General features: G+C 43.7%; 2 protein-coding genes, 1 long non-coding RNA gene and 1 other non-coding gene across 14 annotated transcripts; 2 read left to right on the top strand and 2 right to left on the bottom strand.

Annotated features, from left to right (window-relative positions):
* Nucleotides 1-21,990: 21,990 nt before the first annotated feature.
* On the bottom strand, nt 21,991-94,075 carry Actr3b (actin related protein 3B). Of its 2 annotated transcripts, XM_078040893.1 has the most exons (12): nt 93,902-94,075; nt 78,567-78,622; nt 66,817-66,941; nt 66,116-66,226; nt 56,646-56,741; nt 55,344-55,451; nt 52,406-52,549; nt 49,679-49,852; nt 48,194-48,286; nt 24,354-24,479; nt 23,529-23,612; nt 21,991-22,865 (listed from the first exon to the last, which is right to left on the bottom strand). In XM_078040893.1, exons 1-12 carry the CDS (start codon nt 93,943-93,945, stop codon nt 22,770-22,772), a joined length of 1,257 nt encoding a protein of 418 aa, XP_077897019.1. In that variant the 5' UTR covers nt 93,946-94,075; the 3' UTR covers nt 21,991-22,769. The 2 variants fall into 2 exon arrangements, with proteins under 2 accessions (XP_077897019.1, XP_077897020.1); XM_078040894.1 differs by lacking the exon at nt 78,567-78,622.
* Nucleotides 94,076-148,017: 53,942 nt separating this feature from the next.
* LOC120891783 (uncharacterized) lies at nt 148,018-159,965 on the bottom strand. Its single transcript, XR_005736318.2, has 2 exons — nt 159,307-159,965; nt 148,018-149,445 (listed from the first exon to the last, which is right to left on the bottom strand). It is a non-coding gene; the product is annotated as an uncharacterized LOC120891783 (long non-coding RNA).
* On the top strand, nt 156,048-266,657 carry LOC110598274 (DNA repair protein XRCC2). Of its 10 annotated transcripts, XR_002484128.3 has the most exons (7): nt 160,599-160,636; nt 174,698-174,776; nt 235,410-235,504; nt 238,645-238,895; nt 242,815-242,925; nt 249,240-249,294; nt 254,681-256,284. XR_002484128.3 is itself a non-coding variant. In XM_078040892.1 (4 exons), the coding sequence occupies exons 1-4, from the start codon at nt 156,634-156,636 to the stop codon at nt 266,416-266,418; spliced, it is 225 nt and encodes a 74-aa protein (XP_077897018.1). In that variant the 5' UTR covers nt 156,048-156,633; the 3' UTR covers nt 266,419-266,657. The 10 variants fall into 10 exon arrangements, 3 of the variants coding, with proteins under 3 accessions (XP_077897018.1, XP_077897016.1, XP_005326747.2); XR_013435518.1 differs by lacking the exon at nt 238,645-238,895; XR_013435520.1 differs by lacking the exons at nt 174,698-174,776; nt 238,645-238,895 and having other exon boundaries at nt 160,068-160,636.
* On the top strand, nt 216,644-216,716 carry Trnaa-cgc (transfer RNA alanine (anticodon CGC)). Its single transcript has one exon. It is a non-coding gene; the product is annotated as a tRNA-Ala (tRNA).
* Nucleotides 266,658-288,358: the final 21,701 nt, after the last annotated feature.

The raw sequence follows: 288,358 nt of genomic DNA, 5'->3' as shown, positions 1-288,358 counted from the left end.
AGGGAGGACCGCCAGGCAAGCCCAGCTGCGGTGGCCCACAGGGATGGCCCTGCCTGCTCCAGGGGCACCTGAGCTAGTTCTTACAGATCCAGTTCTACACACATCATCCTGGAAAACAGCCTGAAACCAAAACACCGTCTGCAGCCCTGAGCTGGAAGAGTTTGTACAGGTGACCGAATTCTTTAAAACAGTCCAAATAACCTGCCAGATGGTTTCCAAACTGTAGAAGAAAATCTGCAAACATATTCCTAAAGCCACGCCATCTCCTCTTTGCTGCTCACACAAGAGGCCCCACTCCCGGGGGAAATGCCCAGAAGGCACCGTGTCCTCCCTGGACACCTGTCCAGGGCCCAGCCCCACGGCTGGAACTCAGGATTTAGAAGATTTAACCTGTCTTAGAATTGCAAATGTCCCACAGGGACTTTATGTTTTGCCAAAAAGGAAGTTACTGACTCCCAGTTTGAGGATTTTTGTTAGGAAAGGACACAAAAGAGGCACCCGAGTCAGGACCAAGGACTTGGACTGCACAGCTGTGCAGGGCCGGACTTCCAGCTCCGGAGAGAAGCAGGGAAGGAACCAACCCAGCCACACTCTGGCCTCCGGCTTCCAGGAGTGTGTGACAATAATGTCTGCTGGTCAAGCCCTCCGGCCTGTCACAGCGGCCCCAGGAACCTGAGCCCCTGGCACACACCCGAGGGCCCTGCACTCTCGGGCCGTCAGGCCCTGCATGAACCTGCAGGCAAGGGTGGCGTCTCCACGTCTCCCATGTTTCCTCCCTTTGGTGAAATCCTGCCACCATGGCACGTTTGAACCAGAGAAGAGGAAGCCAAACTTAGATTCCTCCAAGGAGGAAACTTCTGTCCTGGGGAAGGTGTAGATTAGGGAGAGACACACAGAAACAGAGATAGAGAGCAAAAGAAGTTCCCCAAAACATAAAAGGAAGTTGTGGTTGGCTTTCACCTCAAATCCATGATCACTAGAAAGTAATAAGATGCTGACACGGCCTCTCCCTCTGCCTGGGGTTGGGTGCTGATTCTCTGCCACCCCTGAGCAGATCCTCGGAGCAGGCACCTGGGTGCCCACCTCCAGGGCTGAGAAGCAGAGCAAGCCAGAGACCCCGAGAGCTGCCCTGTAGAGCATTCCAAACAGGCCAGGTGCTTCCGGCTCTCAGCGTCCTACGACGTCTCTCTCATTGCAATTTTTAAAACCCAGAGTCTGACCTGGCCTAGGAAGCACTCGCAACCCCAAAGAGGGTCCACCCGGTAAGATTCATCAAGTACCGCAGGAGACGCCACAAGCTGAGCACGTCTGCTGGGTGCAGGACCTTGGTGGCGGGGGTCCCCCGCAGCCCCTCGGGCCCCCTGAATTCCATTACCTAGCCACAATATCTTTGAAAGAGGAAGGTAACGATTTTTGTTTCTTTGGATTGAATATTCTGGGATTTCTTCTTCTCGCAGAGTCTTCAGGAACACAGGGCTTTCCTCTGCTCTTGGGTGTCCCCTGTGACCAACAGATCAGCCCTGAGTGCAGAGGTGGAAAGGAAAGGTAGGATTTCTCCTCCTGGGAGCTGCCTGCAGCCCCCAGCCGAGGCACCTGCTGGTAAAGGAGAACATTCGAATGTCTCTCTCCAAGGAAAAGGCTGCGGAGCCCAGGGCAGAGCCAGGCGGCCACCCACCTCAAAGCCTGACTCTAGAGTCACGGGAAGGTCTCCCTGGCTTTCCCGTTTTAGTGCTTAGTCCCAAGGCAGATCACATGCTCTTTTGAAAATAGCTTCAATTAAATCTCACGGTGGCTTTTAGACTCCTATGGAGGTGAAGGGAAAAAGAGAAGCCCGGTACCGCCACCCTAAACCCCCCTCCCCGCCCAACGGACAGAAGGGAATGCGCTGACCCTGCCATCTGGAGACACAAGCCAAGCCTGGGCCCCTGCTGGGCTGGGGAAAGCCACCCTGGGGAGGGACACTGATGGGTGTGAGTCTGGGCTCTGTCCACCAGCTCTGTGTCTGGCAGGCAGGGCCTGACACAGCCTGCAGCAAGCACCCTGCAGGCCGGAGAGTGGCCGCTCCACGGAGCCCCAGTTCTGCTCTGGTCCAACAGGGGAACGCGCACTTCCGTTGATAGGTGCCCGTGCTCTGAGGAGGGACGCAGACAAACACAGGAGTGGCCTGCCTCTCAGCTGCATGAAGACCGGGTCATTTTTCCACACCATCATGCTGTGGGGCACACCGCCCTTCCCCCCACCCCTGTGGTGTGACTTCCTTCCCACCGAGGTCTGTCCAGCTCACCTGGAGGGAGCACCAAGGAGAGCTCAATGCTCTGGGGTGCAGTGTTCAACAGTAAACCACACCTCCCGTCGCCCCTGGCCTCCTCTTCAGCCATCAGTGTCCTCCTGTGTCCCACTCGACCTGGGGCAGAGCTTCCCAGTGCACGGGCAAGTGGTCAGAACTGTTGACCTCGTCCATCCGGGAGCCTGTGGGGTCCTCCCTCCTGCTGCGAGGATCCTCCCTCCTAACTGTGTTCTGGAGAGCCAGAGGTTTGCAGGATCAGGGCTCCGAGAGGGGCTGCTGGGCCTCACAGGGCAGGCGGGGGGCTGACGTCAGGCAGGTGGCCTGCTGGGGAACCTGGCATTTGTCAGGGCCTGACAATGACTGCAAAGACCCAGACTGCCACCTGCTCACTGCCACACCATCTCTCCGTCCCCACCCCAACAACCTGCCCAAGCAGAAGGCAGGAGAGCCTTTTTTAAAAAATCACTCCCCTCCATTAAAGCCCTCAGGGCTCACACGGCACAGGAATCTTCATAAGAACTGGGGGTTGCAATCACCGCAGCTGGTTCTGTTTTCAAGGCACCTAATACCTAAGACGCCACCTCAAATCACATCTCCAGATGGCCAAACTGGTTCCAGTTGCTCATTCTTCACTCCTCACTTTAACCACGTCAATCACTCCGACTCCGCGAGGATGCACCACGCCAGGGCTGAGTGGGCAGAGCCTGGGTCCTTCCCCCTCTGCAGCCCCGCGCAGCCCTGCTCCCGCCTAACTCGCTGTTCTGGAGAGCCAAGGTGTGCAGGAGGCAGGAGGTCCGGGCTCTGCTCCTGGGCCTCACAGGTCTGGCAGGTGGCTGACTTCAGCCCTCTGGGTGGCTCAGACCCCTTGGGACCCTCCCTCCACTGAGTTCCAAACAGCAGGAGGCTGCTGGACGTGTGGCCCACAAGCGTGGCGCCACCCTCCCAGGTCTGCACTTGGCTCCGTGTCCTCGTGTTCAAGGAGTTCAGAGGGCTTTAGGACACCTTCCCTGGGCAGGTCAACCAGAAAGCAGGTCCTGCCACCCGGAGCCACTTGTTCACCACGACGCCATGCAGTGCAAAGGTTTCTAAATAACCCAGAAGAGTTACGCAGGCCCTCTTCCCCTTCTCCTTCCAGATTGCAACTCAAAACCCACCTCTGCAGACTGGTTCAGCACCTCAGATCACAGTGCTCTGCACACAGTCCTCCTCCCGAGCTCCGGGCAGGCGACAGTGGCGGGGCGCCCTCTGGTGTCTGCCTCTGGGACAGGCGGGCCTGGAGACTGCTGCCCAGGATCCAAGGGCGCCGACCAAGGAACTGGGGGGCATATGGACATGACCGACCTGTGGCTCTCCCTCCTGCAAACCTGAGGGAGTCAGAGGACGAGGAGGGGGCACCTGGCGGTGTCGTCGCTCAGACCATCACTTTCCTGCCTCCTTCCCCGCCTGCCCTCCTGACAGCTCCATTCCCAGCCTCCTTTTTGGAAACCTGGAAGCTGGGGGGTGAGGGGGTCGGCCAGAGAAGTGGAGAAACACTCTGAGGTTCACACAGGTGGTGCGTGATGGGCCCAGGTTAGCACCCTGGGCTCTGGGTCTTCACATCAGGGCTTTTGACCACAAGGAACCAGTCACTGGAGAAGAGCGGAGGGAAGACCCGCGGTGGTGGAGAGGCAGGGCCCAGTGGGCGAGAACTTGGCCTGGTGGCCAAGAGAGGCCTCAGGGCCTTGTGAAGGATAACTGAGGTGGGGTGTGAGGAAGGCGTTCTGTGAGGCAGCTGCCGCTCGTACATTCATTACTCCTAATAAGATCAGTGAGTTCACTGTGAAATTATAAACAAGATGAACCTGCCCAGCCAGGAACTCCTACAAGTCCAACACACACACACACACACACACACACACACACACACACACACACACACTCTCTCTCTCTCACAGTCTTCCCTTCCAAGAAATTTCTCCAAATCACTAACAGGGCCAATCCTTACAAATATGTTTGTCACATTTAGCAAATAAAAATTCAAGACATTTAGGTAAATTTGAATTTCAGATAAACAATGAATGTTTTTTGAGCATAAGCATGTCTCATGCAATGCCGAGAGTGTGTCGTGAATAATGCATGGGACACGTTTGTACCTTAAAAAAAAAAAAATCACGTGCTGTTTATCAGAAGCCTAACTTTAACTGGTTGTCCTGTGTTTCATCTGGCAACCCTATTTGCAAACCAGCTGGGACAATCTTCCAGTTCTCAGGATACTGGGAATGTGAGGAGTGGAGAAGAGGAGCAGCCAGAATGTGGGAGGTGAGCAGAGGGAGGAGAAGGACGCCTGCAAGCACCTGAGAGAGTCACGGTGCACCAAGAGCCTGGTCACCAGGTGCCTGTGGAGCAGCGCCTTCAGATGTTTGACCTGTGTACATTTAACAGGGGCAGAAGAAATAACTTACTGTTAAAAAACATCTGATACTTCTTTACAGTCAAAATGGGACAGTCATTAAGTGCCTGAACATAATAAATCATTTTACCCTATTTGGAATTGCTGGTGGTTAACTTGTTGAGAATCGACCTTGGCATAAAGGGGCTAAGGATTTACATTGTGTTCATTATTCAGAATCACAAGGAAAACAAAGTTACGGGTCACTCAAATACTGTCCAATACTTACTAGTGCTCAGACAGCTTCTAGCAAGCCCGTTCCTGCCCGTTCCTTCATCCAGGCGTGAGCAAAACTCGGGTCTCTCAGGTCTAAGTAAGTAGAATTAGTAGCGGTTACTGACTCTCCTTGCCTCGGCCTCATGGGTAAAGTGGTGTGGTAACACTGATCCACATTTTACTAAGAACCAGCATAGTGAACCCACGCAGAGCCTTTGAAGCCAGGCCTGGTAGGGAGAATGCTCAGGCCACCCACATGGCTGTTGTCATTTAAAAGCTGACATCCTGGAGGAAGCACCTTTCCTGAGTAGAAGCAAAATTCTTGCCTTGTCCTTTTCTATGTCAATCGCAAGAACCCTCCACCTGAGACGGGGCACCTGGAGTCTCTGGACGGTTCTACCAAGAGCCCGACCATTCAGAATTCCACAGCTGAAGCTCTGTGGTGGCCCAAGTCAGGGAGTAGGCCACTTTGGTCTGGTGTGACAGGTGTCGGCATTTGTAAAGATTTCAGATGTGAGCACCGTGCTGGTTGGCTAGGGCTGATGGACCAAGCACCATAAACCCAGTGTCACAGACAACAGAAACCTACTTCCTCCCAGCTCTAGAGGCTGGACGCCCAGGAAGGTGAGGGCAGGCTGGCTTCCCCCAGGCCCTCCTCCTTTCCTGTGGATGGCCGTCTTCAGCTCCGTCACCTGGGTGTCTCTCCTGCTGGCCTCTTCCTATGAGGACACTGCAAGTTGGGTCAGGGTCCGCCCACACAGCCTCGTCTGAGCACAGCTCCTTAAAGCCCCTCTCTCCAGACCCGGCCACACTCTGAGGTCCCAGGTGAGGGCCCATAATTCACCCTGACAGTGTCTTCGTGGAGCATGCCCCTCCGTCTCCAGGGTCTGGTGCCTCCGGTCCTGGCCCCACCATGCTCCCCCTCAGCAGCTCCTGCTGAGGCACACTCTGTGGCGCTGCGCTCACGGGGGCCTGGCACGTCACCCTGCTGCCCCCGCTTGTGCCACGTGACGGCGTGCCATCTCCATTTCCCCATCTCTAGGCAGACGACACAGATCTAAGCCTTCAGTGGACCTAGGGTTGCACAATCAATCCTGCCTGGAGTGACCGTCATTGCCTAGCGGGCAGCCAACAGGCAAGAAGTTCAGGGTCCGTCCTCTCGGCCATCGTGAGGAATCACACTTCTGTCCCCAGGGGTCATGAACCACCGAGAATCCACCTGCTGGATTGCTGTGCATTGAATATGTGTGTCTCCCCCAAGATTCAGAACTTCAAGCCCTCATCTGCAGAGTGATGGAGGTGGGGCCCCGGAGGTGATCAGGGTGAGTGAGGTCACGCGGATGGGAGCCCCTGATGGGATTAGTGTCCTTATAAAACAGAAAGATGAGCTCGCTCTCCCTCCCACTCCACCCTCCCAGTGCTCCTACCAAGGAAGGGCCCTTGAGGGGAGCAGAAGACACCTCCTGGGAACTGTGGCCTAGCAGAAGAGGAGCCCCAGGACATTGGACCGGGTGGTGGGGTTTTGTATGTGACCCCAAAAGCAGCACAGGCCACACAAAGCAAAAGTAGATGAGATTACAAAAAGCTCTTGCTCTTCAGTGGAAACAAGCAACTGGGTGAAGAGACACCTACAGAAAGGGACATTTTCAAACCAGACGTCTGATCTGAGGCTGATATCCAAAATACGTAAGAATCTCAGGCATTTCAATAGCATGAAAATGTGGGACCCCACTTCATGAATGGGCAAAGGACCTGAACAGACGTTTCTCCAAAGGCGACTTACAAACAGCCACGAGTGTATGAAAAAGGGCTCGACGTCACTGATCAGGGAAATGCAGATCGAGACCACAAGGAGATGTGGCCTGGCTCCAGTCAGAGTGGCCGCCATCAAAGAGACGAAGAGACCAAGTGCTGGTGAGGACGTGGAGAAGGTGAAGCCCAGCCCCTGCCCCGTGGCCACACCCTCCGCCGCACACTCACAGCTGTGCAGATGTCTCTTCGGCAGCCCAGACGCATCTCTGAAGGGCCTGGGAGCCATGCTCAGGAAGGTAACCATCAGAAGAAGGCCTCATCTGTAGGACTCTGGGCGGGGACGCAATCCCAACTCTGCTGGTTACCAGCCAGCAGACGGAGCTGGCCCAGGCTCAGCACTCACCACTCACCAGGCTGCACACTTTCCACTTCCCTAACTCTGGGCACGCATGCTCCCCTTAGTCATGTGCTGTTGGTTTTTAAAATCACTGACTTTGGAGGCTGCAGGGCTGAGCTCTGTATTATTAGTCTCCCGCCAGCTCTGCTGTAGATGACACCTCTGACCCGTGGGTCATGATGATAACCGTGGCCTAGGTTACTTTTCAGGGATTTGAGGCCATTCTCGTCAGCACTGACTCTTTATTCGGATCTACTCAGTGTCCAATGGGGACCTTTTGACTTCAGAAGGCCAAAACCTCCTCCTCTCCTACTGTGGCTCCACTGCCACATTCTGCACACGCGTCCTATGAAGAGCCATGGAATCTGACTACACGTGCACACCATCGATTACTTCACCTCCAGTCAGCCTTCCCCAGGCCTTAAATCACCCTGCTTTACCCCACAATGTCCCTGAACCCCACCCTTGGGAGGCAGATCCGAGGGTGGGTGTCCCCCTCCACTCTCAGACATCTTGTAAATGAGCTCCCCCTTTTTTGCATGCTGTGCAGTGGACAAAACAGGCCTGGCTCAGTCATAAAAGGAAGCTTGTGTGTTGTTAATGGGACGCAGACCAAGAACAGCCATGGGGAAAACAGCGTGGAGACTCCTCGAGAGGTTAAGGAGAGAGCCACAGTATGACCCAGCAACCCCACCTCTGGGACAGACCCCTGCACCCCCTGCTCACTGCAGCACCAGGCCCAGAGCCAGACGTGGAGGCAGGCTAGATGCCCACCAGAGGATGGGCAGGTACAGAAAGGTGGTGTGTGTACAGGAGGATACGACTCAGCCATGACGAGAAGGAGTCTTGTCGTTCCTGACCACGTGCATGCACCTGGAGTGGAAAGAGTCAGGCGCAGAAATGCAAGTGCCACGTGACCCCACTTACACGTGGAGCTCACAGGCACCGAGAGCAGACATGGTTAGCAGGGGACCCACCCAGAGCTGAATGGCAGACACTGATGAAGGGACATGAAAGTTCTGTTCCTGTCCCAGGACCCCCTCTGCACCCCAGGCCCTAGGTCCTTCACTCCCTTCCACATTTGCAGGGGTCACCGGCCACTCTGCCCAAAGTCGTCACATCCCAGGAGCATCAGATTGATGCAGACCCCACACCCGGCCACATGCACCTCAACACTCCTGTCCGAGCAGGGCGGCGTGGACAGGGCAGGGATCCCACCCAGGGTCACCCGCTCGACAACCTCCACTATGTCACCTTTCTCGGTCATCCTTGAAGACATCTCAGAGATGACGTCTTGGGTCCAAGATGCCAGCAGGCAGACTCCCTGGAGGCCTGAAGACTGTCTCTGAGCCTGCTGCAGACCTAGCACAAGCTCCTCACCGCCTCGGCCATGGCTACGCGGGCAGGGTCTTCTCTGCCTCCTAACAGTCGGAATCCATTTGCCTCATTTATCTCGTTAGGAAACATTTAAACATCAGTCTCCCATCTTGGGTGGCTGTTAATTCAAAAGCTCCTCCTCATTTATTAATGGTATCAATTGTTACTTCAATCATATCCACAACCACCATACCTATGCACACACATGCACACACATGCACACACATGCACACACATGCACATAGGAGCACACACACACTGATTTTTTCAAAGTCTTTCCTTGGCTCTCTCTCTCTAGCCAAAAACCTGATTCTGGGGCTGTGGGCTTAGCTCAGCAGTAGAGTGCTTGCCCAGCATGTGCAAGGCCCTGGGTTTGATCCCTAGTCCACACACACACACCCCCCCAAAAAAAAAAATTCTTGTACCCCTCCAGTGGCCAGTGCCGACCTATCACCTACTTGAGCTCCCAGGGTCCTTTTACACATTCAAGCAGCAGGGGCACGTGCCCTCCGTCCCCAGACTCTGGGCTTCCTGTGGTGGAGTTTACCGGGGCTACGTGCCCACCCGGCCCCAGTGAAGGCTGTCCTTGCCCCCTCCCTCTCTCTCTAGTTTATCAAATGCAGGAAATGGTGGGACTGTGGGAAGGTAGCGGGACCCAGCCTTGGCCAGCATCCTGTCCCCCTGGCCCCCAGGTGCCTAAAGAGCTGCTCAGAAGCAGGTCTTTGCTCTGCTCTGTGTCTTATCCCTGGTGTCTTATCCCTCTGTGTCTTATGCCCTGAAGAGCTAAATGCAGCACCGACGTCAGACACTCACGAGTATTTGCTAAAAACTAATTAACGGTACTTAATAGGACAACAACGATGTGTTCATTAGTCAGTGCACAAAAAATATCCCCTGGCGTTAGAAGGGCAAATAGGTTTCCACTCAAGTGCCAGCTCCAAATGATCACCATCGCTCCCTCTTCTACAAGCCCCTGCAGCTGCTGTATCTGTGCCCAGAGGGAAAGAACAGCAGTGGCAGCGCCCGCCCAAGTTCTGGCCCATGTCTACAGGAGTCCCGAGAAACACAGCCGGTGGACCCTCCTGTGGGGAGACACGAGGTGGGGGGTTAAGGAACTGGCTCCCAGGCCTGCGGCAAGCTGAGACTTGCAGGGCCAACTCACGGCTGGGAGCTGGGGCGGGGCTTCCACGTCACGTTTGGAGTAGAACTCCCCCCCCAGGAAGCCCTAGTTCCTGGTCTTGGGCCCTCAGCCGCTGGGTCAAGACCCACCCGTACAGTGGAGGGTCACGGCCTCTACTTGAACTTCACCGAGTAGAGAAATTAACCATATCTTCAAAACGCCCTCACAGCGGCACGCAGACCAGTGGCCGGCCAAATGACCGGGCATCATGCCTGGCCAGGTGACACCAGGCTAACTCCCAGGTGCACGAAGCCCCCTCCCTGTTTGAGAAAGTGCCTCCTCTCATTGGCCACGGCTCTGGGCAACCCTCTGCAATAAGCCATTTGCACAAAAGGCTCTTGCTGAGCCTCTTCTTGACAGGCATGGAATTAAGAAAGGTGATGCTCAACCACAGAGCCAGAAGCCTTGAGGAGTTTAATGATTTAACCCGAAAGTTCCCCGAGGGCTGAAGAAGCGCCCCGAGAGCACGGGTGCCTTCCCTGCTTCCCAGGAGGCCGTCCACCACCGACAGAGTCGGGAGTCTCCTCCCCAGGATGAAGAGGCCCGAGTGGGAGATAAATTTAAAGGAAAAAGTGGAAGTTAATATCCAATCAGCACTAATGGCTTAATATGCTGAAATAAATTGATTTTCCATTAAAAGCCAGAAGGCAACAGCCACACGAAATATACTTTCTCTCCTTGTGGCCTACGTCCATGACGATGTACAGATGCAAGAAGAGTTCACCGGTTTTGCTGGGACAGCACAGAAAGAAAAAATTACAGAAACCAATTGCTACTGCTAATTAAAATGTCCAAGAGCACCACTGCAAAAACCAATCACCCACTCCTCGGTCATTCTCTAACCTTGCTCAAACGGGTGCAGCCAGCCTCTCCAGGTGGTCCCCAACACACACCCCCATCAAACCTGCACGATCAGTTCTCCCTGTGGACGGCCACCGTCTTCCCACCCTGGGCCATACCATCTGGGAGCCAGGTAGCCAGTGGGGTTCGCAGCTTGCTGAGCTTCATCTCTACAACTGACCCAAGGCGCCTTAAATGCCTGTCCTCTGGCCACTCGAGACCTAGGGCTCAGCTGGCTGGGACCCTGAGGACCCCTGTGCATAGCACCTCTGGGCACTTCGATATTGCCTTGTGTTACCTGCATGTCATTCCTGATGTCTGCATCAAAATCACACGCTTGAGAACAGTGGCCACCCCGAGACCCCGCTATTTTGGCCAATGAGTACTCTGAGGACATCTGCCTAAGGCAAGGCCATCCCAACAGCAGTAACTGAGCAGACACCTGACCAAGCACCGTGACATATTGTCATCTTGATTCCTGGAACCCTGTTGGGGAGGAAGGCGCCTTCCCACTTCATCGCAGGGGAAACAGCTCCTGCGTCTGGTCACCCAGCCTGGGGCACGCATCCTGGGCTCTCTGACCTTGGACTCCAAGCCCTGCGCTCTTCCCCACGAAGCAGTGAGGACCCAGGCCGCCATGAGGGCGGGTGGGTGGGCGTGAGGAGGGGCTGGTCCCTGCGGCCTTCCAGTCTGTAGAGCCTCCCAGGCTCCCAGGGCCTTCCAGAACTGGAAGTAGCCGGCCGGGCACTGGCCATCACGGGCCTCTGGCTTCCTTGACTTCTCCTCCCTCCACCTTTCCAAGGTCACTTATCCTTCTGGAGAAGGGACTTTTGTCACCTGTCACTTTACCACTCAGGGAGCTATTTGTCTCAACTAGATTTGCACTTTAAGCGAGGTATTCCTTATTGTAAAATTTAAAACTCTGATCTATTCAAAATGGAGTCACTTAAAAGGAATCGTACATTTGGGAGAGGACTTTAGCTGTGAGTGGGTTGGAGAAGAGATGGTGCCACACCCTCTGGGGCATCTCCTGGACTTCCCTGGTCCTGCCCTGGACACTGTGCACACATGTCCTTGGGCTCTCCCCTGGCTGCACGGGAACCCAGCAGGGCAGGTGTCACAGTGACGTCAGCAGCGGCTCTGCCCTACCCCGACCCGTGGTGGGCGGCCTGCCTTCGTCCACTCACTCTCAGTGTGGGCACCTCAGTGGTGACCGGCAGCCCTTCCAGCTGGCCTTGACAAAGCACGTGGGTATCAAGCCCGAGGCACCGTGGCTCTCTCCGGGTTGCTCAGATGGGGAGTGGGCTTCGGCAGGACTGGGGGCCTGGCAAGTTCCCAGGAGCTGGGGGAGTGGCTGGTCATGTGGTAGTGAGCCTCACAGGGACCGCAGCGTCACTGCGAGGAGACCTGAGCCTGTTTCCACACAGCCAGCACCTGGGGCTCCCGGCACTGTCGGTGCAGGGTGCTCTCGTTACAGATGCCCTGTTTGTTTCGTGGTCCTCTCCTACAGTACAGCTCCTCCTTCCCTCTCAGGGCTGCCCCTGCCCCTCCCCCAGCCTCCCTTCCACCTCCTCTCAGAAGGCCCCCAGAGGCACCTCCTATGAGGCACAGTGGACAGCATGGCCTCAGCTGGCCCTTCCCCCAGCCACCGCTGCAGGGACAGGCTTCCTGCAGGGGCAGCCAAGCCCACACGAGCCCAGGTGCACACTGTCACCCCTACCCATGCCTCTGCTTCCACATGGTAGAGGACATCGGAGGAGCAGCCTGGCGGCTCAGGGAAACAGAGATGAAACTGTCTCTGGGCAGGCGGTCGGCAGGGGCAGCAGCAGGGCTACAAGCTTCATCTTCTGCCACCGCGGAGGGCGATTCTGAGGCACATGCCACACAGTCGGTCCCACGGCGTAGTGTAGCCAGCACCCTGTGCCAGCCACCGGGCAACGATTCCTCATGCCCTGCCGGCCTCACCAGCCTCGTCCCCAGCCCTCCCTCTGCTGGCCACAAGCACACTCAGCAGAAGCCCTGCACTGCAGCTGGGTCTCCACCTTCCAGGGACCCCAGGCCAAGAAAACCTGACCCACTGCCACAGCTGAGCAGCCGGGGAAGCCACTCCTGACAGTCCTGACCAGGCAGTCACTTCTGGGGTCAGCTCTGAAAGGATGACCCGGGCCAAATGGATCAGCTTGTGTTCAAGTGACCCTTAGGTAGTGGCCTACTGCTTTGTCACATGCCTACATCTTTCTAGAAACGGACACCAGCTCCCCGTAGCTGTCATTCAGGGTGCCACTACAAACGTTCTACTCATTTAGCGGTCATCTCCCGGTGAACCTAATTTTTCAATTAAATTTTTCAATCGCTCACAGGTAGACAATACAGGAAAACACAGTATGCATGGGTGTGGTTGGGTTTTCTCCTTGATTTGGGGTGTGCCCTGGGGTCTTGGAATGTACCTCTGTGCATAAGGGGCCCTTCTAGGCTCACTCTTGAATCCTCCAGGAAGGGCCACATGGGACGGCACCAGGAAGCTTCTCAGAATGGAGACCGGCGGGTACCCCACAGCACCGTCACTAGCCCCTCAGAGCCTGAGGTGCGGGAGCACAGAGCACTGCCCACCTCGGCCCTCCCCCAGTGCTCGGGTGCAGGCTCTCCAGGGCACCAGGCGGGTTCGCCCTCATGTCTGACCTTCCATCTCCAGCCCCAGACCCCCGGCAAGGCCCCTAGTCAGCACAGACCGCCTGTGGGGAGTGGCCCAGCCCCAGGCAGTGAGGGCATCTATTAGGGAGGGTTGCTGATGGCCTCTTGGGCGAGATTAATCCTCTACCACATAAAAAGAACCACATAGTTATGGTACAATGCGCTGGCTCAGCGGGGGCCAGGAGAGATCTGTGCCCCTGAACTTGAGGGCACTTGGGCAACGTGGGCAAGAAACAGGGGCTTCCAGGAAGCCTGCCCCACTCGGATTCATTATTCAAGCGCAGAAGTTTAATGGATCCACTTAAAAAATTAAAATGTGTTTTTCGGGATATAATTGTTTCTTTTCTCCTCTGCTTTACAAGAAGACCCATGAATCAATAAATACCACAGCCCAGACGCCCTGTGGCTTATTTATCTGCAAGCCGTCTGTCTCGCGGCCTGCTCCTCTGGAAGGAACATGGCACTTTTAATAATAGGTATCATTAAGCACGCACTGAAGGGAATGAGAGGCTTTGCTGCAAAGTCACCCCCCTCTGGGAGGGATGCGCTCTCGGCTGGCAGCCAGCTGAGGGGTGAGGCCGGGCAGGGCCCACCAAGCTGGTGTCTTCTCCCTCGGCATGCTCATCTGCACCCGGGGACGTCTGCAGTGGTTTGGAAAGCATTTGTTACTGGGAGACACTGGCTTGGGTGACACCAGCCAGGGCCAGCTTTGTGGACGGCCAACCTGTGCAGTCACACAGGACTCTACGTGGGTGACGGACTTCCCGCCTCGTGAAGTTCTCAAGAGTCTCCTAACAGGTGGCCCCTTGTTTCATTCCATGCCTGTCCATCACAGGCCAAGAGTCCTGCGCATGAGGCTGCTTGGTGCCCGGTGCGTGGAGGAGCCTGTCACAAGGGCCTGCCCTTGAGGAAGAGAACCCCCAGGTAGGGTGGACAGATGCAGGAAGAGGCAACGCCACAGTGAGTCCACCCGACTGCAGAACGCTGCCGGGTCTCAGCAAGACGGGGAAACACGGGGAAAGTGAGGCCAGAGCTGTGCCCTCCCTAGAGACTGGGGGAGGAAGGCGCTGTCCCCAACACGCCCGAGTCCCTCAGGGTAAAGCAGTGTGTGCAGTCTCCTGGCTCCTCCACACGGCCTGCAGGCGGTGGACACAGGTCTCCTCTCAACAGCCTGTAGCTGCGCTCACCCTTTCCACGAACGTCCTCTTAATCCCCACACCACGAGGTGTGCAGAACCCTACTTCACAGACAGGAAACAGAGCCAGAGGGGCCTGCAGTGCAAGGGGATTGTGTGCTTGGGGTCGACAGCTGTGTTCAAGGCCTTGCTGTGGAGGGAAACACATCCTCCAAACTCCATCTGCCCCAGTCCTTGACCCCAGAAACTCAATGTGGAACCATGCTGGAAACAGGATTGTGCAGACGCAATGAGCGGAGGCAAGGTCAAAGAGGACGAAGGCGGCCCTGACCCTGTGTGACGTGTCCTTATGAAAGGAGCACAGAGGCCAACGGCCCACAGGGACAAGGCCCTGTGCAGGCTGCAGCAATGTTGCCACCACCGAGGGTCCAGCAGAAACTGGAGAGAGGCCCGGAGTGGAGGGATGGAGCCGGGGCACCTGGATCTTGGACAGCTGTGTAGCCAGCCAGCTTCTGTGCCTGGCCACGCTCCTCTGAAGGTCTCCGCAGTGTGCTGTGTCACCAGGACGTCCCAGGAGCGGCAAGGGCGCAGGCCCAGGGAGCAGGGTATGTTGCCCTCCCGACACCAGCACACAAAAAGCTGCATCAGGATTAGAACTCGGATCTCCAGTCTCAATCTGAGGCTCTGCTCACAATCCCATGAGGCCGTAACTGGGAACCTACAGTCTTTTAAAGGAAAATATGTGATATAATAAAAACGCTTGGAAGGTTTTTATTTAAGTAACTAGGATAAATAGCAGCTTCAGGGCATGGATTCAGGATCAGTCGTAGAAAAACAGAACAGCCCAGCCACACAGTCATCAAAGTTTCATCTTTCCAGTCGAGAGGCTAAATTTACAGACTGTATTCTAAAGTAGCACTTTGACCCACAATCTGCAGCTCAGTTGTATCACTCTGCTCCTGCAGCAGTTGGCCCCAAACCATCAGGTCTTGATCGATACCCACAGCTTCCCATCTGGGACCCACTGGAAAAAGCCACATGCCCCTTCAGTCACAAGGGACACCCAACTCCGGCAAGCTGCCTGCTGCCTCCCCCGTCCAGCAGCCTCCCCTGGGCTCCCAACACCCCGCTCTCCTCTACACAGCTCCCACTCTTCCACCCTCCTGGGTCTGCAAGAGGCCAGCTCCCCTGGGGATCAGGCCCTCTGTGATCAGACTGTCTGCTCTCTTTTGTTTGATTTTCATTTATTTTCACGTAAGGTTCAACTTCTTGCTACAGATTATTTTCCCCAAAACTAAAAGGAAAGCAATTTCAATTCCTGATTTTTCCTCTGCATTCCCCCAAAGAAAGGCTGCCATAAAATGCAACCTGGCAAGGCAGGAAGGGGCAAGACCACCAGAGGCCACTGCACCCGGGGCAGAGTCCGCGCAGCTGGGCACTGACTAGGTCTTCAGGCTGTGGACAGACAATAGCTAAAAGTCAGCAACATCAGAAACTCTTTGTCCAAACCACAAATATGGTGCCACTGAAATCACCAAAATGAACAGAAATGACGTTCTCTTCCAGAACATTCCCAACGTATGTAATTCTGAATGTGAAAACACACACACAGGCTGGGGGTGTGGCTCGTGGTAGCGCACACGAGGCCCTGGCTCAAGCCCAGCACTGCAAACAGTAAAACAAAACAAACACAAGTAAGGAACACAGGTCCTCGCTGGGAACGCGAGGAGTCCACAGAGCACCGCGACCTTTATCAAAGTCACCTACGAGTTCTCCAAAAGAGACAGATCTGGTGTCACAGTGACCACCACAGCCACACTCATCTTCCCACAGCGTAACCCTGTTGAAGTCACCAATGTCCATGATCCACCCCCTTAGGGGTGTTTTGCTTGTTTTTAAAATACAATTCCAGTAGTCAAACTTGAGTCCTTTCCTTTTTTTTTTTTTTTTTAAGATATTTTATTTTTTAGTTCTCGGCGGACACAATATCTTTGTTTGTATGTGGTGCTGAGGATCGAACCCGGGCCGCACGCATGCCAGGCGAGCGCGCTACTGCTTGAGCCACATCCCCAGCCCGAGTCCTTTTCTTAAAGGCAGTTAAATGCAGTCTGAAGCACGTAGCTGACTGGACTTTCACTAACTTGGTAGACAAATATGAGCACGAGAAAGAAATTTAAAAAGACAAGCACCAAGTGGCACCCATTATGAACCACAATCTTTCTGCAAAGGACCCTCTGTAATTTAAATCTCCCCCAGTTTTACCACCACTATTCATCCAAAGCACCATTAATGTTCTTCAGTCCAAGTAACATAAAAGCAATATTCTGAAATCAAGGACCACAATTCCTCCCTGGAGTCTCTGGATCTGTCACACTCATAGGATCAACTGGGGCGGGAGGAAGGGGTCTCCAAGGTCCCTGCTGAGGGGAGCTCTGCCCGTGCCACCCTGGGAGAGCTACTGGTTTCCAGGGGGCGATGGTGTTCCAGGGTGGGAAAGGTTTCGGAAAGGCCACGGACTGCTCTTACCCCACCACTCAGCACCACCCATCTCGGCATGCTCGAGCTCCACAAGCCCTGGGTGACAACGCGTCTAACCTTGCCAACCCAAGGGTGTCCTAGACACTGGGACTTGCTTTGTGCATCTGCCATCCCAAGCATGCTCCAGGGCACCTGCTGGGTATGACGCCACAGCTCACCTGGGAACAGGAGCAGGGGATTCTCACTGGCTCCTCCAGGGCACTGACGGACACTGCCCAGGGGCACACTGCGGAAGGTGAGCATCAACCGTCTGCTGGTCACACTTCCCAGTCACCCGAGTGGAGCGAGCAGGAAGAGGCGAGCTGGCCACAACTCAATGCTGGGAAGGAATGCCAAGCCCACTTCCTTGTGAGAGCAGTCCACTGTGATGGCCTGGCCTGGGGTGCCCTTGGTGTGAATGTACTGGCGAAGGAAAAGAAGAAAAGGAGAGAGACCTGCAAAGTTATCCTGGAGGGTGGCCACTAAGCCCGTCCACATGAAGGCCACTCCCACTTCCTGGGGGAATCAAGCTCCGCCCTCACTACGTGGTGAACTGACAACTGGGAGCACTGATGCAATAAAACTGGCGCACAGCGTGGCTAGGAGCAGCTTGGCCACAAGCACCCAGGGCAGAGGACAGCCACCTGGAAATGCTCCCACTGCTCCTGAAGCCTCAGCACCAGGGCTCCGTCATCAAGGCAGCGTAAACTGCCCGTTGCCATGGAGCGGTCATGCCATCCCTCCCTGCCACTGGGGACATCGGAATCACACACAGTATGATTCAGAGCTGTGATTATTTCATGCAATGATGCTTTGGTTACCTATAAAGTTTAATTTATCAGGGACGTAAGATTAAATAAATAAGTGAATAAATATGTTTACACACGCTACTTCTAGTTCACTCAAGAAAATGACTCCATAATCAGAACAGCAAGCTTGGTGTCCTGCCCTAATCAAGATGAAAGATGTCAGTGGAACACCAACTGGTCACTCCACCTGCAGCTCACAGCTTGTCCCTCCACTAGCGTACTTCTAATCATTACTAACCTGTCGGGGTCCTTGTCCTAAGTTCTTCTTTAATAGCTATCAAATTCCACTGATCCTGGAGAGAGCACAAAAGCTTTCTTTTTTACAAGAAATAAAATGCAATAAGAGACATAAATAGACTAATTCTAAATTCAATAAGAAAAAATATCTTATTGGTAGTTTCAGTTAAAAAAAAAAAAAAACTAACTGCATCCAGTGGCTGTGTATTCCTCTACCACGCTTCAAAAGGTTCATCTGCCAGGTTCGTCTACAAAGAACAGCATCTGGCCAGACCCCTCTCCCAGCCACAGTAGCTCTGCCCATGGCTCCACAGGTTTCTCCCTCCCTTCCTGCCTACAGGTACCACATCACCTGCTCTCGGACCTATTTACAGCACTTCTCTGGTGCCCTGAGAAGTCTCGAGGGTAGCCATGGCGCTTGGCAGGTTTCTCTCCCTCTCCAGGTGGGATCATGACTTAGAGGGAAGCTTCTAGGTGTGTCTGCTTTCTGTAGTGCTGACCTGACCACCCACTAAATTCTCTCCATGTCCAGGACCTTGCTCTCCAGATGAAGACCTCCCCCTTAGCCCAGCCCCATTCTGGACGGAGCTCCAACATCCCAACACCCAGTTTCGATCCATGTTCCAAAAGCCGGGCTAGCTTCTGCTCCAGACATTTGTTTTAGGAAACTGATATTTTGCTTTTTTTGACTTATAGAACCCAATGTGTGCCCTTTTCTCTTTTAGATGGCTCCCCTTCTCCACCTCCCGCCACCAGCCTCCATTCTCTCCTGTGACCTAGTTGCAACCCCTCCCAGAGGCCTCTGACACCACCCATTCCCTCTCCCCCGCCAGTCACCCAGTCATGGTCCATCCCATCTCACTGCACCTGTGCCCCCTCCGCACGGCCCCCACATGTCCATCGACGAGCATGCTCAGACTGGCAGGCCTCCCATGAAGGAACCTAGTAAATGCGCAACCCAGAGCTGACAGCATCTGCTGGTTTCAGGGCCTGCAACGGGAGGAGGCCTGGGTTTGACGAGGGGAGGGGAGGGGATGCCTGCTGCCAGGATGATGGTCCAGGTCTCAGGAGGTGCCCAGAGGGGAAAAGGTTCTTGGCCTACAGAGGACAAGCAAAGATCTACTCAGGAAGGCGAGCAGGACACACACTCACAGGGAGAGGGCTGTGGCCATGAGAAAGAGGGAGAGCCGTGCTCGGGGTGTCAGGGAACAGTGGGAATGGTGGACGGGGCATCAGGCCAAAGAGCTCGCTGGCGTTGATGGTGGAGCAGCAGGGGCTGGGCATCTGCTCCTCTCAGACCTCCAGGTTGACGTCACCCGGCTCTAGAGGGCGCTGGACTGTGCGTGTGTCTCTGGTCCCCAACAGTCTCTCCCCAGGCTTCCTCATCAGTCTAAACCACATGGCAAGGTGCCCAGGCACTGGCTCACTGGGCTTCCTGGGCCTTGTGGGAGTCCAGCTGCAGGAGAACAGGCCCAGCTGGAGGAAGGAGCTCGCCGATGGACGCCACAGGCCCCTTCCCTCCCTGTACTCCTTCCTGCCTGTCCCTACTTCTTGTACCCTGCCTAAGTCCCACTTGCGGAACCAAACAGGAGCCCTTCTCACTGCACAGCCCAAGTTCTGCTGCACCAGAATACACAAATGACGTCACTGCAACAACACAGTGCCGCACCACTCTGCCACTGTCACCACGCAAGTCCAGGGGCAGAAGGGACTACTCAGGCCAAAATCCGTCTGAAGGGAAACCCCTGAGGATTTACGTGCACTAAGTGCCAGAGAAGCAAGAGTGAGTCAAAGGGAGCTCTGACTAGTTACGACTGACTCCTAAATATCGGAAATACAGCCAATGCCATATCATTAAAATTTTACTTGACGTCATAAACCCCCAGGTTTGCAACTACATTCCTCTCCTCAATTAAAAATTTTGAAATTCTCAGTAGAATATGCTAGACACAAGCCCACAGAAAAAAATGTCATCCCCAAACAAAACACAAACCCTAAGAAGTCAATCTACAGAGGATAAAGAGCGCTTACTTGAGAAACAACGCAGGGTCAGGTAATATTTTAAAACCTTTCATAATAATGCTAAGATCAAGTTAGCGTCTTCTCTTTTTAAAATGATTTATTTCCACCTGACCAACTAAAATTGATGTAATCGCCAATTAGAGCTCCACACGATTATTTTGCTAATCAATTTATATTTCTATTTAACAGGCCTGACAGCTACTTTTAAAAGAAACATTATGAAATATTCTTTAATTAAGTAAAGAATTATTTAACAGATAAATATTCTTAATGGGCCTCTCTGGTGGTCTTAAACAAGCTGTGAACTCGATTAACCTCACAATCTTGTTTGGCACAATCGTAACTTTTACAAATGAGATGGAATGGAAGGCTCATGAAGAAGGTGTTAATCACACAACGCCCTCTCCCCACAGGGGCTCAGGGGTGGCGCTGGGGAAGCTGCCGAGCACTGCCAGAGAGCACCCTTACCACTCAGTGTCCTCGCTGGTCTCAGGCTGAGGTCACATGCCGGTGGCCACACTCCATGAGTAAGAGTGGACAGAAGGCCACCCACAAGAGATGCACTGTGGCATCACCCGGGTTAAAGTGTCCACTAAACACCTGCTAGTGTCCGAATTTAGGAGTCAGATTTTATGAGACATTGAAACCCGGGAGGAAAACCAGTGCTCCCCGGCCTAGAGATGCTCAGGGACGCTCAGGGGGACTCTGCTGAGGAGGGAGTTAACCCGCCATGAACCCAGCTGCCCCTCTTTCAAGGAGGTCAGTTGGTGAGGAACACAGGCCTAACTGGCACGTGGGCAGAGGAAAGGGGACATGTCCCCAGCCCCGCTCCACGTCGACACCGCAGACACAGCCCTGTACATACTGCCTTCCCACCCACACATGCCTTCCGCTGTGGTCTGGATGTTTTGACCAAGTTTCCTGTTGGAGGCCTGGTTCCCAGGACACTGGTTTTGGGCGGTAGTGTGGAATTACTGAGAAGCAGAGCCCAGAAAGGGGCCCTGGGATCCCTGGGGTCACTGCCCATAATCAGCATTAAGGAGGGAAAGCCTGAGCCAGCCCCACCCAGCCTCTGGCTCCTGTACTGAGAGTGGCCATTGGCCGTGACCACACTCCACAACCAGCCGAGAGCCCCACCCAGTGCTTTCCTGCACTCAGGGGTGGCCACTGCTCCTGCACAGGCACCTGCCATGGCCACCTACCCCCACTGAGCAGCTGAGGGCCCCACCAGAACTGAACTGATGCAGGGGCCACACCCTTGAACTTGAAATCTGTCCCTCATAGCAGCCTGCCTGAGGTATATCATTACAGTAACAAAAGCTGACCGACACCAGAAGCGAGAGTGTTGGGTGAAGCGCCAAGCGGCTCTCGCTGTGGTGCGTGGCCATGGCCAAGTCTACAATAAAGTTCAACTTATAAAGCAGGCACAGTCAGAGATGAGCAAATAATAATAAATTATAAGAATCATAATAATATACTCCAGTTAAAGTTACATGAATGTGTCTCTCTCTGAATTTCCCATTAAATATTTTCAGACTGCAGGTGTCTATGGATAAGTGAAACTTTAGAAGATGAAGCCGTGATAAGAGCTAGATTTATTACTCCTCAACCTGTTTCTAATTTTAAATATTAAAACCAAAATGGTTACAAAGGCAAATCTTCTGAGAATAAAGTATATCTGGCAACTTAAAGGGAAAATCATAAATATCAGCTTAAAAGAATCATAAGGATCATATGAAGAATAGAATAAATCTAAATCTAATAATCTGGCAAATTACCTTTCAAGCCAGCAACCAACTCAGCAAATGCCCAAGTAGTTGCTGAAAGCTTAAAAGCACAACTCTTATATTCCAAGAAGGGGCACCAGAGGTCCACAGGACCATCCCACACCCCAGCCCAAACCACATCTGACATGTTAGCTGCCGTCCACTCCAGCGATGGGGTGGCTGCTGCAGAACTGGCAGTGTGAGTCATTTTAGACACCCCCTTCCACCAACAATGCATTAATCACCAAATTCTCCACCCATGTGAAACAAACTTTAATATTCTTTAAAAGTTTGGGGGGAAGGGGATCAAAAGACCACCACACCACAGCAGGAAAATATTTATAAAGATTCTAACAGCTTTTATTACAAGGTGCAAGGTAGCATTTCATCCAACACTCACCAACATCGAACTATCATCTTCTATAAAATAATTTCAGAAAGCTCAAACAAAACACCTAACAGACACAGTACCCATGATGACTCTCACACAACACTGTTTAGTGTTCAGACTTCACATCACCCCAGGAAAGTGTATCATTTTCTAGTAAACGTGTGGCAAAAAGTCTTCGCTTTATTCTGTTTGCCTATAAACATATCGGAACATGCCCCACAATTAAAAATTTTATTACAGCACTCCATGACATCAATATCTACTCGTGCTTAGTACCAGCCAGTTGTACCAAATACCATAAAATACAAAATGATAGGAAATATAAACATCGATTTGTATTTCAAGTTGATAACGTTTTATTTACAAAAATAAGCTGGGAGGATCAGTGTTTACGCCCCCACGATATTTCCAGGGGGGGACTATTTCACACCATTTTTTTCTCTAATAATTTTTAAAGTTGCATTTGAATTCCTTCAGAATTGTATTTGTCGACTAGAAGCTCAGATGGGGAGGGCAGAGAGGGAGGGAGGCAGAATGGCAGATCGCCGCCAGCACGTCAAGAATGGCTTCGTGAAGACGGCACGGTGCCTCATGCACTGGACGCTGCCAGCTCGCGGTGGGACCCCACACCCAGCGTCGCCTGTACAGGAGCTGCAGTCTTCTCTGGGCTCTGAGGACACTCGTTCCCAACATGACACTATCGAATGCGACTTCAAGGCAGACACTAAGACATGACTCCGAAGACGGGGTTGTGGCGGCAGATGCTGGGGCCGTACTCCTCATAGTCCTTCTTGGTGTGGCAGACCTGAAAGAACTCGGGCTGCGAGAGGCGGCAGTGAGAAGGCAGCCCAGGCGCTCAGAGGGAGATAACCTAAAGCAACTGCTGGGCACAGAGAACCTCCCGATGCAAACCTCCACGCTTTCTCCAGGCCACAGTGGTCAGGTCCTGCCTCTTTCTCATGCTGAACTAAACAGCAGTCTATGTCACTTTCACAAGTTCACTGGGGCATGCTACAGCAGCAGAGCCCTTGCCCCACGTGCGTGAGGCCTGGGTCTGATCCCAGCGGCTCAGGAAAAGAAACATACCCCTCGCTGACCTCCAGCACCACACAGCAAAAATTTTTACTCAGCCTCCACTTATTTAGGACCAAATATGTGCTGGCCTTAAATTAACAAATTTGAGGGTGAAAGAAATCATCACTTGGGAAAATCATTGGAATTAGTGATTAATGAAAGATTTTTTTTTTTTTAGATTTTACTTATCCATGTTATCTGCATCCTAAGCAATGATTCTTAGTAATTAGCTGTTCAATTTAAATGATCATTAAAATATGTTTGTATCTGACAAAATTAAACGTGTGTCTGTTTAAAGCCATATAAGTACAATAATTACTATTTAACCCTCAGAGACAATGTTTATCCAAATTCAACAAAGAATGCAAAACAAAAACCAAAACTCAGAACCATCCAGGAAGGGACTCACCGTAGAGGCCAACATCGAGCCTCCAAACCACACGGCGTAGCGCTGCATGTGATGTGTTATCACCTGCACCTCCACGGGCTTGGGCTGCAAAATGAACCAGCTCACATTTAGTCCAAGAAGTGCAAGCAGATCTTATTCTACCAGCTGGTAAGACGATGGCTCCCTCTGGGCCTTCCCTCCACCATGAGGGTACGGAAACCTTCCCTCGCGTTCATCGCACTCCCCCCTGCGGCAGGTGGTCCAGGGACCAAAGCAGATGGACCAGCAGAGGTCACCACTTACACTAAAGCATCTGAATGGGAAAACACCCTGGCCAGCCCAATGGCTGAGCCCTGCAGAGGCAATTCCAGTGACGAAAGCCACCTGCAACACCAAAGGACACCGTCCTTTCCAGCAGCTGTCTCCACGTCAGGGGGCTTCCCTCCTTGCTCTCCTTCCCTAACAAAGCCCAATCTTGATCAGACATCCAAATGAAGTCACCAGTTAGTTAGGAATTATGCTGGAGAAATCTTGGTTGTTTTAGTTTAATGAGAACATTTCCAAAGATCCCCACTGTCAACAAAAGGGTCCTGGTCATCACGCTACATGCCCTGAACTCATAAAACACAGAACACTTCTGGCACTGGGGGTTGCTGAGAGCCAAGACGGCCGCTGCCCTAGTGCAGGGCTCAGTCGTAACCACGGGCCTGGAGTGAGCTCAGGAAGAGCCCCTGATGCACCTCTGTGTGATGAGAAAGAGCTTCCAGCTCATTCTGAGCTCCAGACAGACACGCTCCTGTAGCTCTGTGTAAGGGCAAGTCACCAAGAGGCACTCGTCTCTCCTACCTTTATTCTGCCGCCGCTGAGCTCTTCGCTAAGTTTTAATCTGGCATCCACCACTCTTTTTAAATCTCTCTGCAGTCGACGTCCAAAATCCCTGAACATTGTCGAGCCTCCTGAAAGAACGACATTCTAAAAGACACAAAGCAGAAGGTTGCCCTGGATGAGATCACCTGCCCACCATGTTCCAGGAACTGCCCCACAGCAGAATTCCCACATCCAACACACAGGCAATCCCAGACGAACACACTAACTAGCAAGTCAATGCTACCCAAAAGATGTTATCTATTTTTTTTCCTGTGACAACCATGGGCTACCAACTGTCCTCTCACACTTTTCTTCACCTCTATTGCATGCTCCCTCTGGACCCGGCAGAACCCCTGTGAGGATCAAGAAGCCCAAACAGCCAGCACAAGCTTCTGGGTGCAGTGGCACACTCCTGTAATCCTAGCAACTCGGGAGTCTGAAGTAGGAGAATCACAAGTTCAAAGCCAGCCTCAGTAACAGTGAGATTCTCTCTCTAAATAAAATATGAAAAAGGGATGGGGATGTGGCTCAGTGGTTAAGTGTCCCTGGGCTCAATCCCCAGCACCACCCCCCCCAAAAAAAGCCTGCACAAGCTGGCAAATAGACTGAGGCCACCTTATGAACCTTACGAACACTGCATCTCTAGCTGCTCTGCCTCAGCGACTTCTGGGGCAAGGGCTTCCAACTAACTCCTGAACCTTCTCAGTGGGAAGGAAGCACATCCAACTTACCTGGAGACACGTCAAGTGAGCCATCCCTCTGCCTGAAGAGGCCTGCCAAGTGGCCACATCAGGCACTGTGTGGCAGTGGGGGCAAATGTCATTAAACTGCCTATCAGAGTTTGAGGATAGAAAAGCTGTCTCTCTAGGACTACAGGATGATGTGTAGAACAATGAAAGTGATTAAATATAACCTGATTTACCTCGCTTACAAAAAAATGCCATTTGAAGAAACTGTAAGAAAAACAAAATAATCCTTCCATCAAAGAGCCAAAAAGGACTGGGTGCAATGGCACACGCCTATAATCCCAGCGCCTCAGGAGGCGGAGACAGGAGGATCAAGAGTTCAAAGCCAGCCTCAGCAAAAAGCGAGGCCTTAAGCAACTCAGTGAGTCCCTGTCTCTAAATAAAATACAAAATAGGACTGGGGATGCAGCTCAGTGGTTGAGTGCCCGAGTTCAATCCTGGTACCAAAAAGAAAAGACCAAAAAGGCCCTCCTTGAGGTGGTGGAATTACACGCATTCCTGCCTAACCTTCCCACATGACTTGAGTCACTGCAGGACCAACTGCCGCTGGGCATTTCTCCCAGCAGCACTCGGTCAGCTTTGTGTCTGATCAGCAAACCCCTCACCAAGTTCACAGGAAAGAAGATGTCTCAAGGAACCAGAGCACCCAGGTTGTAAGTCATGCAACTGGGAACAGGCTCTCCCATTTACTGCTGCCCCCAGAAACAACAGCCAGTACTGGGCAGAAGGGATGGGTTCCCAAGCTGACCCCTGCAACACCAACCACACCACAGGCACCCAGGATTAGACAGCTGAGGGTGGAGAAGGAAGAGCAGCAGGCAGACAGCCCACCTGCCATCTGGCCTTCCGCCTGGGGACCTTTTCCAGCTCCACACTGTGCCTGCAGAGAAGCGTCAGCTCTAACAACCCCCTAACAAGTCCTGGATAACCTGCAGCCCCACGCTCCAGTTGCTGGGTGAAGAGGATGGCCTAAGGCTATCGTAAGACCATGGCAGGGGCCTTGGGAAGCCAAGTGGCCACTGGTGGTCTCACCAACTGTGCTAATAGTCTTTTACCAGTGAGTCTAATGCATTCTTAAGGGAGGGCTTGGCTGAGGGCCAGGGCGAGGCAGGCTCTCTGCAGAGGTGACCCATCCCTTGGTGCTTTTCTCAACTCCCAGCAGGGGCGGGGCAGACCCTGGGGCACCTCTGTCAGGGAGCCCACCTAGTGACAGATGTTGGGGCAAGCACCTGCTGAGGCTCCCTGCCATAGAAGAGGCAGTCTGCCAGCACCCCAGGGCTTCAATGCCAAGATGCCCCGTGGGGGGTACTGGGGATTGGTCCCTGGAGTTAGAAGACCCAGGCACAGGAGGGAACCTGCGCTGCAGTCAACCCCTTCTTAGAGAGGCCTTCTGATTCCCCTTCCCACCCAGACGAGGGGCCACAGAGAACCTGCCTCCATCCTAAAAAACTGCAGACCTGGACTTCCCAAGCCCAGGTTTTTATCTCCAGGTCAACATCATGAATGATCACTGCCATCCCGTCACCACACAGGGAAATCCCTCAGTGCAGCAGGGACCTACGGTCAAAGCCCAGGGACCGTCATCCACAGTTGCGGTCAGAGGCAGCCCCTGGTGGCCACACTCATGCAAGATGACACCGAATGGCAAGTCAGGGGAACAATTTTAAATAATGTACAACAGGTTCCCTTTCAGACAGGCATCTTAGCCTATAACACTTCTGGAGACACATCGGACCTGTTTACTATTAAGAATCATGATTTCAAAGCATTCCTGATACCTTGACCGTCCTACCTTAGGATAAACCTCTAATGGTTCCACTCAATTCAGAATTACGAGAGGGGCTGGGGATGTGGCTCGGTTGGTGGAGTGCTTACCTCATATGCACAAAGCCCGGGGTTCAATCCCCAGCACCATATACACAAAAAAAAGAATCACAAGAGGTGGGGGAGGAAGCAGGACAGGACTCTGCATCAGCCGAGGTTCTGTTCTCTTTTGTTTTCCTAGAGCGCGCTGCACCACTCCGTTCAAGGTTTTCAGGCTATGATTACTGCAGCCTTTCTCTGGCACGGAAGTCCCAGCTCTGGTCTCCTAACAGCCCCTGTGCCAGGGTCCCTGCAGTGGCTCCTGGGGGCCAGGCCAGTATGGAGGCTCCCTTGCTCCCTTCAGTGTAGAGAGCCACAGAGCCAGGCTCCGGGATTACCACAGAAATGCGTGGGAAGCTTGTTCCTCCCCAGACAACAGAAGACATGGGTCTGCTCTCAATTCCAGTACTGGATACCAACACCATACATCAACAACAATTTTCTGAGGCTAAACTTGAAACATCCCTTGCTTGTGTTCCTGCGAGGGATGACATGAAAGGCGTGGAGTTCACCTCTCCTCAGGGCTCTGGCTTCACCCTGCCAACCCCACTGGAGCGCTGCACATGCGCCATGTGCTTCCACAAGGGGCCCGCGGGCCACTGGAAGAGGAACCAGCAGCTCACTGCCCTGGCTACTGCGGGACTCAGGATGAAGGACTAGTGGGAGGTCTGAACAATCTGTCCAGTCTCCGTGTCAGGAAAGCAGCCTGTTAGGAAAGCCCCCTGGGTGGGACCACATTGCTCTCGGACCCTGTGACTCATTACAGAGGAGGTGTCCCTCTTTCCCTGGGCTGCTGGGGAGCGCAGCACCCTGGGGGCCTCTCTTCTGTGACTAGACAGGCCCGCGTGGTGCGCGTACCGTTCTGCCCCTGGTCTCCCGGCTGCACTGTTCTGCCATCCTGGCTTTCTCCTACCCAGATTCCTCCAGCTGTTCCTTCCTTTGGTCCTGGATACACTCTCCTGACCGCCTCAGATTCTGCATACTAGAAGGCAGGCAGGCAGGTGGGAGGGGGGTATGCTGAAACGGAACTATCTTCAGGCAAAACAGGGTTAACAAGTTCAATGAGACTGGTTTATAAAAAGAACGTTTAGTCTTCCATTGGAAGTCCTTCCTTCTTCACTGAACAAACTCGGCAATCTACACACACCAGTGATCCGTGGAGGACAACCTACTCCATCCCACAAGCACCTCCTGTGGGGTCAGAGGCCCTGAGCTGAAATAAGGCATGCAAGTGACCCAGGAGGGCAGAATCCAAACCTGACCTCCTACATCTAGAGATTCCTAGAGGCCGTGGCTGGGGGTACGGCGAGGTGGTAGGGCACCTGCCTAGCGTATGAGAGACCCAGCATTCCATCTCTTGGCACTGCAAAAAATAAATTAAAAGATTAAAGGGGCTTGTGACCTCAAAAAGTTTAAAATGCAAAAATCAACCTTTAAGACAGTGTCTCTCATATGGAGATACATTTTAAAAACAGTATTTTCAATCTCCTAATACATTTTAGACTTTTAAGAAGGAATTCTATTCACTTCCTACAATTTTTTTTAAAAAAGCAAAAGTCATTCTTGAGCGAACCTTGATTCTCACTGCAGAGCGTGAGAGGAGCCGTGAATGTCCCTGGCTGAGTGGATGCGAGGCACTCCTCAGTCTCCATGAAGCCCCGAAGGCAGGCACAGCCCTGAGCAGCCAACAGCACTGTCCCTCTGGAGTGCCCACAGCTCTCTCTCACAAGAGTGCCGTGACCGTGCACACGTGGACACCGCCAAGCACCCTCAGCAGAGCCACTTCAGCAGCAGGCATTCAGCTCAGGAGGACGGCGCCTCCATTACTTCCTCACTGCAGAATGCAGCAGGAGCTCAACCCGTGCGGCTCGGCGTGGACTAGAGCTCACAGGCCACTGCGCTGTCCAGGGTGATGAAGTCACTCCTTGGAAGACAGAACCAGGAGACCACACAGCACAGTGAAGCCTGAAGACAACAGGAGCATGAACACCGGCCACGTGAGGTCGGCCCTTGCCAGTGAGAGGATTCTAGAGAAGTCAGGAAGTTCCAACAGTAATCTCAGGAGTTGAAAAAGTACTCAGCAGACATTAGGAATGTGGCACCGCAGACCCCAGATCAGGGGCTCTGAGGCCAGGCACAGTGAGACAGGCCTGCACCAAACGCACCGCCGTGACGAACACTTGCCCTTCACACGAGGAGGGGAGGAAATAAAGCACCAGAACTGAGTCAGCCAAGACCCTGAAAGTGGCAAGCGGTGAGACAATACAGTAAGGGAGCCACCTGGCCATGACAGGTGGACAAGATGAAGCAGACACATGGTCTCCCCAACTGTCCCAAGTGGATAAGACAAGCCTCGGCGACGCCCCAACCACCCGGGGGGAAAACAACCCTCAGTGTCTTCCTGACCGTCCTGAGTAGGTAAAACGACCCTCGGGGATCACCGTAAGTGGACACGATGGTCTCCTGACCAGATCAGCTCACAGGCTCCGTGAGCCTGACTGGCCGTCTGCCATGCCCTAAGCCTCTCAGGCTTCCAGGCTACAAGCAGATCTTCTGTCTGGCAGCTCTGTAGGTATGTGGACTTTGCTGTAACAGAACACGGATCAAATACAAAACTGGGGCCTGGGGTTGTAGCTCAGTGGTAGAGCACTTGCCTCGCATGCGTGAGGCCCTGGTTTTAACTCTCATTACCACATAAAAAAATAAAGATATAAAAAAAAATAAGGAAAAAAAACACAACTAGGTTCACATTAGATCCATGGAGCTATATCAGAACCTCACAGTAATCCTGTCATCCTAGGACAGACAAAGTGTTCTTGTGCACATAGCTCTGTGATCACTTTAAACCATTCACATCAGTCAAAGCAGGTATCCAAAAAGATACTGGAAGAGAACACGTTTGTCATCAGAAAACTTCAGAGAGGCCAGTTTATCCCAAAACATTAAGAGCATGATTTTAAAGACAGAGAATCTGCAATATAAGACATCATCACATTGCATTTTTTAAAATAGTAAATTAGGCTGGGTATGGTGGTTCAGGAGGATCACATGTTCAAAGCCAGCCTCAGCAACTCAGCAAGCTCCTAAGCAACTCAGTAAGACTCTGTCTCTAAATAAAATATTAAAAAGGGCTGGGATATTGCTCAGTGGTTAAGGCCCCTGGGTTCATTCCCTAGTACCAATTTTTTTTTAATTAAAAAAAAAATTAAATGGTAAATTACATCTAGAATAGCCATTTATTTTTCAAGCAAATTTCTACTCACAGGCTAGGGTGTAGCTCAATGGTAGACTGCCTGCCTAGGGTGTGCAAAGGCCCTGGGTTCAACTCCCAGAATCCCAAGAAATTTCTATTCACATTTTTCAAAATAAATCACTGTCAAGAGCTATTTTAATACATTTAAATTCTTTTTTTAACAAAATAGCAAATTTTAAGTCAACAAGATGATATAATAAATTTTAAAACACTATTTTGGAACATCTTTATTTAGAAATAATATTACATTTAGCATAAGTGACAAACCTTACTACTGGGTAAAGTGTTTTTATTTGCTTTATCAGCAGTGCTTCCTTGCTCCCTCACACATTTCTTTAGAATCATCTAAAAGTGAATTATACACATCCTGGCAGTGTACTCCTAAATATTTTAGTATGTGTTACTAAAATAGGAACCTTTCTCTTACATAACCTCAGTACGATTATCACTTCATATACTAACATTATTATAAAACTTTAATCTACTGTTCCTATTCAACTCTTGTCATTTGATCTATTAATATTCTTTATAGCATGTTTTTCTCTCCAGGCCAGGATCCAGTGTGAGGTCAGGTTTTGCAATTACTTGTCTCATCTCTGCAATGGATATTTTAATTAAAAAATAATTCACCAGGGTATGAAAATAAATGTTCATCATGATAGTTCAGAAGCACGACAAGATCTTGAGTTGCCATCAGAGGCATAATGTATGAGTCATTTTTCATTTATTCATAAAATCATAAAAGCAGCATTATGCATGTTGTGGTCAAATGATTTTAGAGAAAGTTGCCCAGGTACTTTAGGAGGAAAGGACAGCCTTTTCCAGAAAAGCTGTTGGCATAACTGGCATCCACAGAGCATCTACTTGTTCTATACACATTAATTCATGTCATATACACATTATTTAAAAATAGATAATGGATTTAAATATGCAGGTTAAAACTATGGAATTTCTAAAACAGAATAAAACTTTCATATTGAAGTAGGCAAAAATAATTTAGAACATAAAAAGCATGAACAATTAAGGAAAAACACTGATAAACTAGACTTTTTACATTCTTCAAAAGACATGATTTAAAAATTAAAAACAACAGACTAAGAGAAAATATCTGCAATACCCACATCTGACAAAAGACTTATATTCAAAATATATGAAGAACATTTACAACTCAATAAGATAAATCAATAAAATTTCAATAAAAAATATATAAATGGACAAAAGATTCAGTCATTTCACAAAAGATATACAAATGACCAATAAGTACACAAAAAGGCAAGCCACTCATTGTAATTAAGATCATACCAATAAAATGCATCACATATCAAATTTAGGCTGATATGAACAAAGGACTCTCATAGGCTGGTGGTACAACCACTTTGGAAAAAGCTGGGTATTTTCATAAAATTAACTATACATGTACCATGTGACAAAGCAACTGCACTCCTAAGTATAACAGCCAAGGGAAACAGAACATATCCACAGACCTTTGGATACAGAGCCAAATGTTCATAACAAGTTTTTTGTAAGAACCAAAAACTGGAAACAACCCAAATGTCTATCAGCAGGAAAATGGACAAGTTGTGCTGTAGCCATTTGCTGGAGTGCTACTTGAGCAAAAGAAAGTGATGCAGTGACTAAGGCATCTCACAAGCAAAAGGCCAGTGGTCCTAAATGCACAACAATCCCAAAACACAGTGCTTGCTGCAAAAATATATAGGCAAATAACTTGCAAACTAGGAAAGCCAGGGAGCAGAGACCAGTGCGAGCATGAAGAATCTGCTGGCCTGGCCCTGGCTGCAGGAGGCATCTACTACCCTTGAAAGAACACTGCAACAGCTCTACTGGTCATGGGCACTGCCGCAGGCATTTCTGCAAACCAGACTCTTGCATCTTCCCACAACACTGCCCCATTCTTCTAAGAAGGGTACTAGAGCACAGTGACATCCACGTACGTGCTCACCACCACACACACTAGTCCACAGTGCCTCCCTTCCAGGTATACAGCATGCAGCCCCAGCCTGCTGGCGACCCATCTGTGAAGTGGCTTTCAGCACACAGGCTAAAGTCTGCAACCACTGGCCCTAGGCTGGCCCTTGGCACCGCTGCCCACCTGTCCACCCATCTGCCTGTCAGGATTTCAAGAGAGCTGACGGTTCCCGACCAAATTGCAAGCCCAATGATGTTATCTCCCTCAACCATTTCTCCCAGGACCTCCTTCAAGACCTCTCACTGTTCTGATGACCCTCCTTAGACACACTTCAATACTGAACAACCAGCCTCTTACAATGTGAGCCCTCTCCCCAAAAAACACAGCCCCATCCACACATCACAGTCTCAGCAGAACAGAACACAAACTCTAAGTTGGTGACACGGAATCCTGCCCTTGGGATCTGTTAAGGTAAAACAATCTGCCATCCCTTAATAAGCATGGTGTGTGGCCATAAAAAGCTCTTCATCCAGAACAGTGGGAACAGAGTGCAGAAACTCAGTCTCCTGCCCGAGCCCACTCCTCAGCCAGCATGCAGAGGCCACACGCGCAGCCTGGGGACGGTGAGGCCCACACCCCAAGCCCAGCACGCCTTTGCTCCGGTTCCCGTTTCACTTTCTCCTTAGCACCTACTCTCACTGCTTTACTGTCTGCTGCCCTACACAGACGTGACCTCCACGGTGGCAGGGATTTTGATCCTGTTTTGGTCGCAGCCAATCCTACAGTGTCCAGAACCACCATCAGGAGATGGCAGGTCCCATAAACATAGATCAGAGAATAAATGAGTAAATGGACCTTGCAGGGCCTGTGAGACACCATGATCACTCTCCCTGAGTCCACCTCCACTCAGCCAAAGCCTCAACTTCTATCCTAGACCTTCAAAAAACCTTCAGCCAAAGGGGACTTTCTCCCTCCTTTCATGTCTGCAATGTACAGTCTTTGTCAGAGTCTTATGATAAGAGGTAAAAACTCAAAGAGCACTCATCTGTAAAAGTCAAATCAATTTATTAAAAATATAACACAATTTCTCCCTTCCTCCTCCATGGAATTAATTCAAATAAGAACATAGTTTTATAAAACTATTCTATCAGAATAAACTAAAACTGTAGCATTTTCTCTGAACTAAGTCTAAACTGGTGTTCATTTCAAATTTGTAGACTGCAGTATATGTCATGGACTTGCTCATATACTACCTTAGATTATTCACTAGATTTTTATCTCTACACGTCTTGCTTCTTTTAACTTGTAAGGGCCTCTTCATTTATGATCAATACTAATAGTGTCAGTGACTGTGCTGTTTCTTATCCCACGTAAACATCACAACAACATGCTGAAGTAGGTTTCCGTACCCCCATTTTGCAGATTAAAACCCTAATGGTACTAGCCCAAAGCCACAAAGCTAGGAAGCTGCAGCCCCGCCACTCCAGCCCTCCCACGCTCATGGCCCCGGGATTAAGAGAAGAGCAACATCTGCTAGTATTAATGTCACACATGATGTCTACCGCACAGTAAGTGCTATGCTTTCAACCTTTACAAGGGCTACCTAATTACACCCTCCAATAACACCCATCACACCCATCCTGCAGCTGGGGAAGCAGAGCCTCTGAGAGGCTGGCACTGAGATGCTAGGAAAGGGCTCGGTCAGTGTGAAAACCCAGGCTGTGCACCTGTGCAGCCTCTACTCTAAAAAGACGATGACATGGGGCTGAGGATGTGGATCAAGCAGTAGTGCGCTCACCTGGCATGCTTGTGGCCTGGGTTCGATCCTCAGTACCACATACAAACAAAGATGTTGTATCTGCCAATAACTAAAAAATAAATATTTTTTTTAAAAAAGACGATGACATGACAATTAAGACTGATCAAGACGCTTTCAACAAAAGCCAGATCTCAATGTGATTCACTCTAAAGGCAGTTCAATTGAGAAAACAAAATGATTCCTTATCGTTAGATCAGAAAATTTCATGGGTTAGGATTCTACCCATTAGAAATCTTCTGGAAAGGCACTTTCCCAATACTCAGTTTCCCTCCCACAGGTCCACTTAAAATTTTGAGGGGAAATCCAAGTGTATTCAAAGACCCGGTGAGCAAATTCTCAAATCAGAACCATCTGAATCAAAAAATCTTAATTACAGACTCTCACATAGCAGATTATGTCCCCCACAAAAAAAAAAAAAAATGTGTCCTGGTAGAAAAATATCAGAACCCAAATATAGGAAAAGAGCTGGTACTGAGAAGGCACATCAGACCTCCCTGAAAATAATGTTTTTGAAGAGTTTTAATTACTTAGGAAAGTGCTTATAACATAATGCCAAGGAGTATGTCATAAGATAGAAAATATTATCAAAACACAATACATCTATCTACCTGTTTATACTACAGGACAATAAAAGAAAAAGATATAACGATAACAGTGATTACAGAGTGACTTCTGCTTTTATCGAAGTTTTTGTAATATATCCCAAGATGATCAGCAAAGGAATACAGTAATTTATTTATGGAATTATTTCTACATGTCATTTGTTGTATGCTTGGATGATCTTGAAATATAACCAAAAGCTGGGCACAGTGTTGCCCACCTACAATACCAGTGGCTGGGGAGGCTAAGTCAGAGGATTGCCAGTTCAAAGCCAACCTCAGCAAAAGTAAGGTGCTGAGCAACTCAGTGAGACCCAGTCTCTAAATAAAATACAAAATAGGGCTGGAGATGTGGCTCAGTGAATGAGTGCCCCTGAGTTCAATCCCTGGTACCAAAAGAGAGGGAGAGAAATATAACCAAATAACTCATTCCAACAAAAACAATATACTGAAATATTTAAAATCTTACCACACCTGAATAACCATCAAATAATTCAGGAAATAATAAAAAAAATTTTGTACATCTAAAATCTTCTAAAATGAGTATGAATTTTAAATTAGAAATAATGATCTTTGGCCATATACAGAATCTAAATTTCCTACCCTGAACCTGGTTTTACAAGGCAGTTCTCCAGCGGCCCGCCTCTCTGTTCAGGGGCTCTGAATCCTGACTGGTCAAGTGTACTTTGGCTTGGTGCAGAGACACCATCTGCTCAAGTTCCCTGTAGTGACTGGACTTTTTCAAGAGCCAGCAACAAGTACCACAGACTCGCCTTCCTGTGCAGACGTCTACCTCAGGACGTCAGATAAAAGCCTCCATGTTAAATCACCCCTGCAAACGAGAAGGTCCCGCCTGCAGCAGCAAGAGAACACCCAGCACTCAGCATGAACCCCACACATAGTCTGTCAGCCTCCTGAAACGTGAGTCAGAAAGATGTAAGATAAAACCCACATGAAGAGCCAAGCTCATTTCTTTAATATCTAACATGACATAAAGACAAAACTGCCGACTCCTGGGATGCCAAGCGTATCTGTGCTAGAGGCCCAGTGTGGCAGACACACAGTGCCACCTATCAGCCACTGTGTGTAACTGTGGGCACGACTGCTCAGCAGACTGGGGGTATGGCTCAGAGGTGGCGCACTCGCCCAGGGTGCAGGGGGCCCTAGGGGTTCAACCCCAAGTATCACACCCCCTCAAAAAAAAAACAAAAAAAAAAGACACTTCAGATGAACTGCCTTCTCATCTCTCACTAGATGTCCCAATGCTACAGGTTACACTACCAACTCTGTGAGAAGCCTGTCATTGCTACATTGTGTTCTTCTTTAAATAATAATATTTTATTAGTTGTTCCTAATTATACATGACAGTAGAATCCATTTTGATAAAACTATACAAGCACAGAATATGTCTTATTCTAATTAGGACCCCATTCTTGTTCTAGAAAGTTTATCTTTCTCTAGGAACAAAAGGTTTTTAATTTTAGTTTAGTTTTTTTTTTTTCAATGCTGCAAATTGAACCCGGGCAGGAATCATCCCCAAAGCTCTCTTCCTTGTGACTCTTTCTCCTTCAGCTCTGTGATTGGGGCTCTGCCAAACTCCTCTCTCAAGACTGTTTATCTGTTGGTGGTGCCACTTGGCCCTCACTTGTGGGACCTCCCTGTGTAAACTGACAGGGCGAATGACAGCTGTCTACCCTAGCTTCCAGATTTCTTTCTTCTCCTGGAGACTGCTCCTTCTTGGCCTCTGCAATGGTTAATTCTATGTGTCTACTTGGCCAGGCCACCGAACATGCTGATTTAACCAAACCTAACCTAGTGTTGCCGAAGCAGTACGGGGTAGTTGTGGCTAACATTAAGTAACACAACATGGTAGGGAATGATCCACCAGGCTGAGGGCCTTAAAAGCAAATGCTGAGGTTTCCCAGAAGAGAATTCTGTCTCAAGACTGCAGTGCCCTTTTCCAAGATGGCGAACTAGAGGGAGGCTACATTCCAAGCAAAGGTAATACTGTTTCTCTGAGAAGCAGCCATCGCTGCCCACCGACCCCCTCATGTTTGCCCCTCATTCATCCACCACGATCGCCCACCTCCTGCCAGCATATCACCTGCTTTTTGAGCACAGACCACCTATCATCTGCCATTTGCCTGCCTCTTACCTGCGCATCCCCGGCCTTTCACCTACCCAATGCCTATCGCCTGACGTCCACCCGCCAATCGCCTGCTGTAAGCCTGCAGACTATCCGCAGAGGGCCAGCAGATTCCCCGCTGCCAGCTGCTGCCTGGAAGTCTGTTGTCACAGTACCCACCGGGTTGGTTACAAGTGGCAGCTGCCACCTTGGGACACCCGCCAGGGCCTATAGGTTTGCCTCCGCCACTGCCACCATCTTGGGACACGGCTGCCTCAGTCTGGGGACACTGGCCAGGGCCTGGAGATATATTGTCAGGGTACCTGCAGGTCTGGTTACACCTGAGGTCCTTTTGCCGGGTGTGCTAGTGGCTAACATCTGACTGCCTCTTTGCAGGGTCGCTCCTTTGTGTGAGCATATCCCTGTTGGTCTCTCTGCAAGTTGAAACAGCACTGAGATCCTGGTACTGCAGAAGGCAGAGCCTCGGCAATCTGAATCCCGGGTCCGTCAGACTGCAGCCGGGTTTGCGTGGGCCAGTCTGGGTCTGGCAAGCCTGTGGAAAGCCAGCGACTAGGGCAGTTCCCTGGGGGAGGTCGGGTTGGAGAAACTGGAGGAAACCGGGCTCTCTCCAGCTCAGGGAGCCTGGAAGTGCCCAGGGACAGAGGGGCTGGCTACAAGGGGTGGAACTACTGGAAGAGGGTATGAGAACATCTTGCTATTGGCTGGCCCACACAATGGGAAGACACACAAAAGACATGAAAAAAACAAAGGAACAAAGTACCCCAAACAAACCAAGGTGTTCCAACAACAGAATGCAGACAACACAGTGGAAGAACTGTCAGAGAAGGAGTCTAGAAGGTACTACACAGTGAGACTAATCTTCAAAATAAAGGATGGTATCAGAGAGAAAATATAGGAAATGAAAGATCACTTAAATAGAGGCAGAGATTATAAAAAGGAATCAAGAAGAAATCCTCAAAATGAAGGCAACAATAAACCAAATTAAAAATTCAATGGAAAGCATCACCAACAGACTAGGCCACTTAGAAGACAACCACGCAGAGAAGATGATAAGAAACCATGAAGAGAACTTCCAAGAAATATAGGGTGACAGGAAAAGACCAATTTTAGATTTACTGGAATAGACACAGATGTAGAGATACAAACCAAAGGAACACACAATCTTTTCAATAACATAATATCAGAAAATGTCCCAAACCTAAAGAATGAAATGGAAAATCAACTACAAGAGGCTTACAGGATCCCAAATGTACAAAATTACAGCAGACCCACACCAAGGCACATTATAACGAGAATGACTAATATACAGAATAAGGATAGAATTTTAAAGGATGGAGAGAGGAAAAAATCATCTTACATAGAGGAGGAAACCAAATCGCAATTCAGCTGGCTTCTCAACCCAGGCCCTCAGTGCCAGGAGGTCCTAAATAACATACATCGAGCTCTGAAAGAAAATGAATGCCAACAGAGCATTTTATATCCAGCAAAATTAAGCTTCAGATTTGAAGGTAAAATAAAAACCTTCCATGATAAACAAAAGTTAAAAGAATCACAATTAGAAAGCCTGCACTATAGAACATCCTCAGCAACATATTCCATGAGAAAGAATGGGGAAAAAATGAAAACCAACAAAGGGAGGAACTACACTAAAGGAAAGGACAATCAAAGGAGAAACTAAGTCAAGCTAAAAACAAAAAATAAACCAAAAATACAAATCATATCTCAGTTATAACCCTGAATGTTAATGGCCTAAAGTCATCAATCAAAAGACAAAGACTGGCAGACTGGATTTTAAAGAAAGACCCAACAATATGCTGTCTTCAACAGACTCATAGGAAAAGACATCCACAGACTGAAGGTGAAAGATTGAGAAAAAACATACCACCCACATGGACTGTGTAAAACAAGCAGGGGTTTCTGTCCTCATGTCAGAAAAAGTGGACTTCAAGCCAAAGTTAGTCAGAAGGGACAAAGAAGGACACTTCATACTGCTTAAGGGAACCATACATCAACAGGACATAATAATCATAAATATTTATGTCTCAAACAATGAAGCATCTACATTAATCAAACCAACCCTTCCCAATTTCAAGAATCAAATAGACCAACACAATAATACTGGGTGACTTTAACACATTTCTCTTAACACTGGATAGATCTTCCAAACAAAAACTAAATGAAGAAACTATAGAACTAAATAATACAATCAAAGACTTAGACTTAACAGACATAGAGTATTTCATCGATCATTGGCCGAAAATACACTTCTCAGCAGCACATGGATCTTTCTCTAAAATAAACCATATGTTATGCCACAAAGCAACTCTCAGTAAATACAAAAAAAAAAAAACAGAAAAAACAGAAATACTACCTTGCATTCTATTAGATCATAATGGAATGAAACTAGAAATCAACGATGAAATAAAAAAAATAGAAGCTACTTCAACACCTGAAGACTAAATAGCATGCTATTGAATGACAAATGAACTGCAGAAGAAATCAGGGAGGAAATTTAAAAAATACTTAGAGGTAAATGAGAACACCAATACAACACATCAAAATCTCTGGGACACTATGAAGACAGTGCTAAGAGAAAAGTTCACTGCATTGAGTTCACACATCAAAAGAATAAAAAGTCAACAAATAAATGACCTAACATTACATCTCAAAGCCCTAGAAAAAGAACAATCAACCTCAAAAGCAGTAGAAGACAGGAAATGATTAAAATCAGAGCTGAAATCAATGAAATTGAAACAAAAGAAACAATTCAAAAAACTGACAAAAGGAAAAGTTGGTTCTTTGAAAAAATAAATAAAATTGATAAACCCTTAGCTACACTAACAAAAAGAGAGAAAACTCAAAATTCATGATGAAAAAGGAAATATCACAACAGCTACTACTGAAATACAGAAGATAATAAGAAACTATTTTGAAAATTTATACTCCAATAAAATCTCACAAGACATTAACAAATTTCTAGAGACATATGACCTACCCAAACTGAATCAGGAGGGCATACACAATTTAAACATTTCAAGCAATGAAATAGAAGACACCATCAGAAGCCTACCAATCCATCCCAGAACCAGATGGATTCTCAGCCAAGTTCTGCAAGATCTTCAAAGGAGAATCAACACCATGAAATAGAAAAGGAGCGAGCCCTTCCAAACTCATTCTATGAGGCTAGTATCACCCTGATACCAAAACCAGACAAAAACACATCAAGGAAAGAAAACTTCAATCAATATACCTGATGAACATACACACAAAAATTCTCAATAAAATTCTGGCAAATCACATACAAAAACATATTAAAAAGATAGTGCACCATCATCAAGTGGGGTTCATCCCAGGGATGCAAGGTTGGTTCAATACACAGAAATCAATAAACATAATATATCACATCAATTGACGTAAAATCAAGAATCATGTCTCAATAGATGCAGAGAAAACACTTGACAAAATACAGCACCTCTTCATGTTCAAAATGCTAGAAAAACTAAGGATAATAGGAAGATACCTCAACATTGTAAAAGCTATGTATGCTAAGCCCAAGGCCAACATCGTTCTAAATGGAGAAAAATTGAAACTATTCCCTCTAAAAACTGGAACAAACAAGGGTGCCCTCTTTCACCACTTCTATTCAACGTAGTCCCTGAAACTCTAGCCAAAACAATCAGACGAAAGAAATTAAAGGAGTACAAATAGGAAAAGAACTTGAACTATCGCTATTTGCCGATGACATGATTCTGTGTTTAGAAGATCCAAAAAATTACACAAGGAAACTTCTAGAACTAATTAATGAATTCAGCAAAGTAGCAGGATATGAAATCAATACCCATAAATCAAATGCATTTCTATACCTAAGTGATGAATCCACTGCAAGAGAAATTAGGAAAACCACCCCATTCATAATAGCCTAAAAAAAAAAAATACTTGGGAATCAATCTAACAGAAGAGGTGAAAGACCTCTACAATGAAAACTACAAAACACTAAAGAAAGGAACTGAAGACGATCTCAGAAGATGGAAAGATCTCCCATGCTCCTGGAGAGGCAGAATTAATATAGTCAAAATGGCCATATTACAAAAACCATCATACAGATTTAATGCGATTCCTATAAAAATTCCAATGACATTCTTCACAGAACTAGAAAAAGCAATCATGGAATTCATTTGGACCCAGAATAGCTAAAGCAATCCTTAGCAAGGAAAGTAAAGCAGGTGGCATCACAATACCAAACCTCAAACTATACTAAGAGCTATAGTAACAAAAATGGCATGGTATTATACCAAAATAGACTGGTAGACCAACAGTACAGAATAGAGGACACAGAGACAAACCCACATAAACATGGTTATCTCACACTAGACAAAAGTGCCAAAAACATACATTGGAGAAAAGATAGCCTATTCAACAAATGGTGCTGGGAAAACTGGAAATCCACATGCAGCAAAATGAAATTAAACCCCCACCTCTCACCCTGCACAAAAAAAAAAAATAACTCTAAGTGGATCAAAGATTTAGACACTAGAACAGAGACCCTGCAACTAATAGAAAAAAAAAAAAAAAGCAGGCCCAAATCTTCACCATGTCAGCTTAGGACCTGACTTCCTTAACAAGAAGTAAGATCAAGAATCAATAAATGGGATGGATTCAAACTAAAAATCTTCTTCTCAGCAAAGGAAACAATCAGTAACATCAAGAGAGAGCCTACAGAATGAGAAAAAATCTTTACCACACGCACATCAGATAGAGCATTAAACTCCAGGATATATAAAGAACTGAAAAAACTTAACACCAAAAAAACAAATTATCCAATTTATAAATGGGCTGAGGAACCAAACAGATACCTCACAGAAGAAGATATACAATCAATCAACAAACATATGAAAAAAATGTTCATCATCTCTAGCAATTAGAAAAACGCAAATCAAAACTACTCTAAGATTTTATCTCACTCCAGTCAGAATAGAAATTATCAAGAATACAAGCAACAATAAAGGTTGGCGAGGATGTGGGAGAAAAAGTACACTCATGCATTGCTGGTGGGACTGCAAATTGGTGCAACCACTACGGAAAGCAGTATGGAGATTCCTCAGAAAACTGGAAATGGAGCCTCCATTTGACCCAGCTATCCCACTCCTTGGTTTACAACCAAAGGACTTCAGATCAACATACCACAGTAATATAGTCATGTCAATGTTTATAGCAGTTCAATTCACAATAGCCAAACTACAGAACCAATCTACATGCCCTTCAACAGATGGATTTTAAAAATGTGGTACAGATATACAATGGAATATTACTCAGCCTTAAAGAAGAATGAAATTATGGCATTTTCAGGTAAATGGACAGAACTAGAGAATATTATGCCAAGTGAAATAAGCCAATCCCCCAAAAAACAAAGGCCCAATGTTTTCTCTGATAAGCAGATGCTGATCCACAGTGGGGTAGGGGGGGGCATGGGAAGAATGAGGAACTTTGGACTGTGTAGAGGGGAATGAGGGGAGGGGAGGGGAGGGGCTGTCGGGATGGGAAGGACGGTAGAAATGAGACAGACACTATTACCTTTATACATGTATGATTACACTCCTGGAGTGACTGCACCACATACAGCCAGAGGAATGAGAAGTTGTGCTGCACTTTTGTACAATATGTCAAAAATGCATTCTACTGTCATGATAATTAATTTAGGACAAAAAAAGAAAAGACAAGACCACAGTGCCAACTCCTGCCTGGGCTTCGAGCCTACCTGTGTGCCCTATAAATTTTGGACTCACCAGCCCCTTGATCATGAGCTAATTCCTTAAAACAAATTTATAGATACACAGACAGACGCAGAGATAGAGATATGCCTACAGTTCTGATTTTATGGAGAAGAGTCATTGGTACCGCCTTGGGTCACCTTTCTCTGCCAATCCCAAGGGCTGCACATGCTGCCACCTCCCCTCCTCCACCTTGAGGCCACCTCCCCCATGCTGCCACCCCCCTCCCCTCCCCCTTGATGCTATCCTTTCACAAACCTGCACGTCTATCCACACACTGATGACACTCCACTGGTTCCAACCAGCCCACATCTTCCTCCGAGCTTTCAACCTACACATGCAACTCAACACTCCAGCAATGAGAACTCCCCACTGACCCCTCCAGGGGGCTCCCCTGCTCCCGTACACCTCCCAGCTCTGCCCCTTTGCCTGCTGTCTCACCAAAATCTCACCTGGACTGTGGAGCCTCCCCTCCCTCTCTCCACTCACCGACTGCCAGCACTTCCCACTGAGAGCAGTCAGTCCGGCCCTGCCCTTGGCACTACAGCAGCCTCTGACTCTCTTCCTTTACGACTCCAGCCCACATCCCTGTGCAGCCCTTCATGTCAGTCCCACCATATCCCTGCCTTAGACCCCCAGTGCCCTCCCTCCAGCTGGACACCCAACCAGCACTCCTGCATGCCCTGCACAATCCAGCCTGACGGCGTCCCGGGCTCCACACTCCCCATTCTGTGTTTAGACACTCACTCGTCCTCCACTCTCCTTCACCCCTGGCCCTCAAACGGCTTATATAAATCAATTAATCTGATTAACTAATTAATTAAATTACATGAAGTTTAAAATGCTGCTGCCCAGTTGCAACAGATGCAGGGCTCACCAGCCCCCGTGACTGGGAGCACTGTACTGGGTGCCAAGGTACAGAGGCCTCCAGCGTGGCAGAGACCACACGGGGGCAGGGGCCCCAGGCTTCTCCATGGCCACGCTGCCTGCCGGCAGCCTCGAGCTTGTGGTGAGCCCGGCACTCTGCAGTGCTAACGCTCACCGTGCTGCCAAGGCCACGGAGCATCAGCACTGGTGCCTCCGTCACCCTTTCGCTGCAGCAAGCTGCTGCCATTTTAAGTACTGGGCCTGGAACCCGGGGCCTCACAAGCCCTCCACCATTGCCCTACATCCCAGCCCTTTTGATTTTTTCTTTTGACAGAGTCTCACTAAGTTGCTCATGCTAGATTCAAATTTGTAATCCTCCTGCCTCGGCCTCCCAAGTCACTGAGATCACAGGTGTGTACCATAGCTCCTGGCTTCAGTGAACTGCTTGAAGTTCTCTCAACTGGGCAAGTCCACGACCAACTATTGACATCAGGCTTCCTTTCCAGGAAGACAAAAATATCTTGCCACTTAGGGATATATTAGCCAGAAGTATCAATTAAAAGCTATGGGCAGGGGCTGGGGTTGTGGGTCCGTGGTAGAGCACTTGCCTAGCCTGTGTGAGGCACTGGGTTTGATTCTCGGTACCACATATAAATAAATAAAGATCCATTGACAACTAAACAATATTTTTTAAAAATTTTAAAAAGCTACGGGGGAATAGGAATGTGGAGTTAGGACTAAAAGAGCAGAATTCTGAAACCACCTCTGCCCAAACCACAGGAGCTACCTTCTCATCTGCTCACATATTAGACTTCAACCAGAATGCATCTGGTTGCCTATCTGGAAAAAAAAAAAAAAAGTGATATCTTATATAATTTCCTAATTTTGTTTTTAAATATTAAGATATTTGAAATTATCTGACACAAATAAGAAATAAAATGTATTTAACTCTTTTGCTTTGCAACATAGTTTTCTGATTTAAAAGGCAATAAGATAATCAGAATATATACCCAATTTAAGCAATTTATTACCAAAAAATCTGCCAATTGTATCAAGAGGTGTTCACATCACCTTGACAAACATCATGAGCAGAATTTTTAACAACTTCCAGTCCCCTGCTAGAGGACGTGGAGACCACTTCCCCCGGCCCATCCTCCTTCCTACACTCTTCCTTCCTTGCCCATGGTCTTCCCACTCCAGCTCCACAGGCCACGCCTAATGTGGCTCAGATGACGCCTTCCCAAAGCCTGTCCTGATCCTCCCTAATTAAATACAATCTGCCCTGTCTCTGTGTCACCACAATGTGCATGAATCACTTTAACGACATTTAGCTTGCAGTGGTTCCCATTAGAGTTACTTCAGCACTTTCAGCTTTTTAAATAAGCTCTTGAACACAAGAACCATACCTCACACACACTTAAAATCCCCTAATTTAACAAGATACCACAGAACAGAACAGAGAAACAGACATCCACTTATGTTACAAAGCAACTCAAATTGGCTTCAGTCTATGATTACTAATGTAATTTCAAGCAAAATCTGTTTGGATAGAAGAAGCTCAAGGCCATTTCTGAATAAAAGTGTGATACCTGGAGAATAATGAGCCTCCAAAAAGCCAGTCTGAAATTACCTACTGCTGACATTGCTCTTTTAAGTTGAAGCATGCTCTCTCACTCCTTGAGCACACAGCCAATGCAAACAGAGACTTTTAAAATCTATTAGGAAATGTAAGTAACTAAGTTAAATACCCTGTATTTGCTAAGCTACCTCTCCCAAATCTCACCCAAGTAGAACCCCTGTGGAGGCCATGCTTCCATTGAATCAACAGTGGATTCTATTCTTACCTCCTCTAGCCAGACGATCTACAGGAAACAGCTACTTACACATCCACCAACACCCGTGATAACTGCTCGAACCCAGAGGTCGTCAGAGTTGACATCTTCTTTCCTCTCTTGACTGTGTACTTCCTATAGGAATGGTTCTGAAAGGACACACTTACCCAACTAGCATCTCATCTCATGCTATCTCATGACACAGAGACCCCACTAGGATCACCATGATCTGAGCACTCTGCAGCTGTCTTTGGTGCCTCCTAGCACCCTAGTTAGGGTGACTGGGAGAAGAGCAACACAATTAAGAACACAGCCATCAACAGGGCTGACGGTCTATGCACTGCTTTTAAGGTGGCTCTAGGATCAGCAACTGGCGGTGTGGGGAAAGCAGATGGAAAGTTGGGGTGGGATGTCCAGAGGGTGGCTCAGGACGGAGTATCCTGCCATAATGTCCTCTAAGGAGAAAGACTGTCTCCCCCAGCCTGGTTTCCTCCTCTTCTTCGTAAGTCTCCTTCCCTCCCACCCCAGTCCTCCTTCTCTCCAGGGAGACATCTTCTCCAACGTGGACTTCCCTCCTGACACACAAGCACGGCCTCGTCTAACGCAGCACACCCCTAAGGAAAGGCACGTGACTGAGCACTCACACGGTTTGTCCTTCAGGTCACTTTCATAAGTGCAGGGTCAGCACACACAGCCATGTTATTTAATGATCTAATCGTTCCAAGACTGAAAATGGCATCATGGTGAAGTTACCAGACAGACAGAAGACTTTCAGGTGGGCTTTGCTAGCAACACAGGAAAAGCAGACGGTCTCAGCTCTTCCAGGCAACACAGCACTGTGTTGGTTTACTCAGCCTTGTCTTGCCAGTGAGACAATCACACAGCACCCAAACAACAGTCTAACACCGAGCTGCTGCAGCTCACCTGGAGCCTCAAGTTCCTGCTGCCCTCCCTATCTCTGGGCTTGGCGTCATCATCCACATGACCTCCAAGGCCACCGCTACTTCTGATTCTATAAAACCCAAGGTAGTTAGTGAACTGCACCGTCAATTGAGAAGACTCTCACCCATCAAAAGAGGACATTCCCTCTGTGACAGCATTACTCCAAAAGTGCACGGCCCTTGCTTTCACTGACAGGACTACACCGCCCATGGTAGTGGGACGGAAGAAGTGCGACAGGCAGGACACACTCTTTTTCTTAACTTTCACAGCCAGTCTCTCGTTAGCTTCCCTTTCTTGGTATGTTTTATTGGAAGAGAGATGTGTTTAATTAAGGATATGAAACAAAGCGAGGCCTCGTAGTGCACACCAGCTACTCAGGAGGCTGAGGCAGGAGGATCCCAAATTCAAGGCTAGCCTGGGATATGTAGTGGGTCCTGCTTCAAAAAGAGGCAGGGAGGGTGGAGGGGGATGTAGCTCAGAGGTACAGCACCTTCATAGCATGTGAGGCCCTAGGTTCAATCCCCAGTACCAAAAAAAAAAAAAAAAAAAAAGGATATGAAACAAAAATAGAATTAATTTGCTTTCACCCATAAAAGTTACCTACATAGAAAAATGATTTTTCCAATTTGCTAGGAGCCACAGCAAAAGTATTATGATACATGGCACCTTTGGTTAAGGTGACTGCCAGCTAGCCATTGAGATGATATGATTATGTTAAGATTTACATTCATATGGAAATTGGACTCCTGCTGTAGCAGGACTCATGGTACGGGACTCCCGGAGAGTTCCCATTGGTTGGGGAAGGATAGTAGGCGGGAATTCCGGGGGAGGTCCGGCCCCTGGTTCCGGTAGAGACACACACACACACACACACACACACACACACACACACACACACACACACGTGTGTGGATCCGGGGGACCAATTATAAAAATGTTCACTGAAAAAAACTCAAATTATTTTAAAATACAAAAAAGAGAAAGTAAAAATTATCCCTCACCCTACCCAAAGATATTTTAAGAGTTAAATATGCAAACTATATTTTATATAAAATGAAATATTATATGTAAATTTTATAAGGTGCCTTTTCACTTTACAACATGTTACAGATATCCTTTCATCTGAATTTTTTTCCTTTTATTTTTTTTTATTGGTTGTTCACAACATTACAAAGCTCTTGACATATCATATTTCATACATTAGATTTAAGTGGGTTATGAACTCCCATTTTTACCCCAAATGCAGATTGCAGAATCACATCGGGCACATCCACAATTTTACATAATGCCCTATTAGTAATTGTTGTATTCTGCTACCTTTCCTTTCATCTGAATTTACAATGGTTTATTACCTACTTCTTTTTAAAGAATATACAGAAAAAAGATAAAACAAAATCTACTGAGTCTTCTTGACCCAGCCTCATTCTCTCCTCTTTAAAATCCAGCCTCCTGAGTCTGTGTGAGGTACGAGGAGCCAGGAGGCTGAAGGTAAAGAGCAAAACGCACTCATGACTGAAGAACAGGAAGGCTGACGCACCCTCCCTTTCTGCTCTTGGTATGAGACTATCAGCAATAGTCCTTTCACCCAATATTAACCAGACCAGATGTTTATCATTGCCAATTTCAGAATTCCAGACAACCAATGAATTTGGGAAAAAACACTACATGAATGTTGTATCTGAATGTTCTGTTTCAGGCCCTAATTTCCACCTGCATCACATCGGACTCTAAAGATGCATGAAATGAGACCAGCTCACAGTAAACACTGAGGGTATCACTATATATATATATATATATATATATGGCTAAATTTTCCAACTTCAAATACAGCTTGCCAGATAAGAAGAAAAAAAGAACACAATATTTAGTTATATCTTAGTTGGCAGAGTCATGTTTCATTTACGTCATTTCCCATCCAAGTAGTCTTTTACAATTACACTGCTTACAACAAATCCGATACAGCAGGTGAGATGGGGATGCCTGCACAGTGACAGGAGGGACCCATTCTCAGAACTGTAGGGAACAAAATCAAAGTACTTGACCCAAGCAGCTCATACCTTATACAGCGGGCGACGGACATCAATGGGACAGTTCTGTATTACTTCATCAACAACATCCGAGATGGACTCCATGAAGTCTGGGTTGGCAAACTAAATTGTACATAAAAGAAATATTACACCTTCATCAACAGCACAAAACAAAAAAAGCTTTCCAAAAAATAAAAAATACATAATTTACTATAACTGAAAACATGTCACACTGGAATGAAGGCGTGTCAAAGAATTCCAGTGACTTGAACACATGTACATGTACAGTGATGCTCTGAGTCTCCTCAGAGACAAAACTGTGGGTGAAGGAAAAATATCCAAAATCAGTAATATGCACCAACCCTGCAACACGTGTGGGACTCACACCAACAAGGAAGGAGAGAGCCTGAGCCCAAGCATCGTGGTGTTCAAGCACACACAGTCATTTGTCAATGTCAACAACACAGAATATTAGAAAGGAGAAATGTTCTTTATGTGATGGTGGAGGTTCTAAATGAAACAATCCACATAACAATAGTGTTACTGAGGACACATCCTTAGACTCAATTCTGTAAGTTAAATAAGCTGAAGTATGCCATTCAACTCAACTACATTTGAAATCTATTTTAAAAATCAAGCAAAGCTTTAATGTGAAAGTCTCAGAGAAGCTGGCATTATCCAGCCATCCACAAGTAGACATCTGTCAGTTTTACATCTACTGTAAATCAACATCATCACAAGAGTGGGTATTTACTAGATTATTATTCATTAGGTGAATACTATTACCCATTAGAATACCAGTAAGGCATATATTTTGTGCTATTTCCTTGTACAAAATATATATGTATCTAAAAACAGGCAGCACTTTGCAACCTACCTACTAAATATAAACTGAATTAGGCAGGAAAATGCACCAAAATATAAATAAAATGCATTGTGTATAAACCTTAGAATATTGCCTCTTAATTACTGCTTTCTGTAAAAGTTTAATAATTCCTTTTGACTATTAGTTAAAATGATAACATCTGTAATTTGTGCACTATCTAAATAATAGTAATAATGTCAGCCCTCAGATAGAAACTTTACCAAACTGCAGTTGGGGACACAGCAGGACCAAATGTCTAGGGTTGAAATTGGGCTTAGGAAGGATAATCACAAAGATAAAAAGGGTTATGTGGAATCCAACTTTTATGCAGAGGAAACTGGCATATAGGTCTTGAGATTAACTAGCTGTCATTAACACATGACCCCAACCTTTGAGATCAATTTCAATTGTTTCATCTTTTAGTACTCTTAAAACTTCTTCTTAACATCTCAAGAGACAATCCAGCTTCAATTATTAAAGCACATTAGTTTATGGAGCGGTTAGCCAATCCATTGAGCAGACAAACCAGCAAGACTGCCTGCCTGCTCGCTTGTTGGGCCACTTATTGAAAACTGTTCTTTGCACACACTAGGTGGCAGCACTGCTCCACACACACTGCACTCCAACAACTCACAAGAGAACCAACTTACCTCTGGGTGAAAGAATATTTCAGGTCCCAGGAACCTCTCATACCCAACATCTATAACAAACTTCTTCTGGTTGATTGCATTGATACCCGTGTACTGTTTGATCCACTTCCGGGGATCCACATCATACTTAGCAAACTCCTTGACTATATCAGGGCAAATGTAACAGTATTTCTCCTGTATATGCACACAAAGACATCACCAGGTATTAACACCTATCCAGTGCCTCTACCCTATGACAAACACACAGGAGCCCCATGCATTGAACACACCCATGAAATCAGATCCACCCACAACTTAACTCCAGTGTGGAGATGCTACCCAGCCTCATGCTCTGCCAGCTTTCACACGAGTCATGACTATACTTGGACAGTCTACTTTCTCTGAAACTTGGCTAGGAAACTCAACCTTGCTCTCTCAAGTTCTGCTGCCTGATGATGTGAAATACTAGGTGTCCATTAGAGTATCTTGTCTCTATCCAGTCTGTGCTTATTCCCACAGGTGCCCCACCTGGTGCCCGCCAGGCAACTCTCTGTGGTCCACCTCTAGATAGAAGACCACGCTAATCTACTGAACATGACATCTGTCCACATCCTAATGCCTGAATGCATGTGACAGTAAGGAGTGATACCAACCCACCTGCTGGTCATTCACCTAGAGTGCTGCATGCCTGAAGAGGTACCCTGCTGATCAGGTATTCTAAGTCACTAGATCAACACACATTCATTAAGTGTCTCGGCACCAGGGATACAGTGAATAAAATGCACATATCCCTGCCAGGTGACACTCCAGAGAAGAGTCAGGCAACAGGCAGCCACAATAAGTAAACAGCATGATGGCAAAAGGGGACAGGTGCCACAGAACAAGGGAAAAACAGAAACAGGGGGATTGGAGGTGCTCATCTGTGGCCGCTCAAGAGACCTTGTGAGTTGTTTCCAGCCTGGCACCAACAACCAGCTTGAGATGTGCAAAGTCCCGAGGACCAAGTAACACTGATGTTCTTGGGATCTTTGTGCTGATCACCTGTCCATAGAGCTCACCTCAGCAAAGCAGCAGATGAGTACCAGCTTCTCAAAGTAACTTCCCTGGGGGAGACAGCCACACTAGCACAGCCACACCAGGGAACATCAGCACCCAGGGGACACTCACTACACATTTTGGAAGGAATGGCCCTTCTGTAAGGATCTCCACGGGTGCTTCCATAACATTAACTATGAAGTTCTTAAAACTCCTAAATTCTAATGCATTTTAATTCCATCTTCAGGATACCTGGATTTCAGAGTCAGAACTGAAACAAAGCCAGTGAATGAAGCAAATGCCCAGCATGAGGTTCAGGAAGGCACCTCATGAGTGGTATTGCTTGCTTTGGAACCCTAAGAAAGGGAACCCTCAGATTCCCAGAGTGATCCTGGGCATCAGCAGCAGAAGTTCAGTTCTAATTCACGTCTGTAACAGATCTGAGCAGGCAAGGAAGGCTAGATCCAATATCCAAATTTTTTTCCATCAAAGAAAGGCAAAGAAAGGAGGAAGGGAAAACCTTACAGATATTTTAGTTTAAAAAAAAAAAAACTCTCTTCTGGAAATCTCCCCACGTAGGGAAGGGACTAACTCTTCTCATTTACCCAGGATCCATCACTGAAGTGCTGAGCCCCCAGCCCTGGAAACTCCCGTCCCAGGGAAGCCAGGCTGGGAGCATCCTACTTGCAAGAGCCTCCCTATACCTCTTCCCAACTCTCACCCTAGGAATGCCTGTTTTTACCTAGTGTCAATCAAAACTTGGGAATCATTTCTGGTCCTTTCTTCCATACAAGCAGTCACAGTTACAAGGTGCACAGATAAGAGAAAAGCATTAGACTCAAGAAGCCCCCCAATTCCCCTACAGCTCAGTAACTATGAGCTGTATGAGAAAGGAGATGCTCAAGGCCACAAGCACATCCCCACATTTAAATTCTTCTCCAAAACAAAGTCCTTCCCTATGTGTCTGTGTAATAATTAGCTTTGGCTTACAAGGGACTTCCTACTCATTTTTTTTTTTTTTTGCTTTTTGATCTTTTTTAAAAAATGTCTTGATTGTACAACCTGAAAAGAAAAATTCATCTAAAGGATCTGTAACTGTCATATACAGGATAATACAAAGGCTAAACTAATAGACTGGATCAAGTTGACATTCCAAATAAGGCCCAATAAGCCATTTTTATCCCAATCTTATTAAATTCTAAAATGGCCTGTTAACCTTTCTAGTATGGGAACTAGAGTCCACCACTACAGTGATCTTTGTTTAATGATCCTGGACCCTAGAATGGCATTGTTCTGAAGTGATCACAAACATGGTAGACTCCCCTGGATTCCTGGTGGTCACTGCCGCTGCTGATCCGCCTCCTAATTCTAAAACTAAGCATGGAGGGAGACATGGAAGCAATGTTCAGCTAACTGAAGGCTGTGCACTGGCTTCATTAAACAGTTATACTCCACACATGCTGGTGGCTCAGCACCCGTTATCAAGCTGTTGCTCACAGTCGGAGCCTCAACAGAGGGTCTGTAGAAGAGGGGGCTGAGCCTAAAGCCTTCAGCCCACCTAACTCACTGGGAAACAAACCAAGGTCCACACACAAGGGAGAGGAGAGGACAGGGAAGAAAGAAGGAAGGAAGGAAAGAAGGGAGGAATGAGGGCATCAAGGGCAAGTGTCCAGACACCACCCCCAAACCAGCCGGTTTCCCGTCTGTTTTTACCTTAATGGCTTTTGCCGTCTCCAGTGACTGCTCAGGAGGGATTCCCACCTCCCGCTCCCTTAGCAGCTGTTGAATGAAATACGTAATATCTCTACCTGCAATCGGGATGTGTTTGATGCAGCTTCCAATGACATACCCTTCTGCCTGGGGAAGAAGAGGAGGCAGAACAGCCCACGTAAGTGACCCACAGTCAGGAACCACATGCACTCACTCACGAGATCTCCAGCCCTAGCCTCCGTGCCTGCCCCCACCTGGCATAGCCAGCATCTGCCAAGCCCCTCCATACAATCAGTTCCAAAGGTCCTTCAAAATGACCCATGTGCTTCACTAATATTGAAAGTTCTAAATTACTCCAATAGCCTGAGGTTCTTCATAAGCAACCAAATGATGATGTTAGGAACATGGAGGGGAAACCAAACAGGACAGTTCACTTCTAAACCGTAATGCTGCCTGGGAGAAAAGTAACTCCAACAGGGGTTTCTTTTCCTCTCTAGCAAAAAGGAAAAGACTTTATTTATTAATCGTTAAACAACTTTAAATCTACTTATATTTAAAAGTCAATAGTGTGGTAGACAGGTCTGAGGTTCAAATCTCAGTTTCACATTTGTTAGCTGAGTAACTGGACAAGGTAAACATGCCTCAGCCTCAGTGTCTGTATCTAGAATATGGAGCAAATTATACCAAGTGCACTTTACAATAGAGATTAAATAAAATCTGTATGTCAAACACATAGTACTATTTTATGATACATACTAAAGTACTCAAAATAGTTCCATTTATCATACCAAGAAACAATCCTGGTTAGTTAACTGAACCCTCCATCATGGCTCAGGCTGGACTCTCTCTCTCCACTGCCTTCTTGAACCAGTGAAGACTTGCCCATCAAGGGCCAGGAAGAGATGCACGCATGACTCTGCAACCCCTCACTAGAAGAGCTGGTGCCACATGCCCACAGCAGCGAGGGATGCAAGCCTCCCTTGTGGCCCCTCTGTGGCACAAACCTGCCACAGAAGCCACCAGTGTAGGCAGCCATCCAGGTGCTCTGCTGGGGTGTGGTGGGAGGTGGTCATGGTCAGAGCAGGTAACACACCACCACACTGGCACACAAAAAGATGCCCTCCCGCTTCAGGCTGCAGCTCTTCACAGCTTCTGTGCCACAACACCCAGCAGAGTCGCAAAGCACTGAAGCACACACTGACTCTGACCGCACACATACTGGACGCAGCTAAGCCACAAGGACAACTTACTGAATTCCTCCTAATTTTTTTCTGGATTATCTAATTTCTAGAAGCAAAAAAGATATGGCCTTGCAGCAGAGTTCCAGTATTTGTAAAATGTTTAAAGATGGAGATAAAAGATATGTACAAGTTATTAATATAGTAAAGATCAACCTGAACCCACAAAATGTTAGCTTCCCAGCACACAAATTACTCACAATTTATTCTATGCATAAAATGCAAAATTTTCTAAAATTAACCAGTGACAAGTGCCAGTGTCAGCACAGTACTAGCACACTATGACACGCTCCATCCATGCCCAGCACAGAAACATCACCCAGTGAGTTATGTCATACCCATATTGTGTTGTTATTAGATATTTTTAAAGTATTCGATCATAAAGGGAAAAAATAAGGTTAAATTAACATGCAAAATGTAACTTTAAGATTTATACAATCAGAATACAAAACCAGACAGGATATTCTAATTTTGCTGGAAATGTGTAGAAGCACGTGTCATGTGTGTATACCTGTTTGTCTCTTAAAGAAGACTATATGATCAAAAGTACAAGGTGGTTCTATGAGCAGAAAGCAGAGGGCTCAAGTCTCCTGCATAGCATGGCACTAGCCCTTCCCAGTGATTCACACAACGGGGTGTTCTGAACTCAGTGCACAGGGCTCAGGTGGAGCTCATACTCCTCTTCCCCATGCTGAGGACACACTGGTGGGGGGACTGGCTTTCCCTTCCTGACTGTAGGCACATCAGCCACCAGGCCTTTCCATCACCAGTATCTTCACCTTTAAGGTTTTAAAAGAATTACAACATTAGGACATCATTCTTTTATAATCTTGAAATGAAATAGTGACTATTTTTTTAATTAAAGTAAATGGATGGTTCTTTTAAAACCCTAATTTGCATTTTTAAAAGGAGGTATAATTACACACCCACCCACATATATGCAGAAAAAATATTTGTAAAATACATAACTAGTAACTATGGTTATTGAGGAGACCCAGGGGAGGACAATCAGGAATAAGCCTGACTTACCACTGGATAACCAACTGATTTTCAAAAATCCAAATTTTAAATAATCTACTTGACCAAAAGAAAAACATAACAGTTTCTTGAAATCTGAATTAGGAGTTACCTCTCTAGTATTTTTAAAAACTCAAAAACCAAAAAGGGTGCTATTGCAGAGCCTTCTACAAGTCAAAATGTACCATCTCTCCTTGTGGTTCTTAAATAAATTTTAAAAGCAAGGAGCAAATTTTCTAAAGCATGAGCCAATTAAATCATTCACATCTTTTTGAACAGCATAGATATAACCTTTCAAATAAATGGGTATGCTCTGCACCTACAAAGTTGACGTCCAAAATGATGCCCATCTCCCAACTGCTCAGAGTAGTAAGCCAGGAAATGTTTCTTTGAATGTTACACCTCCCAGAATCAAGCAAAACCTCAGGAGATCTCAAGCAACCACTGACACTCTGACTGGAGAAATCTGCCACCAAGCATTTACAACTGACAAAGCTATAAACCTGGCCATCTTCTACATTCTTTCCTACATACCTGGGTTTTTTAAAACTCCTGTTACCTTTGGTAAGTACTTAAAAAGTGGAGTTTTAACTATCAAAAGTGTTAGGCTTGTTTGTCTGACTGCTTCTCTAATCTCCAATCAGGAATCTGGCCTCAGAGAGTGAAACCTGAGTTAGTACGCTTACCACTGGGATAACATGGGTGACTCCGTCTCCACTGTCAATGACAATCCCTGTCAGGGTCCGCTCGCCAACCTGTCGAGATGTCCAAGAGGCTGCTAACGCCAGCACTGCCTGCAGAGAAGACACAGAGGCCTCAGTGCCTGGGCTCTCGCTGAAGCCCCCACCTGCTTGCCCTGAGGGTGAATGAACGAACTCTTTCTTTCTGAAGGAGTCTGAGTATGTCTTTCCTTTCCCCATCCTCCGTCTCCTTTTTCCACAAACTCAATTCCAACTTAGACATCAAACGCAAAATTTCACCTACTTCAACTCTAGGAGTCACATTTTTCAATAATGAAATGTAAAATTCTACAAAGAAAATCCAGTAAAAAAGAACTTTCATGATAGACCCACGTTTCAATTAGACCCGTGACTCTCACATGGGACCACAGACTCAGAGGTTTTAAAATTACAGAGGATGATGGTTGTCAACCTAGTCCTCAAGCAGGCACAGCTTCACCACCTGGGGAACACTGGCAACACCTGGGGAACACTGGCGACACCTGGTGCCACTTTTCACTGTGGCGCCTATGGAAGGAGGGAAGCTGGTGGGGGTCTGCCTATGAGTACAGGCCAGGACTGCTGCTAAACACCCTTATATATTCCCAACTATCTCAGTCAATTCCTTAGTATAAGGTAGCAAATATAAAATCACCAAAAGCTTTAAAAAAAAAAACAGGGGCTGGGATTGTGACTCAGTGGCAGAGCGCCCACCTAGCAGGCCGGGACCCGGGTTCGATCCTCAGCACCACATAAAAATAAAGGCATTATGTTGTGTCCATCTATACCTAAAACATAAATATTAAAAAAAATTCATTTTGAAGGTGTTCTGCAAAGTCCTGGGAGCCTGGAGTCTCTCAGAAGCAGGAGGGTGCCCTGGGACAAACAGGAGCAAGTACGCACTGGCCCCCCACAGTATTCACTCTATTTTTCAACAGATTCTACAGTACCTGTTGTTGTTTTGGATCAGAAATAAGTGAAAGAAGCTAAAGAGAGAACACTCCCATCTTGTCACCCAGAGAAAAATACACTAGACTTTGCATGGAAAAAGAAAAAGCCAGACAAACATGCAACAACGATATAAATATACAAATCAGTAATGGAACAGTCTCTGCAGGGCTTTAGTCCAAACTGAATGGCACGAACGTGTGTGTTGAGGGAGTGGGAAAAGGAAAAACACACAGCATAACTTACAACAGCGAAAACTACTGTTTCTTCCCCTGCCAGACGCCAAGGTCATTTGGGAAACATAAAAATAACTGTTTTTACCTGAACTGCAATGTAGAGTCCTGGTACATTGAAAGATTCAAACATAATTTCTGCAAGATATTCTCTATTTTCTGGTGTATTCAGTGGAGGTTCTGTCTGTAAGAAAACATTATTAGTGTTCACCTAAATTTCATGCAATTACATCAGAATTACAAAAAGACTAGTATAAAAACATGTTAGCAAGGATATTTATACCACTGCCTAAACTCACAGTCAGTGTACACCTAAAGCAACTAATTAAAAGAAATCTGTCCATGGGCTGTAAGAGCTTTAAGATGAAAACCTTTCTAAAGGCCTCTGTTCTCAGGACCCACCCTCACAGGAATAAGCTACAGAAAGGGAGACTCGGTCTTTGATAACCCCCCTCAGTTAGGACTAAAAAAATTAAATAGAATTATATTCTGGGGCCAGGACCCATCTAAAATAGATGGGTTCAAAAGATCAAAAGTCAGTATTGTGTAATAAAAGATCAAAAATAACCTACGCAGTCATCACAAAAAAAATGGTTAAATAAATGATGCTAAACCTATAAAATATAATAATACTTTGCAGTGATTTAAAAAGATGAGCACTATATGTGTGATTAAAAAACCATCTCTACAATGAATTGCTGAATGGAACAGAGAAAGCTGTTCAGTTATATATGCAGTTAAATATTCTTTTATATCAACAATCTGTAATGCAAACTACTTTTTTAAAAAGCAGGTGAGAAATGGAGAGTCACCATTCAAAGGGTACAGAATTTGTTGTGCAAGATGTTGCACTGCAATGTGAATATAGCTAACATTAGTGAACTGTACACTTAATAATAGCTAACATGGTGAATTTTATAACTTCTGCTTTGCTTACAATTTAAACAAAGATTTCTGAATAAAAAACTCAAGATGCTTTGTGTATTGGATTACCATTTGTGTCATCACCTCCCCAAGATGAAACCAGCTGACTAAGCTCTTCCCTGGGGCCAGGGCAGAAGGGGCAGGGGGGCTGCTGGGAAGCCCCAGGACCTGTTTGCTCCACACTGTGCATAGCAGTTGTGAGACGTAACCACAAATCCACCCACCAGACCACCCAGCCCTTCAGTTCAGACTCCGGAGCAGCAGCTGGCACAAAGCTCAAGCTACAACACACGTACTGTCTCAGTCACTGTGACTGGAATTTAATACGTCCCATGGACGGGGACGGATGGACAGCAACCTCAGATGGTGGGAGAAAAGACAATGAAATCCTTCTCCACAGCAGACTCCAAGGAGGAGACCTAAAAGGCATTCAACAACATAGTACTTATTTTAATATGCCCAACTCCAAGTGCAATGAAGATAATATTTCCTTACCCTGAGATTCCATTTCACTCTAATCAGAATGGCATTTATCAAGAATTCAAGTAACAATAAATGTTGGCAAGGAGATGGGGGACCTTACCACGGGCCTTGGCCAGCCCAGTGAGCACACAGCCTGCTGCCAGGCTTCTGGGGGGTGAGTGGGGGGAGTCCCCTGCATCCGAGGCCTTCCCACAGGGGAAAAGGAACACTCATACATTGCTGGTGGGACTGCAAATTGGTGCAATCACTATGGAAAACAGTATAAAGACCCAGTTATCCCACACCTTGGGATGTACCCAAAGGACTTAAAATCAGCATACTACAGTGATACAGCCACATCAATGTTTATAGCAGCTCAATCCACAATAGTAAGCTATGGAACCAACCTCAGTGCCTTTCAACAGATGAATGAATTAAGAAAATGTGGTAATATACACAATGGAATATTACTCAGCCATAAAGAATGAAATTATGGCATTTGCTGGTAAATGGATGAAACTAGAAAATATCCTGCTAAGTGAAATAAGCCAATTCCAAAACCAAAGGTCAAATATTCTGATAGCAAATGTAAAACACAATAAGGGGGCAGAGGGGGAGAACAGAAGTTCACTGGAATAGACTAAGGGAAACAGGGGAAAGGAGGAGGGATGGGAAAAGGAAAGACAGTAGAATCAATCAAACTTAACTTTCCTATTTCATATATGAATACATGACCAGTGTAACTCCACATAATGTACAACCACAGGAATGATATGTCTACTGTCATGTGTGTCCAAAAAGGACAAATTTAAAAATACAAAAAAAAATAATAACTCTCCTAATACCTGTTAGTGTCCAGAACATAGTTAGTACTACCAATGTTAGTGATTACTATTTTAGATTACTTTCATTTAAGCACATGAGCCTGGCTCAGTGGCGCACACCTGTAATCCTAGCAGTTCAGGAGGCTGAGGCAGGAGGATCACAAGTTCAAAGCCAGCCTCAGAAACAGTGAGGCACTAAACAACTCAGTGAGACCCTGTCTCATACCAACAAAGATGTTGTGTCCGCCAAGAACTAAGAAAAAATAAATAAATGTTAAAATTCTCTCTCTCAAAAAAAAAAAAAAAAAAAAAATACAAACCAGGGCCGGGGATATGGATCAGTGGTCAAGTGCCCCTGAGTCCTAGTACCAAAAAAAAAAAAAAAAAACCACTCACACACATGAGCAATAGTGCAGACTCCAACAGTATTTGTTCACATGTATCTCTTACGGTATAGCCTATCAATCTGAAAACCATACGTAATAATATAACCTACCCCAGAGGGTGGGGTTAAATAAACGAATCAATACTTGTAAATACTTAGACCAGGGCTAGGCATGTAGGAAGTGCTTAATGAACATAGGTACTAATTGCCAAAAATGTATCTCCTACCGGAAGAAATGACATACAATTACCAAAGTGACCCTGTGACACTGCTTCTTACCCTGACTAAAAGCCAGGCATTGTAAGTCAGCTTTCAAAACCAAGCCCTTGAACTGAACAGAGGGCGGCATCCAGGAAGGAGGGTCAGAAAGAAATGAGAAGTGGCCAGGCCCGGTGGTGCCCACTGGAATCCCAGGGACTCAGCGGCTGACAGGAGGATGGCAAGCTTGAGGCCAGCCTCAGCAGTTTAGCAAGGCCAGAAGGAACTTAGTGAGGCCCTGTCTCAAATTTAAAAATAAAATAAAAAAGGGCTGGGGATGTGGTTCAGTGGTTTAGCACCCCTAGGGGGTTCAATCCCGGGTACCAAAAAAAAAAAGAAGAAGAAATGAAAAGTGGCAGCGAGGGAATGCTTCCTGTTTGTCGGTCAGGAGCCGCCCGTTTCATCTGAAGTAAAAAGGGAACTCAACTTAGCCAGGTACAGTGTCGCGTGCCTACAATCCCAGCAGTGCAGGAGGCTGAGGCAGGAAGACAGCATGTTCAAGGCCAGCCTCCGAAATTTAGCAAGATCTTGTCTCAAAATTTAAAGACCAAAAAAGTGCTAGTGATGTAGCACAGCAGTAGGGCAAGGCCCTGGGTTCAACACCCAGAACCACAGAAAAAAGAAAGAGAAAAAAAAAAAAAAAGGAAAGAAAATGGAGGAAATATAGGAACTGTAATATTATGTATAAAATCACATAAAAACATGGATAAAGGGCTGGGGCTGTGACTCAGTGGTACAGCACTCGCCTAGCATGTGTGAGGCCCTGGGTTTCATCCTCAGCACCACATAAAAATAAATAAATAAAATAAAGGTACTGTGTCCAACTACAACTAAAAAATAAATATAAAAAACATGGATAAAAAGATGAAATGAAAAATCCTAAATGTTAACAATAGCTACGTTAATAATGTGACAGCATCGTGAAAGGCTGTGAGGACATCTTCCAAATGTACTGTGCCGTACAGCTGCAGTGTCATGAGGCCCTTTACGCAGGCCTGCATCGTGGCCTGCAGGCCAGACCACACAGCTCCTATGCAACTTCCGGACAGCTCATTCACAGAGGAGCCTGAGCAGAAGCAAGACGGCCACACCACAGGACCAGGTGGTGCACATCTGCCACAGCTGCTCTTGGGCCTGCTGACTCCCTGGCCTCGGGACACTCTCTAGGTGGGCAGAATCCAGCCACAGGTGTGAAAGCAGTGAGTTCTTGTTCTGCTGGCCTTCATACCTGTGAGTCCCCCAGTACAGCAAACTCTCCACAGGCTACACTGACACTCTTTGAGTTTCTTACTGACTGAACAGCTACGGGCCGAGACAAAGGCATTTTCCAGGCTCCTTGTCAAAAGGGATGACTAAGATGGGTACGGTGGTGCACACCTGTAATTCCAGCTGCTCAGCAGGCTGAGCCAGGAGGATCGCTAGTTCAAAGCCAGCCTCAGCAAAAGCAAGGCACTAAGCAACTCAGTGAGACCCTGTCTCTAAATAAAATACAAAATAGAGCTGGGGATGTGGCTCAGTGCTCAAGTGTCCGAGTTCAATCCCCAGTACCCTCCAAAATAAGAGAAGTAGACTCCCTTTTCTCTTAACTCATTCTTCCTTCCTAGAACATGGAGGTAATGACAGAAGCTGCAGTAACCTACCTGTGAACATGAGGCATCCTCACCATGGAAGCCACAGATGAAAGACACTAGAGAAGAGAAATTCCTAATGACATCAGGAAGCTGCCCAATCAGCAGACTCCCTACTATAAATTTAGCCACACCTGTAATCCCTGTGGCTCTGGAAGCTGAGACAGGAGAATCATGAGTTCGAAGCCAGCCTCAGCAAAAAGCAGGGTGCTAAACAACTCAATGAGACCCTGTCTCTAAATAAAATACAAAAAGTAGGGTTGGGATGTTTTTCAGGGGTCGAGTGACCCTGAGTTCAATCCCGGAATCAAAAAAACAAAAAATTTTTATTTAGGGAAAATAAAAACCCCAAATTTTTTAAACTACTAATTTTTATACCTCTTATTATTTGCCACCAATTACAATTCACTACCTTTAAATATAAAAATCCATATACTTCCATTTAGGGAATATTGACCATATAATTACATCCCCTTGGTTCCTGAATCAAATTCAGCATTATTAGGGCCACATTTTCATGTGTTAAAAGCTGCATCATAAGCCCATCTGTCCCTCCATGTTACACTTCTTCCTCATCTACCACAATGACTTAGTAATTATTCCTTTAGGATGCAAACTTAAGTAAAATTTTCCCAAACCATCATTACAACATAATCCAAAGTGGGATATCACATTTGGGGTTTTGTTTTTTTTTTCATAGTGAAGCAAATCATCAGAACACCTCATGAATGCAAACTACATAAACATTTTTATTCATTGCACTAGTAATATTACCACCTGGTACTGACTAAAAAATGAGTAATTAATGAGTGCCACAAAAAAAAATTCAAATGAACACATGAACTAATATTATTCCACCCTCATCCCTCCATAATTGCAGTAAAGAAACATTTTTAAAAACATAGATGCTCAAGGAAGAGAAATCAGTAGGGTGAGCACAATGGCGTATGCCTATAATCCCAGCAGCTGGGAGGCTGAGGCAGGAGGATCACGAGTTCAAAGCCAGCCTCAGCAACTTAGCAAGGCCCTAAGCAACTAAGTGAGACCCTGTCTCTAAATAAAATGCAAAAAGGGGCTGGGGATGTGGCTCAGTGGTTGAGTGCCCCCGAGTTCAATTTCTAGTATCCCCCCCCGCCAAAAAAAAGAGAGCAGGAGGGAGGGTGATAACATGCAGAAGCCAGAGGGCTTGAGAGGCAGTACCAAGTAAGCAAATCCAGGGAATCGACCTCTGTGGGGGCTGGAGGCTACTGAAGTGGACTAGGCAGATCTAAACCATTCTCCAAAATGCAGGAAGGGACCTCTACAGTGAGTCGGGGCACACAGGATTCAGATGAGCAGCACTGTTAATACAAAGCTGCCAAGTTTTAATTTCACTAGATTCACCAAAAAACTTCTTCCACAGAGCTCTAACCTAAATTTTACATACAAGACTTCAAGATAGTCATGAATTCTCACATTCACCTCTTATTTTATTTTTGATGATCTGACTTAATTTCCAACATTGACTGTCATAATTCCATCAACACCTGCAGCTCCAAGCTGGCTCCTTCCAGGCTTCTTAGCCTGGGCAGCCCAGCGAGCCTTAAACCTCAGTGTGTTCAAAACTGAACACTCCTTCGTCTTCCCTTAAGTCTCTTCTGACGTCCCCATTTCACCCAATTCCAGACCACTTGAGAACTAAAAGTTCTGAAACTGGGTCATTCTTCATTCCTCTTTTAGCTGCTTAATTCTAACCACAAAAAAACACCAATTGTTCCTCCTATAGATCTCTGCCACATACCACCTATCCTACCAACTGCACCTGCTTCAAAAAATGACAGCGGTGATGCATGTCTGTAATCCCAGCAACTCAGGGCTGAGGCAGGAGGGTCTTAAGTTCAAGACCAGCCTGGGCAATTCAGTGATACCTCCCTTCTCAAAAGCAAAAATAAGAAGGCCTGGAGGCATAGCTCAGTATTGAGTGCTCCTAGGTCCAATCCCAACCCCGTATTAAAAAAAAAAAAAAAAACAAGAGGGGCTGGGGCTCAGTGGTAGAGCACTCGCCTGGCATATGTCGGGTGCTGGGTTGATCCTCAGCATCACACAAAAATGAATAAATAAAATAAAGGTATCGTGTCCAATTACAATAAAAAATATTTTTAAAAAACACACAGATAAGCTCATGAGAGAATAAACAAGAATGATGAGGCAAAATAAAAGAGAACAAGAAAACAACTAAGTGAAAAACATATATGCTTCTGTGCCACCCTACCTAAGGAGGGTTTGCTCTGGGTGGTTTCCTTAGCTGGTCTCCTTTTCTGCATACTCTCAAAGCAAGAGCCTATCACTAGACTGAGGGTAGCTTTAATAAAAGACATGTAACCCCATCATGTTCCCCTAAATCCAAGTCTGCTACCTCAGCTGATGCATACAAAGTTCCTCTGTGCTGGAGGAAAGGAAGTCCACCTGTTGAGGACTCCCACCCAGCCTCTTTCACGCGCCCTTCCTCAGCGATTCTCACAGGTCACTGGACTATGACTTCACCTTATCCATTTTAAGAGCCCTATAGAGCAGTTACTGCCTGTGTGCACACCTTCCCTCTCCCAGGCAGGTGCTCCTTCTCAAGGAGTGACCACAAAGCCTGTGTTGGTCATGTGCCCTCTTCACCCAAACAGCAGCCAGGCCCCACTGCCTCATACCACGCCACACTGCCCCACATCCTCTTCCTGACCTCTCTCCGTCTCCCACGGGGCTTCTGTCACACTAACTTCATCATTTCCTCTAAGTCTGCATGTGCGCTCACTGCTGGTCACGTGCACAAATTGCTTGCTTGTTCTTGTGTGAGTTACAGTCAAAACTTTGCTAATTTGAGTAAGGCCCTGGTTTAACCCCTAGCACAAGATAATCTCTTCTGAAGTCATAACTCAATCGCCACACTAAAATGATTCCACTGTTAGAGACAGCAGTGTGGTTCCCATCTGCCACCTACTCAACCCTCATGACAACATCCAGTGTCATGAGCGCATCTGCATGGTACATGTCAGAAGAGATTATCCTGTGAGCTTCTGAGGGACCCATCATTTGAGTCACTTGGACTCTTCAACCAAGAAGCCCTGTCTAATTCAGCATTTCATTCCCTTGAATTATCCCATCAACTGAATACATAAGGAAAGAAACGTGAAATTTTGATCCATATTACTTCCTCAATCACATGCAAATGAACTAACTTATAGAATTCAAAGCACCAATACAATACTTTCTTATATTTTTAATAATAATTGATTACTTTTCAATATTTGCTGTAGGTACCAATTTTCAGCAAATGGACTTTTCCAAGCTCACAAACACCTCCAATTCCTTCTTGGAAAGTGATGATATCTTACTTTCTTATATATGCCAGCTGAATTAGGGAGAAAAAAATTTCTTAGGAAAAGTGCCCTGTGGGCTGTATCCTGGTGGCCTGCATTTGCTCTACAGGACAAAGAACACATCCCTAACCAAGATATTTCATCCCTCTGTAACGTTTTGTTTGAACACGATGTCCCTTTAGTGAGGGAGGAAAACTCCCAGCACAGCAAGCTGAACAGACAGAAAGCAGCAGCTAAATATGGTGCCTGGTTCTAAAATCATCTCCAAACAGATAGGTAATGATATGCTAAAGAAGGGAACATGGCAAGTCTGACAGGTAGGAATCTGTGATTTATTTGGGTCATAAAGAAAAAGTCACTCATGCACTGTCAGTTTCTTGGCTCCATTTATTTTATATAAACCACTATACATGTTCAGGAGAAAAAACAAGAGTGGCCTATAAAACATGGTAGCCATGCTCGACAATTCAGTTGTGAAGATGTAACTGAGGAAAAAGATCAAAGCACCTGGGGGTGAAGCTCAGTGGTAGAGCACTTGCCTAGCATGTGTGAGGCCACAGGTTCAATCACCAACAACAACAAAAAAAAAAAAAATCAGAGCACTTTCAAGGACTTACTTTAACAAATGTTAAATATTTACATTCTATTCACTATTAGCCTTATAGATAACATTTTTAAACTAGATCATTCTAAAGGAACATTATATATTCAAACATTAAAAGGAATCACATACTTAGATCTGGAATCTTATGACATTTTACTTGCATAGAAAAAAAACCCAAAGTTAAATTATATATTTTTAATATGCAGCTTATGTTGTATGAAACTGTTCTCTATAAAGCAAACCTTTTATATATGCAATTAATTTTAAATGGAACATTTCATGGAAGAAAATATGTAATACTGAGTACAACAATTAGAACAGATCTCTAACCAAGATATTTCATCCCTCTGTAAGAATGTTTCGTTTGAACACGATTAGTTAAGCATCATAGTCAGAGCCCACAACTCAGCTCAGTTTTATTTTATAACAACATTTAAACCCAGGAAAAAAGAACATCTTAACAGACTCCTCTGCTATCACAAGTGGTAATAATCAGAGAGTCTTAACTATTTCTCAAGGACACTGAAGAACACAGTTGGTTTCCTTCCCAAAACCAGGTCTCCTCCTATGGTATTTGCTGTTTAGGTACTTAAGTTTCTCCCAGGGTCCAAGCAATCAGCCATGGTCCTCCACTGTCCCCAGTCCCAGAGAGAGAATCTAAACTAAGCTACAGACCTGGCAATTGCATTCTTCTTGCTGGTGACAAGGCCAGGTTTGGGCAGAGAGGGCAGATCTGTGGGGGGTTTCTAAATTCTTAAAAGGTGATGTATAAGGAAAACTTTCCCTCTACATCTGAGCAAAAATATCTGAAGAGTTGACTAAGAACTTGGGAAGCAATCCTGCAGCTGAGAGGAACAGAAGAGGTCAAACTAAAAGAGGATTCCACCTCTGACTGGTAATGCAAGCAGCCTGATTCTATCCTTCCTGTACAGCAACACAGTAAGCCCCTTTTGATCATGGGTGTTTTTATTAAGTTTATTTGCAAAAAATAAACATAAATTCTGATTCATGTAAATATCTTTAGAAGGAATTAAAAACTCCCTTGGGAATATCTTGAGTGTAAAATCTAAGCATCAGGAACTTACAGGTTACAAGAATATATTCCCATTAGTTGCCAATTACTCACCATTAAAAAATAATGGTCCTCAGGTTCAGCTCTAAGGTATTTGAAAACCACTTGTTCCATGAACCTTTCCATAAGATCCCAGTCTTCAATGATTCCATGTCGAATTGGCCACTGAAGCAAGAGAAACCAAAATGTTGGAAACAATCAGAGCAACAGTCCCGAGGCTGTGTGTTAACCATGAGAAGAAACAACAGACCTTATTAAAAAACTACCTACATGCTGCTCATACTCCACACCACCCACTTCTCAGTACAGAGAATCGCCTCCACAGGGGAGGCAGATGCAGCTCCACCACAACTGGATCTGGTGCCCGGCTCTTTTTTTTTTTTTTTTTTTAAGAAGAAGAAGAAATATCTACTTAAATAATGTTAGTGTTTCTTGTTAATGACTCAATCTACAATTTTCCATATCTGACAGGTTCATTAGTCAACCAGTAATTTTCCAGGAAAGCAGATTTTGCTTTCAAGTGTGACTCCATGTTCCCTGAGTCAATTTTGCATGCCAGGTCTTTGTTAATTCATGTGATTCACCACTCAAAAATACACCTATTCAAAACAACCATATCCAACTCAAATGTAAGAATAACACTATATTCCACAGCTCACAAGCACAATTTCTAGACATCCAACCATTCTGCATTCTATTTACTATTCTGTTCTTGGTTTGGCACTTAAACAGGTAAACTCCTGTCAGAAATTTACCTTTGTAGCATAGGTAGGCTTATCGATGGCTTCATCTCCTATGAAAAAGTCAAGGTCATCAACGCCCCTCAACACTCTCCTTTGGGCTTGGTCAACCACCTTTGCTGACTCTCTGATGGCAATACCTTAATAATAAAACAATAAAAAAAAAAAAAGCAAAAAGATCTCCTTCAGTATCCACATTTATGTGAAAGACCAAGAAAGAAAAATATAACCCCTACAATATGTATAAGTAAATTTTCCATGTTACAGTTTTATCTGAGGTTAAGGGTACTCACAGAAAAGACACTGCCAATGAGCATATGATACAGAAACGAGTTATTTTTTCAGAATGGTACAAAGGAACTGGGCTTTTAGACAGAAGGTATGATACAAAATCTCTCAGTTTCATCCAGGAAAATCCCTCAAGATAGTAAGTAAAATTCCTATGGATTATATACCAATGGTTTAAATTTTTTTAATACAGTATAGAGGGGACAAAATTCTGTATAATACAGAAAAGGAGAGTAAACTGAAAAATAATGACTATATACTCTTAATCATTTTATAAAATACTACATCACACAGCTTTAAAAATGTCTAGTCTTGTTCAAAGGGGGAAACAAAAAGCTGTGATATACCATTAAAAAGAAAAACCAGGGGCTGAGGTTGTGGCTCAGCAGTAGAACACTCGCCTGGCACCTGGAAGGCCGTGGGTTCAATCCTCAGCACCACATATAAATAAATAAAATAAAGTTATTTTTTTAAAAAAAAGAAAAAGAAAAGAAGAACCAAAAGGTGCTGGCTAGCATCTGTTGCAAAGAGCACAATAATCAAACAGTAACAATGTAAATACCAATGGCTGCACATTTTTATTTTAATAAGATCCTAAATAATCACGTAAAACTTCATTCTAGAATGTAACATCTAACAAACTGTAAAAACCTTTACAGATTCAATTTCTAACTCAAACTCCATACCCCATCACACACTAAGCTCCCATAAGCTCCCACTGGCCACTCCATCTCTGGGTCACCACTCCTGTGAAGTGTTCCTAATGCTTAATTAGTGTTTCTAATGTTTCCACTAGCCATAAACTTCCAGTAAGTCATTTTTCACAAATAATTGTAAATGTTTGACATTAGTCTACCAATAAGACTGTAGGTTTTTTTGTATTTTGGGTTTTTTGGTGGAACTGGGGATTGAATCCAGAGGTAGTCTACCACTGAGCCACATCCCCAGCCCTTCTTTTATTTTTTATTTTGAGACAGTTCCTAAGTTTCCCAGGCTGTCCTTAAAGTTGTGATCCTCCTGCCTCAGCATCCTGAATAGCTGGGATTACAGGTACATCATCACTTTTGGCAAGACTGCAAATTTCTTTAAGTCAAATAACCATAAGTCTTTTACTGTTTCTCTAATGGCAGGCACATACGTCAATAACAGTAGCTTACATTAGTTGAGCACTGCTAAGTTTCTTTTCGTGCACTACTTCATTTAGTGCCCATGACAGCTGAATTCACAGGTAAGTGCTATGATTTCACCTTCAAAGAGGTGGAGGCTTAACAAATGACCAAGGTCACACAGCTTCTGAGACACTAAGCCAAGATTGGCTCCTAAGCAGATGGTTACTATCAGAGTAGGCATTACAGAAATATTTGTTAAACTAATATTCTACTGCACTAAAATATTCATTGTGGATTTGGAAAATGTTCAAACTTTACCTAAATAATTCTAATATAAGCCTAACCCCATAACTACACTAATGGAATTTCACTATTGGCTTACTGTATTTTTGGTGAAACCCTAGCTCTCTAGCACTAACCAGTGCTAGACAAAGTTTCTCATAATTAAAACATCAAAATGCTTGTGACTAGATTTCAGAGAAAGGTAAATATAGTGTCTCTGATATTAACTAATTCTTCAAATAGACCAGCCAACTTTATTTTTCCACATGAAGGCTTCATGTCGTGGAAGGAGTAGACTTTGAAGTTAAATAAGCCATGGTTTTTGCAGGCTGGGCTCAGCATTTAAAACTAGCTGACCCGAGGCTCCAAATACCACCTCTACATTTCACATCCCACCACTTACCTGGCAGGGCTGAGGATTAAACTGCCTATCATTTGTGGAGTGCTTAGTAGAGAACCTGCTATAGAGTAGTACTCAATAAATATTATCTACTCAAAGGGCTGGAGTACTTGTAGCTCAGTGGTAGAGCACTTGCCTAGCATGTATGAGGCACTTCGTTTGATCATCAGCACCACATAAAAATAAATAAAGGTATTGTGTCCATCTAAAATTTAAAAATATTTTTTAAAAAAATTTATCTACACAAGTGTGGAGACTACAAATTTGACTGGCTAGACAGTTGAGAGGAACTGAAATTTAATCACTTAGGACAGAAACTAAGAAACATTATAAAAATGTGCTTATCCAATAATTCCTAAGTGGCACATACCCAAAATACCAGCTACTTAAGAGGAAGAGGCAGGAGGATCACAAGTTCCAGGCCAATTTGGGCAACTAAGTAAGACCCTACATCAAAAATAAAATTTTAAAACCAGGCACAGTGGAACCCACCTATAATTCTAGCAGCTTATAAGATTGAGACAGAAGGATTACAAGTTCAAAGCCAGCCTCAGCAATTTAGCAAGGTCCTAAGAAACTTAGCAAGACCCTTTCTCAAAATAAAAAATTAAAAAGGATGGGCTGAGGATATGGTTCAATTGGTAGAGTGCTTGCCTTATTCAATTCCCAGCATCACCAAAAAAAAAGAAAGAAAGAAAGAAAAATTTTTAAAAGGCTGGGATGTGACTCATCAGTTAAGCACTCCTGGGTTTGATCCCTGCTAAAAGAAAAAATAAAAAAATAAAAAAGGGCTGGCAATGTAGCTAAATGGTAGAGCATCTGCCTAGCATGCACAAGGCCCCAGGTTTAATCTTTAGCACCTCCTAAAATAATAAAAATAAATTCTCAGCTTTCCAGTTATAAAAATTGGGCATAAGCCCAAAGGACAGAACCCTGCATCACCGAAGCAAGCAGGAGAGAAGCAAAGCCCTGGAGCCTCTGGAGCATCGAGGCCTTGTGGCTGCAACAGCCACACAGGTCTAGGGGTCAAAACTAACAAGGCAGTCCACAACAGGAAATGAAACCCCTCTCTGAAAACTGACCATGAGACTGCTATTATTTCATTCTTCTTTATGGCTGAGTAGAACTCCGTATATGTACCACATTTTCTTGATCCATTAATCTATTGACGGGCATCTGGGATGATTCCATAACTTGGCTCTTGGATATTGTATTGCTATAACAGTGAAGTGGCTGTATCACTATAGCATGCTGACTTTAGTTATTCTCGATAAGTACTAAGGAGTAGAATAGCTGGGTCATATGGTGGTTCCATTCCTAGATTTTTGAGGAATCTCCACACTGCTTTCCAAAGTGGTTTTACTGATTTGCTAAGTGAAATAAGCCAACTCAGAAAACCAAGGGTCAGATAAAATATTCTGTCATATGTGGAAGCTAGAGCAATTTTTTAAAAAGGAGAAAGAAGGCAGGGGAGATCAGATATCATAAAGATATAGGAAAGATAAGTGGAACAGAAAGAGAGCAAGAGGGAGGAAGGATGGGAAAGGGGAGGAAATAAGGAATGAATTTAACAAAACTGTGTTATATGTGCATATAAATGTTCCACAGGGAATTTATTTATTTATTTGTAGAAACTGCCAATCAAAAATAAACTAGTGAGGGACTGGGAATATAGCTCAGTTGGTAGAGTGCTTGCCTCACATGTACAAGGCCCAGGGTTTAGATCCCCAGCACCACAAAAAAAAGGAGAGAAAAATAAACAAGTGAAAGGAAAATCAGTAGAGTAGAGGAAGAAGAACAGGGAGAGGGAACAGAATAAGAAAGGAAGGGAATGGGAACTGAAATCAAATTCTTTGCATGTACAATTCTGTCAAAATGTACCCAACTACTGTGTATAACTATAATGCTCTAATGTTTTTTTAAAAAAAAAAACTGATTTATAAAACAGTCCTTTAGCCCACTTTAAAAAAAAAAAAACTGACTACGAAATCAAGGGCATACTGACAGACACCACACAGAACCATCTGATATATGTGTTGGATATTCCCAAGGGCAACTGGCAAGAAGGCTTGCAGCAGATCTCAGATTCTATCCTCTGGGCAGAATCAAACCTAATATGTATAAATGTAAATTTAAACTGCCAAGTCACTATAAAACATTGCTAAGAGATGAAGGAAAAAATGACTCTGCAACCCATGATATCCTTTAAGTTTAATCGAGTATTTGAGGGCAAAAGAAAAAAAAAATCTATACAGCAACACTGAAAGAATTAATCTCAAAATAAATAAGTTATATATGTATGTGCATAAAATTTATACTCAAGATCTTTTTTCATATATATCTATGAAAACCAAGATATGGCCCAAATAGTCCTTAGGAACAAAATAAAGAAATATTTCCAAGAGACTAGATTGCCCATGTTTCTCATAAAATAATGACCTGTTTCACCCCAGCTATTCCCAGGACCCACAACCTGCTTCAAAATCCTGACTTCCATCCACCCAGTAGTAACTCTGAGCCCCTCTCCAACTGGGTATCCACAAAGGCCAAATGGGGAGCCTGACTCTGACACCACACTGGCAGTCATGAAGAGGCATCCTCCTTAAAATAAGATCAGAATCTCAAAGCATACACCCAAAATGTTCAGGTTTTGATAAGACAGATCAATTTCACCAAAGAAACAATTGGGGAGGACTCAACTGAAACAATACAAGTGACAAACAAGTGACAAACCAAGATAACATAGATACCACAATTGTCAAGCAAGGATTGCAGGAGACATCATAAAACCCTTCAGGGAACAATTACAAACACACAGAACTGTGCACACATACTATACCATACTAGATCCCCGGCTCTAACACTGTAGATGTGATCTTCGGGATAAACCGAGTAAAGAATACACCAGACTTTTCTAAACTATCTTTGCAACTTCCTATGAATCAACAATTATTTCAAAATAAAATAATGTAAAATAAAGCTCACAAATGATTTAAACAATCTAAATTATAAAACACCTCAGTTTTAATGATGATCAAACTAACAAGATTAAACTTAATAAAGAAAAATGTTCTCAAACTTAGTAAAGAACAAAGTTCTTTAGTTTTAAAAAAAACAAAGTATGGATAAAAAATTTGAGTAGCTAGAAGAGACAGACTCCAGGGCCAAGAAATTTGAGGACAATCTGAGGATAATCTAAGGAAGATTATTAGAGAGAGCATATATAAGGAATAATACACGTAAGGACTTATGATTCTGTACTTGGCACAGAAATTAAGAAACACACCACATATGATGTGTCAAAATGCATTCTACTGTCATGTATAACTAATAAGAACAAACTTTTTAAAAAAATACTCCACCAGTAATTTTGTTTAAAAAAATCATACATATAGAGAGAGACATAGAGATACATCGCCCCAGTAATCCAGCTACTTGGAGACTGAAGCAGGGGAGCTTGAACCCAGGAGTTCAAGACCAGCCCGGCAACACTGCAAGATCTAATCTCCAATAAATTAATAAGATTGAAAATATCTAATATATTTCTCAAAATAATGCTACCCATTTTACTAAAACTTCAAGAAATAAATAATTCCTATCCTATACAAATTGTTCCAGAGACTTAAAAGGCTAACAAATTTATTTTATGAAATCAGTATCATCCTGATACACAAACCAGACAAAAAATGTGTAAGAAACGAAAGTATAGACTTTTGAACATTGATGCAAAAATTCTAAATTTAGTATATACCACACAAAAATGCTTCAGTCAACAATGGACAGCACATTTTACTTGACTATTGTCCTACAAAATTACATCATCAAGTAAGGTCATAGTCATCTTAGTTCAAGGACAATCTATGATGTTCACATAAGGACAAAGTCGCCTAATATATCCCCCATCACTGAGTGACAGTAAATATTTGCAAATATAGTTCAGTATGTACCTGTATTTCATAATCAAGTAGGATTTATCCCAAAGATAAAATTAATAACTAATCCATCACATTAAGAAGCACAAAAGTGCACAACTATGTGATCAATTCAACAAATAAAAAGCCTTCATTCTACTGTGATATATAAATAAATAAATAAAAGAAAAATCCTTAAGTAAAGGTCAACAATCATGGTTAAAAAACAAAACACTCTGGTTAAATTAGGAATAGAAGAGCACTATTTAACCTGATAAAGGTTCCACAAAACCTAGAGCAATCACTAATGAAACAGTAAAGTCTTATTCTCTCTGAAGTCAGAAACACAAGAGCTATCCCCAGTCTTGGTCACTACTTTAGCAGAAAGGAAACACAGAAGGCTAGGCAGGAAGAGAGAACATGACCATTATTTACAGGCAATACAAAAGACTGCACAGAAAACTCTGAGAACTCTCAGAGGCTGGAGTCAAGAACAACTTGCAACACTCAGTAGCGCTCCTGTCTGTAGGCAAGGACTACTTTGAAAATATAATTTTTTTTTAAATTTCACAGCAACAAAACACAAAGGTGACTAAAAATAAATGTAGCAAAAAGTCTGTAAAAAATTTTAAGGAACATTATATAAACTTATAAGGAACATACATAAACATTACTGAAAACCCAAGAGACATGAATAAACAATAAATTACACATAATACATTCATGGATAGAAATAGTCAATTTACAAATATTCCCAAGTAGGAATATTCAATTCCTATCCATAAATGTCAATGTGATGTCAACCTTTTCCTGAATCTATAAATAACATATCTCTAATCAAAATACCATAATACTTCATAAGTTCACTTAAACTGATTCTAAAATTTTTAGGAAAGAGTAAGGGCCAAGGCTATTGTTAAAAGAAAAATTAGCTAGTTGTGGTGATGCACATCTGTAATCCCAGCAACTCAGAAGGCTGAGAGAGGAGGATCACAAGTTGGGAGACCAGCCTCAGAAACTTTTTAAAGAGACACTGCTCAAAATAAAAAATAAAAAGGGCTAAAAGATGTAGCTGAACAGTAAAGTGCCCCTGGGTTCAAAAACAAGGAAGGGAGAGAAGAAGGAAAGTAGATGAGGAGAAACCAAACTTACTAGATGAAGACACAAGACAGGGGCTGGGGCTGTAGCTCAGAGGTAAAGCGCTTGCCTCACATGTGTGAGGCACTGGGTTCAATCCTCAGCACCACATAAAAATAAATAAAACACACACTTACTGTGTGTTCATCTACAACTCAATAAATATTTTTTTAAAAAGACACATGACAAAATGCTAGTATTCAACACTGCATATTTGGAGCAGAAATAGAGAAATACATCAATGAAACAAAACAAAGACCAAAAATATTCCCAAGCATAAATGTTACCGCAACATGATTGAAAAAGAATGTCAACTTGAAATGTATTCTTCAATAAATGGTGTTTAGACAACAAGCTTTGCATTTGTAAAACAAATCAAATTAGCTATCTTCTTCATACCATATTCAAGATATTAATTTAAAATTTTTGTAGAGGAAAACACAGAAATTCTTTATGACTTGGAGTAGGGGTATATTTTCCAAAATAAAAACTAAAAAGGAAAAAAGTGAAAATTTTAACTATATCAAAATTTAAAATTTCTAGATGTTAAAAAAATCCTTTTAAAATGTCATAGCATAAAAGAAAAGAAAAAGAAACAAAAAAAAAATCATACAGGGCTAGAAGTACAGCTCAGAGGTAAGCATTGCCTGCCACTAAGAAGGGTTCAATTCAAACCCCAGCACCACAGGGGGAAAAAAACTCATGGACTAGAATATGACATTGGCAACAAATTAGCATTTGCACAGAGAAGAGTTCCCATGACACCATAACAAAGACCAAAACAAGCAGGAGAAAAGTGGGCAGATATAAACAGGCATCATGCTCAACTTCAGCAAAAGACATGTAAATTCGGGGTGGGTGAGGGTACTAGGGATTGAAAGCAGGGGCTCCTAACCACTGAGCAACATCCCCAGCCCTATTTTCTATTTTATTTAGAGACAGGGTCTCACTGAGTTCTAAGTGCCTTGCTAAGTTGCTGAGGCTGGCTTTGAACTCACAATCCTCCTGCCTCAGCCTCCGAGCTCCTGGGATCACAGGTGTGCCCCACCACATCTGGCAAAAAATGGAAATTTTAAACATCATTTTACATTCATCAGACTGGCAAAATTAAGTCAAGGACACATGGAAGCAGAAACGTTCACACACTACTGATGGGTTATAAATCAGAACAACTGTTTGAAAGTAATCTGGCTATACCTAATAAGGGCTAACCATCTCTGATTATTTCCTCTTTGGAAAATGGCACATGTACCTCAGGAGATATCTACTAAACTACTCTGCAAAATAGAAAACCTGGGAAAGGGATATTAAAAAAAAAAAAGAAAAAGCTATATATTACATTAGAATTCTGATCTTAACCTGTGTATATTATCAGTGATAAATTTTAAAAATAATATTGAGGAGAATTTTAAACATAACATAGAAAGTTACTATGAAATCATTTTTTAAATGTTTCAACTCATAAAACCATGTATTCTTGTATATACATAGTTACAGATAAAACATGGATTAGAAATCTACCAGAAAAAATCCACCAGAGAAGGAAGAAAGCAAGAAAAGAAAGGGAAAGAACTGGAAAAGAAATGAGGGCTGGGATCCATCCGTAAGGTGTCCTTCACAGTTACGCACCATCTGACAACAGGCACAGCTGGTGAGAGGCACAGCTGAGTGGTGGTCACAGAGCGCATGTGTACTAACTAAAACAGCTGCACGTCACTCGCTGTACAAGACCAGCCATATACGCACTTTGCACAAACTAAAACAGCTACACACAGTAAAACAGCTACAATGTCACTCGGTGACACAATCCTACAAGACCAGTCATACATGCGATCCACACTGCCCAAAACTTCATCTCAGAGTGCATGACTGTATTCTGACATGAACATGAAACAAGTTAACATGTTCATTCTGGGTGGTGGGTTCATGGGTCTTTGTTAATATTCTTTGGCACTTTTTTGGAAAAATCAGAATTTTAAGGCTCTATTTAATGGGAAAAAAAAAAAAAGCATCTCATGACTCGTGGGGAGCTCTCTTCTGGGCATCAAGCTTTGTCCTAGCAGCCTCCAGGCCTTCTCACACCTCAACTCACACACAAAGTCCCTGCCTTTCTGATGCTCTCTCCCCTCCCAGGTTAGATGTGACGTGGTCACCATCCACCCCTCTGGTGGAACCGTTCAATGACTTCCAAAGCTCTCCAATAACATTTAAAAAGAAAAGTAGAAAAAGAACTTTCTTCAAACAACTGGGAAAATTCTGCACAGAAGTTCAAATAAAACCAGACAAAAGCAGAGCCTGGGACAGACTTAGCACCAGTCTAGTCCTGGGACCAGGCCCCGAGAGACGGACGCTTCAGAAACCATCTGAGTACTCTTGATGTACCAAACAAAGTGCCTTAAGGAGACACCTGCCCTTCTCCACACTTGCAGTCCAACATCACTGGGGCTTCTCCTTCCCTCACTACCATCTCACGTCGAGATCCATCAGAACCAGAAAAAGCTGGTTCTGCACAAAAGCTTTTCTTCTACTTACTAATTGTTCAGTGATGGGTTAAACCCAGGGCCTTGCACATTTCAGTCAAGTTCTTTACCACTGAGCTACACTTCTAGCCCAGCTTTTCTTATTTGATGCCATGTACCTCCTGGAATTTGTCTTCAGAACAAGGTCTCTGTACACAGAACACAGGTTCCACTCCCAGTACCAATACAAGCAGTGGGCCAAGCAAGGGAACCAGTACCCTCTGCCTGTCCCACCCTTTCCGTTTTGCCCAAGCATCACCTTACCTTGCCTTCTGGGATCCTTCTCTCTCAACACTTTCAGCCAACAGCATAACTATTCTTTACTCCCACCTCTTTGACATTTTGTCATCTTCTAGCTGCTGCCATTGCTAAGGTTCTGACAGCCCAGTCTGAGAGCTTGCCCGTCTTTTGATAGTGAATGAAATCCCACTAACAACTGTCTTCAATTCCCCTCCCTATTAATGATGACAGGTTAAATGGCACAGCCAACTGAGTGCTGCTCACAGTTTTAAACGACAGCACATTAAAGCAAAAGGTACAAGGTCAGTCTTTTTTAGTTGATGCACTTAACAAAGTTAAAATCTAACCTCCTGCTTTGAAAGTCAGAAAGTCTAATCTGTTCACTCAGCATGGAATGATCAAGTTCTGGGGCATTCACGTTAATAAATTCACAAAAGACGATTCATCCTACAGAACGTCAATTGTTATAAACTGAACTACGTCCCCACAAATGCTGAAGCCCTAACTCCCAATGTGATAATATTTGGAGAAAGGAATTTTAGGGAGGTAATTAAGATCAAATTAGGATGGAATCCTAATGTGACAGGAGTATGGCCTTCTAAGAAGAGAGGCCACAGAGTAGCCCCACTCCCTCTACACATTCACAAAGAAAAGGCCATGTGAGGAAACCCTGAGAAAGAAGGTAGCCCTCTGCAAGCCTGGAAAAAAAGAGACCTCATCAACCATGACAGCATCTTGGACTTTGAGCCTCCAGAACTATGATAAAATAAATATCAGTTATTTAAGTCACTCAGTGCAGGGTACTTTGTTATGGCATCCTTGGCAGACAAATATTCCCATTTATAAATTTAAAATAAGGATACAGCAGACCAATAATGCCTATTATCAGGGATAATCCATTAGGGCATCAGTGTTTAGAGCAAGAAAATCAAAATCATGGTCTGTTATCCAGTAAGAAAGGAACTGGAACAAGGTTCCTTTAAATCTTCTCAAGGAATCTGGAGTATACTTTCTAGTGATCTTCAAACTCACAATCATCAAATAAGGCCTTGGCCTTCCCGTCAATAAAATCTACCCAAGCGCCCTCCGTCCACTCCATCCCAGTTCTGTCCTGCCCACAAAGACTATCATAACATTACACAACTACTAACCACCTACAATTTTTAAGATCAGAGCTTATCTTACAAGAGCTACATATAGGGGCCAATCTTTACTTCACTCTTGATTGATATACTCACTCCAAATATAACCTAGGATTTAGGTAGCACCCAAGAATTCCACCTATAAATAACCAGCCTGTCCTTAGGAAAATAAGAGTGCCCAGAAGCAGCTTGTACAAAATGTGAGGTGCTTCTTCTAAGCTTATCGCACTCTACTAAAAATTAAACAACAAAACACGTCTGGACTCAAAAAAGCAGCAGGCCACTCATTTCCACCACAAAAAAAAAAAAAACCTTTCAATAGAGTGAATATCTATCTTTCAATAGACATGAAGTTACTAAGCTAATACAACTGTACTTTTTAAGGTTACAAATTAGCCTTAAAAACCCAGACACACTTTTTCTAGGCAGTTCAGACATTTATGATTAAATCAAAGTCCCCTGCCAACCACCCAAGATGAAACTCCATTGACAGTGACAAAGGGCTTTCTCAGGGGAACCAAAAGACTAGAGCACTGCAGTTAGGTCATAGCTACCACCAACAGAGACATTCAGGAACCAGGCATCAAAATAGCCAGCCCTTCCCGAAACTAGAATAATCTTCTAAAAGAAGATGGTGAGTAAAATAATATGCCTTGGAAAACAGAACTGGAATGCTTAGAAATGAGAATGCTGAGAAACACAACCCTTAAAACACCCGAGGGTAGAGCTTTACTTACATGAAGGAATAATGAACTGTGGCTCAGTGTTGCCTGCGTAGCCAAGCTTGGTATACCTAAAAGCACAAAGTCATCAACACAGGTTTAGATAACAATGTTCTTGTCTGTATCCCACCAATGTCTTTTATTATCAAGTTCTCCAAGTCCTAAAATAGTGAGCCTCGGAACACTCCCTAGAAAATTTTTTTAAAACTCTGTGATCTCTGAATATCAATGAAAGCAGGTTGGTTTGGTTGGTTTTTGTACTGGGGCTTGAACCCAGAAGGGCTTTACCACTGAGGTACATCTCCAGCTTACTTTTTATTTTGAGACAGGGTCTCACTAGCCCAGGGTAGTGATTGGGATTACAGGTGTGCACCACTAGGCAAAGCTCAAAGAAAGTAGTTTATAGCTACTTAAAATGCTAAACTTCTACTAGAATGATGGCAACACATACAGTAACACACAAAAGCTTTATTTGTACCCCTAATGACACTTAAAATTACTTTCATACTCTATACATCTTCACAAAAGCAATGAAGAAAGTTGATGTTATTCCTATTTTGCAGATAAGAAAACAGAGGCACTGAGAAGTTAGTTAAGTTGCCCAAGGCCAAATTGTCAGTGAACTACAGAAAAAGAGCCCAATTTAACTTGGCAGGCTAATTCCCACACAGTTCTGTAGGAAGTATATTTATTTCCCAAACTTCCTGTATTTTGCGGGCGGGGGGGGGGATTAGAAAATGATCACATAATTTTTTTAAATGTCATGCATATGTCTAGAAACAGCTACTCTCTCTCTGAGAATCATCTGACAGGAACACCTCCTTTATCATTTCATTTCAGAAGAAGCCCATTTTCTGTCAAGAAATTCTGTACGATAGATTCCAGAAGTCTTCACTAAAACAAATGCCAAGATACTACTATCTGTTCCAAACGCATTTGCTAATTTCCTAAATATAAAAAGAGGGGTAAAAAAGCACCACTCCGACCATCTGCTGGAGAGGAACAGTTGAGAAGCAGCAAGTGAACTGAAGGCTCCTCAGCACTTCCCATCAGGGCTGTTCTCGTCCACAGCCAGGTTGGGACAGCCACACCCTAAGCTGTAACAGCACTGATCCCGAACAGAGCTCTGGCAGTGTAAAAGCAGCTTTATGAACTCATTCTATTCAATTAATTATTTCTAGATGCTTGTTTTGTTTTGTTTTGTACTAGTAGGGATTGAACCCAGGGTCTTGTGTATGCTAGCCAAGCACTCTGTCACTCAGCTACATCCCCAGCCCTTGATATTAAGTTTTTGAAAATTTTTAATGTGGTAATACTTCTAAAGATTTATCCTTGAGATTTTTAAATGGATCTTATCACATGGTAGTAATAATTTAACTTCATGATTTTTAAATGCACTTTACAATATGGTAATCTTAGTATTTTTGAACACATAGTAAATGGGAAGGATTGGGGAGAAGAAAAAAAAAAAGTCAGCTGTCCTTAAATCACACCATACTGCTCAGCCTCCAGGGATACAAGTTCTTCATGTCACCGCAGTCAGGATGAGGCCAAGCCCTGAGATCCTGTCCCACAGGATAAGACCCATCTGAAGCCCTCACAAGTCCACAGACTTCAGGTCTAGGATAAGGGTACACAAGCAATTAGAGCAGTCACTCCCAGGTCCACAGACCCACAAAGGAAGGTTTCTAAGCCAAACCAGAACTGGGGACTTTCCAGAATGGAGCAACAGAGACTTCAAAAAGTTCTAGATCATCCCCAATTTGAACATCATTCTGGAAATAAACTCTAGATGATAAACTTAAGTAAACAAGTTACTAACCCAAGGCAAAAGCAGCCCATAGAACCCAATGAGCAGACCAGAAACCACCAAAATCTTCAAATCTAATCATGTGTTTAACAAGTCTTATCATTTTACTCCCCTAAAAAGAAACCATGCACTTGAACTTAAACCACTTAAGTAAATCCAACTTCCCACACCATTAAGACTATGAGTTCCGTGATGTAGGGAACTGGATCCTTCACAAATGCACATCTACTCACGGTGCCTGGTATGTGGCAGACAGTTCATGTATCTGAATGAATTTTTCCCAGGTGTAAGAAAAGGTAAGCACTGTCAAACTGCTGAGATAGGGACCAATGTCTGAAAGGGGATGCAGAAAGTCAGGAAAAAAAATGGTGGAACCAGAAAAGACTGGAGACTTTCTATTTAATCCCATAAGTACCACACATGTCTGTTACATTATTTTTTTTATTTCCTATATTTTTTATTAGTTAATAAGACCATGCACTTTGGCACCAGACTGCCTGAGCTCAAATCCCAGTTCAGCCATTTGCCAAATTTGGAGGAGTTACTTTTCTTCCATACGTGTTAGTTTTGCCATCTGAAAAATAGAAATAATAATACAACCCACCTCCTACAGTTAGTATGATAATGGGGTTAATATATGTAAGAATGGTAGAACAACATTGTTATTATATAAGATTCACTTATCTTTCTATTATTTTTCTGTATCTGTGAAATATTTTCTTATTTAAAATTTTGAAAAGTAGCTGGGTGTGTGGCGCATGCCTATAATCCCAGGAGTTTGGGAGGGTAAGGCAGGAGGATCAAGAGTTTAAAGTTAGCCTCAGCAAAAGTAAGGCGTTAAGAAACTCAGTGAGACCCTATCTCTAAATAAAATACAAAACAGGGCTGCTGATGTGGCTCAGTAATCAAGTGCCCCTGACTCAATCCCCAGTAGCCAAAAAAAAAAAAAAATTGTGTCCCAAGCCATAGTTTCCACTCTTTCTGCAGTACAGTATGGCCAGTCTGGTTTGTGGAGCAGTGGGATGGAATGTACACACCATGAAACACAGCTGTTGAAGGATATCTGTTATCTCTAGAGTCACTAGAAGATAACAGATAGTCATTAACAGATAACAGCTATGTCTCATCTCTTTCCCACCACTCTGAAACCCGAACTAGAACTGTGGCCCAAGCAACAAGAGCTCAGACTACAAAAATGGATTGGAGCACTTTTAGGCTCACAGTTCTAAAATTCAACTACATATCGACAATGCCACTCAGCAACAGGTGCTGGAACATGAAGACCCTAAGCCACAGGGTTCTGTCAGACAACAGGAAGGTCTTAAAAGGAGGTCTTGAAAGGAGGCCTCTGTTAATAGTCTCAGGAGTACCTTAAGCATCAGTAACATTGAACAAATAGTGTTTTTCCTGCCTAAGGCAAACTAACATGAAGACATAGTTGTATTCCTATGTAATAACAGTTTATTGTGAGATGTTTCCTTACCATCCTAGCAGAACTAAAGCCATATTAAATTCAATGGCAAAAGTACAGAGGATCTAGATCACTTTATGGCAATTTAAAATCTTTCAATTTTCCTATACTATTCTTTAAATAGCATCAAATACACCTGAGGTTTTGTATATTTTGAATAATCACAATATAATGAGTGTTTATCAAGATTTTTCCAAAAAAGACACTTAAGTTTAAAATTTTAATAAACTATCAACACAGGCTCACACCAACCTTCAGTGAGAATCTATCAACTGCAACACTGCACACCCTCAAATTCTTTCCTAGAAGGACAACCTGATACTAGACTATCATACCCCAGCAAAAATAAACATGGCCAGGCGCAGTGGCACAAACCTATAATCCCAGTAGCTCAAAGACAGCCTCAGTAACTCAGTTAGGCCCTAAGCAACTTAGTGAGACCCTATCTCAAAATAAAAAATTAAAAAAGGACTGGGGATGTGGCTCAGTGGCTAAATGGCCCTGGGTTCAATAAGAAAGAAAAAGAGAGAGACTGAGAGAGAAATGCTCCTAAGAGCCAGATGTGGTAGCACACACCTCTAATCCCTGCTACTCAGGAGACTGAGGCAGGAGGATCACAAGTTTGAGGCCAATCTAGGCAACTTAGTGAGACCCTGTTTAAAATAAATTTAAAACACAGGGGAGCTGTGGACATAGCCCAGTGCTTGCCTAGCATGTGTGGAGTTCTGGGTTTGATCCACAATATGGGGGCAAGGAGGGTAGAGGGATGGCTGTGTGACAGTTCAACTACTCAATGCACAGGACCCTCCCCAAAAAAAGAGTCAACAAGTAAACATAATTCTTAAATCTGGAAAGTCAAGACACCATGTACAAAAACAAACTTTTCTCATTTCAACCAATTTACCAAAATGTAAACCAAATAGCCAGTACTGTATTAGTCACTGAAGACACTGGGAAGCAAGGGAGCCCAAAGGTCCCCAAAGTGATTCTCAAAATGATTACCTATTAGAAATATGACTTCACATAGAGGGAGCATGGCCCACTTTATATAGCAGGCAAGTTTAAGATCATCTGGTAGGCATTCAGAAAAAATCAGCCACACCTGTGAAAATCCTAACATACAAATTCCAAGGTCCTGTGAAAGACTCACAAATGGGAGTCTCCAAAGGGGTCTGCACACAAGTATTTTTAATATCTTCTGCCCTTCCACCATGGTTCTGAAGGTCAACCAGCTGAGAAATCCTGACCTCAACTACACCACTGGCAATCATCTTTACACTGTTATATAATGCAAGCCCCCAACCTCACATTCACATTCCAACAAACCACCCACCACTCACCACATTCACCAAATAAAACATACCAATGTGTAGAAGTATAACACTAATCAGAGGCACAAAAGTAGGGACCCAGATGTGACAATTTTGTCTTATTATTTAGAAACACTGTGCATTTCAGTATTCGTCTATTTAAAAATGCTTTTCAATTCAAATTACTTATGAAATGTAGTTTCTTTGGTTTAAAAAAAACTAGGCTCAAGTAATAGTGAAAATCAGAAGCATTTAATCCTTATGAGATGAAGGAGGGGTAATCAAACCAAATGATAATAAAATACTATTATATCTCTACAAAAGTGAAAATTAAGCCAAGGAGACCAATCATCACTCTCTCATTTAACATTGTTTTGGAGGAACTAGATATTACAAATCAACAGCAACAATTTAAAAAACTACATAAAAGGAATAGACATTGGATAAGAGACAAAAATGTAATCATTTGGGAACTTATACTCCATGTATGTATGTCAAAATATACTCTACTGTCATGTATATTTATAAAGAATAAATTTTGGGCTTGAGTGGCAGAGCTATATTGTGAGATTGTAATAAGACTAAAGTATTATGGTTGATTCCATGTGAGGCACTGGGTTCGATCCTCAGCACCACATAAAAATAAACAAAGATATTATATCCATATTTTTTAAAATATTTCTTAAAAAAAGAATAATTTTAAAAAATCTAAAAAATTAATCATTTATAAATAACTGTATACCTAGATTATGTGAGGAAAATTAAGTGAAAAATTAAATATAGAGAATTCAGTAAGATGACTAGTTACTAAATGAAGACAACAGTCAACAAGAACATATACTGGATAAAAAGTTACCATACCAAATGGCATCAACTATGGAATATTACCTTTAAGAATAAACTACAGGGCTGGGCTTGTGACTCAGAGGAAGAGTGCTCACCTAGCATGCCTGAAACTAGGTTTGACACTCAGCACCACATAAAAATAAAATAAAGGTATTGTGTTCACCTACAACTAAAAAATAATATGTTAAAAATAAATAAATAAACTACAAGAGCCAGGCACAGTGGTGCACACCTGTAATCCCAGCTACTTGGAAAACTAAAGCAGAAGGATCACAAGTTGGAGGTCAACCTAGGCAACTTAGTGAAACCCTATCTTGAAATAAAAATGTTTCAAAAAGGGCTGGGGATATAGCTCAGTGGTAGAGCACTTGCCTAGCATGTACCAGCTCCTGGATTCAGTTTCCAGTACAAAAAGAAAGGAAAGAAAGGAAGAAAGGAGAAAGAAAAGAAAGAAAAGAAAGACCAACCAATCACAAAAAAGAATAAACTGTATGCTGTAGATAGCTCTCCAAATATTAAGAAGAAAAAAATTTGAGATATGCCCTCACCTTAAACAGAAAGAATCAATATCCTTAAAAGATCATTAAACCCACCTATAAATTTAATAAACCCATTCAAACTCAGGGGTACTCCTGAAGTGTAATGAGTTGTTCATGGGTAGCAGTGCATACAAAGATATGCACACACACACACACAAAAAAAAGTTCACTGACACATTAAAATAGCAAAACAAAAAACTGGAAACATTCAAAATAGAGGATGTAATAAATTATGTTATCAATTCAATAAAATGCTACACAAATATTTAAAAGGAAGATTGAGAGCTGCTGCCATAAATAGATGTATAATACAGTTGCAAGCAGATGCAAGCAATATATATTTGTGATATCAGGCAATTTAATGGGACCACAATTTGGGGTTCAAATCCTAGCACTAGCCATGTCATTTCAGGCAAGTAAATTAATCCCTCCATGTCTGTTTCTTCATCAGCAAAATGTGTAGAACAATCTTTACCACAATGTTGAATTTTACCATTTTTTGAAAATATTTCCTAACTCAGTAAACGAAAATAGGACCTCATAGTTCAATAATTTTATTTATTTACTACTACTGAATAATATATTATGTACACTATTACTAATCTCCATTTCTTCAATGAACTATCCTCAGATAATGTCCACTAGAGTCTTAATGTTTTCTTATCAATTTTACCTCTTTATACATTGAGGATATTAATGCTTACTCATATGTACAAAGCTACTCTATACTTTTTCTCAGTGTGTTATCTTGAGTTTCAGTCACTTGCTGTCAACAAGATCTTAATAAGACTCTAAAGTATTATGGTTGATTCCATCACTGTGAACAGCACAGAGCACACTTACACAAACTAAGATAGCTATCACCTCACTGATACAATCTTACAGAACCAACATCCTACATGCAGTCCACTGAAATGCCATTATGCAGTGTGTGAACATACATTTTCTGAAATACAACAGTCTAGGTGGTCAAATCTACCAAACATTTTCCTAAATAATTTATTCATCATTTCTACTTTGAAAGTCCCTCTACATACTAAAATTTCATATTATTTCCCTTCTGGTTTTATGTATATCTTTTTATCCCAAATAGGAAGAACTACACTAACCAAATTTTCCTAAACATGTGCATAAGCATTCAAGACAATCAATTTTTAATTAAAAGCTCCTGGTTTGGGACAGGCACACATCAGGAGTCTGAGGAAAGATGTTAAGTTCAAAGCCAGCCTCTGCAACTGTAGCGAGGCCCTAAGCAACTCAGTAGACCTTGCCTCTGAATAAAATATTTTTTTAAAAAAAGGGCTGGGAAGCGGCTTGGGTTGTAGCTCAGTGGTAGAACACTTGCCTAGCATGTGTAAGATACTGGGTTCAATTATCAGCACTGCATATAAATAAACAAAATAAAGGTCCAAAAAAAATACTAACTTTTAAAAAAATAAAAATAAAAGGGCTGGGGATGTGACTCAGTAGTTAAGCACCCCTGGGTTCAATCCCTGGTAGATACCAAAAGAAAAAAAAGCTCTCGGTTTTGTGTTTTAATACTACCTTCCAAAGACAATCATCACTGTAGAGGCAGGCACCATTCTCAAAACCACAGAACCTATTTTAGACTGCCGGCTGCATTCTGGAACGCAATACCACTTTCCATGTGCACCCTGACCTGAGATCTTCTCTCATATGGAAGTCAGCAAAAAGAAGAGGAAGCAAAAGAATCAATAGCTGCATAAAGCAATACCAATAGTTACACCTCTGTCTTTTAAACAAGTATGTTCTAGCAGTTTAAAATTCAGAGCAACATGAAAGGTACTATAAAGAAGTCTCACTCCCACTCTCGTGACTACCCACGTTTCTGCCTTCCACCTTCTTTTCTTTTTTATCTAACATTTTTTTCTGTAAATATATCCTTATTTGCCCTGAACATTTTAAACACTCTTAGTACAAAGACTCTTTCACTCTTCCTATTAAATGTCACTATTTTCCAACAACAGAAACATGTACATTTCTCAATTCTGCAAAGTCAGGAGAACTGAATCTACTGTCAACTCAATATCTTTATATATAATTGAAATTCCTCCTACAACCATGTGTCTTAGCAGAAGGTGACAATGTACTCTCAATTAATTTATGTTCCAAAGTGGAAATGTTGTATCTTAAAACAGTTTCATGTCTTTTACATCTTTATATATTGTTCTCAGACTATATCCTGCAGGGAAGTCCATTTGATTGAGATCCTTGTGAGGTCCTATCTCAAACTCTAAACTTCAACCACAACAGCACTACTGTCTCCTAAGATCTTCACATAAAATTTTTTCCAGATCTTAGTGATAGTTTTTAAATAATACACAATCCTTCACAGCACTGTAAATTAATACACAATTTATAAATTATCTTTGAGTTGTTATATAGCAAACTGTAACCTCTGTTTAGAAAAGAGTTCAACATACAAGCTGACATTTATTAATAATTTTACCTAAATTCAATCTTTGATCTATTTGATCTACCCTTAAATTTTACATTACCTAATAAACTTGTCTATTTCTCCTTTCAGATTTTTTATTATTATTATTTGTTTTGTTTTTTCCCTCAGGGATTGAACCCAGGGGCACTTAACCACTGGGTCACAACCCAGCCCTTTTTTATATTTATTTAGAGGCAGAGCCTCCCTGCGTTGCTTAGGGCTTCCCTAAATTGCTGAGGCTGGCTTTGAACTAATAATACTCCTGCTTCATCCTCCTGAGCTACTGGGATTACAGGGATACAGCACCACATGCAGCTCGCTTTGGGGGTTCTGGTTATTATAAAATGAGCTCTGACTTCCAAGTTAAAATGGTGGTAAGAAAGTGCTTTACCTGTTTAAATGGTGGAATAAACAGTCTAACTTCACTCTTTCCCAAAGCCTCACTAAAACTAAAGCCATATTTTTTAAAAGCTACATTAAACCACAAAGAAAAGAAGAGACAACAGAAAGATTTTGGCCCTGGAATTCTGACATTAAGAAAGCCACTGGGAGCAAAAGCTAAGAACCAGCACAGACCCTTAAAGGCTCCAGACTTGAAAGCCATACAGTACTTGTGGGAATGAAACGAGGTTCCCCACCAGGCCCCATACTGTGGGCACCTGCTTCTCCTGGTTCCAGCATTCTCTGCAAGTTGATTCTCTGCAGTGTGTAAAGAGAAAACTCTTAGGACAAAAAATTCAAAGTCAGGGACCAAAGCACACTGATACAATCAGAAATGCCTGTGTCCATAACTTCCCAAAGCTTATCCTCCCTGCAGCTGAGATTTCAGCAGCCATGGTACTACTTCCTTTAGCTTCCAACACGGTTTTCATTTCTGAAATGATTTTTCTTTCTTTCCTTACAGATGTCAGCTCACTTTCACATCCTCCTTTTATCTCCAATTTTTTAAATTACTTTTTTGCTCTTTAACACTGTTAAACCCATGTTGTCGAAAGTTTTTGAGAGCAAAATGTCTTTGCTTAAAATGTTACTGATTCCTGAAGCATTCCTTTTTCCAAAATCTACTTCTCATTTACTTTCCTTTGTCATCTTTCTCTCCTTATTTTTTATGCATAGGTCCCATGAAGGGTATTTTCTGCTCTCTAGACTTGCTACTTGCTCAACAATCAAATAACTCTTTTCCCATTTACAGAGATACTAAATACAATGTCTAGCATTCTCTGTACAAATCTTTAGGTGTTAATAGGAAGGAAAAGGTTAAGAATTCACTGGAATAGTAGGCTGTCAGAGCCTGAACTTGGATATATTATACTTTCACAGTAATTCTATTATATCCTTTGTTCTGAGGACACATAAAACTACAAAGCTCATTGTGGGGGTGAAGGGGCTTAAGGGGAAATGGCTCAATCAGCAATCCCTACTCAGATAGAAGATGACCATCCTCAGAGGCTTTTCCCTTCAGGAAGCCAAGTCAAAAAACATAAAAACAGCATTAAGGCATGATCCATGGCTCTTTTAGCCCCGCAGACCCCGCTATTTGGTGGCATGGAAATGAACCACTGCGAGAATGTGCCTTCTTTGGCAATGGCCTATTCATTCCTCACCTCCCAGCTTGAATGGTGCCTTCAGAGACTTGTCACTTACGCTAAGACACCTGCAACCAGCCAGAGATGGGCAGAAATGTCACATCTCAGTATACTCCTGTTAAGTGGGTCCAGATTTTACTGTAAACTTCATAAAATGAATATAAATTTTAGCTGTTTTCTTCTCTATTTCCGATTTGACTTGTTCATTTTAGGAAGTTCCAGGAAGAAGTGTTATATGAATATATATTTAGACCACCATATGTCCAACAAAATTCTCAAAAGCCTTTTAGTATAAAAAAGATCTATGCTACATGGTACAATCAGTGCTACTAAGGACTTAGAGAACTTTTCATAAATGAAACTTGTAAGGTTATATGGGGAAAAGTGTAGTAATAAATGGCTCCATTCTCTGACAACATATAGTCAATACAATTCAAAAAGAGCACCCAAAAAAAAGTTTAAAAAGCTCAGAGATCACTTTAAAACTATTAATTAGAAATAAGAGGAATTTTTTTCCTCCAAACCAGATGCTAGAAAGGGGAAAGGGAAAAGGGCGTTTATTACTACCTCATTTCATCAACGCTCATAGGTGAGAGTCAGTAGAAAAAGCCACAAGTAAAAGGTATGTGTGCTAGGTGTAGTGGTGCCTCCTTGTAACCTCAGCTACTTGGGTAAGTTAAAAAAAAAAAAAGGTATATGCAAATGTAACCATTAGATTAAAAAAAAAAACTGTACCAAAGTCCCTCCCAAAAAATTAATCATATAAAAATGACTATATGGCAAAAAATTATATTTAAATATACATGTATAAATATAAACCAATAAAGCAAAACTAAAGCCAAATATAGTGATCATGTCAATAAGTACTATGTGTTTAACTCATCTGTTAATAATTATTAAAAAGTTTAGTTTAAGTTACCCACCTGGAGTAGGTAACTTGTTATGGCAGTCCCACAAAATTTTTATATATATATATATCAAGCACAAAATAAATGTTAGTTGTTTTTATTATTTAAAAAAAAAAGTTTAAGTTTCCCAATAAGGACAACTTTTTCCATGTTGGCTAACAAAGCAAAATCTAAGAAAATGTTGGGTGTAAGAGACAGAGAAAGGATAATAACAAAAGAATAGGCAAATATATACATTAGGCAAACACAAGAAGCAAACAGGAATCATACATCTTGACACCCAAAGCACTAAAAGGCTACTTTATAATGCATAAAGTCAAGTGAAAACACAAGTTATTTCTCCTTAGGCATTCAGTAAGGCAGTAACAACTTCCATAAAGCAGAACTATAAAAGATTCAAGGAGAAAGGAAAAATACACTAGTAACAAAAGACTTTAACACACTAGCCCCAGTCCAAGACAGTCTGAATGGACCAAACAAAATACAAACAAACAAACAACAAATAAATAAATAAATAATAAAACCTGGAAGCTCTAAATAACATCACTAAAAAAGTAGCACATACAGATATATATTGAACTCTGAACAAACTGTTAACACAGATGATACCTCCTTTTAAAGAACACACAACATTCACAAACCAATCTTGGATGGCAAAAAATGAAGTCCAAAGAACAAAAATAACATAGAACCCTTCTAGCCATAAAGTAATAAAAGTAGAAATTAAAAGCAAAAACAAAAAGGCTGTCTCACCTGACAGTTTTAAAACATATTAGCATAGAAATGCTGAGTCAAGGAGGAAATTCAAAACAAAAATAAATAAATTTCTTGAAAATGATTTTAAAATTTTCAAATCAGAGGTATACATACAAGCTAAAAACAGCTTACAAGTTTTGTAATACCAAGTACCTTTTCAACATAAATATGTTTAACATCCCATTCAAAAACAAAACAAAAATAAATTAATAATCATAAAAACACAAATACATGAGTCAAAAAATAGAAAAGAGGCAAAATGAATGAATCGAATCAAAGCCTGTCCTCTGAAAAATGTCTACAACATAGAAAAGCCACTAACTAAAGTATCAGGAACAAAAGGATAAAAACATAATATAAGAACTTTAGTGACAGAGGGAAATAATCATAAAAACAGACTTTCAAAATTGAAGAAGTTACTACACATACATTTGAAAATTCTGGATGAAATCAATTTTTTGTTGTTTTTATTTATTTATTTGTATTTTAGTTGTAAATGTACACAATACCATCAATTCATTTAGGGTTTTTTTTTTTTTTTTTTTTTTTGGTAGTGCTGAGGATCAAACCCAGTGCCTCACATGGGCTAGGCAAGCACTCTTACCACAGAGTCACAACCCCCCCAGCCCAAAAATCAATGTTTTTTAAGACAAATAAAACATACCAAAATTGTTTCTACCAGAAACAAAGCCTAATCAGACTTAGAATTCACCCACGAGAAAGCTAGAAAATGATGGGCTGGGGTTGTAGCTCAGTGATAGAGCACTTGCCTAGCATATGTGAGACACTGGGTTTGAACCTCAGCACCACGTACACATACATAAATAAATACATAAAGATCCACTGACAACTAAAAGAAAAAAATGTTTTTAAAAGAAAGGTAGAAAATGAGGCAAATTGCTATCTTAAGCCTTTCGATGGGATACACTAAGGATCACGTCACTCCTATGTTGTTCTTGTCAAAAACACATAACTAGATCTACCATAGTCAAACACCTAGCCATTCTAAACTGAGGGGCATTATACATAACAGGTGATCCAAAACATCAACATCGTGAAGGACAAAAAAAGGCTAAGGAGTTGTTCTCGATTATATGGAACCTAAAATATATGATGACCACAAATGCTGATGGGAGACAAGGAAAGACTTTATAAAAGACATAAATGGGGCTGTTCACATGAATCCAGACCGTATATAGAATACTACTACTGAATAAATGATTGATTTTCTGATTACAATAATTGGTCTGTGATTACAAAAGAGAAAGTCCTTGTTCTTAGAAAGTAAACACTGAAGTATTTTGGTGTAAGGGTATGATGTCTACAACATTCTCTCAGTTCTGAAAAGTCATAATATTATGTGTGGCTATCCAGAGAGAATGAGAAAATAAATATTTAATAGCTGGTGAACCTGGAATAACAGGATGCAGTGATTCTAGCAGATCCCCCTGTCCATATTACCTTGGTCTCTTTGTTGGCCATAGGATTCGTCAGTTTCTGAGGCTACCAGGCTGAAATTCATTTGCTAAACACTGGAGTTGGAGCTACAGCTTGGTGGTAAAGCACTTGCCTAGCATGCATGATCTGAGGGTGGATGGGGTTCAGGGCAGGGGGGCTGTTTGGCTACTTGGTAAATTGTCTACTAAATCATAGTGCCCACTATTTTCCTCAATGTAAATTTTTCTCTTAGAATGTAATAAAAAAATAATAGGCATTCTCACTTGGATTACAGGTATTTCTTTTTTCCTGACAACAGGGATTACAAAACAATGATTCTCTTAAGATGACATCAGATAGGAAAATTAAAGCCAAATGTGAGGGCCACTACTGTGAACTTCACAGCAACTTTTCAAGTCCACTCTTTTCCTTAGTCCTCATCATTTTCATCTGCGTTTTGCCAATTTTTCCTCTATTCTGAGGTAAAACTCAATCCAAAAACAATTTTAGCTTTCTGGGAAATGTTAAGAACTACTAATGTACTAAAGCGGGTAAGTTTAGGCTCTTCCTGACTGCTCCTTCTGTCCTTACCCTGGTCATTGGGAATTCAACATAACACAGCAGCTTCCATGGCAAAGTATGTCCACCTGAACCCTTCTGGGAAGACTCCATGCTGTTACTTTCAAAGCCTGTGTCAGCCTGGAGCACAGGTTTGGGCCACAATGATGTACTAAAGGTAAATTTCCCAGTGAGCCAAGTTACACAAATCACTTACCTCAAAAAGTCGTAACTGAGCACAGTTTAGATATTTACACCAAGAATGAGTAAGGTCCCCAGATTACTAATATTGAAGGTATGACAAAATGTATTACTTCAATGCTACTAACAAATGCTTTACATTTCAATAGTTTTGGCAAGACCAAAAAATCAAAAACAAAAATCCCCCATGTAAATAGAACACTTTTAGGGGTTGCCTTGCCGGGTGACACAAGACCTAGGGCACGGGACTGTAGGAAGAGAGGATGAATAAGGGAGCCAACAATTGGGGGAGGAGGATTGAAATATCAATTCGATGTGGGCTTGTGTTTTGAGCAGCAACAGCAGCTTCAAAAAGAGAAAGCCACTAAACTTCTAACACAATGTCTATTTTAAAAAGAAAAATTAGCACAAGAGGCAGTTTTTTCCAGTCTGTAACCAACAGTGGTCCTTCAACAGCAAACAGGAAGGCCCGTCAGTAGGAGATGGGCTGTAGCAATCAGAAAACACCCCCACAAGGTTGTCAAGGAAACCAAACCAACTACATTTTTCTATAGAAAAGAATCACGGGAGAGTTGAACATGCCATGGAATATTTTATGAGACAAGAACTTAAATTCCTTCTTGAAATATCTTTCAAGAAGCGAAATTTACTCCCAAGCTACTTTATTAAGCCCTACATCCACAATTCAAGCAAGCAAGCTTGTAATCCTCAAACTCCCAGAGAGGTGAATTCAGTAACCACATTAAAAATCAGCTGATCTTGGGCCGCTGAGAGTAGGGCATCTTTCCTAAAGTCTCTTTAAACATCAAAAGAAGCGATCACAATCAAAAAGGGAGGGAGGACTTTCCCAAATTTAGGCTCTTCTTCAAAATGGAGTCTTTAAATACATCATCTCCAAGAGAAAAGGTAAGTCTATGGCAAACTAATGCAAGAGCTTGGCCTGGGCGTGCCGTTTCAGGGAAAGAGCGGAGTGGGCAGTTAAAAAGGGGACAGAGAGAAGAAGAAGAAAAGGGTGTCAAGTTGGCAGATCCGTGCAAACGTCTCCACGAGTCGGGGTTAAGGAATCACCATCCGCCGGGAGAAGGGACACGCACGTGAGGACACGGGCGCACCAGCGACGAGAATGTCACCGGCAGGGCGACGTCGGCCGGTGGACCAGCGCTCGCAGGACCTGGGCGCCCCGCGCCCCACGCCGCACCCGGGCCGGCAGACCTCGCAGCGGCGGGCGCAGCGGGCGGGGGCGCACGGGGCGCACCTACACCGGGCGCCGCGTCCCGGCAGGAGCCTGTCCCCTTGCGGCCCTGCCGGCGACCGCGGGGCGAAGCCCGGGGCCAAGCCGCAGGCGCCGAGCGGGGCCGGAGCCCGCGCCCCCACCTGTGCAGGTGGCCGGGGCCTGAGCCCAGCGGGCGCGGGGGCGCGTCCAGGTGATGGCGGGGGCGGGAGCGGGGGTGCGCGCCGAGCGGCTCTTACCCGGTGCCACAGTCCACCACGCAGGGAGGCAGGGAGCCCGCCATGCTCGGGACGCGCGGCGCTCGGGCCCGCCAGCCGCTGAGAGCGACCGGCCGCTGTCCGCCCGGCCGCCCGCTAGCTCGCCCCGCACGCCGCTTCTCCCGCGAGCCCCCGCAGCGCCGCCGCCAGGAGCCCGGATGCGCCGCCGCCGCCACGTGACGTCATTCCGGGACAGCCAATCAGGACGCGTGGGCGCCCCACCCCTCGCCCGCCATCTTTAGTGCTGGCAGTGAGGCTTATTAGCCCACGCGCCCAACCTGGCTGTGGAAGAGATTGGGGTTTATTTTTAACTGACTCATGGTGCATGTGACCCGGTTTCCGAGGCCTGGCTCCTTTCTCATCCTCTCTTCCTTTACGTCTCGGCTCAAATATCACCTTCAGGGACCTTGTCCCTGATCACCCTACCAAGGTTCCCTCCTCGGACTTTCTATCTCAACAATCTGTTGGCTTCATTCCTAAGACTTGAAGCAAAAATAAAGCTTTATTCATTTATTTACTCATTCATTCATTCATTCGTTCGTTCGCTCATTCGTTCATTTATAGTCTGTCTCCCTTACTGGACTATAGGCTCCACGGAATAGGGTTCGAGTCTGTCAAATTTCTATTGATGACCCAATGCCAACTTAACAGCATTTGGTGCTCTCATGGGAAGCACCCAAATGTTGAACGAATGAATGAATGACTTTATATAGAGGGGGGAAAAACTGCTGTTAAAATTACCGTATCTTAGTAGAGAACTGCATAACTTATTCTAAGAAGAAAAATCTGCAAAAAAAAAAAAAATGCACAGCTAAGCTTCAGGAATGAACCACCTTAGACTGAGTCAACACCACACCCAGACCCTAGCCAGAAAATATTTTCGAGTATCAAAGGTGATATGATCATCCAAAGTTCTTACAAAAACCAGAATTGATTGATTCCTGGTAACATGTTTTTTTTCTTTTTACCTGCAAGAGTTAAATAAGGCCTCGACCTAGATAATGTTAAGAGAACTGAAGAAAGACGTAGAAAACGGGAGAAAAATTAAAGGTTAGGAGTGTGGAAGATCCCACTATAGAACCTCAAAGCCAGCGATGACTGTCTTGTCTATACTGCATTTGCCACTCTCCTCCCAGCTCCAATTCTGTCATGTCACTAGCCAAGACATCATAGAAAAATTCCAGATTACAAAATGTTGTCATTGTCATGTTTTTTATTTTATTTACTTAATGCATATTTATCAAATGTATCAAATGCCTACTATGTGTGAGTCAGTTTTCATATTAGACTGGTCATGTAATAATAAGCAAGATGTTCACAGTATCCCCTTCCACAAGTCAAGTGAGAGATAGCCCCAGAAAACAGACATAGTAATACAATGTGGTAAATGCTAACATGGCACAAGTCCAGGGAGCCCAGAAACCCACTAGAGGGTACCTGACTCTGGTTTGAGGGTTTGTAGGAGTTTTTCAAAGCCATAGAGTCTAAGCCAAAACCTAGAGGGTAGGTTGACAGCAGCTAGGTTGGAAAGTAATCCTGGGATGGGAAACATGTGCCAAGGCCAGGAGGACCTCAAGGCTTCACGGCATCGGGGAAGAAGCCTCTGTGGAAGTTTGGGACCAGCTAGTAATGAAGGGTGTGCCTTTTCAGGGAGTGTCACTTCTGTATAGGACTTACTGGGAATGGTGGTCACCATCAACAGCTGGTACAGATAACAGATTTCCTGATTTCACTGATACCACTAGGGACCACTGGCCCTTGAACTATCAAAGATGTTTTTATTGGCAGGAAACAGAAAAACCAACTCAAAGTAGAATGAGTCATAACCAAACTTTCTTGTATAATAAGTCCAATAACTCCAGACAATTCCACAACTCAGTGATGTCATCAACTCGGTGATGTCATTGTGAGCCCAAATACTCAGTTCCATTAGGCTCTGCACATTGGCCTTTGTCCTCAGGCTTTGCTTCTTGCACTTTTGAGATGGCTATTACTGCTCCCAGCCCCAAAGCTGTAAGGGACGAAAAGGGCAGCGCCTCATCCTGAGTCCCTTTCTGAGAGGAAAAGGGAGAAGGCTTACTCCCAGAGCCTGCAGCTGCTCCCCTCTTGTTTGTCAGCCAGCTCATTTCCTCAGGTAGCCGCAACAAGTACAAGAAGCTGGCCAGCTTAACACTACGCTCTCATGGTTCTGAAGGCCAGACGTCCAAGATCAAAGCACCAGCAGAGCTGAGCTCTTTCTGAAGATGACACATCAGAGTCTGTTCTGTGCCTTCTGGTAGCATTGGCAGTCCTCGTGTTCCTTGGCTTCTACACACAGCACTTCAGCCTCAATCTGCATTGTCACCCAGCCTTCTCTCCGGAGGCCTGTCCGCATTTTCACATGGTGTTCTCTTCTTATAAGGACACCAGTCACATTGGATTAGGGTCACTCTTATGACCTCATCCTAACTTAATTACATCTGCTAACATCCTGTTTCCGAATAGGGTCACATTTACAGATACCAAAGGTTAGGACTTCAATATTTTTTTTAAAGGGTCATGGTCTAACCCATAACACCAGTCAAGCCAAAAGCAGTCAGCGGTACTGTATTGATTTGGACTATTGAAGACAATCCCATAAGACCAAAAGGGCCTGTGTCCTCTGAAGTGTATGACTGCCAATACCTGACTGGAATTTTGTTCAATCAGCAGGAAGGAGGATAGCCATTTTCTAAGGACACAGCATAAAGACACACTGTGTGAGCACACAATGAGAATTCTGCAAGCCAAGAAGAGAGGCTTCACCAAAACCCCACGGTGCTGGCACCCTGATCTCAGACTTCCAGCCTCCAGAACTGTGAGGGAACAAGCGTTTGTTGTTTTAGCCACACAGCGCGCACAGTATTCTGTCATGGCTGCCTGAGCAAACCAAGACAGACCTTGGCATTTTGTCCTGTGCTGTTCTTCTTCTTCTTAGTGTTGAAGTCCTCTAGATCAGAAACCAATTGCATCTCTTTTCACAGTGCCAAGGGAAAAGCACAGAGAAAAAAAACTTCCTCATCTGCTAAGCAAGCACTTGGATGAACACACTCCTGAGAAGGTGGCTTTGTCCAGTTCAGGGAAAATTCTAGCTACTACATACACATTAACCTAGGATTCTTTTCCCATTGAGTACTCAACCTGCCTCCCTGACTGATATCCTGCATCTAACATGTAATGAGAGACATGTTTTAGTTGACTTTCCTTAGCAAAAAGAGACCTTCCTTACTGTGCTTCTACCTAAGAACAGCCTCTCTCTCCAGCCCCGCCCAGCAGGCAGAATCATGGGAGTCAGAACAGCTCATGTATGAAATTCATGCATGAATTCCATGGAAGAAGATGCGACTGTGCATCCCCCATTCTGAGGGCTGCATCATCCCACAACACTCACAAATGAACTTTTAACAAATGCTGGTGGTGATGTGTATTTATGCATATGAAGACGGCGTAAGAACAAAACAATCGGGGCTTAGAGATTTTTCTATCCAATGGAATTTAGTCCATGAGTACTTGAACAATGTGATCTTGATTTCCTGCATTTAACTAGTTGTCCTGGGCCAGAAAAAGAACACAAAAACTAAAAGCTCTCTTCAAAAACTGCCCACCCAGCAGCTCTGTGAATCTTGACTCTCAGAGCTGTCGGCAGGATCGATCTGTGTGTTCCCTGTTGCCATGAGGATGCAAACAGAGGGAGAATTCCCCAAAAATTAGAACCCCTTCCTTTGAAAGTCACTGGCATTCTCCTTTAAGAGGAAGGGCCTGTCACTGCACTCAATGGACTTCCCTGACATCTTGGCAACAGCAGGAGAAAATGGTCCAAGCCAGAGTTGATTGGTTGGAGGGAATTGAGTGTGGCAGAGAGTTGATAGCAGACCAAAACCCAGGAGACCCAAGGAAATTACTCAGGGAGCTGAACACATTCACATCAACTCTGCTTTGTTTCTGTCTCCGTCTGTGGCCATTAGTCAAACTGGAACCCTGGTCCTCCACACCCCCTTCTCCACTGGCTCTCCTCCTAGGTCACTCGGCCGCCAAGTCCTGCTCCTTCAATCCCACCACTTCCCCTGAGTCTCCACCCCTACTTTTTATTCCTACCGTGGCTCTTAACTACTCAGTTGTCTCCCACCAGCCACCCTGTCTCCAGACTTTTGCCACTGCAGGACTTCTCTGGGGTGGATTAGGCTGCTGTGAAAGGCGTCTTTACAAAATACAGGAAGTTCGCAAATCATGTCAGCCTTCTTTCTCCAAAACCCCCAGGGACTCCCTCCTATTGTGGGACTTGGTCCAAACCCATAATATAGCACTTGTGGTCCTCTATGATCTGCTCTTATGCTACCTTTCTGATCTCCTGTCACATTGAGCCCTTGGACACATCTGGACACTCCAGACCACACACTGTTCCTCACAACCTCCATATTGTGATGCAAGCTCCCCAGTCCAGAACCTTCTTCTGCACCTACCCATCCTCTTTGTCCCTCGAGGCTCATCCTGCCAATTTCAGTTGGAAAGTGTCCACTCCATGCACTCAACAAAGCAGGCTGAGCTTCCACTTGCCTCTCCTCCGAAGCCATCACTGATTCCACATCTGCCAGTCAGAATCCAAAGGTAAATCTGAGAGTCTGCATTTTCCTAAGTTGCTGTATTCTACAAAACAGTATTTCAGTTTTGTTGTTTTGGTGCTGGGGACCAAACCCGGGGTGCTCTACCACTGAGTTATACACCCTCAGCCTTTTTTTCCCCCTAAGTTTTGAATCAGGGTCTCACCGAGTTGCCGAGACTGACCTTGAATTTGCGAGCCCCCGACTCAGCCTCCAGAGTAACTGAGATGAGAGGAGTACATCACGGAACCCCACAGCACCCTCCAATTCATATGGAGAACTGAATTATAATAATGTCTTCATTTACAAAGCATTTTCAGCACATCATCACATTTAATCTTTAAAACATTCCCACAAGATGGATATTGTAAAGAGCCCTCTTAATCAAATGAGAAAACCAACGCTCATACTTTTTCAATTAGCATAGATTACAATTTAATTTCTAAGCACCTTCTTTAGGCTCCCTTGAGAAATCGGAAAACGCTAAAGCATCACAAAGCCAGCATCTGGTAAGCACAGGTGGAAAGTACATTGAGCCTGGAAGGAATCTTAGAGATCAGGCCTTCACCCTAACTGGTACTTCTAGAACTCCAAACACACTTTCCTACTTTTGAACCCTTTCAATGTTTTCTATTTTCATTAACAAATGCCCATGAACTCCCATCAGGCAATCACTATATGTTCTAGAGTAGCATCCAGTAAATATCAGATTCTTTTGCCAATACGGAGAGAAACTGCTGAGTAGAGTAATTGGACCCCAAGCAATGCGGACAGAATGTCCCGCCAAACACTGGACCGGGCGGGGTTTCTGGCCATCATGAGGCTCACAAGCAACAAGCTTCGGGATGGCCCTGCAGGGATCTCTCCTCTTCTTGCTGATGTTCATCCTAGAGCATTTTCAGAAGCAGCTCAGGAGGGATTCTCATGTAATCCCTGTAGAATGAATGAAGAGGCTGCTCCCTTTTAAAAATGCCCTCATCAGAGCCATGGACCTTTTAGGCATAAGCTGTGCTGGGAACCTCAAAGCTAGTAGCAGGAAGGTAGGCAGGAAAAGGGAACCCTGCTGGGCTCAACTTTTTTTTTTTTTCTTACAGCTAAAAGTCTGATTGCAACAATGTGTATCTGAAGTGTAGACACAAAGTGTTTCCATGTCTTACCTTTCTATCCTTTGCTCTTAACTTACCAACGTGCAAGAATTCTAAGCAAAAGTCACTTGCAACCAAAAAATCATGTAGGCACCATGTTCTTCATACCTGTAACTGATTGTGATAGCTATCCGTTGGGGTAAAAATCAGACTATGTACTTAATCTAGATATTTTTGGTTATGTTAATTGACACCAAGATAGAAGGTTAATTTATAAAATGAATTCTACTTGTTTACCAAAGTATGGAAGGAGCCCATATTTTGAAGTCTCTTAGATCTGTCTCCAATCCCTTTTTGGAAACTTAACTACATTTTTGCATGAGTAAGTTAATATCTCCGAGCTTTAGTTTCCTTATCTGTAAGGAAGGCTTTTTCTGAATTTTAAAGTCAGTGTATAAAAATATCAGGCACCATAATATGGAAGGTATTCAAAATCATTGCTGCCCTGACTCTCAGCAGCCACTGTCCTCTGATTAGTAATTCTCTTAATTTTAGTTCTGTGGCCAGAATCACACAGCTCCATTTTGACTTCCTGGATTATAACCAGGATGTGAAAGGGTTGAGTTAGACATTTGAGATATTCTCCCTATAATAGAGATCAGCCACGTTGAATTATTTATATCCTCTTACTAGCTCTCCCTTGTGACTGCAGACACTAAGCTGTCATGATGCTAAAGCTTTGGTAATTCATGGCTCCATAGTCCATAGCGGTGAAAAGTGCAGGCTGGAGCTGGGGCTGGGGCTGGAGCTGGGGCTCGGGCTAGTCGTTTGCCTTGCTTGTGTGAGGCCCTGGGTTTGATTCTCAGCACTACATATAAATAAATAAAGGTACATTGATGACATATATATATGTTGGGAATACACACACACACACAACAAACACACACAACACACACACACACCCACACACATATACACACACATATACACATATATATGTAAAGTGCAGGCTTTTAGGCCAAACTACCTGGTTTGAATTTGAGCTTTGATTTTATGAATTTGAGACCTTGGGCAACTTAGTTGACCTCTGTGTTCCTCAGTTTCTATCTTAATGAAATGTAGGAAATCATAGCACCTGCTTCACAGAGCTGGGTTAAAGATAAAAAGGTAATTTAAGCCAGGAACAGTGGTAGACACTTGTAATTCCAGTGACTCAGGAAGCTGAAGCAGGAGGTTTGTAAATTTGAGGCCAGCCTGGGCAACTCAGAGAGAATCCGTCTCAGAATAAATGTAAAAGGCCTGGGGATGTAACTCAGTGGTGGAGCACATCTGGGTTCAATCGCCAGTACTCCGATCAATCAATCAGTCAATCAATCAAATTTTAAAAGAAGTAATTTATGCAAAGTCCTTACAACAGCACCTGACATATGGTTTTAGTCAGCTTTTCATTGCTGTGACCAAAATACCCAACAAGAAAAACTTAGGGGAAAAAAGAACAACTTAAAGGAAGAAAAGTTTGAGTTCGGGGTTTCGGAGGTTTAGCCCACGGTCAGCTGACTCCACGGCTCTGGGCCCAAGATGAGGTAGAACATCATGGCACAAGGGCATAGAGGAGGAAAGCTGCTCAGCCCTTGGCAGCTGGGAAGAGAGAGAAGGAGTCAGGGAGACAAGACATGATCCCCAAGAGCATGTCCCCAGTGACTCACATCTTCCAGCCACGTCCCCATCTGCCTACAGTTACCGCCCCGTCCAGGGACCTTTCCAATGGATTAATCCACGGATGAGATTTCAGCTCTCATAACCGACTTCCTTGGCCTCTGATATATGTTTTCTCCTGAGCTTTGGGGGGACACCTCCTATTCAACCATGTCACATAGCAAGTCAAGTAAACGGCGGCGATTGTTATGATTTCACCCTTTTTACAACTGCGCAGGAATCAGGTGTTCTCGGTTGACCTAATTCACAATTACTTTTAACCCATTCAGCTATGGAAAAACTACCATTGAAACGGACTACCCTATTTCTGCCTTGAAAAAGAAGCTCAATCTAAACAATTCGTACCCCAAAGCTGTGCTGTTTTGCACTGGCAACTTGCACAAAGGCTGTGGGCTGTCTCATGGATCTCCTGCCATCCTGCCTCCTGCCACATGAGGAGGTCCCCAGGGGGGTCCCAGGAGTTCTAAAGAGGAGATCTCAACTCAGGACAACAGGATGGAAAAGTATTTCAGTACATGTCAGATTCTGAGGCAGAGAAATTTACTTAGGAAGCCACAGAGTACACGTTCACGGAAAATGCAGGCTATCTCACAAGTGACACACTTTTAGAGTCTCAGGTTCCTTTTTTAAAGGACAGTTTGAAGGGTTGGACATAGGAAGGTATGTGGGAATGACATCAGCCTACTGATCACAGGATCCTTTACGATGGTCTGGTGGTTCTCAGGATCCTTAGGCTGACATGTTCTCCATGAACTGATCATAGATCACGTGGAGAAATGCCCTATATTAAAGGATTCATATCTCCTTTTGCTCAATCTACTCTAAAAATATACGTATTCATGGGCTGATAAGTTTCATAGGGCAGTTTTCATAAGTGGGGAACTTTCCAGTAACTTGAAGATTGTGAGTGATTTGGGGGTTTCCCAGATATTTAGGATGTCAGGCCAATGGGAGAAATGGCTTTATTACTGGAGGAGGTCCAAAGAATTCCTGGAGAGAGGACCTCAAATCAGGACAAGTGGGGCTCTTGACAAATGTTGCAGAAGTGCATTTAGGGTGCATCAGGTAGAAACACAGATTTCTTAGGAACATGGAACCACATTTGAGGGAGAAGAGCGGGAAGTCGAAGCCCCTTGGTGGGGACATCAATATTTACAGAGGGACAGCAGGGGAGTCTGGGTGGACTTTCACAGAGTCCTGCTGTTTTTCCCTGGGCTCCGGCACTGTCCTTACCTCCTGTGACTTTTTGAGATCAAGGACTTGGGCCAAAGACAAGGGTCAGGGACACAGGCCAAGCTGCTCGGGAGTTGCTTGCCCTGCACTCCAGGGCTCAAAGGCGTATGCTGAGTGGGTGTGCTTGTCTTTGAAGTCTCCGTGGATCTTTCTTTTTCTATATCCCCAGCTTCCTATCTCAGCTTGGAGAGGGGAGCTCTGAAGAACAAACTTCTCGTCTTGTCCTTCCTCTTGTCTCCTTTCTACTATCTTTGTTAAAATTCCTTCTATCTTACCTCATCCACACCCCCTGGACTTGCAATTCTCACCTTCCCCTCCTCCAGTGTTAGAGATCAACCTGGGCCTCGTGCATGTCGGGCAAGTGCTCTGCCACAGAGCCATCCTCAGCCCATCAATCTCTTATTCTTAAGAGCTGCTAAAGGGTGCAGGTTCATTTTCCAGAGCTGTTTTGCTGGCAAGGGGCCGTGACCCTGCCTAGTCAGGGATGGAAAGTCATCCTCATTAGATCCAAAGGAGACAGAGAGAAACTGGTTTCAGTTGTTGGAATACTCCTGTTGCCATCCTCCTAACACAGAACTGTTGTAATCTGAAAGACTCAGATTTCATCAAGAGATTCGGAGCCAGATGTGGTGATGCACACCTGTAATCCCAGCAACTCAGGAGGCTGAGGCAGGAGGATCATGAGTTCAAAGCCAGCCTCAGTAACTTAGTGAGGCGCTAAGCAACTCAGTGAGACCCTGTCTCTAATATAAAACACAAAATAGGGCTGGGGATGTGGCTCAGTGGTTAAGTGTTGCTGGGTTGAGTCCCTGGTGCCAAAAAGAAAGGGAGGGAGGAAGGGAGGAAGGAAGACACATTCAAGTAAATTCTGACTCTGTTAAGCCTCATTTTCCTAAGTAACCAAAGGCTTAACAAAGATAGCAAACCCAAGAGACTATCTTGATAAGACGAAATTCTTGCTCTTTAAGCTTGTTCTTTATGAATATTGCTAAGAACAGAATACCTCACTGCTTTAAATAGTTAGATTTTGAAATTACATCAGCATATAAAATTTTGGTCTTAGAACAACTTTCTTAATTATAGCCAATTTCATCACACTTGTAAATTTCCTGTTATAAGCTTTAACTCTGATAAACCTTCTACAACTCAGACATGCTACAACTTACTTAAATCCTTAGCTTTTGTCCTCTCTTTTTCCACTCTGGGAACAAACCAATCATTTTGCTTTAGGACAAAAATTCTTTTTTTTTTTTTTCTATTTTGCTTTAGGACAAAAATTATTTTTTTTTCTATCAGCCTAGATTATTTATTCTAAAATAATTGGTGCAGCATTTTTCCTAAATCAATGTTTCTCAATCTCAGTAACCATAGGTATTTTTTTCCATGATTTTTTATTGGTGTATACTGTTGTACATAACAGTGGGATTCGTTGTTACATATTCATACATGCACACATACAACAATATAATTTGACTACTATCACTCCCCGGTACTTCCCCTTCCCCGTCCCCGGTCCCTTTTCTCTACTGATCTCCCATTGATTTTCATGAGATCTCCCCGCCACTACCACCACCTTTCTTTTCCTCCTTCCTATCCAGCTTCTGAATATAAAAGAAAATACATGGCCCTTGACTTCCTCTCTTTCTCTTGAATTTGGCTTATTTCACTTTAACATAATGGTTTCTAGTTCCATCCATTTTCCTGCAAATGACATAATTTTATTTTTCATCATGGCTGAATAAAACTCCCTTGGGCATATACACCACATTTTCTCTATCTATTCATCTGTTGGTGGACATCTGCTCTGGTTCCATATCCACCTGTTGTGAATTGTGCTGCTATGAACAGGGTGTCACTGTAATATAATGACTAATTCTTCAGGAGAAATACTAACGAGTGGTAGAGCTGGGTCATATGATGGTTCCATGCCTAGACTTTTGAGGAGTCTCCATACTGATTTCCATAGTGGTTGCACTAATTTACAGCCCCACCAACAGTGTAAAGTGGTCTCTTTTCTCCACATCCTCTCTAGCATCGATTGTTACTTGTATTTGATGGCTGCCATTTTGACTGGTGTGAGATGAAATCTCAGTGTAGTCTTGATTTGCATTTCCCTTTTTGCTAACAATGGTGAACACTTTTTTCATATGTTTGTGGGCCATTTGTATTTCTTCTTTTAAGAAGTGTCTGTTTAGTTCATTTGTCCATCTATTAATTGGGATTATTTGGTTTTGTCTGTCTGTTTGTTTTGGTGTTAAGTTTTTTGAATTCTTTATACATTGTGGATGTTAGTCTTCTGTTAGAAGAGTAGCTACCAGCTGGGCATGGGGGCACACCCCTACAATCCCAGCAACTCAGAAGGCTGAAACGGGAGGACTGCAAGTTCAAAGCTAGCCTCAGCAATTTAGTGAGGCCCTAAGCAACTTAGCGAGACCCTGTCTATAAATAAAAAAATGCAAAAAGGGCCAGGATGTGGCTCAGTGGTTAAACACCACTGGATTCAATCTCAATACCAAAAAAAAAAAGTAGCTCACAAATATTTTCTCCCATTCTGTAGGTTCTTTCTTCACATTCCTAATTGTTTCTTTCATTGTGCAGAAGCTTTTTAATTTTATGCCATCCCATTTATAACTCTTGGTATTATTTACTGAGCTTTAGGGATCCTATTGAGAAAGTCATTTCCTGTGCCTATATGCTGGAGTGCTGACCCTATGTTTTCTTCTACGAGTTGCATAGTTTCTGGACCAGTCCCTAGGTCTTTGATCCATTTTGAGTTGACTTTTGTGTAGGGTGAGAGAAGAGTCTAGTCTCATTCTTCCACATTTGGACTCCAGCTCTCCCAGCACCATATATTTAAAAGGCCATCTTTTCCGTAATGTACATTTTTGGCACCTCTGTCAAGGACCTGATATCTGTATCTATGTGAGTTTGTCCCTGTGTGTTCTACTCTATTCCTTTGGTTTATGTAGCTACATACAAATATTACTTTATCATTCATAATTCTTTCTCTTCCAAAATCATTCCCTTTTCATTTTGACTTTTCTTATCAAAAATATGTTTCCACCCGGCAACTAGGGAGCTGAGGCAGGAGGATTCCAAGTTCAAGGCCAGCCTCAGCAACTTAGCAGGGTCCTAAACAACTTAGAAAGACCATTCTCAAAGTAACAAATAAAAAGGGCTGGGATGTAGCTCTTTAAGCACCCTTGGGTTTCATCCATGGTATCAGATATATAAATATATATAGGTATATAAACAGCTTATAATATATGTAATATTTGATATAATATGTAAATATTATATATAACACCATATTTAATATGTATTTCCATGTTTATAACTTTCTTATATCTTTTATTTACTCATTTTCTTTCTACCTTATTTCCTTAAATTCACACTTTGAAATAATCCTTATAAGAATTTAGATAAATTATTCCTTCTTCATAATATGATAAGACACTTTTTGCTGTTTATAGTCTACTTTTTTTTTTAATGAAAATGCAGCTGTCTATTGTGTGACACAATAGAGAGTAGAGGACACAGTCATTGGAGGCCACGCAGCTGGGGACGGCCCATGCCTACCAGTCTACAGGTCAAGGCCGACACTGAAGCAGTGGTCAGGTGGCCGCAAGTAGACCCGCAGTGATGATCACCACTACTTACTCCCTTTTTACGGACCTCTAAAGGAGAAAATGCCTTCTTCTTGCCCTTCAGTACCAAACTGTTTGAGAGCCAGTTTGAGAGCCAGTTCTCGACTTAGTGCTTGAGGTGGTAACGCTTAACAAGAGCGTGAGATAATCTGTGAATAACAGTTTTTCTAGAAACGGGAGCAGGGAAAAACCAAGATCCCCGGACCTCTGTCCACTCTCCTTTCCACTTTCAGAACCAGCCACGCTGAAGTGTTGCATTAAAATCCAGAGTCCCATTTTCAGGTCGCATTTCTCTACTCTCTAATTTATATTGGGGATGAATCTCTTTTTTCATTAAGTCCTCAGCCTTAAAGAATTCCAGTTATGTAACATGCACCCAAAATTTGAGTCCTCAGAGACGGCCATGGAACTCCCTGTAATCATACACTTGGAAGATTTTCTGTGTTTTTCTAAAAATAAAAGAACAAGATAAGAGTGTACTTGTAAGTTTCTCAGGGTGTTTTGTGAATTCTGTTCCACAAGTTCCTAAATCGGGATTCTATCCCACACTTACAGGATAAAGCACATGAGCCTGTGTGCATCTTTTCCCAACGGGGACTTGTTTATCCCACACCCCTATCTACCAACAGTCAGGTGTCCCCGTCCCTAGGGGGCAGGAGATCTCCCTCCAGGCATCCCTGGAGCCCCAGGATCCACTGACTCAGACCACTAACACCTCAAATAATCTCGGTGCCCGTGAGGGTTTATGGTTTTTAAAACACAGGACGCAGTTTTGTAGAGAGTTTTGAAAGTATCCAGGGGCACTTGGGTTAGACCAGAGTTAGGTAAAGGTTAATAGAAGACCGACACACGCCCCCCATGGGCACCCCTCTCCAACAAGCTTCCTCTAACAGAAGGGCTGGAGAACCCCAAAGCACGCTGACTCTCAAGCTGGCCCACATTCTCCCTTGAATGTGTACTCCTTCCTTTCCTGCCTAGATCTCTGGGCCTCAATATTTGACATGTGCAGAAATTTTTTATCATATTCATCAAGGACTCTTGTGCTGAGTTGAGGTCCCCTGTTACGGTCTGGATGTGAGGTGTCCCCCTAGAGTTCACGTGTGAGACAGTGCAAGAAGGTTCAGAGGAGAAATGACTGGGTTATAAGAGTCTTAACCCAATCAGTGAATCAACCCCCGGATGGGATTAACTGAGTGGGAATTGAAGTGTGGCTGGAGGAGGTGGGAATTAGGGTGTGGCTTTGGGGTATATCTGGAGAGAGAGAGAGAGAGAGAGAGAGAGAGAGAGAGAGAAGATTCTCTCTCTGCTTTCTGGTCACCATGTGAGCTGCTTCCCCCTGCCACCCTCTTCCACCCTGATGTCCTGCCAGACCTTGAGTCCCGAGGAATGGAGTCAGCTGTCCATGGACTTAGACCTCTGAAACCGTGAGCCCCCCCAAAACAACCTTTCCTCCTCTATAAGTTTTGCTGATCAGGTCTTTTAGTCACAGCAGCAAAAAAGCTGACTAAATCTCCCCAGATCCCTCCAGTGGCACCACCGACACTGAAGTCTTGTGGCCTCCACAACAGTAAGAGATACACTTCTGTTCTTCATAAATTACCCAGCTTCAAGCATTTGGGTACATAGCAGCACAAACGGACTGCCACCGCTGTCCATCATGCCCCTACGCAGCTCCACCCAGGGCTCAGCTCACTACGGTGCACGGCCGATCGACTTCTTGCTGGCCAGTTTTGGGAAATGCCATTTTTAGTCCAGTATTGGCAGGCTGAAACTGCCTGTGCTCTTCTCTACAACCCCTCTCCAAAGGAAGGGACTTCTCCTTCTAGACTTACTCTTGACTCAGTAATGGTGCAGAGAAATTAAAAAAGAAAGAAAGAAAGAAAAAGTGTCTTCCCCCACACAAAATGACAAAAACCCAGAAGGACCACAGCAGGTCCCAGATGAGATTCCAGAACTAACCAAGGGGTCAGGATACTTTCATCTATTTATTTATTCTTGCAGTGCAGGGGACTGAACCCAGGGGCCCTCTACCACTGAGCTACATCCGTAGCCCCTTTCCCTTTTTCTTTTTGGGACAGGGTCTTGCTAAGTTGACCAGGCTGGCCTCAAACTTGTGATCCTGCTGGGGTCACTGGGACTGTAGATGGGCACCATCATACCCAGCGAGACCCCACCTCTCAAGGTCCCCACCACCTCAACCCCTCCACACCTGAGACCAAGCTTCCAGCACATGAACCTTTTGGGGGAAAACCAATCCAAACCGTGGCATCCCCAAGTTCCAGTACTCCTAAATGAGCAGCGCGTACCTGACCTCGAGGCACACATGCTCCTTCCACTCGTCATCCCAAGACTCTGCTCCAGCTGACAGGAGGCCATCACTGAGGCACACCGAGCTTCCCCTTCAAACGTCCTTCCTCCATGGCAAACTCTCTTCAATGGAGGATTCCCAGAAGCTCCCCACCCCCTCCTCCCTCACGGCCACTTCCCCTCCTTCCCCTGTGTAGCTGGGCATCTGCTGCTCTCCTCGGGAGACCTCCCTGAGGACCACCGTGTCTTAGGGACAACAGTGCCCTACTCTGTCTTGCAGCACCATCAACCCTGCTCTCTCCCAACCAGATCCTAAATGTCTGGTCCTGGAGCCTGGCAGTGGCCTCAAAAAGATGCCATTCTAGGTGTAGTTAAGGGACGAGTTCCGAGATTTTGCTCTTTAAGGACAATTGTCTCTGATAACTTAGTAGGAATTGGCATGAATTGGATCACTGTCAGGAGTCAACGGTCAAGGCAGTGAGAGGCAAGAGAGGAAGAGGGAGCTGGAGGGACAGGGTCCTCCGCAGGGAGTTGGGAGCAGATAAGGGGCTGCCTGCCAGGCCCTGGAAAGGGACAGGAGGGGGGTGGCAAGGGCCTAGAGAAGTCATGGAAGACAGCTCTATCCACCTGGTCATGCTGCAGGCCGGCTGGCTGGGCAAAATAACCAGGGGGTGGGGGTGACGAGCAACTTGTGTAGATTGATACAGCAGGAGTGGGAGCCGTTTATTGTAGGACCCAGGGGTATATATACATTCCACACAGCTTATCTTAATTAACATAAACTAGATACAGCAGTCAACCAATAAGGAATCTCCACACGTTACTTCACAAACCACTCCCTCTGGCAAATGCCAGGCGCCATCCTGACTTGTTTACAGACCCTACCATGGTCAGAGGGGTCAAAGGGCAGAATCACCACCTTCTTCATGGACTTCATTTTCTATTCTAGGTTGGGGCCACACTTCATCCCATGAAATAGAGTAAGCGTTCCCCCAGGCTGAGCAGGGGAAGTTGGATAATAAACAGAGAAAGGCTCAAGTGAGTGGTTTCAGAGTTACTTTCCCTGCAAGGGGTGGACAGGGGGAGTGACCAGTAGGAAAGGGACGCAGTGCTTGCATCAGCTTACCTCAGGCTCTCTATCTCGTGTGAGCATTAAGGCAGGGAAACTTTCTGGTTACACCCGTTGAAGCTGTGCGTGTGAATGTGCATGGCCTCTCTGGTCCTGACTCCTGGAAGGTCAGGCCACAGCTCTGTCTTGGCTGGTGGTGTGCAACACTAGTATGGGCGACTCTATTTTGATTTTTAGTCTGGCCAGTGGGGGCCCAGTGCAGAAGCCCAGTGCAAAACAATGGCCTTCTGTAATTGTTATTCAACAGTAGGTAAAGGGGACGTTCCCAGGACGCACCTGTCCTCTCCCAGAATAAAAGGTTTTCCAAGCACTTTGTAATCATGTTTCATTAAGACCTTGACGTGCAGTCATTGGGCTAATGACTGGGGTCTGAGGAAGGACCCGGTCGGATGTGTAAAGAAAGGGGCACATCATGCTGGAGCACTGGGACCTCTAGGTGACAAGGAGAGAGCTATCAACTGGTAGACCTGGATACGCTCCGCAGAGCAAGCAGCATTTCAAAAGGAAAAAGAGAAGGAAACGCGCTTTCAAAGACACAGAGGCTTCAGGAACTGGCTGGAGTTCAGCTGAGCTGAGGAAGAGTGTAGTAGTTGAGATGCTGCTAGAGAGGAAGGTTTGAAATCAAAGAGGGGGAAAGTTCTACCCTCTGATATTTGTACTTTATTCTGCACAATGAATTTTTTTTCAGGACGGAAACACTTTGTGAGCGTGTGTGTGTGTGTGTGTGTGTGTGTGTGTGTGTCTTTGTGTTTAAGGATCTACATGTTTGTGAGTCTGTTGTATATGTATCTCTGTGTCTGTGTGTGTTAGTATGTATCTCTTGTGTCTGTTCAAGTCTGTGTGTATCTCTGTGTCTATGCACCTATCTTTCTGCGTGTGTATGGATGTGTGTCTGTGTGTCTGTGTGTCTATGTGCACCTTGTGTCTGTTCATATCTGTTTATGTGTATCTCTGTGCCTGTATGTATGTTTCTGTGTGTCTATGCGTCTCTGTGTCTGTGTCTATGAATGTACCAATGTGTCTGCATCTGTGTGTCGCCTTTGTGTCTATATGTCTGTGTGTCTCTGAGAATGAATGTGTCTGTGTGTCTGTGTGTGTGAATGTGTTTCTGTGTGCATTTGTGTCTGCTCATGTCTGTCTCTGTGTATCTGTGTCTGTGTGTGTCTGTATGTGTCCGTGTGTCTGTCTCTAAGTCTGTATATGAATGTGTGTCTATCCACATCTGTCTGTATCTTGTGTCTGTTCATGTCTGTCCGTGTGTATCTCTGTCTGTGTGTCTGTGTATGTATGTATGTGTCTATGCATCTGTCTCTGTGTATCTGTCTGTGTATCTATGTGTACTAATGTGTCTATGTGTCCATGTCTGTTTGTGTCTGTCTGTCTCTGTGTGTGTGTGTCTGTCTGTCTGTGTGTGCTGCTGGGTGAAGACCGTGGAGGGACCTATCCGGATAGTTCATAGTGAATTGTGGCAATAGGACTAGTGACGTCTTGGAGGTAGAGATAAGAGATCTCAGGACCAGATGGACTAAAAATGAGGAAAAGGAAAACAAAATGGGGAGATTTTCACGGAGCTGGTTCTGGCCATGGTGAAGGTTTGCTCTGAGATCAAAGACCAGAGGCTCCCTCTGCAACACCTCTGGATGCCCCTGGAAAGAGGCCCAGGATGGAGTTGGAAGTGCTGGTCTGAAATTAAGCAGGAGGCAGGCCCCAGACAAGGCTCCAGTCCCACAAAAAGGACCGGACTAATTCTCAGGACAGAAGGGGTGTGGCGGGTAGTGGCCACTCCCTCTGCCCACGTCTGATGTAGAAATGTCACACTTGTCACACTGCACCCCAAGGCTTCTCTTGCCCACCTTCTGCCTGGCTGAGTCAGCCGCCGGCACTTTGGCATACCTCCCAGTTTCAATTATTTGGCCCCATTGTCCCTAGAAATTTCTTGTGCTTGTCAGAATATGGGTCTCAGTTTGGGGCTTGTAGAATCCGAGTTCCTAAGTCATGGGTTATCAGAAGCCATACATTTGTCACTGGTCAGACACACTTGTCACGCACCATCGATGCGCAGACGGTCCTCAACTCAGTGGCCGAGCAAGCGCAGACCCCACCAGAGGTTTCCATGTCCTCACAAGGTCCCCGAGTCCCTGTTTACAACTCTCCAGAACATCCCAGGGTCTCTTTTAAAAAGCTGGCATAAAAAATGGAGGAAGAAGAGCCCAGCCTAAGAGAGCTGCTCTCCAGGTGTGGCCAGTCAGCCCCGCCCTCCCCTGGAAGAGAACAGGTGGGAGCAAGGGGTCCAGCTGAGCAGCACATTCCCCGCCCCCTCCCAGGATGCTGTGAGAAGGCCAGAATTCAGAGGCCGGGCGACAGATTCTGGAATTGCTCTCTGCGTCACTCCTGAAATTCTAGATCTCATCCTTTAAAAATGAAGACAGTCCTGGGAAGGTCAAGGGACGTGTGCACATAGCAACATGAGTTGATGGTTGTCTCCTGAGCTGACAGTTACGGATGCAGGGCACAGAGGGCAAAGGACGGGAGAGAAGAGGCTTGTTTACTGTTTTAATGTTTCAACAACTGTCGGAGGCCCTGAATATTTCATTACTACTGTAGGAAGAGTAGTTAAGTCTTTGAAGCAGAAACCTATAAAGCAGAAGCATAAGACAGCTGAGAGCGTCCTATGCAGAAAGTCCTGAGGTGGGGTCACCTGTGCCTCTGCCTCCCAATCCTGCATGGCCTCTCTGCTCCCAGGATGTACCTACGGGCCAGTCAGTACTCTAGCTACGTTATAATAGTAGTTGTGGAAGGGCTGAGCCTGTAGCTCAGTGGTAGAGTATGTGATGAGCATGCTTAAGGCCCTGGGGTCAAGCACCCATTCAAAAAAGAATAGCAGTTGTGGGTAATTAAGTAAAATGTGTAACGTTCTTCATACAGGTGAGCATGTGCTGAGCACAAACAACCAAATATACTTATCTTCTGGAGCTCAACCCGTGTTTAAGTTGGAACTTATTTTTTTCTTTTGTAGTGCTGGGGATTGAATCCTGGGTCTAGTGCATACCAGGCAAGTGCTCTACCCCTGAGCCACACCCTGTCTACTGTTTTTGTATTTATTTTTCCCCCACATTTTTTTTTTAACTGTTGCATCGTGGTTGTACAGAATAGTAGAATTTGGGCTGCGGATATAGCTCAGTTGGTAGAGTGCCTGCTTCACATGCACTAGGCTGTGGGTTCAATCCCCAGCACCCCACACACACAAACACCCCTGAAGAATGGTGAAATTTGTTATGACATATCTGTACATGTGCACAGTATCCCTGTAGAGTTAGCCAATATTGCTTCTTAGCACTTCCTCCCATTCTCCCCTCCTTCCACCCCCTGGTCCCTTTTCTCCTCTGATCCCTTTGATTTCAATGAGATTCGCCCCCCTCTTTCTTTTTCTCTTCCTCTCTAGCTTCTGCATATGGGAGAAAACATTCTGAGTTTTACTTATTTCAATTAATTAATAATGGTCTCTAGTTCCATCCATTTTCCCACAAATGACATAATTTCATTTTTCTTTATGGTTGAATAAAACTCCATTGTTTATACGCACCACATTTTCTTCCTCCATTCGTCCATTGATGGACACCCGGGCTGGCTCCACAGTTTGGCTTCTGTGAAGGGTGCTGCTACAGAGGAGCTAGTGTTTTTAGACACTTATTCATCACTGTGCTCAAAGCTTTACAAGGGTGATTCGTTTTCCCACGACAACTCTGTGAAATTGGTCCTATATCTACTTTCCTCTTACAGAGGAAGCAAGTTTAATCCTAATTTGATTCAGGATTCAAATGCAGCAGCCAACTCCAAAGCCACACGTTCCTCAGGCACAGCCCAGTCTGCTGTGTTCCACGGCACGCAGACACACGTTTTCAATCCAGAAAGAGGAAGACTGTTCCTCAGCAAGGTGACAATGGGTGTCCTCTCAGGAGGTGGTGTGGGTGGTGAGCAAGGACCTTCAGCCAGATGGACACAGGTTCAAGTTCTGCCTTGCCACTTGTTACCCTGGGCAAATTTCTCATCTCTCTGAGACTTAACACGCCTAGCTGTAAAACTGAGGGAAGTAATGTGGACCCTACAGAATGGCATGCAGATTACGTGATGTGGACATAAAGTGTGTCTAGCACTCATTAAGCCAATTAAGCATTGGTCCTCCGCCTGCTTGCCTTGATGGCAGAATTGTGAGCTCTTGGAAATATACAATCCTTTTGTTCTTCTTTTCAAGGTACTGGGGATGGCACCCAGGACCTTTCTGAGCACCCCAACCTGAAAAAGCAATCTCTAACAAGAAGCAGGGATGGTTTCACCAAGATGGTAGGGTCAGGTAAAGCCTCTCCTTCTCTCAGGTCTCAGGAACCTTATCATGAGCTACTAAAAACATTCCCTCCAAGCAATACACTGTAGGTAGGCAGCTCATCAGAAGTATTTCCCCAGCCTACAGTGGCAGCCTCTCTCGCCGCAATTCAGTTGTGTTTGTAGCCCTCGCTGGGTTACCTACGGCTGGCAAAAGAGAAAAATGGTGAAAGTTCTCAAGTTTATTGGATGAGTGGTATTCAGAGCTAGAGCAAAGTAAGGGGAACCCAGGTGGGGGTTGGAGATCAGAAACAGAGGGAAGGTCAATGGAGAGGATGGGGAGCGAGTAGGGATGGAAAAGGGGAGGAAATGCAGAATGAGTTTGACAAAATTACTTGATGTGCACGGATAAATATACCGCCGGGAATTCCACCTTCACATGTATCTGTAAAGCACCACTTAAAGATAGATAAATAAATGAATGGAAGGTAGAACTATAGAGGAAGGGAGATGGGGTGGGGACCAAGGGCTGAAATGGAGTAAATTGATACGGATGCATGTACGGTCATGTCAAAATGAACCCAACTATTATGTACAACTCTAGTGCACTAATAAAAAGAAAAATTTATAAATAAGATAAATTGGATGAATGGGTGGGATCAATCACTAAAACAAACAAAATAACACATGACCACCTCCTTATGGGCTTTGCAAAGTTGCCCATTGTTAGAAGGTATTAGAAGTGATGGGGAGGCTCACAAAGACCATTAGGTATTCTAGGAACTGCCTTCGACTCTGGGAAGTGTGCACTGCTCTGAACCTTCCCACAGATTCCTGCAGCACCCACAGCTCAGGTTCCAAACAGCTTTGCCAGGAACCAGGTCTATTATCTTTTCCAAGTTACCAAACCTCAGCTTCAGTGCATTCAGCAACATTGGAATATAAAAACACCCTCTTTGCAGAGCTGGAAAAGCTAAAGACTCACCAAGTGCATTTAATAACCTCTGATTTGTTTCCCACATAACCGAGCCGTGCTCCGGTAAGGCCACCGTAAGCAAAAATGTCAATAGTCATTTGCACTGAGCTTGTTGCCGCTCTAGGTGTTCACGAGAGTGTTGCACACACGTACAAAAAGCTCAGAAGTCACCTTTCTGGGGAGCAGGGTCATGGAGAGGGGTGTTAGGTTGCAGCAGACACTCATGCCCTTGTTCCTAAAGTCTACATTGTCTGGGGCTGGGGCTGGGGCTCAGCGGTGACGCTTGCCTCACACTTGTGAGGCGCTGGGTTCAAGTCTCAGCACCACATAGAAATAGATAAACAAAATAAAGTTGTCCCTCTACAACTAAAAAAAAAAAAAAAAAAAAAATTAAAGTCTACATTGTCTGAGCCTGAAAAGTAAAAGACTCTCTGAGGTTGGCATTATCATCATGTCATAGACAAAGGACCCAAGTCCCAGAGAGGCTCAGGATTTGCCTAGGATCAAACACAGGGAAGCAATAGAATAGGAATTTGAATAGGTCCCTCTACCCCTTCCTTCTAACGCTAATGCACCAAGCAAACATGAATCAGTTAACAAACTGTTAACTATCTCCAGGCATATTTTTTGCATTTTTTCCCAGACTTCACTTTGGCATTAATAACCAAAATGTTTGAAGCCCAGCATAATGGTGTGTACCTATCGTCCCAGCTACGATAGGAGGCTGGGACAGAGGATTTCTTGAGCCTAAGAATTGGAGGTCAGCCTGAGCAACATAGCAAGACCCTGTCTCTAAAATTAAAAACAAATAACCAAAAATGTTCAATTCAGCTTCAGGGACTCGGAATCAGTCCAAGACAAGATGGGATCAGAACCAGGAATACCAGAAGAGGGTCCACGACAGGCAACAGTCAGTCTTCAAATATTTAATCATATACTGCTCTAAAAATTGTTTAAATTGTTTAAATGCGCACCATATATACATATGTGCATGCACGTGCCATACATACATAATTATGTGATCATATTTCTACTGCACTAATATTGTTCTAAATCACACAAAAAAGGAAACTGCAAAAGAAGGTAAAAAAGTAACACTTTAACATAATTCTCATTTTATTTCATGTATTAATGTAATGAAAATCCTTTTGCTTTGTGACCATGTTTCATTATTTCATAAGGTCTTTATCCCAGAAGCACAGTATCCGAAGGCTGGTATCACATACAGTTCACCTCTCAGCCTGTTCCCTTCATTGAAATTGGCTGACTTGCTGGGAGAGACGCCTCACAGAAGTAGAGGAAGGACTGGCCGAGGCTGCTGTGCAGAACCCTGCAGTGAAACGCCCAGCAGATCCCCAAAGGAGGGTCGGGGTCATTTTCCAGCTCACTATGAACCTTCGTGAAGGTCGCACAAGTCACGACAACTCCACACCCAGGAAGCCACTTTGTCTTGGGCTCACAAACCACTGAGCCTGCCAATATGCTAAAAGCAAGGGGACGCCCTGGGACACAGCCTCCTGGGAGCACAGGCTCCTCTCCATTCCCATCAGTGGCACTGTGACCGAGAGGGGGAGCCCATGACCACCAGTTGATTAGAAAGCAAAGCTTTGTTTCTGTTTATATTAGAAAAAAAAAAAAAAACAAGAATTATTCTTTATATTTTTTCCTGCAACCTCAGTGGACTGTCTTAAATAAACCCCACTTTGGGGATCAGTACTCCAGGGAACGGGAAAGGTCAAGTACCAGTCAGGCTGTAAAGGTCCTGGGAGCCAACCTCAACTGGCCGAGCACCGTGGTGGGTCAGGATCCCCGGGGGACCGCTGTGTGCGGCCACACCCCAACCCCAGACACAGTGGCAATTCCCAGATCTTGGGCCCCACCACCAGGGGCAAGGGAAATCCTGTTCCCTTCTTCTTCCTCTTCCCACCCCTCCCCCTCTTTCTCCTTGTCCTCCCTCCCCCTCCTTTTTCCTCATTAACTCGGGGATTAGGCAGAACCAGATTTTCAATTCTGCTTTTCAGTTCTGCAGTTGGACCGGGCTGCTTACAGGCAGAGACTGGTGATAATAAGTCATTAAGCAACATCATGTGAGGGTTCTAGTCCTTAATCAGATTGACTGCATCCTCTGGCCACATCAGGTCGCCTCCCTAACCTTGTAGCTACCTCATTTCTAAAATCAAGGACCTGCTCCCGCCCAAAAACTTTTTAATTCTATGAAACGGAAAGGTGGGAAATACTAACCATCTCTGGAAATGTAGTTTCATTCAAAAATTTTATTTGTGCACCTAATCCTTGATTCAGGAAAAAAGAAGAGATGATATTTAATACTTCTCTACAGTTCTTCATCCTTACCCTGGGCACTGCAATTCAGAATGCAGAATTGCTTGGACTTCCACAAGCAGATACTGGACGTGTGCAGACTGTCACTTGTTATCGGCTGGGACTGCCTCCGTGCCCTGTGCTCAGTCACACTCCTATGTCAGCATAGGAGTTATTCTACACTAAGTATGATAAAGAATAAAAGTAGGCTCCTCTAGATTTGCAATAGGAATTTGGGGATCCAGAAAAAGAAAGACTGAGTCTCAAAAGAGAAGCACCCAGGAGCTATTGGAATGCAGAAAAGGCCCACGGTCCTTTGGAAGGCAGAACAGCTTTGCCCAGCAACACAGCTGTGTTCTTAGCCCCTGCCCTTGGCCAGTGCCCTTGACCCCATGCCCTCACTGGCAAAAAGTAACATGAGAGCAATACCCAAGACAGGGAAAACTGGCAGGAAGTCATGTAACTCTGCAATCCAGTCCACCTCTAGTCCAGCCCCTAGCAACTGTCCCTCTATGAATATTAACACCTCACAACAAGGGGTTGCTGTCTCTCCCTCTGGAGATGGCCCACATTCACCCTTGAATGTGTGTCCCTTATTTTACCTAAAAGATTTCTCTCTCTCTCAATAATATTGCCGAAAGCTCCGTCCTTGTCCCTAATGCTAATCCAATAAAAAGGACACAGTTTTGAGAAAAAGGAAAAAGAAGTTTTATTGCTTTGCTAGCAAAGGAGAAGCACAGGGGACTCCTATCCTGGAGCCTGTGGTTCTGCCAATCAGCAAGAAAACAGGGGGCTTTGAAAGAGGTGACTCAGAGGCTACAGGATCTATCAGAGTTGTAAATCACTTGTTAATCCGGGAGTCATTCCTGAGATCTTCTGGTGCCATTCCCAAAGCCTGGATTGCTTTGTTTTATGGTGGGGGTGTGCTCAAGGACCCGTCACTGCCTAGGAGGGGAAGAAAGGTGACCCTGTTTCCCCTGAGATTAGGGAGGGAGAGACGTTAGGGAGGAGAAGGGAGAGAGGAAGAGAAAGAAACCTATCCCTTTAAAAAGTAAGTCCAAGTGGCAGAGCAGCAAGGGCTACCTTCAAAGGATAGAGTGGACACTGTCACACAGGATGGTGGAGTTGTGAGTGTCCTTATTCATGCTAAACCTGGAGCACAATTTTTCAGGGTGGGTATCAACCTTCAATTAATAAATTCTAAATATTTCCCCATCTAGTAGCAATTGGGCTATTCACAATATCAAGGCTAAAATTCACCAAGATCAAAACGTCTCATACTTGTTTCAGGCCCTTCGAAGCAGGGAGTCACTCTGTGGTAGAGGAGAGTTAGGGTTGGTCTGACGAAGGGTGCGCTCTACAAACCAACCTTTGAGACTTTTGAAAGTGGCTTTCCAGCCAGGCACAGCGGCCAAGCGATGATCACAAATTCAAGGGCAGCATGAGAACCTGTCTCAGAATAAACATAAAAGGACTAGGGATCTGGCTCAGTGGTGAAATACCCCTGGGTCAATTTCCAGTGAAGAAAAAAAAAAGAAAAGAAAGAGGCTTTCAACATTCTCAAAATTGCAATTAGGCAGATTGGACTATAATCGCTGTCCTTCCTCCCTGGGTTCTGCGTAGGGAGTGTGTGCATTTGTTAACACCAACTCTTCCCCTTCAGATTCCTAAGAAGGAGGATCCTTCAACACCTTTTGTTCCCAGCATGGAGTTCAGGCTGGGTTGCCTCCCGAATCTCTTCAAACGAAGTGTAGACAACGTCCTCTGAGAGGAAAACCGCCCTGGGGAACTGCGGACCCCCGCGGGCACATAACCTTACAGCTCACTTTCTGCTCTCCACTGGAATGGAGGCTGAAATGTTACCTTTTCTGATGGGGGATGGAACTCAGAGTCTCCTGCACACCGGATGAGTGCTCTATCACTGAGCTATAACCCTGCCCTTTCAATAAATTTTATTTTTGAGACAGGGTCTTGCTAAATTGTCCAGGCTGCCTGGACAGTTGAGTGGTCCTCCTGCCACCATTGACCAAGAAACTTGGAGTACCACCATGGAAACATGTACCTTAACTGGTTATTATAATGATATGTTCTCAGAAATATTAAAAAGCATCAAATGAACAGTTTGGCTTTTTTTTTGGGGGGGGGGAGTGCTGGGGATTGAACCCAGGGGTGCTCTACCATTGAGTCACATCTCCAGTCCTTTTTATTTCTTATTTCAATACAGGGTCTCACTAAGATGCCATGGCTGGCCTCAAACGTGCCATCCTCCTGCCTCAGCCTCCAGAGTAGCTGAGAGATAACAAGAATGCACCACTAGGCTGGACTTTCTCTTCCTGTTCTTTTTTTTTTTTTTTTTGTCAGAGTGGGATGGAACGCAGGGCCTTGCGCAGACTAGGTGAGCGCTCTACCATGGAGCTGAGCTCCCAGACTCCAAGGTTAATTTCTTTTATTACATTTTATCTGCTCACCTTCAAGTGGAATTCCTAATGATTTTAAAATATCACCCCACTGGGAGAAAAATAAGCCTGAATAAACCTCAAAATGTGTATCTTCAAGGGACCATGCACCCTCTTTGTGTTAAGACGGAGAAGTGTCCCAAGGCGTTCAGTGTTTTTAAAATGTTTTCAGATTAATAGCTGTGGCTGTTATTCAAAATATGAAACTTAAATGCTCAATTAAAATCAAAATATGTCATGGCTTTTGCTTCATTTTCTGTAGCAATCAAAACAGCCACTCTATTGAAGAAGAAAATTTAAAAAGACGAGCTTTATTCTCATGATTGTGCTTTCAAGTTGATTGATTGCTGACAGTCATTGCTACCAATCCATTGTTGGTCAGTGTTTTGATGGATATGGAAAGTTAAAAGGTTTGATTAGTTAATATGAATTCTTAGAAGAATACAAATACATTCTACTAAAAGAGGAGAATATTCCTTATAGCAAGGTGTGCCATCACTTCACAACAGCTTTTGAGAAAAATACTGCTTTTGATAAGGAGTTTTCAGAAAATCTAATGAGTAAGAGAAATGAAACCTTATCATCAGGGGGAAAAAAATAAAGTGCATATTCCCGCAGGATGCCGAGAGTTTACTATAGGGTCTTTTTTTTTTTTTTTTTTTTTTTTTTTTAAAGAGAGAGTGAGAGAGGAGAGAGAGAGGATTTTTATTCTTTAGTTCTCGATGTACACAACATCCTTGTTGGTATGTGGTGCTGAGGATCGAACCCGGGCCACACGCATGCCAGGCAAGCGCGCTACCGCTTGAGCCACATCCCCAGCCCTACCATAGGGTCTTACACTAAGTATAGTCAAGTACATGCCCTCCATGAACCATAGATGGGCTCCACCCCTGTGTGGCCTGGAAAGGAATGCCACTCACCTGTTGACCCTGTTTCCAAGTCTGGTATAAGTTTTTAAGTCGTCTCCCTTCTCCTGATCATAAAAACATCTAGACATTATTTTTGATCCTGAGCACAGGTGGTCTTCTTGTGTCTGGTCTGATTTCTACGCAGATGCAGCAGGAGTGTTGTGTGAATTTGTCAAGTGCAACTCCCAAAATATCAGTGAAAGGAAAGCAATCATCGTGCTATTTCGTTTGATTAAAAAATTACTTGGAAAGCTCTCCACCACCAAGTAAGAAGCCTGAGGAGCACTCTGTCTGCAGGAGGAGGACATTTTTCCAGTTCAAAGTGGTCTTGTTCTGCTGAGTGTGGGGGTGGCTGTGCGCATGCCCTGTGCTTGCAGAGGGCACAGTCAGAACTTTGCTCAAAACGCTCAGCTACTTACTTAGAGCACTGGCATTTCCAAATTGCTGCAGCCTCACCCCCTAGATTCTTTCTCCATTAGAAAGCCCAGTAGATATTAGTATGTGGATGAGCCAAGAGCATCTCAAGTGCAAGCACACACAAAAAGAAAAGCTTCGCCCTTGCCAACAAACTAGCTCCTCTCTCTGTGGGAAATCATCATTGTTCACACTGTCACCAAAGCCGGATACTCAAAGTCATGCAGGTGCCCTACCAAAGCATGGTTTTTCCAAAAGATTAAGTCATGATTCTTGTGTAAAGGTAGGATGAGCACTTACTTGTCAAATATTTTATTCAACTTATTAATTAATGAAAGAAATGGTCTGATATCAAGCCTTGTTCAAAGAGGGGATGGGGAGAGTCTGGGCATGTGGCTCAGTGACAAAGTGCTTGCGTTGCAGGCAGGAATCCCTGGGTTTGATCCCCAGCATCACAGAAAAGAAGAACAAATGAGGAGCTAGTAATTTGTAAGCAAGTTCATAAATATTAGAATAAGATGAAGATGGACACATTGGAAACTAGTTAACATCCTAGAGGACCATAGACCATAATCCTGTCTTTCATGGAACTGAAACTATTTTCATTTCTATCACACAAAAATCTGTAAATTAACAGGTGACTTCTCTGGAGGGGGTTCTGATCAACAGTAACAGCGAGTTGAGAGAAGTGTGTCCCCTACCTCTCCCCTCTCGGGTGGCCTCTGCCCTGGTCCATCTGCTCGGCTGAGTGGCCCACCTTCTTACCTTGTTTCCACCTCTGGCGACCTTGCGTGATGCGACCTTTCTCACCCCAGCCTCCGGGCTCCATCTCTGTTAGTTCAGCACCTCCTCGGTCCACAATGCTGCAGGCCGAGTTCACCCTCATCCTCTCAACTCACTTTGCCCAAATGATCTCCTACCTCTGAAAGCCGATGGCTTTAGCCACTTGATGGTCCCTTCTAAGGCTCCCCAAGGGCCCAGGATCTGCCCATTCCTCCAGCCTCCCGTGGCCATCCCGGGTTCTCCTTGCTACTCGCCCTACAGTGTTGTTCTACATCTCTGCTCAAGCCTCTGGAATCCTGTCCTTGCTGACATCACCCCTTCCCCCTGGTCAGCCCCAGACCCTCTGCCTGCTGTGTTGGTGTCCCCCAAAACTCCTGTGCTGAAATATAATCCCCAGGAGGCAGGGCCTTCAGGAGGTGATCAGGCCGTGAAGGTGGAGTCCTCCTGCATGGTCCAGTCCCCTGAGAAAGAGGCCCCGGGGAGCTAGCCCGCCCTCCACCGACAACGTGAGGACACAGAGAGATGACACCATCTGTGAGGCAGGAAGCAGGCGCTCACCAGACACCAAGTCTGCCGGCACCTGAGGACGTTCGGCCTCCAGAACTGTGAGAGAGGAACCACGGCTGTTCATAGCAAAACTCGCCTCTCATCCACCTGCTCATTTCAGAGCTCTCCTCTTTCAGTAAGTAGAACTGACTCCACTTTCCTTCATGCCCTCTTCCTTCCTACCTCTTGATACGTTTTCTCCATCACCCGGAATCTTTCTGGGATTCCTGTTCTTACTTACTTGCCTTTCTGTCTCCTTTTTATGACTTGATCCTGGGGGCAAATCCAGAGACAAAGGATTCAAGGGTCAATCGTTTACTTCACAAGTGCAGAGACACCTGTCATGGAAAGTGGGACAGCAAACAGAAGATGACTCTCAGCCAGCAACCTGTGTGTGCAGGGGCGCTGACTCTCGGGAAATGCCACGCACCTCTCCAGAGCGGCACCATGGGGGACGAGTCACACTGAGCCGTGCCAGGCGTTGGCTGGACACAACCGGGTCTAACTTGATGAAGGTGACTGAATCAGGATGTGAAGACGTCAGTGTCATGGAGAGAAAAGCTGAGTGTCATGTGCCCCTGGAGTCGGGAGGTGTGGCGTGCCAGGCAGAGCCACCGTGTGGGGCACCAGGGCTGGTGGTGAGGGCAGGAGGGGAGGGGGCATTCCAGGGCTTCCAGTGAGGGTGCTGGAGGGCAGGCTGGACAGGCAGGCCACCGGCCAGGAGGGCCTGTTCTGAGTGCTCCGGGGGGCTTTGCGGTGCAGGTTGTCCCTCTTGTGTGGTCCCTGGCATGGCACTGACTGAGGGCAGGGGATACCGCCTTGGAGCATAAGAGCTGGATGAAGGACACAGCTGGGCTGGGGACTCAGAATTTGTTTCTTTGCTTTCAAAAGTTTGCAGGTGAGTTGCCTGTTAGCCTGGCAGGGCGGGAGGAGCGGCCTCTCCCCAGTCATCCCTTAAGATGTCAAAATCACCTGATACAGAAAATCATGGTCCATACAGCTGGGCAGTGTTAACGCTTCCAGCCTCTGGACTCCCACGTCTCTGGACAGAACAGCATTTCTGGGGTTTGGAAAGATCCCCCAGGTAAAGAGAAGGACACTGGCAGATGCCAGTAGGAAAAGGACCCAGATTCTTGCAGGGGCAGTCTGAGTTGGGAACGGGATGTCAGCTATCTGTGTGAGTGGGGGTAGGAATAAATACAACCCGGGACTTTGGGGCCTGGGACTCCTTTTCCTGCAGGAGCAGGGGAGCAGCTGTCTGAGGGGAAACAGAATCCAGGTTGGTCCTCCTGCTGGGAGAAGGCAGGACCTTTGTGGGCAGCTGGTTCATTGCTTTGTGTGTGTGTGTGTGTATGTGTGTGTGTGTGTGTGTGTGTGTGTGTGTGGTTTTGGGGATTGAACCCATGGCCTCACAAATGCCAGGCAAGTGTTCTACCATTGAGCTACATCCCAAATGGATCTCTTAAGTCACCCCAGGCTCCATTCATTGAAATCACAGTTATCTACTTTTATATATTTTAGTTTTATTATTATATTTTGCAGGGCTGGGGATCAACCCCAGGGCTTTGCACGTGCCAGCCAAACCCTCTACCACTGAGGTACAGTCCTCCATGGGTTGAACCACACTGATTGGTCTGGTTTTCCTGTGGTTTTCCTGTGGCTGCTGGTAGCTTGGAACAACATACACTTATTCTCCCGCAGGTCTAGAGGTCCAGACTCTGAAATCAACATTCCTGAGCCACATGGAGACATCAGCAGCGTGAGCCCCCTCGAGGGGCCCCAGAGAGAAGCCTTTTACGGCTCCTCTCATGTCTGATGACTACTGGTGGCTTTGACTGCAGCACTCCAGTCTTTAAGACCAGTATCTTCAAATCGCTCTCTGCTCCATCTCTGTCTTTCTTTTTCCTCCATGTAACTGTTCATCCCATCATCTCCCTGAGGACATGGGTGATGGTGTCTCCCCTTCTCAAGATCCATAACTCAATCCCGTCTGCAGAGGCTGCTTCTGTTGTGGTGGTTGGGTTGGTTTTTTTGATCACAGAAGGTAATGGGAATTCAGATGTGGGTCCACTTCAGGGGGCCAGCTTGAACCCCTGGAGTTCAGCACAATCCTGTCAGTGAATGAATGGAGAGTAGGAAGGCCAAAGCCTTGGCAGACACCAGCACCGAGGTTCAGAGAAGGTGGCCCAGAAGCAGGTAGAGAGCCGTGTCTCCAAACCCCTCTGACCCAGACCACAAGGAGGCTAGGGAAAGAAGTTCAGTTGAGACTCCTATGGAACTATTTGGCAAGATTTTGTAATGATTGCATCTTTTCATGTCTTTTTAGCTCTTAAGAAGATATTATTTCTGAATCCAGAGTTTTTTTTCTCTTGCCTGCAGCCTACAGCTTGTTATGAACATCTGAATGCGTCCCCAAGAATCGCATCAGAAAACAAAAATGAAATTTTTTGCCACGTGTATCTGGAAAACATAAAACGTCGAGACTTCCACTTCTGCATAGGATGTCATCGGCAGCAGCAGTCCCTTACTCCAAGATTTACAAAAGGATAAATCACAAAATAAATTTTCAAGGGCTTGGAGAGTTGCAGAAAGAAGGGATTAAATGAAATAAAATTCTAGGGGAAGGGTTTTGGGGAAGCCAGTAGCAGCACTGCAAAAAACAAATAAAAATTTAAGAAAACAAAAAGCAATAGAAAAAAGAAAGAAGAAGAAGTGATTAAGTACAAGCTTTCTCCCTTGGAATGGGACTAGTGTCTCTATTATCAAAGAAATTTCACCCAGCATTGGGCCTCACTTGGCCTTCTGCCTTCTGTTGTGAAGTCAGTCAAGAGGGCCCTCACTAGGGGCTGGCGCCTGATCTGAACTTCCCATCTCCAGAACATTAGGAAATAAAGCTCTGTTCTTTGTAAGTTACCCCATCTCAGGCATTTTGTTATAGTAACACAAACCATCTAAGACAATTACAAAGGCAAATAAAGCAACAATTAATACTGGGAAAAGAACATGAATAGGATGGGAAGGTTTTTAATAAAAAAAGAAATAGGTAAAAGTGGCAATATGGTAATAGGTAAAGATGGCTCAGTCTTGGATAACAGGAGCCTGCAAAAAGAGAAGCAGAGTGAATATTTAAAAAGACATTGAAGAGTTTTCCTGAGATAAAAAAGAGAGAGACTTTAAGCTGAGAGAAAACCCCAGCTTCCTGAAAATACAGACCCAAACAAGAAACACTAAAACAGGTCAGCGACACTGATGGACTTCAAAGAAAACAACAATTATTCGTTCAGCACCTGGGTTAAAAAGCACCTAATGTGAAAGACAAAGAGGAAGCTAGATCAAGAGCAAACTTCAGGCAGTGACACTTTACACCAGAAGAAAATGGAGCTTCCAGGAGCCCATTTTCTGGTCGACCAGACAGACCCCCACACACAGACAGCACAGACTGGTCCCAGGGTGCTGTTCTCCTCTGCCCTTCTAGCTGACCATCAAGCACCAAAATGCACAGAGAGAGACGGACTGTGAGTGAAAGTGAGCATCAAATACGCTTCAGCTGAGGAACTTCTAAAGCTAAGTGAGAATTAAGAAGAACAAACGGGGGAGACTGGGACGTGTGTGTAAAGAGTGCTTGGCTATTTTCTTTATCATAATGGGTGGTGGTAGGATTGTTATTGCTGTATTCCATGAGCAGGTATGGGATATTGAAATTCTATCGTTCTCTTACGCACAATAATTCTTGCTGTGGAAGAAATAAGATACAAATGCCATACTGTCACCCCACGGTATCTGGGGGACTTGTTCCAGGAGGCTTCACAGATGCCGTAATCTACCTGCTCAAGTCCCTCACTGAAAATCATGAAGTGATTTGCATATCACTCACACAATCCTTCTCTGTCCTTGAAGTCATCGCTAGGTTACTTGTAATACAGTGTCAATGCCATGTGAATAGTATTATTTAGGGAATGATGAGAAGAAAAAAGTCCACACATGTTCAGTACTGGTACAATTTTTTACCAGATATTTTCCATCTGCAGTTGGCTGAACCCCAAGATGCAGAGGAGCACCTCTCAGAAGAGGTTAAGGAAAAGCCCCGTGGGCCTGGATTGGGATTGAACCAGCACTGTGAACTCAGGGGGCATTTTTACCTTTAAATATATAAACCCTGGCTCTGACCAATTAAAAAATTAAAAAAACAAAACAAAACCATGAATAACCCAGTTGCAAAAACATGCTTGATTCTCAGGTAATAGTCTTGAAAATAGTTTCACATAAAAATAAACGTGGGCATCCTGCAGACATGTCTGCCTCCAGGTCTCGGGTGGAGAGGTCCGCCTAGGACATCTTAACTGACCAGAAGGCAAGGAGCTGCCAATGGCCCTCAGGGTTGTGGCCAAAGGGCTGAGAAACCAACCCAAAAAGGCCCCCACTGGCCGGAGATGGGGCCATTTCAGTGACAAGAAGGACAATAATGGCAATAAATTAAATAGGCTCATCAAATATGCTTAACATCACAAGTTCATAATATTTTTTAAAAAGTTTGTTACGTTTTGAGAATGATAGGAAATCAACTTATTGTTTGAAATTTTAGTAAATAAAAGGAATCAATCAAACATTTATCCTGACTTTCTAATGTGAACTTTACCAAGTTACATGAGGGGTAGCTTCTTCTTATAAAATAATTTCAGTTTATAAACTAAAATGGGTGAGGCTGGAAGGGGTGACTCAGGTCTGTAATCCCAAGGACTCAGGAAGTGGAGGCAGAGAGATCAAAGTTCAAGGTCAGCCTCCTCAACTTAGAAAAACCCCTCTCAAAATATAAAAAGGGCCAGATGGGGTGGCGCACACCTGTATTCCAGCAGCTTGAGAGGCCGAGACAGGAGGATCTCAGTTCAAAGCCAGCCTCAGCAATGGCGAGGTGCTAAGCAATTCAGGGGTGGGATGTGGATCAGGCTTGAGTGCCACTGAGTTCAGTCCCCAAAATAAACAAATAAATAAAAATAAAAAAGGTCTGGAATGTAGCTTAGTGGAAAAGCCCCCCTGGGTTCAATCCCCAGAACAAATTAATTCTAATAGTAAAATATAATGGGCCAGGCAGGGTGGCACACCCTGTAATCCAGCCACTACGGAGTCCGAGTCAGGAGGACTCCGAGTGTGAGGCAGGTCTAGGCAATTTAGAGAAAAAGAATAAAAAAGGCCGGGATGTAGCTCAGTGGCAGAACACCCACCCAGCAGGTGTGAGGATCCAGGTTCAAGGCCCAGCACTGTGGAAAAGAAGAAGGAAAACGAGATGTTATGTGCATCCTGATGGGAGACCAGGATACCACCCCTAGCCTGGCCAGAGGGACCCACCTCTTGGGATCAAGCTCTGGCTCCAGGGAGAGGTGTCCATGATGCTGAACTCTCTCCCGTTGCTGGTCTAAGTGCAAAGTGGCACAGTCCCTACAAAATGGTATCAACAAGAACAATGAAATTGAATACACACTCTCCTGATTTCCAGTTCTCGGTGTTAGGGCGAGATTGCAATAAGTCACCAAGTGGATTTTAAAGCAGGAGACGGAACCATTTTTATTCACCAGCCGGTGGGCCAAGGGGCAGGCTGCCAGTCTACTGCCTTGGACCCCGTCCAGGGGTTGTACCATAAGTAAATCATGTCGATACATTCCTCATAAGTGGCTGTGGCTATGATCCAAGATCATAAACACACACCATGAGACCTAAGGTCATAAGCAGAGGGGAAGTGGGTCAAAACGACCCTGGCTGGGTACAAGTTAAAGAACGGTCGCCAATGTCCAGACAATGGTTCTCTGACAGGGTATGTTGTCCAAGAGAAATGGGAACCAAAAAGAGGACAATCTACTTTGTATAAGAATTGTAATTTTGTGTTGCCAAACATGCTATGCTAAGCAACTGCGATAGGCACAGAGGCAGGTTGTTCCCACGGGAGACGCATTTCTTACATGACAGGGAGTCTCAGGGTAAAGTGGAGTCTGTCTGGTCATTGTCCATGTAGCCTGGGCCATAGCATTAGTTACTATGCTAATATGTCCTGGGTCATTTCTTTATTATTTCATATTTACCCACAAATTTATTTACAAGTTGGGTCAAAGTTTGTTATAGGTTCTCTCACCTTTCACACGGACTGAATTTTTTGGGCGGGGGGGGGGGGGAGGGCAGGGATTGGTTGAACCTAGGGGTGCTTAAACCCTGAGCATATCCCTAGCTCCTTTTATTTTTTACTTTGAGAGAGATCCTCAATGGATTGTGGACGTATGTGTGGTGAAACAATTTTTGTGGTGCTGGGGATTGAACCTAGGGCCTTGTGCCTGCTAGGCAAGTACTCTACTATATCCCCAGCCCTGACTGAAACTCCTGATCAAGGCTCTGAAATCCACCTCTCTTCCCTTTAGGTATATTCTATAATAAACAAACAAAAAAAGTTCCTAGGAGCCAGCCAAGTGGCGCACACCCATGATCCCAGTGATTTGTGAGGCTGAAGCAGAAGGATTGGAAGTTCAAAGCCATTCTCAGCAACTTAGCAAGACACTGTCTCTAAAAAATATATATAAAATAGGACTGGGGGTATGGCTCAGTGGTTCAGTGCTCCTGGGTTCAATTCCCAGTACCAAAAAACTAAATAAAAAATAAATTAAAAACTTCCTATGTTAAGTATCTCGGCAGTGGAAGATAGCAGGAATGAACTTTTATGGGAATATCTGGGTCATTAACTAGAAAACAGGTTTGAGCCAGGTCCTCTCATCCTGTGTACCTTTCTTTACACATCAAAAGTGGAAAAGAATGCCTGTTCTGTCCCCCTCCCTCAGAGGTCGTGAGGTCACGTGGGAACATGACTGTGAAGTGCTGTGGAAACCCGTGATGCACTTGTCTAGTGCAGGCTTCTATTGCTGGGATCTCTTATAGTGCCGCAGTCTGGCTTGGCACAGAATCACGAGCCACCACACTTTGTAGATTCAAACAGCAATTCTTTATTCCCGCGAACTCACACGGGCCCTCTACAAACACGTTCTGGGGAAATCCAAGTTCTGCCCGCACAATTCATGTCCCAAATACTTTCTCAATTCCACAAGAATTCAACGGGAACCCAGGCAGCAGGATACGCCCCATTCCCAGCAGCAATAACCTTAAACCTGGAACTTCCCTAAACCCAGATTATCTTAAACCAGGAATGCCCTAAACTTGTCTTAAACCGGGAACGCCTTAAACCCAAGGAGCAGGACACTTCCTCAAACCTGCAGGATACACCCTAAACCTGGATCCACCCTGGTCCTTGAGCAGGGTCACCTTTCTCAAACACACATGCAATGTCACAGTGAATTTCCAAGGCAAGTCCATTTAACATGGGGTACGCTGGCAAGGAAATTTCGATGCGTCATTCCTACTTGGCAATGGCCCTCAGCATTATAGCGCAGAACACAAAGCAAATGCTCAATGAGCCGCTGTGTCTGGGTTAGCTATTGCTCTCCAACTGGCCCAGATGCTTGGGAAACCCCCCAAGGGCACAGATTCAGTGTCTATTGTTTTTTACATTTATTTTGTAGTGCTGAGGACTGAACCTAGAGCCTTGTACACAAGCGCTCTACCACCCACCGAGTTACATTCCCTACACTCATGCAGATTACTTTTAAACATCTCATTGCCAATGCCAATGCCAAAATCTCACTCTTAAATTTCCAAATTAACCCTAGAGTGAATTTTCACATGAGAATCATACCCACAAGAGAGCTATTCAACTGAGCAGTGGACCTGGCTGGGCATGGTTAAGCCACAGAGAAACAAGGCAGCAGCTCAGGTGTGGGTGGACGGGACAGCAAGGTAACACCGAGAGAGAATGATAGGAGCAGAGCTAGGGATCTTGTGAAGCCCAAGGGCAGCACCTCTGTCCTTTGGGGTCCTTCTCTGGTTACCAAACAGAGATGTTCTTCCCCCAAGTGCTGCATGCTTTGTCTCTGATCTCACAGTTATGAGATTTTAAAATAGTCCCACCAAATTCTAGGTGCTCTCTATAGTAACATAATAAAAGTCCAAAAGTTTTTCTATAAAAGAGGAGTCTAGCCAGGTGTGGTGGCGCACACCTTAATCTCAGCTGCTTTGGAGGCTGACGCAGGAGGATCGAGAGTTCAAAGCCAGCCTCAGCAACTTAGTGAGGCACTTAGAACTCAGCGAGATGCTGTCTCTAAATAAAAATAAAGAAGAGCTTGGAATATAGCTCAGTGGTTAAGCATCCCTGGGTTCAAAACCCAGTACAAAAATAAAAAAAAAGAGAGAGAGTCTATTTGAGACTACTGATGCCCACTAGCTTTTAAAACCAGCTACTGCTGGACACCGTGGCTTATACCTATAATCGCAGTGGCTCGGGAGGCTGAGGCAAAGAATTACAAGTTTAAAGCCAGTTTCACCAGTTTAGTGAGGCTCTAAGCAACTTAGTGAGATCCCGTCTGAAAATAAAAAGTAAAAAGGGCTGGGCTTATGGCTCAGTGGTTAAGTGCCCCTGGATTCAATCCCTGTTATCAAAAACAAAACAACAACAACAACAAAAATTAGCTACTTTTTCTCTCCTTGGGTTTGAAGAGTTGAGATGGCTACAGACAAGTTTTGCCCCATGTAGGATGCCAATCACAGAGGCAAGGAACCCTCAAGAGTCAGCAGGGTTCACCAAGCAGTTCACCAAGCAGCCAGGCACACAGGTGCCTGGGCATGGTTATCCTAGCTCCTTTTATTTATCCTAGCTCCTTTTATTTTTTACTTTGAGACAGGGCCTCAATGGATTATGGATGTCTGTGTGGTGAAACATTTTTTGGGGTGCTGGGGATTGAACCTAGGGCCTTGTGCATGCAAGGCAAGTACTCTACCAACTGAGATGGTAGGTGAGTCTCAAATCTGCCTCCCTGAAGACAGGGTTTCCAGATATCCATGATATAAAGAAGCAGCGTGGTCCAAAGCCGGGGACAAGTGATTGCGGGTGGGGTGTTCTGCTCCTCTTAGGACAAGTGTTCAGAAAAGAGTAGCATTAGCATGATCTGAGGGTGGAATTTTGGCCTTCTGGTATCAAAAAGGTACCACCCATTGGACACTTGAGCAGGCCCAAGTGCAGGGGTCAGTGGCCTCAAATAGTTTGAGTGCCTCCAAGTTTCTGAAAGAAGAAGAAAAAAAAAACAAAACACGTAGGCAACCGTCAGTCACCATCATGACCACGTGTCAGAGGGGTTGCTATGGCCAAGCTAGTGCAGACTAGGAACAGGCTGCTTCTCTGTGACTTCTAACCTTGGTGATTTTTATTTATTTATTTATTTTTATTTTTTTTAGTCATACATGACAGCAGAATGTATTTTGACATATAATACATACATGGTAACATTGGTGATTTTTAAAGTCAGTTAAAAGCAAGGAACTAAAAGCAAGTGAGGCTGATTGAGTGTGATGGGCAAAGCCAGCGTCGCCCTGTAATTTTTCTTCTCCTCTCTCCTTCCTGTTCCCCCTCATTCCTCTTCTCCCTGGTTTCTGTTTCCTCTGTTTTCTAGGATCACCAGTCCATTTTCTAAACTTTTGAAGTAGTGCGTACTGACATTTAGAACTTCTTGTCTAAGGAAACTGTTCTGGAATTTTCTCCCCCCCCCCACCAGCTAACAGACCCAATCAACTCCCTCACCCTCTCTGTCAGCAAGAGCAGCTAACAGTGGTGCCTGTCCCTCCGAAGGTACTGGAGGGCCACACATGGGAAAGAGCTTTGCTGAAGGACAGGAGCCCTGCAAACGTCCGGGGTTGTGATGGATAGCTCATCAGCCCAGACACTGACCACTGCCCTCTACCACCATAAACTGGATTTTGGATTTCAGTTTTTTTTTCTACTTAGTCCTGTTAGGAGATAGCTTTTACTAAAAACTGGAAATGAAGGACTGACTTATTTTCAACAAGTTGTTTGCGTGAAGACACTAAAAATTAAAGACTTAACATGTCAGCAGAGACAATTAGCTCAAAGCCAAAGCCTACTGTAGAACATCCAGGAAGAAAGGTCAGGACAAAAGGCTTTTAAGAGTCTTCTCCACTGAAGCTTTTGGGAAGGTGCTGATGGCTGGGGAAGGTGTCAGTGAACAGGATGCATGACATCAACGAGTCTCACCAGTGTAAAGTGGCATGAGGTCATTTTAAGCTGATCAATGGGTGGCGGAGAAAGGTGCCATTCAGTATTTATTACCTCACCAGCAACAAAAGGACTGGATCTGGTTAATGGAAACCGAGGGCTTAATGAATCCGACTAAATAAGGAGGGCGGAGGTAATTGAGTCATTAAGGCCGTCATACTGAGAATCTGTCCACTTCTTAAATTGGCCCTAAGGCAACTTTTCCAAAAGTGATTCTGTGGTTGTTAAAAAAAAAAAAAAAAGCTCTCTGCTTTCAACTGCAGGGCTTTTCTTGTGGCAGTCACAGAAAAGTGGTTTCTGGGTTCCTGAGAGCCTGTTTCTGGGTCACCGGGAATGTTCATTATGCAAAAATGTTGGTAATGCCCCTCAATTCTCTCCCAATAGCAGGTGTCTAATCAGCTATTTAATATCTATGTCTAAAAGAAAATTCAGGCTGATTATACTGAAGGCTCTGGAAACCCAGCCTCGTTTTCTTACTGTGCCATCCCATCAGACAGGCACACGGATGATTGTGATTCAGGAAGGTGTCCCCGGGAAGAACAGGGGGCTGGGGTGGGGAGACCACAGGACTGGAACTTCTTGTCTCCGACAGTGGTCTCCGGAGCTCCTCTTCAGAGAGATGAGTCTTGCATTTGTAAGAGCAACTGAAATAGAGACAGAGGAGAAGTTGCAAGTAATGAGGATCTGTGAAAACTGTGGTGGTAAGAGTAGGGAATAATAAGAGAGCTATTTTTAAATGATAAATGATATACATAAAGTAGAAAAAAAAAAGAGTTCAAGAGAACTTTGGCTTTCAGCTTGGGTTTATGGGAGAAAGTGAAACAACCCAGATCAAGCAGCTAGAGGGAGGGGTGCTCTTGGGGTGGGTTTGGGGATGCTAGTGGAAGAGGCACGTGGGGTAACCAAGCAGAGGAGACCAAAAGGCAAGGACCTGACCCCCAGCCCCGTGTGCCCCCTGCAGGGGACAGACAACCATGGAGCAGGAACAAGGGGGCATGAGTCAACTGAGGGGCCATCTCTGGTCCCACACCTTGGCTTCCAGCTCCCGGACGCCCAAGGCGGGAAGGCAGACAGGAATGGGGCCCGAATAGCAGTTCTCACACTTGAGCACGTGTCAGCCACCTGGAGGCCTTGCAAGAAGCCGAGCCTCCGACTCAGTAGGTCTGCGTTAAGGTCTAGAAGTTTGTTGGTTTGGCTTTTGCAGTACTGGGCACTGAACCCAAGAGAGCTCTACCGCTCAGCTACATCCCCACCCTTTTTATTTTTTGAACAGGGCCTCACTCAGTTGACCAGACTGGCCTCAAACTTGTGATCCTCCTGCTTCAGTCTCCTGAATATTTGGTATTTCAGCCGTATGCCACCATGCCCCGCTAGAGTTTGCATTTCTAACTAGTTCCCAGGGGCTGGTGGTATAGAGGAAGAAGTATGAACTTGGGATTCAGAAGAATCTGAGATGGACTTCCACCTCAGCATTTGTAAGATCAATGGAAATAGAGACGGAGTAGAAGTTGCAAGTAATGAGGATCTGTGAAAACTGTGGTGGTAAGAGTAGGGAATAACAAGAGAGCTATTTTTCAATGATAAATGATATACATAAAGTAGGAAAAAAAAAAAGAGTTCAAGAGAACTTTGGCTTTCAGCTTGGGTTTATGGGAGGAAGTGAAACAACCCAGATCAAGTAGCTAGAGGGAGCTTCAGATTCCTCAAGTGGAAAATGCAGAGATAAATGAGGGTGTGTGTACAGAACCTATTACTGGGTGTCTGGCACACAGTGATACTCAACATGTGGTCTTTGCCAGCAAGGTGACTGACTGGGGAGCAAGAATAAACCTGTCACAGGTGACAGTAAGTAATGACAAAGCGTGCCAATGTTGGGCCTCACTGTCTTGACTGGTGCAGCTCAGAGGCTCCCGCTCACTCCTGGTCTCAAATGCTAGAGCTGGAAGGGAGAAAATAGGGTCAGCCTGCCGTGGCCACACTTCTTTCAGCAAGTCTTGGGGGACAGCATGGCAGGAAGCAGGCAGGAGAGAAGAGAGGTGAAGGCAGAAAATTCTATCGTATCTCAGGCCCCAGGGCCACCCGAAAATCTGGAGGCCTGGCCTCAAAATGTATCTAGTGTTTCAAGCTTGGCACAGCGGCTCACACCTGTGGCTCACAACTCAGGGGGGCTGAGGCAGGATTGCAAGTTTAAGGTCAACCTGGGCAATTTAGTGAGACACCGTCTCAAAAGAAAAATAAAACAGACCAGCCCATAGCTCAGTGGTAGAGTGCCCCTGGGTGCAATCCCCTGTACAAGAGATTGATTCACTAGCCCCAGCAACCTCTTAAAATGGAAATGAAGCTCACAGGTGGAAACCTGTTCATTTTGAATCCTCTAAGTGTCAGCTGTTACCTTAGAGCTTGGTGTGGTCCTTAGAAGTGCCTTTGGGGTCGCGTGACATTTTAGAATCTGAGAAAAGTGCTGTTTTCCTAAAAGGCATGTCTTCGCCTCGGCTCCTGCTGCTTCCCTCTCACCTGCCGGCCTCCTGAAGGTGAATGAGTTTGTGGATCTGATCTGGACTCTGGTGGCAAGAAGTCAGAAGTTCCTAGTTTGGGGTTCATGGGATCCCAGGGTGGGCTTCACAGGCCTGGGCAGTATACAGACAGGACCCTACAGTAAGGACTGTCCCACACTTTGTTCAACACGATCCATTTTATGATTACACTTCTCAATCCCTACGTGTAGGGTGGCTGATACGCGCGGACTGAACACGCAGCCCAAAGCTCCCTCCCCAGACTTTGTGTCCAAATCTGGGGCAGCATCTGCGTGAGCCACGAGGAGGCAGTGTTGGCTAGTGGTCTGTTTGCAGGGCCCCAGCCGGGCAGCTTCTCCCATCTCAGTCCCACTTGCTGAAGGACTTTGGACCTTTGTAAAAAGGTGAAGAGCAGCGTTCGTAATCCAGCAATTTAAGTCTGTTAGCTTGATGAGGGGCACCCTAAGACAGAATGCCAAGGCGCTTCCCTTTCCGTTATCATCTTGATTACACAACCATTCCGCCTAACCCGGGCTCAGATGCTGGCTGTAAGACACTCTGAAAGAGGTTCCAGTGAGGACTAGTGCAGAACTGAGTACAAGCTCAGATTCATTTTTTTTTCCAAGTAAAACTGCAGTGCCCTGAAGCCCGGAGCAGTGGGTTCGCTGAAGGGAAGGAAGCTTCTATTAGATTCCGGTGGCCTGAGCTCAGCAGCTTTCTTTTGTGGCCAAATGAAGCAGCAGCGATACTGAGGAGGCTGGGGAGGTCTGCGAGGCTCCTGGCCAGGGCCTGGAGCAGTCTTGGGAGCAGTTCCACCCCCACTGGGGCCACCAGTCCCTCCTGGTCCCACTTCTGGAAAAATCCAGCAATGCACTTCTTCTGGACACAGTGATTCCCTACAGCGAGTGTGGAAAGAACTGTACGTGGGCCTCTGTATTTCAGTAAATAATAAGAATTTCACAGTCCATGACGTGGTGTGGGGTGGGTCTACAGAGACCCCCTTCCGACATGAAAAATGGAGCTTCACTGAAGGGCGGCCGGCGGGAGAGGCCCCTGGGCAGTTGGAGGATGGGGGTACGTCTCTAGGAGACCCCTCTGGAGAAAGGAGTCCCAGCGCATTTGAAAGGGCCTTGAGTGCTGAGTTAGAAAAAGAAGAGTTTAAGGTAGGAGGAACAAGATCCAGTTAGGATTTTTAGAAAAGAACAATTTGAGAAGACTCCAGCAAGAAGATCTGCCTATGTTGGGTAGGAGAGATGGTAGGAAACATAAACGAGGAAGTGCTTCTAAAAATTGTACCAAAATTGCAGCTCATTTGGGGCAAGTGGTGCTCAGGGTTCTTGCAGTTGAATTCTAACTCTCTCCTTTGGGGCTGTGTGTTGTTGGGCAAGCTAGTTAACTGCTCTGAGCCTGTTCTTCATCTGTAAAGCTGTAATGATGTGTAGATTATATGGATCATCTTTGTAATATACCTGGTGTAGCAGCTGGCGCAGAGTAAATCTCAGGGAATCGTAGGTGGGGTCAGGAATTATTTTTGTATGATGGCATTGTGAGGAATTTGTGGCTCCAACAGATCAAACCTTAAAAGTGGTGAATCGGGAACACAGCACAATGACTGCTGTTCAGATAGTGCTTTTCACCCTTCGATGTACGTTTTAATAATTTGGAAAGATCCTCCCATCCTGAAATAGCTCCTACTTTTTTTTTTTTTTTTCATTTTTGTGGTCCTGGGGATTGAACCTGGAGGTGCTCGACCACTGAGCTACATCCCTAGTCTTTTTTGTTGTGAGACAGGGTCTCCCCTAAATAGCCCAGGCTGGCCTCCAACTTGTAATCCTCCTGCCCCAGCCTCCTGAGTCTCTGGAGTTACGGGTTTGCGCCATCAGCCCCAGTTACAATTTTGTTTTGATCTTTATGTCAAGGTACAAATTCTTTGATCAATATAGATCCTGAAGTAGCTCCACGTATTTTAGTTAACTGATTTCCAGTTGATAGAAAGTCTGTATAGCTGGAGATTTAGATTTTCTTTCAATGTAAACCATTTGTTTTCTTTTCATTTAGTAAATGTGATAGCATCTATAATTTACTATACAATAAAATACATGTCAACTTTTTCACTTCAGGAGATGTCATCTACACATTTTTAAAAGTTATCTTAATTTTTTTTTTTTTGTACCAAGGATTGAACCCAGTGGAACCACTAGCCACAACCCCAGCCCCTTTTTAAATTTTTAATTTTCTAATTTTTTCTTTTTAGTTATACATGACAGAAGAATGTATTTTGACATATCATACCTACATGAAGTATAACTTCCCATTCTTGTGGTGGTACATGATGTGGAGCTAACCCTGGTTTATATTTTAAGAGACTGTCCCGCTGCCTACTGCGCTAAGGAGGCAGACTTGTTTATATTTTATTTAGAGACAGGGTCTTATTGAGTTGCTTAGGGCCTCGCAAAGCTGGTGAGACTGCCTTTGAACTTGTGATCCTCCTGCCTCAGACTCCTGAGCTGCTGGGATTACAGGCATGTGTCACCGTGCCCCCCCCCCCCAGTTATCTTATTTTTTAAAATTTATTTTTCCATTTGCAAGAAAAATCACATGAATATTTGATCATCTTATTTATGCAAGTGATATACATAAAATCTTCAGAAGGCTGCCAGTCCATCATCAATGCCACAATAGCATAATAAAGGCAGTATTTTAGCATAAAGATTCTGTAATAGCAAAAAAAAAAAAAACAAGGCTAGGACTGTAGCTCAGTGGCAGAGGGCTTGCCTAGCACATGTGAGGCACTGGGTTCGATCCTCAGCACCACATAAAAGATAAATAAACAAATAAAATAAAGGCATTCTGTACCTCTACAACTACAAAAAATTTTTAAAATAAAAACAGAACAAAAAAAATCCACAAACCTTTCATCCAAATTAATTAACCTGATTAGTTTTACTCAAAGCAAGCTTGCCATTCTGCATGTTTGGTTTTTTTTCAGCAAGAAAACACATAACATTTTAATTCCAGTGTGTCACAGGAGGAAGAAAGGAACTCACAATATTCTGGCCAGACGTGCACAGCGTGTCCGAGGGCCCTGGACAAGAAGGAAGAGCATCCCAGGTCCAGGGTCTTGCGGTCCTTCCAGTGCTGCTGTGGAAGAGAGGTAGAGGGTTTGAGAAGACACGCTGGGGCCTTCCCGAAGTCTCGCAGAACCACTGTTGCACAGCAGAGTTCAACTTATTCTATAAAGTTCCGGAAACCAAATCAAGGACTAGCCATTTGGAATCCACAGAAATTCCAGTTCAATTCTGGGTGTAGTGCTCTAGCTATTTGAGTGCTCAAAAGTGGAATTTTATGTAAAATTCTACTCTCATTTGGGCTTTCTTTAAAGGCACTTGTGCGGTGTTGTGTGCTATGGCTTGTCCCCCAAAGGCTCATGGACTGAAGCTCGGTCCCCAGTGTAGTGGCTTGGGGAGGTGGTGGCCGCTAAGACCTGAGGCTCCTCAGGAGGCAGGCGGTGGTGGCGGGTCGTGGGCTGATTGCCCTCTCGGGGGCCATGCAGGACTGTGGGACTGCCGTGCTCACTCAAAAGCAGGTTCTAACTAGGCAGGTTCTGCCTCTGCAGCTTGCTCCTGGTTTTCCTGCCCCACCAGGTGACCTCGTGCTCCTACATGTCATTCTGTCCACCCTGAGGCCTTCAGCGGAAGCCAACACTAGGTCCCTGCTCTTGAACCTCCAGAGCTGGGAGCTCAGTGAGCCTTTTTCTTTATTCCATACCCAGTCTCAGGTATGTTGTTCTACAGCCCAGAATATACAAGACATGGTTGAAGGAAGGGTGCTTTTATGTGTCACTTGTACACACTCTCCTATAAAATACAGAAAAATATCAGTTGTCACAGAGAGGGAGACTGAAGAAGGATAGGGAAGGTTGGCCTCGGCATGCTCCTTACTCACTCTTCATTCTGCACGTATTATTTCTCCTCCTCCTCCCCTTCCTCCTCCCCTTCCTCCTCTCTTTCCTCCTCCTCTTCTTCCTCCCCTTCCTCTTCCTCCTCCTGTGTGTGTGTGTGTGTGTGTGTGTGTGTGTGTGTGTGTGTGTTATGGGGACTGAACCTAGGAGTGCTCTACTACCGAGCTACATCCCAGCCCATTTTGTTTTTTATTTTTGAGACAGGATTCATTAAGTTTCCAAGGCTGGCCTCAAACTTGCAATCCTCCTGCCTCAGCCCCCCAAATTGCTGGGATTACAGGCATCATCAAGTCCAGCTCTGTGGAGAAGAACACTTTTGCATACCGACAGGGTCATGACGACATCACCAAGCTCCCTGTTGATTTGCAGATGCTTCCCCCTTACACACACATTTTTAAATTGGAGCATGATAGTTGTACATGTTGATGGTGCAGATGCTCTTAACGGACTGTTCCAGTGGGGGCAGGAGGAGCAGGAGTGGCAGGGAGAGTGAGGTGGTCTTGTTCGGTCCCGTATTCTTCCAGGAGGAGAGAAGCGGGACGTAGCCGTGCAGCCTTAGCAGTGCTCATCGCAGGCAGGGAGAAGCCTGCAACTCTCTTGGTTGATTGCTTATGTTTTTCTACCTGTACACTGGACCCCCCTTTGGGTTTCACGTAAGCACAGTGGGAGATATTTTCAACAAATGCTATGCCTGCCCTGAAGAAGTAGCTGTCGACCCAGGGAGAGAAATCACATCAGCTCGGGAGAGCACCTCCTGGCTTGGTGTCCTCGCCAGGACGGGTGTGCCACGCGGCCTTCCTCTGTGCCCACACGGACCAGTGTGCCGTCCCCTTCCCTCGCGTTCCTCTGGACTGGTCCCATCCCCATGAGGCTGGCCTGGACAAGAAGGAAGACCATCCCAGGTCCAAGGTCTTGCCAACCCTTCCCGGTCTGCTGACATGCCCTTCCTGCTGGCGCTGTGTCCACTTGTCTGTCAGTGCCAGCAAACCTCCTGAGCTTGTGTCCACTCTGGCTGGCTCACCCTGGCCCAGGAGTAGAGACACTGATTTTTTAATAGCTTTATTTTATTGATTTTTTTTACGTGGTGCTAAGGGTCAAACCCAGTGCCTCACACGTGCCAGGCAAGCGCTCTGCCACTGAGCCCCGCCCAGCCCACGAAGGAGTGTTGACACCCCACTCCACCATCGTCCTTCTTATAAGGCCACCCGCCCTGCTTGCACCTCCAGCCTGGTGCTGCTGACACCCCTGGCATGACATATGGTCGGTATAACCCCAGGACACAGAGGAAGTAAAGAACAGGTTCGGTCTCACTTGATGAAATAACTGATTACTCTATTCTTTGCATAAAGAAATCTGCTTCAGGGAACAAACAGCACATAAATTCTGACGACAGGAGGCCTTTTAGAGAGGAGATGTCTGCTCGACTCATTTGGAGAATGTCCTTTATCTCTATTGTCCAGGTCACCTTTACAGTTGTCAATTAACCAGGACTTTTCCTTGATCATGTTTGGCCATCGACCTGGCTTTTCAGATATTGTAGAAAGGACTTTAATAGCATCCATGTCGGTAAGTAAAAAGAAACAGAAAATGACATTAAATTTAAAAACACCCTTTTTTGTTTACTGTCAGCTTATTTTGTAAGAATAACATTTTAATAATGGCATGAATTAAAAATATTCAGACAACGGTGGACTAGATGATGGGAAACAACACACCCACTAAAAAGCAAGCAGCAAAGCTGCACAAAATTTAAGAATAATTGGGGGGAGGGGGTTGGGAAAACAATAACCCAGGAAAGAATTACTGGGCTGAGACACCAGGAAGAAACAAACCCAAGAACTGCTCGCCCTGGGCACTTGCTGATTCCTAATGAGACAACCAAAAGATTAAGACGCTAAGCAAATTTTTAAAAAATTTTAGTTGTTGATGTACCTTTGTTTTTTATTTATTTATATGTGGTGCTGAGGATCGAACACAGTGCCTCACACATGCTAGGCAAGCTCTCTGACATTGAGCCACAACCCCAGCCCTAAGCAAATGTTTGGACAGGCACATGACGGGGCCAAATGAGGAGAACCTTGGAAAAGCCATGTTTTGGGTTGGGAAACTTAGGGCTAGATTTCAGGAATAAGGGTAAACTAAACCCCAGCTTCCAATCACCTCAGGTCTACAGTGGATTAACATGATATGGAATTACTAGTACCCTAGGTATGTGCCAAACGTAAATGTAAATCAACTCTAGCAAAATATAACATTTCAGTAGATTAAAATTATTTCTATAGTAATTAATATACAATGTCTTTCATACACTAAATAATGAATAGAAGCATGAGGAGTCAAGTCATTAGAAATCTAGAGAAACAGCAGACACTATATGCAGACCTATAAGTGAGCAAAATACTGAGTTTTAACTGGAAGGTGTTAAAATAATGATGCTGAATATGTTCTAAAAGATTAAAGACAAGTTAAAAAACTCAGCAGAGAAATGGAAACTATAAAATAGAATTAAGTGAAAAATAAGTAAAAATTAAGTGAAGAATATCTGAAAATAAGATAACCTAGATTAAGAGCCCCAAATGTGGGTTTAACCTCATATTAGACATAACTGAAGAGAGAATTATTAAATTAGAGTATAGCTCATGGGAAAATCATCTAGTACGAAACACTGAGAGAGAAAAAAGTGAAAATGATAGAGGTGAAGAGATAAAAGAACTAAAATATATAGAACTGAAGTGACAAAAGGAGAACAAGAGAAGAGGGATGAGGCAGTATTTGAAGAAATAATGGTTGAGAATTTTCCAAAAGTGAGGAGAGATTTCAAGCCACAGGCAAAAACAGAGATAGAAACCCAAATCAGGGTAAATACAAAAACAAAAACAAAACTCTTACTTAGCTGCTTCAGAGTAGAACTTATGAAAATCAAAAACAAAGAAAAAATATTTTGTGACGTCAGAGCAAAAGCATCTTTTAAAAAAGCGACAGAGAGACTGGTAGCAGTCAGTCAATAGAAATGATGGAATGCATACAACACGAGGTGTTGTAGGGACAGACGAGGCAAGGCAGAAGACAGCAGGAAACAGTTTTATTGGGCTGCAGCCAGGTTCAGAGGGTACAGCCTTGGCTGTAATCAATCAATCCCCTGAACCCTGAGTTCAAGGAGTTTCAGAGTTTTATACCCAGCGTGTAGGGGGAAGGGCTCAGAAGTTCCCAGTCTGCAGAAGTTCACATAAAGCAGCTTTTTCTCTCACTGTTCTGGGCAAGTTAACTCTTCAAGGACAACACCTGAGAAGGGGAGAGCTTCTTCTCCCCTCTCTTTCCTCCCCCTGCAGCTGTTACCATGGGCCCATTTGTAACTTATCTTAAAAATGTAGACATCTCTGTGAAGCCCAGCTCTGTCGGGGTTTTTACCCCCCTTCCCTCCTAACCTGCGGGAGAGATTGGGGGAGCACGCCCGGACCAGGAGGAACCAAGAAAGGTAAAGGTCCACTGGCCACCCACGCCCAGCCCTCCCTCCCGGAGGACAATCAGACACGCCAGGGCGAACAGTCAAAGCAGGATCTCCTTTAATGAGAAAACACACACAGCTAATATAATGTACAGGAGCCAATCAGGGTAAAGGTCAGCAGGATGGGGAGAATTTACATCTACACCCATCCTACGGGCAGTAATGGGAGACAGGAGTGTCTATGAGGGCAGAAGGGTTCTGAGCCTATCCATGGCAATACCTTCTGGCTAATTGCTAGGTGCTCTCTTAGCCACGTGTGGCCCCAGGACTGGGAAGCGGATCCAGCCAGCAAGTTAAGTTTCCTCTTTTCTGGTGCAACATGCCCCACGTTACATCATGCCCTACACAGCTCAAGGCCAGAGGCTATACTCAAAGTACTCTACTGGATACGTTTGTGAAAACTAGTCAGGGGGTGTCCAGCACCTGGAGTGCTGGTATCTTCTCGGCCAGTGGCCAAGTAAACAGGGCGACATGAAAATAGGAAGTTTATCTACAACAGACTCTTTTGCTGACAGTCCTAAAATGAGCCATGGTGAAGAGGGCTCCTCTGTGGAGAAAGGGGGTGCCACTTCAGAGGTATCTTTGATGTGGTAAAAAGAATGAATTAGAAATTACTAGATAAAGAGCAACCTTCGTTCATCCACTCAACCAGTCTTCAGAGTGCATCCATTATGTGCCAGCCACTCCAAGGCAGTGGGTACACAGCAGAGAGAAGGCAGAGCTTAGCTCAGGAAGCTCAAGAGTGATGTTGTATTACGTGACCTTCTTACATCATTAGCAATGGTTGCCTTGGGGGGTTTCTCAGAGAAGGTGGGAAGAGAGGGCACACACTAGATAGAACTTGATACGCATCTCCCAAATGATGTGATATTCTCCCCCACCCCCAAGGACTTGGGAATTACTGATGTCTTAGGAGAGAGAAGATGGAAAAAACTGTACTGAAATATAGGGAAGCAATAACCAGTATTTCCCCATCCATTTAACATGGTTCTGTAAATACAAAGATAAATGATTCTTGGTATCTAACCTTCAAATGCTGTCTTAGGGCATTTTCTGTTACTATAGCAGAATAATGGAGACAGGGTGACTTATAAAAAAAAAAGAGTTTTATTCAGTTCCAAGCTCTGGAGACTGGAATTCCAAGATCAGGCAGCGTCATGCTGCATTGTCACCAAGCAGAAAAGTAGGAGTGTAAGTGAGTGCACAGAAAAGAGACAGAACTTGAGGGGTGGCCTCATCTTATCACAACCCATTTTCTCAGAAACTGACCCAGCCCCATGAGAAAGGCACTGATTCCTCTAAACCACCTAATCACCTCTTAAAGGTGCCATCCCAGCCGCCGTGGCAAGTTTCAACAGGAGCTTTGAAGGGGACAAGCCATATGCAAACCATAGCAGATGCTTGCAGTCCAGGGGAGAGACAGCCCAGGGCAATCACTAATCACCAGGCAGTGTTTACTATTTAATATTCTTTGGGAGGCCGAATGGTAAAGAACATGATGTTTAAAATCAGGTTGAATGATCTCTCTATGCCTCAGAGCAAAGATAAGTGAATACAAGGGAGACATTAGCCCAGCACAGTGCTTGTCATATTGAGTACCTGCTCAATAATAAATGCCAGTCTACTCGAGTACAAGTGCCAGAGGTCAACTTTTTATATTAAGTTCCCCCAGAGTGGGACTTCTGTAAGACACTGGCATATACCGAGGAACTCCAGGACAATAATGCATCCATTCTCACCCGCAGAAAAGGATAAAAACAAAATCGAGACAGTTACCAGGACTCCACAAGTGCAGTCTTGCCCCCTTTCCTCTCTGCAGCCCCAATTCACTCTTCTACCTTTCTGAAGACTGGTTTTCTCTTTTCAAATCACAAGGCTGTTTGTACCCTGTCTCCCAGCCCCTGGACTTTTGGTTTATGGCCCAGCTGTACACAAAGACTGAGTGACAGTCTTACAATGACAATTCTAAAGTTCCTGCTTGAGTTAACCAGTCATTTCTAGTCTAATTTGGGGCAAGTGGTGAGATTAGGTAGCAAAAACATGATGGCTACATCACCCCTCTGAATTATGGGGAGCAATTTCAAAGAAATAGATACGGCCCTGACATGGACATTCACATGAGTGCTGTGGTGGATGTGGACCCAGGATGTTGTGGGTGGACCTAGTAGGGCTCCCTTCCAGCCCTCTCAAAGCAGGGTGCATCCACGATGCTCAACACCTGGCACATAGCACTTACTCTTTCTTTTTTGTTGTTGTTCTTAGTTATCCATGACATGAGAAGGCACTTTGACACATCATACAAAAATGGAGTATAACTTCTCATTCTTCTGGTTGTGCATGATGTAGAAGCACACTGGTTGTGTAATCACATATGCACATAGGATAATAATGTCTGATCGGGCTGGGGATGTTGCTCAAGCGGTAGCGCGCTCGCCTGGCATGCGTGCCGCCTGGGTTCGATCCTCGGCACCACATACCAACAAAGATGTTGTGTCCGCCGAGAACTAAAAAATAAATGTTAAAAATTCTCTCTCTCTCTCTCTCACTCTTCTCTCTCACTCTCTCTTTAAAAAAAAAAAAATAATGTCTGATCATTCTACTAGCCTTCCTTTCCCCTACCCCCTACTCTCCCTTTACTCCTTTCTGCCTAATCCAAGGTAACTATTCTTCCTTAGTACCCCACACACTGTATTGTGAACTAGCATTGCATATCAGAAAATGTGTGGGCTTTAGTTTTGGGGGATTTGCTTATATCACTTAGCATGATATTCTCCAGCTACATCCGTTTACCTGCAAATACCATAATTTCATTCTTCTTTAAGACTGAGTAAGAGCTGGGGTTGTGGTTCCATGGTTGGGTGCTCACCTAGTATGTGCAAGGCCCTGGGTTCAATACTTGGCATCAAATAAAAATAAATAAGGGAATTGTGTCCAACTATAACTAAAAAAATAAATATATTTTTAAAAAATACTGAGTAGTATTCCATTGTGGATATGTAACACATTTTCTTTATCCATTCATCTATTGAGGGACACCTAGGTTGGTTCCATAGTTTAGCTGTTGTGAATTGAGCTGCTACAAACATTGATGTGGCTGTGTCCCTGTAGTATGCTGATTTTAAGTCCTTTGGGTATAAACCAAGGACTGGGATAGCTGGGTCCAATGGTGTTTCCATTCCCAGTTTTCCAAGGATTCTCCATACTGCTTTCCATAATGGTTGCACCAATTTGCAGTCCCAGCAGCAAAGAGTAAGTGAACACAAGGGAGATATGTACGGCACAGTGCTGTCACATTAAGTAACTGCTCAATAATAAATGCCAGGGCTGGGGATGTGGCTCAAGCGGTAGCGCGCTCACCTGGCATGCGTGTGGCCTGGGTTCGATCCTCAGCACCACATACAAACAAAGATGTTGTGTCCACCGAAAACTAAAAAAATAAATATTAAAAAAAATTCTCTCTCTCTTTAAAAAAAAAAATAATAAATGCCAGCCTATGTATGAGTGTGCCTTTCTCCAACGTCCTTGCCAACATTCACTGTCACTTATATTCTTGTTTTTTTTTTATGGGTTGTTCAAAACATTACAAAGCTCTTGACATATCATATTTCATACATTTGATTCAAGTGGATTATGAACTCCCATTTTTACCCCGTATACAGATTGCAGAATCACATCGGTTACACATCCACGTTTTTACATATTGCCATACTAGTGACTGTTGTATTCTGCTGCCCTTCCTATCCTCTACTATCCCCCCTCCCCTCCCCTCCCCTCTTCTCTCTCTACCCTATCTACTGTAATTCATTTCTCCCCCTTGATTTTTTTCCCTTTCCCCTCACACTGTCACTGATATTCTTGATAATTGCCATTCTGACTGGAGTGAGATGGAATTTCAATGTAGTTTTAATTTACATTTCTCTAATTGCTAGAGATATTGATCATTTTTTCATATATTTGTTGATTGTGTTTCTTCTTGTGAGAAGTATCTGCTCAGTTCCTTATCCCATTTATTAATTGGGTTATTTGTTATTTTGGTGTTACGTTTTTGGAGTTCCTTATGTATCCTGCAGATTAATTCTCCATCTGAGGTGCAAATGGTAAACGTGTCCTCCCCCCCCCCCCCCCCCCCCCGTAGGCTCTCTCTTGACGTTATTGATTGTTTCCTTTGCTGAGAAGAAGCGTTTTAGTTTGAATCCATCCCATTCACTGATTCTTGCTTTTACCTCTTGTGCTTTAGGAGTCTTGTTAAGGAAGTCAGGTCCATAGCCATCATGGTGAAGAGCTGGCCTGATTTTTCTTGTATTAGGCGCGGGTCTCTGTTCCAGTGCCTAAGTCTTGGATTCATTTTGGGTGTTGTGCAGGGTGAGAGATAGGGGTTTAATTTCATTTTGTTACATATGGATTTCCAATTCTCCCAGCACCATTTGTTGAAGAGACTATCTTTTCTCCAGTCAATGTTTTTGGTGGCTTTGTCTAGTATGCGATAAATGTAATTATGTGGGTTTGTCTCTTTGTCTTTTATTCTGTACCTTTGGTCTATGTCACACTTATTCTTTATACTTGTGTCTCTCTTTACAATTTTTAAATTTTTTTTAGTTGTAGATGGATCCATTTATCTTGATTATTTATTTTTATGAGGTGCTGAACCAGTGTTTCACATGGGCAAGGTGAGCACTCTACCACCGAGCCACAACCCCAGCCCTTCCCTCTGCTTCTGTAAGATACTCAAGGATGGTAAAAACGTTATAGTTCTCTCCAGATGCCCCTGTGCCTCGAATGACCTTAAGTGGAGCTGCATGGGAGGACCTGTGCAACACAACCCTAATGGAGTTTCCAAATGCCTGGCAAGTGGGGGAGGGTTATACAAGAGGCTACCTTCTTTCATGAGCATCCAGGAACTGAGGCTCCTGTTTTTTAAGGCCTTCATAGAGTTTCTTCATTTACCCCCAAAGTGGTACTGAATAAAAAATAACTGTGAAAGGAAAAATTCCAACTTCCTCTTTCACAAACATAGTCATGCCTTGCTGAGCAACGGGGTGGTGCCCTGAGGAAGGCCGCTGGATGATTTTGTTGTGGCACAAATATCTTTGAATGTACTTACACAAACCTAGATGGTATTGCTTGTGAAATGCCATATGCATATATGGGTATATTGTCATATATACGTCCATCACCAGCTCAAATGTTTCGTGGTATGTGAGTGCATATTCAATTTCAAGTTTTAAAAATGATGCTTTTTAAAATCAGGTTATTGAATTTGAGGGGGCTGGTTGGTGGTCTTGGTTTTTGCTATTGAGCTAGTGGAGTTCTTACATGTTTTAGAAAGAATCCCTTATCTGATATATGGTTTGCAAATATCTTTTCCATTCTGTAGGTGGCCTTGTCACATGTTGGTTGTTTCTTTGGCTGTGCAAAAGCTTTTTAGTTTGATGTAGCCCCATTTGTCTCCTTTTGCTTTTGTTGTTTGTGATTTTTGTTGTCATATCCAGGAAGCCATTACCAAGGACAACGTCACACTTTTTTTAATATTTATTTTTTAGTTTTAGGTGGACACAATATCTCTATTTTATTTTTTTTATGTGGTGCTGAGAATTGAACCCAGTGCCTCATGCATGCTAGGCAAGCACACTACCTCTTGAGCCACATCCCCAGCCCGAACACACACACTTTTTTTTAAATGGGCTAAATACTTGAATAAACATTTCTCCAAAGAAGATATATAGATGACTAACAAGTATATGGAAAGACACTCGCATCACTGATCATCAGGGAAGTGAAAATCAAAGCCACAGGAGTTGTCACTCACATCTGTTAGGGTTGGAAGTGCTGGCATTGGCAAGGATGAAGAGAAATCAGAGCCTTGCACACTGTTTGTGCAAATGTGGAATAGTACAGCTGCCATGGAAAACAGTGTGAGGTTCTTCAAAAAAATTAAAAACAAATTTACAAAATAATCCAACCATCCCACTTCAAAAGAACTGAAATCAGGATCTCAAAAAGATATTAGAATATTGTAGCATTATTCACAACAGCCAAGATGTGGAAACAACCTAAATATCCATCCATAGATGAATGGATAAAGAAAGTGTGATATATTCATAAAATGAATATCATTCAGGCTTTAAAAAGAGGGAAATCTAGCTGAGTGAAGTGGCCCACACCTGTAATCCCAGTGATTTGGGAGGCTGAGGCAAGAGGATCCAATGTCTCGGAAACTTGGACAGTCCCTGTCTCAAAAGAAAAATTTTTTTAAATGGGCTGGGAGTATAGCTCAGTGGTAGAGCCAAGCACAACACCCTAGGTTCAATCCCCAGTACCAAAAAGAGAAAAGAAGAAAAGAATCTGCTGTGTTTGACATCGTGAATGAACCTGGAAGACTTAGGGTGAGTGAAAGAGCCAGTCACAGAAGGTCAAGTGCTGCATGATTCCACTCACACGAGGTAGATAAAACAGACACATCCGAGGATTCAGAGGGTGGAATGGGTGGTTCAGGCGTGGGTGAGACAGGGAGTTGACAATTTATAGGCACAGAGTCTCAATCATGTCAGATGAATAAGTTCTTGTTGAGACTTGCTGTACGACATTGTCCCAATGTTAACAACACTGAATACAACACTTAAATTTTACGAAGAGGGTAGATCTCATGTTAAATGATCTCTTCACAATGAAATAAAAAATGTTTTTAATTATTCTTTTTCTTCAACTCATTTTTGAAGGATGAAGAGAAATTCGCAACCACATTCTGTAGAAGGAGAGATTCTGCCCTCAAAGAGGTATGAGATTGGAGGAGCGCGGCAAGGTGGACGGGCGGTTGAGCGGCAGGGAGACTGGCAGCTGCTCTTCCTCCCTCTGCACTCCACGCTTCAGACTTCTAATCCAAGCTGTCGCTTCACTTCCCAATTTCCAATTGACATCCTTCAGATGTACATTCTGGGTTGATGCCTAAGGACATTTAAAAATAGTTTAGTGCTGAGCAAAAGCTAAATATATTCCCAGAATTCCTATGCTAATCAATTATTTATCCCTTACAAATGCTAAGATCAAGAATGAAAAAAGTTGTATATTTCAGCTTGACAGGAGGTCTTAGGAGACTAGCAGGAATAAAACCTTTCAAGTCTAAAGTGAGTAAAATGGGTGAAAATGAGCTTCCCTGTTCAGTTATACATTATCTAAACAAGGTAAAGAATATTCCTTTGCCACCAGTAGTTAAATGCAAATGTATAATTAATGAGGGATTTATAATTTATGTGGAATATTTTAGTCTCCTACATGAGAGTCATCGGGACTTTCTGACATAACTGGTGAATGTGCTGTGGTATTGTCATACTTTGCCCCTCTCTTCTGTTTTAATACAAAAGGTGATAAGATACACTTAATTCCAACTCTAAGTAGCATCATTTTGTCCCTAAACTTCCTAACTTTATATACATAAATTTTTAAAAAGTACTTTGGAGGAGAGAGTGAAGTCTTTATTTTTATTTGTTTATGTGGTTCTGAGGATAGAATCTAGTGCCTTACCTCTGTGAGGCAAAGGCTCTACCACTGAGCTACAGCCCCAGCCCACACATACATTTTTAATAGACTTTATTTTTCAAAACAATTTTATACTTACAGAAAAATCAAGAAGATAGTACAAAGAATTCCCAGATACCAGGCACCAGTTTCACTTATTATTAACATCTTACCTTGGTATGATATTTATTTATTGCATTTAAAACACAAATATTAATACATCATTGTTAACTATTAAGTCTGTACTTTATTCTGATTTCCTTAAATTTCCCCCCAGTGGTTTTTTTTTTGTTTTGTTTTGTTTTGTTTTGGTTACAGAAGATGTGACCACTGAGCCACATCCTGAGCCCTGTTTTATATTTTATTTAGAGACAGGGTCTCACTGAGTTGCTTGGTGCCTCGCTGTTGTTGAGACTGGCTTTGAACTCGTGATCCTCCTAAGGCTCCAAGCTGTACAGGCTTGCATCACCATGCCTAGCTTTTTTTTTTTTTTTTTTTAATTGCTGATGCCGAGGATTGAACCCAGTGGTTCTTTACCACTGAGCTGCACCCCCTGACATTCTTATTTTTTATTTTCAGACAGGGTCTCACTAAGTTGCCCAGAGTGCTCTCAAACTTGGGATCCTCCTGAATTGCTGGGATTACAGGTGTATGCTGCCACATCTGACACTTTGATGTCCTTTTTCTGTTCCAGGATCCCACCCAGGAAAAACCATGTCACGTTTAGTTGTCCAGTCTCCTCAGGCTTCTCCTGGCTGTGAGAATTATACAGACGTTGCTTGGTTTTGATCTTTGGAGTTTTGAGGCATACTGATTAGGTGTTTTGTAGGGTCTCCCTCTGCTGGAATCTGTCTGCTGTGTTTTCTCATGATTAGCATGGGATTATGTGTCTACCCCACATATGTGTGTTTGGGGGAGGGAGACCAGAGAGGCAAGGACCATCCTTACCACATCGTGTCACATTGTGGGAAAGGTCATCAGCATCACCCCCTGCACCTGAGGAGGTATTTGTCAGGTTCCTCCACTGTGAAGTTACTTCATTTATGTATGATATTTGGGGTGCTGGGGAATCAAACCCAAAGCCTTACACATGCTAGGCAAGTGCTCCACCACTGAGCCACACCCAGCCCACAGTCACTCTTCCTCTCCTCTCTTTCCATGCCGCCCTCTTTGGAAGGCAGTCACCATGTGCCTCCCTGTGAGCGGGGAGTTATGCTCCATCTTGACATCAGTTTGTCTACATAAATTATTTTAAAGTATTCTGCATGAGAAATGTGTCTCGTCTTCTCCAGTTATTAATTTATTCAACTGCTTATTTATATCACTGTGAAATCATGGATATTTATTTTGAACTTTGGGATGTAATCTAGTGCTACCTACATTATTGATTAGATTATTCCAGCTTTGGCCTTTGGGAGCTCTTTCAATTGCCTCTTGTGCACCTTCCACATACCTCCATTAATGTGAGACTTTTGTCTTTTTAGCACTTCATTACATTCCATACTACAAGATGCTCAAGGCTCATTTTGTATTCTTCCTGCTATATTTAGTAAATCACAAAAGATGGCTTTCTTCCTTATCTCTCAAAGTTGTTCTGGAGCTGCTTCAGGTTCAAGAACAAAAATCTAAATACTTTAACAAAACCAGAGATAAAAACCAAAATATATACATAGGCTCCAGAGAAGTGTGCTGCGCAGGGCTACCATCAAGGAACTGAGCATGAAAACAAGGGGCTTGAAGCGCCCTGAGGATTCGCATCCTTTCTCTACCTTCAGACCAGATCATGCTAAGACATTTAAACCAAACGGAAGGGACAAGGGCACAATAACATGCATACATGTGTTTATGTGTGTGATTCTGCTAAGATTTTTGTCACATTATATAAATTTATGGAAACATCACACTGCATCCCATAAATATGTACAATTATTATGTGGCAATTAAAAGCCAAACTAGGGGCTGGTTGGAGCTCCGTGGTAGAGCAGTTGGCCTAGTACATGCACCATCCTGAGTTGGATCCCCAGCACCAACAAAATAAAGCAAATAAGAAACTTTAAAATTTTTTAATTTTGGCTTACAAGTAAAGGCAAAGAAAACTCACACTGGCGTGGCTAATGTAGACAAGAGCTGAGGTCCAGATTCAGGTGAGTCCATCCTCGGCAATGGGCAACTGTGGCCAGGACCCACTCTTCTGCCTTGGGCTCCACTGGATGCTGCCAGGTCTTTCACCCTCCGTGTACACAGGGTGTGACCACAGCGGCTGCAATTCAGCTCTCACACCCGCCAGCACACCACGCTCCGCCTCTTGCTTTTGTACCGATCAGTATTGAGTCTATACCTTTCATGTCTTCGTACAGATCTGTCATGCCCTGAGTGTGCCACATACCAGTTACAGAAAGTCACATAATTTATGAAACCAATCACCTATATACAGACATTTATATATGCAGTTATTTTTACTTTTTCCTATTATAAAGAGCTAATGTATATCCTTGCACACAGTCCTTTATTTATATGTGCTAGTATTTCTGAAGGAGAGATTCTTAGAGAGGAATTGAGGGGCCTAAGGATATTAGCTGCACTCTTTTAAACCTTCTAGAAATAAAGATTTGACAGTGGTGAATTTGTCAGCCAGCTCTTACTTCTCCATTTTATTCACACTATTAAATACTTAGTTTCTAATTAAAATATATCATGTTGATGACAATTCCATTATATGAGGGAGTTTGGGGAAACTTATTTTCCTTTGGTCCTATTCTCTTTTAAATTATCTACCCACATGGTTTTAGCTTTTTTTTTTTCCTCTGAAATTCTACTATTCTTAGATGGAGGATGTATCTGAATGGACCCCATGTTTCCTCTAAGATAACATGGTCATTTTTCACTGTCCCCTTCCCACACCATCAGAATTGTTTTATATAGCAGTCCTTTTCATTTAACATTCTTGGGTTTTTGTTTTGTGTTTCATTTTGGCTCTGTGGATTGAACCCAGGGGTGCTTAACCACTGAACCACACCGACAGCCCTTTTTATTTTTTATTTTGAGACAGGGTTTCACTAAGTCAATTAGGACCTTGCTAAATTGCTGAGGCTAGCTTTGAATTTGCAATCCTCCTGCTTCAGCCTCCCTAGTTGCTGGGATTACAGGTGGGTGCCACTGGCCTGGGTGAAAACTCTTTTGAACGGCCTAATTTTCAACAAAGCAAGTAAAGGAGCAATTTGATGCTTTGTTTTCCACAGAATGAGACCCCCAATAACGAGCAGACAGTTCAATCTTCTTTGTGTTTCCTGGGCTGGTTTTGTATCTCATTTTGGGGAAACATGACTCAGTTTCCCCACATGGTCTGGCATGTGGATCTCCCTAGCCTAACGATAACATCCACCCTCTTAGCCACCTCCTCCCCTCCCAATTTCTGCTCCATTTTGTGGTGGTAGCATTTTGGTGGGTGTATATGGGGGATTGAACCAGAAACATTATTCCTCTGAGCTATATCCCCAGCCCTTTTTAAAATTTTTATTTTTAAGGCAAGTTCTCACTAAGTTGCCAGGTGAACCTCAAACTTGTGCTCTTCCTGCCTCAGCCTCCTTAGTAGCCAGAATTGTAGGCATGTGCTACTGTGCCTATTTTATTCAGCCACATTTCTACATAGGGGCAGTTAGGTTACTTCCAATATTTCATAGTTATAAACAATGGTGCAACATGCTTTTTTCATATGTTTTTGTAAAGTTGAAAGTATGACCATGAGGGCCGGGGCTTTAGCTCAGTGGTAGAGCGCTTGCCTACCATGTGTAAGGCACTGGGTTCGATCTTCAGCACCACATAAAAATAAATAAATAAATAAATAAATAAAATAAAGACATTGTGTCTATCTACAAGTAAAAAAAGAATAAATATTTAAAAAAGAAAAAGAAGGCCAACCCTCTGGGCGGTGCTTCCCATATAAAGGGCACAGTGCTGGAAAAGGTAGGGGTTGAAGCCAAATAGCCAAATTCTGCCATCAGGAAGTATGTCAGGGTCCAGCTGATCAAGAACAGCAAGAAAATCACAGCTTTTAAACCCAGTGACAGCTGCTTTGACTTCACTGAGAAAAATGATGAAGTTGTTAGATTTGGTTGAAAAAGTCATACCATTGGTGACATTGCTGGAGTCCACTGTAGAGCTATTGACGTGACCAGTGCCTTTCTTTTGACATTATAAAAAGGCAAGGTCGAAAGACCAAGATCGTCAATTTTTGATGGCAAAAACAGTAGCAATACATTTTTACATTAACAAGAGAAAGACCCATTGGACTATCTAAGAACTGTCTTGTTTCTACCATGGGGCAGACCTGCACCGACTGGTGCACTCTCAGCTTTTCATGCAGAAGGCTTTGAAACCACTGTTCACACAATCCGTCTTCCTTGGACCTCCACCATGACTAAATCTGAGTAGGACTTGCTCTTCCCTTGGATTCACCAATTCTGAGACCATCAGCTCACTTCAAGGGCTGTTTTTCTCCTGCTAGCCATTCCTCCTATTATTAAAATATTTCCCATATTTTCACAGAGCAGAAGTAAATGTTTAGTTTTGAGATAAGCTTCACTAATCTCTGCATACCACTTAGACATCTGTGCACATATATGAAATGTAGCTATCAAAATGAGTCCTTTGGGGCTGGGGTTGAACGCTCATCTGGCATGTGTGAGGCAGTGGGTTTTATCCTCAGCACCACTTTAAAAAATAAATATGTAATACAAAGGTATTGTGTCCAACTACAACTAAAAAATATATTTAAAAAAATTAGTCTATTGGTCTGGGGTTGTGGCTCAGTGGCAGAGCGCTTGCCTTGCACATATGAGGCACTGGGTTCGATCCTCAGCAACACATTAAAATAAACAAAATAAAGATATTATGTCCATGTATAACTAAGAAACATTTTTTTAAAAATGAGTGTATTACAATAAAGCCCAGTCCAAGGAACCCTTATCAGGAATAATGCAATTTCAATAAGCACCAGTTTTCAAAGTATGATTTAAAGACCCCTGGGTAGTCCCAAGACCTTTCAGTGGTCACAAAATCAAAACTATGTTCATAACAATGCCGAGATATTATTTTCTTTGTGTGTGTTGTCATCACAACAGATTGAACTCAGAAGCAGATATGAAAACCCAGTTACCCATTCAATTAAGTCAATAATTAAAGAGATTTACAAAAAAGTGTAAAACAAACAACTTTTTTTTTGGGGGGGGTATGGGGGCGGGGATTGAATCCAAGGGACCTTAACCAGTGAGTCACATCTCCAGCCCTTTTTTATTTTTCTTTTTGAGACAGGATCTCACTAAGTTGCTTAGGGCCTTGCTAAATTGCAGAGGCTGGCTTTGAACTTGCAATCCTCCTGCCTCAGCCTTCAGAGCCTCTGGGATTTTAGGTGTGCACCACCTTGCCTGGTTTCCAACTCTTCCTACTAATACGTTGTTTTAGAAAATGGGGTTTTGGGGTATTTTTGCTTATCTGTCTTTGTGGGGTTTATTTTGTTTGTCTGTTTTTGTGCTGGGGATTGAACCCATTATTTTGTACAAAATATTTTCAACAAAATATTTTTATGTTGACATGTTGAGTTGAAGAAATAGAAAAAATCTTGATTTCTCAATGTATAGTATAGTAAATATCAATAAAATAATTGACACTAAAGCTCTTTGTGTCTTTACAATTTTTTTTTTTCATTGCTGGGGATCTAGTCCAGGGCCTTGTGTATGTGAGGCAGGTGCCCTACCACTGAGCTACATTCCTAGCCTTTTAGTAACTTTTAAGAATGTACAGGGTTTTCCCCACATAAATACAGTTATTTCACACTAGACAAAGGTGCCAAAAATATACATTGGAGAAAAGCAAAACTATACATTGTCCATAATTGAAATGTAGGGGAAGGATACATATGTGGGCCTCTCTACAGCAGCTAGAATTCAAACACAAAAGGGACAGAGGCCTTAAAGGGAACACTGAAAGCACCAGCTGGAGACTCACAGGAAGGCAGAAGCACACCTGCTACTTTAAAACAGAGAATTTAGTACCGGGAGTTGGTCACACCCGTTATGAAACAGGAGGCAGGTTCCACGCCAGGTATAGGCCAGAGCAGAAAGTCACCGCACCAGCCAGGGGCTGAGGGGAAGAGGGAGGACACAGGGGGGCGGACCCAGCCGAGGTCGCTGGGGAGGCTGCCCTGTGGCAGGAGGTCGCAGGGAAGGAGAGCTGGGGAGGCCGTGCTGTGCGAGACCCTGGGCCGCCGGCGTCCTCCTCCAGCTCCTCCGTCCTCTCTGTCCTCCGGCCTCCTCCTGCTGGACCGAGTCAGGAGCTGGCCACCTGGAGACGCAGTTCGCAGAGGTCCGCCTGCCCCCGTCCCACCCTCGGTGCCCGCCCCGCCGCCCCGTGAGGAAAAGCCAGGGGCAGAAGGAAAGTGCAGTGGAGCGTCCAGGATCCCAGCAGCGCGCAGAAGGACCCTGCATCACAGACACCATGGACACCAGGGCCAGAGCTGGCCCGAGTCAGGGGGCACTAAGAAGTGGGCGAAACGGGGAGAAACGAGAAGAGCAGGGTCCTGCAGGAGCAGAACAGCACAATTAAGCAGCCCTGAGCCACACGATGGAGTGGAGGAAAGAGAAAGAGGGAAAAGGAGAACAACCACCGGAAGTGGAGGTGAGCATTATCCAGAGGGAGTCCTCATTTAGCCATTGTTTAATTTCCATAGGAAAATAGAAATGTGCTTTTTCCTGTGATCTCAATGACTTAGGAGGCTGAAGCAGGAGGATCATAAGTTTGACACCAACCTAGGCAACTCACTGAGACCATTCAAAATAAAAAATAAAAAGAGCCAGGGATGTAGCTCAGTGACAAAGCACACCTGGGTTAACTCCCCAGTACCAAAAAGAAAAAGCTAAAAAGTCATACTTTAAAAGTGTGCCTCACCTCATCCCTTTCTCCTTATTTTCATTCCCTTCTTTTCCATCCATTTCCTTTTCCTTTTACCCTTTGTAAATAATCAGTCTCATTAATTTCTGATTTATTCTGTTTCTTTTTGCCCAAACAAGCAGAAACATGTATATTTTCAATAATTCTTTTTTCCTTCTTTCTTATGTAAAAGCTAACAAGCTATAGATATTTCTTCCACTGATATTTTCCCACACTATATTCAGGAAATCACCCCAGTGCATAGAATTCTCTGCCTCCTTTGTTATAGCTGCATAGTGCTCCATTTTGTGGTGGTAGCATTTTGGTGGGTGTATATGGGGGATTGAACCAGAAACATTATTCCTCTGAGCTATATCCCCAGCCCTTTTTAAAATTTTTATTTTTAAGGCAAGTTCTCACTAAGTTGCCAGGTGAACCTCAAACTTGTGCTCTTCCTGCCTCAGCCTCCTTAGTAGCCAGAATTGTAGGCATGTGCTACTGTGCCTATTTTATTCAGCCACATTTCTACATAGGGGCAGTTAGGTTACTTCCAATATTTCATAGTTATAAACAATGGTGCAACATGCTTTTTTCATATGTTTTTGTAAAGTTGAAAGTATGACCATGAGGGCCGGGGCTTTAGCTCAGTGGTAGAGCGCTTGCCTACCATGTGTAAGGCACTGGGTTCGATCTTCAGCACCACATAAAAATAAATAAATAAATAAATAAATAAAATAAAGACATTATGTCTATCTACAAGTAAAAAAAGAATAAATATTTAAAAAAGAAAAAGAAGGTAAGACCATGAAGTAGGATACTGAGTCAAAAGGTTAATAAATGTATTACTCGATTAGATATCACCAAATTCCCCTCCAAAAAGATCATATAATCGCATTTCTACCAACCATTTATGAGGGTTCCTCAGACTTACTTTTAAACTAGAAGTGACGTTTTCAGAGCATTAAAACTGAAGTACTTTCAAACCATGTTGAAAGCCCACACAATCAGCTGTGCACTTAATGGATTAAGCTGGTTCAGTTGACATGCAATCTTCATTAGGAACAGTGTGGGAAATAAGAAAATCTTTTAGCCTAGAACAGCTACTCCATTGTAGAGCCTTTTTTTCTCGCATATCGATTTGCTGTGAGGAAGGATCTACTTTGTAGTGAAGGGAGTGGAATGGAAGAGGGAGGTGACCTACATATGGCTTTGGATATTTGGGTTCTCATCATGGAGGGTGCAGTGAAAACAGAGATTTCCTCCCCTGCTTCTAATCATGCTCTGCTCCAGGCTAACCATATGGATTTTGATGTCATTGTTGAAATCTGCTGTTATCCATAGCTTTCCACAGAGCCTATATGTTTTGAAAGAATGATCTCTACCCCTGGATCTAGAAGAGGGACATATGATTCAGGACTAAGCTAACTAACCCATTCTGGGTCCCTGGTCATTGTCAATGTCTTGGGTATGTCCACACCCTAGAAGAGCCAGGTAGAGAGTATGCATCTTACAAGAGAAAAGATAAACTCCATTCATGTTTGCCTAACTGAGCCTCTCAACTAAAATAACCTTGAAGCCTATCCTACTTCTGGACTTTGTTTTGTGGCTCAATAAATGTCATTTATTGTTTAGTGTTGGGTTTTCTGTGACTTTTTTGATTTATATAATGAGCAACTTTGGGATGACTGATGAAAACATTTCATAGGAACATGCTTATGTTTTTGCATAAAGCTTTTCCACTCCAAAAGTCCATGAGTCATCTTGCCACTGAAGGCTAATTCCACTACGCTCATGTGCCACTGAACAGTGGGGATAGGTTCTAAGAAGTGCCGCTGTTCGATGATGTAGGTCATTGTGTGAAACCAGACTACATACACAACTCTGATTGAGGAGAGAAGGTCTGTGCAAAAGGAATAGTTCTAAGATACTGAGTATTGAACGAGATTATAGACGAGTACAGCAGGAAAAATTTCCTAGTTAAAATAATGACTGCCATCCTTTATATTAATTAGTATCGCGCTTTTGGGCTGAGGTTGTAGCTTGGTGGTGGAGTGCTCCTGTAACATGTGTGAACCCCTGGACTCCATCCCCAGCACCACCCCCAACACTCCGTATAACACTTCCGTCTCCCCTTACCCACTCCCTGGTACCAGAATGGACCAAGGATGGTTTCCTGGGAAGGATTTTCGTGGAGCCCGTGGGCAGGGTGACATTCATTTTGGTATTTGACTTGGCTGTGCACCTTAATTCTTCACATGAAGACTTTCACTTGGCTCAGAACACGACCCTGCTTTCTTGCTTTCCAGAAAAAACAAGTCCTCCGACTAGAATTTTTCCATCTCTTAGAGCGTCCTACCTGCAACTTACCTGCATCTGCATCCGCTCTTCCTAAAGCTGATTGCCACGCATTCTCCACGGGGACTTCCTGAGGTGTGCAGGTGCGTCCCCGGGGATGGGCCCCGGGAGTTCCACTGCTGAGCACAACCCGCCTCTTTTTATTTTGAGACCTGGCCTTGCCAAGTCGCTGAGGGTGGCCTCACTGGTGTCACAGGCGCGTGCCACCGTGCCCAGCTGGAGATCGCGCCCTCATCCACCAGTCCCCCAAGCGCTCCCGGCCAGCTGGCCAGCTCGTAGACACACCCTGGTCTTTTCCTTTAAAAAATACCAGTTACACACCATATAGGTGTGACGTGCCGTGGGCAACGAGCTAGAATAAAAATCAAGACTTCCGTGATCACACGCGCACACGCACACGCACGCACAGTATCAGGTGTGGTCTCCTTCACAGCCAACTGTTTTCCGGCCAGGCCTATTTACGGGATCCCCTGCCCCTGTGGTCTGCGTGTTCCCCCCACATTCTTTTAACCTATCACAATCTCGTCAACCCCGTAACACAGCCCAGAACTGTGCCCGTTGCTCGTCTGTGAAACGCCGGTGGCAGAACGCCCGCCTGCGTGCGGGCGGCGCCCGGGCACCGTGTGGACCCTGTCGCGATCCTTAGTTCCGCTCAGACCGCAGGAGCGTCGGGCCGACCCCGCGGCTCTGCGCGCGGCCTGGGCGGAGGCGGCTGCGGGAGAGCGAGTCTGCGGCCGCGAGCGGGGCCTCCCCGCGGCGCGCAGGTGCTGGGGTCGGCCGGCGGCCACTCCCTCCCCCGCGGACCGGCGGCTCGCGCACATCTGTGGAACGTCGGCCCGCGGCGCGCGCTAACGAAGGGGCGCCTGGGGCCACAGGGACAGCTTTTTAATTTACTTTCCCCAGAATCAACCGCCAGTTTCACACACAGCCACCTTAGCCTTAGCCTGAGTGGACAAATTCGGCTGCCTGCTCCATAAGTGCATTTTAATAGTTAAGAAAATTCAAATATACATGACACCAGTTTTGCCTCTCAGAAAGGAGCCCCAGCTCAGGTCTGAGGAGATAAAGGCACCAGCCGACTTCCGGTCTCCCAGGAGACAGGAGGGCGCGGCGGGGGCGCGGGAGGATGACGCCACCCGGAGCGCCTGCAGCCTCACTGCGCAGGCGCTCGTCGCCCTGGGGCCAAGAGTCTGCGCGGTGCGCACGGTCGCTCTCGTCCTGACTGGCTGCGCGTCCCGGCCGGTCGGTAAATGGTCTCGCAGGCGGGAAAGTTGAGTCTCCTGTGCGCCAGGCCTCCGGGGCGATGTGCAGTGACTTCCATAGGGCTGAGTCTGGGACCGAGGTGAGAGTCCCGGGCGGGGGCGCCGGGCGGGCGGGGCTCGCGGGCACGGGGGGAGGCGCGCCCGCTCCCTCTCCCCGCAGCCCCGCCGGCTCGGGCCCGAGTCCGCGCCAGGCGGAGGAGGGCTTTCCCCACTGCGCGCGGTGCCGGGCCGCTGCAGAACCCCCGCGCTCCGCCGCCGCAGATGAGCCGCTGTGAGAGACCGCTCACTGGGCATGGGAGCGAGCGAAAGGCCTTCCCGGTTGGAGCGGCTGGAGGCTGTGTTGGTACCAATGCTGTCTCCTTAGTCCCCTGCCTGTGCTCATGGCACCGGTCCCTGTTATCCCCCTACGCTCCAGAGCCACACGAGCCGTTTGAGTCCTGCAAGAATTTATTCACGGATCAAACCTAATGTTGACTGCTTACTTGTGTTAACCAGTGGCCAAGTGGTAGGGCTAAGAAACAGAAAAAGACAGCTTCTGCACCAAAGAACTAACTGCCTTGAAATTTACAGTACGTGCAGGAAAAGCATGCTGTTCAGTAGAGGGGCTGGCTTCAGGGAAGACTAATTGCAGGAGATGAATGAAGCCTTGATGACCATTTGAAGTGACACTGATACCCACGGTTATCTATCCGTGACAAGTTCTGCTTCCTCACATGTTGAAGTTTGAACATTAGAGAAGCACGCAGAGGCAAACAGGGTTTAGTTTAAAAAGAGGACTTCTCCCAGGAGGGACCATTGCTGGTATCCCAAGAAGCGAGGTATTCTGCCCTTTTTATATGTCCTAGGCTGTCTTTGTTCTGCCCTCCTCCCCTTATCTTGAGAGTGTGTGACTGGGCCTAGAAAATGCTGAATGGGGTGACCAAAAGGTGGGAAACAGGTGGGCTGAAGGGGGAAGGGCAGGATGTAGCAGCCAAGGACACAATAATTGCTGAATTAAAAGTTGCAAGTGTCTGCCTAGTTTTGGTTGCTATGCATGGCATAATAGTGTTTTTTTAAATTTCATTTTACTAACCACCCTGTTATTAAAGTAGTACATGTTCATTACAAAAAATTTCAATAGTACTAAAATAAAAAGTGGGAAACTTCTACTTCCACAACCCCAATTACCAAGGATAACCCTGTGAATATTTATGTTTTTCCAGAAGTTTTCTGACAACATATTTTGGAAGCCAAGATGGATAGTGCTGGACTTGGAAGTTCAGAGACTTTAGTGCTAGTCTTGTTTTTGCCAGGAACAAGCTTTGTGATTACGATATCATTAAACTCTGCTTCTACCTTTGTAAAAGACGGTGGAAGCCTGCTTTCCTATTTTCTTTTAGGCTCTGCCTCTAGGAGGTGGTTTCTATATTTTGTGTCCTTTCCACTAAATACAGTTTTGTATAGTAAAAATAAATATTGATAATGCTGACTGATTTTCTTCTTTTAAATATGAGATGGCCTCTTTGCCAGAGGCAAACATTAAATATGACAAATATTTAACATTTATTTTAAAGTAGTAATTTTTTTTTTACAATCATAGATTTTTAGAACAATGCTTATCACCTCCAATCTTTGCTTTCCTTCTCATCCAGAACAGAACCCACGCTCTGTTGTTACAATCACTCCCTTAAAGGGGCTGTCAGTTTCCTTGCTTCTTTTTACCTCTAACCTACTTAAGCTAACCATGGTTAGGCATATTGTCACTGTGTCTCTGCCCATTCAACTTATTATTACTAGAGAAAATCATAACTCAACAGACACATTTCACCTTAAATTTATAATTATTAACTTCAAATGGGCACCCAGTCCAACTGCATTTCCTAAGTAATTCATATTCTCACTATAGAATGTATCTTCAAATCTGACCTTATCCCTGAATTCCAAATGCATATATTCTATTTTCTTGACACAGCCACACATGTATGCTTCCTAGGCTTCCCAAACTGAACACACTCATCCCTGGTTGAATCTTGGCTCCAGGAAAATTATAAAGAAATGTATATCAGAGAAGAGTACTATATGTAATAATGAGTGTGACAATTGTAATGTGGTTATGCTGGAGAATGTCTTTTTTGAAGAGATAGATATAAGTATGTGAGGGGAAGTGGTTCAGCAAAAGAAAAACTCAAGCAGATTTGGTGAAATATTAGCAACTAGTGAATCTAGGTAAAGGGATATGGGTGTTCATACAATCCTAACAGTTTGTAGGTTTTAATTTTTTTCAAAATTAAGAAAATGGGAGAAGCTAAAAACTTGAAACTACATTAATTAAAACTACACTGCATTATCCAAAGTCTTGATTTACCACCATACGTATACACTCACACCTCAACCTTCTCCTCAGGTCTTCCCATCCCATAAAACGACAACTTCATTCTACCTGGAGCATAACCAGACAACTTGAATTGTCCTAGAGTCTGCATTTCTCTTGGATCATTCCACTTCATCAGACAATCCTATCTGCCATACCCTCAACACTTCTCTCTGCTTTACTGCAGCCTATTTTATTGCAGGGGCCTCCTACTGACCTCTGGTTCCACCTTTCTGCTTACCCAGTGTGTACTACACAGAGCACCTCTGATCTCCTCTCCTGCCTTTGTGATTTTGTCTGCTACTTTCTCCCTCATTCTTCTTTCTTTATTAACACTAAACACACCCGACATTTTCTTTCATTTTTATGTTGTCATCCTTTCCAACTCCCATCCTTGGCATAGAAGGTTCTTGAGAGTAAACTTGGCTATCTGTTGGGTTGGTGCCATGTCTGGCACAGTATTTGTCCTACAGTGGGCACTCAGTTATTAGTTTCATTCCTTTCTCTTTCTTCTCCCCTCTTCTTTCTACCTTGCCTCATGTCATTGAGAGAATACAAAATATTTGATAAGAACTCCTTAATTTTTCCTGTAGTCTTTCTGATACTGATTTCTAGTTTGTTTCCATTATGGTCACAACACACTTTTTATGATTTTGGTTGTTTGAAATTTGTTATGTTTTAAGGCCCAGGATATTTTCTGTCAATGAATTTGTTCTATGGATGCTTGAAAAAGTTGTGTGTTCTGCTGTTAGTAGGTGGGGTGTTCTGTATGTGAGAGCCAGTTGGAGTGTGTATCCTTGCTGATTGTCTATCTGGTAGTCCTGTCTGTTGCTGAGAAGTCAGTGTCCAAGTTGCAGCTGAAATTGTGGACTTGGCTTTCTCCTTTCAGCCCTGTTAGTTTTGCTGCTGTATCTTGAGGCCGCGTTGGATACTTCTTTATGGTGGCTTCATCCTTTGTTATGTAATGTCCCTCCTTGTCTCTAGTCATTTTCTTTGCTCTGAAGTCTACCTTCCTGCTTTTTCATCTAAGTTCCTGCTTTTTCATCAAATCTCTATTGAAAAAAAAATCTAATAAAATCTATATATGTATATATGTATCTATAGATAGATAGATTTTATATACTGATTTTCTTGAATTCCCTCCCTTTAAAATAGAACAGTGAGTGTTACTCCTGAAAGTGGCTTCTCTCCTTGTGGTAAGGCTCTCATCCCTCCACTCTCCTCCTCAAGGACATCACTCCTACTGTTAGTCCCACTCTTATTGGTCATTTTTTGTCTTCTGTATCTTCTACTTATCAGTTTTTTTCCAGTCAGGATCCCAGTACAGTAGGTAAAAACAAAACCCAGGAAAGACCTTCCTTGATGCCATACCCCTCCTAGTTCCATTCCTGTGCTCCGTGAGGCAGCGGTTATTTCTGCTGCCTCCACTTTCTTGTCTCCCAGTCTTTTTTTTTTTTTTTAACAGAGAAAAGGAGAGAGAATTTTTTTTTTAATATTTATTTTTCAGTTTTTGGTGGACACAACATTGTTGTTTGTATGTGGTGCTGAGGATCGAACCCTGGCCGCACGCATGCCAGGCGAGCGCGCTACAGCTTGAGCCACATCCCCAGCTCCTCTTTTTTTTTTTTTTTAATTGCATCATAGTTACTCATAATTGTGAGGTTCACTTCAACATATTTATAGTTTTCTCCATTTCAGCCCCCAGTACTACCGTTTCCTTTCCCTCCCCTCCTCTCCCTGTCATAGTTATGAGTGACATTTGAGTTTCTAGTGCAGCGTCTATGTCCTCTTCATTATGGACCCCTCACTGTTGATCACATGTCTCCTTAAAAAAAAAAAATTCTTTGGGGCTAGGGATATAGCTTAGTTGGTAAAGTGCTTGCCTAGCATGTACAAGGTCCTGGGTTCAATCCCCAGCACCACCAATACCATTTCTCTCTCTCTCTCTCTCTCTCTCTCTCTCTCTCTCTCACACACACACACACACACAGTTCTCTTCACTCTTTTTTTTTAACCAGAGATTGAACTCAGGTGCCGTTGACCACTGAGCCTCATCCTGAGCCCTATTTTGTATTATATTTAGAGATGTGTCTCGCTGAGTTGCTAAGTACCTCGCTGATGCTGAGGCTGGCTTTGAACTCACCATCCTCCTGCTTCAGCCTCCAGAGCTGCCAGGATTACAGGTGTGAGTCACCAGGCTGCTTCTCTTCCCTCTTAAGAACCTGCCTTTGTTAACTTTAGGACTGAAGGAACCTAGGAGAATGTGTCCTTCATGCAGGCAAGCTGTCAAAGAGGAAGGAGCAGATCAGCACATGTCTTAATTCCTGCTGTTAGTATTGCCCATTAGAAGAATACTTTCTTGGGGTCATTAGAGAGAGGATGGGAGAATAAACCAGAAGTGTTTGTCCAGCGAAGTTTCTCCCTTACAAGTGGAAGTGGGATAGTGGCATTCAGCCGTCAAAAGCTTTTGCAGTTTTGATTTTGTGCTTTCCCATCTCTTGCTATGAACTTGCATATAGATGATTTTTTCTGTCCAAATGAAGTTTTGAAGCAGAGTGTATACTTCCTGATGGAATCTTAAGTATGCACTTACTGGAATTATTAATTTGTTATAAATTCTTAAGTTTAAACTTTGTTCTTATAAATTCTGTTAGAAATTAATACTGCTGGGCTGGGGATGTGGCTCAAGTGGTAGCGTGCTTGCCTGGCATGCATTCGACCCAGGTTCGATCCTCAGCACCACATACCAACAAAGATGTTGTGTCCGCCGAGAACTAAAAAATAAATATTAAAAATTCTCTCTCTCTCTCTCTCTCTCTCTCTCACTCTCTCTTTAAAAAAAAAGAAATTAATACTGCTTAATTAGGTATGTATAATAATTTGTGCTTGACTTTTTATGTATCTGTTTTTCATTTTCAAATAGCATTATTTCTCTTTTTAAAAAGTAATTATGAAAGCAGCAGTCTTTCTAGGAATATACTTAGAAACAATAAAGTTTAATCATGGATTATGAAATAACAGTTGCTTTTTCCGTATGGTTTAGACAAATGCTTGATTCAAGGGTCAAGCCTAATCCTATGCCCTGAAGGGTATCTGAATCAGAGTGGCTGAGGACCAAACCTTATCTTGGTTATATTCATATTAACGCTTCTTCCACTTGCCTTCCTATTCATCCCAGCTGCTTCTCTTATGCATATAACCTTGTGTTACTTTTTATATACATATTTTTCTTTTTCTTTTTTTTTTTTTTTAGAGAGAGAATGAGAGAGGAGAGAGAGAGAGAATTTTTAATATTTATTTTTTAGTTGGCGGACACAACATCTTTGTTGGTATGTGGTGCTGAGGATCGAACCCAGGCCACACGCATGCCAGGCGAGCACGCTACCCCAGCCCCCATATTTTTCTTAAAGTAATTTCCTCTGCATATCAGTAGTAAAACTACTAAGAATTGATTCAGCGGGGCCTCTTATAGGTAGGGTTGTGAATATTTGATTTAGGATGTTTGCTTTTTTTCTAGGTGTGATGTTGGGGATCAAACCCAGTGGCTGTTGCATACTAAGTAGGTACTCTACCACTGAGCTACACCCCCAGCTGGATGTTTGCTTATTTAGGTAGTGTTTTATACTGTTGATACTGGTTTGAGACTACCGAAGGGATCCATCTGCAAACAGATTTAATCACCAAAGGTGAAAGGAGAGGGGAATGAGCCTTTAACCAGTGAGTCTTATATACATATTTGCCTTAATGTCATTCATTTCTGGTTCATTTTAAGTGCTCTTCTTGCTCTAGGATAAGCAGTAAAGTGCTTCCTTTAATGAAAAGGTGTTTCCATAACTAAATTAGGTTTAAAAAAATCTATGTGATATGTGTTCTATTTAACAGGCATTAAAGATATACTCCCTCTAAAATGGACTTTTGTCAGTGTGTATTAAGAACCTTGATGATAGCCATAAGAAACTTGTTGATTTTTATTTAATAGATGTTTGCATAGATTATCCAAACATGATATATCACATAATAAATAGTTTGAGATTCTTTATAGTCTCCATTCTTTCCCCAGCTCTACCTGGCAGTGCTCTCTTTATCTTTAAATTAGCAGGTAGAAGCTAAGTTTTTGCCAAGCATTGCATCATGGAATTGGTGGTGGTGAGCCAAGATCCTTTTCCTTTAAAGTGTTTACATTTCAGATAAAGGAGACCTGTTTTGTTTGTTTTTTGAGATGGGGGGGGTCTCACTATGTTGCCTAGGCTGGCCTCAAAATCATGATCCTCCTGTCCCAGTCTCTCAAATAGCTGGGATTACATATACACCACCACTGTGCCTATCTTAGTAATGTCTTCTTAAGTAAGGAAATAGCCTCATGGAAGGATGAGGCCTTGAGAATGCATGGAATTTTCATTCATTCAGTAGCTAGACCTTAAGGGATTTAATTGAAGGAATAGAGTGAGACGATTCCAGATAGAAGGAATTATTTCACCATCAATGTACATTTTGATGGGTGATATATTCCAAGACCCCCGATGGATGCCTGAAACCACAGATACTACAGAACCCTGTTGCTCTTTTTTCTCTATACACACATTGACAAATTTAATGCCATTTCCATCTTAAGCACTTAGCATGCACTTTGGCTTTAACTTTGTAGGTTGAGGTATAGCAGCAAAATTAGCACAAATTTATTTTTCCTTCTTTACAGTTTGATAGCTAGGAGGTTCATTCTTACCAGAGGTCTTAGCAACCTTGGTCATATTTTTTCTTTCCTTATTGAGTCAAGAATGTTCCCCTTTTCACTTAAAGGAAGCATTTTAATGTTTCTCTTTGACTTATATGATTTTCCAGCATCACTATTCTTGGGCTTTGTGTGCAAGGATTACAGTAGATCTGATAACAGATGGTTACTAAGTAATTAATAGGCAGGTGGTATATACAGTGTGGACACACTAGAGATGATTCATGCCTGTTACTTCATACTACTTAGAATGGTGCACATTTTAAAACATGTATGATTTTTTTCTGGAATTTTCCATTTAAATTTCAGATATTGGTTGTTCACAGGTAACTAAAACCATACATGAGGGAGACTACTGTATGTAACTGAAAGAAATACACTCTGTGTTAAACCTCTCATTCAAAATTAAAGATGCCTTAACACAGGTTAGAACTGACCATCCCTTTTTTGTTTTCTCAGTGCCTTACGTATACTTCTATTATACGTAATACATAATTTTATTATGCTTTTTTTTTTTTTTTTTTTTTTTTAGCCCTTTGAGTCTCCCCATTAAATTCTTGGAGGACAGCATCTATTTCCGCTACATCTGCATATCCCAACACCTGCCTCATTCCTAGAACCCATTTGACTTGCATGAAATGTTTACTGATAATATCTGTATATTACCCCTTTTGCAGACTATATTCTTGCTCCAGTAATGCTGGGCTCTTTGTTGGCATTAAAGTTTACACTAGGAGATGGTTCAAAGCAGTTAGTTGCCTACATAGGATGTCGGATTTCACCTGCGGCATAATAGGTCCAGAAATTCAGTTTAGTTCCTATACTCAGAGTTGGTTAGATTCTGTGACTGTGACTCTGGGGTTGGATGGCGTAGTAGGAAAATTCCAGGCTTTGGGATTCAGCAAGATCGTGGTTGAATTCGGACTCTGGAATTTACTAGTTTTCTTGTATGAAAAATTGAATAATGACAAATTGGATAATGTGCCAAAGGTGATAGTGTATATAATGTATTGCTGATACGACCATAAACACAAATAGTTTCTATTATTAGATAGCTGTTATAGTAATGAAACCTAGCAGATACTGATTCACTATCTAAATGCCATATTTATTAGTGAACAATATTAGTATCCATTGTGTGTCCTTTCCTAGTTAGGAAGCTCCACCTCAGAAAGTTTACTTAAGGAATCAAGAATCAAGAAGTACAGCTAACTTTCCATATTTGTGTGTTCTGTTTCCATGGATTAGATCAACCATGGATCAGAAATATAACTGCATCTGTACTATTCATGTACATATCTTTTTTTGTATCATTACTCTCCAAACCATGCTTTACGTAGGCTTTGTATTGTTATTCGGGATTGTAGTTATCTAGAGATGATTTCGGCTGTACAAGAGGATGTGGTAGACTATGTGCAAATATTATGCCATTTTATATAAGGGACTTGAGCACACATGGATTTTGGTTTCCATGGGTTCCTGGAGCCAGACCCCCACTGTATCTGGGTTATCCTAACAGCTGCCACCACTGTTAAATCAGCTTCTATCACCATAATAAAATATCTGAAGCCAGGCATGATGGTGCACTCCTGTAATCCCAGCGGCTCAGGAGATTGAGACAAGAGGATCTTGAGTTCAAAACCAGCCTCAGCAAAAATCAGGGTGCTGAGCAACTCAGTGAGACCCTGTCTCTCTAGATGAAATCCAAAATGGGATTGGGTATGTGGCTCAGTGGTCAATATATAAATAGATAAATAAATAACATACCAGAGCTAAACAATTTAGGGTTACAGAAAGAAGGAAAAGTTTATTTTTGCTCACGGTTTAAGAGGTTTCAGTTGCTTGGCCTGTGGCCTTTGGACCTATAATGAAGCAAATACATCATGTAGGAGGGCATAGCAGAGGAATTTTCTCACCTCATGGTGGCCAAAAAGCTAAAATGAAGGGACCAGCATCCCAGTATCTCCTTTGCGGGCACACCCCCAGTAACCTAACTTCCTTCCATCAGGCGCCACCTCCTGAAGGTTCTACCTCCTCCCAGTAGTGCCACAGGTTGGCTACCATTCCTTCAACACAAGGCCTTTGGGGGACATTGAAGATCCAAACTCTAGTAGTCGCCAAGCCCTGATTCTAGATAGGTCAGTCTCCAAGAGGATTAAACTATTCATGTCAAGCAGAACTTACTTCTTATGATCACTTATCAAACTTGCTTTCCCTTCTGAAACTGCAGGTTGAGTATTCCTGGCTTCTTTGACCCATTCCTTGAATGCGGGCAACATCAATTTCAATTTTCTGTAACAACAGTTAAGTATATTCCAGATTTTAAGGGTATTTTCTACTTAGGTTTGGAAATTCTTTTTTTTTTTTTTTTTTTAAAGAGAGAGTGAGAGAGGAGAGAGAGAGAGAGAGAATTATTTTAATATTTATTATTTTTTAGTTCTTGGCAGACACAACATCTTTGTTGGTATGTGGTGCTGAGGATCGAACCCGGGCCGCACGCATGCCAGGCGAGCGCGCTACCACTTGAGCCACATCCCCAGCCCCTGGAAATTCTTATCTCACAGACTGACTTCTATGAATTGGTGTTACTATCCATTATTTCTAAGCTTAAATCTAAGGACACATCTAATTCCAGGTTTTGGCAGGTCCTGTCACCTCTTTGTATTTGATATACTCTGCTTTGACAATTGTGAAACATTGTTGTGAATATATTCAATGGTACAGTTTTCTTCGAGAATGAATTTTATTTTCAAATAACAGTAGAAAATCAGACACATGTTAGCTGAGTCAGGACAAAAATATCATCTTTTTCCAAGTATCAAATCAACAAAGTTATAATACTGTCTTGAATACTATATTACAAATTCTTAGAGGGAAATGTTCTAAAATGTTTTGAGCAATGAGAGTAAACAATTAGAATAATTTCCTAAGTTAATTCTGATGAATTTGTGTATAAGCTTATAATGATATTTCATAATTTTATATATTATATGCTCCATCTTGTCTGAAAATTTCTCTTATTTTTCAAGTTGAACTCTGAAACCTGGAACTCAGTGGTCCTTATACTTTTTGGTCTCAGGACTGCATTAAACATTTAAAAATTATTGAGGTTTCAAATAGCATTTGTTTATATGGATTATTATCTGTCAGTGAAACTAATTTAAAAATTATCTTCACGTACAAGTAACAATGATAAACCCATTGAATGTCATTATTAATATATATATTTGTGAACAGTAATTGTATTTTCCTAAACAAATTTCATGAGAGAAGTGCATTGTTATATGTATTTGCAAGTCTTTAATGTATGGCTTAATAAAAGTTAACTGAGTTTATTTCCTGTATCCAGTCTATTACAGTGTGTGGTTTTGGTTAAATAAGTCTATGAAGACCATCTGTCTTCTTGGAGATAGGTAGTTGGAAAGGGGAGGAGCACTCAAGATCTTTTCAGATAACTGGATATTCTTCTTTAATACTGCACCAAAGCTTTCCTGGTAGTATTTCTAAGGATTAATTGCAGTGTGCAATAAAAAATTTTATTGTATCTTTTCATACATTAAAATTCACTGATACGGGCTGGGGGTGTGGCTCAAGCGGCGCTCGCCTGGTATGCGTGAGGCCCGGGTTCGATCCTCAGCACCAATACAAACAAAGATGTTGTGTCCGCCAATAACTGAAAAATGAATATTAAAATTCTCTCTCTCTCACTCTCTCTTTAAAAAAAAAATTCACTGATACATCTCATACTTTGTGTGTGTATGTGTGGTACTGGGGATTGAACCTAGGGGTGCACCACCGTTGAGCTACATCCCTAGCCCTTTATTTGTTTTTGGAGAAAGGGCCTTGCTAAGTTCTGAGACTGGCTTGACACACTTGACAGTTCTCCACTCTTAGCCTCCTGATTTGATGGGATTACAGGTGTGCACCACTGCTCATGGGTAATTTTATCTTGGACTTTGAGTAAATATTTTGCCCAAGAATTATTTCACATCATGATTTGGAACTTTGAAAATACTGGTTCACTGAATTTTATAGATTGTACAAATCAGAGTTCAAGAAACAAACAATAGCTGGGCACAGTGGTGCATTGAGAGGCTGAAGCAGGAGGATTGCAAGTTCAAAGCCAGCCTTAGCAATTTAGCAAGATCTTGTCTCAAAATAAAGAGTACAAAGGGCCAGGGATGTGTCTCAGGGATTACGCACCACTGGGTTCAATCTCTGATACCAAAAGAGAAACAACCAATATGATGGATAGATAGATAACAGATTTATTATGGGAATTGGCTTGTTTGATATGGAGGCTGAATCATACTGGATATGCAGACAACAACCTAGAGGTGTGTGAAAACTGGTTGTATAATTCAGCTGGAGTCAGAAGGTAACTCGCACTTCAAGGCTGAAGCCTTGACATATATGGGGGGCACTGATGTTAGGCCCAGAATCTCAAGAATCAAAGGCAGGAGAAGATGGATGTCCTGCTCTGTATAGGAGAAAGAACTCACCTTTCCTTTGCCTTTTTCTATTTGGACCTTTGAAGGATTGGATGGTGCCCACCCACAGGGGTAAGGGTAGATTGGTTTTTACTCAATCTGCTGATCAAATGCTGTCTTTGGAAACAGACACACCCAGAAATGATGCTTTAGTAGCATCATTTAGTAGCAGCTATCTGGCCATCTTCCAGCTAGTGAAATTAACATGTAAAATTAACCATCACAGTCACCTTCAGGTTCAGTAAGTCACTAGAAGGACTCAGAACTCACTGACATCCATGGCACTTGCCATGGTTTGCAGTAGCAGAAGAATGTGGGTTAAGATCAACCAAGGAAAAGACACATGGGTCAAAGTTCAGAGGGCTTCTACATATAGCTTCCAGTTGTCCTCTTTCAGTGGAGTTGTGGATAGGGCTAAATTCTCCCAGCACCGATGTGTGACAGTAGACAGCATTGGTTACTCACATGATTGGTGTCCAGAGACTGTCTTGGGGCCCTGCCATACAGACATAGTTAACTTCCTACACATCTGACCTCAGCTTCCAGTCTCTTAGACAAGACCTGGTATCATGTGGGCTCCAGACTAAAGATGCCTCAATCAGGCAGGACATTCTGAGGGTTTAGAGATGAGCCAATGACAAAGACCAGCCCTGTCTTTGGGCAAGGCTGAATTATTTACAGTATGCTTCCCATGTCCTCACAAGGAATATTTTCAAAAGTGTACCAAGGGTCATGATTTAATAAAATTACCTAAAACTAGTTTTATTCTGTGAGTGCATGCTAGAGAAGAAAACAATATGTTCTTACTTCTCAACACCATTTCCTTGATTGTACTAGGTACTGACAGAACTTTTATGCCATCAATGGAAATGTAAGCCCCAAGAAAAAAGGAAACAATGTCAGTAATGTTTTTTATATTTTTCTGAGGATGATTTTCACTGTGGCCATGCTCTTAGACCGCTCTAACTCTGAGCACTGCATTTTTACCTTTTTTTGCTAGCTTGCAGGTCCCTTGAGGGTAGGTTTATTATCTTTTTTATCTTTGTAGTCTCCATTTTACCTAGCACAGGTAGGGACATCTGCATTTGTAAGTACAGGTGTATTTGCTTTGTACACAGTACAGTTCAACAAATATTTGTTAACATGTAGATGGTGCACACCTGTAATCCCAATGACTTGGGAGACTGAGACAGGAAGATCACACATATGAGGCCAGCCTCAGCAGCTTAGACCCTGTCTTAAAATGAAAGGGCTGGGAATGTAGCTCAGTGGCAGAGTGCTTGCAGAGGGATTGAGTGTGTATTCCTGGATTCTATCCCTGGTGCTATGAAAAATAAATTTTTTTTAAATTAACATGTAGTACCTTTTCATCACTTCACTAAACCTTTCCGAAGCTTTTTCCTTTGATTAAAAAAGAAATGCAAATAAAGGGTTATTGTTTTATTCCTATTTGTGATATGTTTTATTTTCCCTTCTTTTGTTTTAGAAGAGTCATCGTCAAATCTGTTCTGATTTCCTGGAAACTTGAGAATTAGCATTGATTACATTTCTCTCATTGACATTTAAATCACTGATTCTGCTTCCTGTCATCCTAGCTACTTCTGTCATGGTGCAGGCACTCCTCCAGTTAGTGTGGCAGACTCTAGCCTTCTTTTCCCTACCTCGTTTCACCATCCTCAGATCTATTCCCTAGTAGCCACCAGGTCAATCTGTTTGAAATACAGTCATAGTTCCTATTTACATAGTGCTTATTACTTTATGCCAAACACTTTTTTAGCACATTTAATCTTCATCAAGGGGGTTACCATTTGTTATCCTTGCTTTACGGAGGAGAAATCTTGAGGCCCAGAGAAGGGACCTAGCAGTCTGGATCTGGAGCCCCTACCATCTACCCTGCCACCTATGGGAAATTGCTTTTCACTATTTAGCTTCAAATCCTTTGTTCTCGTCAACAGTAAGCTCCTAAACCTGGCATCTAAGACCTTCCATACTCTGACTTCTTTCCTTAGGACTGCGCTACTTCCTGCTTGTTGCATACCACAAACTCTGCCATTTAAGTCTGTTACAGTCTGCCCACCACAGCACTATTTATGACCTCTGCACTCTGGCTGCATTGTCCTGAATGCCTGGTACTCTTACTTAACTTTCAAGTAGTGGTGGTAGCTCCTCAAAGAAATTTTCCTCTACCCTTTTTCTTTGCCCCCTCCCTACCAGACAGAATAGGGCAGATTAAAGTAGATAATTGTGTAACAAGTATGGTAAGATGATGATAAGGGGTACCCGAGGTAAATCTTTTCCAGTAAGCAGTTTGTCCCTATGTCCTAAGGTTGACTGTATTCCTTCAAGGACACAGACTCACTCTATGCCAGCAGTATTTGATACATAAACAGAAATGAAATACTTTAAGGATAAACAAACACAATATTCTCCTAAGTTATGTTTCCATCTTCATATTTTCTCCAGTTCTCAAAATTATAAAGTTTATGGATTTTGGGGAAAATTTATAAATGTAGATTCTAGGATTTTTGTATCTTTTAAGTAAACGAGTTTTCCTTCTCTCTTCTTTTGTAAGCTCCTTGCCCGACTTGAAGGTAGAAGTTCCTTGAAAGAAATAGAACCAAATCTGTTTGATGAAGATTCACCTGTGCATGGTAAAAACACAACTTCAATATAAATATAATTTAAGTTTTAATTTAAATATAATTTAAGTTTTATAAAAGTCCCCCCCCCCACATTCATATATACACACATACTCCTAGTTAAAAGCTAAATAGGTCTAAACAGTACAGTTGAAAAGTAACAAAACAGTGTAACAAAGTTTTTAAGTCTTTGTATCAGATGAGATGAAGTTTGGCTTATGTGCAGTAAATCCTTAGAGTATACATTGACCTCCTTCTTTTTTCCCCATCACCTAATAATATTTATGGGGTTTTGTTGGTATGATTTATTTCCATTCTTTTTCTCTAGAAAGTTTTGCAGAGTTGCAGGGGAATCCTCGATTGCCCACTTGCTCCATTAGTATTTTTACAGCAGAGAAAATAAATGCCTACTTGTTCTGTTAGCACTTGTACACTAAGAAAGACTTAGAAAAAAGGTAATGTATTTAGATTGTTTTGTTTCTTTTAATATAACAGCTTTATAGATATATGATTCACTCATTTTGGTATGCTGTTCATTTTTAGTAGAGTCACACAGTTTTGCAACCATCACTATAATGGATTTTAGGACATTTTCATCTCCCATTAATGAATCCCATTGCAGGGCTGGGGCTGAAGCTCATTGGTAGAGCGCTTACCTAGCATGCACAAGGTCCTGAGCTCCATCCCTATTAGTAGTCATATTAGTAGTCATGTGTCTATATTAGTAGTCATGTGTCTCAGCCCTAGGCAACTACTAATCCACTTTCCAACTCTAGATTTGCCCTTTCTTTTTATTTAATTATTCTTGTAATCATAATATGTGGTGTTTGACTGGCTTCTTTTACTTTACATAATGTTTTCAGTGTTCTTATGGTAAGGTGAATCAAAAGTCCATTTCTTTTTATGGTTTAATATTTCCTTTGTAGAGTATACAACATTTTGTTTATCCATTGATTAGTTGACTTGCATTTGGGTTGTTAACATATTTTAGCTGTTAGGAATAATGCTGCTGTGTTTACCAGTGTACAGTTTATCTGTGGATAGATGATTTCAGTTCTCTTGGATAATACCTATGATAGGAATTACTAGGTTATATGGTAACTATGTTTAACCTTTTGAGAAACTACCAAACTGGTTTTCAAAGTAGCTTCACATTTAAGTTGTCACTAACTTATGTATGTGTTATGTACTTATGCAATGTGTGACAGTTCCAGTTCCCCACATCTTGGAAATAGTTTTTACTGTCTTTTGATAATAGCCATCCCAGTCAGTGTGAACTTGTATCCCACTGTGATTGAGATTTATGTTTCCTTGATGGCTAATGATGTTGAGCATCTTTACTGACAGTTTGTGTATCTTCTTTGGAGAGATGTCAGAACCTTTGCTCATTTAAAAATATTGGGCTGGGCACAGTGGTGCGTACCTATAATCCCTGTGGCTCAGGAGGCTGAGGCAAGAGGATCATGAGTTCAAAGCCTGCCTCAGCAACTTAGCGAGGTCCTAAGCAATTTAGCCAGACCCTGTCTCAAAAAAAAAAAAAAAAAAATTTAAAAGGTAGTAGGGTGGCTTCATGGTTAAGTACCCCTGGGTTCAATCCTTGGTGCCAAAATAAATAAAAATATTGGATTGTCTTTATTGAATTTTTAGAGTTCTTTACATATGACAGGTAAAAGAAACCCTTTGTCATATATATATGTTGCAAATATTTTTATCCATTCTGTAGGTTGTCTTTGTCTTGATAGTGTTCATTGAAGTACAAAATTGTTAATTTTTGTAAAGTCCAATTTATCTTTTTTTAATTGTTTTAAATTTATTCTTTTTAGTTATATATGACAGTAGAATGTAGGTTGATATATATACATGGAATATAATTTCCCATTCTTGTGGTTAAACATGATGTGAAGTTACACTGTCATGTATTCATATACGAACATAGGAAAGTTGTCTTCAATTCATTCTACTGTTTTTCCCATCCCCTTCCTCCCTCACTTTCCCCCATTTCCCCCCTGTCCAATCCTATGAACCTTCATTCCACCACCACCACCCCCCCACCCCCCCCACCCCCCCCCCCCCCCCCCCCCCGCGCACCCCGATCCCCTGCCTCTTGTAAGTCAGCATCCGCATATCAGAGAGAACTTTTAGCCTTTGGTTTTGGGGGATTGGCTTATTTCACTTAACATGATAGCTCCTAGTTCCATCCATTTACCAACAAATGCCATAATTCCATTCTTCTTTATGGCTGAGTAATATTCCATTGTGTATATATAACACAATTTCTTTATCCATTCATCTATTGAAGGGCACCTATGTTGGTTCTATAGCTTAGCTATTGTTAATTGAGTTTCTGTGAACATTGATGTGGCTGCATCACTGTAGTATGCTGATTTTTAAGTCCTTTGGTATAAACTGAGGAGTGGGATAGCTGGGTCAGATGATGGTTCCATTCCAAGTTTTCCAAGGAATCTCCATACTGCTTTCCATAGAGATTGTACCAATTTGCAATCCCACCAATTTGTCTTTCCTGCTTTAATATCATATCTAAGAAGCCATTGCCTAATCCAAAGACAAGAAGATTTATAGTTTCTTGTTACTTGCTACTGGTTTCTCTTTTCATTCTTTTCTGATTGGAAGAACATATTTCTGTGGTTTCAATCTATTTAAATTTATTGGGATTTGACTCATGGCCTCATGTAGTTTATTTTGGAAAATTTTCTATATGTTCTTGAGAAAATTGAGTATTCTCCTGTGGTTGGGCAAAGTGGTCTGTTGACATTTCTTAGTTGTGGTTGGTTTTTAATGTTAGTAGGCTCTCCTGTTTCCTGGCTGATCGTCAGTTGGGTTGCTCTGTCCATTGTTGAGAATGGGGTATTGAGGTCTCCAAACATGGTTACTGCATTGTCTGTTTCTTCCTTTGTTTCTATCAGTTTTGGCTTTGTATATTGCTGTGCTTTGTAAAGTTTGTTATTGTTATGTTTTGTTGCTGGTTGACCCATTTATCATTATAAAATGCCCTTAACACTCATTACAATAGCTGCTATTTAAAAAAAATAAAAACAACAGGCGTTGATGAGGATATAGAGAAGTTGGAATATTGTGCACCTTTGGTGGGATTGAAAAAGGATACTGTCCTTAAGCTGTATGTATCCTTGAATGAAGGTTCCTCCAGAAATTAAAAACAGAGTTGCCATATGATCCAGTGATCTCAGTTCTGGTTTTATATGCAGAATTGAAAACAAGATCTTGAAGCAGCAGCACTATTGACAGTAGCCAAGAGATGGAAGCAACCCAAATATCCATGGATAGTTCCAGTTACGTGTGCTTCTTTCCTTATTAGATTTGAGTCACTGTCTTTACCCCTGCTTTCAGCATCCAGCTTGAAGGACTGCTGTAGTATCATTTGTACAGCAGATCTGTTAGCCAAACAAAACCCTAATCCATCAATGATCAAAGTCAAATTTTGATAAAATGTGTTAGACAAAACTGAGCTGTCTTTGTGTTCTTTCCATAGAAAAGTGTATTATTAAAGTGAATGTATTGAAACTGTTGACATGTTAAAATGGATTTGTGGCACGACTTCTACATTAGGAAACTTTGAAAACACATTTCGACACTACAAAAATGTGTGCTTAAAACTGTCATCGATCCTATAGCTGCACACCTAGTTGAACAAATACTCCCGTGGAACAATAGCACACGTGAAATCACTAGGATCCATAGCAACGTCCGTTATTGGGAATTGTTACAGGGAAGCAAACGTTGAAGCAAGAAGGCATAGAGGGATTGAAGGGTCTAATGCTGTGGTAAACATATTTTTGATGCTTTTTGGATAGTAGTTATTTATACCATGTAACAGTTCATATTTCTTCAATACTGTAATGATTATCATCTGCAAATTTAACATATTTGTTATATAGTTAGTACACTGGTACCAAGATGATATATTTTTTGGCTTTTCTTACTTTTCCTTATTTTGAAGGATCTTTAGATTCATGACTCTTCCTGACAATCTGTTACCCTGACTCCTCACAGCATCTATTTGTAAGAGTAACTGTCAGGGCCAAACCATCCAGATTTTCTGACTTAGTTTTAATTTTTTCAAGTGCCAAACTGTAGGGATTTTTTTTTTTTCCTACAACTTGTCATATTCAATACTTCGGCTGGACAAGGTGATTTTTTTTCTTCTTTTTTTGTAAAAGCTCACAGAAATACATGAGATAGTGGCTTCAAATAAAGTACAAAGGACCATGTCCTCTCTACAGAACATAATATTTGTATGTGATTTTTATCTTAACAATTAAATAGTACATGTTCATCATTAAACACATTTGTAGGGAATTTAGTTCAAGGATCTTAGTGATAATATTCATGTATATTTGGTAAGTTTGCAGAGTTTACTTCCTAATTTGTTGTAAATCTTTTTTTTTTTTTTTTTTTTTTTTGTTACCGGGGATTGAACTCTGAGCCACATCCCCAGCTCTATTTTGTATTTTCTTTAGAGACAGGGTCTCACTGAGTTGCTTAGTGCCTCGCTTTTGCTGAGGCTGGCTTTGAACTGGCAATCCTCCTGGCTCAGCCTCCTGAGTCACTAGGATTACAAGCCTGAACCACCACACGTGGCTATAAATGGCTTTTTTATATCTGCTTTGCTATCATCTGTAAAAGGGAAGTGTGTCATATCTGTGTATTAATCTCTTATTCAGAGATTTAACCTGAAACTTGTTTGCATTGGTTTCATTTATGCCAAACAAGAGTCTGAGGAATCTGTAGAAGACTTACCTCAGGTACTTTTTGTTCATGTATGGATTTAGGAAACCTGTGAAACCGTTTAGGTAAGTGCCTTCAAGTTCTCCATCTTTTTGAGTTCTTCTGAATGACCTTATGATCACCACCCCCTCTTCAAGAAAATACTTGGCTAAGTTTTCAGGGTTTCTATTTGGGAAATTCCAGAAGTACCCAAGAGATCTCTCACTGTTACCTTCTGACCAGTTCCATATATTTCTCTTTCTCTGTGGAATTCCTTTTTACCTAAAATTTATTATATTTCTTATCTTAAATTATCTTCTCCTGACTCTCTCGCTTCATAAAACTACTGTTGAATTTTTCTCTGAAAATAATGGCTGTGCCCCAAGCTGCTGGTTTCCAGGTACTCATGGTTTCCAACACCCTGCAGTCCAGCTCTGCCCTTGCTGCTGCTCGAACAGCAGTGAGCACCCACGGGGCCTTTCCCTCTGCCTTCTGAGTGTCTCAGCTTTTGGCATTTGGTTTGCAAAGTGCACATGTGCAGGGTACCCACTTGGTGTTTTAGGCCACTCTCCTGAACCAGCGAGTGGTCTTTTCTCTGTTTCCCATGTCATCTTTTCATTTCTGTGGCATTTCTGCTAGATTTCTCATTTAGTACTGTTTTACCCTGCAAATGTTCTTTTGCATCCTGCAGTGTTTTTCCTCCTGACACTGTTTTTCTGTTAAATTTCTGTTTTATCTATCTTCTTTTGACTCTTCTGACTATGGGTATATCCCAAGAATTGAGTTTTTGGCCTTGTATTCTTAAATTTGAGTCCTTTACCCACTTCTCTTACTCATTAAAAGAGTCTTCAGTTTACTCTCGTTGTATCTCTGTAGATCATTCCCATATTGCTATATCCAGCCCCTTGTGACTGTCTCAAATCTTAAATCCAAGTGGCTGTCGGGTGTCTTTATTTTGTTAACCTAGAGATACACACCATTTTGAAAGCTAAATTTTTTTTTTATATTTATTTTTTAGTTTTCGGCAGACACAACATCTTGGGGTATGTGGTGCTGAGGATCGAACCCGGGCCGCATGCACGCCAAGTGAGCGCGCTACCGCTTGAGCCACATCCCCAGCCCAGAAAGCTAAATTTTTAAATGTTATTTTCTATTTGTTTTTTCTTATTTTTATTAGACACATAATAATTGTGCATATTTATGTGGTGTAGTGTGGTATTGTGCTACATGCATACAAGGAATAATGAGCAAATCAGCATAATTAGCATTTCTATCACTGCATATTTGTGGGGTTTTTGTGTGTGTTGGGAGCATTCACATCCTCTCTTCTAGCCAGACCTTGTGGTGCATACCTGTGATACCAGAAATTTTAATCCCAGCTCTCATCCTCGCAGCCCCAGACTGAGACAGGAGGATCTCGAGTTCAAAGCCAGACTCAGCAACAGCGAGGTGCTAAGCAACTCAGTGAGACCCTGTCTCTAAAGAAAATACAAAATAGGGCTTGGGATGTGGCTCAGTGGCCGAGTGCCCCTGGGTTCAATCCCCAGTACCCACCCCCCACCAAATCCTCTCTTCTAGCCATTTTGAAAAATGTAATAAATTATCATTTACCTTAGTCACCCTACTATGCTATATCTTTTATAACCATTAACCAAACTTTCTCTATTCCCCTTACTACATTTCCTAGCCTCTGGTAACCACTGTACCTCTCTCTGCTTCTGTGAGGTCCACCTTCTTAGCTTCCATATCTGAATGGCTTCTTTCACTTAACATAGCACCCTCACATTCTGTCCTTGTTGCTACAGTAATCGGATTCTTGTCTGCATATTTATTTTAATTTAAAATCCCTACTTCATGTATGTGCTAGATTTGTGCAGGTACTTCCCAGCCTATCTAAGGAACTCACAACTAAGTGTCAGCATCATTTGGTCTCCAGGCCCAGCCCTCTACAGTTTGTTCCTCTTCTTGCTTCATCTCCTGTGTGGATCTCTGGTTCTTTATATCTGGAGGACTGTGCTAACCATGGCCATACTACCACCTGTGACACCCTACCAGACCAGTTTCCTTCCAAAATTGACTTGTATTTTTAGCCCTCACCAGTTAGAACATAATTTTTATTCTTTAGATGTCATTCAAGAGGATCTTAAGAAGAAAGTAATCTGCTGACCTACATTCAGAAGATGCTGCCTTTTGTGTTGGGGATAGAATATTCAAGTCCCAAACTAAGGAAGCTAATAGAAAATATAATTAAGTAAATAGTAATTATAGGCCATGATAATGGGATGGATGGGGATGACAGATTGCTTTCCCCACCTCAGCGTTAGGATCTGTGAGCCTGTATGAAGAATGTGAATGTCAGACGTGAGGTGCTCTTGTGCCTCTCGGCCTCCTGCAGCTGCTCTTCTGGGAAATGAAGGGGAAGATTTGGTGCAGTCTGCCCCTGGGCTCCCCCTCCGTGCCTCTCCTATCCATCACGTCCCTTGGAGCACTTCAGGTGAACCTTCCTAAGCTCTTTTCAGCTTCCCCTGGCCGCTGACCTTCACTGTGTTGGCGTCCCCTCAGGTAGCTGCTCCTGTGACACAGGGCAATGGAAGCCTTCAGTGGGGAATGGGTCCACCTACTTCCTTGGGAACACAGAGGGACAGGGCCAGCTAAACACCTAGCTTCCTGTACCCAAGTCACTCTGTTAACTGCCTGGGCTGGCCTTTAACTCCTGGCTCAAGTGATCCTCTTGCCTCAGCCTCCTAGGGTAGCTGGGACTACAGGTGTGCACCAACACACCTGGCTATGTGAACTTTTAATATGAATCCAGGAGCAGTTGTTAAGACTAAGGAATAGTTGTTATTATTGCTCCCTGAGGTTAGAATAATTTTAAAAATTTCTTTAGAAAATTTGGAATTGCAACTTGTATGTACAATTATAATGGGAATTGGCTGAAGTTTTATGTATTATCTTCTAATATGGTGTAGTGGCAATGTGACACGTAACTATACATATTTATAGGGCACAATGTGTACCTTACATAACAACCACGGGGTAATTAGCATATCTGTTACCCCAAATATTTACCATTTCTTTACAGTAAGAACATTCAAAATCCCTTTTTCTAGCGATTTTGGAATATGTTATACATTGTTAACCATGATTATCCTATGTGAAGTAGAATAGTAGGACTTATTTCTCCTATCTAATTGTATCCTAGACTTCTTATACATTATTTGTGACTGTTCCAACATCCAGTAGTTTATTAGTAATAACAGGAAAATAACTGAATTCTTTTTTAGATTCTATTTTGGTTGGGACCCAAGAATCTGTACTTTTTTTTTTTTTTTTTTTTTTTTGGTACAGATGATGGAACCCACGGGGCACTTACCCACTGAGTAACATCCCCAGACCTTTTTTTTGTATTTTCTTTAGAGACTGGTTCTCACTGAATTGCCTAAGGGCTCTCTAAATGGCTGAGACTGGCTTTGAACTCGTGATGCCTGGGCCTCCTGAGCCACAGGGATTATAGGCATGCACCACTATGTCCAGCTAAGAATCTACTTTAAATATAGTGTTTATAGTCAGGTAGTTCAGTCATAAATTAGATTCAGCCATAAATTAATAATAATAACAAGCAAACTAGCAAGGTTTAAAACAGTCTTTAGAATGCATTTTGGAAAGCCCCAGAAGCAGGGCAGTTTCCCCAAGTATTATTTTATTTCACTTGTGCTATCATTAATGAGGGTTATGAGAACCTATATAGAAAGAGCTCTGGAGTCTTTAAAGTTCAGACTAGTTGTCTTTTCTTTATGCTATAAGAAGATAATCTATAATGCATCTGGGTAGAGTTTCAAGAGATGCTGCAGTAGCGAAGACAGCTGACAGTGGTCTGAAGATGTTTTCAGTCGAAGGAGGCAGTTGGCACACAAGGCCTGAGAGCCCTGAGCTGTCATCATCTGTAGTATATGAAATCACAGTCAAGAATTGTACTTCCCATAGTGTCAACAGACTGACAGCCCCTAGTTAAGAATTATTTCTGCCTCATGTAAAAGAAGTCCAGCTTAGTGGCTCCCCCAGAGAGAAGCTGACTTTCCCCACATCCTAAGTGCTCTGAGGCAGGCTGTGCACAGCTGGTGTGGGGCACCATCTGCCCTTCTGCTCCACCATCCTCAGGGCACCTGCATCCTCAACTACATGTTCCAAGGTGACGGCTTCAAGGGCAAGGGAATGATGGGATAAAAGTCACACCCCAGTGTGATACAGACTTAGAAATCCCCAGTAGACATCTTGTGTCTCGGTGGCTTCAGCTATGTTACCATTCTTCTCAAGAGAAACTGTCAAGTAGTTTTTAAGGTGAATATATTGCCTTCCCCCACTAATTGGGGGTTTACGCTTTAGGAGAAAGGAGAGAATGGATGTGGTATAATCAACTATTTGGAAATGATGTGTTCTGTAGTAGCCAGGCCTGAGATCTGCAGTACTCTTCTTAACTCTCTAATATCGCCATTAAAATGTGACTGCATGTGGACCTGTCCCCAGAGAATTCCTCTGGGCTCCTTTCAGTCTTCTTGCTGTGTGTTTTGATTTGATTCCCTTGACACTAATTAATAACTGACTCCTGGGCTAGGAAGGATATAGCTCAGTGGTAGAGTATTTGCCTAGCATGCATGAGGCCCTGGTGTTGCCAGTACCACAAAAAGAAAAGAAAAAAGACTGCCTTCTTTCTCAGAGATGTAATAATAACTTTCTTATTTTTTTTCACTTACTCATACAGATCCATTTTGGTCAGTGGATTTAGATCTTTGTTCACATTCCAGTAAATGTCCTTTTAAAACTTTTCATTTTGTAGCCTACTGTTGTGCTGCTACATTTTGACTGACATTTCTAAATTTTACACAGGTGATATTCTTGAATTTCATGGTTCAGAAGGAACAGGAAAAACAGAAATGCTTTATCATTTAACAGCACGATGTATACTTCCAAAGTCAGAAGGTGGACTGGAAGTAGAAGTCCTATTTATTGATACAGATTACCACTTTGACATGCTTCGACTTGTTACAATTCTTGAGCATAGACTATCCCAAAGCTCTGAAGAAATAATAAAATACTGCCTTGGAAGATTTTTTTTGGTATACTGTAATAGCAGCACCCAGTTACTGCTCACACTGTATTCACTAGAGACTATGATTTGCAGTCATCCCTCTCTCTGCCTTCTGATTATAGACAGCCTGTCAGCTTTTTACTGGGTGGACCGTGCCAATGGAGGAGAAAGTGTTAATTTACAGGAGTCTGCTCTGAAGAAATGTGCTCAGTTCCTAAAGAAACTGGTAAATGAGTATCACCTGGTTCTTTTTGCAACAACACAGAGCATCATGCAGAAAGCTTCACATTCTCCGGAAGGGCCTTCTGCCTCTAGTCGCCCATGTGATGCGGATACAGACTACAGACCTTATCTCTGTAAGGCATGGCAACAAGTGGTGAAGCACAGAATATTTTTCTTCAAACAAGATGATTCTAAAAGCAGCAACCAATTCTCATTAGTTTCCTGTCATTTAAAAAGTAACAGTTTAAAAAAACATATTTTTATCATTGGAGAAAGTGGGGTTGAGTTTTATTGAGATGCATCATAAAATAGCCTTTTGTAAGCTACAGTGTAAGTCTTAAAAGGTCTTTTATAAGCTAATGTGATTTGATTCTAAAGTTTTAACCTCAGAGAAATAATTTCTTAAACTAGTACAGTACTTCAGACAATTCTGTTTCTAGGCCATTGAAGATCAAACAAAGTGACATTCACAATTAAATTGTTTTAAAACTAAAAAATATGCATATTTCAGAATAAAATGGACTTTTATAACTTTGTGTCACATTTTTTAAATTCATCTAGGTACTTAATTTGTTTGGCAAAGTTTAAATGCATTGCTCATATCTTATGTAACTCCATTATAAAGCTATGACTTTAGAAATTCTGTCATTAGAGCTACCTTATCATCTGCCTTCCATACTAAGAACTATGGAAGGCTGGAACATATTTTGTTATTATTAAGGTGGTGTCTTCCTATGTTGCCTGTGCTTGCAAGACTGGCATTGGACTTGGGATTTTCCTGCCTTAGCCTCCTCAGTAGCTGGGTGTACAGGTGAACACCTTAACACCTAGCCAACTAGAACATTCTCATCTGAGCTACATTGAATTCCCAGTGGACTTAGATAAGGTTGGGTTTCTGTTTTAATTCTTGAGTACTGGGAAATAAGATACCCATTCAAAGAACTCTTTGAAGTTTATTTTGAAATGTTTATCTCATTTTTATTAATAGATGTGAAAACTTATTTGTTAAAATAGTCAGATATAACCAGGTACAGTAGTTCACGCCTGTAAACCCATGACTGGGGAGGTAGAGGCAGGAGGATCTCGAGTTCAAAGCCAGCCTCAGGGCCTGGGGATGTGGCTCAAGCGGTAGCGCACTTGCCTGGCATGTGTGCGGCCCGGGTTCGATCCTCAGCACCACATACAAACAAAGATGTTGTGTCCGCCCATAACTAAAAAATAAATATTAAAAAAAAAAAACAACAAAGCCAGCCTCAGCAACTTAGCAAGGCCTTAAGCAACTCAGTCAGACCCTGTCTCTAAATAAAATGCAATTGAATCATTTCCAGTTAACAGCTGGAGAAGGTTTTAGTATTCTTTGGTGCAATGAAGGTGGAATAAGGATATGCAAGACAAACTGTGGCGGAAGACAATTCAAGGGATTCAGTTTATTTTAATCCAAGAATAGATCTAATTATACCAGTATTTGTTATTAGATTGACCATTGTGGTCTCCTTGGATCTATATGCCAGAATGAGATGTGTTGCAAAGGTATCTGAATTATTCTAGGGAAAATGGGAGGGATCAATGCTATGTTCTTGTACATCCATTTATGTGTTACGTGTTACTTGTTCAGTTACAATAATTTATAATACTTAACTGTAAGTTCACTTATCAAATGAAGGTTGGTTTTTTTTTTCCCAGAATTGAAAAGAATACTGCAAAAAAAAAAAATGAAGATCACATTTTTTATAGTGCATACCTGGCCAATGTAACATGCTACCTGTGTCCCATCCCCATGCTCTGGGACACCTGCTATTTCCAAAACCCCAGGGCTTCTGGGAGTGTCTTCTGGATGCCAAAGACTGCTGGGCTGCATGTGAGCAGCACAGACAGACTTTAACCAGTGAAGGGGAGGATTCGGGGTATAAACACCCAACTTCCACAGCACTCGGGAATTTCTCAGGGTGGCTGCAGTTGGCTGGACTCCCAGTTGCTTACAGCAGTAATCACAAACGTGGTTTATCACCATCCTCTCTTCCCTCTCTCACTTCCCTCCCTTCTCAGGGGCTTCATGGGATTGTATCCCTCATCAGTAAGAAATGCTCATCTGGAAACTCCTGCTGGTGACGGGGAGCTAGACTTTCAGCAAACAGTAACAAGTTGTCAGACTAACAGCCTTCTCCAGCATTTGCCCTTCAGCCACATTATGAAATTGAAAACAAGGGCAGTCTAATTGTCACTCAAGCTAAATGACGTTGGATCACATGGTTCACATCCACAGGTTCTTATTGTTACTTTTTACCATTGGTATAACTTTAAACATGATATTTTGCCTATAGTTTGTCCTTTTTCCATTTCTGATACATATTTTTATTACATGCAAAACATGTTACACAGTAACTTATAAATATTTATAAGTTGGGGTCATAGACTTGTTTTCTCCCCAGGTCGATGAGTGCGATCAGTGAAATCTATTGCTCTACTATAGAGTAGTATTTTTTTACTCATAAAAGATAAAAATTTAGTCACCTTCCTATCACTCTCTATAGTCTGGCATGGTGCGTGTGTATGAGAGAAAGACCAGTATATATGAAAAACTTAGCACGTTCTTAGCAGAATTCTAGCCTTCAATATAATAGGATTTTCCATTTATTTCATATATAAATGAAGTGATAATTTAATGGACCATTGTTCACAGATTTATAACTTATTCTTCAGGAACATGATTAAAAGATAATGAACTTTTGTATTAAATCATCAGTTGTATATTAATGTGTCATATGAAAGACCTAGTTATCTTACAAAGATTTGCTTTTTTACCTGATGGAAGGAATTAAGAATACTGGTTAATAAAAAATTCTTTTAAACTAGAAGTTATACTAATGGACTTTGTGAAGACTGTAGAAATGCTATTTGTAAAAAGAATCAGGCTTAAGAGAAAGAGAAATGACATATTGTAAATTATGTGGAGAGCAAATACCGGGATCCTGGATACAACCCAAAGAATAATGGAAACAAGTGGGCAAGAGGTTGTAAGTCTTGAATATTTATTGCACTTATTTATCCTATTTACCTGTCCCCACTTCTCCTGCCAAATTGAGGGAATCCTAAAATAGGATATTTTTAATACTTTAAATAAAAGTACTATGAGAAGTTTTTATAAACAAACCTTTCTTAGGGTTGGTGTAAGAGGCTGGTAAAGACAGTGTATGGGAAAGATGGTTCAGACATTCATAACTGCTGTAGAAAATTAAGAAGGTGTTTACCACTTCACTTCAAATGTAAAAAGCTCTCAGCTTTCAAATACAAAGTACTGTATTATAAATAATGAAAACTTTTGATGCAGACTGCTGTATGGATTATCTAAGATGAGGGTAAGAGACATTTTCAGATGAGCACAAACAAAATATATCACCAAAATTGCCTCACTAAGGAATTTGTGAAAGAATACTTCACAGGAGAATTATCCCAGAAACTGTCTGAGATGTTCGAAATAATGGTGAGTAAAGTAAATGGAAATCACTTGAAAAAAATCTAAAGAAACATTGATAGCATAAAATTATAATGTCTAATTTGTGGGAAGAAAAAACAAAAATTCAAGGTAATCTATCGCCTGTAAGCCTAGAGCATGTAATTTTAGGTAATTAAATTGTTTAACCTAAAAATCTTTTTCTGAGGAAAGTGAAATGTGGACCAACTTTCAACACACACACACACACACCTTATTAAAAATATTTTCTGTTACTAGTGATTGAACCCAGGATCACTCTACAACTGAGCTAGGACCCTGGACCTTTTGATTTATTGATAGATTGATTGACTGGTGCTGGGGATTGAACCCAGGGGCACTCAACCACTGAGCCACATCCCCAGTCCTTTGTTATATTTTATTTAGAGACAGGGTCTCACTGAGTTGCTTAGGTTCTCACTAAGTTGCCGAGGCTTGTTTTGAACTCACAGTCCTCCTGCCTTGGCCTCCTGAGCTGCTGGGATTCCAGGCATGGGCCACTGCACCCGGCCTGATTTATTTATTTCTAATTTTTGCCGCATGGTCTTCCTGACAGCTTAGCCTTGATTAAGTATGAACTTGAGAATTTGAAGGGCTGCCTTTAAAAGAAGCAATATATGTTCCAGTAACATACTGAGGAAACAAAAAAGAACTGAGAAAAATAATGAACAAATGCACTGAAGAAAAGGTAGTTATAACTAGCACAAAGTAATATATGTAGAAACCAATCCAGTTGTAAAGGACTGAGCTCTTTCACAAAAATCCTTGGGTCTTTAAAGTAGGTTTTAGCAGTCCTCTTAGCTTAAAAAAATAATGACTTCTAAACAAAAGATAACAGATGTTAAAATAAAAAAAAGTTTAAGATACTAGAAAAATATCTTTATCCAAAGGAAGCGATTGTAGTTGTATAAATAAATTTTAACTGTAGTAACAGCTTAATTTTCCATTTTAAAGATCATTACAAATGGCAGAAGGTTTGATTCATCATTTAAGATACCTTCAAAAATAAAAGCTAGAGCCAGGTGTAGTGGCTGTATCCCAGCCACTCAGGAGACTGAGGAAGGACAATTGCAAATTCAAGGTCAGACTGGGCAATTTAGAGAGACTGTCTCAAATTAAAAGGAACTTGGAAACAATTTTTTTAAAAAGAGATTTGCTTTAAAAAAATGATCAGACAATTGGGAATGTAGATCAGAGAGGTATGATGCCTTTGGTTCAATCCCCATTACAGGGGTGGGAGTGGGGTGGGCGGAGAAGAACCGTAATTAGAAGTTAATAAAGTTCCATCACTGTAGAAATTTTATTATACTTTTTGTACTCAGAAGTCCATGCAGTTAAAAATTGGTCAAGGACAGAATCTAAACATACATAAAATTAAAATTGATCTGCTAGATGCAATGACCCATGCCCACAAATTCAAGATTAGCCCAAGCCATTTAGTAATAACTTATCTCAAAATCCTAGATTTAATCCCCAGTACAGGGCAGAGGGGACTTGATCTAATGAACATGTGTAGAATTCTGCATACAGAATAAGAATGTATGTTCTTTTAAACATCAAAGGGAGATTTATGAAAACTGATTCCATATCAGTGCTGTAAGAAAACATCAAATTTAAAAGAGTATCGTGGAGACCCTTTTTCTTGATCACAAAGCCATTGTCAGAAGTCAGTAACAAAGACTCCAAATTTAGAAAAAATTTAAGTGGGGGCTGATAGCACATGTCTGTAATCCAGCAGTTTAGGAAGCTGAAGCAGGAGTGTTAAAAAGTTCAAGACTGGCCAGGCCAACTTAACTGTGATCCTGTCTCAAGATAAAATTGAAAAGGGTACAGGGATGTACCTCAGTGGTAGAGTGCTTGCCTAGCACATGCGAAGCCCTTAGTTCAGTTCCCACTATAAAAAGAAGAATGGGCTGGGGTTGTGGCTCAGCAGTAGAGCACTCGCCCAGCACATGCGAGGTCCTGGGTTCGATCCTCAGCACTACATAAAAATTAAAATATTGTGTCCATCTACAACTAAAAATAAAATATTTTTTAAAAAGAAGAAGAAAATTGTGATTTCTCCCTAATAGGCTGATTGGTAAAATAAGAAAAAAAAATCAAAATTACAAAGTATAAGTGATGCTGGGGACTGACATTACAATACCTGATCTCAAATTTTACTACAAAACTATAGTAACGAAAACAGCATGGTATTGCCATAAAAGCAGACATGAAAACCAATGGAATAGAATAGAAAACAGACAAATCCATATAGATATAGGCATCTGATACTCAATAAAGGTGCAAAAACATATGTTGGAGAAAAGACAGCCTTTTAAACAAGTGGAGCTGGAAAACTGGGTATCCATATGTGGAAGAATGAAACTAGATCCTTGTTTCTCACCCTGCACAAAAGTCAAAGTGGATCCAAGACCTTGGAATTAGACCAGAAACTTTGTAATTGCTAGAAGAAAACAAGGTCAACATTCCAACAGGAGCCAACTTTCTTAACAAGACCCCTAAAGCTCAAGAAAAGAATCAGTATGTGGGATGATTTCAAATTAAAAACTTATGCACAGTAAAGGAAACAGTTAAGAACATGAAGAGAGAACCTACAAAACAGGAGAAAATGTTTGTCAGCCATTCTTCCAATGGATTAATATCTAGAATACATAGAGAATTTAAAAAACTTAATTCCAAATAACCCAATCAATAAATGGGCAAATGCTGATACTTGCACAGCTGAACCTTAAAGACCGGTGAAGAGCTATGGGGATTAAGACAGACATGCAAAGATTTACATAGAGAAAGCTAGGACTAGGTGGGACGCCTACCTCTGATGGAGGAACAGTGACCCAGAGCCAGCACAGCACATCTATTCTACAGGTTTTAGGTTGCAGTGCCTCAAGGTATTGTGGTTATCTTTCTCATTCCAAGGCAGCTTTTGTCTGAGCTCAAGGCCAAGTCTCCTATAGTTCCCAGCATTTGAACAGAACTTCCTCAGCAGGGCATTACCATAGCTCTTGAGCAATCTTGTCCTGCAACTTTGCACAGAAAGTTCCCAGGGCAAAGTGCAGCCACAGCTCTGCAGCAGTCATTGACCATGGTCTAAGTCGCCCCTCTCCACAGGCAAATGAACTAAACAGACATTTCTTTTTCTTTCTTTCTTTTCTTTTCTTTTTTCTAACATTTTTAAAGTTATATATGGACACAGTATCTTTATTTTCTTTATTTATTTTTATATGGTGCTGAGGTTCGAACTCAGTGCCTCACATGTGCAAGGTAAGCACTCCACCACTAAGCCACAACTCCAGCCCCTAAACAGACATTTCTTAAAAGGAAATGCAAAGGGACAACATATATATGAGAAAATGAAGTTTAAAGCCAGCCTTAGCAATCAGGGAAATGCAAACCAAAACATGGATTTTTATCTCACCCCATTTAGAAGGGCAGGCATCAAGAATACAAATAAGTTATGGAGAGGATGTGGGAAAAGGTACAATTGTGCATGGTTGGTGGCACTGCAAATTAGTACTATCATTTTGGAAAGCAATGTGGAGATTCCTCAAAAGACTGGAATGAGACCACTGTGTGACCCAGCTGTCCAGCTCCTTGGTATTTACCCAACAGAATTAAAATCATGCTGTAGTGATACATGCATACCCATGTTTACAGCAGCGCAATTCACAACAGCCAGGTAAAGGAACCAGCTTAGGTATCCACCAGTAGATAACTGGATAAAGAAAATGTGGCACATACTCATACACAATGGAGTTTTATCAGCCATAAACAATGAAATCATGCCAGGTGCAGTGAGTGGCGCATGCCTGTAATCCTAGTGGCTTGGTAGGCTGAGGCAGGAGGAATGCAAGTTTAAAGCCAGCCTCAGCAAAGGTGAGGTCTTAGCAATTCAGTGAGACCCTGTCTCCAAATAAAATTCAAAATAGGGCTGGGGATGTGGCTCAGTGGTTGAGTGCCCCTGGGTTCAATCTCTGGTACCAAAAAAAAAAAAAAAAAGAATAAAACTGGCATTTGCTGGTAATTGGATAGAACTATAGAACATCATGCTCAGTGAAATAAGAAAGTCAACGGTCAAATTTCTTATGTGAAAGCGAGAGAGAAATAAAGAATTTTTAAAAATATGTATATGGAGGAGGAATCTCATGAAAATAGAAGGGAGAAGAATGGGGTCAAGGAAAGGTATCTAAGTGGAGAGAGGAGAGATGTGAAAGGGGGAGGAACAGTAGAATGAAAGTGACCACTCTATATTATGTGCAGTGTGATATGAGTATACATCACAGTGAGTTCCATTTATATGTATAACAATAGTGCACTAATTAAAATAATAAGGAGGGGAGAGAAGGGGAAGGAGGGAAAGGAAGGACAGCAGAATAAAATAGACATTATTGCTGTGTGTATATACGTGACTGCATGACCAATGTGATTCTGCAACCTGTACACTCAGAAAAATGAGAAATTATACCCCATCTGATTCAAATGTATGATATGTCAAGATCATTGTACTGTCATGTGTATCTAATTAAAACAACAAATAATAATAATAACAAGATCAGTAGAGCAGAGGAAGAGGATTGTGGGGAAAAGGACAGTACTCGGGACTAAATGGAGTATATTAAGTTACGCCTATATATGAAAATGTTAACCCACAATCATGAATAACTATTATGTTCTAATGAAAATAAAAAGACACAACAAAGGACATAGGAGGATATAGAGTAGAAATAATGAAGTAGAAACCCAAAAAAGAGCAACAAAGCCAAATTCCATTCTATTAAAGTATTATTGAGAAAGCATTCAAACAAATGGTCGTAGGAATGAGTAGGAAAGCAGGTTTCTTACTAAAACTATCTCCAAAAATAAAAGCACTGAACAATAACTACAGGACTTGGATTGGCAGCTTGAACTCTCCCCACAGACATTTAGGGAGACTTACAATTCACTTCTAAGGATAGTTGAATATGTGGTTTGGTCAGAGTCACCAAAATGAAGGGAAGAAAACATTAAATCACAATGTGTTTGTATTGAAAGCCTTAGGGACCCTGGGACCCAAGGAGTGGGACAGCTGCTACTGAGCTGCTGGTCCTCGTCAGCCCTGGAAAGCTCTTGGGCCACCGCCCAGGGTCACTGGGACCCTGAGTGGTGGTGCCTTGGGGTCCAGGGCTGTGTTGAGGTAAGCGGCCCCTGTACCGACTGCGGCTCTGGAGGTGTAACTCAGTGGTGGAGTCATTGCCTGGCATGTGTAATGCCCTGGGTTCAATGCCAGTACCCCCCCAAAATTTTAAAAATTGTAAAAGTTGAGGAGACAGAAATGAAACAGAATGGCAAAATGCTGATAAGTCTTGGGCTGGGGCTGGGGCTCAGCAGTAGAGCACTCACCTAGCATGTGTGAGGCCCTGGGTTTGATCCTCAGCACCACATTAAAAAAAATAGATGATATTGTGTCCAACTAAAAAATAAATATTAAAAAAACTACTGATAAGTCTTAAATTTGGGTGATACTAAGATTATCTCAAATTTTTAGGGCACCCAAATCCTTACAAAGAAAGATCCTCTCATGAGGATGCTGAGGCCTCAAATTATTTTCAAAAAATGAATTTTCCAGTGCAGTGCTAGGACTAGACTCGTAAGTTAACATGACACATGAGAAGACGAGTCTCTCTGAGAAGATGCAGGCACAAATGACCCTCAACACACCACCAGAACACGGCCAGAGCGACGGTTTGGGACAGCGGTAGTTGGAGTTCATGTTCTGTGGTCCTTGCGTTCTCTGAGGAAAGGAAAGGGCACCACAACATTAGACACCAGGAGGGTTGCATCTTGTGACTTCAGGATGACATTTTAGGACAAAGGGATAATGATCAGATTTTTTTTTTTTAATTAAAAAAGAAGAAAAAAAGCCAGGTACAGGGGCACACACCTGTAATCCCAGACTACCTGGGAGACTGAAGCATGAGGGTCACAAATTTGAGGCTAGCCTGGGCAATTTAGCAAGATCTTGTCTCCTAAATACAAAGGATGTAGCTCAGTGGTGGAGCACCCCAGGGTTCAATCCTCAGTTTTACAAAGAAACAAGAACAACAACAACAAAAAAGGGGGCATGGGAAAGGAGGTAGCATAGTTGCCTTAGTCCCTCTTGCTGCATCCTCCCATTGTAGAAGGCAGAAAGGCAAGAGAATGAACAAAGGTACAAAGGTGAACTTGGTTTCATAAGAAACTCAATCCTGCAAAAACACCGTCAATCCATTGGTGAGGTCTCCCCTCTGCTGCTGTTGCCTTGGGGAGATGTTTCCAACAGGCATTTTGGGCAACATGTTCAAACTATGACAATAATATAACAGGACAAATTGAAAAGACATTAAAAGATGTATATCTAAGCTGATTGTACCAATAATTACATTATATGTAAGTGGCTGAGTATGCCAGTTAAAATGAAAAATTTAGATTAGACTTTAAACATACGTGTTTGTATTCACTATTTTTAAATAATAACTTTTATTTTTCCTTTGCATATGTATTTCCCACTTATTTGCTATTTTAAAGAGACATCTAGACATAAGAATACAGGAAACTTGACATTAAAGGAATGGAAATGATTCTCCATGCAACATTAATCAAGGCTGTTTATCTACAGTAAGGTCAAACAAAAGACACTGAGGCAAGAAACGTTACAAGAGGTGAAATTAAAATATAAGATGGACCAAACTTTCCATTCTCCATTCTCCAAGCTGTAAAGTTCACAGGATGTAAAAGGGGAACAGATCAATTCAGAATGATGGTGGTGGATCCTGACTCCTCTGAGCAACTAGTAAGCCTCACTGCACAGAAGATGAGCAGCATGGACCAGCACACCCACCAGTCATGTTCAGGGCACATTATTTAAAGCTTGCCACCATCCAGGAAGGGTTACCGTGGCCACTTGGAGCACATCACTTGAGACTGGTCTCCATGTACCCACACAGACATTGTTTTGGAGATAGTATTTTGGCTTTTTGTTCTGCTGTTTGTTTTTCCTTATTGTAGGTACTGTTTTTTACTTGCCATGTTTACTTAACAGTGTATTTGTGGATATCTTCCCACAGCAATTGATAAATTGTCCTAACCTCTTTGAAACTCAATGTGCCACTGTTTGCTTATCACCCCTCGAGCGGACATTTAGGTTGTTTATGTTTTTCTAAGACCTTACACATAGCTTAGTAGTAACTCCAATAACTCTTTAGGTAACGGAAAAGCTGTTTCATGGGAAAAGGATGTTTCCTTTTTTTCAGTTTTCAGTATAGTAATATGTACTACTAAAGGCTATACAAAAACAATAATAAAGGCAGGGCTTTGGACCATCATCGGATCTGCAGAACTCAATTCTTGCTCTTTTAATTTGCATGAACGAATGACTACATTTTTGCCTAGTCTGACAAAACTCATAATTTTTAAATTCGAATTCTCCCTGCAATGAGTGTCTTGATCATACATGTATTAGCATTTGAGTAACATAAGACTCAGATTTCATTCTGTGATGGGAATTGCAAGGTGGTATGACTCATGTGAATGCCAACAGAGTATTCAAAATTTAGGAAATTTGCCTCTGATCTATGTAGATATGTCTAAATTAGAAATACAGGTTAATATTTGGAGTATTCTTAGCCCAATGTATTATATTTCCTCATATCTGAAGTCTTAACTTGACATGCATTAACCTATACAACTTTAAATATTTGCAAAATTATATTTTATATGAGCCTGTAATAAATGACCATATTACAATTCAGAAGCTGAAAAGCATAGTGAGAGTTGCTATGGGAACCTTAATGTGATATTCCCTTGCTTTCATTTAAATTTCATTTTTAATATTGCATTAACATTTTTGCATTTAATAGATAGATATTTGAATTAATATTGAAGTGCTCTCTCTAATATAAATAAAATATTAGAAATGAAAATGTGATTTTTCTTTCAAGAAATAAATGAACGTATAACCCAAGATCTTGTAGAAATAACAGCACTTGAATTTTAATTTATTGGATTCCATTCAGTTATTTTGAAGTTTCTTAAAGGATTCCTTTTGAAAGATTAAGAAATATTTGTGGATGGTCACATAATTCATGTCATAATATTTCAAACCATGCAGAATTTCCTGAAGCCTGCTTGGGAGCTTATCGTTAGTTATTCTGTATTCTGACTAGACGACCTCGAAGGCCTCTCCCCTGCTTTCAGTCCTTGATGGTGTGGTCCTCACCCACAGGTGGTGAGCTTAATCTCACTTGAAGCAGTGGTATTGCCAGGTACAGGCTTGGCTGTTCCAATCCATCATGTGAACGCTCAGTTGAGATAAGTGATAGGGTAGTGTGCTTTCCTGACTATACAAAGTATTCTTTGTATAGTATTCTATACAAAGAATAGAGCACTGGAAAATTTTAGAAAATGTAGAAAATTTATGGACACAATTCGTGACTGGAAGAAGCTCTTGGTGTCAGCAGACTTCAGTTTTGATACTCAACAGTGATTAGGGCTGTGACTGTGCGCAAAGTCATTTAATCTCTTATGTATAAAACAGAGACTAAATCAAGACCACTTGGTTCTTTTCTTTCTTTCTTTTTAAATATTTTTTTCACTGTAGTTGGACACAATACCTTTATTTTATTTATTTATTTTTATGTGGTGCTGAGGATTGAACCCAGGACCTCCCGTGTGCTAGGTGAGCACTCTACTGCTGAGCCACAGCCCCCGCCCCCACTTGGTTCTTTTCTACTCACATACCCCTAAAGGAAATCTGGAAAATTACATATCCCCTCATGCCCTTTGACTTTTTCAAAATTATTTTTCATAAGCCTAAGACACGGCAAAGAATTTAATTTTGGTCATATTAACATTTTTAGTATTTACTTAATTTATCCACTAAAATCTACATATCACAGCAATTTTATACCTATCATCATTCATTTTTAAAGATGCAAAAGTAAAGCTTGGCGATTCTATCTATGTGGGGTAGTCAGATTCAGAGACAGGCAGTGGGAGAAGGGTGATTGCTGGAGGCAGGGGAGAGGCAGATAGGGAGTTGTCTCATGAGTGTATTTTCAGTTTTGCAAGATGAAAAGATTCTGAGATTGAGTGCACAACTTAAAATGTTTAACATGGTAAATGCTATGTGTAATCAGAATCTTTAAAAATTGAAAGCAAATTTTAAAACTAAAGCTTATATTGAACAGTTAGAATTTTCACATTATGCCTAGTTTTGTTATTTTGTTAGTTTATATAAAATCTATTCTCCTTCCTCCCCCCCGAATTTTAATCTAATCTAATCTAGTTTTTGTACTTGACAGTATTTTGTTGACTTAGCTGGCTTGATTACATGTCTCTGCAACACATATATGTAGATAAACTTAGATTGGAGACAGTTTTCTCCTGTGATCTCAAGACTCCAAATATGGAGAAATTTTGTTAATTTTAAGTTATTGGTAGAACATGACCAAAACAACTTTGCTATTTTAAATATTGATAAAAAATAGGTAACAAAGTGAAGTACGTTGGAAATGTAATTCTTTATAATATCTATAAATTGCCTAAATATACTAAGTACATAGTAGAACTGACTAAATGAACAGGACTAGTTGATTAATTATATCAGGAAGGACACTTGCCCCTGTTTGCAAATAAATATGAGGAGTTGGGAGTGGAACAAGTGATAGAGCACATGCTTAGCATTCATGAAGCCCTGGGTTCAAGCCCAGGTCCAAAATCATTCATTGTTGGGGACCGCAAATCAAGTCAGGATGGCACCTGGCAGTTTTTCAGGAGGGGTGGTTTGTAAGGCAATGCCACCGAGCCACTAAGATGGTGGGGATTCCTTATTTGGCTGATTGCTGTAACTGGATGATGCTAATTGAGTCAAGCTGTGTTAGGTATATATACATCATATATATATAACTGATGTGTAACATCAGTTAGGTATATATACCTCTGCTGTCCCGCAATAAAGTGGCTCCTGCTACCTTGGGTGCCTGCGACCTTGAGTTCCTGCTGAGTTTCCCCACAATAAAGCAGTTCCCGATTCAACCTTCAAGTTGCTTGTCACCTCCCGGTTATTGTGCCCAGCCGGACTGCAGCAGCTTTTGTTAGCATAAACAAGCCCCTTCCTCTACTGTTTTCTCTTTGTTTTCTGCTATACAAAGTCTAATCTGGGACAGAAAATATCCATTCTTTATAGGACATATCAGGGCACATACACGATTGCCTGGAGCCCTTAGTTTGGGCAATATTTAGCAGATAAAGCTACACATGACATACATGTTTTTTCTGTACTAGAAGAATCTACAAATTTTCACAAATCCTTCCATGTCAATGCTAATACTTTACAAAAGCGTTTTAGAATAACTAAGGAACAAGCTAGACATATAATAAAACAATGTCAAAATTGTGTGACCTTTTTACCACAAGTTAATCTTGGAATCAATCCTAGAGGACTGATATCTAATCATATCTGGCAAATGGATGTCATACATTTGCCAGAATTTGGAAAATTAAAATATTTGCATGTTACAGTTGATACTTCTGGATTTTTGATGGGCTCCCTTCATGCTGGAGAAAAAACTAAAGATATTATATCTCATTGTTTACAAAATTTTGCCACTGTGGCTATTCCAAAACAGTTAAAAACAGATAATGGCCCTGGCTATACTTCTGCTTCTTTTAAACAATTTTGCTCATTATTTGGCATTACTCATATAACAGGAATCCCATATAATCCACGGGGACAAGGCATAGTTGAAAGAGCCCATCAAACTATTAAAATGTATTTACTAAAACAAAAAGGGAATTGGGAAGGGATATAAATCCCCAAAGATAAACTTAACATAACCCTTTTTACTTTAAACTTTTTAAATTTGGATTCATCAGGGCTTAGTGCAGAAAGGCACATGTGTCCAAAAAATGTACATAAGCCAAAGGTACTTTGGAAGGATATTCTAACTGGACAATGGAAAGGTCCTGACCCAGTGATTGTCTGGAGTTGGGGGTCTGTTTGTGTGTTTCCACAGGGAGAACAGCAGCTGATTTGGATTCCAGAGAGACTAACTAAAGCGATTTCTACAGACCAAAAAGAAGATGATTTGGCCCAAATCCATAACAGCTGATATCCAGAACTCCAGTTTAGCTATCCTTACATCTGTGACAATGGTTCTTCCACAACTAGAGGCTAATGAATAATGAGCACCATTAAGGCCTATTTCAAATGTAAAAAACCTTGAGGCTTCAAACCCATATGCAAGTTACAAGAAGAAGGATGGGATATCAAAAGAAGAGTCAAGCCCAGTTGGTAGCCAGGATGCTTTTTTTCTATTTTATTTTTTGAGCTCATACAGACCTAGGTTAATGTTTTTCTGATCAGTTTTATTTTTTTTTTATTAACTATGGAATTTTTAAACATTGCAATGGAGATTTCACCTGTGAAAAGCCACAAGGCCTCTACTATTGTGTAATGTGTGCACACTTGTGTTATGTGTTGTATGTCTGTATGTGGTGTGTGTCCATGTATCATATATGAGGAGCGCTCATGAAAAAATGGATCCAAATATTTTTTATTCACGTGATTTAAACAGTTTAATTTAAATTGGGTATTGTTTTAAAAAGTGAACAAAAAAGGAGGTTAACAGATCTGTTTACTTTCACCTTTCCTTTCCATTATATCTAATAGTTTTGTTCAGGATATGTACTAAATTATTCAGAAAATTGTTTTCTTAGTGCCTGCTGGAATGCTACACAATTTTCTTTAGCCATTATTGCCAGAATTCCTACCTTTAGATAAAAAAAGAAGAATTTCCAGTATTACTGAAAAAACAAATGAGACTTCGGAATTACAGCTACGATCATCACAGCTGTTGCTATTTCTACTGTTGCTGTTGCAACTTCTGCGATAGCTATCACACAAACTGTACAACCTGGACTGTGTATCACTTCTATGCATTATGAATCTATTGAGAAAACAAATTGTAACTCTTAATAGTACCAGGGTATCTTTGCTGATGGTGTCATCAGTGGTACAGTTTTTCCAGGGGTTTCTCCCTTGGAGTCATCATTGGCTTGGAATTGTAGCCTTTTGTATCCTCCTCCTTCTGCTTGTGGCAGGTTGTTTATGGTGTTTGTGTAAAAACCACTATGGTCATTATCCACAAGTATGGCTAAATATGTTGGGCCAGTAGTCAAAGATGGGTAAGATCCAATTACAGTGGTACCAACCTAAGCCAGGAGGCTGACGATTTGAGGTCAGACCATCCAATGATGGGTAAGGACTATATGTAGTATTGGACAACCTAAAACAGGCACGGTTCCTAAACCACATACGTGTTGTTTAATAAAACAAAAGGGAGGAGATGTTGGCGACTGCAAATCAAGTCAAGATGGCACCTGGCAGTTTTCCAGGAGGAGTGGTTTGTAAGGCAACGCCACCAAGCCACTAAGATGGTGGGGATTCCTTATTTGGCTGATTGCTGTAACTGGATGATGCTAATTGAGTCAAGCTGTGTGTCATCAGTTAGGTATATATACCTCTGCTGTCCCGCAATAAAGTGGCTCCTGTTACCTTGGGTGCCCGCTACCTTGAGTTCCCACTCAGTTCCCGCTGAGTTTCCTCGAAATAAAGCAGTTCCCAATTCAACCTTCAAGTCGCTTGTCATCTCTCGGTTATTGTGCCCAGCTGGACTGTGGCAGTACATATGTGCATAAGTAAAAGAAATGTGGCTTTTTTAGTTTAATTTTTTATTCTAATTACTTATACATGACAGTAGAATGCATTTTGACACATCATATATAAATGGAATATAACTTCTCATTCTTCTGATTCGTCATGATGTATGCACATACAGTAGTAATGTCCCATTCATTCTATTATCATTCCTACCCCATACTATCTCACCTCCCTTCACTCCCCTCTGCCTAATCTGAAGTACCTCTATCATTCCCTAGTTCTTCTCCCTTGTTGTGAATTAGCGTTTGCATATCAGAGAAAATATTCAACTTTGTTTTTTTGGGATTGGCTTACTTCACTCCTCATTATATTCTCCAGCTCCATCCATTTACTGACAAATGCCATAATTTCATTCTTTAAGGTTGTGTAATATTCCATTGTGTATATATATCATATTTTCTTTATCCATTCATCTGTTGAAGAACATCTAGGTTGGTTCCATAGTTTAGCCATTGTGAATTGAGCTGCTATAAACATTGATGTGGCTGCATCATTGTAGTATTCTGATTTTAAGTCCTTTGGGTATAAACCAAGGAGTAGGATAACTGGGTCAAATAATTTCATTCTAAGTTTTTTGAGGAATCTCCATACTGCTTTAATTGTTGCACCAATTTGCAGTCTCACCAGCAATGTAGGAGTGTACCTTTTCCCCCACATCCTCTCCTAACACTTACTATTGTTTTTATTCTTGATAATTGCCATTCTGACTTGAATGAGGTAGAATCTCAGTTGTAATTTTGATTTACAAGAAATGCGGCTTTTAATATCCAAAAATCTAAGGTAATGAAACTCTTGCATAATATAAAACATAAACTTACCTCAAGGTTATGTTTTTTTCATCTGAAGTGGTAGAATTGATCTAGTGAAAGAAACCTGGAAATTTTCACCCTCTTCCTTGTATCCAGGCAAAATATACAACTACAACACAAGTGAACGGTCATTTTCAAGAACTCTGGAATACAGAGGAAATGGCCAGTGTCCTAGTAAGACAGAACAGACTTGGACTTCAGAATAAGATCTCTGATATAGAAGAATCAGAAGAAACTGTTTCCTTTGGGAAGAGCACCACGAGAGCTCTGCTGAGGGAGAATATTTTATTCAAGACATCCACTGATTCTATTCTTGGTTGAACTTAGATCGAGCCTCAGGGCCTAGCCCATGTCCTGTGTTCCATGAACCTCCTGTGTTCTTTGAACCCTCCCTGATCCTTGGGGAGGAGTTTACTTCTGCACGCTTGCTTGTATTCCTCATTTGAAACTTCCATACTATCTTTTTAAAATTATTTAGTTATTCTAATTTGTTATACATGATGGCAGAATGCAATTCATTTCGTATTGCACATATAGAGCACAATTTTTCAAGTCACTGGTTGTACACCAAGTATTCTGACACCCTTCGTGTCTTCATACGTGTACTTAGGGTAATGATGTCTAGCTCATTCCACCGTCATTCCTACCTCCTTGCCCCTCCACTCCCCTCCCTCCCATTTGTCCTATCTAAGTTCCTCCATTCCTCCCATGCTCCCTTCCCATCGCCATTATGCGTCAGCATCCTCATATCAAAGAAAACATTCGGCCTTTGATTTTGGGGATTGGCTTGCTTCACTTAGCATTATATTCTCCAACTTCATCCATTTACCTGCAAATGCCATGATTTTATTCTCTTTTAATGCCGAATAATGTTCCATTGTGTATGTATGCCAAAGTTTCCCTATCCATCCATCTACTGAAGGGCATCTGGGCTGGTTCCACAATTTAGCTGTTGTGAACTGTGCTGCTTGAAGTCTGCCCTTGATGTGGCAGACTTCCACACTATCTTGACTAATATTTTTATGTGCATCTTCTTTTTCTTCCAATCTATTCTGTAAATTCCTATCCTTTTGTATCTTTCAGAGTTTGTCGTAGCGTAGCCACTCAATAATGAGCGACTACTGGTTAGTTCTTAAAAAATTAGGTTTCTCTTGGCCAAAGGAGATAGAAAGGAACTGGAGTCTGCCTGTTTTGAAGACAACAGATTCATTGGCAGAGGATGCGAGCGGCTCCTGGGAGGAAAGGGGTGCTGTCCCCCTCCCAGCATTTTCAGCCACCCACTCCCAGGATTGTTTTCTTTATACAATATCGTGCTTGACATTGAAGTCACATTTATTTAGCAGAGAGCTTCTGGAACTATTCTTAAATTTTGATTGTAGCATTTAAATTTGATTCATCTAATGAAGAGCAGGATGTGCAGAGAGAAAGAGCAAACCCAATTCTGTATAACACGCATCTTATATTTGGTCGAATGAAACTTCCATCAAAACAACCTGCCTGCCAGGAGCAGTGATGCACACCTGTAATCCCAGCGGCTCAGGAGGCTGAGACAGGAGGGTCACCAGTTCAAAGCCAGCCTCCGCAACTGCTGAGGCACTATCTCTAAATAAATGGGACCCTGTCTCTAAATAAAATACAAAATAGAGCTGGGATGTGGCTCAGTGGTTGAGTGTTTTCCACCAAAACCTCTCAAGTTTAATGGTAATACAAATTACCTGGGGATCTTTTTAAAACACAGATTTTGCTTCAGTAAGTCTGGGCTGACGCTTGAGGTTTTGCATTTCTAACAAACTCCCAGGTCCTGTTACTGCTGTTGGTCTGAGTTTGCATTTAGAGAATTATAGCCTCAGAGAATCTGGGGCTCCCAGACCTCTCAGTGCTGAATCTACCCTATTCCCAAAGCTCCTCTTCTTTTTTCCTCTCTATGTTCCAGCTGTAGAACTGTTGTGCCCCTCCTGACCAGCTAGCCCATTATTTTGCCAACATGAAATTGGACACAGATCCTTTCCTTTATAATAATAATTTGTGATTGGAAAAAAGCAAGATTAGGAAGTGAAGCGTCAGAGGCTCTGCAGACACCGATTCACCACAATTGAGATCATGCCAACAACAAGCTTTGGGTCTTTCCATTATAGACAGGGGCTTACCTGTGACCCATAGTGGTATTTACTAGCAGTTTTAGAGATGAAACACCAATTCCATAACATGATTTTATTCATATACACAGTTGAAGTCCTTGGAGGATAGCAACCAGAGGATTGTGCGCTGAATTTCATTTAGAAAACAACTCCCAGCTATAATACACATTCAAATGGAAGAACCTCCTTGATGTCCTTTAGAATGCTGACTCCAAATGTGAATTTCAAATAACGTTTTAAATGTGAGAAGAAAAGAAGAGAGAAGGAATGGCACTGAATAGACTGTCTAAGCAAGTACTTTCTAACAGATGCAGGTTAGCATTGTGCATCCTAAAGCTAGAAAGCTTCACATGTACTTTCATCATGATCCTTCTTTTTTCTTCATTAAGGACAAAAATAAAAAGCTAAGAGTGCTCCGGCTCAACACAAGGCATAATGCAACTGGGTGAGTTGGGAACCTGGCCTGGAAATGCCCCTCACCTGGTCACAGCCTTCCTTGGTTCCCACTGGAGTTGTGCAACTACCAGAGGGAATAATGCCGTACTGAACAGAGTACCTGGAAGACGAGTTGGTAAAGTGAGATCCTCCTACCTTCGTCCCTTCAAACCAGTGGCAGTCTAGGAAATAACTCAGATCTGCCCTCACGTAGGCTTGGAATGGACCTGCCATACAACTTCACGGTCTTTCCACTCCAGATCTTCACCAGGCCAGGATTGAGCCTGGCTATGCCTGTGCACCAGTGACCCTGTGCCTTCTTCACCTGGCTCGTTAGAACTCTTTTATCAATGATCTTTTTAAAGGGGGCTGTGTGGGCAGGACACCCATTTCAGAACTTCACATCTTTTCCTAGAAATCTGGTGAGATGAAACGCTGTGCCTTTGCCATCACTCCTCCTTCCCCAAAGTCAGTGGCTCTCTAGGAAAGAGAACTTGGTCTCTGTCTCAAATGTGTTACACGTGGACTAGCCACAGGTTCGCAACAGGCAAGTTCAAGTGTTTCTACTCTGGGTCCCTAACAAGGTTGCTGTATGGAGCCTGGACCTGTGGCCCTGCAAGTCCTGGGCCTCCTTCATCTGGGTTCCTTTTCTACCCCCCCCCCCTTATGATCACAGCCACTCACATCCTCGTCCCCATTTCACATGTTCATTGTCCAAGCTAAAGCGCCTCCCAGTTCATGTAGGTCTTCCTGGTCTCTGCTCCTCTTTTCTCCAGTTACCAGTTAAGGAAGGCATGTGCTATAAACACTGGCAGATCTCCCCCAAACAACCTTGTGAGGAACAGTCCTGTGTTTTATTTAGTATTTGAAAATCTCAGATTCAGAGATTAATTTACCCAAGAACAACATCTATGAAGTTGAGTGAAAATCAAGTGTAGATTGATTGAAGTCTAAGCACCACCAGAAGAATGTGGCCCTGGTCTTTGTCAGTGCAGGCTGCTATAACAAGTGTCATAATATACATTTATTTCTCACATTTCCAGAGACTGGCAGATACATACTTCCTATGCTGGGAAGGACAGGAGGCTCTCTGGGACTTTTTGATAAAGGCACTAACTCATTCATGAGGGCTCTACCCTCATGACCTGTTCACCTTCCAAAGGCCCCACCTCTAAATCACCATCACCTGGGCATCAGCATTTCGATGTGTGAATTTGGGAGGACACAGAATTCAGTCCCCGGTAGTGGTCCACTTCTGACAGGCTACAGACCTCTGAAGGAGGTGGATGGGAGCATTCTTCCCCAACACAGCGCCTGTGTTAGTCCTACCCCAGGTGCTGTTCCAAGCTCTGTTACTGAAACAATTTCCAGAAACAAATACCCAGAGACTCCCTCCTTGACTTCCTACTGTGACAGTGCAGGGCAGGCACAGGCGCTTTCTCGGCTCCAGTTAGCTTCACCCCACTCACTCACTGTTTTCCTCTACCCAGGGGAGCAGAGAGTTCCCAGTCCCAGCTCAGAACAGCGTGCACAGTCTTCCTATTCAGCAGTATAAGTGAATGTATTTTTGGAAAGTATTCATCTAATCACCTGTCCACCTATGTTATTCAGCTATGTATCTACTTACTACTCATGTGTACTGAAAATAATCATCTCATACACTGCTTTATTCAAATCACATTTAGATTTTTGCATTTAATTTCGGATTGATTTTAAGAGATACAAAGAACAATGACCAGGATGTTTATAGAGTTTCAGAAAATTCCTCATTTGATGCCTGGCCTGAGATATTTGAAGGACTGTTTAATACAAAAGGAATTAAACAATTTATATGCTTTCAAAACTTATGAATTAGAGGCATATTTCAGACAGAAGTGAACCTCTGCCTTTCAAGCTGATCAGCAAATCTAGCCTTTCTGACTCGGCGGTGACGGCAGAGTCACCATGTGTCAGGGATGGTGAGATGTGTCTTGATGACTGAGAGTTGACCTTCCTGACATTCCTAAGTATAATCTGTTCTAAATCTTAAAAAACAGCTTGTTCTCTGGATTGTAGGATAGGATTTGTCCTAAGTAGACCATGAGATTCACAATAAATCCAATCCAACTGAGATGATTTCTGGAATCATGGAGGGAGGAGCTCCACAGACCCTCTTTCCTAATAAAGCAACTCTATCAGGTAAAACCACTTTTGAAAAATCTCCAGATGGCTCCTGACTTACAATGGTTCAGTTCACAGATTTTTCAGCCTTATGATACATGTTCAGTAGAAACTGTGCTTCAGATTCTGAATTTTGCCCTCTTCCTGGTCAGCAGCATGCAGTCTGAGCTTCTCTTGCAGTGCTGAACAGTGGAAGCCATGACAGCTCTCAGCCATCCCCTTGATCCCCAGGGTAAACCGCCAGTACTCTAGAGTGCACTGTGTGGCTACGCTGGGGTATTTGGTAGTGTAGGGGTATGAAACGCATTTTCAACGTATGATGGGTTTATCAAGACATATTCCACTGTAATAGAGGAACGTCTGTCTTTAAAGTCTCTGGAACACACTGCTATGGTTTGGATCTCAGCGTCCTCCCAAAGCTCCCTTTAGGAATATTTAGAGGTAAAATGATTGTGAGAGCTGCATCCTAATCAGTCTATCCTAGTTGAAAGGCCTGACTGGGTGGTAACTATAGATGGTGGGGGGGGGGCATGACTGTGGGAAATGAGTCTTTGGGAGAGTGTCCTGGAAGAGTGCGTCCTCCCTGTGTGCCCCTCCACCCCTGTAGCCCCCTTGCTCAGTGCTATGGAGTAGTCCAACCATGAGCAAAATGAACTTTTCCTCCTCCACGTGACTCTTGTCGGATCTTTTGGTCACAGTGACACAAAGATGACTAAAACATGTGCTGGAGGCACACTACACATGAAGAAACACTGATTCAGTATTATTTTTAGGTCTGTGGATGATTTACCAGTCGCTAAGAGGACAGGGAAAGTCTCGGGTATTTGAGGCACAGTCTTTGTTCAGTGTGATGCAGTTCCACCTGGACACCTGATCACAGGCTCCCTCTTCCCAGCTCCCGGCTGTGGCTACAGTGTGGTTTGGGGATAGACATTCGACCAGCATTTCTCATCTTCTCCCAAGTCCATGGAGAAGCTTGACTCCTAGCAAAAGTATTTGAGAGGCTGGGGATTCCTTCTCCACCCAGCACCCACTCCTAGGTGGAGCCTTGCCCCAAGCACAAGAGCTGAGACCCTATCCAGCAGCCTGCACTGCAGCTCCCAGTCCTGGCAGGTTCCATGCCAGGAAGAGCAAGCCAAGGGTACTACTGTCCCTCCCAGTCATCTGCCTGCGTCACTCGGAGAAGCTCTGAGAGAAGTTCTGGAGAAGTGGCAGAGGCAAGCTGTCAGCAGAGTACTCCGGAGCTCTGCTCAGGGAATCTGACATTATTTGGAACAGAACAAGGCCCAACAGTCAATCTCCCGTGGTTCTTCTTAGTGTTTTTTGGAGGTTCTAGCCAGGGCAACCGAGCAAGAATGTGAAATAAAAGATATTCACATTGGGAAGGAAGAATCTTACAGTATTTCTGTTCACAGACGGCATGAGCCTGTGCGGGAAACCCTGGAGAGTCCAGTAAAAACTAGAAAAACTGCCCTGACTACATCATGGGATACAAGAGGACTCACAAAGATCAGTCGTATTTCTTTTCCCTCCAATACAAATGAGATCAACAAAACAGTGCCGTCTGCAACAGTATGGAAAACTCAAGTGTGAGGCTGCCCACCATGACCCCAAAACCTGGAGGCCGAGGCAAGAAAAGCAAAAGTTCAGAGCCAACCTTGGCCACATGGTGAGACTTCTCAAGACAGAAGACAGAAAATGACAAGAACTGGGGATGTAGCTCAGTGGTAAAGCACTCCTGGCTTCAATCCCCAGCACCAAAAAGCAAACAAACAAACAAAAAAACCCCACACTTCCCCACACGTTGTTTAGGAGTTCCCTTTCCACACTCTCACACTCTCACCAGCAACTGCTATTTTGGTTTTTTTATTTAATTTTATTTATTTATTTGTTTGATAATAGACATTCTGACTGGGATGGGATGATATCATGTAATTTTAATTTTATTTCCCTGATAATTAGTGGTGGTGAGCATTATTTTGTACACTTTTTGGCCATTTTGTCTTTTTTTCTGAGAAGCATCTATTTTCAGATCATTTACTCATTTTTTAATCAGACTTCTTAATTGTTTGAGCTCCTTATTTATTCTGAGTATTAATCCTTTGTCAGATGAGTCATTTATAAACGTTCTCCCATTTTGTATATTGCCTTTCAGCTCTGTTTGCTTTGCTGTGTAAACGCTTATTATTGATAATGTTCCTATCTGAGTAGTTTTGTTTTTGTTGCCTATATTTTGGGGCTCTTGTTCAAAAAATTGTTGCTTATCCCACTGTCTTAAAGTGTTTCTCCTACAAAACATATTTGACAGAAATCGAAGAAAATTTAAATGAAAAGAAAGTATCCTGTATTCATGGACCAGGAGACTTAATGTTACTAGGATAACAATATTCTCTAAGTTTATTTAAAGATCAAAAACATTTCCTGGCTGGGCACAGTGGCTCACGCCTGTAATCCCAGCAGCTCAGGAGGCTGAGATAGGAGAATTGTGAGTTCAAAGTTAGCCTCAGCAACTGCAAGGCACTAAGCAACTCAGTGAGACCCTGTCTATAAATAGGGCTGGGGATGTGGCTCAGTGGTTGAGTACCCCTGAGTTTAAACCCCAGTACAAAAAAAAAAAAAAAAAAAAAAACCCAGTTCCTATCAAAATTTCATTTGCCATTGTTGCATAAATTGGCAAGCTGACCCTGAAATTCATATGGAAATTTCAGGGACCCAGCACAGCAAAAATATTTGGATATTTCACACAAAAAAAAAGATATACAAAGCTAGGCATGATGGTACACTCCTATAATCGTACTAAGAGGCCGAGGCAGGAAGATTGAAGTTCAAGGCCAGTCTGGGCAACTTAGGAAGATCCTGTCTTAAAATAAAAGCGACTGGGGATGTAGCACAGTGGTAGAGCACCCTGGGTTCAATTACCAGTGGGGTGGAGGAGGATACACACATCATTAGCTATCAAGGAAATGCAGGTGAAAATCATGAGATGCCACTTCACATCATAATAAATGGATGGAAGATATGGAGAAGTTGGACTATTTATACATTTCTGGTGGCAATATAAAATAGTACAGCTGTTTTGGAAAAGTCTGGCAGTTCTTCAAAGGTTGAACATGAAGTCATCATGTGAGCCAGCAATTCCACTCCCATGGTCTACCCAAGGGAAAGAAAAATGTCCACACAAAAGCCTGGACGCAGTGTTCACGGCAGTGGGAACAATTCAAATGTCCTTCCCTGATGAATAGGTAGGAGGGGTAGCTCCGCACAATGTCATTTGACAATGGAAGGGATGGAATATTTATAAGCACAACACCTGTATGAACCTGGAAAACATCGTGCTGAGTAACAGAAGCAGGCCATGAGAAGCTATACGTCGTTGTATGATACCCTTTGCATGAAATGTCCAGAATGGAGGAGTCCACCAATAGAAAGCAGATCAGAGACGACTAGGGATTGAAGCTTGGGAGGAAAAGGGATGTGATTGCTAATAGGCATGAGGTTTCTTCTGGGGGTCATGAAAATGTAAAATTAGTTGCAGTGGTGGTTGCACAACTGTGAATACCCCCACACTGTGCGTCATATACTTTAAAAGGGTGAATCTGGGCTGGGGCCGGGGCTCAGTGGTACAGCACTTGCCTAGCACATGCAAGGCCCTGGGTTTGATCCGCGCACCACATATAAATAAATAAATATTAATTAAGGTATTGTGTCCAACTATAACTAAAAAATAAATTTTAAAAAAGTTGATATGTCAAGAGCTTTTGTAATGTTTTGAACAACTAATAAAAAAAAAAAAGTTGAATCCTAGCTGGGTGTGGTGGTACATGCCTGTAATCCCAGTGGCTGGGGGGCCATGGGCTAAGACAGGAGGATGGCAAATTGAAGGCCAGCCTCAGCATCTTGGCAAAGCCCTGGGCAACTTAGTGAGACCCTGTCTCAAAATATAAAATAAAAAGGGCTGGGTTGTGGCTCAGTGGTAGAGCACTCTTGGGTTCAATACCTAGTACTCAAAAATTTTAAAAATTTTTGTGTGCATCTTATCTCTATAAAGAATGGAAAGACATTACCGACGTTTTAAAAAGCATTCAGCCTTGTTCAAATGTGAAAGGTGAGTGCATTGTGCAAACTTGTGGATTTTCAATCTTGAAGTTGCCTTTGGGGACACCAAGTCCTCTTGGTGCTCCTCCAGGAGACTCAGGACTTCCCCCAGCTTCTCTGCTTGGCCATTGCAGCCAGTTTCTTTTAGTCCTTAGTCTTTCATTAACTCCTGGAACTGTTACTATCATTTCAATGGGGTTGAAAGTTTTGAAATCTAGAATCCTCCTCACTGTAAAACTAAACTATAGGATTGAACTCAGGGGCACTCAACCCCTGAGCCACAATCCCAGCGCAATTTTGTATTTTATTAGCCACAGGGTCTCACAAGTTGCGTAGTTTCTCACCTTGCTTAGCTCCTCCCCCTTGCTGAGGCTGGCTTTTTTTTTTTTAATTTTTTATTTTTTTTATTGGTTGTTCACAACATTACAAAGCTCTTGACATATCATATTTCATACATTAGATTGAAGTGGGTTATGAACTCCCAATTTTACCCCAAATGCAGATTGCAGAATCACGTCGGTTACACATCCACAATTTTACATAATGCCCAATTAGTAATTGTTGTATTCTGCTACCTTTCCTATCCCCTACTATCCCCCCTCCCCTCCCCTCCCATCTTCTCTCTCTACCCATCTACTGTAATTCATTTCTCTCCTTGTTTATTTTCCCATTCCCCTCACAACCTCTTATATGTAATTTTGGCTGAGGCTGGCTTTGAACTCTAGATCTTCCTGTCTCCTCCTCCCCTCCAGAACTGCTGGGATTACGGGCGTGCGCCATCTTGCCATCAATAAACCATGGTTTTAAGGAAGATTTTACACTCCTTAGAATGACAAGAGTTCAGATTAGGACAGACAAATCAAGCAGAGCAAAGAAGAGCCCTCTATTTCACCGTGACCTAGACTGCCAGCGCTCCTGAAACACAGCACTTCTTACAGAGCCTCAGTAAAAATAGTATGTGAAAGTCTAGGGGTGCCGCAGTCTGGCTGGACAAACTAAGGGGGGGGCACAAGCAACTTGTCAAGATTCATACAGCGGGAGCCGCTTTATTACGGGACAGGAGAGGTATATATACTTAACTAATTACACACAGCTTATCTTAATTAACATAAACTAGATACAGCAGTCAACCAATAAGGAATCCTCATATCATGATTTACACACAGCTTAACTTAATTGACATAATCTAGACACAGCAGTCAGTCATTAAGGAATCTCTATCATCTTAATGGCTCGATGGCTTAACTTCTCAAATCACTTCTCTTGGCAAAGTGCCAGGCGCCATCTTGACTTATCTGTGGCTCTCAACATAGGGGCACCACCACCCTGGTTCTGGGTTTGCGTTTTATTAGAGTTCTTCCCTGTTAACTGCATGAAAGTTAAGCATATAATCACGTATACTGAGTTTGAGTGGTATTCTAGTTGCTAGAATGGACTCAAGTTATTAAATAGGAAATGTGCCCTTCAGTTTTGAGGTAGCAAAATCTCTCATACCTGATATCTTTGTCAAAGCCTCTTCACACCCAGACTTCTAGTTCTTAAAATTTGGTTAATAGATTACAGGAAATTTTCATAGTTAGAAACAAATGAGAAGAAAAATTAGAGGGAAGATATCAAAAGCATCTGACTGAGGAGAAAAATGAAAGTATGTAAAGAATAAGTTGGGCACAGGTACACACCTGTAATCACAGCAACTCAGGAGGCAGGAGAATTGTACATTCAAAGCCAACCCCAGCAACTTAACAAGGCCCTAAGCAATTAAGCAAGCTCCTGTCTCAAAATAAAACATAAAAAGGGTCTGGGTAAAATTATATGAGTTTTGTTTAAATAAAAGACAACATGCAAAAAAAAAAAAAAAAGGTTGGGGAGTCAGGCGCAGTGGCACACACCTGTAATCCCAGCAGCTCGGGAGGCTGAGGCAGGAGGATTGCAAGTTCAAAGCCAGCCTCAGCAACTTCTAGGCACAAAGCAACTCAGTGAGACCCCGTCTCTAAATAAAATACAAAATAGGGCTGGGGATGTGGCTCAGTGGTTGAGTGCCCCTGGGTTCTACCCGCCCCCAAAGAAAAAGAAGAAAGAAAAGAAACAAAAAAAAAGAATGAGCATTGAATTTGAAATTGAGGGAATCAGGTTCTAGGACCAGTTCTGCTATTAATGAATTGATTTATATGTGACTTTAAGCAAATCACTTCCTTTCCCTTCTTCCTAACTTATTGGCCAAAGAAATAAAAAGTAATATGTCTTCCTTTGAATCAATAGCCAAATTATGAGTTTTGAACAAAAAACAATGAGGTTTGTCTTCCTTGTAGTTTGTAAAAACCAGTTTCCTTTATCATTGGACTATTTTATGAAAACTCTGGAAAAAAAAATACTACCTAAAATAAAGCAAATTTGAAAGTTAATGATGAATTCTGTTCTCTTGGTGGCTTCCTGAGCTCAGTCACCGAAATTCATCTGTCACCTTCAGTGGGACTCAGTCCAGTGTGCCAACGGGGGAGAATGGAAGCGACTCCCAGGAATCTTCTAAACAAAAAGTGCTCTGGGGAGGACTGCCTCCTCCATCAACCAGTTCACACCAGGGGAAGGAAGGAAGCTTCTCTGCATCTGGCCACACTGGGGGACTCTGAGGAAGAGTTCACACCAAGGATCCGGGGACTGCCACCATGGGTAAGGGAGAGCCCACTAAGCCCCAAAGGGCAAAATGCCTTTGTACCGACCTGACAGGAAGAGCACAAGAAGAAACAACCAGGCTCTACCGTCAACTTCACTGAACTCTCCAAGAAATGCTTGGAGAGATGGAAGACCATGTCTGCCAAGGAAAATCGAAGTTTGAAGATATGGGGAAAAAAAGTAACAAAGCTCAATGTTACAGGGAGATGAAGAATTAGGTTCCCCTCAAAGGTGATAAGAAAAGGAAGAAAAAAGATCCCAATGCTCCTAAGAGACCACCATCTGCCTTCTTTCAATTTTGCTGTGAGCATCACCCAAAGACCGATGAACACCCAGGCTTGTCCACCGGGGATACTGCAAACAAACTGGGTGAAATGTGGTCTGAGCACTCAGCCAGGGATACACAGGCATGTGAACAAAAAGCGGATAAGCTAAAGGAGCGGCATGAAAAGCGTATTGTGCATACCCCGCTAAGGGCGCAGTGAAGCAGGAGGAAGGGCCCTGGTAGGGCAGCAGGCTCCAAGAGGAGGGAGGAGGGAGGAGGAGGAGGAGGAGTAAATGGCTGGCCTGTAATGACATGTGTGGTGCGTGTGTGCGTGGGCAGGCAACTGTTGTGCTAAGAATGTGAATTCAAGTGCAGCTCAACATTAGCTATAGTAGAAAAACTGTACAGATTTTTGTATTGCTGATAAGGTTCTTTGTAGAGAAAATACTTTTTTTAAAAAATGCAGATTGTAGGGGGTGGGGTTGTGGCTCAGTGGTAGCACACTTGCCTGGTGTGTGTGAGGCACTGGGTTTGATGCACAGCACTGCATATAAATAAAGGTTAATGAAATAAAGGTTAATCAAAAACTAAAAGAAATTTTGAAAATGCAGATTGTAGCTTTTTGAAGGGCTACTACATACAGTTAGATTTTAAAGCTTCTGATGTTGAATGTTCTTAAATTTCTGATAGTTTCTTTAATTTCTTGTATATGATAGCATAGCAAACTGGTAGGAATTAGTATCATAGTAAATTTAGGGGTTTTTAGAATGTTGCATTTTGTGATTTTTTTAAAAAAGAATTGTAATGAAATTATGTATATTAAAAAAAAAAAAGTGCTGGGCTGGGGATGTAGCTCGGTTGGTAGAGTGCTTCCTCACATGCACGGGGCCCTGGGTTCAACCCCCAGCACCACACACACACACACAAAAAGTACTGTGGTAGCCAGTAACCTGAGAGGCACATGGCCTAGCCAACTCCAGGTCTTCTGTGCCACTTCTGCAGCACATCTTCTACAAGAAAGCCCTCCAAAGATTTTTAAGGGTTCCTCTGTAATGTGCACTTGGCATTTGAAATTACAGTAAGTCTAAACTGAACAGCAGCATAGTATTAGTTTGGGGAAATATGAATCAGAACATTTTAATAGAAATGCAGTTTTTCAATTACTCTTATACACACAGCAACTTAAATGAGTTACTAATGCCAGACTTTCTTGAATGATGGGTCATTTATAACGCACCTGATTTGGAGTACATGGTTTTCAGCTAGTTTTCATAGACTCGTAAAACAAGTGTGTTATTTCTGGAGAAACAAATTCACAGTTTGAATTCATGAAATCTTTATATAGAGATCTATATAGTCCATTTTCACTCCTGAACATTGGTAAAGAACTTTTTAGGTGGCCTGTGTCTGGCTTGTGGAATGAATGTAAAGTAGGCTCACAGGTTCATTTTCTCAAATACAATCCTCACATTGGTACAACAGACTTGGCTTTCTAAGTAGGTTAAAACTCAGAAGTGTTGCTGGGCTCAGGGGTGCTTTCCTGTAATTCCAGTGACTCAGGAGGCTGAGGAAGGAGGATTAAAAGTTCAAAGCCAGGGGCTGGGGTGGTGGCTCAGTGGGAGAGTGCTTGCCTGGCATGCATGAGGCACTGGGTTCCATCCCCAGCACCACATAAAAACAAACTAATGTATCCACCTAAAACCAAAGATACATAAATAAATAAATATATATATAAAAAAAGTTCAAAGCCAGCCTCAGCAACTTAGTGAAGCCCTCTGTAACTTAGTGAGATCCTGTCCCAAAAAAGGAAAAATTGGAAAGGGCTGGGGATGTGGCTGAGTAGTTAAGTGCCTCTGAGTTCAATTCCTGGTACCAAAAATAATTTTTTTTTAACTCAAAAATGTGGGGTGGGTGGATAGGGGGATAGTTTTAATAAAAACTTCAATGGAATTAGAAATTTTGGTGGGAGTTAGAAATCCTCATTTTTTATTCTCCTAAGCAGTTTAAATAGTCACTCTGTAATTCTGTTTTTGAGCTTGCATAGAGTAGGATTCTCTGAGGGTGAGAACCACCTTACTCTCACCCTGTGTTCTCAGAAACTAGCCTAGAGTTGATGAGATAATTACTATGAAAACCCTCCTTTGCGGTGACTGGTCACAGATTACGGACAGGGACTAAGTGTTTTCAGCTGCCACTGAGCCCCGCATCCCGCTGCCCAGCACCAGTGGCCACCTACTGCAGAGCTGGCCGAGGCCCCGGCTGCAGGAAGCCTGTCCAGCTCCCGGCTCCCAGCCCTCTGCATCTCGGAGAAACCACTGCCATTCAGGGCAGAAACGGGCTTCTTGAGGTTTAGACCAAAGGAAGGGGGAAGAATAGTCTCTGTGGGTGTCCAAGGGGCGGCAGGACGGGTGGGCTGGAGCAGCCACCCGGTGCCCCTTCTCCCTTCTCTGCACCCTCACCAGAAGGCCGTCTGCCCGCGGGCCTGGCCCTAGTGGATTCCCATTTCTATCAGCTGGGGACTTAGATGCTGGCTGGCAATTAGTCCTCATCAGGCAGCAGGAGTTTCCTAAGGGGACTGCCAGCTAGCCTAATTGCTGGCAGCTGTGGGGACGCCCAGCTGCCAGGGACAGGATGTTAACCCCCGGTGGCCCAGGATCCACAGACTTTTTTTTTTAAGCGAGGGTCTTGAAACTTGTGCACAGGCTGACCTTAAATTTGTGATCCTCCTCTCTCGGCCTCCCCAGTGGCTGGGATTTCAAGCTTGTGCCACTGTGCTTGCCACAGACTCTTGACCTGGCAGGTTCCTCCTCATGTGTGGTATGAGTTGGGATAGACAACTTTTTTTATTTTGGAAGATTGCAGAGAGATCTGGTTTACTTTGTTTTCAAAGGTACTTTGTGATAAAGTGAAGTTGCCTAACTCCTCTATAGTGGGGAATACTTCTTGGGCAGAAAAAAAAAAAAGGAGGCGAGATTGAAAAGATAAAAAAGTTGTATTATGGAAATCCTCAAAAATTCATAGAAGAAAGGCTGGGATGTAGCTCAGTTGGTAGAGTGCTTGCCTCGCATGCACAAGGCCCTGGGTTCAAACCCCAGCACCACAAAAAAAAAAAAAAAAAAAAACTCACAGCAGTAGTAGAAGAGCATCGGGGCCCCTATACTCCATCACCTAACTCTCTATCCTTATTGACTTGCTCCTCCCATCTTCACTTTTCTTTTTTTGAATAGTTCATTTTATTTTATTATTTATTTACTTAAGTTTTTTTCCACATTCTTGTTCCTTTTTATGGAGCCTTTTAAAGTAAAATCCAAGATATATCATTTCATGTATAAATGCTTTCATGTGTAATTCTAATATAATTAAATATTTAAAAAAAAAATATATATATATATATAGAACACAACAGCTGGGCATGGTGGCATACACCTATAATCCCAGCAGCTTGGGAGGCTAAGGCAGGAGGGTCACAAATTCAAAGCTATCCTCAGCAATTTAGTGAGGCCCTCAACAACTTTGTGAAACCTTGTCTCAAAATAAAAATTAAAAAGGGATAGGGATGTGGCCCAGTGGTTAAGCACCACTGAGTCCAATCCCTTGAAGAAAACACACACACACACACACACACACACACACACACACACACACACACACACACACCACCTTTCCTTCACTCAACAAAAAAAGCAATAATTCCTTAATATCACATGTGCACATTTCCACAGTGCCTCAAAAGTATCATTCTGTTGTTTGAATCTAGATCTAATCAAGGTTTTACTGGTTTTTTAAATGTATTTTTTAGTTGTGGTTGGACACAATACCTTTATTTTACTTACTTTTATGAAGTGCTGAGGATCGAACCCAGCGCCTCACATGTTCTAGGTGAGCACTCTAACCCTGAGCCACATCCCCTGCCCCTCGGTCTCACTGGTTTTAGCTGTAACTAGATGACAAGGTAGTCATTTGATGCACTGAATTTTAGTTCTAAACTTGGTAGATTATGTCCTCACAGTCTTCTCTACTCACATTCTCTTCTAACTGGTAATGTTTTAGCCTGTTTTTGTTATTGTAATAAAATACTTGAGGCCAGCTGGGTAACTTATAAAGTAAACAGGTTGTTTAGCTCACAGTTTTGGAGGCTGAAAGTCCACACAGCACAGCACCAGCTCTGGCAAGAATCCCCTGGCGTCAGCTCATGGCAGATGGCATCAAGGTGGAAGCACAGACAAAAGGGAGAGATCTCATGGCCAGACAGGAAGCCAGAGTGGGGGCAGGGGCAGGCTGGCTCTTTTTATAACACACCTCTAATAAGAACTAACCAGGGGGCCTGGGGTTGTGGCTCAGTGGTAGAGTGCCCGACCCACATGTGTGAGGCACTGGGTTCGATCCTCAGCACAGCATAAAAATAAATAAAATAAAGGTATTTTTAAAATAAAAAGAGCTAACTAGCCTCACATGAGAATTACTGAATACCTTTCAATGACCTAGGGACCACATATAAATAAGATCAAAGGAGGCAAAACCCCTAGGTAGAGGGGAGTACTACGGAAGGATAATGAGTTCCTGTCGTTTATTTTTTTCTTTTTCACTGGTTCATTAGAGTTGTACACAATAGTGGCATTTGATGCGACACATTAATACATGCACACAATATAACAATGTAATGTGGCCAGTCTACCTTCCCAGCCCGTCCTCCTCCCCTTCCTCTCCTCTCCCTGGCCCCGTCCTTTACTGCTCTCCCTTAGCTTCTCGTGCAGTCACCCCACCTTTCTTTTCCTTTCTCTCTCTAGCTTCCACACCTGAGAGAAAACATACGACCCTTGGCCTTCTCACCTTGACTTATTTCACTTAACATGATGGTCTTAAGTTCCATCCATTTTCTGGCAAATGGCATAATTTTATTTTTCCTTATGGCTGAATAAACTCCATTGTGTATATATATCATATTTTCTTTATCCATTAACCCATTGATGGACGCCCAAGCTAGTTCCATAGTTTGGCTAGTGTGAACTGAGCTGCTATAAACAGGGGTATGCATGTATCACTGTAGGAAAATGACTTTAGTCCTTCAGATTAGATTATAAGGGATTGGGCTGGGGATGTGGCTCAAGTGGTAGCGCACTCGTCTGGCATGTGTGCGGCCTGGGTTCGATCCTCAGCACCACATACCAACAAAGATGTTGTGTCCGCCGAGAACTGAAAAATAAATGTTAAAAATTCTCTCTCTCACTCTCTCTCTCCTCTCTCACTCTCTTTAAAAAAAAAAAAAAGATTATAAGGGATTATAGCTGGGTCATGTGATAGTTCCATGCTTAGTTTGTTGAGAGACCTCCATACTGATTTCTATAGTGGTTGTACTAACTTAAAACCTCACCAACAGAGTAGAAGTGTTCCTTTTTCTCCACATTCTGTCTTCTCCAGCACTTATTATTGTTTATTTTCTTTTTTAAAAAATATTTTTTAGTTGTAGATGGACCTGATACCTTTATTTTATTTATTTACTTATTTATTTATTTTTATGTAGTGCTGAGGATTGAACCTTGTGCCTCACGTGTGCTAGGCAAGCTTTCTACCACTGAGTCATAACTTCATCCCTGTTTTTAGTCTTAATGACTGCCATTCTGACTGGTGCAGGATGAAATCTCAGTGTGGTTTTGATTTGCATTTTCCCTATTGCTAGGGATGTTGAACATTTTTTTTAATATATTTGTTAGCCATTTGTATTTCTTCTTTTTTGAAGTACTGTTTAATTTGTTTGCCCATTTATTAATTGGATTATTTATCAGGGGTTTTCGGTATTAATTTTTTTTTAGTTCTGCTGGTATGTTAATGTGTACCTGTAATCCCAGAGACTTGGGAGGCTGAGGCAGAAGGATCGAAAGTTTAAAACCAGCCTCAGTAACGTAGAGAGACCCCTGCCCCACATAAAATATAAAAATAGCTGGGGATGTGGCTTAGTGATTAAGCATCCCTGGGTTCAATTGCTGCTATCAAAAAATATATTTTTTCAGTTCTTTATATATTCTACACATCAATCCTCTGTCAGAAGAGTAACTTCTGTGGGTTCTCACATACTTATTTGTTTTCTTTGCTGTGTAGAAGCTTTTTAATTTGATGATATCCTATTAACTCAGCATTATTTCCTGAGCTTTAGAAGTTCTATTGAGAAAGTTGTTGTCTGTATATATATATATATATATATGTGTGTGTGTGTGTGTGTGTGTGTGGAGTTTTGACCCTATGTTTTCTCTTAGAAGTTGCATAGTTTATAGTCGAATTCCTGGGTCTTTGGTCCATTTTGAGTTGATTTCTGTGCAGAGTCAGAGATAAGGGTCTAGTCTCATTCTTCTACTATGGATCAGTTTTCCCCAGCAACTTTGTAAAAATGCCTGTTTTTTTCACCAGTTTATGTTTTTGGCACTTTTGTCAAGGAAAAGATGTGTGGGTTTTTATCTGTGTCTTCTGTATTATTGGTATGTGTCTGTTTTGACGTAGTATAATTTGAAATCATGTATTGTGATGTCTCTAGCCATGGTTTTTTTTTTTTTTTTTTTTTGACTTAAAATTGCTTTGACAGGGGCTGGGATTGAGCGCTCGCCCAGTATGTTGTGAGGCCCTGGGTTCGATCCTCAGCACCAAATAAAAATAAATAAATAAAGGTATTGTGTCCAACTACAACTAAAAAATAAATATTTTTTAAAAAAATATTGTTTTGACTATTCTGAGTCTTTTATTTTTCCAAATGGTATTTTTAGGACTTTTTTTCTAGTTTTGGGAAGAATGTCATTGGTATTTTGACGGGGATTCCATTGAATCCTTCTATTGCTTTTGGCAGTATGGTTACTTTATCAATGCTAATTCTGCCTATGCATGAGCATAGGAGGCCTTTCCATCATCTTGTCTCTTCAGTTTCCTTTTAGTGTTCTATAGTTTGTATTGTAGAGGTCTTTAACCTCCTTGAATAGATTTATTTCTAGGGTTTTTATTGTTGTTGTTGTTGTTTACTTTTTTTGTTTTTGAGGCTATTATGAATGGGATTGTTTGCCTGATTTCTTTCTCAGCAGATCCTTTGCTGGTATATAGGAAAGCTATTGATTTTCGTATGTTGACTTTGTAACCTGCTACTTTGCTGAATCTGTTTATTAGCTCTAGCAATATTTTGGTGGAGTTTTTGGGTCTTCTAAATATAGGATTATATCATCTGCAAACAGTAATGACTTGACTTCTTCCTTTCCTATTTCTGTTCCTTTTATTTCCTTCTCTTACCTAACTGCTCTCAAGAATTTCTAGCATTGGGGACTGGGGATGTGGCTCAAGCGGTAGCGCGCTCACCTGGCATGGGTGCGGCCCGGGTTCGATCCTCAGCACCACATACCAACAAAAGATGTTGTGTCTGCCGAGAACTAAAAAATAAATATTAAAAAATTCTCTCTCTCTCTCTCCTCTCTCACTCTCTCTTTTAAAAAAAAAAGATAAAAAAGAAATGAGCTTTATGGCTCAGGTTGTGGCTCAGTGGTAGAGAGCTTGCCTAGTATGTGTGAGGCACTGGGTTCCATTCTCAGCACCACATATAAAAAAAATAATAAAGGTCCATTGGCAACAACAACAAAAAATATTTTTTAAAAAAAGAATTTCTAGCACTATATTAAGTAAGAATAGTGAGAGTGATCATCCTTGTCTGATCCCAGATTTTAAAGGAAATGCTTTCAGTTTTTCCCCATTCAATGAAGTTGACTTTGGGTTTTTCATAAATAGCCTATATGATGTTGAGGTAGGTTTCTTTTATCCCTAGTTTCTTTTTTAAATATGATTTTTAAAATGTAATGGGTACTGAATTTTGTCAAAGATTTTCTCTGCATCTATTGAGATACAATGTGATTTTTGTCCTTAATTCTAATTATGTGATGAATTACATTTATTGATTTGCATATGCTGAACCATCCTCGAATCTCTAGGATAAAACCAACTTGATTGTGATGTACATTCTTCTTTGTATGTTGTTGAGCTCAATCTGCTAATATTTTATTAAGTATCTTTTGCATTTAATAAGTATTTAATTATTTCCTTCCTTCTACTGGTTTTAGAATTGGTTTATTTTTTCTGAGGGCCTTGAAATGCATCATTATGTTGTTTATTTGATATCTTTCTGGTTTTCTTATGTAGGCACTCATAGCCATAATCTTTCAACTTAGAACAGCCTTCATAGTATTCCCATAGGTTCTAGTATTTGTAGCACTATAGTCATTTGAGCCTAAGAACTTTTTAATTTCTCCCTTGATTTCTTCCATCACCCATTCATCATCCAAAAAGTATATTATTTGGGCTGGGGCTGTAGCTCAGTGGTAGAGCACTTGCCTCACACATGTGAGGCACTGAGTTCAATCCTGAGCAACACATAAAATAAATAAAGATATCATATCTATCCACAATTAAAACTTTTCTTGAGGGCTGAGACTTTATAGCTCAGTGGTAGAGCGCTTGCCTAGCATGTGTGAGGCCCTGGGTTTGATCCTTAGCACCACATAAAAATAAATAAAATAAAGGTCCATCAACAACTAAAAAAAAATTTTTCTTGAAAAGTGTATTCTTCGATCTCCATGTGTTTATATAGTTTCTGTAGGGTTTTGATGTTGATTTCTAATTTCATTCCATTATGATCAGATAAGATGCAAGGAATTATACCATTTTTTAAAATATTTACTAAGAGTAGCCATGTGTCCCAAAATATGGTCAATTTGGGTTTTTGGTTCTGTTCTGCTTTTGGTACTAGGGATTGAACCAAGGGACATTGCCACTGATCTACATCCCCAGCCCTTTTTATTTTTTATTTTGAGACAGGTTTTCAGTTGTCTAGGGCCTTGCCAAGTTGCCAAGACTGGTCTTAAACTTGCAATCCTCCTTCCTCACCCTCCCCAAGACACTGGGATTACAGGCATATTCCACCATGACAGGCAAATATAGTCTATTTTGGAAAACATTCTAAGAGTTTCTAAGAAGGAAGTGTATTCAGCTGTGGTTAGACAAAATATTCTATACATATCTATTAAGTTTATTTGATATATAATATTTTTCAGGCCCAAAGAGTCTTCACCAAGTTTTTGTCTTGATGACCTGTCCAACAGTGAGAGAGGTGTGTTTAAATCAGTATTATTGTACTGGGGTCTACCTGAGGCTTTGATTTGAACAGTGTCTGTTTTATGTAATTAGTTGCACCCACATTTGGAGCATAAATATGTATTATTGTTGTATCTTCTTGTTGGATTGTTTCCCTTTACCAGTGTGAAATAACCTTCTTTGTCTCTTCTGATTAATTTTGATTTGAAGTTTTTGTCAGCTGTAAGAGTAACTGCAGAGAGAGAGAGAGAGAGAGAGAGAGAGAGAGAGAGAGAGAGAGAGAGAGAGAGAAAGTAGCTGTTCCTGCTTGTTTGGGGGCTCCATTTGCATAGCCTATCAATTTTCATCCTTCGATTTTGAAGGATAGCTTTGCAGACACAGCAATCTTGGTTGACAGTTATCTTCTTTCAGGACTTGAAAAACATCATTCCAAGTCTTTAAGGATTTTAGAATTTGTGCTGTGAAATCAGAAGTAATTCTGATTGGCTTGTCTCTACATGTGATCAGAGGTTTTTCTCTTGAAGCTTTTAAAATTTTATCTTTGTTCTGTATATTAAGCATTTTAATTATAATGTGTTACAGAGAAATTATTTTTGATCATGTCTACTTGGGGTTCTGAATGCTTCCTGTATCTGAATGTCCATCTCATTGTCAAAGTTTGGGAAATTTTCTATTATTTCCCCTAAGAGGTTATCCAGTCTATTAGCCTACATCTCACAACCCTCCTCAATTCTAGTGATTCTTGAATTTGATCTCTTGATTTTGACCCAGAGTTTTTGTATATTCTTATCATGGTTCCTTATTTTCCTGTCTATGATACTATCAGAATGGTCAAGACCAGCCATCTCTGAAGTTCTGCTTTCAGCATGATTTGTCTGTTTTAGAGACTTTCAACTGACTGTTTTGACTTATTGTCTCTTTTCCAAGATTTCTGTGTAGTTATTTTTTCAATATCTCTGTCTTCTTATCGAATTTGTCACTCATATTCTGTCCTGATTTCCTTAATTCATCCAGTTGTTTTTCTATGTTCTCTTGGAATTCAGTCATCATTTTTTAATCATTCTCTTGAATGCTTTATGTTCTGTTAAAATGGATTTCTTTCCCACTGTGGTGTGTGGGCCTTTTTAGGTCACAGCCTTCTCTTGGTGACATGTTCTAGAGTGATCTAGGTTGTGACCCTCAATATATCAGCTTGATCCATCTATGACAAGGACGCATTAACGTTTTACCTAATGCTTTCAGCAGAAATTGATAATTATTGACTAGAATGATTATTTTGTTAGGTGTTACTACAAGGTGATATTCAACAGTTTTCCTTCCTTTGGCACATGTTAGCTGTGGTTATCCCATGAATCATTATCCCCCTCATGTTGGAAAGCAAATAAACACTCAATTATTTCTCTTTATTTGTATCAGAATATGTGTTGGTTCCCAAGCACCTTTAACTGTAACACTGAAAACAACTTTTGTAGTACCATTATGAGCTCATAGATTTTTTTCTGTTTGATGTGTTTCTATCTATTGCAGTATTGCTTTTCTAATGCTGAAAATATCCCAAGTTTAATCAGTAGTAGCCTGCTCTAACTTGTCCTGTATGTTTTCTGTTTCCCCGTTGCTCTGTGTGACTTTTTAAACTCAGGCTTGGAATAAAAGTTTTCCACAGAGCCCTGATTCGTTTTTAGCAGAACTACACATTGCAGGTATTTCTTGCTAATGGATTATTACTCCATCCATCTCATCACATGCTTCAAAAGATAATGTGAATCTACAATATATACAGGTCAGCATCAGTGTCCTACAAACATACAGAGTTGGTCCTTTGGTATCTGCAGGGGCATTTGTACCAAAATCTGAAGATGCTCAAGTCCTTGGTATAGAATAGTGTAGTGTTTGCATATAACCTATGCTGCATATCCTCCTAGGTACTTTTTTTTTTGGGGGGGGTACTATGGATTGAACTCAGGGGCACTTACCCACTGATCCAAGTCCACAGCCGATTTTTGTATTTTATTTAGAAACAGGGTCTCACTGAGTTGCTTAGCACCTTGCTTTTGTTGAGGCTGATTTGAACTTGTGATCCTCCTGCCTCAGCCTCCCAAGACACTGGGATTACAGGCATGTGCCACTGCACCTGGTTTACTTTTTAATTAATTAATTAGGTACTAGAGATTAAACCCAGGGTTGCTTTACCATGGAGCCACATCCTCAGCTTTATTTTATATTTTATTTAGAGACAGGGTCTCACTGAGTTGCTTGTTGCCTTGCTAAGTTGCTAAGGCTGCTTTGAACTCAAATCTTCCTGCCTCAGCCTCCCAAGTTGCTGGGATCATAGGCATGTGCCACCACACCCGGCTATTTTTTTTTTTTTTATTTTTAGAGACAGGGTGTCCCTAAGTTGCCCAGGCTGGCTTGGAAATGGAGACCCTCCTGACTCAGCTTCCCCAGTTGATGGGATCACTGGTGTGGCCACCATGTCAGGCTCCAGGCACATCTGAATACTTTTTGATTAATTATAATATTCAATACAAAGTAAATGCTATGTGAATAATGTCATACTGTACTGTTTAGGCAACAATGACAATGAAAAGTTCAGACCTGTTCAGTAAGACACAATTTTTTTCTGAATATTTTTGATCTGCAGTTGATTGAACTCAGAGACATGGAATCCCAGGATATGGAGGGCTGACTGTATATCTCCACTGACCTTAAATTTCTTCCTTCCTCTCTCAAATGAACAAGTATCCAAATATGCTGTGCTCTGATCACTTCCAAAATAAGCTCTGTGCTGTCCACTCTTCAACCCAGCCCTTTGGTGGTGCAGCGCTGGCTGCCATTGCTTCCCTCCCCACCGTGCCTCCCAAACTAAACCGAAATCTCTGGGGAACGATGATAATCTTCCTTCTTCATCTTGAGTCCTCCACAGTGCTGAGCACAGGTGGGTTCTTGCACACTCACACTGACTTGTCACAGTCCCTGTCTGTGCCACAGGCCCAGGGCTGCCACACTTCCTCGGCTCTACATCATCAGGGACTTGTCTTCAACACCGAGGAAGCACCATCCCACAGCCAATTTGTAAAGATGGAATAAAGTAGAACTTTGATTGATTCTGTTCCAAAGAAGTCATGCATTAAGGAAGGAAAACCGTGCCTGGAGAAGCCCGTAGCTTCATTACAGGTTCTGTGGCAGGCCACGTGGGAGGGCCGTAAAGACAGAAGAGCCAGCTAATGACCTGTCTCCTGCTGTAGCACACCGAGGACCACACCTGGGCAGCGTGCACAGAAGCCAAGCAACAGGGGAGCCCTTTGCCAGGTCCTTGATATTTCAGGAACAATACACTATTAGTGACTTCTCCTTTTCCCCAACTGTATATTTAAGGAAGGTTATTTCAGAGAGCCAGACAAGATGTCCATGTAATAAGGTAGAAGCTATCATAAGAAAAGCCACCCGTGCACCCAGATATTTTCTAGACCCTAACTATCTTAGCAGTAGAGAGACCTCAGGAGGCACAGATAAAAACAGCACCAGGCCTCCACTGCAGAGAGCTTGGCCCCTGGATCAGAGCTCCAGAACCATCCTGCATTTGTATTTCTTCCTTGGGTTTCTAATCACAGGTTTTGTCCATTGTACTATATTGATTTGTGTTTCTTCTCATTAATTTGAAGGTGGAGCCTTACATATTAAGAGTATTGTATCAGTCTATTCAGGACATTGTGGTCCTAAGAGTCAGATAACCCGTTCACATTAGCTTAAGAAAAAATGGGAACTCGTTAACTCATGTTTGGAAGCTCTGGCGTAGATCTAAATTTAGGTGCAACTGGATCTGGAGACTCAAAACGTTGACTTCAAAACATTTTCCCCGTGGGTCTGGGGTTGTGGCTCAGTGGTAGAGCACTTTCCTAGCATGTGTGAGGCTCTGGGTTCGAGTCTCAGTACCGCATATAAATAAAATAAAGGTCCATTTACAACTAAAATAAATATGTATTTTATTTTTATTTATTTTTTGAGAGAGAGAGAGAATTTTTTAATATTTATTTTTTAGTTTTCGCGGACACAACATCTTTGTTTATATGTGGTGCTGAGGATCGAACCCAGGCCTCATGCATGCCAGGCGAGTGCACTACTGCTTGAGCCCTAAATATCCCCAGCCAGGAGCTTGATATCAAATCAGAGACTCTGCGTCTGATAGAAGAAAAAGTTAGCTCCGATCTACATATCGTGGGGTCGGGCTCCAAATTCCTTAATAGGACACCCATAGCACAAGAGTTAATAACAAGAATCAACAAATGGGACTTACTTAAACTAAAAAGTTTTTTCTCAGCAAAAGAAACATTAAGAGAGGTAAATAGGGAGCCTACATCATGGGAACAAATTTTTACTCCTCACACTTCAGATAGAGCCCTAATATCCAGAGTATACAAAGAACTCAAAAAATTAAACAATAAATATCCCCAGCCCTAAATATATATATTTGAAAAAAAAAAACATTTTCCCCTTGCTCTGTCTTCCGCTTACCTCTGATGGATTGGTGCAGTCCTGATGCAGTTCAGCTTTCAATAAGTGGCCATAAACATTGGTAGCCACAAGAAACCTCAGACTCATACCTTAGGTTATTCTCAACCCAGAGGAAAGGCCTAACTTCAACTTCAACTCTAACTTCAACACCAAAAAGCACTCCTGTTAGCTGACTGCCCACAGAGCCAGGGAAAGGGGCTAACAAACCCAAAACAACAGAGACTCGGGACAGATACTAGCCCTTTTAGGATATATGTGACCTTTCTAAGCCTCTGTTTCCCCATTTGTAAAGTGGAATCATTATAACACACCTGTCAATACTGATTTGATAATTCATGTAAAATGTGCAGCACGATTCCTGGTCCAGCCAGTAATAACCCCATGTTAACCTTGGCTCTTGTTATTAGTTTCATCATCAAATGCTCTGCTCGCAGTCATCCTCTGATTTCGTTTCTGACACCTCCTGGTGGACAGAAGCCTGTTTTTTTATGGTTTGGGTCTGAAGAGTCCCACAGAGCTTCTGGTTCGGTCTTGTTTTTCCTGTTGTTTTGGGGTGGTGTGGTTTTGGTTTGGTGCTGGGGATTGAACCCAGGGCTTAACCATGAGCCAATCCACAGCCGTTTTTGTGTTTCATTTAGAGGCAGGCCCTCACTCACGTTCTGCCAGAGCTGATTGTTGAAGGCATCGACCCCTGTGTGGCCCTGTCCAGAGGTGGGCCTTCAGGAGGTGCCGGGTATGAGGCTGTACCTCATCCACGCGTTGGTCCATTTGAGGATCGGTGACTTGATGGTTTCCAGGGGAGGGGCTCGTCATAAAAAGTGGGCTCACTCTCTCTTTTTAGTTGTTGGCTGCCCCGAGGTTTGCAGCTGTCCTCCGCCACGTGGCCCACGGCGCGCTGTCGCAGGCCTGGGAACGACAGATCCTAGACACTGGCCAGGACCCTCTGAAACCACGAGCCACCATCGGCCCCTTCTCGGTGGCTGATTCCCCAGGCGTCTGTCACAGCACCGAAAGCTGACTCCCCGGGTCTCCGTCCCCTTCTCTGGGGTGTGGCCCGGGAAGTCCTCCCACACTGAAATCACAAGATATCCCCCCCCACCCCACCCCACCCCCGTTTCTTTTGGAAATTCTGTAGTTTTGTTTTTGATGTCTGATTTAATGTTTCATGTTTTAATATTTAAATAAAGTGATTTCTCATTTTTCCTCACTGTCTATTTAAGGAAGGTCATCTCAGAGAACCAAATAGAATGGACATCCCATAAGGTGGAAGGGATCCCAAGAAAAACCACCCCATCTTCCCACAATTTAAAATTTAATTTCCATCCAAGGAGAAGTCCCCTGGTGCGTGGGCTCCATCTCGTCCAGCGAAGAGGTCCACGGAACAGGGTAGAGGAGAGTGTGGCTGCTGAGTCGCTATTCCAGACCTCGGGAGGCCAAGCAGGACCAGGTCTGATTTTCCTGCACAGTTACCCTGTATGCACACTCAGGCAGGAGCTAAGCAGGCTACAGGAAGCCGCCCATGCAGCGACCAGCGGAGGAGCAGGCCTGGAGCTAGCACAGGGACTGCAACCCAGGCCTCACGCCAGGGCTGTGCCTGTGGGGCCAGTGGCCTGCTGCTCAAGCGCCTCCTGGCCACCTGCGAGGGGAGTGGCCTGCCCTTGTTGCCAGGTATGCAGTACTCCATGCATCTGTCCCCACACCCTGGGGCTCGGGTAGTGGCTCAGTGTTAGAGCATTCACCTAGCACATTTGGGGCCCTGGGTTCTATCCTCAGCACCACATAAAACAATAAATAAGTTAAATAAATGTATTGTGTCCAGCTGCAACTAAAAAAAAAAAATTAAAAAAAAAAAACAGGGAGAATCTTTTTAAAGAGAAGTCCCACTATGAACTGACTTGTTTCTAGAATTTGGTTTTGGGTTTTGTTTTTTTTTTTTAAAGAGAGAGAGAATTTTTTAATATTTATTTTTTAGTTCTCAGCGGACACAACATCTTTGTTTGTATGTGATGCTGAGGATCGAACCCGGGCCGCACGCATGCCAGGCGAGCGCGCTACTGCCTGAGCCACATCCCCAGCCCTGTTTTTTGTTTTGTTTTGTTTTTCATTCCAATACAGAGGACCAGTTCCCCCTCTGTAATTTTTTTTTTTTTTGTACTAGGGATTGAACTCCAGGCACTCGACCACTGAGCCTCATCCCCAGCCCTATTTTGTATTTTATTTAAAGACAAGGTCTCTGAGTTGCTGAGTGCCTTGTTGTTGCTGAGGCTAGCTTTGAAATTGTGATCCTCCTGTCTCAGCCTCCCGAGGTGCTCCAATTATAGGCGTGTGCCAAGGCGCCCGGCTGTCATTCTTCTTTTTAAAAATGCACCTGGCTCTTCCCCCACACTCTATTATTCCAAATAAACTTTGAATCAACTTATAAAGATACCAATAAAATTCAGTTGGTATTTAAATTACATTGAGTTAGCTGGGTGCAGTGGTGCACATCTGCAGCTCAGGAGGCTGAGGCAGGAGGATTGCAAGTTCAAAGCCAGCCTCAGCGACCTAGTGAGGTCCTAAGTGACTCACTGAGATCCTGTCTCTAAAATAAAAAATAAAAAAGGGCTTGGGGTGTGGCTTAGTGTTTGAGCGCCTCTGGGTTCGATCCTCAATACTATAAAATAATAATAAAATAAATAAATTACATTGAGTTTATGGATCAATTTGGAAAGAATTGGTATTTTCATAATAATCAGTTTTCCTCAGAACAAGTTTGCACTTATTCATGTATTCATGTTTTGGAGTGTTGGAGTTTTTTATAGGAAAAACAACACATTTATTGGCATGCTTACTCCTAAATATTTTATTGGCTCTTTATTTTGTTTTTGCATTTAAAATTTTTATTGATGCATTATAATTATTCTTAATAAGGAGATTAATTATGCCATATGTGTATAGACATAGTATATAATTTCATCCAGTCTCATTCTCTAGAATTTTCCATTTTCCTCTCCTGTCCCTCCTCCTGATCTGCTTGCTCTACCAATATGCATTTTATTATCTTTATTTTAATCAGCACATTACACACACACACACACACACACACACACACACACATATACATACTGGATTCATTGTGGTATATTCATACTTGACGAAGCATAATTTGGTAGATTTCGTTCTTGAGTACTTCTCCATGCCTTCTTCTCCTCCCTCCTTCTCAATTTCTTTCCTCTACTCTGTTGTTCTTCCTTCTGTTTTCATGAAATCCCTTATCCTCTCTCTCTCTCTAGCTTCCATGTGTGAGAAAAAAACATTTGACCCTTGACTTTCTGAGTCCGGCTTATTTCAGTTAGCATGATGTTCTTCAGTTCTGTTGAGGGCCACAATCAAGTCAAGATGGCGCCTGGCACTTTGCCAGGAAGAGTGCTTTGTGAAGTAACGCCAGCGAGTCTTTGAGATGATGAGGATTCCTTAATGACTGACTGATGTATCTCTATGATGTTAATTAAGTTAAGCTGTGTGTGATTAGTTAAGTATATATACCTCTGCTGTCCCGTAATAAAGCGGCTCCCGCTATTCAATCTTCACAAGTTGCTTGTCACCTCCCGGTTGTTTGCCCAGCCAGACTGTGGCAAGTTCCATCCACTAACCAGCAAATGCCATAATTTCATTCTTTATAGCTAAGTAAAACTTTATTGTGTATATATACCACATTTTCTTAATTCATTCATTTGTTGGTGGGCATCTCAACTGGCTCCATAACTTGGCTTTTGTGAATTGTGCTACTATAAACACGGGTATGCATGTGTCACTATAGCATGCTGATTTTAGTTCTGTTGGATAAGTACCAAGGAGTGGTACACCTGGGTCATATAGTGTTCCATGCCTGGCCCTTTGAGGACCCTTCATATTGATCTCCACAGTGCTTGTGCTAATTTACAGTCCCACCAACAGTGTATAAGTTCCCTTCCCAACACCTGTGACAGCATTTATTAAAATATGCATTCTTCATGATAGCTGTTCTAAGTGGAAGGATGCTATGTATCTCAGTGTAGTTTTGATTTACATTCCCTGGTGCATAAAAATGTTGGATATTTCTTGATGTATTTGTTGGCTGTTTGTATTTCTTCTCTTGAGAAACATCAGTTTAGATTATTTGCACATTTGTTGATTTCTTATTTGGTTTGGGGGTATTAAGTTTTTTGAGTTTGAAAAGAATCCTTGTTTCCATTAAATTCTCTTATTATTATTACCAGTGTTATCAATATTTGTGTTTTACTTGTAACTGCTTATACTACTGTGTGCTTTCTTAAAATTTGTTTTAGTTGTAGATGAACATAATACCTTTATTTAATTTATTTTTTTATGTGGGGCTGAGGATCGAACCCAGTGCTTTACATGTGCTGGGCAAGCGCTCTGCTACTGAGCCACAGTCCCAGGCCCTGTGTGCTTTTTTTGTGTGACTCTTTTTCAGTTTCTTTGAGTCTCATAATTTCTCAAGTAACCACCGTGTCATCTGAAACACTGATACTTGTCCCTTCCCTCTATAGATTTAGTTTGCTTTCCTTACGTTGCTGTGCTGGCTGGACCCACAGTGAAATGCTGACCACCAGTGGTGACTTGCTCCCTCCCTGCAAGCATGGTGCTTGCTGGTGACTTCTTCACCAAGTTTCCTTCTGTCTGTAGTTACGATGTTTTTCAGACTAGCTTTTTGCATCTAGTGAAATAATTTTGATTTTCTGCTTTTATCTATTAATACAGTGAACTACATTGGGAATAAATTTCACAATTTTATGTCTCCCTGCATATTAATTTTTAATTGACTGAGTATTTGATTGTCTAACGTTTTACTTGTTATTTCTGCATCTGTATTTATTATTATTCCTTTTGTTTTATCTTTTTCTAGTCTTGTTTTTATGGTTATGCTAACCTTATAGAATAAATTGAAATCTTCTGCTTTTTCTTTATTCTTTGAAACATTTGAATAACAACAACAAAACAAAAAGACTGCATGGCAGAGCCCATGCCAAAATTTCATTTAAAAGAAGCCAGCTCTGCAAAGTGGTGCACAGTTGTGATTCCAGTGACTCAGGAGGCTGAGACAGGAGACTGTCCAGTTCAAAGCCAGCCTCAGCAACTTAGTGAGGCCATAAGTAATTTAGAGAGACCCTGTCTCAAAATAAAAATCAAAAAGAACTAGAGATGTAGCTCAGTGGTAGAATGCCCATGGATTGAGTCCCCAGTACAAAAAAAAAAAAAAAAAAGACAAGAAAAGAATAACAAAAAAACTTTTTGGAAGATTTTATGGGCTTTACTCATTATAACAAGAAATTGGCTTGGGGTATTTGGATATAAATCTATGATTCTTTCAGGGTTTTTTTTCCCTATACTTATTGACTTTTAATCCATTCCTAAAAAACAATTTTTAAACAATCATGTATGTATTTTCAATTTTATTGATATATCAATTTTATTCATTGATATGAATAGTTGACTTTTCCCTTTACTTACTTGTTCTTTGCATTTTAAGGAAATTGAATGTTTATCACTATTGTCATTACCTTCTGGAGTTCTGCTATTTCTGCTTTTACTTTGATTTTAAAGCTGTGCTTCTCAATTCATAGTCATTATGATCCTATTCCTAATAAATAGCCTACTAGTTTGGTTCCATTAATATTCCTTCTTGGGGCTGGGGATGAGGCTCAAGTGGTAGCACACTCGCCTGGCATGCGTGCGGCCAGGGTTCGATCCTCAGCACCACTACAAAGATGTTGTGTCTGCCGAAAACGAAAAAATAAATAAATAAATATTTAAAAAATATTCCTTCTTGCTTTATTTTCCATCTCTGACTATCCTGTGCTTTCAGCCCTCCTGCAAAAGTTTGAGATATACTTCAAGTAAAACTTTTTAAATGTATTCTAGCATTCGTTGTATTTTAATACAAATTAGTCTAAATTTAATCTATCTAAAATTTTAATGTTCTTAAATGGCTTATCTAATTTTTAGTAGTTTTGTTTTCTGTTTAGGTGTATATCTTTCAAAAAGCTTACAACATTTTTAATGCAACTCTTCGTATTTTAATAATATTTAATTTGTTTAAAATATTAATGACCTTGATATTGCTGGCCTAATTTTTAATATCTTCATGTTTTCTGTATATCTTGCTTTTTAGTTTTGTTTCTATCTTTTGCTGTATTTATCTGATTTATTTTTTTCCAATGCTACCTCAATTTCATAGTTCCATTTTGTTCTGCTGTTACACTGAATACATTGGTGTGAGTTGTTTTTTGTAGCTCTCCAGAAAAATACTGTGTACCAATGAAGTACTTAACAAATGTTCTTGCTGAAAATTAACCACAATGGCGACATCAACAAAATGATCTAAATCACTAAGTCTGCTTATCATCACTTAAGTGTAAAATTTAAAGCTCAATTCATAATTTTAAAGTTCTCCAAATTGACTTATTTTCTCTCATCACCCACTCACTTGAACTCTGCGGTCTTGCTTAATCTCCTCTCCTACATACTGCCCCTGACATTCCATATTTGGATGTTACTCTTTGAAATGAAATTCTCTTATCACCCATCTTATCACCCAGGTCACTCCACTGCTGATACAGTCTCTATTTGCTCAGATTTAAAAATAGAAAACATAAGGGTACTTTCAAAACTTCACTCATTCCACTAGTCCTGAACTTGGTGAGCAAATTTACCTGGCAGATACTGATCCTGCTAGTGGGATACAACAGTGAACAAGATGGAGGAGTGGAGGCGACACACAGATAGTGAAAACACATGAACGACGCTGCTCGTTCTAATGTCAGAGGAGACCATCTCTAGGAGGACAGGTAAAGCAGAGAGGAGAGCATTGAGGATGGAGTTGCTGTTTGAGACAAGATGGTGAGAACAGGCCTCTCTGAGGAGGTGACATTGGAGCAGAACCCTAAATGCAGGAAGGGCGTCTGCCAATTCCTGGTGAAAGAAGGTTCCAAGGAAGAAGTAGAAGTCTGAGGGTCCAGGTTATGGAGCAGCAGGGGCTCAGAGCAGAGTAGGTTGTGGGAGGATCCCACATGCCGGGGAGAGTCTTTATCTTCAGCGTGTGGGAAAGCCCTGGGTGAACGTTCCTTTCAAACACTATGTAACTTGTACATGGGAGAAGAGTTCTGGCGCTCCACAGAGTGGCAAGTGGGTTCAGGGGCCTGAATGGACAAAGGAAATCCAGTTAGGAGCCAGTTTTTGCAGAAACGATGAGTGTAGGCCTAGACAGGGGACAACAGTGGAGAGAGGAGAGGAGGCACCATGCAGCAGGCCTTCCTGTGGCGTGGTGGCCTTTCTGGGGCAAGGTGGTGGCCTTTCTGTGGCGTTGTGGCCTTTCTGTGGCAAGGTGGTGGTGTAGATGTGGAATCATAGAGAAAAGGAATCGGGGATGACCCCAAAGTTTTTAACCCCAGCGAAAAGAGTGGCTTCCAGGAAGGGAGAAAATGGTAAGACAGACCAGGTTATTACACGGCTGGCATGCAGCTGCCCAAAGAGTCTGATGGAGGGCAGATCAGGAAAGGGGACAGGAAATACCGGGCATCTTCTGTGGGGTGCTTAGCTAACAAAGCAAGCTCACACAAGGAAACTGGAGAACTCACCCCAACAACTCAGTAGCTCTTGGGAGCCGGCCAATAAATGTGGCCCCATTTCTCAAGTCTGTGGCTTATCCTCAGCCTCTTTTAAACACCAGTTTTAGAGTCTCTGAATGAGTGCCTCAACAACACCATACCACTGTATCTGCTTTAAAAGTCCCCTCTTCATAATAAAGATTTTTACAGAGCTCCGTACCTTCATTTATAATTCACGTGTGCTATCCCAAGACCTTACGGTGGCTCTCCAGGCGACCAGGTAACCTGCCATCTGTGTAGAAGAGCTGAGAATGCCCACTCATGACATTTAGCCTAGGTTTATCACAACAAATGTCCCCAAAATACATTGACATTAAATCTGTCAAAATTATAATACAGTAGCTTTGGAATTCTGTCATTTTTCAAGGTTATTAAGTCATTTATTATTCCATCATATAAATAAAATGGACTTATTAAATCACTGCATAGATCTATGTTATTGATGCCTTCAGATTTAACATGGCCAGCCATATAAGCAGATAGCACTTTAACTTTATTTACTTGTTTATTTATTTTGGTGATAGGGATTGAACCCAGGGGCACTTAAGCACACTGAGCCACATCCCCAGCCCAAGGCCAGTGGACAGGCGTGGGTACACCGTCACACCTATTGACCCAGGTAAGAGTTTGTTTAAATTAGTAGGAAAAATACTAAAACTCAGTACAAAAAAAGGGCTAAATATGTCCAGTTAATTATCAGAAAGTATAAGAGTAACTTAAAAAAATCATTAAAAATGTCTATAAGCTGGGCACGGTGATACACACCTACAATCCCAGTTACTTTGGAGGCAGAGGCAGGATGGCAAGCTTGAGACCAGCCTTAACAACTGTTTTTTTTTTTTCCAAAAAAAAAAAAAAACATTAATTGCTCAGAATAGCACAGAACATTGCACTGTGGTAATATTGAGTCACAGGGTTACTCTACAATAGGTAAACAGGTGAGATTGTTGTTCTCTTTGCTTAGGAGAAGGGACAGGGTTAAAACTGTAGGACCAGGTGAGTGGCTCCAAGGTGACTAAACATGACATTTTCCACATTTATATGCTATAACACAACAAACCAGAGACCCCAGAGGGTGCAGGCCACAGGCGGGGGGCCACCGTCCCCATTCCCACTGTGTCTCCAGGCAGAGATGGGATTGGCTACTTTAAATCCTTCCAGGACCTGTTGGCAACCTTTGCTCATCACCTAAAGCCTGGGTGTGGGGCAGAAGAATCCAGACAGAGCCCAACCCCCAAGGCTGGCCTTTGGGCGAAGATGGACCCAGCCTGGGGTCAATGCTGTAAAATTGGTAGAGCTGGCGGCCAGCGCGGTTGGCGTCAGCCTCTCCTGGTGACACCATGTCCTCTCCTGCCCTGGAGAACACTCTCCATTCTTTGGTTCAGATGGTAGTGCTGAGGGAGGTGGGGTCATTCCCAGGCTCCCTCAAGCCTGAGCCTCTAGGTGTGAAGTGCTCCCCCATGGGGAGTGGGGTTTAATAGCTCACCCTTCCCTCGTCCTAGAGGCCTGGAGACACCGCCTTAACAACTTAATGAGACTCTGTCTCAGAATTTTAAAAAATAATAATATATATTTTTTTTAAGGGCTAGGGATATAGTTCAGGGCTAAAGTGCCTCCGGGATAAAAAAAAAAAAAAAGTCAACTACACTGGTAATCCAGTAATGCAAACTAAAACAATGTTAAACACCATTATTGGTCTTCCAGTTAAAGCTAACATTCAGTGTTAGGGAAAGTGGAATTAAATTTTCATGCACGGTGGTACAAGGGTAAAGTAGTGCAGATGTGAAAAGCACTTTGGAAATCCATACCAAGATCCTTACAATGCATACACTTCAATCTGGAGATTTCCTTTCTAGAAATCTATTTTAAGGAAGTTTTTAATTTATGGAAAATGTTATATTAAAGTTATTAACTTTGGGGCTGGGGCTACAGCTCAGTGGCAGAGCATTTGCCTCTCAAATGTGAGGCACTGGGTTCCATCCTCAGCACCACATAAAAATAAGCAAATAAAATAAAGGCATGCTGTCCATCTATGACTACAAAGAAATTTTTTTGTTTTTTTAAATATTTAATTTTTAGTTGTATTTGGACACAATCCTTTTATTTTGTTTATTTATTTTTATGTGGTGCTGAGGCTCCAACCCAGGGCCTTGCACATGCTAGCCATGTGAGCCACAGCCCCAGCCCAAAAATAAATAAATAAATTTTAAAAAATAAAATCATGAAATTTGTATTTATACTAGAAAAACAACCTTATTTTTTGAAAACAGGAAATTGGATAAATAAATTACACCGTATGGGCTGGGGATGTGGCTCAAGCGGTAGCGCGCTCGCCTGGCATGCGTGCGGCCCGGGTTCGATCCTCAGCACCACATACCAACAAAGATGTTGTGTCCGCTGAGAACTAAAAAATAAATATTAAAAAAAAAAATTCTCTCTCTCTCTTTAAAAAAAAAATAAAATAAATAATAAATTACACCATATCCTTATAATCAAATATTGTGCACTCCTTTAAAAGGATGTCTTTGAGTTATTTTGCCTTTGATGGCTCCCAGGTCTCTGATGTCTGCCTAATACCTGGATTCTCCTCCTCTAGGTATACCATAATGGCAGCTTTTCCCCTAGTAGGGACAGTCAGGCTATTCCCTACATTTGCTGATAAACAGCACTTGGGCAAGCGCTTGCACACAGACACTTGAAGGACAGCTTGCGAAGGATCTTAACTCTGGGGCCTCTTGCAGACCTGCTGGGCCTCTGAGCCAGTCCCACAAGCTTGATGAGAGCATGCCCCCCCCGCCCCCCCCCCCAGCCTGCAGGGGCGCTCATTACCTCAGCTCCCAGGACTGCAGGTTATAATGAAATCTCCCTTTTATCTTCCCCAAAGTCTCCAAAACAAATCCTGAAACTGCTCAGGGACACACGTACTTGCCCAAGAGAAGGGAAGTCCCCTGGAGGTATTTGCAGGCAGGCTAGCCACAGGAGACAGGGCGCCAACAGATTCCATCTAGGCAGAAAGAAAGCCCTTGTAGAGCTGAAGATGCCACGGACAGTGGACAGGCAGACGCAGTGACCCTGGGTGGGGTGCGGGCAGATACCCTGTTAGCAACCTTGTTGCCACTGGTATACTCTGGTTGATTGATTTCTTGTCACACGCGGTGTCAGCCTCACCCTCTCCCTGTTTGCCGCTACAAATCCAGAACAGGAGCCCCTGGAAAACAATAACTGAAGCTGAGAGGCCTCAGGATTTCCCTTTGTGTCCAGTGTTGTGAGGGCAGAACTCAGTTTCCTAAAGTGGCAACTGTCTTGGTTAGACTCTGCTGGAAGTAATCAAACCAGTCAATTAGAGCCAGCCCGCTCTAATTGAGATTAGGGAGGGGGAGAGATTAGGGAGGAGCAGGGAGAGAGGAAGAGAAAGAGAGGTATCCATTTTAAAATAAGTCACAGTGGCAGAACAGCAAGGGCTACATTCAAAGCTTAAAGTGGACCACTGATGGGACAAGATCCTACTTTTTCCTGATGGTGTCCCACTGCTCTTGTAGTCATGGTGCTTGGCCCCTGAGGGAAGAGCCCCGGCTACAAGGCCTGGCAGCTGGAAACCCACATGCAGGCTCCTCAGAGGCCCCCTGGTTCTTTGAAAAGATCAGAAATCAAAATTCAAAACTCTGAATTTATAATCTCTTCTCTTTCTCTCATGCATCTAAAAGCAGATTTTCAATCCCACAGTTTGACCCTCTCCTTTCTCATATTCTATCACTATAGGTATTCAGTTTCCCCAAAGCCTTGCCTTCAATGAACATGACATTGCAGTGAATGATGACGTCTTCATTAAATTAACCATGTTTCATTGATGCCTGAGCTCCTGGAGGCCCGACCTTTCACATCGGTTTGCATTCCCACCGTCTGTAGACCTATCCATTTCAGTGACAAGCCTTGTATCCACATTTTTTTCGAAGAGCTGTTGCCTGGCACCATTCCTGGTACCAATACTGTGATGATCCATGTATAGATATGTAAGTGTGTGTGTGTGTGTGTGTGTGTGCACGTGTGTGTAAACACATATATAGATATGTGTGTATCTATACATATATACACATACATATTTTTTCCTTTTCCTTTTATGTTGGAGACAGGGTCTCGCTAAGTTGCCCAGCCTGGCTTCAAACTCATGATCTTCCTGCCTCAATCTCCTGATTTCCTAGAGAGTTTACAGGCGTGTACCACCATGCTTGGCTAGCGTCAATATTTTTTATTATCAAAAATAAAAAACAGACAGGTGTGATGGTGCATGCCTGTGATCCCTGCAACTCAGGGAGGCTAAGGCAGGAAGATCAAAAGTTCAAGGCCAGCATGGGCAACTTAGAGAGACTCTGTCTCAAAAATAAAAGGGCGGAGGATGTAGCTAAGTGGTAGAGCACCCTGAATTCAAACTTTGCTACCACAAGAAATAATAATGATAATAAAAATCAAAAACAGAATCCATCATGCCTAATTGAAGCAGAAAAAGGCAGAAGCTACCAAGGATTAACTATAGGTCAACCTTATGTGACTCACAGACTGAGGGAGAGTTGAGAGGAAAGGAGTGGAGGCTGAGCCTCCTGAAGCAACTCTCATAAGCATCATGGCACTCAACACAGACACCACTGGGAACTGACTTGCCACCTCTGCTGTCCCCGGGAGCCAAATGTCACTGCCGTCACCAGTGCCAGCAAAGCAGAATCCCCACTCAGATCTCGTCCCTCAGCTGGTCACTGTCAACTCAAAAACAAAACACAGATGCATTTGATGGTGGCAGCCTGGGAAGGTGTCCAGTTAGACAGGAATCTGAGTTCTGACTTCCTGGTAGAAGATGGATTCCACAACATGGGAGTTTATCTAGCTGAAGAAAGGAATTCAGAGAGACTAGGATGCCACAGAGGGGACCAAAGCCTCTCCATGACACAAGTGAAACAGCTCACATTGGCCTGTAGGTTCTCATGTGCCCAGGTATTATTGACCTCTAGAGGACCACATGGTTTGCAGGGCCTGGTGGCACACACTGGAAATCTCAGCTACTCAGGAGGCTAAGTTAGGAGGAAGACACAAGTTAGAGGCCAACCCTAGTAACTTAATAAGTCTCTGCCTCAAAATAAAATCTTAAAGGGCTCAGAATGTAGCTTAGAGGTAGAGCACCTGCCTAGCAGGCACCACTCTTTGGGTTTGAGTCCACTGCCAAAAAAAGAAAAAGAAAAGAAAAATCAGTAGCAGCAGAAGGACAGCACAGTATTGCAATACGAGATGGTTCCATTTCTCACGGTCAATCATTGAAAGTTCTGTGTCTGAGACATTTGATCTGTACAGGAGAAATATTTAAATTATATTAAAGTTCCAGAACTCAAATACTGTATGTTTCCTTCATTGTAAACTCATGACATTGCAATTGTGAATGGGAGAACTATCAACCTACTGTTTGCAGCTGTCACTGTCCCTGTGCAACTTGACAAAGCCGACATGGACCTTTCCCTCTGGAGTTTACGTTGGAAGATCAACAGTAGTTGCTGGATGGGAATGCCTGAGAAGTACAGTGGACAGTAAGCCTCGACGCCAGGCAGTGAGCCAGTGTCGCCAACATTACCTTAGCAGAGAGGCCGGTGATTGGGGTTTCAGTGAATGGAGCGCCAAAGGTCATGGCGATGATGGAACATGCAGCCAGCAGTCTTCCTGGAGACTAACCACTGTGAGTCCAAATGCAGCATGTGACCAGTGCATGAAGATAGCATCACATTTTCTGAGAAGCATGAAAGGAATGAGGGAGAAGAATGCATGAATTCACAGACACCAGGGAAGTGAGACATCCAAGACCAATTTGATGAATTTCCAGAGGCACTCAGCAGACCACTGAGGAACTTTTACTTCAAAGGGAGCAGAAAACCAACCCCTCAATACCACTCAAAGCAACCATACGCTGAAATTGCCCTGGGCTATTTCAGTACTCTTACAGATTACCAATGACATGAATGTTAATATTTTATGGCTCTAACTTACACTTCTAAAAGTTCTAATTAATCTCACTAGATAAAAACTGGCAAGCACACTGGTACAAATGAGAGTCACAGCCTCCTTGCAAGGTCTGTGCCAACTCATCTGGGATCCTGCCACGATCTGCCCTAACTGTCTCAGCTTCATAAAGGGGCCAATAATTAGCATTTGGAAACTCAGCCACACTTCCCCCACTGGATGCCACTTGCTGATTGTTAATTAATTAATTAATTGATTGATTAGCAGTTCCTCTAACATGGCTAGAGGGTCTAGTAAAGACCCTTCAAGGCACTTTCTTCATCCCTTTGTCCCATGCACCCCAACAGGAGAGATCCCCCATGACAACCTTGAAGGCAGGGCTACATCTCAGACGTCATTTCAGTAGCTTGCATGATGCATTACACATGAAAGATTCTGTAAAATGAAGGGATGAATGCATGAATGGATAGATTGACAGACACATAAAAGTTAATTAAATACTTCCAATTTTTCTCCATTATTGTAAAATTTTTTAAATGGATGAGAATTCAAATATCAAATCTAATTTTATTTTAAGAATAAAGATATGGGCCTGCAAAGATTAAGAGAATGTATGCATGACCTCATCTATAAGAATAGAGATTAGGCCTGGAGCAGTGACACTTGCCTGTAATTCCAGCAATTTAGGAGGCTGAAGCAGGAGGATTGCAATTTGATGCCAGCCTGGGTAATTTAGCAAGACCCTGTCTCAAGATTAAATTTAACAGGTCTGGGGACGTAGCTCACAAATTGTCTATCTCAATAGATGATTTTTAGAAAGGAGAAAACAAATTCCAATTCTCTCTTTAATCTTTTTTTAAATTTTTTAATTTTTTTAATTAGTTATACATGACAGTAGAATGCATTTATGCACTTTGATATACATAGATGGGGTATAATTTCTCATTTTTTGAAATGTACATGTTGCAGAAACATATTGGTCATGCAGTCACATACTATATGTATATAGTAATAATGTCTGTGTCATTCTACTATCTTTCCTATCCCCACATCCCGTCCTCTCCCCTCCCATCACTTTCCTCTACCTGATCTAAGGTAACGCTATTCTTCCCTAGTGGCCCCCGCCTTATTGTGAATTAGCATCCACATATTAGAGAAAACATTCAGCCTTTGGTTTTGTGGGATTGGCTTATTTTGCTTAGCACGATGTGGGAAGCCATTCTAACACGTGATTGAGCGACTCCCGTTAAGGGCCTGAGGCACTTTGGCAAAGTTGAAGTTTTCCTGACCCTTTCCTGATGAGAGAGCCCATCCGTGTGTGGGAGTGCCTGACCACTGACCCCGGGGAACCAATCACTGACCCTGACCTTGGAGTGCAGCCCCCCCTCAACCTTCATTGGATGGAATTCTCCCCTGAATCTCTTGTTCCCCAATAAAAAGCTGATCCCCGGGCGGCGTGCTCGCTCTCTCTCTCCTGCTAGCCCTGAGTAATCCCTGCTGCCCTGCTGGGCGGTTGGAGGAGGGAACCAGAGGGGAGCCGTCTAGGACCTAGCAATAGAAATAAGGTAATTGAGTCTTGTGTTTTTATTTCGATCTCTTCTAACTAACTTTATGCCTAGAACCTCATTAATGAAACCACTGCGCAGGCCGCGTGGTAGAGCATGATATTCTCCAACTCGAACCATTTACTGGCAAAAGCCATAATTTTACTCTTCTTTAAAGCTGAGCAATATTCTTTATCCATTCATCTATTGAGGGACACCTAGTTTGGTTCTATAGTCTAGCTATTGTGAATTGAGCTGCTATAAACATTGATGTGGCTGTGTCACTATAATATGCTGATTTTAAGTCCTTTGGGTATAAACCAAGGAGTGGGATAGCTGGGTCAAATGGTTAAAATGACTTTTCTCTAGAAATAATCTTTACCATTTACAGGAAGAGACCTTGAGTGCGTGTTTATCAACTAATCAGCCTCATCATACTCAGAACAAGCAAAGTCTGTACCTGAAATTCTCAAGAGTCCTGTGTTGAAAGATTATTTTTAAGGTAAAATCAAAGATTTTACTTGACTAATAAAGTAATAGGGAAACAAGAAATATTACAACTGATTCAAAAAGTAATTAAAAAAACAGGCAATGATATAAAATGATTTAACTATGTATGCAAGACTGATCTGTCCACAGGGCAATGAGAAATTACATTCCCCCAATCATCAGTAATCTGCATGTTTATGGACAAGAATTATTTACATCATTATCATTTTTCTACAATTTACAGAGTTATAAAATGGTTCAAAGACAGAAAGGCTGAGACAGTCTAAAAGTATGAGCTGGGTGGGATTCACCCAGTAACCTTCAACCTTTATTTCAGTCTTTAATAATTTTTTTTTTACATTTATAAGAATTTAATTTTGAACTCTATAAAATATTGAGAAACTAAGTAATGCTAATTCTACATAAACTCTTCTAGAGAATCAAAAAGGAGAGAATATTTCTTAGTTCATTCTATGGCAACAGCATTACTCTGTTATCAAAACCAGACAGACATTACAAGAAGGAAAACCATCAATTAATATTCCTCATGAACATAGATACAAAATTCTTTTTTTTTTTTTTAAAGAGAACTTTAATATTTATTTTTCAGTATTTGGCGGACACAGCATCTTTGTCTGTATGTGGTGCTGAGGATCGAACCCGGGCCGCACGCATGCCAGGCGAGCGCGCTACCACTTGAGCCACATCCCCAGCCCCAAAATTCTTAACTAATCTCACCAATATAGAAAAAAAATTATACAGCATCACCAAGTTGGGTTTATCTCATGACTACAAAGTTGGTTTGACACTTAGAAATCAATTTAATCAACTCTAGTCGAAGACTCAAGGAAAAAATCATCTCAAGAGATGCAGAAAAAGCATTTCAGAGGCTTGAGGTTGTGTCTCAGTGGTAGAGCGCTTGCCTCACATGTGTGAGGCACCAGGTTTTATCCTCAGCACCATATAAATAAAATAAAGCTGTTGTGTCCATGTACAGCTAGAAATTTTAAAAATACTTTAAAAACAGCGTTTTATAAAATCCCTCATCCATTCTTAGCAGAAATTCTGAGCAAAATAAGAATAGAAGGGTTAAAGAATAGACAGGTTTTCTGCAACTTGAAAAGAGCTTCTATGGAAAAGAGAGTTAACATCAGACTTAATGATGAGACGTGCTTTTCCCTAGGATGGGGAACAAAGCGAAGATGTCTCCTCTCACCACTTCTATTCAGCAGGGTACTAGATGTTCTCAATAACGCTGAAAAGTAAATACATAAAAGGAAGGAAGTAGTAAAGCAAAGAAAAATAAAACTATGTCCATTCCTAGATGACATGATCATCTGTGTAGAAAACTCAGTGGAATCTGCAAAAATAACTGGTGGAACTAACTAGAATTTAGCAAGTTTGTAGCATTCAATATCATTATACAAAACTCAATTATTCTTTATATTTAAACAAAGAACAATTGGAATTTGAAACTTTTAAAATGTTTAAATAGAATTAAATACTTTGGGATAACTATGACAAAGGATGTGCAAAGGAGGTCTACTGAAAACTCAAAACATTGCTGAGCACCTAAATGAGCAACCCAAATGGCCCTTTCCAGCTGACAGACAAACTGGTGCGTGCGTGCAGTGAAATCTAGCATGGATGAACTGCAGAAAAACTGTATTAAGTAAAAGAAGCCAGATGTAAAAGAGTGTAAACTGTCTGGTTCTATTTAGCAAATTCCTAGCAAATACAACCTGATGTACAGGACAATGTGTATGGTGACCTTGGTACATGACACAGAGTATGAAAAGGGGCTGAGAGGTGGGAAGAGACAGGACAGATGGCTATAAAAGGGTGAAAGGAGCCGGGTACGGTGGCACACACGTGTGAACCCAGCAGCTCAGGAGGCTGAGACAGGAAGATCCTAAGTTCAAGGCCAACTTTGGCAACTTAGCAAGACCCCTATCTCAAAATTTAAAAACCAAAGGGTGGGATGTGGCTCAGTGGTAGAATGCCCCTGAGTTCAATCCCATAGTAATAAAAAACATAAAGGACATAAGGAAACTTAGGGGGTGGTGAGTATATTCATGTGGTTGTGTTGACAGTCTCCTGAGCATGTAACTGTATCAAAACAGATCAAATAGGAACCTTTAGTTATATGCAGTTTATCACGTGTTGATAATACCTCTGTACAGCTATTTTGGCCCAAAACTTAGCACTGGAGCACATTATTGCTTTCTGATATCATTTAGGTTGTCATTCCGACCTAGGGCACAGTTCAGGGGGCTGTCTTTGGGATTCTAACCTGAATACAAGCCGATGATCCATCCCAAGGCCATGTCCAATTTCTTATCTTTGAGGCTGGATTCATGCTTCTGCACCCACCTCACCCAGCTTGCCAAAGCTTGGAGTAGTCTTGGAGTCATCATCAGGACAGTGAAACTCAGTTCTATGTAGGGACAGCCAGAGCACCAATCTGGCACCTGTCTTGTTCTCCTGGACGGATGTGTCTAGCTGATCTCACTGGTGGGACTAAGTATCTCGTGGAAACACTGCAGAACCATCTTCCCTGGCAGAGAAAGGGGGCGTAGGCCCAGAGCATCCTCAACTTAATTTCAGAAAATTCTCCAAGGCAGCTGTCTTCGTGGTCCAGATGGAGATGGCTAGAGAAACAGGCAGGGATAGAAGCTCAAGGGAGGCCCAGGTCTCAAGCCTAAGGCCCTTCCTGCACTCCAGTGCGAGGTGCTGGGAACTGCTAATGGAATGAGTTCACAAGGGAGAGAATGAGCTCGACTGCATTTTTGTTTTTGTATTTAATTGAAGCCTCTTCAACATAAGATCAGTCCATAATATTTGAGTGTCTCCAAAATAAAAGGGCAGTATTGCCTCTGCTTGCTTTTGACATGTACCTGTCAGAATGACATGTCCTTTTAGGTCTTGTCCCCGTCCATGTACATTTTAACTCCCCTGAGTAAAAGGGTGGGAAGCTGCGGGATGTCCAGAGCCTGCCCCCAGCTCCATTATCCCCTTCTCTCACCCCTGTGCATCCAAGTGGAATCTGAAAACAGGCGACAAAGAGCAGACTAAGCACCCTTGTATTTGCCTGTAACATTCATGGGCAGAAAAAACACAAAACAGAACTTCAGGAAGGAATTCTGGGTCTACATGTCTGTATGTATGCATGTATGGTGGTGGGGACTGAACCCAGTCCCTTTACCAATGAGCTGAGGGTCTTGCTGAGTTTCTGACGGTGGCTGTGGACTTGAGGTCTCCTGACATGCTAGGATTACAGGTGTGTGCCATTGCACATGGCTCTGCTGGAGTTTCTAAAAAGTCAGTGCGGAAATATGTCCTTCCACTGGCTTGGAAGAAACTCATTGAAGCTGACAATGAATGCAGACTTTACTTTTTATGAGAAGTCTGTGGCCACAGAAGTTGCTGCTGAAGAATGGAAGGGTTGTGTGATCTGATCAATCGTAGGAAGGGCAAACAGTGTTTCCCCAGGGAGCAGGGAGTCCCAACCCATGGCCACGTTCACTCGCCACTGAGTACGGGGCACTCCTGTTAAAGATCACGGAAAACCGGAGAGAGAGCTCCGTCTGTTGGGGTTACCCTGGGACTCTCAGCTTGGCTGTTATGAAGAGCAAACCAGGATATTCCTGGACTTAGATTCTACTGTGCCTTCTCTCCTGGGGTGGAAAAGAGCTAGCAGGATCCATAAACTTGTCAGTCTTTCTAAAGACGACATGTCCACCAATATGTTGTCCAGGAAGCCAAGAAACTCAGGACCAAGGCACCGAAGACAGAGTGTCCTGTTACTCCACGTGTCCTGCCACACGAACACCCGCGCTCTGCCCTGAAGCAACAGCACGCAGAGAAAAATAAGGAGAAGGCTACTGGATGAGCTCAACTCCTCGCCAAGAGAGGGCAGAAAGCCAAGGAAAACGCGGAAACAGAGTTCCAGGAGACGCTGAGAGCTCCCCATCAGAAATGAGGATTCTGGTGCTCGGGCTGCAGCTCAGTGGCAGAGCGCTTGCCCACCTGTGACGCACACTGGGTTTGATCCTTAGCACCACATAGAAGATAAAATAAAATAAAGGCACGCTGTCCATTTACAACTGTAATTTTTTTAAAAAGAATTTTAAGAGTAAAAGATAAACAAGATCAGACCTAAAAAAAGTCAGTGAGAATAAGTCTGAATATCCAAAATGAAGTGGAAATGGAGACAGAGGCATTGTCACTTAGGACAGGATGTGAGGAGAAGAGGGGGACTCCCGATGACAAGAAACTACTTCCTTGTCTTTAGCGAAGCCAGTCCTGGAGGCTCCAGCACGAGGTCCGCACAGGAAGCTGGACAGACAGCCCTTTCTGCCAACGCCCAGGAGCAGACCTTGGGGAATCAGCAGCGACTCCACGGCAAACAGGGTTCAGGGTCCCTCCAAATAAAACTAGAAATCACCAAGTCCAGAGCAGCATCCTGGAGAGAAGCCACATCTGATTGCTAGGCAGCTCATCAGTGGCAGGAGCAATAATAAAACAACATTGCCATTGCCGAGCCGTTCCAGGAGGTGCTCCCAGTGCACGTCTCTACCTCCCTAACCGTCCACAGCGGGCACTGGAGGAAAGGCCGGTTCCAGCTCGGCCTGGATGAGAACAAGGGACTCAGGAAGGAATGGTAGTTGTCAGGACCCTGACGGCAGAGGAGCAGGTTCCCTGAGCACTCTCCTCGGCAGCATCGCAGGACAGGCCATAGCATCCGGGCAGTCGCTGCTCGGGTGTGCGTTTCTCTGCTTATCCCCTGGGTGCAGAGCTGCAGACTGTGGCCTTCTCTTCAAACCAGGAGCCATATAGTCATGCAGACATGTCGCTACATGTCCCTGGTTAATCCCACTAAGGACCATGTAGATATGTATGAAATTTGTGTAAGATATTGGAGATTGAACCCAAGAGCACTCTATCACTGAGCTACTGTTCTCAGCCCTTTGTTTAGATTTTGAGACAGGGTCATGTGGAGTTGCTAAAGCTGGCCTCAAACTTGCAATCCTCCTGCCTCTGCCTCCCAAGTCCCGCCACGCCCAGACAACCAACACGCAGCGGTGACTCACTATAATGCAAATCTACCTATGCGTGGCACTGGAGTTGCAAATATACGTGAGGACAGCCCTCAGACTTGAAGGGAATGGTGAAGACCCAAGAATAAGCAGATAATTGAAATACAAGGGGTCAGCATCTTAGAGGATAAAGGTACCCTCACCAGGCCTGCTGCTATTGGTGTTACTGATCTGGTTAACAAAAGCCTGGGCGTGGGGTGCACCCCTGTAATCCCAGCAACTCAGAAGGCTGAAGCAGGAGGATTGAAAGTTCGTTGGAGACGAACCTCAGCAACTCTCCTCAACCTGGAGACCATGGGAGAGAAATAATAGGACTGTTGTTACGACAGAATGAAGCAGCACACCTGGGCTAAGATTCGGCACAGCTTAGTGTGGCCAGCAGGGGAGGCCTGCAGCCGGGAGCCACAGGGAGGGAGGCTGCGGAGGGGCCGAGGCCATTCTTGGGGCCTCCTACGTCTGTTCAGGAGCTCTTTTTCCTGAAGTTCAGAGAAATCTTAAGAATTTAAAGCCAGAAAGAGCTTTAGGCATATTTTCACCTAAAAACAACCTCTCTGTTGGCTGTGTAGAAAACATACGTGAGAAAGAGAATTGGAGGAAGAGGTCAAGGGGTGAGGACAGAGAACTTAGGAACTAATAGATCGGTGGCGTTTGGGGACAAGAGGCAGGGAGCCCAGCCAGTCGATGGCTGGCCCCAGGCCCACTTGTCAATGCCTCTCTGTCGTCAGCCCTCCTAGCCTCGTTTCCCTGCAGCCTTCCCCTCTGGCTGCTCGGCCTCTCCAACAATACAAGGAGGCATATGGTAGACACTCAGAGATGCTTTTGAATAGTGCCATGAATGGAATAATTAATTGATTAATCACTCTGCTGAGTAAATTGCAGCAGAACATAAGTACATTTCTTTTTCGTTTTTCTTTCTGCCTGAGCAGGGAGTTGCTGAGAGTCTGTCCCAGGTTATTGTGGCTGAAATTAAACATGGATGAGGGCTTATCCTGGGCTGGGCTTCGAGAGGCGGGGCAGAGGCTTGCTCTGCCTGGGATAGACTTGCCCCGGGCAGCCTGGCGCTGGGGCTGTCCAGCTCCTGGAGCCAGGGAGCCTGAGCCAAACCCTCGGGGCAGACTGTGGGGGAGGGACAGGTGGGAGGTGGCCTCAGGTGACAGGGAATGAGGAAACCATTTTAGATCCCCTACAGCTTGACCCACCCACCCTGTTTCTTCTTCATCTTTTTTAGAAAATGAAGCCCAGAAGTTGACTGGCAAGGAGAGGGGCCCAAAGCCCAGGCTCAGGTATGGAGACTTTCATGGACCCAGAGAGACAAGCTTTCTAGAGTAGTGACAGTTGCTCCGAGTAACTAAAAAACAAACAAAACACTTTGGGACCCCTTCTGCCCTCTGTTCTATGATCCTTGTCCACCGCCCCCCCCAGGCTGTGGCTGGGGCTGGGGCCAAGGGGGAGCAGCTCTGTAGAGCTGGCCCCTGGCAGACGGCGTCCACCCTCCCCATCACTCCTTCTTCCACAGCTGACTGTGGGTCTGTTTTCCCACCACGTAAATAAAGGGTCTGGGCAAGACCTACAGGAAGGACGCCCAGGCAGGATTTCGCACCCCCACTGGGGGGTCAGCAGAGTCCCTTCAGGGACCTGTGTGTGTGGGGACCTGGAAAACCCACTCCTTTATAGATGAAAGTAAAACCCAGCCACGGTGTCCTTCACTACGTGGCCAGCGGGGACGAGGTCACCCAACCTGGGACGTGGAAGGGGATGCGGTACTTTGGCTTCCCCTAATGCAGGCATGCCCACATAGAGCCAGGACCAAATTCTGCCTACTGTCTTTTCTAGTGGGGCTGCGATGCTCCCAGGCTCCGCTGGGGTAGGTGGCAGAGATGCAAGGAAAGAGTGTCAAGTCAGGGCGCAGTTCTCCCTTGTCAGGTAAAACCATGGTCTCTCCACTTAAAACTCAGGCAAGAAAAGAAAAAAACTAAAAAGTACCCCTCTGGGCTGGGGTGCCACTTTCTTGGTAGAGCTCTTGCCTGGCATGCACCCTGGGTCGGATCTCCAAAGAAAAACTGAAATATGCTATGACATTTATTTGCAACATAATTTTTTGTAGCTTTATAAAGATTATTTTTATTAAACACAGAAGTTAATCGAGATAAATGGGGCCTTGTGTGGTGGCACATGCGGGAGGCTGAGACAGGAGTATCACAGGTTGGAGGCCGGCCTCCGCAATTTAGCAAGACCCTGGCTCGCTATAATTAAAAGGGCTCTGGATATAATAAAAAGTAGCTCGGTGGTGCAGTATCCCTGGGTTTGTTGCCAAAAGGTTGGTCCTTGTGCCCCAGGTCAATCTAATAACAAGGACACAGTTTTGAGAAAAAGAAAAAAGATGATTTATTGCTTTGCTAGCAAAGGAGAAGCACAGGGGACTTTTGTCCCAGAGGCAGTGATTCTGCTGGTCAGTGGGAGCTGGGGGCTTTTCAAGGCCACATTTCGAGTATTCTCTGTTGTAATTCACTTGTTAATTTGAGAGTTTTTTCTGAGATCATCTGGTGCCACCCTCAAAGTCTGCATTACTTCCTTCCTGTGGTGGGTGTGTGCTCAGGGACAGATAAATCTGCCTTGGATGGGGAAGAAAGGTGACCCTGTTTCCCCTGAGATAGGGAGGCGCAGAGATTAGGGAAGAGCAGGGAGAAAGAAACGAGGCCATTTTAAAAATAAACGTAGGGGCTGGGGTGTGGCTCAGTGGTAGAGCCTGGCCTAGCACGCGTGCGGCCCTGGGTTCAATTCTCCGCACCACCTATAAATAAAATAAAGGTCCATTGGCAACTAAAGAAATGTTTTTTAAAAGATAAGCTGCAGTGCCAGAGCAGCAAGGGCTGTATTCAAAGCATACAGGTTCAATCCTCAGTGCCAAGAGTGAGTTAATAAAACCACATTTTAAAAAGAGACTGTGTCATGATTATAGAAAACTGGTGGAACCAGGGTAGCCAATGCCTGACTGGCCCCTCGCGGCCCAGCAGATGGAGGGTTAGGGCCCGCGGGTGCAGACTGGGGGGCTCTCGTCACGTCTCACACAAAGCAACCTTCAGCAACTTTTCTTTCTCACTCAGACAAGAAAAGGTCAGTGTACACATCTAGAAAAAGTGTTTTTTTTTTTTTTTAACTTGAGTCCCTCATTAAATTTCCCTGGAAAGACATACTGAAGTTTTCAGCAAGCAACAGATGGTAAAGAGAATGCAATTGTACACTAGCCACTGACAGTCGTTTAAGATGCAGAGATGCCATTGACAGTCTCTTCATTTACAAGGCTTCCCTTAATGCTCCATTTTCATGAAGGTAGAAAATATTCACAGGTGTTTACATAGGTTCATTGGAGGTTTACACCCCTCCTGATTTTCACTGGGGTCTCGGGGATAGAGACCCTGCAGTGTCTGGAGGGATCTGGCCACAGCCTGCTCCTGTGGGTGATGGCAGTATTTGAGTGGGTGGAGAAAGGAGGCAAGCACCCGTCAGGATACAAGGGATTGTGGGTCGGAGAATCTCTGTGACCCACCTTCCAGTAAACTAGAGCTTTTTTGTTGGTTTGTCTGTTTTCAGTACTGGGGATTGAACCCAGGGGGATCTCTACCACTGCTATAGCCCCAGGCCTTTTTTAAAAAAAATATCTTTTTAGTTTCAATGGACCTTTATTTTGTTTATATACAGTGCTGAGAATCGAACCCAGGGCTCTCACATGCTAGGCAAGCCCTCTACCACTGAGCCACAACCCCAGTTCCCTTTTTGTTTTTTTTATTTTGAGACAGTCTCACTAATTTGTTGAAGCTAACCTCAAACTTACAATCCTCCGGCCTCAGCCTCCCGAGTCACTGGGATTACAAATACATATCATCTGGCCTAGCTGTCTTGAGTTTTCTGTTGTCCTTAGCGTCACAGTGTAAAATCTTAGAAAAGTCTCTTAACACTCTTAACAACAACAAAAAGTTCCTAAGATGCACCCATCCTCATTTTCCATCATAGTTCCTTATCAAAAAGAGTAAGGACACCTCTGCCTGGGACAGACCCTGGTTATTGCTAACCACAGTGGATGGAGCTTCCCAAAGCGGAAAAGCCAGCCTCACACCGAACGTGGACCTCAGCTCCCTGTAGCCCCGACTCAGATGGCCCTGAAAACGCAGAAGTAGCAGAGCCCGTCGGCCTGGAGCAGCGGCCCCAGTGTCCCCCAGCAGCTCTTAGGGAGACACATCCAATTAAGTCATCGAGAAACTCAGGCGGGGGCTGGGATGGAGGCTCAGCGGTCGAGCGCTGGCCTAGCACGGCGGGACCCGGGTTCGACCCTCAGCACCACATACAAATAAAGGCACTGTGTTGTGTCCATCTACACCTAAAAGATAAATATATTAAAAAAAAGAAAAAAGAAAAAAAGAAAGAAATTCAGGCGGGGCTTGAGCAAGTAGAATATTGCCAGGGAAGAGAGTTCCTTGGCCTGGTGACCTCAGCCTTGAGTGATGTAGTTGGCTTGAGGGCCAGTGGCAGATCCCCAGAGTCCAGCAGAGCCCCAGTGTTAGGGCTGTGGCTCTCTTGTGGGGACATCCTGGCCTTCTTAGACAACCCTGATGGAGACCCTGCCCTGAGCCAGCGGGGACGGAACAAGACCAGGGAAGAGTGCAGGCGCTGTTCACTCGGCAGCCGCTGGCATGCCCGGGGCAGCGGGCAGCGTGGCCAGGGATGCGCAGACCTCAGAAGCCCCTCCCCCTTTCCTTAGGCTCTGCTGGTTGCACTTCATGAACCCGAGTCCTCTGTGAAAATGGTAATAAAGTACTGGAACAGGGCTCCACCCGAGCTTTCCACCCGGCCCAGGCTGCTCGGCCCCTGCAGCGGTCTCCCTGCTCCTCCCTAATCTCTCCCCTTCCCTAATCTCAGGGGAAACCGAGTCACCTTTCTTCCCACACACCCTCCACGGGAATGAAGTAATGCAGACTTTGGCGGTGGCACCAGAAGATCTCAGAAAGGACTCTCTCCAAATTAACAAGTGAATCACAACAGAGAATACTGGGAATGTGGCCCCCGGCTTCCCCTGAAGGGCAGAATCACTGCCTCTGGGACAAAAGTCCCCTGTGCTTCTCCTTTGCTAGCAAAGCCATAAACTTTTTTCCCAAAACCATGTCTTCATTATTGGGTTGGCAACAGGGACAAGGACCAAGATTTTAGTAACCCTGGAAGAAGCACGGTGCTTTCAGGGAATCCCGATTAGTGGCAGGCCCAGGGTCAGGAGAATGGTACAGGATGAGTTGAGGAAGACAGGCCAGAGAGAAGAGGTGATATCCCACCCCAGAAGTGTAAAAGTTGTTGTCTAGATGTGGACATATCAAAGGATTTTAAAAGCACAATGTGTGGCCGTTGTGGTGGCACACATCTGTAATCCCCGCTGCTTGGGAGGCTGAGGTAGGAGGAACCCAAGTTCGAGGCCAGCCTGGGCCACTTAACAATTTCTTTTTTGTTTCAAAAAAAGTGGAGCCAGGTGCAGTGGCGCATGTCTTGTAATCCTAGCGCCTCCCGAGGCTGAGTTCAAAGCCAGCTCAGCAAAACTGGGGCGCTAAGTAACTCACTGAGACCCTGACTCTAAATAAAATATAAAATAGGGTTGGGGATGTGGCTCAGTGCCCCTGAGCTCAATCCCCAGCACCAAAAAAGAAAGTAGGGGGTGGGGCTAGGGATACAGCGTAGTGGTGAAGCATCCCTGGGTTCAATTCCCAGCACCAAAAAGAAAAAGAAGAAATGGCTTGGCATTCTTTAAAAGACTATTCTGGAAGCTAGGAGTGTGGCTCAGTGGTGATACCATGCTTAGTAATCCTGAATACCCCCCAAAAAAAGATCTCAGGGGCTTATAGAGAATAAGTTGGGGGCTCAATGGCTGTAGACATGGCTGTGACGCGGCCACCACAGTAGTCCGTGTGGTGGACGACACACTGGAGGAGGGCTTGAAGTGGCACCCCCTTTCTCCAGAGAAGCCCTCTTCACCATGGCTGATTTTTTTTTTAAAGAAAGAGTGAGAGAGAGAGAGAGAGAGAGAGAGAGAGAATTTTTTAATATTTATTTTTGGCGGACACAACATCTTTGTCTGTATGTGGTGCTGAGGATCGAACCTGGGCCGCACGCATGCCAGGCGAGCGCGCTACCGCTTGAGCCACATCCCCAGCCCCACCATGGCTGATTTTAGGTCTGTCAGCAAGAGTCCGTTGTAGATAAACTTCCTATTTTCATGTCACCCTGTTTACTTGGCCACTGGCCAAGAAGATATCAGCACTCCAGGTGCTGGACACCCCCTGACTAGTTTTTCACAAACTAGTAACCAGTAGAGTACTTTGTGCAAACAAGGCCTCTGGCCTTGAGCTGGGCTTCACAGAGATGTCTACATTTTTAAGATAAGTTACAAATGGGCCCATGGTAACAGCTGGCAGGGGGAGGAAAGAGAGGGGAGAAGAAGCTCTCCCCTTCTCAGGTGTTGTTCTTGAAGAATTAACTTGGGGGCTGGGGATGTGGCTCATGCGGTAGCGCGCTCGCCTGGCATGTGTGCAGCCCGGGTTCGATCCTCAGCACCACATACAAAGATGTTGTGTCCGCTAATAACTAAAAAATAAATAATAAAATTCTCTCTCTCTCTTTAAAAAAAAAAAGAAGAAGAAGAAGAAGAGTTAACTTGCCCAGAACAGTGAAAGAAAAAGCTGCTTTTATGTGAACTTCTGCAGACTGGGAACTTCTGAGCCCTTCCCCCTACACGCTGGGTATAAAACTCTGAAACTCCCTGAACTTGGGGTTCAGGGGATTGATTGATTACAGCCAAGGCTGTGCCCTCTGAACCTGGCTGCAGCCCAATAAAACTGTTTCCTGCTATCTTCGGTGCCTTGCCTCGTCTGTCCCTACAACAGGCTGGGATCTGAGATGGCCTGAGAAGTTGGGCGGTAGCTGGAGCCCTGTGGGTGGAGAACACTACTCCCACACCTGGAGAACAACAGGATCAGAAAAGGCCCAGCACCCTGGGACCCCCAGTACGGTGAAGGAGTGGAGCCTGGGAGAGGATGTGCATGTGGTCGGCCGCAGGTGGCCCCCAGTGGGCCCAGAGGCCCGGGGTCCGCACTGAGAAGACTGCTCCAGGGCAGAGGCGGCTCACTGGTCAGCTGCCGAAGGAGCACAGCAGAGGAGCCCTGGGGCTGCTGGAGGACGAACACAGAGGCTGGAGAAGGCCACCTGAGGATGAAGGAAGGGCGAGGGCAGCCCAGGCCGCGAGGACGACTGCTGGTCAGAGGTGCATCCAGGAGAGCAGGAGAGCTGGCCCCGAAGGCCCAGGCCTGCCCTCAAGTCAGCCTTGAGCAAGGCCTTAGATGGGGGAAAGAGTCCAGAGGGAGGGTCGAGTGGGAGAGCCAGCGGCCCTGAGGACATCAGCAGATGGGACCTGGGGTGAGAGAAGGGACAAGCCTCAAGGGACCACTTCTGAGCCTGAAAACAGGGAGTGGAGGTGGCGGAGACCTGCAGGGTGAGTCATGCAGTGACCCTGCGCTGGCCTCCCCGTTCTTTACAGAGTGCAGGGCGACTCCAGCAGGGAAGGCACTGAGAGTCACCCTGGCAGGGACCAGAAAAGACCTGCTGCCACTAACTGAGAATTGGCAGAGGTTGGAAACGATTCCATGATTGTCTACAGAAGCACTCAGCAGCCTTTTTGTACCCTGTGTCAAATCAGATGCTTCTCCTCTCTTCCCAAGGTCACGTTAGCCCAGGCAACCAGGAATTTCCTTCCCTCTTCCCTGTGGCCCTCACCCGCGAGGGTGGTCTCCTCTTGCTGTCCAGGACCTCGACCTGATGGGGAATGAGCACTCAGTGGACAGGCAGCCTGTGCTAAGACATGGCTGTCCTCCTGGGGCTGCTGAAAATGAAGCCAGATTTAAAATTAGGCAGTCAGTGTAGTTAGGTAAATCGGGTCTAATACCGAGTGAAATCTAAAATGGAGGCCATGTTGAGGATGAATTCCCAGAAAAGTTGAGCAACTCTCGGAATGTTAAAGAAGTCCAGGAAACAGCCCCCAACAGATGTGAAGATAGCCCATCCCAAAGAAGTGTTCATGAACAGCAAACTTGAAGATGCTGGCTGGGAAGTGCCCAGATTACTTCTTTGGCGCAGCTGTGTCCCACCCCTCAGGACAACGGATTCCACCTCTTGGGTCCCTTCTTCCTCCTGGAGAAGTCTTTTCTGCTGTCCTTTAATAAACTTCTATTTTCCACTCTAAACTTGCCTCGGCGTGCTTCTCTGGAGTTATACTTCAACAGCGGTAACAAAAAGACGCTCGCAGAGTCCACGCCACACACTGGAATCTCACGCAAGAGATTCCCTGTCAGTAGCACAAGGCAGCCCCCCCTCCCCCCACCCAAGGCTGACCTTCAAGGAGAGCAGCAGTGCATGGGCACTCAGCAGCTTTAGAGCTGCAAGGAGGATTGCATAAGCAGCTCAGGAGTCGCGTCATAAGCTGGGGCGGGGTTGACTGCTGAGCAGGCACGTGTTCTTAGGGGAAGTGAAGCAGCTTTGCCTCAGAATCCAAACTTTGGCTCCTCTAGATAAAATGGCTCCAGACCTAAAATGGCAGATCTGATGCCAGTAGCTGCCTGCAGCCCAACCCCTGGCTGTGGCAGTCTGAGTGGGCTCACCTTCTGGAAGGCTGCTGCCAGCAGAGGCTTCTGTGGTCCTGCCTCCAGCCATCACCTGCACAAGCAGTCCCTACACACTTGGTCTGCCTTAGCCGCTCTGCTCTGCAAACTCCGGCTTCCTCCAGTTGCAGGTCACAATTCTGAAACCTCAAAACAATTCACAGTCGGTACTTACTGAAACGGAAGGACTCTTGCTGATTTCTTTAGGCACATTAGTGTCTTAGAAACCATTCTCTCTTCCAAGCTCTGTCTCTCTGCTGGGAGTGTCCTTCCTCCATTCCTTCAGACGCGGCTTCTAAGCTGTGGAGCAGCTTAGCCGGGGAGGCCCCCAAATGCATCTGTTTTACTCCTGGTAACGAATGGGAGGTGCCAGGAAAATGCTGAGATCAGGGGACTTTTCCACGGCTGAAGCAGGAAAACAGGAGAAAACGTGAGGGGCCCTTCTCTCAGAATCTTGGCGATGAAATGAAGAGAGACAGGACAGGAGGCCAGAGGGAGAAGAGGGCTCAAAGGAAGACCTTCTCAAGTAAAAGGGAATTGGGGGGCTGGGCTGGGGCTCAGCAGTAGCGCACTTGCCCGGCATATAGGAGGCACTGGGTTCGACTCTCAGCACCTCGTAAAAATAAATAAATAAATAAATGTCTAGCCACAACTAAAAAATTTTTTTAAAAAGAAAGAAAGAAAAACATTCAGGTATAGGCTTGTAAGAGAAAAAGAGAGATGATGGAGCTGGTCTCTGAAGCGGCTGTAGGCAATGAAATCGGGCAAAGGCAGAAAAATGAGGCTGAGTGGACGCAGGAACAGCGCTGCCGCTGAGATAGGGAAGCAGGAGGCACGCAGTCTCAGTGAAGGACTCACGACATTCACAACTACCTCACTCTTCTGTGCGAGGGGGGATCGGCCTCCTTTGCTGGGGATGGAATCTGCAGCCTCTACCCTGGAGCGAGACTTCCCGCCCCCTACCAACCATTTTTTTGCCCTCCTTCAAAACCCCAGCTCTTCTGAAATTCCTCCTTTGCTCCTGCTGAGTGAAGAGCCACCCCTGATCCCAGCAAAGGTCATCCCCCCACTCTCCAGCCCTCTCTCCCGCCGCTCCCATGGTGTGGATGCATCCTGCTGGTGGCCGCAGCTCCATCACTGTCACACCTCCACCTGTGTCTCCAGACACCTCCCAGGAGTCAGACAGAGTTCCAACAGAACAGAGGCAAGACAGAGCCCTGGCTTCCCACCTTCCCAGCAACCTTTCCTTCCCTAGTTACCCAGACGCCTCCCTTCCTCTTTCCCACACCCATCCATCTACAGGTCCTGTGGGTGCCACTTCACACCTACCTGTCTCCTTCCCCAGAGCAGTAGGCCCTGACTCCTCTGCCATCTCACCCCTGTCCACTGCCCAGTGAGCAGCCAGTTACCTTCTCAAAGTGTTGTCAACCAATCCAAACTCAGAAACCGCAGTGGTGAGAGGACTTCACTTGGAGCTGAAGGAAATGCAGTCCAGGAGACAGGTTTGCACCGAGTTGGTGATCCAAGGAGGGCTGGGAGGGCCGTAGCTCCAGGGCCATAGGACATGGAGAAGGAGCAGGGCTACTTGCCTGATGGAAGATAAAGGAAAGACGCACAAACAGACAGCAATGTCCATAGGACAAGAGTCCAGGAGCCTCTAGATGTGCATCTGGAGCCTCTGGGCACATGCAAAGGTCAGTTTTTCCAGATGCCTGCTGTCACAGGGCGGAGGTGACCACAGTTCACATTCCAGGCACCAGCTGGACCTGTATCCAAGGAAGTCCTCCCTCCTCCCAGGCTTCTTGGCTCCATTTTGATAAACTCTTTCAACATAATTTTCCTTTTCACAGTATAAATCAAAACTTGTCACAAACCCACTTAAAACTATTGCAATGGCTTCCCGCCCCACTTGGAATAAAATCTAAACTTCATGCCCCGCATGGCGGAGCGCGTCATGCCCAGCCACCTGCTCACTCGCCCAGGCTTTGTTCTGCTGCCCTGCTCCTGGCTCTGCCTGGTATCCCTCTCCTGAAGTTGACAAGTTGGACCTTGGTTCATCCAAAACCAGATAAGGCACTACCCTGCTGATGGCCTGTGAGGATGTGGGTGGCCTCGCTTTCCAGCTCCTCTGTGGCCATCAGCTCTGCAAGGATGTTTACCTGCCTCTGTGTTGTCTGGCTGTCCCTTGGCCCAAAAAGGACAGAAACTTCTCAGGATCAGAAACCTTGTGCTCATGTGCTGCTGTTACCACTGATAGGGAACCATGTCTGGAACACAGTAGGTGCCAACTATTTGTTGAATGACTACAAGTCATTTTGAGAAGGGGTGAAAAGGGTGGGGAGCAGAGTCGGGCGCGGTAGAGCATGCCTATAATCTCAGCAGCTCCGGATGCTGAGGCAGGAGGATTGCAAGTGAAAGCCAGCCTCAGCTAAAAGCAAGGTGCTAAGCACGTCAGTGAGACCCTGTCTCTAAATAAAAGAATAGGACTGGGGATGTGGCTCGGTGGCTGAGAGCCCCTGAGTTTAATCCCTGGAACCCAAAAAAAATAAAAGATGGGAGCATGAGATGGCATGGATGACATTTGGAAGGGAACAAGGTGGGGGCAGTGAACAAAGGGGAATCAAAAGCTTGATGAACCCCCCCAGGGGTGACCTTGGCCCCTGACTTGGGAATGACATCCATCTGCTTTGCTCTGTGATTTTTCTCCCACAGTGCTCCAAAGTCCTGGAATAAGTGAACCAAGCAGATGGTCTCTATCTTTGCTTCTAAAACACAAGTGTTAAAGTAGATAACCTTTAAGCACTCTCCAGTGTGAAAACTGGTGGTAATTCAGATACACTCAGGGAACTAGGTGTTTTAAAAATCGCCTCTTAAATAAATAATGACTCCCTAGCCATTCTCATCAATATCCCTTATATTTGTGGGATACTTTTAAAATGCTTTCACATGCATTCCAAGCAGAGTGCACCAAACTCATGTCTTCATGTTTTTCTTTGATTCAGCAGGAATACACTGTGTTTTCCTTATACAATGTAAATTCCTGAGGGCATATCCTGTTTGAATTGTTTTATCAAACTTCCCTGTTGATGCAGAACAATACCACTCTGACAACTGATACTCAGTAAAATGAGGTCGATTGTGTCAGACTCCATTAGTTTAAGTGGTACAGGGGCCGGGCCCAGGGGGCTCTGTGCTGCCAGAGGAAGGCCTCTGCAGCCAGGAGCCTTGGCCCAAGAGAAGCCTACGCTGCCGATTAAGAGCTGGTGGCTAATGGGGCTCCTGGACAGCAGCCTGCGCCCTGCTCCTGAGGGAACGAACGGTCAAGGTGCCCGTAGTCGCCTCTTGCGCCACCGTGCATGGTTTTCTGCCTCGGTATTCTTGTGTGTGTGTGTAATGTATTCTCATGCTTTTCACTGATTCTCTCAATTCAACATTTCTTAAACAGCTATACCATATAAGACGCTGGAAAGGGCTAAGGAGAACACCAGGAATGAAATCAGAACCTGTTTTCCAGTTGCCGGAAGGAACAGGAGAAAGAAAGATGCATGCCAACAGCAGAACCCCCAGCAGGTTGCTTGGTGAGGGTGGACCCCGAGGCTGCCCAGGGAGCCTTTCAGCCTTCTAAAGCCTTGTGCGGGATGTCAGGGCAGAGACACTTCTGTGGCCCAGGCCTTGGACTTACTTCCGTGAATAGTGGGCACAATTAAGGACAGTGGTTGAAATTTTTAAATTTCAGTTTAATGTCAAACCTTACTGACAAATGGATGTGAACTTCTCAAATACTGAAGGCATTTCTGCAGCACATGAAATGCTGGACAAGATTAGTATATCTCAAACCGAGGGCCATGTGGAGCCATTTTAAAGGAGAAATTTCACAATCATCAAAAACGTATTATTTATCATAGTGATATTTTAGAGTAATAAACACATTTGGAGTGGTGTAATCCCGGCAACTTGGGAGGCCAAAGCAGGAGGATTGCAAGTTTAAGGTGAGCCTCAGCAATGCACGAGAACCTCAGCAACTTAATGAGACCCTGACTCAAAAGATAAAGTAAAAGGCTGGGAATGTGGCTCAGTGAAGTGCTGCTGGACTCAATCCTCAGTACAAAAAAGCAAATAAAAAGACTCGTGGGTATCTTATTTGAACAGTGCAAGGCTCAAGTCTGTTTATCACTGAGTCTTCGCCTAGTGAAGGAACCACTCCCACATTAGTCTATCTCCCTGTCTTTCTTTTCCTTTATTTTTTGCACTTCAGGGATAGAACCCAGGTCCTCACACGTGGCACATGCTATGCAAATGTTCTCCCGGGTACACACCTCGCTCCCTTCTAATCAGCCTAGAGACTGGACAAGTGGAACTCACTCTGTGTGGCCCTGTATCAGTCAGGACCCCACTAGGAGGTAGAGCACCTCAGCCCAGGATAATTTGGGCAGGGCTGACTTCTAGAGGCCATTTAACCATACAGGCGGAGATGGTACAGCAGCCAGGGACAGCTAGGCACAGGGACACTGGATCAGAACAGCAGGAGAGAAGCTACCTTAAGGGATGTGACCTTTGTCTGGGGGCACAGACGGCCAGAGACAGCCTGACCTCGCTCTCCTGCCCTCGCTGCTCCCCATGAAGTAAACCAAGCCAGATGGCCAAAGGCCGGGCCTGCTGATTCCAGATCAGAGCCGTGAGGGCAGGGAGTGGAAGCCGGGAGGGAGGTGGACGTTGGGCCCAGTGGTATGTGTGTTTGTGTCCTCCAGAGACAACTGTCAGGTAGTTTAGAAAGTGCCATACTGTTCACCACCACAAAAAGGGCAGTGTGTGAGGTAAAGCGTGTGCCAGCCACCTGGACTCAGCCTGTCCACATAATTCAGAACATGATATCGTACACCAGAAAATAAACAACTTAAAAATGTTTAAAATACATGTATATGCTTTTTATTTATTAAAAAACTAAATTTAAAATTGAAAACAAAAATGCGAAATTGTAAGCTTCTCTTGGTACTCTTTCAAATGCCCAAGAACATATTCATATTCCCCCAGGAGCTCAGAGACCTTGTTTGAGCTCTGCTAACCGGTAAGCTTCCAGGAGTCTCCTAGAATGTAAGTTCCATGGGTCAAGGTCAGTGTCCCTTTTGTCCCCCACCAGCTGTGACCAGATCCCTGTTTTCCTCACTTCCTCACCTGGAGGCTCCCTGGGACGCTGCGCCCCTACCCCACACCCACACCGTCTTGTACTCTTTGCCAAGCCGCGCCCTTTCCTTGACCGCTCTTCCTGTGGATGCCCTTCCCTGCTCCGCCTGCACTGGCCACCTCGCGCTGCGGAGCCCTCTGCAGCCTTCCCGCGCTGGCCACACGTGCCTCCCCTGTTTCTGCAGGAGCTGTGCGGCCTGGGGGGCCCTGGCTGCTCCCTGTCGCTGCTCCCTCTGTGCTTCCTCCATGTCCATGTCCACAGGGCCAGGGCCGAGGGAGGGAGCCAGCTCAGAGCAAGAGGGAGAGGGGATCTAGAGCATCGAGAGCACAGAGGGTGGCGGGGGGGGGGGGGGGGGTGTTGGCCGTGAGCCCGAGGGCGCCTGCGCAGGAGCGCCCTGGAGAGAGAGGAACAGAGACCATGTGGAAAACGGTGGAGACTTTCAGACACCGGCAAGCTCCGGCTACTCCTTGCCTCCCAAATTCTTTCTCTCCTTTTAGTGCCCCAACCCCAGTGTCTTAGGAGGTGGTCTTCCTGCTGAGCGGATGTGCACTGAGCCTGGCAGGGCCGCCTCTCGGCTTTCCTGATCCAGTTTTCTGTCACTGCGTAAGGCCCACAGGGGCTTCAAATCAGGGTGTTTGTGACCCCTTTTCTATGCTACTTACAGAGTTTAACTTGAAATAGATGACAGACTTCAGCGTAAGACCTGAACCGTAAACCCCTGGAATGAAACAGGCACCAGCTCTTTGACTTGGGTCTTGCCAGGGATTCTTTGAATGGCACCAAAAGCACAGGCAAGGACAACAAAAATGGACCAATGGCACCACCTCCCACGGGAAGCTTCCACAGAGCAAAGGGAGCAGGCCACAAGGTGAAGCCGTAGCCATGGATGAGAAACTCCCTGTCTGACAAGGGTTGAGCTCTGCCAGATGTTGGAAATGGGGCTGAGCGTCAGCGGGACACACCTGGGACCCCAGCCACTCGGAGGCTGAGACCTAAGCAACTTAAGAGGCCCTGTCTCAAAAATAAATAAATACAGAAATAAAAAGGACTGGGTTGGAGCTCTGCGGCCAAGCCTTCCTGGGTTCAACCCCCAGTACCAAAAACAAAAAAGCAATATTGGTGTACTCTCATATTGAAATCTGGTTTCGTTTTTTTCCCCCACTTACATCAGAAATGTATTGCCATTTAGTAAAAATCATTTTGCACATTTTTCTACTAATTGTCTTTTCTACTAACATTCAGTTCCTCTATGAATGTTTCCTTCATTTAACCAATCACCTAGTGTAGAAATTTATATTACTTTTAACTTTAACTTTTCTGTATCACAGCAACTCTAGCATCACAGTTCTGAATATCTTTACAACCAAACCTTTGTGTACATTTCATTCCTTTTTTTTTCCCCCAGTACTGGGGATTGACCCAGCTCTACACCTCCAACCCTTTTTATTTTTATTTTTTTTAATTATTTTTTTTTTTTAGTTGAGGATAGACCTTTATCTATTTATACATGGTGCTGAGAATCGAACCCAGTGCCTCACACATGCCAGGAAAGTGCTACCACTGAGCCCCAGCCCCAGCCCATCCAACCCTTTTTATTTTATTTTGAGACAGAACTTGACTCTCTGACTCAGCCTGCTGATTAGCTGGGATTACAGACATGCATCCTTGCTGGATTCTTTGCATGTGTTCTTTCTTTTTTTTCTTTCTTTCTTTCTTTCTTTCTTTCTTTTTTTTTTTTTTTTTTTTTAGGACAAGATCTTATAAATAGCACTTTAGTTTCAAAAGACACTTTTGGTGCTTGGGGCTAAATGTCTTTCAGAAGGGTTGACTTTTGAGGTTGAAGGTTCCAAAGAGAACCTTGCAGTGTGTGTCCCTAGCTGCTGGTGGGATTTCTGTGCCTCCATGGACTTCTCTTGTGCTGGGCCACTGTCTGCCAGGGAGAGCACTAAGTGACTGGGAACACACGTCCAGGCTGGAACCTGGCTGGAGCCTGGCCACCGAGGCTCCACTTCAGTTTCACTTATTATCTATGTGATCAGGAACAGGTGACCGCACCTCAGCATTCCTATCTGCAAAATGAGGTTACCATTTAACTCAGAGTCATTATAAGTATTAAGTGAGTTTATGTACACAAAGCTTTTAGGCCAGTTCCTGGCTCGTGGTGAGTGCTTCATTAATGTGTGCTATTAGCTGTTATTTGCCCATAAAAATAAAAGTACTTAGTCTGACATCAAGAGTGAACCCTAACATAGACCACCTGTGGACTTTGGGTGATTGAGGCATGCTGGGCAGGGGCACCAATGGTAGCAAACGCGTCTCTCACTCTAGGGGGACATCGTCATGCACACCTGAGGCAGGGGCTGTCTAGAAATTGTGTCTTCCTCTCGGTCTGCTGTGAACATAAAACTGTGCTAAGAGAGTCTCTTTTAAAATCATTTAAAGACCACTCATTAAGGATAATATAAATTTACCATATACTTTGCAAAACTTTGCCCTGATTCCTTTTTCAGACTGTCTCATGACAAAAATCTTTGCATGAGAGGTTTGACAAGATAAGGAACAAAAGTATTTACAAGGACACTATTTTGTCCCAGTGTTAGCACTGTTAGTTCACTGTCCATGCCTCCTAAAGAGTTGGCCAGGAGCATTACCTCAAGACAGAGGCTAAAACATTTTTCCCTGTTGGGGGCAGGGGTGCCCTAACCCTGAGGAGACAGACTTAATATACAGGACGGCTTTTTTTTCTTCCTCAGAACTTTTCTTCATCTGGGAGGAGAATGTTTATAGGGACTACTGAGTGTCTTCAGCTATTAGAAGGTTAACACGTAAAAGGAGAAGGGAATAGTTGCTTTCACTGTTCCAAAAGTTACAGGTTACCAGGCAGTACATTTAGGACTAATCTAAGAACCGTTCATCCACCAACAGGAGCCGCAGGGAAGTAGCCGCTGCCCCAGGCTGCAGGCCGAGCAGCGATTGCTGCGTCCCTAGACCCTGAGTTGGAGAACAGAATGTCTCTTTCTGATTAAGACTTATTTTCTCCCAAATTCTATCCATGCAATATTCCTGGCTCTTCAATTGCCAATTAGAAGTTCTGTCAGCCAAAAATGTCTCTCCCTCTTTCACCAGACTGACAGACTCCCCAGGAGCTCCTGGGGCAGGGGGTATGCACGACAGAAGAGGGGAGCACTGGGGTTGCTTTTAGTCTTCTGCCTCTGGCCACATGTCCCTGGGTTCTCTTCTCCCTATTATACCACAAAGCTCCTTTCCCATTGTTAAAATGCAATGATGTCAATCTTTGCCTTAAAAAAATGGTCGCAAAATGGGGCTGGGGATGTGGCTCAAGCGGTAGCACGCTCGCCTGGCATGCGTCCGGCCCGGGTTCAATCCCCAGCACCATATACCAACAAAGATGGTGTGTCCGCCGAAAACTAAAAAAAAAAAAAAAAAATTAAAAATTCTCTCTCTCTCTCTCTCTCTCTCTCTCTCTCTCAAAAAAAAAATGGCCACAAATCAACAAGCTAAGTGACTTATTTGCAAAAATATTCAGAAAAAAATATTGGTTGGAGTGATTCCATTCTCTCTATAAATGGAAATAGTCAACATCCTGTGTAGATACAGACGGTAAATCCCAAGTTCTAGATAGTATTCAGAGCCTATCCTACTAGGATAACCCAAAGGTAAATATTAGAGTCCCTGCCAAGCCTCTCCAGGTGACTCCTAGGTGGGGTGATGTTAGTAGGTAACCCACCCTGTCTTTCAGGGCCTGTGCTGTGATAGCTAGAGCTTGCTATTTCTTAAGATTATTATACTCCTGAAAATGGAGACCATCTCAAGGAGTGGACTGCCTTAAATCCAGTCCTGGGAAGCATTTTTGACAGAGCTGTCCCTGCAGTCCTGTCCTCCTGCCTCAGCCTCCTGAGCTGCTGGGATTACAGGCGTGTGCCACAGCATCTGACTTCTTTTCTTCGTTTCAACTGAGAGTCTAGCATTAAAATGTCATTGGGGACTTCAAAGCCAGCCTCAGCAAAAGCAAGGAGCTAAGCAACTCAGTGAGACCCTGTCTCTAAATAAAATTCGAAATAGGGCTGGGGATGTGGCTCAGTGGTTAAGTGCCCCTGAGTTCAATCTCCCCCCCCCGCCCCCCCAAAAAAATGCTGTTGGGGAAGAGGGAAGCGAACAGCACTCCTCCACAGCTGAGTCCTCCAGGGAGCAGTGTGAAAAGTGAATCCTCTTCTCTGTGGCCCAGAGCCCCCAGGCCCCCAGGGCAAACCTTCAACTGTAAACAAGGGGATGCAAACACAGACTTTCTCCACTAATCAGAAACAGTCTCAGGAGCAAGCTGCGGTAAACTCACCTTCCCTGGAGTAGCCCCCAGGCGTGCCTGCCTCTGCTCCCCGTCTGCTGACCAGTCCTGGGTCACTGATACCCCCTGGGGGGGGTCATCTGGGAAGATGGAATCTTTGATTTACAGCAATGGCATTTTCATCTGTTCACTTTCCAGGTCCTGCAAGTTCCACTTCATCCAAACAGGAGGATGAAGCAGGAGGATCACAAGTTTGAGACCAACCTATGCAACTTAGACCCTGTTTCAGATTTGGAAAAGGTGGGTGGTGGCGGCTGGAGATGTAGCTCAGGAGCAAGCCTGGGTTCACCCTCCAATACTGCAAAGAATATATTCTGGCACATTCTCCTCCCGCAGACTAGGAACATCACCCAAATGGAGATAGTGACCTATTGCTAATAAATTGGCAGCTCTATGTTTCCAAGGCCTGAATAATTGAGTTAATCGAATATTCTAATTCTATTCTGAAATGTATGCCATCTCAAGAAAGACATCCCTTAAACCAAGCTTCTGGGAAGAGTATTTTGACAGAGCTATAATATTCACATTCCGTTAAGAGGCTGAACAGTGAGTGCATTCACTGGCTGCACCTAGGAGCTCCTCCCCTGGACAAGGTCTCCCTTGAATGGCGCGAGTCATAGGACTTTGGGAGTGTGACAGATCTCACCCTGTTTATTCCCACATTTCTTGACCTTAACTGACTGTGGAGCATTCCGTGAGGTCAACACACAGGGGACAGCTGTCAGGTGTGTGGATGCGCCATCCAAAGACAATGTGCTGGGGGTGACGCTTTGCATGGGGCATTAAGTAGCATGATGATGTGAAGTACAGAGACCCCGAGATGGATTGATTTTTTTTTTTTTGTACTGAGAGTTGAATCGAGGGGCATTTAACCACTGAGCCACATCCCCAGTACTTTTTTGTATTTTATTTTGAGACAGAGTCTCACTGCATTGTTCAGGGCCTTACTAAATCACTGAAGCTGGCTTTGAACTCATGATTCTCCTGCCCCAGCCTCCGGAGCTGCTAGGATCACAGGAAGGAGTGGGCCACTGCACCAAGCTGGAGGTGGGTTTTTGAATGGATGACCTTTTACTCCCCCTTCAAATCACGTGCAAAGGTCAATGTGCCCAGAAAGTCACTTATACTTTAGTAGAGGCTCAACTGGAATGTAAACTCTCTGAAGGAAGAGATTAATTATTGCTTAGTGGATGAATATTTTAACAAATAAATATTATTCTAAGTATTAGAGACGGTCCCAGCTAGAAGGCATTCTTAGAAGTCGTGTAATCCAGCTGAGGAACTGGGATTCAGAATTGGGGTTTGGCCTAAGGCCACCCACTGAGTCCCGAAGGGCACCTAGGCCTACTCTTCCCAAGACCCTGCCTGACACAGGGCACTGAAGCAGTCCAGTTGGGCTGCTGTAAACTGTGTACCAATCCACCCCTCTGATACAGCACGCAAAACCGCATGTGAGCCCTGTCCTCATCCAATAAGTAAAACACTGTTCATTATATCGCAAATACCGTCAGCTCAAGAACAGAAATGGTCAAGTGTCTGAGGGATTCTTAACTTTAGTGTAATAATGTTAACAATCAGATTATCCATGGATTTTTACCCCTCATTTTACGGAAGCTTTTTCTTGTTGTTCCCATTAAATTCTCCGAAAACACAGAGCTCTGAACCCTCTGAATTGACTTGTTCCCCAGGGAGTGTGGGAGCTTGTTGTGCCAGCAGATCCTGGACAAGCGCCTGGCCCTTTCCTGGTGAAAGCTGAAGAGGGATAATTGGGCTGATCACGGGAGTATTGAATTGGTGTAGGGAAGACCTGAGGGACGCTCCCTAACCTCTCCATTCCAATTTTCTTGCCTTTACAATTGCTGAATTCAGATAAATAAGGTATAATGTGATATAATTTTAGGAGCAACAAATTGGCTCTGTGTCCAGCAATATTTTCCCCACTCATTTTCCTCAGTTACTAAATTCTGGGATAAGACTTTAATAACTCAGAACAAAGTCTGACCATGCCTTCCAGTTTGGAAAATACTATGGTCTGTAACAATTGGAGGTTTGAAGTGGAAGAGCACAAGCTTTCAGCCAAAGGTAAGGTGGTTGTTTTTTTATACGTATATCTACTGGGAATTGAACCCAAGGGCATTTAACCACTGAGCCACATCCCCAGCCCTTTTAAAAATATTTTATTTAGGGTCAGGTTCTTGCTGAGTTGCTCATTAAGATGCTGAGGCTGGCTTTTAACTCATAATTCTCCTGCTTCAGCCTCCTAAGCCACTGGGATTATAGGCATGTGCCATGGACTGGTGGAAGATAAGAATTAGAGTTCCAGCTTTGCCGTCTGTTAGATATATCACATCAGCCTTTATTTCTTACCCTGAAAAATAGGAACAATATAATATCTAGTTCATAGAAATGTTGTGAAGGTTGGAAATACAAGAGTGAGCATAAAAATTACAATACAGCGTGGACTCAGTTAACAGTGCTCCTCTCAATCCTGGTGAATGGCTTCTTCTGACCCTTATTTTGCCAAATCAAGGAAAGAAGAATTCAGGACCCTGAGTCCACCTGGAACTCAGCACTGACTGGACCCTTGGAGTTCAATACACTTGTGTTTTCCACCGTGGAGTGAGTTGGGCATAAGACCTTTGGAGAACTGACTAAAATGCCAAAGCCTGGGGCTGGGGCTGGGGCTCAGCGGTAGAGCACTCGCCTCGCACATTTGGGACCCTGGGTTCGATCCTCAGCACCACATAAAAATAAATAAGTGAAATAAAGGTATTGTGTCCAACTACGACTGAAAAATAAATATTAAAAAAACAGTAACCCGCCAAAGCCTGCCTAGATTAATGAGGAGCCACAGGAATAGAAGTAAGAAGTGGATAGGCACATTTCAGAAATTAAGATCGAAGTCACCAACTCTGCAATTTTGCTGAGGGTCAGCTCAGGCTACCTCTATGACCATTTTATAATCATTTGAGCCAGTCAACCATTACTACAGTAATAAATAACCAGCACTGAATTGATACCCAAGAGGTTATTTTTCAGGTTTGTCCAACTCCTATTTATAAAACAAGAGCCTGTGTGTTAGCCCACTCTGTGCACGGCACGAGTGCTGTGTTCCCTGACCCCAGGCAAACGTGCCCTCCAGGAGCTCACAGAGGGACCAGACAGATTCACAGGCTTGTTCTTGGGTGGATTGGGACAGCACAGCCGGGTGGGTGGCTCTCCCGGGAGACCAAGGGCTCCTGGAGCGTCTGCCTGAGTCAGAGGCCTTTTCCAGTTGAGCAAGGAAGAGGGAAGCAAAAGTGTCAGGAGTGGTGCAGCCTTGGGTAGGACCCAGGCTCTGCAGACAGTGTCTAGTGGTGACACTAACCAGCTGTGTAACCTCAGGCAAATTCCTAAGTAATCATTCCTAATGTAATCATGCACCCATATCTTCATCTGCAAAATGGGAACAATAGAGCATCCACTTCATAGGTTGTTATGGGGTATAAAGCAGAGTAGTGCCCAGCCAAGGAAAACACCGATAAAGGTAACCATTATTATTAGCAAATAGACAGTATAATCTGATTCCAAGGCTGTTTAATTTGAATAAATAAAAGTAACAAGCAAAAAAAAAAAAAGCAAACAATATAGCTTATTTGCTTATCTACATTGTCCATCTGTCTTGCCTGCCCCTGCCAGCGCCCAGTGACGTTCAGATGGATACTTGTGCTCAAAACCAGTCTAGATTGTGCCAAGTTGTTGCCCCAAAGTCCATTCATCGGCAGGCGTCTAAAAGGCCCTAGGCACGTCCATGTGACCTCACTAGGGTTTCTCCATCACCAGACCCAGGTAGCACCCCAGGGGATTGAGCCCAGGGTTGCTCTACCACTGAGCGCCTTCCTTAGCCTTTTTATTTTTCATTTTGAGATAGGGTCTTACTAAGTTTCTGAGGCTGGCCTCAAACTTGTGATCCTCCTGCCTCCTCCTCTTGGGTTGCTGGGATTATAGGTATGGCCCCCAAGCCCAGCCATACTATTTTATCTTTTTTAAAAAATCAATATTCATTACTTTTTGGTTTTCCTTTTTAAATTTTTTAATGTAGTATTCTTTTTAAAAAATAATTTCTAGTTGTAGATGGACACAATATCTTTTATTGATTTATTTATTTTTATGTGGTGCTGAGGATCGAACCCAGGGCCTCACACATGCTAGGCAAGTGCTCTCCCACTGAGCCCCAACCCCAGCCCCTTAATACAGTATTTTATCTTGAATTCTTTTCCAACTCTAATTTTCTATGTTGTTACCACCAGGCGCATCCATGACTAGAGAAGAAAGGCAAATCCTATGGAATAGAGAAGTTAAACACAAATTCCAAGAGGAAATAAATAGAAGGGAAAAGAAAGAGAAAGGGAAAGGGTTTAAATGCTGAACTCCCCCTTGATTTCCAAGGCACAGATTGCTCTGTATTTAGCAGTTGAATGTGGTGTTGAAATTACCCTGAGTTTTAACAAGTTGGAAGTGGTGCTGAGGAGTGGACTCATCTGCACCCTTCGGGGCTGTCACCAGGGCTGCTGTGGATCCCAAAGTGGGCCAGGCATAAGATGAGCTGCAGGAAGACGAGGAGATGACAGGAGCAAGCCCAGGCAGGCACCGTTGAAGGTAGCAGTGGCTAAAGATCCATAAAGCCAGGGGTGGGTAAGGAAGAATGAAGGAATTTTGGATTGTGCAGAGGGGAGTGAGGGAGGGGAGGGCTTTGGGGATGGGAAGGACAGTGGAATGAGACAGGCATTATTACCCTATGTACATGTATGATTACACGATTGGTGTGACTCTGCACCGTGTTCAGCCAGAGGATGGAAAAGTTGTGCTCAGTTCTGTACAATATGTCAAATGCATCCTACTGTCATGTATGACTTATTAGAACAAGTAAAAACATAAAACAGATCCATAAAGCCACAGGACCAGGTGACAGTTACAAAAGGATGAGCTGCTGTGTATGAGCAAAACAAACAGGCTGCTATAGGCACCAGGAAGTCATGCTGAAGCAGGGAAAAGGGAAGCACTAACTCCAGAGAAGCTGATTGGGAAGTGCATCCCAGGCCCAACTAGACCCCCCCCATCCCCTTATTAGGGATTGAACCCAGGCGTGCTCTCTCCTTGGTCTATGTCCCCAGCCCTTTTTATTTTATTTTGAGACAGGGTCTCCATAAATTGCCCAGGCTGGCCTCAAGCCTGAGCTCCTCCGGCCTCAGCCTCCTGAGCAGCTGGGATTTTGTGTGCATACCAACATGCCTGGCCGCTAGATGCTTCTTATAGTCTTCCTGCCATGTCAGAAGCAATCTAAAGACCCAGTCAACTTCATGACCACAATCAAAGGCAACAGTATAATGTCATTTGGATATAGAAATTATGTGGATGGAAAATAGGGGCTGACCTTTAATAGTGCACAAGGGTGAAGTATCTGGTGACATCATGGACTTAGGTACAGTGGTAAACAGTAGGTCCAGGGACGCAAGGTGAATAAGAGTCAAGAACCAGAAATAGGTTAGAAGCCATATACATAAAAGGGACATGGGAAAAGCCAATACGTGGGAGCTTTTGTTTCCTCATAGAATAAATATTTACTGAGCACCCTTTATGTTCAAGCTATAATTAACCTATAACAGCAAAATATGTATTGCTCATGTTCTCACAAGACTAGAAAAATTGGAGCATTCTCTTTAAAATTGAGGAATCAGACCAAAAATAAGAAATTATAATGCAACATTGTTTTTTGAAAATACATTTGTGTTTACTTATATGTATTCCTGGGAACACCAGCACCTGTGGCCCCACACAAGCTAGGCCAGCGCTCTACCATTGCAGTATACACTCAGTCCCTACATTTACGTTTGCATTTATTTATTTGGTATTAGAGATTGAACCCAAGGGTGCTTAACCACTGAGCTACATCCTCAGCCCCTTTTATTTTTTGTTGTAAGACAGGGTCTCACTAAGTTGCTGAGAATGATCTCAAACTTGTGTCCTCTTGCCTCAGCCTCCTGAGTTGCTGGGATTACAGGTGTGTTCCACTGTGCCTGGCAAGAATAGACTTTAAATAACTGTACGTGAAATATTTGAAATTTTTGATGGAAAAAAAAAAACAGACACAAAAAGAAATGGAAAACTTGCATAGTCTTATAGCTATTAAAAAAAAAAGATGAATCTGTAATTTAGAACATTCCACCAGGGCTGGGGTTGTAGCTCAGTGGTAGAGCACTTGCCTGGCACGTGTGAGGCACTGGGTTCCACCCTTACCACAACATAAAACTAAATAAATAAAATAAAGGTACTGTGTCCATCTACGCTAAAAATAAATAATAACAAAAATTTTAAAAATAAAAATTTCCACCAAAGGAAAATCCATGCTCAGATGGCCTTTCCTGTGAATTCTATCAACATGTAAGGAAGAAATAAAACCTACCTCACACAAACTCTCCCAAACAAGTGAAAAGGAGGGGCTGGGGTTGTGGCTCAGTGGTAGAGCATTCATCTAGCACGTGCCACGCACTGGGTTCGATCCTCAACACCACATACAAATAAAAATAAAAACAAATGAAAATAAAGGTATTGTGCCCAACTACAGCTAAAAAAAATTTTTTTAAAAGAAGTGAAAAGGAGTATATTCCCAACGCATTACATAATTGGAAAATATTAAAAAGAAAAAAATAAAAATCATGAACCAATATCATTTATTAAACATAGATGCAAAAACACCAAATAAAACATTGCCAAACTGATTCTAAAAATACACTTAAAAAGGTAATGCATTATCATCAATTTAAATGTATACAATTAATGTTAAATTGATTCACAAAGGCCAGGCATGGTGGTACACACCTGTAATCCCAGCAATTTGGGGGCTGAGGCAGGAGGATTGCAAATTCAAGGACAGTCTCAGAAACTCACTGTCTCAAAATAAATAAAAAGGGCTGGGGATGTGGCTCAGTGGTTAAGCACCCCTGGGTTCAATCCCTGATACCAATAAAACAAAAGGGAGCAAAATTATATTACCATTTTAATGGATGCATTAATATGTCTGATAAGATTAACCTATGCAAATATACTTAATAGAAAAATGTTCAAATTTTCCCTTTGAAATTAGGAATTAGGAAAGATGCTCACCATAGCTACTCCCATTCGCTACTGTTCTAAGGGAAATGCAAAGGTCACCGTGGAAGGGTAAAGTGGCATCCCTAGTGAGGAGGACGGCCTCATGGTAACAAGGTGTAGGGGTACCCTTGGAACAAATGGCTGAAAGGGAAAGGCAGTAGAGGCTCAGTGTATGTGCATGACTCAAACGGGCACTGAGGTCACTCCAGGTGATAGGGAACGTCGGTTACATGGAAGATGAAACCCACACAAATTCCTTTAAGAAGCAAGGGAAATTGACCAGGATTGGGGTAGATGCGTGGAGGAGAAGAGGTGGGGCGCCATGGAACTGGAGAGAGGGAGGAGCTCTAAACCAGGTGTGGTGTGAGGATTTGGTGGCTTCCAGTCCTTGTGATCTGGGATTCGAACAGACCACCTCACCCAACAGGGCTCTGGAGGGGCCTTCCAGGTTCCAGTTTGTGCATCAGATCGGGGGTACCATCACCCACCCTGTGCTAGAACACAGCAGGTGTTCGGGCACCAGCTACAAGGCCCTGCGGCGAGGGAGGAGGTCCTGCTGCAGACACCCAGCCCAGGGTGAAGGTTCAGCTGAGTGGCACGTGTCGGGTGGGATGTCCACTGGCAGCACAGCAGGTTGCTGGCCCAGTGTCAGCAGGTTCAGTGGGGCCAGGTGCCTGCAAGGGCGACCTGAGGGTCAGGTGCTGACTGCTGAGGGCCATTGCCAAGTAGGAATGACGCATCGAAATTTCCTTGCCAAGTGTACCCCATGCTGCTTAGAGGACATTCGATGGGACATTGCATGCATGCTTTAATAAGGTGACCTTGCTCAAGGACCAAGGCGGATCCGGGTTTAGAGCTGATCAGGTTTGAGGAAGTAACTGGCTCCTTGAGTTTAAGGCGTTGCCAGTTTAAGACAATGGGTTTTAGGGAAGTTGGAGATTGAAGATTATTGCTGGGATTAGGGTGTTCCTGCTGCTTGTTCCCGTTGAGTTCTCGTGAGATTAAAATGGGATTTGGAGATAGCCTCGTGGAGTAGGTGAATTGTGCGGGTAGATGGGAGAACACGTTTGCCCCTGGACCTGTGTGGAGGCGGTGTGAGAGCTGGAATAAAGAATTGCTGTTTGAACCTACAAAGCTGTGAGTGCCTCGTGATTCTGGTGCCAAGCTGAGACATTGGCCTTTGGCAGCTGACTCCCAGGGAGCACGAGAGGCCTGCATCATCTTGCGGTTGCTGGTTTCCTCTCCGTGTCTCCTTCCGGTTTGCTGCTTCTATCCTTGTTTTCCTTTTCATTTCCGCTAACATCATCCTGATTCGGGCCTCCATAGTTTCCTTCCTGAACTTCACATTCTTCCCACCGTTATTTCTGCCTTCATGTCATTTCTTAATGTCCTCCTTCAAAATTAATATCCCATCAACTTCCTGCCCCACTTTTTTTTTTTTTTTGTACTGGGAATGAACCCAGTGGCACTTTACCATTGACCCACAACCCCAGTCCTTTTTTATATTTTATTTTGAGATAAGACCTTCACTAAATTGCTGAGGCTGGCCTCAAACTTCAAATCCTCCTGCCTCAGCCTCCTGAGTTGCTTGGATTACAGGCATGCGCCACCACACCTGGCTCTGCTCCAAAAACCTTCAGTGACTCCTGCCGAATTAAGTGGAATCTCCTCATTTAATGGTGAAGAATTTCCACAAGGTAAAGATAACTTTACACTCTTCCCAGAATCAGTTTCTTTTTTGTTCATGCTGTTGTTCACCCTGTTCCTCCTCCCTGGATTGCCCTCTCTGATTTCCACTCATCAAAATCTCATTCTCCTTGGCCTGGGCTGGGGCTCAGCAGCAGAGCGCTCGCCTCACACATTCAAGGCCCTGGTTCCATCCTCAGCACCACATAAAAATCAATAAATAAAATAAAGGTATTGTGTCCAACTACAACTAAAAAATAAAAATATGTATTCTTTAAAATCTCGTTCTTCTTGTTAGGTCCTCTGCAAATACCAGCCAGCTTCTGAAGCCCTTAGCCCTCACACACACCCAGGGCTGGTACTGAAAGGGTTTCCCACCACCACACCACAAGCACCGTCTACTCAGAACAACCCAGGCCTGCTGGGTTCCCTGCCATGATCGGCTCTGACCCTTTGAGTTTCAAGGGAGGGGGCCCAGGCCGCAGGGGACTGTCAGAGGCCGGGGGCAGAAGTGTCAGCTTTCTAACAATGGGCACACTGGTGCGAGTGGGCCGAGCATCTGCTCCCGGTCCCCACTCATGCAGCCATTTCTTTACGCAAGTCCCGTGTCTTTGGACTTGTGCAGCATCTAGCCATTCCACAGCATGTAGAAGTGACATTCACTTGTCCACCTCCACACCTCTGCATCAGGAGTCTCGACCCTTCACACACTGTCGCCCGCCTTCGTCCTGTCCACCACACCACCCCCAGGTACCCTGCACACTCAAGAAGCCTTTGCTCCTTTGAATTGGAGGAGGGGACATTGTTCTACCTTCAAATGTCAACAAAGAGCCGGGATCGGTGGCACACGTCTATAATCCCAGCTGTTCCAGAAGCTGAGGCAGGAGGACCTCAAGTTCAAGGCCAGCCTTGGAAACTTGGTGAGACCCTGCCTCAAAATAAAAAATGAAAAATGTTGGGGATATAGCTCAGAGGCAGAGCCTCCCTGGGTCCAATCTGGGGTCACCGGCTAGAAGTGGCAGGGCTAAGGCTTCTGTCCAGCTCATCTCCTGCAGTCACCGAGGCCTGTAGGCTGGGTCTGTCCCGGAGGGGTCCTGTGTGATCGATTGCATGGTGCAAACTGCAGATCGCGTGGACTCTACATAGTGACTTGAGTGACTCTTCACAATCCATGAGCCAGGTGCGGGTGTCCTCCTGGGACTAGAAACCCACCTGAGGAGGCGCCGCAGACTCAGGGAGAGACATCCAACTCTTTTTGCCGCCATTTCTTTTTCACCGACTCAGTTACACTTGATGGGCTTCTGTTGAAAGAGATCTCTTTCTGAATCTTCGCAAAACAGAATTCAGCACAGCTAAAAAATATAAAAGGAAACTGTTTTAATTTTTTAATTCATGCCATTATTAGCCCTCCTTGCATCAGCTTCTTCTAATTATGTACAAGTGCCTACATCTGACGGAGCGCCTGGCCCTGACTCGTGACTGACTAATGAGATCATATTTTTCATTACAATTCCAAAATCCCATCAATCTTTTCTTAATTATTTTTAAGTGAATTTGCTGCTTTAGAAAGGAAAGGGCGTATGTGGCACTAGCAGGGACTGGGAAAGTTTCATGCGATTTCAATTTCAGAAACTTTGTTGGCAGGAGAGCCTGCAAATGTCGCCAATGTTAATAAATCAAATTTTGATGTCTAGGAACGGGTTTAATGCCACAGCCCTCACGTACCAGAGCTCACTTGCAGATAGCACCACGGCCACGCTCCTTCCAGCTGTCCCTGCCGGCACATGCTGCGGTCATCGGTAGAAGCAGGGGGATGGAGGCTCAGTTTGTGTAACATCAGACACCAGCTAGACCACAGAAATGGAGTCCTGCACCCCAGCTGTGCCAGCTAAGCACCCCTCCAGCAGCTGGATCTGAAGGAGCCCCAGGAGGGGCTGGGAGAGGTGGAGCAGCCTCTGCCTAACAACAGGTGGAGGTGTATTTAAATATCAGATAAGCAATATGGCAACACCAACCCTCCTGCAGCAGCCGGCTTCCTAGTAAGGCCACCCCCAAACTAGGATGAGAACCCTCTTCTGTCACCCTCCCACCCCGCCGTTGGCGATTGAGCCAGGGCCTTGCACATGCTAAGCAAGTGCTCTACCCTCAGCCCTTCTTTGTCACTTTTTATTTATTTTTTATTTTATGTATTTATTCATTATAATCGGTGTTATTGGGAGGGCTAAGTGGCAGGGCTAAGGCTTCTGTCCAGCTCATCTCGCGGGGGACTGAACCCAGCGGTGCTTGGCCACTTCACTCCATCCCCAGTTCTTTTTTCTGTTTCGTTTTGAGATAGGGTCTCATTAAGTTGCTGAGGCTGGCCTTGAACTTGCCACGCTCCTGCCCCAGCCTTTCTAATCACAAAGTGAGTGTAGATGGTGTTGGGTTTTCGTCCCATCCACACTCTGGATGCATTTCATCAACAGGGTCACACTTGAAAATGTGCCGCCACCTGTGTCCTCCACCCCCTTTCCAGTTGGTCAGCTGCAGTAGGTTTGGGTCCCCAGCCTGGTGCCCGCGCAGTCCTCCCTGGAGACACTCGCTTCTGCGAGGGGTCGTGAGTGAGAGGAAGACCAAGTGGGTAGCGTCTGTCTTCTTCTTTTTGGCTGGTCTTTGTTTCTCCCTGTTAATTTTGCATTCCCCCCCCGTGAATGTTGGACCTCAAAAATGAAACCCCAGTTATCTGATTTATAATTTAATTTAAAATGTTTTAAAAATGTAAAGCAGATGTCTCATGTCAACACCATGTTTTGTAGCTCTTGGAAGTTCTAGGAGCCCTCTGTAAACTCGAGAGACGGAGGAAGTCAACCTGTGCCTAGGAGGGGGCTGGGGGGCCGCCAGGCCAGGCCCCCGGCTGGATGAGGCTGGCCTGGGCAGGGTGACAGCCATCTCCACGGACGAATTCTCCATGTCCGTGGCCGCCCCACTTTGCCCCACCCAGCTCTTGCTCTTAACTTGAGGCACAGTTCATGCCTAGTCTGGAGTTAGAAACGAGGCCCTGTCCCTCGAGCCACTTAACACTCCGTGGCTTTTTAGAAACACCATGGTGGATGGAGCAGGAGGGAAGCTGGTTAGCAGGAGGCAGGCTCCCACTCTGTGCCCCACCAGGGAAGGAAAGCAGGTCTAGCCCAGGAAGGCCATCCAGTAGGAATGTGACCTGCTGCCTCCTGGTGATGTCACAGCAGGGCCAGGAGTCCCCGGCTCTCAGACTCCCATGAGCGAGCCCCAGCTTCCAGAGCCAACCCCCCACCCCATGCACTGTAGTAACCAACTCAGCGGGAAAAAGAAGTGAAGAAAAAACCGAAGAGAACCAGAGCGCAGGGCAGCTGGGGCCAGGGAGGACGCACAGCAAGGCCCAGAGGAGCACTGTGCGGAGCCAGGAGGCCCCGCAGGCTTGGCAGCCCCAGTCAGGAGAGCGCAGAGCTGCCTTCTCCCAGGGAGACCTTGGATCCCGGATGAATAAAGAGCAACTTGGAAGAGGCAGAGGAAAATGGGGGGCAGGCAGAGCCCAGAGGAAAGTGAATGAAAGAGGCTGGGCAGGGTTGGAGGAAGAGGGGAACACAAAGCCCCTAATCCTTGTGCTGCTCTTTTACCACCAGAATAACCAAGTCCAACCCAAAGCTCCTTTGACAGCTGTCAAACAGGAAGAGAGTTGTTTTTTTGTTTATTTGTTTGTTTGTTTTTTGTTTTTTTTTTGAATAACCAATCAATGAGTATTCAAAGCATGTTCTTACCGGAAAGGAAGAATAAAGAAGAATCTGACTTTAATGCAGTATTACTCCCCAAAATGAGGCCATGACTTTAAGGCTGGCCATTCGTTGCACAAGACCCTGTAAGGATGGGAGAGGACGGGCTGGGTCCCCCTGCCTGGTGAGGGCTGGTTTTCCTGCCACAGAGCAAGCAGAGCCTTATCAGTTTGTGGGTGACACTGCCGATGCCTCCTTCCCCTAGTTCTGGGGAAGGTAGATAGAGGCAGGACTGTCCCCCGAAAGTGGGATATTTGTTCAGAATGAAATCTATGGAGGAAGAAGACAAGGAAAGCTCAAAGCCAAGGCCACAGGGAGACCTTGGGCTTCAGCTCCCCTGTCTTGTAGTCGTAGCTCTCATCTCTGCCCATCCCTGACCTCAGCGGAGTCCAGGGGCTGCCATTTAGGCTCCTCTGTCTCGTTCATCCTAGACCCATGGTTCGCCCCCAAAACAGGCTGGGGGTGGGGGAGACTGAGACTAGCAAAAGAAAGAAAGAAAGAAACAAGTGCTAAGAGGCGAGAGCTGGCACTGCTAAATGGAGAAAGGTTCCAGCAGCTTAATCCATCTTGAACAGAATCATTAATCAGGTGCAAAACTCCTAAAAGGAGCAAAGCGAGGCCCAGCTCCTTCCAAGGGCGGCCTGCCAATTTCCCCCACTTGCATTTTCCCTTCCAAATCCTTGGTCCCTTTGTATCAGGCTGGTCCAAGCCAGCTTAGTCAGGAGCCACCTGTTCACATCCTCTCCCATCTCCCTGACCTCGGAAGTGAGAGGAGAAATGATGGGAAACCCAGACAGCTGCTGTGACCCCCCCCCCCCCCCGGCCCGCAACAAACAGCCTGATTCTAGGAACTGGGCCAGAGCCTGGCAGATGAGTTACTCTCTGTGAGACATGCTTCTGTAAGCACGTTAACTCTTTCATTCACTGAATAACTCCTCCCTTAGCAGAAGATAGAGGCAGGGCTAGTTGGGGCCTCATCCAGCAAGCCACGCTCTATCCTTGTTTTCCAGCCCAGAGAGTTCAGGTGGCCTGCCTAACTCATGACACAGATTACTGCAGCCAGCCTCCAAGATGACCGCAAACAATGCCTGCCTCCCAGGGTCCATACTCTCTAGTGATCAGGGATGGCCTATGGAGTCGGGAGGATGCTACACAGTGACAAGAGACTTCCAGGACTAGGTCATAAAAGGCACGCGGCTTCCACCTTGCTTTCTCTTCTCTCTGGAGGGAGGCCAGCTGCCACGTTACAAGGACAGTCCTTTGACGAGGTCCACATGGCAAACCAAGGCTTCCTGCCCACAGCCAGTACCACGTCACAGCTGTGCAGGTGACCACCGGGAAAGCAGAACCTCCAGCCCTAGTCAAGACTCTGAGACAGCAACACATTCTACATCTTGTTTTGCTTTTGGTGGCAGTGACTGAACCCAGGGCCTCTCACAGGCTAAACACGTGCACTGCCATGCCACAGCCCCCTGTCTACATGTGGAGAGATCCTGGGCCAGAGCTGCCCTGCCAAAGCTGTCCTGAACCCCAGCATGTTGGAGCTGTGTGAGTTAATGAATGTAGTGTTAAAGGAGAAACACTGGGGCTAGGGTTGTGGCTCAGTGGTAGAGTGCTCGCCTAGGATGCACGAGGCACTGGGTTCGATCCTCAGCACCACGCAAAGATAAAATAAACATATTGTGTCCACCTAAAACTAAAAAAAAATAAACATTTAAAGAAAAAAAAAAAGAGAGAGAGAAACACTACTTGCTAGAGGCAGCAAGACAGATTTCATTCAGACCACTGCAACAGGGAAGGGAGACTCAGCAGGGGAGAGAGACTTCAGCGTCCACAGGCTCTACTCTAAGCTATGCCGAGGTAGCTGGGTGTTTAAGGAGAGAATGAGGGAGGAAACTGAGTAGGGGCTCACGCAGAGTCAGGGAAGTAGAAATTACAAAAAGGGCCTGGGGCGTATCTGCAGAGCCGCTGGAAAGACAGGGGTTGGGACAGAGTACAGCCCAAACAAAAAGTTCTTCTAGAGCTTCCCCAAGCAGGAACACAAGTGGGCTCAGGGACAGGGCCAGGATCATGCCAGCCACCCTGGCGTGGCAGGAACCAGGCTAGACACTTCTGGGAGCCAGGCTGATTTTTTTTTTCCAGTTTCTTGGTGAGCAGAGTGAATGACATTGTGCCCAGATTTTGTGATTCTTGTATGCTAATACTGAGGCCTTGTTGAGAAGAGGGCTCAGGGGACAAGACTAAAGATTGGACCAGGAGAGGTCTTTGTCCTCTAAGTTCTAAGCCACTAAGTTTAGGATGGTTTGTTTTGTAGCAATAGATAACCAGCCCGCGGGATCCTGAGTCTCCTACTCTTCCTACCACACTCTGTGGCCACCTCAGAAGACAAAACCAGACAGGGCTACTCCTGTCACGCTGCTGACATCTCACGTCACAGTCACACACCTGCTCTTCAAGATCAAGTGGAACACTGAGCACGGTCAGACAGCAGTGGACACAAGTGGTGACCGTGGATCTCAGAATTCAATTTGAGCCTCTTTATAGCCTTGTGGCCTCTCAGGAACCAAAGCTCCTCCTGAAACACCCATGGTCCCAAGAGACAGTGACTATCAGGTGGCTTAAGGAAGCAGGTCCTTCAAAAGGACGAGAACAAATACACCAGCTCGGCCTGAAAAGAAAGCTGTGGAAATGGAGAAAGGTTCTGCAAACTTTGGTGCAAAGCGTTAGCAGGAGAAACCCAGGATCTCATAATCAGGCTGCTTCTAATTTCAACCTCCCTGCACCTTTATTTTAGGTGCAGATTACCCCAGTGATGGGCGATTTTTCTCACAAGCCATTGGATAAGATGCCAGAAGTGGAAGAATTAAACTTCAGAGACAAAAGATTTAATTAATTTTTTAAGACCTCCAAATGAGCTCTTAAAAATGAAATGGCTCCAAAAGGCTTTGAAGTGAGAGTGAGATTTCAGGAGTAAGTGAACACGGGAGGCCACAGGAGCACTGCTACACACAGGGGGCTTGTCTGGATCTGGACTCAGCCTCACCGTCACACCCATACGTCTGCCAGCAGTTTGTTCCTTTCTCAAAGATGAGAATGTGCAGTTTCATTGTGAAGGACATACGTATGGAGACACATAGGCATGAATGCACAGAAAGGATTCATCACTGTATCTCACATGGAATACAGTGGTGCCTACTGCATAGAGTTGTTGTGAAGATTACAAACATGCCTGGCATATGGTAAATATTTATAAAGATCTGCAAGAAAAATAATATAAGGCAAATTACCTTTGCCTCTCAAATGCCTTCTTAATCCAGCTGTTCTTAAGATGTGGCCTGATCCCTCAGAGGAATCAGGGGTCCTGAGATCCACTCAAGGAATCTTTCTTTTTTTTTTTTAAAGAGAGAGAGAGGGGGGGGATTTTTTTTGATATTTATTTTTTATTTTCCGGCAGGCACAACATCTTTGTTGGTATGTGGTGCTGAGGATCGAACCCGGGCCGTGCGCATGCCAGGCGAGCGCGCTACCGCTTGAGCCACATCCCCAGCTCCTCACTCAGGGAATCTAAAAGGTCAAAACTATTTTCACATTAAAACTATTTTATTCTAAAAGACACAAGACTGATAACACTTTAGCAGTAGTATAAAAATGAGTATAGAAAGAATTTTCTAGAAGCTAATGGCACGTAATACAGATTAAATGTAGATGCAGAGAGAAGATTCCACTTTCTACTAATAAGCCACATACTAAAGAAATGTGCAGATTTCTGAAAAAGTGCTGAAAGCACCCACTGGAGATAGGACATGAATGCACAGAAAGGATTCATCACTGTATCTCACATGGACAGCCTGGTACCAGGGGGCTCTGGGAACTGGTGTCCACATGAACCTGGGTCCCATCTCTCACCAGTTATAAAACAAAAGTCAGATCAAAATGGATTAAAGAATAGACATAAGACGTGAACCTACCTGAAGGAAACAGGATATTGGGATGCGTAAAGAAATTTTGGACGTGACCCCAAAAGCACAGACAACCAAAGCAAAAATCGACAATCGAGGTTTCAGCAAACTAAAAAGCTTCTGCAGAGCGAAGGAAGCAACCACAGAATGGGCGACTCAGGAGACAACCTACAGGATGGGAGAAAAAGTTTGGACACTGTCTGACTAGGGATTAGGAGTCAGAATACTGAGTTGTTTTGAAAAGCCCAGCACCTTAACAACGTCATCTCCTGTCGCCCTACTATACGCTAGCACACCAGCACTCCTTCCTTCCTCTTGTCCCACTGTGACACAGTTCCCCTCAGTCAGCCTCTCAAAATTAAAAATAAAAAGGGCTGAGGGTGTGGCTCAATGGTAGAGCACCCCTGGGTACAACCCCCCCTTTTTTTTAACTACTTGAAGATTTTATTTTCTCTTAAAAGCAAATTTATAGTAAATACATTTATCTCAAATATCTGTAACTGAAAGGCAGAGTATCTGATAAATGTACGTATAAAACATATAAATCATGAGTTTTGTGTTGAAGAAAAACAATTAGACAAATATATTTTAATTAAACAATTAGGTATAGGTGTTAATTATTTTAGATCACCAACTATAGATTATCTGAATACCTAGAAAAATAGATATTAAGAATAGGGACATAAGACATTGTCTGCCGTACTGTCATGGCAATTGATGGTGGAGGAGAGGGAGGAAGAGAAGGAAGAAACACCTTCCCCCAAAACAAAACAAAATCCAACTCACACCAATAGACCTTGTCTCCGTTCAGTGCTCCAGCTGCAGTCCCTCTGTGCTCCCTGGACGGACAGTGATACGCTCCTTCTCTTCAGTGCTGATGAGTTTCCTCTGAGTTTCCCTTTTGGAGCACAGACGTGAAATGAAGGAAGTCTTCCACAGCTCCCAGCGACCCTACTTGTGTCATTTGCTGTTTTATAAATATACTCGGGGGTAATTCAAGAATTTTGCTTTTGGTTTGAATTTTTAATTGCAAGATTCCACACAAATCCACTACATTCTTGTGGATTCAAACATGCCACAGGCCTAGAGAAAAAATGAGTCTCCCTTGCCACCTCCACCCTTGGCTTCTGTGGGTGTTTATGGTATCTGGGTGGAACCCAAGGGAGCTGTACCACGGAGCCACACCCCCAGCCCTTTGTTTTATTCTGTGGTTGTGAGGCAGGGTCTTCTGAGGTTGCCCAGTCTGGCCTTCACTTCTTGGTCCTCCGGCCTCATACTCCCAGTGGCTGGGAGCACACTCCGCCCAGACTTACTCCAGGTAGTCACATTTTTCCTTTGGGTGTGCCTTGCCATCTATTTCCTATACTCTTGCACAAAAAGATAAACATTTTAAAATGCTTTTTTTCCTAAAGATAAAACTCTTCTCTGATTTTTCAATTTGCTTCTTTTTTTCCTACTTAATATGTCATACCCAGCCTTCCATGTCAAGAGATAGATATTTCACTTTTCTTAGCAATTATTAATGATTTAGCAATTCTTGTGTTAAGCACCCTCAATTCATAAACATTTGTTTCTAATTTTTGCTTTTGCAATATTTCAATAAACATTCTTGTGCATATATATTTGCATCATTATGCTTTAAATTTTATTTATTTATACCCTGCTTGCTACTAAAAGGATTTAAAACAGCTAAAAATTATTTTCTGAATTGAATCCAAATCTAAAAGATGCCAGTTATGATTTGAGATAACAAATGGGAGGGGGAATTAAGCTAATGTAAGAAAATTTATAAGTGAATTAAGCTAAAATGCTAATTTTGAGAGGGTAAGACAGATGGGGCTTTGTAATATGAGATCCAAAGGTTTCTGGAGACACTTATGTTTGAATTAGAAGATACAGCATGAGCTTTCTTGGCAGCAGAAACTGAAAGCATAGTGATGTTAAATTGATTTTTTTTTTCCCAAACAATAACTCCCACCAAATCATCCTTCATCGTTCTATTTTTAAGTGCCAACAAGAATGTGGTACACATTTAAAATAAATGTTATTTAATGAGTTTTTATTTATGTGCATTTTCCTTGTTTTTCAAACTTTCTTCATCTCACTTCTAGTTTCAACATAGCTCCACCCAAGCATTTTGGGGAGAAAGCGCCCCCCCACACACACACACACACACTGGCCTACGGAGAGGAAGGAGGAACCAGGGACTCTGCTGGAGAGGGAGGAATCTAGCAGAATGAATTCAGTAACTGAGTCCCTCCACCCACTTCCAAACCAGGGAGAAAGACCTGGTAGAGATGTCGTCCTAGCGGGAACCACTCCCAAGAGTTAGTGGGGCCAGATCTGAGGAAGGTGAGGATCACAGAACAAATAAGCAATGATGGTAAAGGTGGGAATGATGGTGCTGGGGGAGGGGGCACAGCAGGAAAACTCAAGAGAAAGCCGGTGAACAGGTATATGGGATTTTAATGCAAAGGAGGGGCGAGTCGACCCTTCCTACGGGCCAGTACATTTTCTACAATGTTCTCCACTCCATCCTCTACATAGCTACTGAAAGCACATGAAAGAGAATACAAAAAGCAAAAGAAAGTGGAGGCAGACCTCATGGACTAGCGATGCTTTATTCAGCACCGAGGGGTACGTCTTGGGGGAAAATGGCAGAGGGCCACCACGAGGGTCTGGGTTTCACAGGGCCTTAGCAGAGCCAGGTCAAGGGAGGAGTTACTTTTGGTGGGCCCTTTTGGGGGCAGGGCCAGGCCATGGGTGGAATTTTGGTGGCAGGCTCATGTAGGGTAGGGCCGGGCAGGTAGGGGACAGGAAGGAAGTTCCTTGGGGCCTGTCCTACACATTCTTCAGCTACTTCCTTGAGTATGCTCAGAGGGTCCTGGAGGCTGGACCCTTGCCCAGGGGAACTGGGCACCTCTCAGTCTCACCATTCACATATTCAGTCATGACTGCTTCTTGTTCTCAATGTCTTGCCTTCCTAAAGATGTGGCCTCTCTGGTAGTAAATGTCTTCCAAGTACAAACCACATTCATGTGACATGATGTGGGCTGGGCACTGGTGAGGGTCATTCTTATCTAAAGTCTTTGCTGGGGACCTGCAGCAAAATATTTTGTGTCAGAGATTTCATTTGTTCAACTGCAAAGAAACTATCACTGTATGGTAGCTCCTTCCCTTTGTCCTGAATCATTATGACAATTAGGACCATCACATAGAGCACTTGATAGAAGAGCTATGGCCAGATTGGCTTTTACCAGCCTGCAAGAGCAGACTGGCACAGTTTCAGGCACTTGGCAAGCAGGGCTTCTGGGAGTCTGGGAGTGCTCTGCCGTGTGCCGTGCCCACACCGCAGAGGCAGCCCAAGGCCTGGTATTCCACTAGGCATTTACCCCCCACCCCAGTGCTCATGGCCACACCCTTGGAGCTGTTTTCTAATTACTTCTCAGTGGCAACTGCAGTGACTATGGAAATTCAGGGATGGTTAGGGGAGTCCACAATTCTTTGGGGATTGTATTTTCAAAGATCCTGCCCGCTGCTGGACACAGCAGTGAACACCTGAAATCCCAATGGCTTAAGAAGCTGAGACAGGAGGACGGCGATTTCAAAGCCAGCCTTAGCAACTTGGCGAAGCTCTAAGCAATTTATTGAGACCCTGTCTCAAAATAAAAAAATAAAAAGGGCCGTGGATGTAGCTCAGAGTAAAGTGCCCCTGGGAAGGAAGAAAGGAAGGAAGGAGAGAGAGAGAGAGAGACAGAGAGACAGAGAGAGAGAGACAGAGAGACAGAGAGACAGAAAGAGACAGAGACAGAGAGAGAATAAAATTTTGAGAGAAAGAGAGAGAGAAAGAAAGAAAGAAAGAAAGAGAAAGAAAGAAAGAAAGAAAGAAAGAAAGAAAGAAAGAAAGAAAGAAAGAAAGAGAAAGAAAGAAAGAAAGAAAGAAAGAAACCCTGCCCAGTTTGAGTGAAATGAACCTGAAGAGAGCTAGGAAGTATGAGCATTGCAAAGGACTATAGTAAAGTTCTAGAAGGTTACCCCATGTCCTGGCTGGCATCCTGCACCTGCTCATGAAGTCTTCCCTCAACTCAAATCATCGGGTCCTTCATTTGATGCCAGGCTATAAAACCCCAGGAGGGACTCAGTATGTCCCTGAGCTAATTATGGAGGTGGCTGGGGAGGGGGGGAGCTCCAAACCAGCTCTACCTGCTTTAGCTAACCCCATGGGCAATTCTCGGGCCTCCAAGCCAATGCCTACTGTGCCCTGGGAAAGGACCAGCCAGATGGTGCAGAAGAGGGAAAGTGAGTCTCTAAGCAGACGGGCTCACAGGGACCGTGAACACTGGGCTCTTAATTCTGAACTTCTCTGTCCGGCCCATATTCTTTTAAAAGAGGTAACTGGAGCAGAGTTTAGAGTTCTGGCTCTGGGTCAGACAGCCTGGTTGACCCCAGCAATCTCAGTTAGGCCACTTGTTCCCCCAGTGCCTCAACGTCTTTATTTGTAAGACAAGGGAAGCTGTAGTAATACCCACCTTTACAGGCTTATTGTAAAGATCAAATCAGGAAATGCTACAAGGCTCAGACCAGGCTGGTTTGGGGGACCTGCAGTCCCTCCAGTGATATAAAGTCCTGTACTCAGAAGGGAACCAGGCTTGGGTATGGTGATCTGCAGTCCTCTCTTAAAATTCTTGACAGTTGTGTCTTTGAATTTCTGATTTGTCAATGAAACCCCTCTTGATGGTGAAGCACACTTCCTGGTCCCACCACTCCTGTCCCCTTCCCCCAGGGCCCCACTGGGCTGCCCCTCCCCACACCAGTCAAGAAAGTGACCTTGGCCATTCCTCACTCCCTTCAGGGCCTGTGTTTGGGCACTGAGATGCCTTGGCAGGTCACCTGTCTGCCAGATGTTGGGTGGTAGGCTTCCTGCCCAGCTGCAGGGCATGGTTCCTTGGTCTGGCACTATCAGGAAGCCCCCCTCCATGAGTGAATGTTGAACGGCAGGGCAGGGACCCCAGGCACGCATGCACCCCCTCCCCAGGGGCATCCCAGTACAGTTACATTAACTAGTCCACAGAAGAGGGGAGAACAAGTGGGCCTCTTGCCCACAGGTTTCACATAAGAGGATTCAACCAACCGTTGAAAGTAGTACGGGGTCAGAGGGTCGTGTGTATATGCAGACATATGCAGACATTTTTGGTATTATTGTTCTCTGAATGGCGCAGTAGGACCAACGGTGCACAGCATTTGCATTACATTAGGTGTTAGAAGTGATCTAGAGATAACTCAGGGCCTTCTCGGATCGGTGCTGTCTTATATAAGGTTTTGGTATCAGTGTCTAGAACCAATCCCCCACAGACACCAAGGGACCACTACTTTATATTAATTTGGGGAGAGGGTACTAGGGGTTGAACCCAGAGACACTTTACCACTGAGCTACATCCCAGCCCTTTTTATTTTTTATTAAGACAGGATCTCTCTAAGCTGCTGAGGGCCTCACTAAGTTGCAGAGGCTGGTCTCAGATTTGGGATCCTCCCACATCTGTGTCCCAGACTGTGG

Source organism: Ictidomys tridecemlineatus, chromosome 2 (assembly GCF_052094955.1).
Source record: "Ictidomys tridecemlineatus isolate mIctTri1 chromosome 2, mIctTri1.hap1, whole genome shotgun sequence".
NCBI lineage: Eukaryota > Metazoa > Chordata > Mammalia > Rodentia > Sciuridae > Ictidomys > Ictidomys tridecemlineatus.
Note: the sequence above shows the minus strand (reverse complement) of the source record. Positions and strands in the feature narration are given on the sequence as shown.

Bases quoted from the DNA above. Each gene is read 5' to 3' on its own strand.
- Actr3b (XM_078040893.1), bottom strand. From the start codon at position 93,945: ATGGCGGGCTCCCTGCCTCCCTGCGTGGTGGACTGTGGCACCGG. The intron at 55,452-56,645 runs GTAAAAACAGTT...TCTTCTCTGCAG, and splicing joins GACTCTACATTGCAGTTCAG to GCAGTGCTGGCGTTAGCAGC. The intron at 48,287-49,678 runs GTAAGTTGGTTC...TGTACAATTTAG, and splicing joins AAATATTCTTTCACCCAGAG to TTTGCCAACCCAGACTTCAT.
- LOC110598274 (XM_078040890.1), top strand. From the start codon at position 156,634: ATGGAGTGGAGGAAAGAGAAAGAGGGAAAAGGAGAACAACCACCGGAA. The intron at 156,688-174,697 runs GTGAGCATTATC...TTCTTTTGTAAG, and splicing joins AACAACCACCGGAAGTGGAG to CTCCTTGCCCGACTTGAAGG. The intron at 174,777-184,391 runs GTAAAAACACAA...AATTTTACACAG, and splicing joins TGAAGATTCACCTGTGCATG to GTGATATTCTTGAATTTCAT.